Source organism: Hippoglossus hippoglossus, chromosome 4, assembly GCF_009819705.1.
Source record: "Hippoglossus hippoglossus isolate fHipHip1 chromosome 4, fHipHip1.pri, whole genome shotgun sequence".
NCBI lineage: Eukaryota > Metazoa > Chordata > Actinopteri > Pleuronectiformes > Pleuronectidae > Hippoglossus > Hippoglossus hippoglossus.
This window is the reverse complement of record NC_047154.1, coordinates 8,164,885-8,449,322: the sequence shown is the minus strand read 5'-3', so window position 1 is coordinate 8,449,322 and position 284,438 is coordinate 8,164,885. Positions and strand designations below refer to the sequence as shown.

General features: G+C 42.3%; 18 protein-coding genes and 1 long non-coding RNA gene across 31 annotated transcripts in view; 12 read left to right on the top strand and 7 right to left on the bottom strand.

Annotated features, from left to right (window-relative positions):
• The first annotated feature begins 43,741 nt into the window (after positions 1-43,741).
• Positions 43,742-63,259, top strand: plpp6 (phospholipid phosphatase 6). The gene is made up of 4 exons (XM_034583097.1): positions 43,742-43,756; positions 56,938-57,545; positions 60,702-61,116; positions 63,099-63,259. Exons 2-3 carry the CDS (start codon positions 57,065-57,067, stop codon positions 61,067-61,069), a joined length of 849 nt encoding a protein of 282 aa, XP_034438988.1. The 5' UTR covers positions 43,742-43,756; positions 56,938-57,064; the 3' UTR covers positions 61,070-61,116; positions 63,099-63,259.
• Positions 48,971-55,845, bottom strand: prdx6 (peroxiredoxin 6). Its single transcript, XM_034583098.1, has 5 exons — positions 55,678-55,845; positions 53,037-53,193; positions 51,464-51,607; positions 50,196-50,342; positions 48,971-49,314 (listed from the first exon to the last, which is right to left on the bottom strand). Exons 1-5 carry the CDS (start codon positions 55,767-55,769, stop codon positions 49,189-49,191), a joined length of 666 nt encoding a protein of 221 aa, XP_034438989.1. The 5' UTR covers positions 55,770-55,845; the 3' UTR covers positions 48,971-49,188.
• Positions 63,260-65,252: 1,993 nt separating the features above from the next.
• Positions 65,253-69,667, top strand: LOC117760233 (dimethylaniline monooxygenase [N-oxide-forming] 5-like). Its single transcript, XM_034583094.1, has 11 exons — positions 65,253-65,365; positions 65,912-66,050; positions 66,480-66,668; positions 66,777-66,942; positions 67,248-67,390; positions 67,489-67,688; positions 67,860-67,995; positions 68,088-68,307; positions 68,393-68,465; positions 68,725-68,977; positions 69,106-69,667. The coding sequence occupies exons 2-11, from the start codon at positions 65,919-65,921 to the stop codon at positions 69,253-69,255; spliced, it is 1,662 nt and encodes a 553-aa protein (XP_034438985.1). The 5' UTR covers positions 65,253-65,365; positions 65,912-65,918; the 3' UTR covers positions 69,256-69,667.
• Positions 69,668-69,952: 285 nt separating this feature from the next.
• On the top strand, positions 69,953-88,914 carry LOC117760231 (dimethylaniline monooxygenase [N-oxide-forming] 5-like). 2 transcript variants are annotated; one of them, XM_034583090.1, is made up of 12 exons: positions 69,953-70,168; positions 70,387-70,991; positions 82,137-82,280; positions 82,433-82,621; positions 82,704-82,869; positions 82,999-83,141; positions 85,316-85,515; positions 86,059-86,292; positions 86,605-86,726; positions 86,810-86,882; positions 87,015-87,084; positions 87,165-88,914. In XM_034583090.1, exons 3-12 carry the CDS (start codon positions 82,149-82,151, stop codon positions 87,519-87,521), a joined length of 1,686 nt encoding a protein of 561 aa, XP_034438981.1. In that variant the 5' UTR covers positions 69,953-70,168; positions 70,387-70,991; positions 82,137-82,148; the 3' UTR covers positions 87,522-88,914. The 2 variants fall into 2 exon arrangements, with proteins under 2 accessions (XP_034438981.1, XP_034438982.1); XM_034583091.1 differs by lacking the exons at positions 69,953-70,168; positions 70,387-70,991 and adding an exon at positions 71,588-71,624 and having other exon boundaries at positions 82,139-82,280; positions 82,704-82,864; positions 82,994-83,141.
• Positions 81,963-95,681, bottom strand: LOC117760242. The gene is made up of 3 exons (XR_004613645.1): positions 95,671-95,681; positions 83,982-84,001; positions 81,963-82,114 (listed from the first exon to the last, which is right to left on the bottom strand). It is a non-coding gene; the product is annotated as an uncharacterized LOC117760242 (long non-coding RNA).
• LOC117760234 (dimethylaniline monooxygenase [N-oxide-forming] 5-like) lies at positions 94,603-99,554 on the top strand. The gene is made up of 9 exons (XM_034583095.1): positions 94,603-94,810; positions 95,265-95,453; positions 96,050-96,215; positions 96,337-96,479; positions 96,606-96,802; positions 96,972-97,107; positions 97,537-97,756; positions 98,051-98,123; positions 99,128-99,554. The coding sequence occupies exons 1-9, from the start codon at positions 94,679-94,681 to the stop codon at positions 99,501-99,503; spliced, it is 1,632 nt and encodes a 543-aa protein (XP_034438986.1). The 5' UTR covers positions 94,603-94,678; the 3' UTR covers positions 99,504-99,554.
• Positions 99,555-100,872: 1,318 nt separating this feature from the next.
• Positions 100,873-107,661, top strand: LOC117760232 (dimethylaniline monooxygenase [N-oxide-forming] 5-like). The gene is made up of 10 exons (XM_034583093.1): positions 100,873-101,208; positions 101,748-101,936; positions 102,135-102,300; positions 103,179-103,321; positions 104,508-104,704; positions 105,668-105,815; positions 105,914-106,121; positions 106,199-106,271; positions 106,377-106,875; positions 107,415-107,661. The coding sequence occupies exons 1-9, from the start codon at positions 101,077-101,079 to the stop codon at positions 106,786-106,788; spliced, it is 1,668 nt and encodes a 555-aa protein (XP_034438984.1). The 5' UTR covers positions 100,873-101,076; the 3' UTR covers positions 106,789-106,875; positions 107,415-107,661.
• Positions 107,662-113,534: 5,873 nt separating this feature from the next.
• Positions 113,535-137,300, top strand: prrc2c (proline-rich coiled-coil 2C). Of its 5 annotated transcripts, none has more exons than XM_034583088.1 (35): positions 113,535-113,958; positions 120,231-120,400; positions 120,539-120,713; positions 120,860-120,969; positions 121,313-121,438; positions 121,557-121,855; positions 122,553-122,632; positions 122,920-123,065; positions 123,476-123,563; positions 123,819-123,990; positions 124,072-124,395; positions 124,450-124,768; positions 124,858-125,030; positions 126,110-126,365; positions 126,472-126,682; positions 126,767-129,235; positions 129,899-130,062; positions 130,166-130,320; positions 130,429-130,834; positions 130,941-131,026; positions 131,120-131,314; positions 131,401-131,658; positions 131,751-131,843; positions 132,012-132,113; positions 132,229-132,400; positions 132,589-132,804; positions 132,965-133,086; positions 133,166-133,404; positions 133,533-133,764; positions 133,856-133,966; positions 134,171-134,365; positions 134,434-134,561; positions 134,789-134,915; positions 135,017-135,259; positions 135,369-137,300. In XM_034583088.1, exons 2-35 carry the CDS (start codon positions 120,286-120,288, stop codon positions 135,618-135,620), a joined length of 8,559 nt encoding a protein of 2,852 aa, XP_034438979.1. In that variant the 5' UTR covers positions 113,535-113,958; positions 120,231-120,285; the 3' UTR covers positions 135,621-137,300. The 5 variants fall into 5 exon arrangements, with proteins under 5 accessions (XP_034438979.1, XP_034438978.1, XP_034438976.1 ...); XM_034583087.1 differs by having other exon boundaries at positions 124,072-124,768; positions 133,166-133,246; positions 133,277-133,404; XM_034583085.1 differs by having other exon boundaries at positions 113,535-113,936; positions 124,072-124,768.
• A 753-nt stretch (positions 137,301-138,053) lies between these two features.
• Positions 138,054-146,073, bottom strand: myoc (myocilin). Its single transcript, XM_034583096.1, has 5 exons — positions 145,292-146,073; positions 141,882-141,947; positions 141,706-141,798; positions 139,268-139,479; positions 138,054-139,186 (listed from the first exon to the last, which is right to left on the bottom strand). The coding sequence occupies exons 1-5, from the start codon at positions 145,776-145,778 to the stop codon at positions 138,605-138,607; spliced, it is 1,440 nt and encodes a 479-aa protein (XP_034438987.1). The 5' UTR covers positions 145,779-146,073; the 3' UTR covers positions 138,054-138,604.
• Positions 146,074-149,796: 3,723 nt separating this feature from the next.
• Positions 149,797-160,152, bottom strand: vamp4 (vesicle-associated membrane protein 4). Of its 2 annotated transcripts, XM_034583105.1 has the most exons (9): positions 159,875-160,152; positions 159,293-159,409; positions 157,748-157,849; positions 155,167-155,213; positions 154,962-155,012; positions 153,517-153,617; positions 151,414-151,493; positions 151,199-151,250; positions 149,797-151,102 (listed from the first exon to the last, which is right to left on the bottom strand). In XM_034583105.1, the coding sequence occupies exons 2-9, from the start codon at positions 159,293-159,295 to the stop codon at positions 151,077-151,079; spliced, it is 462 nt and encodes a 153-aa protein (XP_034438996.1). In that variant the 5' UTR covers positions 159,296-159,409; positions 159,875-160,152; the 3' UTR covers positions 149,797-151,076. The 2 variants fall into 2 exon arrangements, with proteins under 2 accessions (XP_034438996.1, XP_034438995.1); XM_034583104.1 differs by lacking the exon at positions 159,293-159,409 and having other exon boundaries at positions 159,875-160,149.
• An 830-nt stretch (positions 160,153-160,982) lies between these two features.
• Positions 160,983-163,767, top strand: rangrf (RAN guanine nucleotide release factor). 3 transcript variants are annotated; one of them, XM_034583102.1, is made up of 3 exons: positions 160,983-161,200; positions 161,305-162,269; positions 162,314-163,767. In XM_034583102.1, the coding sequence occupies exon 2, from the start codon at positions 161,352-161,354 to the stop codon at positions 161,919-161,921; it is 570 nt and encodes a 189-aa protein (XP_034438993.1). In that variant the 5' UTR covers positions 160,983-161,200; positions 161,305-161,351; the 3' UTR covers positions 161,922-162,269; positions 162,314-163,767. The 3 variants fall into 3 exon arrangements, with proteins under 3 accessions (XP_034438993.1, XP_034438992.1, XP_034438991.1); XM_034583101.1 differs by having other exon boundaries at positions 160,991-161,200; positions 161,350-162,269; XM_034583100.1 differs by having other exon boundaries at positions 160,991-161,200; positions 161,327-162,269.
• Positions 163,768-165,342: 1,575 nt separating this feature from the next.
• Positions 165,343-167,215, bottom strand: itpa (inosine triphosphatase (nucleoside triphosphate pyrophosphatase)). Its single transcript, XM_034583099.1, has 8 exons — positions 167,090-167,215; positions 166,841-166,898; positions 166,694-166,758; positions 166,537-166,610; positions 166,422-166,453; positions 166,189-166,301; positions 165,869-165,945; positions 165,343-165,654 (listed from the first exon to the last, which is right to left on the bottom strand). Exons 1-8 carry the CDS (start codon positions 167,150-167,152, stop codon positions 165,519-165,521), a joined length of 618 nt encoding a protein of 205 aa, XP_034438990.1. The 5' UTR covers positions 167,153-167,215; the 3' UTR covers positions 165,343-165,518.
• An 82-nt stretch (positions 167,216-167,297) lies between these two features.
• On the top strand, positions 167,298-171,896 carry mettl13 (methyltransferase like 13). The gene is made up of 9 exons (XM_034583089.1): positions 167,298-167,567; positions 167,994-168,266; positions 168,360-168,828; positions 168,922-169,121; positions 169,204-169,393; positions 170,178-170,342; positions 170,475-170,687; positions 170,791-170,922; positions 171,485-171,896. Exons 1-9 carry the CDS (start codon positions 167,415-167,417, stop codon positions 171,769-171,771), a joined length of 2,082 nt encoding a protein of 693 aa, XP_034438980.1. The 5' UTR covers positions 167,298-167,414; the 3' UTR covers positions 171,772-171,896.
• A 20,310-nt stretch (positions 171,897-192,206) lies between these two features.
• On the bottom strand, positions 192,207-196,044 carry pigc (phosphatidylinositol glycan anchor biosynthesis, class C). 2 transcript variants are annotated; one of them, XM_034584252.1, is made up of 3 exons: positions 195,941-196,044; positions 193,954-194,185; positions 192,207-193,853 (listed from the first exon to the last, which is right to left on the bottom strand). In XM_034584252.1, the coding sequence occupies exons 2-3, from the start codon at positions 194,179-194,181 to the stop codon at positions 193,197-193,199; spliced, it is 885 nt and encodes a 294-aa protein (XP_034440143.1). In that variant the 5' UTR covers positions 194,182-194,185; positions 195,941-196,044; the 3' UTR covers positions 192,207-193,196. The 2 variants fall into 2 exon arrangements, with proteins under 2 accessions (XP_034440143.1, XP_034440144.1); XM_034584253.1 differs by having other exon boundaries at positions 192,625-193,853; positions 195,937-195,959.
• A 1,044-nt stretch (positions 196,045-197,088) lies between these two features.
• Positions 197,089-202,133, bottom strand: tmed5 (transmembrane p24 trafficking protein 5). Its single transcript, XM_034584254.1, has 4 exons — positions 201,788-202,133; positions 201,048-201,145; positions 200,013-200,193; positions 197,089-199,244 (listed from the first exon to the last, which is right to left on the bottom strand). Exons 1-4 carry the CDS (start codon positions 201,974-201,976, stop codon positions 199,026-199,028), a joined length of 687 nt encoding a protein of 228 aa, XP_034440145.1. The 5' UTR covers positions 201,977-202,133; the 3' UTR covers positions 197,089-199,025.
• An 802-nt stretch (positions 202,134-202,935) lies between these two features.
• Positions 202,936-244,997, top strand: suco (SUN domain containing ossification factor). Of its 4 annotated transcripts, XM_034584247.1 has the most exons (24): positions 202,952-203,240; positions 221,171-221,285; positions 223,704-223,808; positions 224,320-224,627; positions 225,497-225,637; positions 225,986-226,166; positions 227,730-227,841; positions 228,620-228,747; positions 229,020-229,087; positions 229,188-229,295; positions 230,739-230,844; positions 232,624-232,644; positions 232,852-232,907; positions 233,568-233,659; positions 234,039-234,104; positions 234,437-234,520; positions 236,813-236,903; positions 237,047-238,423; positions 238,796-238,883; positions 239,005-239,109; positions 239,750-239,904; positions 240,112-240,203; positions 241,233-241,288; positions 241,710-244,997. In XM_034584247.1, exons 1-24 carry the CDS (start codon positions 203,188-203,190, stop codon positions 242,283-242,285), a joined length of 4,284 nt encoding a protein of 1,427 aa, XP_034440138.1. In that variant the 5' UTR covers positions 202,952-203,187; the 3' UTR covers positions 242,286-244,997. The 4 variants fall into 4 exon arrangements, with proteins under 4 accessions (XP_034440140.1, XP_034440138.1, XP_034440139.1 ...); XM_034584249.1 differs by lacking the exon at positions 225,497-225,637 and having other exon boundaries at positions 202,936-203,240; positions 241,710-244,993; XM_034584248.1 differs by lacking the exon at positions 232,624-232,644 and having other exon boundaries at positions 241,710-244,936.
• Positions 244,998-246,638: 1,641 nt separating this feature from the next.
• Positions 246,639-256,580, top strand: mysm1 (Myb-like, SWIRM and MPN domains 1). Its single transcript, XM_034584251.1, has 20 exons — positions 246,639-246,755; positions 247,852-247,924; positions 248,010-248,080; positions 249,347-249,421; positions 249,519-249,603; positions 249,748-249,846; positions 250,779-251,319; positions 251,418-251,637; positions 251,710-251,840; positions 251,928-252,031; positions 252,580-252,657; positions 252,796-252,878; positions 252,960-253,014; positions 253,327-253,377; positions 254,253-254,327; positions 254,557-254,745; positions 254,831-254,963; positions 255,131-255,236; positions 255,365-255,422; positions 256,064-256,580. Exons 1-20 carry the CDS (start codon positions 246,700-246,702, stop codon positions 256,406-256,408), a joined length of 2,628 nt encoding a protein of 875 aa, XP_034440142.1. The 5' UTR covers positions 246,639-246,699; the 3' UTR covers positions 256,409-256,580.
• Positions 256,581-257,267: 687 nt separating this feature from the next.
• Positions 257,268-268,562, top strand: oma1 (OMA1 zinc metallopeptidase). The gene is made up of 8 exons (XM_034583570.1): positions 257,268-258,030; positions 259,747-259,975; positions 260,317-260,490; positions 261,131-261,238; positions 263,163-263,291; positions 263,546-263,620; positions 265,000-265,149; positions 267,985-268,562. The coding sequence occupies exons 1-8, from the start codon at positions 257,651-257,653 to the stop codon at positions 268,309-268,311; spliced, it is 1,572 nt and encodes a 523-aa protein (XP_034439461.1). The 5' UTR covers positions 257,268-257,650; the 3' UTR covers positions 268,312-268,562.
• Positions 268,563-277,722: 9,160 nt separating this feature from the next.
• Positions 277,723-284,438, top strand: part of dab1a (DAB adaptor protein 1a) — a 239,200-nt gene continuing 232,484 nt past the window's right edge. The window contains exons 1-2 of the mRNA XM_034583814.1: positions 277,723-277,869; positions 282,586-282,699. The gene's annotated coding sequence lies outside the window, so the exon portion shown is untranslated. The remainder of the gene's footprint in view (positions 277,870-282,585; positions 282,700-284,438) is intronic.

Here is a 284,438-nt window from a genome sequence, read left to right as displayed (position 1 = left end):
CGCATGTGTTGGTTTGTGGGTTTGTTTGAATAAATGTGTGTTTTTGAACATGATGTAATGTCTGTAGGAGCCACTCTGCTCGCTGCCAGAGCGCCACCGCTCCACAAATGCAACTCGTTTGACCTCAGCTGATGCAAATTTCATGGACAGTCTGAATCAAGGAACTGGAGCATATAAGGAAAAGAGGACCTGAGGTAAGGAGAAGAGTCTGAAGATAACTATGTCACACACACTTCTGTGCCCTTTCCTGCATGAATATGACAGTACACGCATGTAGTGAGTGAGGACCTTAAAGAAGGAGTTTACCTAGTTTTGCAAGAAAGAACCTGACTGGCTTCTACAGAGCTCCAGAACCTTTGGTTTGAGCTGCTGTTAAAATCACAAAATCTGGTTTTCCAGCTTATTGCTGTGCAGTGCATGTGAATGGATGTTGTGAATGTGTGAGTGCATGCAGAAGTGAATGCTGGATTTGTGGCAGAAAGATAAAGAGAGTGAGAGACACACACCCATATAGAATGGGGGTGGAGAGAGAGAGAGAGAGAGAGAGATTATTTGTGTGTGACAGAGGGCTGCCTGTATCTGTAGCGTGTGACACAGTGCTCTCTCTGCTGCAGCAGCCAGGCCACGGTTTAGTGACATGTGCCAATGGACAGAATAGCCTGTCTGTTTACTACCTCTTACTGAACTCTGATTGACAGCATGGCTTCTTTGTGTGTGCCTGAGATAGAGTGTGTGTGTGTGTGTGTGTGTGTGTGTGTGTGTGTGTGTGTGTGTGTGTGTGTGTGTGTGTGTGTGTGTGTGTGTGTGTGTGTGTGTGTGTGTATATGTGTGTGTGTGTGTGTGTGTGTGTGTGTGTACGAGTGTGTATTTATCGAGCTGACAGAAACACACCCGCACACACCACATGAACGAGAATATAAAGAAGTCACCATTCCTTCAGAGAAACGACACCCTGTCTCCTCTCACATTGTCTCACAATCTGGTCTTTTTTTCCCCTTCACAACATCACACTCACTTCACACACACAGAGGAACATGACCACGTTCACGCAACTCACACAGACCTACTCCGCTTCCTTTCAAATAAACAATTTCTCCACAGAACATATTGCGCGGGTCGAATACAGCCCCGGTATCACACACATATGGTACATGCACACACACACACACACACATCCCAGTCTCAGCTGTCATGTTTCTGGAGTGTCAGGTTGTGAAGAGCAGAAGTAGCTGCCTCACCTCTGACCTCGCCGCGGTCCCTCGAGGTCATGAGGACTGCAGACGCACAACATGTGTATATCTGAGATTTCAGCGTTCAGACAGAGGAGGGCACAGATCAATGCAGGGAGGGTTGCAGCGTGTGCTTGTGGAGGTCAGAGCATCTGCAGTGGCGATAAAGAGCAGATAGATAACTGATGTTAGCATTCAGGAACAGAGTGAGGTGGAGAGGATGTGGCTGCAGAATAGCAGAAGTTACAATGGGTCTGATAGTAACTGTGCACCAATTGACTTATTATTGATATGTTGTTTGATATAGGTAGTGATGTTATTTTCTTATTATCATAGGAAAACTGATAGGGAAAAAAAGTCAGAGGTTCATTCACAGCACAGGCCTGAAAAATCAGGACTCTTTCAATGTGCTGCAGTATCTTGTAAATACACTGGAGGCAACTTTGCTACTAATTTGAGAAGGTGGCAGTGAAATGTGAAAGTGAAAGAGAGCAGCAGTCAACACAAGGCAATAAATGCTAATGTTAACATAACAGCTAATTTAAGAACACTCTCCCCCTCCCAGGCCCAGCTTCTCCTAACTGAGGGTAAAACCACTAGTGCAGCTTTTCTAATTCAGTATTTGGAATTCAAATTGATTTATCTTTGTCACACTTCCAATCCTGATCAAATCGAATCAGATCGTCCTACACATGGATATACACTCCCATGGCCCTGGGTTGCAGGTTAGATGGGTCATATGGTAGATTTGGGAGATAAATTCATAAAATCAAACCATATTTGTTCTTGTATGTAATACCATATTAAGTTGTCACTTAATAAATAAGTATTTCATAATTTCATGTTCTCTTCGTGTCTGTGTGGGTTTTGCAGGAGCTTCCTCTCAGACTGGGGTTAGGTTTATTGGAGAGTCTATATTGATGCGAATGTGAGAGTGAATGGTTGCTTGTCTATGTAAGTTGGCTCTGTGACGTGCTGGCCATCTTTTATAGGGTGTACCCTGCCTCTCAGCCAATGTCAGCTGGAACTGACTCCAGCACGCCAGTGACCTTAAAAGGAAAAGCAGTATAGATAATGGATGGATGGATGGATAAACATCTACTGACTTATTATCACTGGTTTCCTGTCTGTGCTGTAGGGATTAGATAAAATCGTCAACAGCTGGTTTGGACAAATAATGAGTTTGTGTGACTTGTGACAATATCAGCACAGACATGTGCAGTTTATTTTGCATCAGCAGTTTTCCAAAACATGGATGTTGCAACAACCCCACAACACTCACTGATATACAAGGTTTGGGTTTACAGTTTCTCACAAGACGAGACATGAGCGGCAAGAAAAGGATGAAAGTGGTAAAACAATCTGGACGGAGCGTGAAGTGCATGGGCACATATTTGGCAGAGCTGTTGACGAGGTGCGGTTTATGTGTTGATATTAACAACGTATGCTGAAGGAGGGATGACAGAGGAGGAGAGAGGTGGAGTGAGGTGACAGGAACTATAAACGACAGCAATTGGACACATCATCGAGGCCAGCTGATAGTCATCCCCTCCACCGCCAAGCCGGTCCCTGCAGTGAGGCCCCAGACATTCACCGAAGGACAAAACAGGAATCCCCCATAGCCCCACGGCAGACTGACTGACTCTGCATGGTCGACATTGCACGCACACACACACACACACACACACACACACACACACACACACACACACACACACACACACACACACACACACACACGCTCAGGGACTGGGAGACACATAAGCATTCACACGCAGGCTTACAGACGGTACAGGAATAACCCCAGTCTGGGGTATTACCATACACTCTCTCTGCCCAAAAACATCACCTCATCCGCTTATATCACACTGCTACAATATATGGTTTTAGCATATGCCATTAGTTACAAAAGAAAATCGGATCTTTTTGCTATTCCAGCTGATATTTTCCACTCTGTTGTGTTTACTTTCTTTCAACTTCCACTTGTCTTTTGTCTTATTTGTCTCATCTGACATCTTTCTTTTTCGGTTGCCACTCTCTTTCCTTTTTGTTTCAATTTCTCTTTCGTTCTTTCTCTCACTCGCACAGGCGTTAACATGATACCCTAATGCAATGCCATGGTTCCCGAAAGCATTTTTTTCTCCCTCAACGTTTATTATTCAGTTTACATTTTGCCAGCCCTGCAACATTTCACAATGACACAGGGTAATGCACAGACAACTGAGTGACAGACAGTGTAGTTAGAGAGGAAAGGTCAGGAGTTCCTCAGCCTCTAGTTCCTGACATAGCAGCACCTCCCACAGCAGAGCCAATGTGTTTATAGTTCCCCTCTGTGCTCAGTGAAGCACCTCACTGACAACGAGGGGTTTTCTTCAACCTATTCCCCTCAACATTTGACTCGGGGTATTTCCTGAAACACAGAACAACACATACACTGACAAAAAAAGGAAAATGTATATGGCTATGGCAGGTAATCAGATATTCAGGCTCATACTCAGACACAAGAGATGTTTTCCAGAGTTTCACATAGGAAGAACGCAGCAGTAGATTATCCGGTCAGACGTGTTCACACCAGGAAAATTGACGGTATGTTCAGGCGAAAGGTGGCGTCTGAGTAGAGCATGCAGGTGGCAGGACATGACGTATAAATTCACGTGTTTATGTTAACAGCACATCTACACTGGCTTGGGCCCTCATCATCAAAAGCTCTCGAATCTCGTTGTCTTTCCAAGTTGACGTCTTTGTCTGCATCTTCTATGTTTACGACATGTCTTTTTCATCCTGAGATAATTCTATTGTGCCAGTTTTGCGTCTGTCACATGTTGTAAACGTTATCGATGCACCCTTTCGCTCGCTGTGAATTCTTCTGCTGTATTCTGACATGAGCTGACTCGGAGGTGTTCCAGATATCTTACTCGGGGGCTGGAAAAGTTCCTGAAAATGTCTGCAACTGACTCGGACATTTGTGTTCTTACACACAGCCCCTTCGAACAAATTTCAGGAAAATGTCCGGAGCTCAGTGCATGTCTGAAAGCAGGTTATATTTTCTCTTGATGATCACATGCAGGCAATGTCACATTTGTAAATGTGAGCTCTCTCAAAGCTAGAAACTGTTGGACTACATATAAACTGTCTAAAGATACACAGTCCTGATGGACTTCACAGACACCAAATGGGGAGGTGGGGAGCAGGAGTGGTTGAGGTAATCTGAAAATGTTTTAGTTTAGGAATCAAAACTCAACAAAACCTTTCGTCCTGTAGATAGATTTTGATTTTAATAATCCACATCACTTCCTTTTCGTTTGAAAATGCATAAACTCTGCTCCTTATACAAATGGCATCCACAGTACTTGGAAACGCTGCTGGCCCTGTTGTACTCTGATAACTGCAGGGCTGCATGTGTGTCTGGATGAATGATGGCACACACACTCACGACCACTTGCTGATTGTATCTTTTCGGTCACAACGTAGCTTTTGCTTATTCGTTAGGCTCCTGTCACATGACCCCCTTCCAATTCCAATTAGCCTTGGCTACCAGTGTAGAACGCAACATGGATCAATTATAAACATCGCTGAGCATGTTGTCTTTGCTTAAAGCTGTTGTGCCATTTTACAATGATAAATGTATCAGATTTGAACTGCAAATAGGAAATTTGCTATTATTAGTTTGTTTACTTGTCTGTAGCCTGGTGCTTTCTCAGCCTAACAACCAAACGTGAGTGGTCACATGATAAGTGTTGTGAGGCATGTTTGTATGGACAGAGATTAAAACTTGGTTTGATCAGTACACATTTACACAAGCGTTACAGGGTCATGTTAGCAGCAGAGAAACTCCTTTGTTCACCTGGTGTTAGATGGTGTTTATGAAAAGACACAGTAGGACCATCAGAGACGTGCAACAGACAAAGATGGACAGCTTCCAGTCCTCATGCTATACTGTAAGCTGACCCTATAAGAAAGTGGCAAAGCCTATTTCCAGAAATGTTGATCTATTTATTGTTCTCATTCAGTTGGTGTTACACTGTCGTTGCTTCACTTTCAGCTCAGCAGGCTGCAGGTCAATTTTGCTTTGTCATGATGGCTGCCCGGGACACACGATCCCCTCCGCACCAAGCGGCCCGCTGGCTTCTGTATCAGGTCAAACTCGCCATCAAGAATGCCGGTTATTTCCAGTTGACCTGGTGTGACAGCTCGTTATACCCAGGTTATGCGATTAAGGCTGCCAGGGTGGAGGAAGAGGAGCACGAGGAAGATGAGTGTGGGGTTTCCTGGGAAGCTCCCTGCCAGACATCTGCTGCCGTCACTCTATCACCACCTCCACCGCTGCCACCTCATTCCCGCTCCGCCATCACGCCTCCTATCTGCGATTTGCCCTGGTTCTGTCTACTCAGAGAAGGCTTCTTTGTGGCGAGCAGCAGCGCTCCACTGAATAATTCAAAGTGCTGGCAGGGACAGACGTGGATTAAGTCCCTGTAGAGAAGGAGGAGGAGGAGGAGGTAAAGGGATGAAGGGACATGAGGGGGGTTAAGTCCATTAGACGTGAGGAGCAGAGGGAGAATACATGGACGAGGCAGCGGGGTGGGCAGCGGTGTTACATCGGTGGGGCGCCTGCGTGGAAAGACGAGATGGCTGTTAGAAATGAAAAAGAAAGGGAGGAGAGGGAGGACGAGAGAGCGGGAAAGCATCGCGTCACATGACCATCGGGATATCCCTGAGCAGAGCTGGTCACCTGACTGACTGGAAACGCACCCTGCTGCATGAGAGCAATTCCCAGAAGTGACGTCTCTGTGTGTGAAACCATCCCTCCCGTCCTTGTCCTTAATACAGATAGATTACGTGTGACGTTAATACATCACATTGTGGGAGAGTTTTCTCTCTTTTACTTTCAAAAATGTTGGTTTGTTATTCACAAATTTAAGATTATATAAATGAACCATGTAATTCAAATCACATTCAGACAACTGTGACAGTAGAGGTCCTTGTGTAAGACGCCCTTCAGGTGGAGAATATTGTTGATGTTGTAGAATCAGAAAGTTGTGTGTTTAAAACCAGAGTGTTGAGTGTTGAGTTAGTTTGACTGATCACAGATTGAATGCCAGGGTAATTCTCCATCCTGAGCTACTAGCCCAGCTGTCTCCCGCCCACTCAGTCACACACAAATATACAAAGTTCACACAGCCAAACTGCCAGAGCACCATTTACATACCAGCCGGTTCAGGGAGTAAGGGGGGATTCAAACTTTTGTCTTTCTCAGGAAAAAGATTTCTTATCAATTCAAAGAAATGATGACCTCTGCACTGAAGGTGATCATTAAACCTGACTACTCTTACTTCTTCTTCTATGTTCTTCTGCAGGCTGAGGCCAGTGTGGTCAGTGACTAACCATCCAGTGGTTGTGTGTGGGTGTGGGATCAGGAGAGTTCAATCATTCCAGTTTCATGTTTGTTTGAACTGTTTTTGGGTCAAAGAGTTTTGAAGCAAGTCTGCTTTTTTCTTAATCTCACATCTTAATAATAAAACCATGCGAAAGTCCAAAAGTAGCAAGATTCCTAGTGAGGTGAGGAAGTTATTGAGCGAAAAATGAGAGAGTTTAGAAATCCAGGGGTCTGTTGGGCATTTTCTCCTCGAGGGTTTTCTCCTCTGGCTTCCTCCCACATTCTTAAAACATGGAGATTGGGGTTATGTTAATTTGAGACTCTAAAGTGACTGTAGGTGTGGATGTGAGTGTGAATGGTTGTCCCTGTATGTTGGCCCTGTGTGACGCCGGCGGCTTGTCCAGAGTGTACCCCGGTCTCATCTACTGCCGCTGGGATTGGTTCCAGCTCCCCCCACGGCCCTCAAAGGATAAGCGATATAGATGATGGATGGATGGATGATAATACAATAATATGCAAGTAAAAAAGGGAGGAGCAATACAATATATAACAGCGGTTTAAATGTATGTTTTAGATCAATGGAAATTAATTCAGTTATAATTCTTTATTGAGAAAAGAAGTAGTGACAGACTCTGCCACAGTCCCATCTGAGACCATTCCTTCTTTTCATATGAGTTATTATTATTATGAGACATTATCGGGGTTTGGATGTTATGCAGTCATACATATCCAGTTCATCCCCGGTGGACACAGTTCACGCTGAGGCTCATCGAGCAGCATCCAAAGGCCTGTGCAGCCTGGGAGTGTGACTAAATAAACACATTGCAACCATAACTGCACAGTTCGTTGATGGACTTTATGGCCCTTCTCCGAGCGCAGCGCCTTCAAGCTTTGTAGAGCGGGAGGAAAAATGCACTCGGCATGAAGACACGTTAAATACTTTCCATGGAAGCTCGTTGGTTTGTCTTCCCTGGAGGATGTCCGCACGTTAGTTTATACGTCCCCGGTGGGAATCTGGTGTTTGCTTTAGTTCCGGGTGGATTGCGTTCTGGGTTTGTGGGTCTGTGTTTTCAGGCCAGTAGCTCCAGAAAACAGGATCCGGGCGAAACCGGTGTTTTTAAAAGGAAGCTCTGTAGCTGTCGCCGCTCTCATATCCAACATGTTTCAGTAAAAGAATGAGAATTATGAAATGGTTTCCCCGGGTTCCAGATAACTTTAGGTAAGGTAAATATTCCTTGAGGGTTTACTGAAATACATGTGACCACAGTAGGACGTGCTTTTTTTCAGAGCGTCATTAATGAAGAGTAACTGCACAGATGCAGACCTCTTAAAACACTGGCCTGCCATGAACAGTTGTGAGCCAGCATCACTGCAGTGAGTAATAAAAAAAAGAACAGCTCTGTTGTGTCCATAATCAATCAGACAGACATCTGGCAGTGATTCATTTTATTAAACCACAGAGTATATTTCACTTTCATACCTGCTTTCCTCGGTCGCTCCTCCTCCTCCAGCCTCCTTCATTTCTCCCTCTAACTTAATTGAAGTGCTTCTCTGCTCCCAAGAAACCCAATACTTTTCCTAGAGCTCTAAAGTGTCAATTGGGCTGCAGCTTAAGTACTCTGTGCTCTGTGCCTCGCTCTAACCCGTGCAGATCAGCAGACACCCAGATTAGACAAATGAATTATTCAGTTTATTGCTTTAAATGCAGCTTGTGGTATATGACTGTAATGAATCCTCTTAGAATTACTGACCCTCATCAGTCCAATGCTACGAGCTGATGATTTTTTTGTCCATCGGTGTCTGAAGGTCTGGGATTAAAGGGCACCTTTACACCCACCTTGTTTGATCCCGATCTTCTGACTTCTCAGTTTAGTTTGAAACAAAAAAAAAGGGTGTGAAAGATGCCCAGGACCAACGGAACAAAATGAACCTGACCAAAAGAGGCGGCCTCGGTACGGATCAGACTGATCAATGGTTCAGATCGTTTGGAGTTTTTTAATATTTCAGACTTTTGGACTAATAGTAGAAAGTTGAGTCAGCATTAAATAATAGGAGAAGAAAAAACATAGTGTTTAGATTGGCAGTGCTGATGCAGAAAATTCTCTCATAGAGAAATATGAAATTTGTTGCCACATTAAAGTGAAGCAGGAGAGGCAGTTATTGGTCATCATTCATCAATCACTGATCTTTAACCTAAAGCTCAAGGCAGCTGATCGTTATCAAGGATGATATTAGAACATGTTACTATGATCTTTTTCCCCATGTGTGTATTGGTTGTTTCACTTGTGTCATTGTGCCTGTGCTGAAGTTGCGGGGTGAGATTAACCTGATGATCTCATACTGTGGCTGATGCAGTCTTACACCAGGTGAGTCATCCGGTGATGCTGTGATGCCTCTTACTGGAACCGAGACACGCTCAGATCATCTCCCCAGGAGCTTAACTGCTGTTCTTACTGCAGCGTCATCTCCCCTGTCCTCCCCCCCCCCCCCCTCAGCTCTGTCTCATTCTCCTCCTCTCTTCCTCATCACTTTCCTCTCCATCCACTCACATCTCTTCTCAGACCTCTTCTGCAGATGCCGTCACTTTTCTCCTCCTCCTTCTTTTTAACCTTTCCAGACAGTGGCTGTTTGTTTCGATCCGTCGTTTGTTCCTTAAATTCTTCTCATAAGATAAAAATCATAAAAGTATTTTATGAATCCAATAAAAAAAAGATTATCCCAGGGAAAGACACAACAGCACATTAACAGAGCCACAAGAAGACCTTTGATTAAGGAAAAACTGACAGTTCATAAGACTCTCATAAGATGTTCAATTTGCTCTCATAAAAAACTAAATTCAAATTAAAGGAACAGTTTGACATTTTGAGAATTGCAGTCACTTGTTGCCTTGTTGAGACTTAAGGCTCATTCGTGCTGCCTTTATGTACGAAAAGAGATACGTCAACCGTCATTGCCCATACTTCCCTCGTTTACGTTGGTATGATTGCAATACATCCACTAGGGGGGAAGAGTTTCTGATGACAACAAACGTGTCAGCGATGGAGGAGATTGTGATGATGTAGCTCTTAAAGAAAGTGGCAAAACATGATATAGAGACCTGGACTTTCTTTTTTTTTACCTTTTAACATCTTTTCTAAACACGTTACCATATTGTTGAAATTTCTTTCATCTCACTTGATCTATTGGCTTCACTGTGCCCCAATGATATTTCGTGGTACTGCTCCATTTTCTCTGTTTCTCGTGTGTCCGTAAGCTTTCAGAAAACGTGCACAAACATAGATCAAATGGTACATAAAAAAGTAGGGACAGAAGACTCTGCCTGGTCATATCTAACGAAATCTGATGTCTGTACAGGAGGCACTCGTAAACTAGCTTGGCTTGTAGCGTAAAGACTGAAAATGGCGCACACCAATTTAATCTCAAAATTTAAACATAACATTGATTTATCACCAATACAAATGTTACACAAATACATGAAACGTATCAGTCTACAACAGCCTCTGTCATGACTTTCATTGTCCTCTGCATCTTTTCCTCCAGCTACTCTGAATGTCCCCTGGTCTTCTAGTTGCATTTCTACCACTGCTTGTATTTTATCCCCTCCATCACACAGCAGTAAACACGAGAGCCACAGAGACCGCTGGTTTGTTTTTTTAATTAGGTAAATGGACTTGAGTCTGCTGGAGCAGACAGAGAAATCACTCTCTGGACTCCAGCACTGTCATAACAATTTCTTAAATTAATGAGGTTCAGCTAAATGTTATTAAAATCTCACTGTGCGGCGGATTATGCGTACTTTTACCCACTGCTCTTTTTGTTTTTAGTTTCTTTGACGAGGTGAACTATCCACAGTTTAGGAATTAGCAGAGTCGACAGATGCTCACACCAAATGTGGACTACACCTTCGCAGCAAGCCTCAGCCTTACATGGTCCTGACAGGATGCGACCGGACTCTCCCACACCCAGAGAAGGTGAGGCCTGGCTGGGCTCAGTGGGTGGAGAGGTGGCACTGCCCGTCTTTCCAGGGAGGATCCCTTCAGACAAAACAAAACAACGCGCGCCCCAATTGAGCAGTATTGTTATTACTGGAGATAATTGTGTCAGATAATTATGTCTATTAGCTGTGGTGTCTATTCTCAGGTGCTCCAATGTCAATATTGTTTCAATCTCTGAAAGCGCCGTAGCCCCACTGTACTGTGGATCTGAGATAGAGTTGTTGTACATGGTTGGTTTGAGATGTATGGATTTTGTTTGCCAAAATAAAAAAAACACCTGAAAACTTCAGGTATTCAAGTCAAGTAAGTGACTGTGTCTCAGTTCAGTTCAGCTTGTCCCGCCCTTATTGCTGTCACTTAGCAACAGAGCTGTTGCTGGACACAACAAGAGAGTTTTAATGCTGCTTGATTTTTTAAAAACATCTGTACCATTCGGTTGTTCAATTGACTTGAAGCGTGATACTGAAGCATCTGATATCTCGTCGCTTGCTGGCGCCAATATCTCTTTGAAAAAGGGTTTGTCACCAAAGCACAGTGAATCCTGGGATAGGATGGCCTGAGAGGGATTGACCCACTGGAGCCTTGTGAAGGACCCTCTGAACAGCCTAGTCGTTCTGCTCTGACACAACCAGTCTTCAAATACAGACTATGAAGGATGCAGCCTCTGAATTGAGACACAGCTATTACTGTATATACATTAACAAGAAGGGCAGTCAGAGAGCACATACCTCCGCCAAAGCTGATTGGCCACTTAATCGATCTATTGTCCTCCAAAGGTAAATGGGCTTCTTCTTGGCCTTCACCCCACCCTTCCACCATGTTTTAACAAAATCCTGTTGTTTTTACGTAATTCTGCTCACAGTGTTAATTAACAAATCTATGGATTTAACTGTTTTATCTGTCGTTGATTGAAAATAAATCAGAGTCTGTTTTTCATATTTCCTGTGACATTTAGTTTCCCAACATTCCCTGTTTCCTTGTCGTCCATGAGTGTTTCTGACTTTTGAGTGACTGTTTCGCTCACAGAGGTCTTTTGTGTGCTGCAGGTGTTGAGGTATATGAGGCTTCGCTAAGGAGACTTTTATTCCTATGGGCCCCCTGAGGCCACAAGGCCTGGTCCAAGAGAAAGACCAGAAGCTGCTTCAACTTCCTCCACTGTTGTTTTGTATGGAACACGACTTCAAACACTGTGCGTCAGAGCGCGCAGCCGACCACAGCTACGGTGCGCGCACACACACACACAAACACACACACACACACACAACATGTGCACACTCTGTTTCTCTCTAATTTTCCTGCACAAGTTTACCCACAAACCTGAAAACGTTTTCTGCTGGGCTTCCTAAAGTACAGACATGAACGTGTATTGTGTTTGCAGGTTGTGCGGAGAACAGAAGGTTTGGAATGAACTTGCTTTTTTATATATGATTCATTACAGTCAAGTGTTTGGTTTGTGAAAATGGGTTGTCGGCCTGTGTGTGTGCTGCAGTGTCTCATCTCCCAGTGGTGGAAAAAGTATGACACTCTTTTACTACTTTTGATACTCATGTGTAGTAATAGCATAATATTACTATGCCTCATTTATATTGTGCTGTAAAATCGAAATGACCCAATTAAAACTATGGAGGTACATAAAAAAGTAAGAACAAGTAAAGTAAAAGTTTTATTATTAAGTAGTTTTATTATAAGTAGTATTAAGTATCATTAGATCATAATGAATAAGCACATTTTAATGTTGTGTCTGGTCAGAGTTGAGCTATAATTTTAACTGCTGATTCATAAAACGTGCCCCATTTAATAAAATGTCCATGTTTTACCATAATCTGTAAGTTACTAGTAACAACTAAAACACTTCAAAGCTGAACTCTTTATATATATGTACATTTTATTTTGAAGATACAGCAACTTGAGAATGCAGATCTGTGACAAGTTCCCTAAAGAAAATATGTGCACTATATATAATACAGCACACATTTGAGTCCAGCTCAGACTGATGATATACAATACAGTGTGTAATAATAGACAGTAGTTAATGCAGGCCAGTCAACAGGTAGAGCTGCAGACTCCGAGATTGGATTGTCTTCACGTCTCTAAAGCCCCTGAAACCACAACACTGACCTTTCCTGTTATGGAAATGTGCTGCAGGCCGTTTCTAGGCCCACAGCCACACACTGCTGGCTTGAATGGCCTCACAGGCCCCCTTCTGCTGCCCGCCTCTTTCCTGAAGATCGCTTTTACTGTGCTGCTGCGTGAATGCACATTTATGAAGCATTGTTCGAAAGAATGGGCACAATATGTTCCCTTTTTTGTGTTATTCTCTGTCTTTATTTTGGCAACCTTCTACTACACAGTACAGTAAAGGAAAGGTTCCCTTCATAAATAAAGCCTGCCTCCATCGCTGTGGCGGTGGATGTAAACCAGTTGATTTGTGATTCCAGACCAAAGGACATAAAGCATGTAGAGCATCACAGAGCCTCCCTCTCTGCTGCCCGTCGCTGTGATTAGGGCCTAAAATGGGGCAAATGAAGTGACATGTTTTGCTTTGCAATGAAAACAGAGCTGTGTTAATACTTGCATACGGAGCTGTGCGAGTGCCAGAGGAGGGGCCCGCAGTGCACACTGTGTCAGCTGTGATGCAGCGCTGCGCTCCCTCCTCCATCATCTGAACTTTCCATGTGTGATGTGATTAGAAAGCAATTTGCTCCCTGACAATCCGACCCAAGAAAAACACCTGCGTTATTAAAACAAAACAAATTACCCCATTTAACCTGAAAGACACTGAACCGAGCGTCTCAGGGGCCTGAGTACACCCCATGCACAGAGTATTACACACAAATACAGGTTTAAGAGGTTAATCAGAGCGCGGCGAACACGGACCTTATCATGACGTATGGGGGCACTCCACCAGAATCTACAGTGTTTGTGTTTGACCCACAATCTGGGCTGAAAGGCTTAACGGCACAGAGCCGAAACATGGGCTCAGATTAGTAGAGGTAGTGGAATCACAGAGCAGGTTATACACTGCAGATACACTTTGTGAGTCGGAGCTATAGAACACTATTTACATACTAAACTGAACTGTGTAACCTCATTGAGTGATATTTCTCAGTTTAGCACAGTACTCAAATATCCCAGGCTTATGTTCTGAGCACGCTGAGTTTCTCCAAAGCCTCTCCTGTACTGGGCATAGCTTTCTGGACGGTATGATGTGATATACACAGGCTCTCCTGCTGTATATATCATATTGGAAATGAAAAAGATTGTGCCCGAGGGAATAACACTGTGTTGGGTTACATAAAACTCAAGCTACCTTGTAAAATAAATATTCCTGGATTGATGTGGCTGCGGTGTTAGAGAATTTGGGAGAGGTGTATAAATAGGATTTTTTCAAGACAACAATTTTGGTGAAAGAGATTTACCCACAAGAAAAGGAAGCCCCCCTCCTCCTCCCGCCCTCCGATGCAGGGGGATTGTACTGTGTGACGTACACAAAGGTCAGTCCTTTGGTGCGGGTTCAAATTTGATTCAACAAACATTTTCCCAGCAAGAATTTGTATTAAATTTAACTTGAAACATCCTAGAAATGCCATGAAGCTTAGCTCTGCTTAGGCGAGTGACGTGTCCCATTGTGAGGGCGTTTGTTCTCCGGCAAACCCTCGGAGAACAGTAATCGCCTTGCCAGTGTTTGTGGGACGTTAGCGTAGCATAGCATGCCTTAGCGTGGGACTAGTCGGCTTTAAGCTCGGATTGTTTTATTATTTGTCGCAGAAGCTAAGCGTGGCACCATAATCACTAAGCTGTCGGGATGCCCTTTGAGTTTTGGCATTTTGTGCAGTTTTGGATGCGGCTGATGCACAATGAGGCCTTTTCATACGATTGTTACTTCAGTAAAGCTCAGATGAATCTGTTCTACAAAGACGTCGCTCTGCAGTTTCCCCTTCAACAGAAATCTGGGCAGTTTGTTTGAGGGTTGTAACTTCTATGTCCCACCTTTTGAGTGCTTACGTGAGCTGCGGTCTTTCAGACATAACCGAGACCCTCTACAGAAACCAAAGAACCGACAGAGTTATCTCCCCCGTCCACTCTGTTTCTCTCTGGGGTACCCCCTTCTCTTTATCTTCGGTTAGAAGTGATACATTAGAAAAAAGGAACATATATATACAGTATTTTTTTGTTCCTCATTGTTCGAGATAAACAGGGTCTTTTTCACTTCCATATGCAAAAGCGGAGACGTTCTTTTGTTCTCATGCTTCAGTGGACATTTGTTTTCTGTCTGTCTCCTCTCGGTTTTAAAGTTTCTTCTTTATTCACTCTCTCTTCCTCATAGCTGCCGATACTTGATTCATCTTCAGACGTCCCCTTTGTCCCTGTGTCTCTGTTTGAATGTGCACAGTTTATTCTCTTTATGTGTGTGCGTGACATTATAGGGATAGTCATCCTACTGGGGACGAAACGCAAGTCCCCATTATGTAAATCAATACGTTTTAGGATGAAGACTTAGGTTAAAGTTAAGTTGAGGTTTAGGTTATGGTAAGGGTTGAGGTTAGGCAAGTAGTAACCATGGTTAAAGTTTGAGTAAGTCGCCAGGAAATGAAACATCAACAATGTTACATCTACGTACACTGCGAAGGATACAACAGGAAAACGACCAAAAGCAGCAGTGACACATGAAGACACGGCCAAGAATGTGAATGTTTTATGTTTCACTTAAACCCTTTTACTCTTACCATGTGTGCATTTAACATCTTTAAATTATATTTTATACATATTGAACCATAAATCTACCGGGGAAACTTCATATAAATCTAGTATTATATATATATTTCCATGTTTCTGAGCTGGAGGCACATTGCAGTGTTGTTTTCTAGCATGATTTCATGAAAGTCTTCTGATTTCTCTTTCCTGCTGAACGCTTCTCAGGCTACGACTCTATTTGACCCTTTTTGTAATTTGGTATTTTTTATAATTAAATCAGGACACTACAAAAGTAATTTCAGCCTAATGTTAAAAAATATTAGACACAACTGTCTAAACGAAAAATATGTTCACAGGATCAATTGGTAGAATGATCTGATACCCTTGGATTAAAACTTTGCAACCTGCTAAAGCTATAATTAAATAAATGCAAAATGAAACTTCTGTCTTCTGACTCAGTCGAGCCAAATATAGTAACATCTGCTGCCAACAGTCTCATCTTAATGTTTCATAAGAATATCAGTGTTTCACACAATTTGTTTATGGGTTGAATTTAGCAACAGCTCAGGATTTTTGAAAAATGACCCGCGGCTTTCAGTGGAGACAAACTTGGCCAAGTGAACTCTAACAAGTGTTTAAAGCAGACGATAGAGTGAGAACCCCTCCTTCCCCAGTTTGGTTTTCCAGTATTTATTAGCTCCACAGTGACAACTCTGGGCCAACAGTAAGCAGGGATTTGTCTTTTGAAGAGCTGCCCTACTTATGCCAAGAACACAAAAGTCTAAATCTGCTCTTTCATCACGTCTCTGTTCGTTTCTCACCGTCAGAGACAGACAGACAAGATTCCAGCACTGGTGCCAGCCCCAGTATGTGCGCGCGCGTGTGTGTGTGTGTGTATAACGGTTGTGTGCATGTGCATGTGAGTGAGTGTCTGTGCCAGCATGTGTGCATTTTGGACAAGAGAAGGAGGGTGTTATTGAGTTCAGAGGCAGAGAGATGAAGCAGATGCTCTTTCTCAGTTAGGGCAACATTAACTCCGCGCTGTGCCAAGACGCAGCAGCCATTGGCACAGGGCTAACGCTGTGTGTAGTGTGTGTGTGTGTTGTGTGAGAAGTGATAGTGTAATAGGAGGGGTGTCTCAGTATTGCATTAGCTGTGCCCTTATAAAGATGGGAGCAGGATATGCAGTTCTCTTACCGAAATGCCATATTAAACAAACACCGAGCAGTGGGTGGTGAGACATAAAGTGTCTGTGTGTGTATGTCTGTGTGTCCATGAGATGCTCTTTCTCTGTGTGAGGCCTTTACAGGCTTTAGGAGTTGGAACACCATAGTGCTCTTGATTTAAAAATAGACTGTGTATACTTACAGTCTCTATATGCTCTGTGTAGACAGTCGAGAGATTCAAGCCCAGTTACCTTCGTGCACACATGGGCACATTTACAGACACTTCCTCTCCATTCGTTTTGCAGCATTAGATAAGTGCAGTTGTACAGTAGCCTAAAACAGCCCTGATACGACTTAAGGAGAGTGAATATTAAAGGTTGATATTAATCAGATGAAATAACCCCAGATTACATCCCTTATTTCCTGTTTATCCAATCTGAATATATGAAGATTATCTGGCTCCTGTAAATATATGGGCAAAGTAAAAGGGGCTTATATAGAGCGTTTTTTACAGAATATGAAAAGAAAAGAAAAATCTAAAATAGGTTTGAAATACTGGAAATATTAGATGGTGCCAAAAATCTATTTGCATATTTCCTATTGACAGTAGGGCTGACTATGTTCTTTTTGTTTGTTTGTTTAATATTCAATCAGATCAGAGTTGTAGAATCAGAAAGATAATCAGATTTTGAAAATACCAAACACTGATTTGTTGGTTTTATTACACAGTGGTTCGAAAACAGTAGCTCAGTCTTAATCTATCAAGGAATTTTAATTTGAAATAATGTCTCCAGTAGCTTAAGATCAAACTGACCTTTACAAGAGGAAAACCGGTGCTGCTCCTTTTCCTTTTCCCTCTTCCTTCTTCCTTTCCTCACTTGCTTATCACCTCCTCTCCTCTCCTCCATTTTAAGGTCACAGTTCAGCATGTGTGTGGCTCACTCCATCAGCTCCAGGCAGCTGGCCCAGGTTGACCCCCGTGGTATGGTCCGCTCACACTACCACACACACACACACACACACACACACACACACACACACACACACACACACACACACACACACACACACACGCAGACACACACACAGAAATGTACACTCAGCAGAAACCGTTTTAGACAAAGTAGAAGACGCATTCAGACGTGCACACGAGACACACACACACTGAATGTTTGTTATGTCTATCTGACTGGTATTGTGCGAATCAGACCCCCTGCAGAGCGTCTGATACACTTCCAGTGCTTGTGTGAACCATGTGGCCGAGTGGTTCACTGCCTCTTTTTTATAGACGAAGAACACATGGACACTAAATTACTGGGTGGACAAGACTTCTGAAAAGGAGCAGGAGACGTATGATTGAAGATCAACCAGTCAGGATTACAAACCTGGTTAGCATCGGACTCTCATTTCTAGTCCACAATACTCAATTTTTTTAACCCACACTCATGTCCAGGCTGTTTTTAAAACCTAACACTGGTTTTGTTGCATGATTACAGCATCACTGATCACTATCATAAGAGCTTTGAGGTTTTTATGGCGGCAGCTGAAACTGGCAGAGATTATTGATTTTTTTGGAAGGTGTCCATGTTTTAAACCCCTGGACCGGGGTGTGTGAGTCAGGCCGACTACAACCACCTGGAAGAGAGTGAGATAGAGCTGCCTGTTGTCACCATAGCACAGCCCATGTACTGACACCCACCTACACGTAAAACTCTGTGTACCTACTACAAGCTGCAACTTAAGATGCTTTCAGACATGAACCCCACACACGTTCTTGAAATTCTCTGGAGGGTGTGTATGTGAGAAGACAAATGTTGGGGTGAGTTGCTCCAGACATTTTTTGGAACACCAGCCCCCTAATGAAATGTCTAGAAAATGTCAGAATGAGCCTATGTGAGAATACAGAAGGAAAACTAAAAAAAAAAAAAAGAATACAAATATCTCAGGATGAAAAAGAAGCGCGGTATAGACACTGACAAAGATCTAATCTAGGAAAGACAGTTCAGCTTTAAATTCAACATACAACCATGAGAGTGGTCTCATCTGGCCCTTAGCAAGGAAGCAAATAAACTGCTTCCCAAATGGAAAACTACTCCTTTAATGTGCTGTTTGCACACTTAAACCTGTGCATTCACAAGGTTTCACACATTTCCTTCGTTGACTAAATGCTGCTGTTGTCTCCTGTGCGCCAAAGCCGACAACGCACATGGAGTCAAGGAAACGCAAAGGCGTAGTGGTTGCTCTTCCATTTCAGGCTGTATAACATGGTCAATTCGCTGCTTTTAGTGAGACTATAGGTCTATGTGAGAGTGTTGAGTGAGAACCTTGTTTGAGGCCTTGATTGGACAATGCGAGAAAGTACGAAGCTATAAATGTGTCAATAGCTCTATAGGTGAAGCTCTCTCTGTAGATTCCCACCAGCAGATGAGCTGCCAGTGGTTTTCTGGAACCAGCCGAGCGTCTTCCCGTAGAGCCTTGACATTGTGGTTTGCATGCATATGTGTTTGTTTGTATATGCGTGCGTGAGTGTGTATAGGGCTCTTTGCAGATGTAGGGCTGGTCGTGTGCCAGCAGCAGGGAACTCTGGGAGCTGACCCACACATGATGTCATTGCCAGCCAGACCAAGGAGCTGCAGTAATCTGTGACATTGTGTCTTCGAATGAGAGAGAGACAAGCACAGAGAGTGTGTTTGTGTGTGTGTGTGTGTGCATTAACCTTATTGTTTTTGAACAGTGTATGTATGTGTGGTGTATAGGACATGGTTATTGTCAGATGTCTCTGCCTGGTGTGTGTCAGCCACACTCTTCTAGTCGTCAAGAGATGAATCCCAAAAAGATTGTTTTCCCCTAACCAGAGTTTTGAGAGTGTGTGCGAGTGTTTCTGTGTGTCTCTCTCAAACGATGTTAAGAAAAACGAGGCTGTTATTTCTTTTCTATTTCAGTTTACGTCTTTACAGGGAGACGTCTGACAGGTTGACATTTCTCTTTGGCCACTTGAGTTTACAGGTGATGTGACTTGGATGTTGGGGGAGAGGGAATAACAGGCTGGTGGTCTAATCCAATTGGTCTTCTTATATAGTGGAAACGACAAAATTCGCCATGGCGATTTTCCCATTCCTCATTTACTTGAGACGTATGGAGCCTGTCTGATGCTTTCCATGTTATATTTGTTTATGTTTGGCTAGTGATGGGAGGGGTGAGGGGTGAAGAAAAGAGCCAGAGAGAGGAATCATTGAAGTGCTCGCCAGTGTTTATGTTTGTGTCTGGGTTCCCCTCTCTCTCTCTCTCTCTCTTTCTCTCCCTCTCCCTCTCCCTCACTCCCTCTCTTTCTCCCGCCTATACCCACAACAGCGAGCGGCCTGATTTCCCTCCCGCCTCCTCCCTACCTGTCTCGCCCCCTCCCACTCTCAAATACAATTCAAGTCAGCCCCGAATGAACCTGTCCTTCCTCCACTTTCCCTCTCCGCCCTGCCATCTCTCTATACACCTGCCAAACTTTTACCGTCCAGCCGATGTTTGTGCTCCAGTCTGGCTCTTGGCGTGGTCCGTCTGGACGCTGAGGAGGAGGAAAACCCGTCAGGTGGAGAGCAGCTGGGAGGAGCTCCAAGGCCAGGAAGAAAGAGCGCCTGTGGTACGGGCTCCAGGATTTTCCTTTGGAACAGCCAGAAACCCAGACGTCTGAGCAAGCTTTATCAGGAAGGGAGTTTGTTCCAAATGCACACACACTGTGCAACAACACACACACACACACAGAATACCAACTGGAGGAGTGTGTGTGTAAATTACGGAAATTCTAACAGTCTGGATGACTCACGCTGACTCTCCTCCATTTTTCTGTCTATGCATGTGTTCGTGCGATTGTGACTAAATTGAATCGGCACTTCGGGTTTCACATGTCAGCAGGGAGCTCTGTTTTCAGAAGGCAGGTTTCAGATAACTACCCATTCCCCCGTCTACTTCTCTTTCTACCCAAACACATTAGCGCTCACAGTGCTGCTCCAATAAGGCCTCTCACCTCTGTAACACGAGGTACAGCCCACACTGCCTTTAACTCATTTCACCTAATTTAAGAGGTTCAGAGGAGCCCCCAGGTCATAATACTGAGACATTCAACACTGCTGACGCGCCTGTCACCACTCACCCTGAGAGACATGCAAAACCTCCAGCACCCAGCTCTACGGGAGTGAAAGAAAAATCACACATGTTGAAAAATATAATTAAATTGATCAACACATAATTTAGGACTCCACATACATCATACGTATATGTTTGATTTTTCAATTACTCTTGCAGTGTTTATTCTAAACCTGCTTGTTTGGAATGGGCTGTTTGCTTGGCCTGTGTTAACGCTACAGAGCCCCGTCAGACTCCTATGAGCAGTCTGTGGAGCAGAGAGCAGTTAGAAAACTTGGCGTTCATCCTACCTGGTCTATGTGCAGTGAAGATGTTTTATATAAAATGAAACTGAGACTGTTTTTTACCGTTCATGTTTTGGACTTATATAAACATTGGTGTTATTTCTTCATACATTACATGTCGTCACTTCTGAAGTCTGTTAAGGAAACAATCAATGTTAAGACCCAAGTTCACAACTTTTCAAGATAAAAGTGGTTTAATTCAGCTCTATTGCAGCAGCAAAATGAACGTTGTGCTTTTACTGTGCATACAAATTGCTGAAGAGGTAGTGATTCTATAGATGTTGCTGCCAGGACAGAGATCAGCACACGCCCATGACTGACTGACACCCATGAGTGTCAGTCAGTCTGATGGTGAAATAAAAAGAATCAAATAATAAAAATGATCTGGCGGCAATTTTGACGGTAATGTATCCAAGGACAAAGAAGAAGACATGTTCAAGTCGGTTTGCAGAATGAAGGCAAACTGCCCCGCCCCCACTGACTGCTACAGAGCGCTGGTCCCCTGTTTATTAAATTTTTATCAATATTCAACGTATCGTGTGTCCAAATCGCACTGATTTTGACCAGTCAACTCCTCTAGCTCTTCATAATAAACCTGCCAAGTATGAGGCGGAGAAGATGCGAGATATGCTGCAGACAGGCAGACGTTTGTGGAATCAGGCAGATTCTAATTGTGGCTTCCGTTCGAAGCATCAATCCGGATGTATATGTTTTCACTCTGTGTTACCGCAAGCAATGGCAGCAACATGTTATCTCCAAGGATACTTACTGCTATGCTACTCGTGCATATGTTCTAAGTAAGGGCCCACGCATTCATCAAGGGAAGAACTACGTTTCCCAGAAGACAAACAAACAGTCAACATGGCTGGTCATTTACCAGAAGGCAACATAAACTGGTATTCGAGATTTACTGTCAGTAAAAGAGGCCAGTTTGTTTCTTCCTGTGAGTTTTTGTGTACATGGTGTTGGATTGTATTTTTATCGCGGTAAAACTGATCATATGCTAATGTTCAAAATGTAATTCCCCTGATGTATTGTTCACTAATGCAGACACTCATTATATTAAGGCTTATCTTCTGGGGTTACCAGTTCACCTGAAATTACAGGAATCTGTTGAAACAAAAAAATGAAAGCAAAATTCCTCTAACCCTCTGGTTTTCTTTCACCTGGGATTTTTTCTGTACTTCACTACTGAGAAAAAGTCAACCTGTGGCCTTTTGGTTCACACTTTCTGTCCACCCCTGCACCAGCTGTGGAGCTCTGAGTCTCCGCCGTGCAGCCACACCTGCCAATAGTCACCCTGTGCACCCATCTGTATCCCCTCGCACTCACCACACCTCTTCTGATCAGGCTGAGGGATTCCCAGCGCTAGTTTGCATCCCCGCCATATGCATCGCTGTCACCTCCCACCTCCCCTGTGGTTTTCGCCTGCCTACGCTGTGGTGGGCCTGTTACTGCTCATGAGTCAGGGAAGCTCTATGGCAAAGACACGCTGTGGTCTGTTGATCTTTAAGTTCTCCCTGATGAGAATCCATGAGAAAGAGACTCCCATGCTATCTCACTTGTAACCACAAACTCGAAATGTAGCCTAATCTCTCATTTATGCAAAAGCGAAACTTAACAAATACAAAATGACAGCTTTGTTCATACTGTGGGATATTTGGAGATTCAATATTATGTTCTTATCATTAGCAACATGTAATATGTACATGTTATTGTTCACAGGCAAAGCAGACTGCTGATTCATCATTGCAATAACTGCATTATGAATGTCATCAAAGTAATTGAGTATTAGGCCCCATCACTTTATAGTTTTTATAACATTGGCTGTCATACAATTTATAAATAATTTAAGCTTAGACAAACGATCTAAACCAATTTATTTGCAGGCAAAACCTTCCAGGCTAACTAAGAAGGTCAGGTCAAAGTTATTACAAATATATTTCAGCTTATGATTTGTGTGTTGTCTCTTCAGATAAGTGTCTCAAATTTGTTTAACAAGACAAAACGTCTAGAGTGTGTGAGCTAAATGCTCATATTCCAATAACAATGCAGCCTTGGTGATATTTACCATGTTCATTATAGTAGTTTAGCATGTGTGAATGCCAACATTTGTACGAACAGCAGCTGAGAGTGATGTACCAAACCCCTAAACATGAACCTGCATGTTAATGTGCACGCACATGTATGCCCTTCTGCATGCACAATAACTATTTTCATAAGGATGGGGGACAATTATTTCAAGGCTTACCTACTGAGTGCACATTTCAACAACATTGAAACTGTGAAGGCAGCGTTTTCATTGCTGGGTGCATCATAAAGGAAGGAATGAGCCTCAGAGCACTTAAGAAAAGAGCCGACAGTGTCACAGCCTATGAGGCCCTACACAGATGGATAAGTGACACACATACAGACAAATTAAATCTCATAGTGAACGTTGACCAGAACATTCTAGTATCTTTTACAGATATTTGCTGGTTGATACCCAGTCTGAAACCAGGGCAATCCTGGATAAATTTGTCTGAACATTGAAGCTGTTTCAGTTCAACATGAGAGGAGCATATACAAGATTTTATGACAATCTATCGAGCAATTTTTGAGACATTTCACTCAAAATCACATATACCATGTTAATGGTGGCAATAAAGACCACAGAGTCAGAAAGTACCATGGATGTCTGCACAAAAAATTATGGAATTCATCCATTTGTTGTTGAGATATTTCAGTTTGCACCCGTATGGTGGGCTTACCAACCGACCAACCGACCAGTACAAATGAGATCTCCATTCAATGACGCAGCAAGCATTGCTAAAAAGAAACTCTGATCATCTGACAGCTCCTGTTTGTTTCCCCATCTTTCATGTAGTTTCTCTGCATTCCCAGAACTAAGACGTTTGGGTTGTAATTACCTGCAACCGTCATTTAAAAGAATTTGCTGGGAATATTTCTCCTTTGACAACAGAAACATTGAATGAGGCCTAATTTTAAACTTATGCTCTTTTGTCCACTATTCTTCATCAGTGCTCTGCATAACCTTTAACCTCTGACCGGCTTCAGCATTTATTTGAATAACCTCTCTCTTAAAGGTCTTTGCAGTGTGGGAGAGGGGATCCCATTATTGTAACACAACCCAGCAGAGCGTCATAGATGAGCAGCAGAGCACAAACGCGGACCCCACGCAGTGTGTGTGGGCAGACTGCCGCTCGTCACTTTCTCAGCTGTGAGGGGTTTCTGAAACTGCTGGTAGAAGAGGAAACCCCTCATTTCAGAGCGTGTGTGATGTGTGAGCGAGTAAAGACAGTTGACAGCAGACCTGGCAGAGTTGTGCTCTTTAACACGCCCACACATCTTTTTTATTCAGGTCTGTGGCTGCTCCACTTCATTAACTTTACCACGCTCAATCTCTGTCACCTTCTCACGCAGTAATATTGATTTCTGGACATACATAAAAATCCATCCATACATTAAACAGGATCTGTCCCCACTGATCATGGGGAACATGATGAACATATGGGGCGCCCTTTGTAAAAGGTGAAGCATTATTTAATTCTGTTCAGTTTTTACACAGCCAAATTAAAAAGAAAATTCTAATTTTTTTTTTCAAACATTTAGCCAGAACTTTATGTAAAATAACTCAATGACTTAAGAAGAGTAATGTTCTGCAGTAAAGCAAACTTATATATAAAACGATATCTTGTATGAATTTAAGTGTTAGTGTTTTTCTCGATTGCTTAAGCACGATTTTCAAAACAGGGCCCGGTGTTTCAAAACACTACACACAATTAGCACAACCACACATCCAATTAGCAAAACACCTCAGATCCTTTGCAAAATGAAACACTCTTGTAAAAACTATACACTAATTTATCAAAACCATATTTTGTTACCATATGAAACACACACGTTTCACATGACTTAATTCTGTTTGAACCAGTTACACACTGCTGTTGCTAACCTAAAACACTTTTAGCAATTCTACTTCTCAGTGATTAGAGTACTGTAAGTGAAGTACACAGAGAAAGTGCAAATATACAATAAATTCACCAAACACTACACAAGACCAACGCTACTACACTAGTGTGCATAACACTGTAAGCTCAGCAAATATCAGACAAACAGAAAATTCTGTTTGCAGTACAGGTTACAATGACAGATTTCACTGTATATCTGCTAAGATTTGGCTGAACTCTTAGTCCAGCCTCCCTCAGCGTCAGTCCGTGGTTCACGACATGGTCAACTAGTGTTGCGCGAATTTCATTTGATAAATTTGGTCCTCTTCTTCTTTGAGCACGTTCTCCTCCTGCTTCAGGTCTTCCTCTTCCTCTTCCTCTTCCTCTTCCTCTACCTCCACCTCGGCCTCTGGCACGGCCTCTGCCTCTTCCTCTTCCTCCTTCTCCTCCTCCGTGGATTCCCCCTCTCACCCTCACTCTTCTTCTTCTTCTGACTCCTTCCATTTTGGTTGAAGACCAAATTTTTTTATAGTGCTTAAACCTGATTGGTGTGTCTACAATTTAGCAATCATGTGTTTGCGCACCTGATGGCTGTGTTGAACCAATTGGCTCATAGGGGTGGTAATTTAACAGTCAGTTCTTTGGAATTGCAAGGAAGTGACATCTTGATATACTTCTGTGTTTAATGTATACAAGTGTGTTTAGTGTTTTGCAAATACTGTGTGTATTGTTTTGCAAAAAAGTGTGAAGCTGACATTGTGCTTATAGTGGTGCAAATCTGGGCCGTTGTTTTGCTCCTTGAGTGTAAGGTTTTGATAATTGTGTAATACTTTTGATTTTAGTGTTCATGCAATCGAAAAAAACTGTAATACAAATGTGAAGGTAAATGTAAATGTGAATTGTGAATTGTAAACATGAAATGTTAATCAAAATGTTCATTCTAAATCTAAACTTGAGAAATTTAATCTTCTGCAAATACAGTAATTTGAAATTGAAGGGATTGCAGTTTTTCATATAATTGACATTTACAATTTTACATTCACGGGTGTGATTTTGATTTCTGATCAGCTTCTCATTGACTGGTAGACTCAAAGGTTTAAGTTCAATCTCATGTGAGGACAATGACTATGAGTTCTGTGAGAAACCCATAAAAGCACAATAGGATACAGGGTCACTTAGCAAGGTGGAGGATATGGGGCCTTAGCATGAAGCTGTAAAGGTGCTGTTGTTCTGGGCGGGCGGGTGTCCTGGTTGATAATTGGGTCAGCACAGCTCTCCTGGGAGGAGAGGGCAGAGGGGACACTGTAGAAACCTCTCAGCCATATCAGAGCCAGATGAAAAGAAAACACTCCCAGTCCGGGTTCCACATGTCCGGGCGAAAGGTGAAAATGTGTTTTAGATTTTCCCCCTTCCCTCTCCTCTCTGGTCCTGTTTGATTCTAAGCTGGAAGGGAATAACCTTCCTAAGAGCTCTTATAACACCTCTGTGTCCTGGCATTTGGGTTTGTTTCTACACTATGTGTGTGTGTGTGTGTGTGTGTGTGTGTGTGTGTGTGTGTGTGTGTGTGTGTGTGTGTGTTTGTGCAGTGTGATGTGGTCCACCATATCTTCCTTCCTTTGGGTTTTAGCTAATCCACTTCTCCAGGCTTCCTTCCCAGAACAGCGAGACCTTTCTAAAGAAAACAGGGCAGAGCAGCACCTTGGAAATCCCTCCATCTTTCTCATTAAAGATGAGAACGGGGACAAAGTTGATTCTCCTGATTCAATTTAAGCTCGTGAAACTGGACCTCAGCCACTCCGCTCCAAGAGAGGCATGAAAAAGACAGCTGGAGAGAGAGGTTGAAATCTGTTACGTTACTTTTCTTCACTTCTGACTGCAGGGTCTGTGGTGGCTTACTGTGTGGTTGGCAGTTTTCTACGTATTATTGTGGCAAATTGTGGGTAATTTTAATTGTCGGGCTAATTGTTCTGCTTGAGACTTTCATTGTCATAACAGTCCTCTAGACAATGAATACATGTCTAGTGCCATATTTACTGTGTGAAATCTTAAACACGACATAATGTGAACTTTGCATGGTTTCCACAAATATAAAAAAAAGGTTTGTCCTATTTTGAAAAAATAGGGCAAATGACAATAGAATTGCCGTGGTCAAATTTCACTTAGATTGTTAGACTGCAATGTAAAAAGCCAATAAGCAATGTCCTGAATTTAGAGATAAAGACAGAAACTGCATGTGTATGTGGTTTCATCCTGCACATGCACGTGTCTGCCTCAGTGCATGTGCAAACGTGCGCATGTGGTTCTGTACAACTTAATGACCCACCAGCAGAATTGCACGTCAGGCAAATGACAGGCCTACGGAGATAAAGACTGTTCTTATACTCATGTAATTCAAACAATAATCTGCTGTGGACTCGCTGATCCTGCTAAAGTGAGCATCTTCTGTGTAATCACACTCATCACGTTTGGGAAGAAGAAACAGCAAGCTGTCTTTATGTCTTTATTTTTCACCATCCTTCATTATTAATACCACAACAGGGATTCTTAGCCTTTAAATATGCAACAAATCTGTATCAAATGCACAAATTCATAATTTGTCCCTATACCCAGGCTGCAGCAGCTTAAACTGTGTAAAAGATAGCAACACATCTCCACTTCCTCCCACTATCATGAAATGAAGCCAAAATATCCCGGATGTGAACGTTGCCATCTTCTGTATTTGAAGCCAGAGTCTATGCGCTAACAATCAGGGAATGGAAAAGCAGTGGTGGGGTCCTGCAGATACACATGCTTTACAGTCTCTGCTGTCAATCATGATGTTTCCCGCCATTTTTACTGCATCAAATAATAAACTACAATGTCCCTCAGTAGAGCTCATACCTGAGCAGTCCCCTTGTGAATCCACGTTTCAATTGACTAGATCCAGATTTTTATTTGGATCTGCACCAAATTTCGTACACTCATAAATATATGTGCCATTCGCTAACATGGTGGAGGTGGGATTTTGGACCTCCAATGCAGGCAGCAAATAGGTGGCCAGCAGCCGTATGAGTCAAAAACAAATGGAGGGAACAGATCATGCTTAAACTGAGGGAATTCAACAGCCACCTGTGCTTACAGTTGGGACTGGTAAAATAACCCACACTAGAAAGCATTGAAATCAAACAAAAAGATAGAGGAGAGATGAGTAAAGGTCAAATAATCTTCCTGAAAATATTAGTAATGAAGCTGTTCTGTACCAAATACCACATGAAGCAGTCATCTGTGACGTTGTTTCTAAACCAGGTGCTGCTGTGAAGTGAAGCACTGCTGGGGGTGTCTATATTCCCAGAAAGTGTAGTTACTGGAAGAGAGTGAGAGGTTCCTCCTGTGTCAATGACCAAAAACACTGTATCTGCCCAACAATTCATTATGTATGTAAGCTGCTGCATCAACAATTAAAGTCTGAGCAAACTCAACTGAATTGAATGTAGAAGTTCAACTGTACATTGAACCTTGCAGCTCATAACATTCCCTGTTTGAGCGGGGGTAGAAGTCCCCGAGTACATGAACTGAAGCGTGTATTCCCCTGTTTGGAGGGGACTGGGGTATTCAAAGTAGATGGAGAGTGTGTTTTCACAACTCAGACCTGAACCCTTTCCTTCTCATCTCACTCTGCCAGCTGTGTTTTTGTTGTCTTTCCCTCATTTTTCGGTCTTTCTTCTCATTTCAGAATAAATGCTGACAGGTCCTTTCAAACACTGTAGAAACGTCTCTTGGACTATTGTTCTCATCTGCGTTGAACTGACAAGTCTTCATGTCAAGACAATGCATGCGTAGACCATATTGAAGACGCTAAGAGTCTTGGTGAATTGTCCGTGTATGTGTCATGTAGAATAAAAACAATGTTGCGTGACTAATCGAGGGAAATGTATTGTGCGGATGTGTCCACAATGGATCTAAATCTACTGTTGACCGCTGCATATCTGCTTGAAAAATCATCCCCCCAAACCACCACCCCATGTCTTAAACTCTCAAACTCTCCATAAACCCCCCACCTCCTGGTCTCAGTGAGAGCCAGGGGGTCTCCATGGAGGGCATACCCCAACTGTGATTCCCTTCTGGGGTGTGGGTAAACTCATTGCCTTGGAATCTCAGCGCAGGAGGAGGAGGACGTGGTCATGAACACGGTGCAGGCTCGGGTAATGAGTCACAGTAAATACCAGATCCTGGCTGACATTCTGGGTTGTTTGGTGAAAATTTCGGCAGTTGTTGTGGAGGAGGAGGAAAAGCTCACTCTCCTCAGCTTGTGAAAGACTCATTATTGATGAGTGATAGTTGTGCACTCCCTTTAATTCTCATAAATCTCTTCTTAAACACGACCTCCAGTGATGAACACCTCACCTGAACCTTCCGGCACCATTCTACACCAACCAACATCACGAACACCACAAAGGTCAGCAAAAACCTAATTCCATGCTTTATACATTTCTCAAAACCCATCTCTATTAAGTTATGTACAACCTGAGCCCCAATTTCCTTTCTTGTTGTATCAGCGCTTGTAACAGCTGCACCATTATGTTAATGTGAAATAGGCTGTGTTATGCAAGATTTTATAGACATTTCCCTGCAACTTGCCATCATCAGGTCAGTATTTTTATTTGTCCAACATTTTTGTAAATACCTTTAACAACCAATTCTCTGACATACTTTTGGTCATGGTGCTTATCTTTTTCACTCTTCAACTGGCAGTTCAGCTGCCTGTAACTGCAGCTTGAACTGTGATTCTATTAACCCATCATTTAATATTCAATGAATTAGATTTTAAGAGGTTTTTTATTTGTTTAGTCTGCATGTTAAATTTTGAGTTTACAGCTTCTGTCAATTACTTAAAGGTTCAGTGTGTAAGATTTAGTGGCCTCTAGTGGTGAAGTTGCATGCTGCAGCTGAATACCCATCACCTCACCCTCCCCTTCCAAACATGAGAAAGAACCCGTGGTAGCCTTCAGTTGTCATAAAAACTCAAAAGGTGTTTAGTTTGTCCAGTTTGGGCTACTGTAGACAACATGGCGGCCTCAGTAGAGAGGACCAGCTCCCAATTTAAATATAAAGCCGATTCAAGGTAAAGAAAACAACAAATCATACAATTTAGATAATTACGCACCAGTGAAAACATCACTAGGATTATTTTATATTCATTAAATCCCTTTCACCCTAATCTTACACACTGAAACTTTAATCTTTTCTAGTTAATTGTGACATGCCCTGTGGGTTTCATAAACTTTTCAAAAATAAGAATTGAATCCAAATATCCACAAGTATTTAGTTAAAAAGGATGTATCCCAACTGAAACCATGTCAAGATTTTATTTTGACCTTTTCCCACATGAACTCCGGAAAAGGTTCGGGAAACTGGGTCCGCACATTTTCCAGAGTTTGCCTTTCACATATGAAGAACACATGAGGAAATTGTCCAGGTCAGATGTAGAAAACAGGAAATGTGCGGAACATTCAGGCGAGGGTTGGCGGCTAGGTAGAGCGTGCAGGAGGCAGGACACAGGAATTGGCCCCATATCACCAAAAGCTCTCGAACCTCATCGTCTTTCTAAGTTGACTTCTTTGTTAGTGTCTTCTACGTGTATGACAACTATTCTTTTTGGGTAATTTTTTTAGTTGAGCATACATCGAGTGTGAAACATCATCAACACACCTACTTGCTCGCTGTGAATTTTCCTGCATTATTCTCACATGGGCTCTCTCTGACATTTTCCAGACATTTTACTTGGAGGCTGGCAGGAAAACTGTATCCGGAGCAACTGGTTCGGATATTTGCGTTCTCACAGCCCCTCCATGAAAATGTCCACAGTTCAGTGCATGTCTGAAAGCAGCTATTCTCGCCTCTTGTCATCTCCTGTTCTCAACAAATTCTTCCACCTGTCTGAGCAGAATTGTATCATTGACAAAATGGGTTTTGGCCTGTGCAGCCTTCCTCCTTCTCCTCTATGGGCGTCTGTTTCCTTCTCACTGTTACAGATTAATTTGTGAATTGCCCAGATAGAGACCTACTGGCCACTTAGAGCCTGTTGTCCTCTGACCCCTGAAGAGGTTAAGTATGAGAATGAGAGGGTCACAGAGAAGCTAAGGGTTAATTGTGGTCCCTCTTAGAAGTAATCGCCAACATCACCCACGCCTCGCACACCCCCTTGTACATCCCAGCTCTCTCTCCCACACATACACACACACACACACACACACACACACACACGCACATTTGACAGCAACAGAAGCAGTGCAGCTCTCTAACCTCTGCAGCGTCCCTTCGTATCCTATAGCCTGCAGGCAAACAGTCCCCCTTTTTATGTAGACAGATAGATGTTCAGCTTGTTTCCTGCTACATATTTAGCATACCACAGAGCGCCAGAAGGTCAGGCCTTGCCCAAGTCTCTCTCCCCCTCGGGAATTTATCTGGACTGTACCCCCGGGTCACCCAAACACACAGCCGCACCACAGTCCCAGACATTCAGACAACTTCCCAGGACTGAATACAGCAGGGGGACCAGTGCCGTCTGCTAGTCTGCTACTGCCCAGAGTACAGAGGAATAATGCCAGCCACTGGGAGGATATCTGGTGAAAGAGGAATGTTAATTTGAGCGGAATTTCCTTTTTTTTTTTTTTTTATCAGACTTGACTCTTGTTTTATTGAACAGTTGCATTTTGTCGTCCTAATTCAGATGATCATTTGAAGGACAGAATGTGGGTCTGTTTGCCTGCATGTGTGCGCGGGCAGCGAGTTGCGAGAGTGCGTTCATGTAAGGCAGAATGAATGCGATTAGAGGACTGGGCTGAGCGCAGCGGGGTAAGAGGGGCGAGATGGATAGGCAGAGGGAAGCCAGGTCGGAATGGGAGGGTAATTGTCTGAGATGAAAAATGAGAGTCCTTGACCTTTCGTTACCTCCAGGGACGGCTGATAGCATGAGAGCCCATCCAATCTCCCCGTCCATGTGCCACTCCCTCACCCATAAAAATCTTTAACTACAGGGATGGAGGACAGGAGGTAAAGACAGGCGGTGGAGCTCCGGGGGGGAGTCCCTTGTTCTTGGGCGTGGTGGTCTTTTATTGTGTATGTGTGCGTTTTTGTGTGTTTGTGTGTGTGTGTGTGTGTGTGTCAGGGTCTCAGCTGTCTCAGCCTCCATTAGCCTCTAATAGGGCTGTCACTCTGGGCTTTTAACTCTGCTTGTTAGCGTGGCAGACGACCAACAAACCCACCGCCCCTCTCCTTCTGCTCAACCAGAACAAATCCCATAGTATGGCTCCATTAGCATTGCTCTCCATCCACTCACCCAGGTCTCCACGCTTCATGTACAAACATACACAGGCATGCAAGTGAGACGACTTCCACTTCTGCTGCAACACCTGTGGGAGAAAAACACGTCAGCAGGAACAGCACTGCTGTCTTTGCAGCAGATCAACATGTACCTGTGGGTAATGTGATGTGCACCACCGCAGTTTAAGGGGGAATTCCCCAGCGCCCGTGCTGTGACCTGCTTTGTGTGTGCAGTGTGGTGACAGGTGTGTCCATTAATTAAAGCTCAGGGCTAATGACAGGGCGGCCGACGTAAAGCCTGGCTGAAAAGCAAAGGGGCCTAGGGGGTGGAGAATCGCTGGTACGAGGTTATTTGTTGTCATTGTTGACAAATGACTAGTGTGAACAGTTTTTTTTCTTTGATCTTAATTGTGTTTTCAAATCAAAAAAATGATAAGTTATATGTATTAAATGTTTGATACCACTGAAAATGGGAAGAAAATGAGGTGAACTGCTGTGTGCTTTCACATAGTCAGTTTACACTTGAGCCGTTTCAAGGACCTGAACTCCTGAACGCTGCAGGAGATTATCTTTGTCAGACGTGTTTACAACAACAGGAAAATATCCGGAATGCGTAGAGCACATGGACACTGATGCCAGCCCTTATCCCCAAAAGAAAACCACGTTGTGTTTCCATGTTGTTTGTTGGTGTCTTGTACAACGTTAACAACGTCATCAACACTTCCACTCGCTCAGGGTGAATTTTCAAGATATTTAGCGTCTGCATCGTCACGTGGGCCCAGTCGGACATTTTCCGCACATTTTATGAGGGAACTGGCAGGAAAAGTTCTGTAAAGGAAAATCCTAAATAAGATTCCTCCTTTGTCTTAAGCCTTTTTCTCATAATCATAACGGAGCTGAATTCAAGGTCAATGTGAGATTTAGACAGTTTTCTCAGACATATTAAATTTTGTTGCAGAGAAATAGCCCTGCTTTTCTCTCAGCCTGATCCAAATTTAATTATATAAATTATAAATGCTCATCTTTGATTGGCTTAAACATGAGCCTCCATAACATCTGAATTTTGAGACAATGGCAACAACATTACAGAGAATGTCAGTAAGTGGAGGAGTCGTAGCTGTTCAGCTTTCCAGTCAGAAATGGAGGCAGCCAGCTCAGATAGTACATGTGAAGGGGATCACGGAGGAAAAAAATGTATAAAGAGAGAAGGATTGAACCCGAGAGAGCAGGCAGCTGTGAGGAGGTGCAGTTTGTCCTTGTTAAACTCACGGCCATATGGTCAGCATCTGAGCTGGTTCTGGAGGTGATTTTTATGGCTGTTTTATAGCTTGGCAGGCTCACACCGCTCCAGTGAGAGTGCCTGCCTACCTGCCAGCTACACGGCCCATTCAGCTGATGGAGAGGAATAAACATGAGTAATGTCCTGGACTTTATTCTACATTTGGAATATTAAAAAGCACAAAGATCCTGGGCCTTGGGAAGAGATTAGTTGGGATTCAGGCTTGGGGGCTGCTCTCCTGTCCTTCTTCTTGTCTTTTCTTGGCTGCAGTTCTTTGTCCCTTGTTCATCCATCCCTCCAGGCGTTTTTGGGCTATTAAAAGTTCACAGGGAAATCTGTCCATCTGAAATGAAAAAATAAACGCTGATGATTTCAGTCGGGTCTTTCTCCAACCTTATGGCTACTCTCCAATAGCTGTGCACAGCAGAACTTCGCAGTGGTCATGTGGGACTGTGTCAGAGTTTAACTTTCACCAACAAACACGGTAAATGCTTCAGTATATTGTGGTTCTCACCATATGTACACCATTTCTCAGCCATTATAATCAATGATATAAAGCCTAACAAACCATTATGCTTGATAAAAATGAAGATTAGTGCATTTTTGAGATAAGCACGTGCACACATACACAGTTTCAGCTCTTTGGGGATGATATGCCTAAAATAGTCGGAGAAGCACAGCTCCATGTAAGTAAAACCACTCTGGGAACCTGTCATCATTCAGACTCACACACATACATTATATCTGCCATGTAGCTAATTTCTTTTCATCTTTTTCCCACAAAGTTCATTAGGTTTTGCTGCAGTTGTCGTTTGAGCTTCCAAGCTTCTCCTCTAAATTGCATTTCTCTCAGCTTTTGAACTGGCAATATGAAGGGGATCAGGTTTCCACTGGGGAATCAGTGTGTGTGTGTGTGTGTGTGTGTCTGTGTCTGTGTGTGTGTGTGTGTGTGTGTGTGTGTGTGTGTGTGTGTGTGTGTGTGTGTGTGTGTGTGTGTGTGTGTGTGTTTCCTTTGGGAGACTTCTTTGTGGACATTCTCCACACACATGTTGAGAACAGGCTGTGATATTGCTCTAAAGCATTAAACAGTCCATAGTGAAATAAAAATGGAATCTAAAAAATATGTAATACATTAAATCAATCTGACTCAGCATTAAGAAATGATGCACAGATATGGACGATATACACTCCTATTCGAGCCATAGGGGTGCACCAGTAGCAGGCATCGCAGACCTTCATTGTCATGGTAACAATGATAAACATGGGGTTGCGGGTGGGGAACAGTCACGCTTTGGTTAAATTCAGGCACAAAAAATGTGGTTGGGTTTAGGGGGTTAGATCGTGGTTTGTGCTCCAATAAGCTGAAAGGACCTTCATCTTCAATACAATAATAAATGTGTTATTAAGGTCATCAATGAAAAAAACTACACTGACTATTGGCTTCACATGAGAGACGATCAGTGGTCTCCCGTCTTAAAGCTGACCTAACCTTCCTCCCAACTTACTTCCTCCTTGGCTCCCGTCATACTTACTACAGCCACTGGAGGTCACCTAACAATAAAATGCAATGCATTGTAATAAGCTGCTTGCGCAGATGACCTCTGGGCACATAAGCTATATGGTAGCTTGTGACACATGCACCAAACTGTCGGAACCCAGATGTCAGCAGAAACTCCACAACGTTCTTATAGCATCCGACCTAAACGTCCACTGGGGAGACAGAACGGCTGCAGATGAAATCATCACTGGCTGTGGATCAGGAGATAGAGACAGTTGTCCACTAACCATAAATCTCATGGTTTGATCCTTGGGAAAGATACTGAATCCAAATTGCTCCTGATATATGAATGGCGTGTGAGCTGATGTGACTTTGTACTGTTAAACACTTTAAATACACAGTCTGTTTACCGTATGTGTTCAGCAATCGTAACATTCCCTCCAAGATTAATACATGAAATAAACACTTTCTATATGGAGTTCCATTGTTTGAGGTTCGACATCATCTTCATGTGTCCTCTTCTGCAGTGGTTTAATGGCACCAGATTGGAGAAGACACGTTAAATGCAATTATACTGCATCAAATTCTGAATTCACAATTCATTATTTTACTTCAACACCAAGCTGCATGAGAAACCTAAATTATTTTAAACTGTGAAAAAAAGACTCCACTCTCATAATGCATCACGAGAAAGAATAGATAGACTCTCGAATCTACAACTCTGTTCCGACTACACCTTGGTTAAGAAGATGATGTCTAATAACCATTGCCAACTCTGGTGTTTATATTTAAAAAATACAAAATTCAGCAAACGTCAGCTAAATGACATGTAATGTAACGTAATGAATCTGTTTTCTCGGTCTCTGTGAGAAATGTGATGTGTTCCAGTTCAAAGTGAAAGATTCACTGACACATTCACTGTAGCGTAGGTGATTGAGAGAAGTGATGGTTAATCTCTATGTCAGGGGACCACATCTGAGGATGGTGCTCATGTTTACATCACGATAAAAGACTTTCATCTTTCTCCTGTGGAGGACTCGTGCATCATGGCCAGCTCAAACAGCTCCCTCGCTTCCCACCCTCTCCCTCCTCCCTCTTGCTGTCACATCAAACCTGACCTTCACAAACGGACTGCAGGCCAGCTTTAAATGTGTGTTGTGGTTTTGGCAAATGGCAAGAAAGGGATGTTTAACTGGGTGATGGTGGGGGGGGGTTGAAGGCGAATGTAGGAGAAAAGATTGGTTAAAAAAAATACTTGATTTGACAGCGGTCACAGGAAGGCAGGGAAAAGCTCAACTGGGAGGAAGGAGAGGAGCTGAGAAGAAGGCTAGTACAAAGCCGAAATCTGAACTCCTGCCAAACTGTTGTAAGTGTAGCTTCTCAGCCTGCAGCTGTCCCAGTAATCTTTCCCACTGCTTGTTCCCCCTCCACATCTGTCCTCATTCCTCCTCTATGCCTGCGATGATGATTTGATCACCAACATCGACAGAGAGTCTTTCTTACTCTTAGAAAAACTGGCCAAGTCAGGGTACGTCTATATATACTCTCTCCTCTATGATGGATTGATATGTTGCAATCTAAAAGTGTGTATTCCAAAAAGTGAGAGAGCGAACCGAGGTGAAAATAATGCCAAGTCGCTGCACGCAGGGTGAAATGGAGGAGAAAGGAGGGGATGTTAAATGGAAAATGGCGACATGCCAAGTGGCAAAGTGCCCTTTTAGCTGTCTGCTTGTTTTATACACACACCTCCATCACTAATATATCATCGCTGCGGACAAGCTTCAGTGTGTATGTGTGTGTGTGTGTGTGTGTGTGTGTGTGTGTGTGTGTGTGTGTGTGTGTTTTCCTGTACCTGCAATAACATGTTCCTTGACCGTAAAATACGAAAGGCTTTGTTTTGCAGAAGAAGCGACTACTTTGTTGAGCAGACAGGTTTGGGGACACGGAGACATGTAATTTAAACTGTAGGCTCACTTCCTGTCAGAGTCTCATAAAGAGAGATGATAACACACTCGAGATGTTCCTGTCACAGTCTTTTCGCGTGCGTGTGTGTGTGTGCTTCTGTGTATAAGCATGCTCATCAGTCAAACTCCTTTCCTCCTTGACTGTGTTGAAAGAAATGGATTGTCTGTTCTTATCTGTGCATCTTGCAAGAGGAGGGGAGGGAGGAGAGGAGGAGGAGCTGAAAGGTTGTAGTTAACCCCCCCTCACCCGTTATCTTCCTTCTTTTGAGCGGTGATTTATATGCACCTCTTAACTCTGACAAAACCGTCAGAGGCTGCATATTACTGATGATGAATGTTGCTATGGATGGAGAAGCTGGGGTCATCTCAGACTTGAAGATAACTCCACTTTTTTGTTTCATACCATAAGATGAAAAAAAACCCCTGATGGTTCAATATGGGGCAAGAATTTAGCGATGTAATAAATACTTCTTTTTGAGGTCTCCCTTAACAAACAATCTCAGCAATATTAAAATCCTATCATGCAGCGTATAAATTCTTGATTTCTCCCAAGTAAGAGTGAGATAAGCTGCACCGAGAGGCCCAAGATGGTATCCAGTTGTAGCAGTACATTATCCACACCCACGATGCAGATGGTAAAAACTAACCCAGGTCACGTTGGCAGGGAGGTGAAACCTGGAAAGGCTGAATGATAACATTCAATATAATGTTCACACCTACAGTGTGTCATAGGCAGTTCACCTAACCTGCACCTGGAGTAAGCATTCACTGAATTTAAAGATGTACGACATGACAGCTCCCAAAAAGTGAAGCCAAATCATCTTGATTGCGCCCCCTGGTGGTTGGCTGCAGAATAGGTCATAAACCTTTCCTCCTCCATGTTAGTGAACAGGACATGGACCAAACTAAAAAGAAAAAAGTACAAATCAAATACATTTTTTCTTACACAACATTTCTGTCCGATGTATGTTGAAGTGCAAATTTCCCTGGTAAGTTTGATCGTAATTAGTTATATGATGCTATAAAAACGGGGTGAAATGTCATAATTGACAACTGAGACTGCAATTGGTCAGGTGTGTGTATCGGTGGGACTTTGTTAATGTGTCTCCACTAGCTACAATTTCTACTGCTGTACAGACTCTGGCTCCAAATTATGTGAAAAGCCCAAGATGGTGGCAGACATTCCCTGAAGTTTTGGCTTCATTTTTGTACATTTGGAGGAAATGGAGAAGCATAGAACATATAAAGATGGAAAGCACGATAGCTCCTCAAAAGTGAAAACAAATAATGTTGATTGCCCCTCTAGTGGCTGGTTGTAGAATAGGTCCTCAACCCTGTCTCCTCCATGTTAGTGGATGGGATATGGGCCAAAGTAAAGAATCTAACTACATGTTAAAGATGGTTTCTGTCACTTTAGGTGAGTCCTTTTAACACTGATGTTTGTTCAAAAGTTATTTTTCTGGTAAGATTGTTTTTAGATAGTTATTTGACGCTATAAATACACGGTGAATTGTTATGATTGACAGCTGACTCATGACTCATGATTGGTCATCATTGATACTACTTCTGCTACTGCACGGACGCTAGCTCCGAGTTGACCATACAACGTTAAATGTCCAAGATGGTGGCACCTGCAGCCGGAAGAGCTGTTCTGTCGTCCATCTTTATAGACAGTCTATGGGAAGAAGCCAAACTGATTCTATGGTTGTGAAGCGGCGGTGCTAACGCTGCAATACATAATCCATCCATACCTCAGCTAGCCTGGCATCACCATACCAGTTCTCATTTGCCAAAGGGCCTGGTTGCAGAACAGGACATTCAATCAATCAGAGTGACAAAGCACAGGGTGACAGAAAATTGTGCACAGACAGCTTGCAGCAGTTGTTTGTTCTTTTAATTCTTTTTTTTATTAGACAAAATAAAAATGGAAACAAGTGAATAAAACAAACAACAGTTATAAGCGATTTGTTACTTTCCATAATTGTTAAAATATTGAGCTGGCATGCTTGTGGTTTTCATCACGGTGAGCTTGTATTGGTACATAACACCATTCGATGTGGTACAGTATAAGTATTGTTCGTTCTGTATTTAGAGCTCCCAGCAGAGTAGTAACCACAATGAATGCAGTAAAACAAAGACCTCTATTTAAAGGGGCTCTGTTTGCTGTTAAAATGCTGGAGCGGTGATGTGCAGCGTTTGCCCAGTTTGCCCTGTAAATGGTATCAAGTCGATTTCTGTTGCTATTTTGGAGAGTTAAAGTAAGAAACACTCAAAATCACCCAGCATCCACTGTACACCCCACCAGGCCTGATTGTCAGTGCCTGACATGAGAGAACCTGGCAGGGTGTGGGCCAGCTGGATTGGCCCTCAGCTCCACTGAGGACCAGAGTTACAAAGGCTCACTGTGCTGGAGTGGCACTGAGAACTGCACCCTGGCAGCAGCTCTGAGACCTGACCAACGCTGGGCAACACTTGAAAAGACCTGTGATTTTTCTGTCTGCCTTTCACCTCCGTCCACCTCGTTCTATTTCCTGCTGGCGTCGCCCTGTCTTAACTTTGCCGTCTGTCGCTCAGTGTCCTCATTTGTCTGTAAAATCCTTTTTCAAAACCATGCCTCTGTATGTCTCAACTGAATTTCTCTTTCTGTGTCTTATCTCTCTTCTTTCATTCCCATGTTTGTTTCTCTTTTCAGTTCTCTCCCCCTCTCTCACCATCAGTACGATTAGTGTCAGCATTTATCATGGCAGGCGGCGCAGAGGACTTCTACTAGTTTTCATGAGGATTGTCACTTCCAAAATAGCTTGGCCTTTCACACGCTAATCCATGGGCAGCATTGTTTTTCAAAGGAGCGAGGGAAGACAGACTCAGGTTGTGTACGAAATCATGGTGAATCGTGAATCTACGGTGAATTTACCATTTTGTAATGCCGTCTGAATGTTAAGTAAAAAAAATGAATGCCCTATAGACTCATTGTATCCCACAGTGCATCGTGAGAGGTAGTGTACAACCGATGGTCACTAAACAAGCAATATATACCATCATGCATTGCGCTCGCAGCGTTGACAGGAAGTTGACAGGAAGTCCCTGAGGATTCCCTTCTTTCTAATTCTAATCCATATATCTGAATTGTCATGAGGATAAAGACAGACAGGGATATATTTGCCAGCATTTTCACAGACATTTTGTTTTAGGGTACGTACCTTATAATGGTGTGATACTGTATGTTTTTTTTTAATGAGCGGCATGAGACAAATCTGTGAGTAATGGTAAAATATGTAATAAGAGCAGAGCAGCACATCACAGCACAGACAAAACGTAGGACTTAGGTGTAAAATATATATCTAAAATTTATTTTAGATTATACTGTTGTTGTTGTTGTATGTCATAATCGCTGTATATCATAATCCTGCGACAATGAAGTCTGCGCCGAGTAGTCCCCGAAAGCTCACAATATCATCCTCTACACAGAAGTCCCTATATAGTGATTAGGGCATATCGACGAGTGGGTGGTTTCAGACACAGCTAAAGAGATTTGTATAAGTTATTATCATTAAATCCCACAGTAACAAAGCAGTTATGTCATCAGCGTGAGACGGCCAGACAGAGATCAGGTGCAGAGAGGTGGAAGCATGTCACTAATCCTGCTATAAGAGGCCTAAATGGCTCCCACTATCTGGCAGTGGAGGGAGAAGGGATACTGCACTGGGTGCAACGGAGCAGAGAGAGAGAGTCAGGCAGAGGGGAAATCCCCACTGAGGTCACACTCTATTCTGAGGCCTTTAACCCCCACCTCACTCCTCACTGTACTGTGATGTGTAAAAAAAAAACCTTCCCGCCAAAAAAGCTGCAAATGAGACCCTGCTACCTAAAGCAAATAACACAGTCAACCATAGAATGTTTTTGACTGAGCTGTGCATCTAATCACCATATTTGTGCTTGTGACTGCAATGATAGTGTCCAAAGCATCCCGATACAAATACTATACTACGACAAGAATTAATACCACCGAGGCCTTCAAGAGTTCCATAAATATGCAGGGTTACTCTAGCAAGTCACATTTTATTTACATTCTTGCACTGGCTGCCTCTGATTCAGGTAGTATTGCTCCTAATCCAAGAACAAACAGCAAACATTTGACTTTCAGTTTGTTTTTCAGATTGACAGATAAACTCAGATGCCACAAAGTGAGAGAGCAATCACCTTAGATACCCTGAAGTAAAGGTATTTAAATGTTTTCTGTTCCTGACCCACCTCTGTGGATGAATGGAAAATAGTGTTCATAAGTTTTAATATGTTATATTTAATCCCCTTTAATACCAAAAGTTGAGTAGTTTGATACCACTCATGTATAATAAATATAAAGCTGAAGTTGGCAGCAGATAGCTTAGCTTAGCATAAAGTCAAAAGGTGGCAAGCCGGGCTTTGGCCAGGAAGGAAACAGTATCCATCTACCATTACACCTAAAGTTTACCATTAATATCCTCTACCTTGTTTATATGAACACGATCCAAAGTGTAAAAAAATCAGTAATGATGCCAAACTGTCCTGGATATGAACACCTTGCACAATTGGAGCCAAACCTCGCCCCTATGCCCTCAACCAATCGTGAGTCACTCTCAGTTGTCAATCATGATGTTTCACCCCATTTTTATTGAATCAAATAACTCATTTAAACCCAACTTACCAGAAAAAATGATACTTGACTGACTGCTTCAATCCAACTATTTACTACAGACATGAGAGTGAAGTTGATCTTCTCATCTAACGTCTAAAGTGTATTTTTTTTAAATGTCAAATTTATCCTTTAACATATGAACAATTCTTAGTGTGTCTTAAAGTCTCAGAATCATGTCAGGGGCCTTTAATCTTGTTTATATGTGAACAATAATCAATGTGAGGGTGCTGGAGTTTTTCAGAGAACATGTGAACACTAGTGTGCACAGTGTATAGTATAGTTTGGTCAAAGTTGGACAAAGCTGCACCCTCAGGTGGGCTACAACCATACAGTCACCAGTAAAGGGCAGCTCCTGACCCATGACTGCAGACAGATTTGGGGCAGGCTGGAGGAGATGTGCAGCCTCCCTCAACAGCCTGTGACCTCTCAGTGTGTTAGCGGTGAAGTCCACCTCAGCATCATGGCCACTGGGTCAGTCCAAGGTGTGAAGCTGCTGACCCGACGTCTAAGCTGTTTTCTCATGTTTGTTTCTTAACAGAGAAGCGTGGCAGTGTGGTGGCTCCCAAACATGAACCAAAGTCTCTCAAACTCAACCCCCACAACCAATTTCCTCCTCCTTGTATAGTCAGACCTACCTATGTATAAATAAACATGTGTACAGGCCATCAAGTCACCTTTCCTCCCCACCATTCCCTATTCAAATAAACATGAGGGGTGGGGGCGGGGTGAGGGGTTAATAGGGCCAGGTTTAGGGGAAAGGAGGACAAGGGAGGGAACGATGGAGGCATGGAAGGTGAAAGGGGGTGGGGGGGCTCAGGGGAGCTCATTACGCTCAGACAGAGGAGACATTAACCCACATACACACACTCTGACACACACCTCTGAAACTTCTTTAACACACGCAGAGACTTATTACTCTCCATGTGTAACATATTCTGGCTTAAAGCCCCATTAACACACAAAGTTTTATAAGTGCACTTATTGAAAGCAGTAACCCAGAAAACTCACTGGTTCCCGGTGGGGTGAAACCCGCAAGCTACATTAGAACATGAGAAAGGAATACAGGTCTACCTTCCAGGACGGTAAACGGTGTAGCAAAGACACAAAGGTGTCTTCTTTCTGTGGTTTTAAGGTGGAACCGTGTCTAGAGTTTGAGAGAACTTAACATCCGAAAACATTCACATTGTTCTCGCCATCGAGGCAAGAACAGGCAGATATATTTGTGTCATCATAGCAATATCAAACGGCTCTTTTTGTCTTTCCCTGGCTCTAGGTTATCTTGGCAGTGTTTGTTTACAAGTGCTTGTTTTATGATCATCGCTTTAATTGAGAGTTAACCATGGCTCTGCTCTCCCACTGTTGGATGAACATAAACAAGTGCTAAAGCAAAACATCTGTTATTCTGTCAGCTCTCTCTGTGTGTGTGTGTGTGCGTGTGTGTGTGTGTGTGTGTGCGTGTGCGTGTGTGTGTGTGTGTGTGTGTGTGTGTGTAAGCGCACATGACCTGGAGTGTGAGAGCCAGGAAAGCCAGACTGGTTTCATTATGCTCCAAACTAGGCCCATTATGGTTGAGGAAAATAATCCAAACCCTAAACAGTTGCTACGGCAACGCCATGTCACCTCTCTTTTTCTCCTCAATGTCTCTCGCTCACCCTCGCTCTCACTTTTTCAATTTCACCGCGGCAGCCTCCACCCATTCTCTGCCCCCTCCTCCTCCTCCACTCTCTCCACCACATCACACTGAACACACACAAACTGCCACGCACTCAACATCTCACACACACACACACACAAACGTGGCACTCGCTCTGTCTCCCCTCAGCGATAGAGTTTCACAAGCACATTCCCTTTAACCTCTCACACCGACTGCCCTCTGCTTTAAGAAAAATAAACCATCAGTGGAAAAGAACACAGAGGATAAAAAACAGCAACAGGGTTTTGGAATTGTGGGGTCTCTATCTTTTTCCTTTCTGCTTTATTTTGTTTGGTTTTTGGCGTCTCCACCTCCTTTCCTGTAAGGCTGGAGTCAGGTTTCTGTGTGAGGACAACAGCATGAGGAGGAATTGAATCAGGTCCTGTTCATGGTCAAGTTGCTTGTTATTATTGTGACTGGTTCTTGAATTTGTTCACTGGATACATTTTCTACTCATTACCTCATAAATGTCATAACTGGTGCAAACCATCATGAAGGCCCCCAAAAGTGAAGCCAAGGTGTCTCGATCGCCACCTGGTGGCTGGCTGCGGTATAGGTCATAGATCCTGCCTCCTCCATGTCAGTGGATGGGACATTGACCAAAGAAATAATTCAAAATACATATCAAAAAACATTTCTCAGAAATGATCATTTTTGATTTTAGATTGACGATTGACAGCTGAGACTCCTGATTGGTCAACCGTGTGAATTGGTTCGACTCTGGCCCCAAATGTGCAAGATGGCAGCATTCATGCCCAGGATACTTTGGCTTAATTTCTGGATAGTGGGAAGAAGTGGAGATGCATCGTCCTATCTAGATTAGAAGACAGATACCAGTCTATGTTAAATATATGTGTATGTTAAATATGTAGCTACAGCCAGGGGAAACATTTAACTTAGCTTAGCACAAAGACTAGAAACAGATGGAAACAGTTAGCCTAGCTCTGTCTGATGATGACATCTCTAACACTTACTACTAAATAAGTTTCATATTTGTTTAATCAAAAACAAAACAATCTAGCATTAGTTTAACATTATTTTGTGAGCCAGGCTATAGCTGTTTTCCCTGTGTCCAGTCTTAATGCTATGTCAAGATAACAGGCTGCAGACTTTAGTCTCAAATTTAACAGAAATAAACGTGGAATCAATCTTCTGATGTAGTCCCAGCAAGAAAGCAAAGAAGCATATTTCCCTCCATTTTTTTCTGAAAAAGCTGAAAATGTAAAACCCTTCAACATATTTTGAGTGCGTCTTGAGTAGTAGTGCTTCTTCTTGTGGCCTAGCTGGTGGTCTGTGTTTCGCATTAAGTTGTGTTTGATGTCTCCTCTTAATGGCATAGACCCCTGCATTATGATCACAAACGCACACGCACACACACACACATAAAGAGGATCACTTTATTATGTGAGCAGCCATTTGCCTTTTCGCTGTGATAAAGCTGTTGGCGCTGTGCAGGGGTTGTTTGAAAGCCCAGACACCCTTCGCCATTACTCAGGTGATATGCCAGTGGCTGGTGATCAATGTGTCTCTAATAGAGAGAATGGGGGGGAGCAAAAAGCAAGAGAAAGACAGTGATATTAATAGAGAGAGATAAAGATAAGCACAGAGAGTGATTGCACTTTTACCTTCTCATTTATCACCCGGCTTGTACGGAGCACTAACTGGCTCTAACCTGCTCTGCGGTAATAGCCTGTCTGGATGCCGTATTTACGAGGTGTCATCAAAACAATGGCATTTATCTCGGCACTCGTATCATACACTTTCATCCCTTTTATCACTATGCCTTCACCTCTGTGTGTGCAGACGTGTGTGAGTCTGTTGAAAGGCACTAGCGGGAGTGAGGAAAGCTCAAGGGTGAGTGTGGACTGCGAGGCGCTTAATGCTCCTTAAAGTTCAGCCAAATCCTCAGGTCAACATGTAGGTTTGTCTGTCTGACCTTCAGTCTTCTCATCTCTATCAGTACCTCTATCTTTATCCCACTTGGTAAGTTGGTGCACAGAAACGCTTTCAGAGGTTCAGAATTAAACTGCTCTGGATAATAAGGAGGATTAAGCAGCAGCATGAATGAGGAAGAAAGTAAGAGAAGGACTTGCCTGTTTCGTGCTTTTGTCTCTGCTGAAGAAGCATAAACTCTGATAAGCAGTTGGGCGAGGTGGGGGAGGTGCTAGTGTGTACTTGGGTGTTCAAGTGTGTGGGAGACGTGGAGAGTGGGGCAGGCGAGGGTGCCAGGCGATGTAGGAGGGAGAGAGGCCGGGGGCGCGTCTGGAAAGCATCAAGCCATAGCTCGGTGTATGTGAGAGCACATGCGCATGTGGGCGTTGTGTAGCAGCTCTGGTCTCTGGCTTGTTAACCTGCAGGTCATGGGCAGCTTCAGGTGAGGAAGTCAAAGCCTGGCAACCAGCATGGGAATAATGACCTCTTCCATAGAAAGCTCCAGCTCATGAATAAACACCCACACATAGAAACATACATACTGCGTGTGTGTTTGTGTGTGTGTGTGCATGGTGTTTTTCGTTCTGTTGCCTCCCTACGTCAAAGATCTGCTACACCTTTGAAGGCATTCTGGGAAATATGCTTACTTGCCTTCCTGCCGAGAGTCAGATGAGGAGACTCATGTGTGTACACTGAATTTATAGCCAGCAGCTGGTTCGCACAGCTTAGCATTGCATAAATACTAGAAAAGGGGAGAAAACAGTTATCCCTGCTCTGTCTAACAAAATGTACCCACACATCTAAAAATCATTAACACAACATATCTTTTCCATCTATTGCCATACAAAATTTAAGTTTAAAAACAATTGGCTACACGTGAACTGCTGTTTGGTGATGATGTTGGTATCCACGTCCTAATGGTTTTTCATCTATTTTACACTAAATGGGATTGTAATTTAGAAAGTGAACATCATAGCCTATTGAAGAATTGAAACTTGCGACTGAGACCATGTTTACTGACATTATAAATCAAGAGAGAACCCTTTTGTCATAGACTTCTATAGAAACACACTTTTTGCAACTAGCGGAGTGGCCCTCTGCAGGTCATTTGAGAGAATACAGGTTTCAGGCACTTCTGCATTGGCTTCACTTTCTGTGTTATGTGTAAAAAAGCTCATGTTTTTCCTTTACAGAGGGTTATGGGCTTTGCCAACTACAGTGACTTCCTGGAGCCTTGACACCACCATGACATTGCCGTGCCATCACCACATATTGTCGTTTTTACAGATACAAATGAATGTTAATGAATGTACTTTAAGAATGTGTTACCCTCTGAGAAAGCCATGCAGGGTAAGCTGATTCCCCCTGTTTATACTCTTTAACCTAAGCTCTGCTCAGCAGCTGCTGGCTGTGGTTTGAGCAGAATGGTATCAATGGACACATCTGCCTGTTGGCAAGGAAGCAAATAAGTGTATTTCCCCAAAATATGAAACTATTCCTTTAAGTCTCTGAATGCAGCCAGATGCATGAATGTTGCTGTAGCAGCTACAAACATGAAGCTTGTTTAGCTGTAGTGCATTCTCTTCTGGTCACTATTCCCAAGGACAACTGGAGCCGTGTGCGTGTAAGAGGAAAACATCTTCTCTGAGATAAGACATGTTTGACAGGAGGCCTCTCCTCTCAAAGCAGAGAGAGTATGTGTGTGTGTGTGTGTGTGTGTGTGTGTGTGTGTGTGTGTGCATTACACTGAGAGAGAAAGAGAGGGTGAGAGAGAGAGCAGCAGCTGGTATTGTGTGTGTGTTTTGCCCTATGAGACCTGGCTCTTTGCTGGTGTTATATTACATGTGTTGCAGAGGCGAGGTGGGGTGAGCAGGCTCGATAGCCCAGAAGTGAGGGAGTGACAGATGAACAGGAGGCAGGGAGGGGGGAGAAACAGAGGTGGTGTGGGGCAGGGGTAGGGGGGGATTGGTTGGTACTTGGAAATGAAGCGAGTGTCTGACACCCAAAGCACTTCTCATGCTCTGGCACAGGCTATTGTCGTCTGGAATTTGAGAAATGCATTTGATCTGTATACGGTGCGTCTCTGTGGGTGTTAGTGTGGATGACTCCTGGGGACAAAGTAGCCACCAGAGAGGGAGAGGGACAACAGACGGAGGAGGTACAGGGCAAGGGTCCCCTGATTGTACTTTCATCACACTTTTGACAAACCAGCAATTTTATTGAGGAGAATGGAGATGTTGCTTTTTTTTTTTACCTGCATCTGCAATTAAGACAAGAGACAGAAAGGAAACCTCTTTACTTTTATAGGTGGACTGTGTTAAGTGAGAAACTGATGATGAAGATAAAAGAAGAATAACATTCCAGTTCAAATTGTCTGTATGACAGGAGTGAAAAGAGGGAGGGCTCACAGATATTTTATCTGGCCCTGCACACACTATGCCTCCCTCCTTGCTCAAGTGCAATCCCATCTCTTCTGTTTGACCTCGGCATTCCTCAGACTCAGAGTGAATGCAAAGGCCACAGTTTCAGTGTGTGTGGATGTGTGTGTATGGTGTGTGTATGGTGTGTGTGTTTGATCAGTGTTCACCCTCTGACTACTTGAAGTAATTCATACGATTCTCATCCGTGCAGTTTTAAGGGTTGAATAACTCAAAGGGGAAACCCACACCTCAGTCCTGGCTTCAATGTCTTGTCTACAGTTGAGGTCGACCTGCTGAGACGATTTAACCATCTCATCTTGCCTTAAAAAAAAATAACTTCACTTCAGGTTTTCATCCATCTCTGAAATACAGAGGGGTAGTATTGTTGCTTTATGGATTCATACAAACATGTTTCTGTTTATATTTACTGAGGTAATTCCACTTTATTCTAGTTTTAATCAGCTTAATGAGGGTAAATGTATTTATTATTGTGTAATCACTGTTAGAGCCTGTTCTGTTTGTGAAATGAAACCTTAACATGTTAACACCTTCACAATAAATGCAATAAACCCGTGAAAGATGTTACTTGAAAGAGCCAATACAAAAATATAAAAATACTAAATTATTGTTGAAAGTTCTGCATTAAAATTTCTACAGAAGAAAGAAGTACATATGTGCATTTGATTGGGATTGACAATATGAATCTGAATGATTATGAAATGAATGATGAAAATTAACTTTCAAAAACGCTATACATGGATGTTTCTGACTTTTCCCTAATCTTTACTGTTTTTAGTCAAATAATGAATACATGTATCTGTGCAGGCTTCAAATTGATATTAAAGTGAGTAACTGCTTTATCATTATGTATTTTAGCTGAAATCAGTGTGTGTCAGATGTTTGAGGTAAACATAATGACCTAAAAAGTACAATATTTACTTCCAAAATGTGAATAATAAAATAACAGCAAATGGATACAAGTACCTTAAAAATTGCATTTAACTGCAGTACTTGAGTAAAAGTATTGAGTGGAAAGGTTCGAGAGCTCAATGTTTACATTAAGAAAGCATAATGTAGATGTCGCTTGAATGTGGCCGAGCAGATTTATCATTAATGGAAAAGGTAAATAAACTAGCCATGTTCCTGTGGTACCACTCCCTTTCACAGCTATTGTTGAGAGCAGGTTGGTGCTTTCAGCCATTGAGCTGTCAGACAACACCATTGCTGCACCAATCTTTGTGCATATACTGCCACCTATTGCTGAACGCTGGTAGTACAGAAAATGCAGCAGGGTGTCATTTATATTTCAGTTTGTGGAAGGACCCCTAGTGGTGGCAGAGACTGTTGTAAAACTGTGAAACAGCCCAAAGACTCAGACAGTTAGTGTGAAAAAGGTTTTTTATTTAGGAATGGTAAACAAGGCACTTTATGATGACACTATGTATTTAGTTCATAGCTGGGCAGGTGGCTCGACTTCACACACCCGTCAGAGAACCAGGTAAGTACATCTATGCTTTGGGTTAGATCTACATGTGACTCTTCAGTCTCATGACTCATGTCTGAGTCTAAGAGCTGTAAGTTGGAGCAGGATGAAGTCTTCAGGGCTGAGTGTAGCGCAAGTATTTCTTCCCAGAAGGCACCTCTTTCGTTGTCACACCGTTGGGGAAGAGAGCAGCAGCTTCACTATCAGAGAGTGAGGGAATGACCATGACCTTCTGACCGGGCTGAAAGAGACATAGGAACAGGTAAGTGTGGTTCTAGCCTTTGTTGTGATGATACTCGTGCAGCAGCCTCATGTGGCCCCTGAGTCATGTGGCTTATGGTCATTTTGTTTAGTGTAGCCTCTCAAAAAGGTTTGGATGTGATGCATGAATTTTGAATTCAAATCTCGTTCCTATTGGGAGTGAATGGACTCTTGTTGGCAGTTGGCTTCATAGTGTTGGAGGAGGGAGCGTGGGAGTCTGCACCGGTCAGGTTCAAACTTTGGACTGACTGTCAGGTCTATACTGTATCTGAATACAATTAAATTGTTGGAGATGTTGTTAAAACATTTCACTTTATCCAACAATGGAAAAATATTTGAAGTACAGACAGGGGGATGGAAAGGGTAATGGCACATATGACTCTAATAAACTCTCATATGTGCTTTCTTGCTGAGGTTAAGATGAGAAGATAAAAAAATTTAATAATATAAGAATAATAATTAAAAAAATTAGAAGCTGGAGCAAGGACACAGTCAGCTCAGCTTAGTACACGTCGCTTCTCCAGGCACTGTAAATCTATTGGACTAAAACAATTCAAAAGAAATGGAGAAAAAAAATTTAAATGACATAATTGGCTCAATCAATTAGTACTGATAATGATTTAAGTACTATACTTAAAATATGTTGAAAGAGAGTTCTTTTATTTTCATTATAATATTACATCTGAAATGGCTGTGTATCATAACATTGTTCTGATGTCCACACTGTCCTCGCCTTGTTTTTGATGTCAGCACAGTTAACTTAAGTGTTATGACAGAATCTGAGGACTGTGCATCCATCTGGTTGATTCCAATGATCAGCCAGGCAGCTGACAGATACAAATACAAAGTTTGAGTGTGTACCTTCCAGTCGACCGGTGTGGCAACCTTCTTCTGTGCTGTGAGCTGCAGAGAGTCGATGACTCTGAGCAGCTCGTCAAAGTTCCTCCCTGTGGTGGCCGGGTAGAGGATGGACAGCTTCAGCTTCTTATCAGGGCCAATCACAAACACCTAAAGTGGGTTGAGAACACAAAGGTTTAGCATATCACTCAGAATATACATCCTTTTTTGATGCAAGTATGTCCATAAAAACAAGCAAATACATGATGTTTTTACTCACCTAAAGAATTCATATCATTTTTCATACAATACATTTTCTATACCAAATCACGCCATAATTTTGCTCTAACTTAATTTACTTTCTAGGCAAACGGGGAGCAAACTGGGTGTGGCAGACAAATACTTGCATTAATAACTTAATGAATATTTAATTTCTGTTAATAAATGTATATAATTTGTTGTGAAGGAACATGTTAATTCGGATTTGATGAATTATTAATTTATGCCGGCTGTTGGAGGGTGAGAGTGGTGTGTTTCACCCCCCCGCTCCTCTGAAAGCTGAAGCTCTGTCAGTCAATGGTGGAGGAAGTACACAAACATTTTTACTTTAAAAAAGTAAAAAGAAAACCAATTCTACTTGAGTAAAAAAAAGTATTTATTTACTTTTAAATATACTGCTGCTGCCGACACACTTCGCGCTCATTAAAAGGGGGCGGGGTCTAACTTTAACTAACCTGCTTCAATTGGATAAAAAAAATATGAAAAATAATGTGAACATGTAACACGCAGCACTGTAAAAATTAAGTGGAGTAGAAAGATCAGATATTTGTTGGTATATGTAACGGAGTAAAAGTGAAAGGTAACTGTAAACAAAAAATACACAGTATCTAAGTAAATGTATTTAGTTACATCCACCACTGCTTTCAGGCATGTAGCTACATAGTTTTAATCTGCTGTGAAGAAAAACTTGGTGCGGTTTCAGTGTGATCACCATGAAGCACCATCCGCTCCAGCAGGACTGATGACATTTCATTTTGTTCGTAAAGAGCAGAAATAAAACCCCAGCATTTATGGAAACTGTGTGGTTCTTTTGCATGAGCGCGTATTTGCCTGAGGATGATTTGGAAAGAGTGGAATCGTAGGAGCAAGAGGAAAAGGAGGAAGTGATTGCTGTTATACTGGGCAGCTGCAAAATTTGGCATTTTGCCATCTGTTGGTCTTTGTTTTTCTAACGATACACTGGTGAAGAGGATACGCGTTAGTACGAGTAAACAGGAGGAGGGGTTTCTTACACAGCGAGCAGTGAGGGGCATTCCATCCTTGTCGATCTCATCGGGGTCCAGCATGCCCAGCTGAACGGACAGCGCTCTCTTATGATCAGCAATGATGGGGAAGGGCAGAGCACCTTCAGCCTGATTGTTGAATGCCATCACATCCTACTCACAGAGAAGGGACAAAGGGTTTATGTCAGTGTCATCCTTAGTTATTTATTCTCTCCATCCTGACTTAACGACAGCAATAAGTTACAAGTCACTATGAACTACATGCTGAGGTACTGTACGGACAAATCTGCTATGTCATAGATAAGCAGGTGGCGCCACTGTTCGACGAAGTGACGCTGGTCCAGTGAACTTTGACCAATCACTGGTCTGTTTGAGGAGGCGATATTGTAATGTGGCAACCCAGGTAAAAATCATCAGAGTGAATTCCGTCTGTGCCGAGGGTGGAGATTAACCATGAATGTTTGACTCCTCAGTTTCCACCAACACAGGCAGAGTTACAGAACTTTCAAGAGTTGGATGCAGGATTTATAATTATACTGATTTCATGGAGTTATAGTTCCAAGTGTCTTATCCTCCTGAATGGCAAGGTTTCCTCTTAAAACCAATTCAGTTACATTATTGGATTTGAAGGATTGGTTTAGATTAGATAACATCAAATTAAATCAATTACATTGTTTAAGTGCAAATTAATTAAATTTTCAATTATTTTTAACTATTTAATTTAAAACTTAAAATGTGATTAAATATAAATAAATCATTACTTTGATCTAAAATAATTGCATTAAATTAAATTAAGGAAATGTAAATAAAAAAATAAACAGAAAAATGTTATGATATCAGGTTTAATTTGATTTAATTAGACCGTTTCATTAAAATTTAATAAAACGCCTGAATAAAATTATTGAATTTAAACCTCTAAAGAATGCATTTTTATTCAAAAATATTTTCTGGAGCCACAGCAGTTGTGTAAACATCATCTCTGATGCTGGATTGTTTAGATTTGTCTGTAAGCAGCTTTGAGTCATACCAACTAAAACCTGTCATCAAAATATGTTTTAAGCTCAATATTTTGTTTTTCCTACACACTGACAGAATGAAGCAAATTTCAGCAGGTCTCAGTCTCTGGACTCTCTCTTTACTTATGAACTACTTTTAATTACTAAAACCATTTTTAACTACTCTTAAACCAAAAATGTGACGATAGTATGTTACAATTTAAAGAAGAAGTATCTGAAATAAAAACAGGACAACAAGCATGTACGTAAAACATGGATCCTCTCTACAATAGATTAACAAGTGGAGTTAAAGGATAATAACCATAGGAGCACAGTGACCTATGAAACTACTGTTAATGTTTCTAGATCATAACCTACCTGCAGGCTTCAAACGTCAGTGTTACGTAATAAAAGTAGAGGAACGTTAAATGCTATAATTAATGTATTCCACCCACAGTTGTCTAACCTGTTCAAAAGTTGTTTTTTAACCTCTGATAGACCTCAATCAATCAGCGGTAGAGTTATACAGTGTGTGTGTGTGTGTGTGTGTGTGTGTGTGTGTCTGTGTGTGTGTGTGTGTACCCGACCTTGCTCCAGTTGTGGTGATCCTCAACACTGTCGATGGACAGGGCGATCATCTTCACGCCACGTTTCTTGAACTCATCGCTGACCTTGGCGGCACAGGCCAGTTCTGTGGTGCAGACCGGAGTGAAGTCCTTTGGGTGGGAGAACAGGACGCCCCACCTGCAGAGGAAAGGATACACATCAGAATCATCAGAAACCTCAGTGTGGAAAAAAGCTGTATTAGGAACGTACCAAGGTCATTGCCATGTAACTCTTTTTAAGACCGACCTTGGGTAAAGGTTAGATTTTTATGGAGTGGCCGTGTTACGTCCTGCTATAGGTTCAAGTTAGTAGCCATATGTTATATGGAGCAAAAAGCTGCACAGATATATATAAAAAGACAACATTTACTAAGCCCTCAGTCATTCAGGTCTTGATGTCTTCAGGAGTTCTACATATCTTCATAGGCAACACAAACAGGAAACACCAAAAAAGGCGAGCAGCGAATAAAGATTTCACTGCTGTGCCTTTTGAGCTATTAAATGTTTGCATTTGTTCTGTCTTGTGTGTTTTTTCTACTCATGAATTGATACACACATATTCTTATCAGGGACACACAAAGTCCAGAATTTCAAAATGTTTTTAAAAGAGTCAAAAAGACTGATAGGAGAGTTTAGAGTTTAGACAATAGAATTAGGGGTGAATGCAGGGATGGGGCCAGAGGGGCATTGACCACAGCTAGTGTGTAACTGTCCCCTGAAGCGCCCCTGTCCTGTCAGGCTTTTTTTTTTTTTAATTAGCCACACTTCTAACAAAACTAACAATAAATATGACATTTAGATTTTTTGCATATGCTTTTGGAATAACATACTGAGCTTGGACATGGAATAATAATAAAAAAATATATATTCATTGTGTGGCTTCATTGTGGGCTGTGCACCAAGGATTGTTCATGGATGTTGGGCATATAATTGCCCCCTCGGTGTGAACTGTGGCCCCTTAATGGCCCCTGAATTAGAAGAGGTAGAAATGGGTCATACAACGGTTAACTTTTTAAATGGATAATTCCCCTGAGTCACACATCACATGAGTTTCTTCCCTCGCATGATTCTCCTCATTGTGTTGTAATGTAGTGTCACATGGGGTAGAGGCAACAGTAGAGCTCCTCCTCACAGGCATTGTGATCACTTTTTCATGGAGTGATCAGAGGCCTGGATTAGAGTGGAATTGGTTTGTTCAAGTGGAAAAAACTGGAAGATGGTGTTGATTTAAAGAGTGACATGAGGAAAGGTTTTGTTTGGCTGCAAAACCCGTCTGTTTGTATCAAACAATATAGTCGACATTAGCTGTTCTAAGATGCCACCTTTCCTTTTGACTGACTCCCACTGGCGGAAATGAGCTCAAACCAGCCTTTGCTGAACAACAATGAAAAGCTGAAAAACTAGGACACAATTACAACAGATGGTTGCCTCTCTTATTCAAACATCCATTACCATTGAGGAAAGAAGGAATATAACTGAGCGGAGTCCTTACATTGATAAATAGACCGTTTCAGCATCATAATTAAAGTACGTCTGACTGGAAACTACAGGGTCATTAACATTAGACAACACCATATCTGCTCAAACATTGAGGGTCCAAAGACTGAGTTGCAAATGGTGGAAGTAAAGCTGCCGTATTATCAATGTATTGTTTCGATTAATTATTAAAACATTTGGTCCATAAAATGTTCAAATGCCTTCTTTTATCTGCATCTACAAACCCAATGCCGGGGTGAACAGGTTTTTAGATCAGAGTGAATGCCAACAGCGAGGCACTGCCCCAAGTTCACACAATACAGGCCTTGTCCTGACCGTGCAGCATCTCACTAATGAAGCACCTGGAGTCTGCAGCTGAAACAAGTTTGGTGGTCTTAGCTGTTTCAAAACACAAAGACAAGATATGATAAGATTTATTGATCCCATAACAGGGAAATTCACTCGTTACATTAGCATGAGGTAGACAAAGGAAGACATGAAACTATAAAATAGGCAATAAAATAAAATTTAAAAAAACTGAGAATATGAACATAACACTCACCTTTCAATACATATGGAAATATATATATGGTTCACATATTACAATATTTTGGGTATTAGTATTTTTGTTGTATCACATTGATGTTGTAATATGTTTATCTAATAAGAAGGTTCATTGCAATTATTTCATATTTTAATCTCTATGCAATTTCTCTGTAAATGCTGTTTGGGGTATTTTTTTATGTTGCTTTCTCAGTTTGTCGTGATGCCTTTATATTTCATTTAAAGCACTTTGAACTGTCTTCTAGTTGAACTTAGCCAATGAACTTGCCCGATCTGATCCGCCTCTCATGCTTATGTAAGCCTGTCTCATTCAGCCAGCAGGTGTCGCTCCACAGTCACACACCTCCACGCTCAATCACGAGATCTGCTCTTTTAATTCAGACTTAATCCTTGAACAGCTCAGACACGTATCAGCTCCTCGGTCTGACTACAGGCCTTCACAGAAACACATCACATGGGCCAATGCAACGTTGCAAGACCGATTAAACAGTTTTTTTTAACGTTCTCCAAAAAACTAAATAAACTCTGAATAAATCAGTCTGCAGAGAGCATGCCAGTGTGTGGGTGGAGCCGGCGCACTTACGAGCTGCCCAGGAAATCGTGGAACTTGATCTTGCCGATGGTGGTGTCGGCCTCGAAGTTGGGGAACACGTCTCCCAGCAGAAGTCCAGGCATGGTGCTGTGTGTGTGTGTGGGTGTGTGTCAGAGAAGGACACACTTTGTTCTCTGGTGAGAACTGCGCCATATGACTGGACCCGGAAAGGGAGGGACCACAGCTCAGTGACGTAAGCTCATCCACCAACCAAATCAATTTCAAGATTCAAGAGTCAAGATTCAATTGTTTGTTGTGCATATTGTCATATGCACAACAATTTAATTGGTTCTACACACAAGCAGAAATGTATCAAAGGCATAACATTTATTTTAAAGAATCAACATCATAATTTGTACTGTACATGCTACACATGCGTAAAATCCAGTAAGTTGACGACTGGATTTTACGCATATACACAAACAATAACTGACGCTTCACCTTCGTGCTTAAAAGAACAAAAACGTTTTTTACAGTTTTATTGACAAATCATTGACGGTCTGAAGTTCAACATAAAAATATTCACAAGAAATTTAAATTTTGTGAAGAAAAGTTAATGCAGGAGAATGCATTTAAATTAAAATTAGAATACATATAAAGAAGAAATCTATATTATACTGTGTACATACAGTATATATGCTACAATAATAGATCTGTCTACATCAAAAGTCCAATTCTAACAATGAGTTGATCTTAAATCCTAAATCTTACCTATTACTATATATTACTATATATCAAAGTTTACTTCTCAGGATCGACTATTATAGTTTATTTTGAGTCCACAATGCAAACACTATATAGAAATAAAGAATTAAGTGATGAGGCAGAGTCCTTTTTATATATTTATTAAATACAGATATTGATGACATTTATTTTTTCATTATATAATAATGGCATTATTATTAACTCGATTTTCAGAATGTATATATTTACATATATACATATATTTAAGTAAGAATGTACATACACACACACATACACTAGAGATTCTTTCATGTACAATATTTTTTTTAAATATATTAAATCTTGATACTTTCGGTTGTAGTTCAAAAATACAAATACAGTATAACATGCTCGTAAAATATTTGTATTCCTATGCCAAAGGAGATACGACAGTAAACCTTGAATCTCTTTAATAATATAAGTATATAAGTAATATTCGACCAGCTCTTATCTGACTTCCACTGAAGTACTTCCGGGTCACCCAGCTTCCGGGTGAAAACTACGGCAGCCGGGATGTGAACAGTGAAGCCACAGCAGATGAGCTGAAGACGCGATAGACCCTCAAATCACTGCAGAACATCTGGTACTGCAGAACATCTGGCGCTGCGGTGCTCCCACTCCACAGTCAGTCTACACCGGCACATTCACAGACAACATGCCGTCTCCTAAAGCTAAAAACCCGGCTCGCAGCGGAGGAAGCCCGGTGTTCGGCAGCTCCAACGGCCGCTACGACTTCAAGTCACTGACGAAGCCGCTGAACCGCTCCTCGCCGCCGCCGCACCTGCTCCAGCGGCAAGGCTCCGACCCGACCACGGCCCGGCTCCGGGCCTCGGAGAGCCCCACACGCCGCCGGGGCTCCAGCTCCTCCACGGGCTCGGCGCCGGACGAAGACGGTATACGGCTGAACCCGTCTTTCATCCGCGTAGCGCTCAGCTCCCTGCTCGCCATCGACCTGTGGCTGTCCAAGCGGCTGGGGGTGTGCGCCTGCGAGGACGCGTCGTGGGGCAGCATGCGCCCCCTGATGAAGCTGATCGAGATATCCGGACACGGCATCCCCTGGCTGGTGGGGACCGCCTACTGCCTGTACAAGAGCGACAGTGCTGCAGGACAAGAAGTCATGCTCAACCTCCTCATGGGTAAAACCACATCTCTGCTAACATGTCTCCGTCTGACAGGGGGTTAGAACCATACAGTCTATGGTTAGAACACTGTTAGAGGAGGCCTCCCCATTTCCCATTGTCTCCACCCTGGCCTTGATCCAGCTGTTTTCACCCCACTACCTATAACCTACATGTTTTCTTCAGCTGTCCTATGACATTTGTTTTGTCAGCTGCATCCCTCAGCTTTGCAAATAGGTGAATGCTTCAGTTCCAGCGATATAGTGCCTACATTTGCAGATTGTATTGTGTTTTGCAAAACTCTTCTCCAACCCACCACGCTTTATTATTGCTTTTATTATTATTACCAAACATAACTTCCAGTGTGTTGTGTCTTTTAGGATTGGCCCAACCCAAACCAAACACGGGTCATCAGATATAATGGTACAGATACTATTTTTCCCTTCCCAATACTATTCCGAGACATGAACCTTGGATATCGGCCGATACAGCGTACTGATCTTACACCAGTGCATTTAGAAGATAACGTGTAAAACCTGTTTTAACAGTTGTATGCTACTACTAACCCTGTATGGAGGTGACAATTACTATAATTTCTGTATGGCCTGGATCAGGTTAACCTTTAGGATATGTAATTACAACCTGGCTAACTGTACCGTGGCTCCAAATTTCCCATCATGCAACTGACAGCTTGGTCGTCGAGAGAAACTCGACTACTTTGTCAGTTATCTTTCGTGCTGTGGAATTGATCACATTGTTTGAATGAGGTCTCTTAGTTTGCTGCTGCGGTTCGTCCTTTTTGCCCTTTGCCTAGGTGAACTCCTCGTGCGCCTCCGTGTCACGGCTCTTCAGGTGCTTTGTAAAATTGCGAGTTAGTCATCATGTGGATTCACTCACTTTTTATATCATCAAAAACTAATTATACACAAACTTACTGGACAAATGAACACTTTAACCAATAATGACAAGATCTACCTCAAATGACAGAAAAGATCTTAAACACAAAAATTTAAACCAAACTTATTTTTTTTGACTTTTTATTTCATCCTTGTCCATGTTTGGCAGGGTTTGTGACCTATGCTGTAGTAAGCCACCAGGGGGCAATTCACAAATTTTGGCTTCACTCTTGGGAAGCTGTCAGGTCTTTATACAGTCTGTGGTTTTGATTTGACAAGGAAAGTGTCCTTTCAGAGGTCTGGTTGTTTTCAATGTTTACTGTTTGTACTTTGTTGCTGGTGTTACAGGACTTTCTGCTTTTCCAGTAGTGTTGGCTGATTGCAGTGGCGTGTTCTGTCACACACATTCACAAGTGAACAATGCAGGTGGAGGCAAGCCTGCCTCTAGCTGAATGTTGTTTGTCTATGCAGAATACATCCTGCTGTTGATAGTTGGAGGGGAAAAATACAACAAAGACGAACACAAATAATGGATTTCCACGGAACTTGGTGTAAAGATGCAGTATGGCTCAGGGAAAAACCCATTCAAAAAAAAATGTTTTGACCATTTTCTCAGAGAATCATTCATGGATCTTGAAGAAACAAACATTTGGGGCAGTTTGATTGAATGGAAGGGAACAGATTGGCCTTCAAACAGTCAATACAGATGCTGCTTGAGCAAATTATGAAGAATATTTTGTGACCTTTTATACTTTGTAGATATTAGTTTGTTCGAGTTTACCTATTGTAAGAAATCTGAGGATAAAGCACTTTATTGCTTTTGTTATATAATCCTGATTGAACAGGGTGCATTTGTATCAATTGTGTTATCAATTGTGATTGGTCATGAAGCCTCTGAGTTTCCTTCAGGAAGACCTCACTGTTTGTAGGAGGTACTCTGCTGTGACACGAAAGCTTGATGCAAGGATTCAGTGGAGTTAACGGGTTATTTCAGTAAACATGGCCTCTGGTCCTACAACAAATGTTTGTAGGATTTTGGAGCCTGATGGTTATCAACCAGAGCTTTAAACAACCGCAGGCGTTTGAATGCCGGAGTTTTCACTCATGAATAAAAATGGAGTGTTGCATAATGATTTTACTGAAAACCATTTGCTGTTCTCAGCAGGGATTTGTACGGTGCCGTCTGACTGTTGCATTCAATTTTCAGCAGTGAAGCAACTGTTAATACATCTCACTGCTCAATTCAATGACACATAGATATAAAAAGTCCAGTATGCTGTAAAGAAGGGTAGGGATCACCCTGTTCACTACCAAATATCATCATACTGTATATATGTGGCACTATAATGTTTTCACTCTTCATGAGAAAGTAACAAATTTGTCTTGAAAATATACCAACCTCGAGAGAAAACAAGTATTAAATAGTGGTTGTTCTGCAGCATTTATTCCTTTCAGCTCCATCTTACTGATTAAATCTTTGTTGCTTCACTTTGGCAAACAGTATTTAGAAAAAGTCATGTTGATTAAATTTCACATGCTACATTTTAAATGGACAAAAAATGCAAAAGAACTTCATGCAATCCTCCATTTGACATGTTTTGATCTGAAAATGTGTGTTGTGAAAAAGTCCATATCCAGGTTGCTTGAACTGATATAACCACATGGTTGGTTTGTATGTTGTATGTATGTATGTAAGATTACACAAAAAAACTGATCTGATTTCCACGAAACCTGGAGGAGGGATGTGGTATGTGTCAGGGAAGAAGCCATTCAATTTTGGTGTGGATCTGGATCAGGGGAAAGATCCAATATATTTTTTTTCACATTCAACATTGAGTGATGGGGAGTTTTTCAACATTTGCATACGGGTATCATCATCTTACACTTTTGATGTCATTTGGCATCATGGTCTGCGCATTAATGATCATGGTATGTAGCAGCAGTGCCGAAGTCAAGCCAATACACGTGCTCGACCAATCACAAGTCTGTCTCAACTTTCAATCATGATGTTTCACCCTGTTTATATGGTGTCAAATAACTAATTGAAACCAAACTTCAAACCACCACTGATCACAGTACATCAGTGTGAGAAGAGAAACTATCACTCAGAATCAGGTTCATGTCCAATCCACTAACGTAATGTAGCCGTTCTCTTTGTCTCTTAATGTTTCAGTCAGGCACTTCTTATGTGTTTATCAGTGTCCTCTGTTTCAGTGTGCTTGCATGAATACAGATTCCTCACACATTAGTCTGTAACATATCTCTTTCTGTCTTTTAGGCTTGCTGTTGGATATCCTCCTGGTTGGCATTGTTAAGGCAGTGGTGCGTCGACGTCGGCCATCACATAATCGCATGGACATGTTCGCCACCTTTTCCGTGGACAGCTACTCCTTCCCTTCCGGCCATGCCACCCGTGCCGCCATGTGCGGACGTTTTTTCCTGACTCACCTCGTGCTGGCCGCCCCGCTGAGGGTCCTGGTCCTGCTGTGGGTCGGCCTGGTGGGGCTGAGCCGAGTGATGCTGGGCAGGCACAATGTGACTGATGTGGTGTTTGGGTTCTGGATGGGCTACTGGCAGTACAACCTGGTGGAGATGCTGTGGCTCTCCCCTCAGACCCTGCAAGGGATGGTGGGACAGTTATTTTAACTCAAAGGACTGAAGGAGGAGGGAACGTGGCAGTTTAAATCTTGATTGTAAGAGCACCTGCACACCTTTTTATGAGCTGATCGATGGTTGTTTGTCTCGAGAGGAGATCTCTATCACACATAGTTTTCATCTTCTGTTGTCTTAAATCAAGCTTCTTTTTTATTCATACAAGACCTGAAGGGGGCAGATTTGACCAGTTTACCTCCTGAAGCCCACAATGAAAATTGAAGTGTGACAGTTGCTTTTAATTTGGGAAATTAGCTTGGCTGCAAGCATACATTTGCTGTTTATTTCTGAGTATGATTTTTCCAGTTGTGAATCCAAATAGACACCTTGTAGGAGGATAGCTTAGATCATTTTCGATGGTTAATGTGAATCTAATTCAAAAACTAATATTTATTTTCTCTCTAGACTTTAATTACACAGTATATACTCATTAGAGGCAACAAACTTAATTAATTAATATTATATAAATGGAAATGATGCATCACATGGATTCCTGAACTGAGAAATTCTTCTTCAGTGTCACAGCATTCACTATAGCAAGGGTTTGTGTGATCACACCTATCGCCTTAGTTCACCTGTGTTCTTTCATTCAGGAAATTCCTAGGAACGGATCTTAGTACAAGAGACGTGAGACACCCACTTGACAGTTCATGCTCCTGTTCACTTCAAGTGAACACATCTATTCACACATCCATATCACTTTGTTATTCCTATTGCTTTGACAACTTCACACAATAATTCAAAGTATATCACATAAACAGATGACTAATTAACTTGGATGGAAAACCAACACAACTTAATCATTTTCAGGGCATGCACATAAATAACTTGTTACCATGCACTTTATTGTCGTCATATAAGTAAACCGTCTATACTCATAGAATCACTACTTAAATCAAAATTCATTAAAAAAAATGTGCCATGGTCTAAGGATAGAAAAAAAAAAAAATATATATATATATATATATATATATATATATATTTCTATCTTTCTTTTTCTTCTTTTTTTTTTTTTTTTTCCTTAACAGTTTATTCAGTCAGAAGAAAAAGAAGTGTGTGTGTGTGTGTTGGAGTCCTCTACTCTAAGCATTGACCATTTCAATTAGTTTAATAAGGATAAAGAACTACTGTACAATACATTTGTCAATAGGAGGAAGGAATATTATTTATTGAGTGGACTTGAGTCTTGGTACCTTTCTTCACATCGTCACTGCAAAGCATGAGCATTCAATCTACTAAAATGTAACCACCTGAAGAGGGGTCACCACTGTTAGACTGGGCTGATGGTAAAGGGGTAACAGATCTGCTGCTTGACCTCAAAACATCAATAATGGCTGTATATTTATGATTTGTCTTTTTGGTTGCTGTTAGAAGTTAAAACTTTATTTATAAGGCAAACAAGTGAAGTTGGAGTCACAGAAAAGAAAAAAATCCTGACAAAGCGAAATGAGATCTGTGACTGTTCAGGTTTAATCAGCCTCGGACTGACACGACACGAATGAAACAAGTTGTAACGCAGTCCTCGGGGGAGGGAAGCAAATTAAATTACCTATAAAGTTTTCAGTTATACCTGAATGAGGATTCAGGTATAACTGAATATGACTGAGGATAATATTACTTACAGTCATAATTCTCATACTAAATCTCTGTCCAAGAAAATAGTGTAATATTGAAGAAATAACGAAATTATGATTTAAAAAAAAACATTTGTTGTACCTGAATCAGGATAAAGTGGCACTTTAAAGTTTTCCACTTAAAAAAAAATGGCAGTTTTAATGTTGGCATCAGGTTTGGGTGATGACATCTCAGCTGTATTATCTGTTGATGTCCTGGTGCACTGCCAGGGTTCATGGATAAGTGGGCAGAACAGGGAAGAAGGGAAGAGTTTTGCAACCGACTGTATGAAGAAATAGAATCAGACTAGAGCTGGGTGATATGGTTAAAATTATATTAAGAGACAAGTTTTCCTGATGAATGTCACATTATTTATTTCTGTCAAGTTTAAAGACCAATTTTTGCTCAAGAGTCAATCAACCATTCAAATTTTGATTGATCGTAGGGCTTAACAAGGTGCGACTATACCTCTGCCCTTAACTTTCGACAAGAGTGAGGAGAAACTACAAAAAATAACTTGGTAAAAGAGAGAGCCGCAACTGTGGGCAGACAGAAGTGCAACAGATGCTGTGTGTGAGTTAACAACTCAACAGGACAGAACTGAAGCATCTCCAACTATAAGTTTTATCAAAAAGGAAGATTAACAACGGTTTGGACCCATTTTTCTGCATCTGTTCTGATTTTTGCAATTTTACGCTTTTGATGTGAATCAAAGGACTTATATAAATATACATGTATATTGACTATTGTCATAGTGATTTTGATGAAAATTATATTGTGATAGTTATTGTTTTATCACCCAGACCGAAATAAGACCCAAGTTTAACCTGCATATTTAGTCTGAATTCCACAGTTCTGTGGAAACAGTCTCTAATGCACTAACTTGAATATGATATGTGACACTGTGGAGTAACGGTTGGACAGATTTAATAATAATAACTTTATTTATGGAGCACTTTTCAATACAAAGTACAAGGTTCTGCACAGCAAAACAAATGCTTAAAATATGGAAATAAGTACATAGAAGTAATATAGTAATATATGTCTAAAGGACAATAGCAGCCTGGCATCCTAAGTAAATTTAGGAATATGCCTTTTGAGGAAAGTATGGTTTTAGCCGAGACATAGAAGACAACAGTCTTAGACAGCCTTATTTCCTCAGGCAATTCATTCCAGAGCCTTGGGCTCCTGATGGCAAACACTCTTTCCCTCCTAGAATTGAATTCTTGGTGCTGTGTTTCCATTATCTCTGTTTACTACTTATTCTGTTGCAAGTTATTAACGATGAAGTGACTCTTTAGACGTCACCATGTGGATCAACATCTACTGCTCCTCGCATGTTTTATGTTTACATATCGTATATAAATTTCTGCTAGTTAATCCTTCCCATCACTCGTCTCATTGACTGGTCGTCAGGTGCACACATTATTTCCTAGAGTCAGCATGTTTGATGATTAAACCATACCCACGCACCAACCCACTGACTGGGAGTTCAGTGCCAAAGCTGAGATTCAACGTTAATGTTCTAACCATAAATTACGCAAGTTGTCAAGATGTTGCACAACAGCTTGCGCACTTCACACACACATTCATTTTAGCACTGCCAGAGACCACAACTTGTAAATCTGCAGGTGCATTTTAATTTCCGTGTCTGCTGGTCTGTTTTTACTTTGTCTAGGATTTTGTTCAGATGTGTGAATATTTGGTTTGGGTGTAATTGTGTATCAGCTTTACAGTTCAGTGGACAGATCGAATGATTCCCCCTTGTGTGCGTGCAGCTTTTACTAGTATTGTATTTCACTTTATGAAAGGGTTTTTGACTGTGAGGCAGTTGGTCCTGATATCTGGTATGAACCAGCGTAATATAACAGACTGTTGTATATACTGGTGCCCCATCGCACACTGTTCTATTGACCTCAGTCATGCTGTGCCCTCATTCTGCAATAAGTGACCAATGATCTCCCCAATATCAGTGATGAGATAATGCGATGGCAGCCTGCAGCCTTTTCATTTCAGTGCACTTCTGTGGCAAATCTAAATATGCTGGATATCACCATGACCAAACGTTTTTTATGATTGATTTATTTCTTGTTTTACGTGTTGATATTGAGAAGAATCTGAAAAATCTGACAAAATGTTTACTACAGGCTCAGTGTGTTTGTGTTAGGAATAGATTTTGCACATTCCACCTTTGTACACCATCATTAAGAAAGATGCATATTTTTATTTATTCCGCTACTAAGTAAATCCCACTTTGTGAAACATGAAGCCAGCTCCAATATACTTAACTGCACACAGTCTTGCCTGCTGTATGATATAAATTGTTAATGTGTATCCTGTACATATGTCTGTAATGACATGAGATTCCACTGTGTTATGTCCTATTTTCTCTGAATGGCCATTCCCGGATAATTTGATTGTAGTGGTGGTTTTTAATTAAATTGGGAAGAAATCTGAACCTGTCTCAAGTCTTTTAGATGACCTTGTTAAACTCGGGGGAACGAAAATGAACTTTAGTCTGACCCTATTTCAGAAAACACCCCCCCAACTTGTCTGATGCCTTTTTTGGCCGAGGGAGGAGGGGAAAAAAAGAAGGCCGTCTTTATTTCTAATGTCCATATAAAAGTCTGTGATTCGTAGAGCCTGGTCACTCTTGAGCAACACGCGAGGATCAAGGTAGGAAGAAAAACTTGATGCATATTTTAAAACCGTGACATAACTGAATTTAAAGAAGAATGATGAAATTCAAATTGGGTTATCATAAACTGCACAATAGGTTGTTAATAGTTCATTATCGGGGCAGAGAAGTTTACTTTTTTATATTTTGCACTGATACAATCAATAAGACTGAGCTGTATCCCTGATCAGTTTTTAAAAAAAATTATTTTGGCACCAGATTTAAACAGTGAACATCCAAGCATACATTAGGATGAACGTATGGGTCAAGTTTTGTTTTCCACAGCCAAGGTTTCTGCAAGATAGAAAATATCGAGGGACAGCCTCATAATGTTGATGTTAATTAATATTAATTTCTTCTTCTTTTTACTTCTACTAAATTAAGTGAAAGAAGCACACAAGAAAAATGTCTTAGAAAGATACAAGACATGTATTGAAAATATTTTCACCTTTTTAACACTGAATACCCATATTATATCATGATCATTTTAATTTCACGCTTAGATCTGATTGTTCAGATTTAATGTTTCTTTTCTCCTCCTGTAGCTCAATTATGGTGCATAAAGTAGCAGTGATCGGGGCCGGCCCCAGCGGTCTCACCAGCATTAAGGCGTGCCTGGATGAGGGCATGGTGCCAACCTGCTTTGAAAGCAGCGATGATATGGGTGGACTGTGGAAGTTCAAGGCAAGTCACCATTCAGAACCAACACTGACAACCATTTGTATTTATGCCCCAGTTACTGTATTTCATGTATGACAGTATTAAAGCATTGCGGTGGCAATTTGTTGAACACAGAGCAAAGTCAACGCTGTTCTTTCTGTAGTTTAATTCAGATGGACTCACAGCACATCACATTTCATCTAACACCTTTGAGTCATTCATCGTTGACACTGAGTACAAAACAGTATTCATGTCAGCTGTGGCTCAGTGGGGCAGAGTGGCTCGACCTCTAACCAGTCAATCCCAGTCTTCCCCATTCAACATGCCAAGTGTCCTTGGGCAAGATGCCGAACCTGAAATTGCCACTGGCGGCTGTTCCATTCTCATATCATTATTATTCTTTTTCCTTGCTTTTCTTTTTTTTTTTTGTAATTTGAAACCTCTTCTCTGCAGGAAGTGTCAGAGCCAAACAGAGCCAGCATCTACCGTTCCCTCACGATCAACATTTCCAAAGAGATGATGTGCTACAGTGACTTCCCCATCCCTGCTGAGTACCCTAACTACATGCACCACTCTAAAATCCTGAAATACTTCAGGATGTATGCAGAACACTTTAAACTGCTGCAGCACATTCACTTCCAGGTAACAAGAGCAGAGAGAAGCATGCGGCTCGTTATATTGTGTTGCTGAAGTCAAAAAGATATTTTCCAATTTACTGTACGTGTAAATTATACTTTTCTAACATTTTAGACCTTGGTTAAGAGTGTCAGACAGAGGCCGGACTTTTCCCGCACTGGTCAGTGGGAAGTGGTGACTGAGAACAGAGATGGACAGGAGGAGCGTCATGTCTTCGATGCAGTGATCTGCTGCGCGGGACACTACACCTATCCCAACATGCCACTTAAAGACTTCCCAGGTACAGTCACGTTCGTCATAAATCTTCCCCATGCCTTGGCAGATCATTCCATTATCGTCTGAGACATTGAGGAATTTGCAGCAACATGTTGGTTGTCATTATTTGTTTTTCACACGAGATCCAACATCTGTTCCAACATACATCAAAATAACAGGAAGGAATAACATAACTATCACCCTGTTGTTTAATAGTGTGCACACAAACTTTTTCACAAGATTTTACCAAGTGCGTGAATCCAAAATCTGTTCCAACTCGCATCAAGAGGACAACGGGTAGAGGAACACAATAAATGTGTCGTGTTGCAGGAATAGAGACGTTTGAGGGGAAGTACTTCCACAGCTGGGATTACAAGGGCCCTGAGGACATGTACGGGAAGAGGGTGGTGGTCATCGGCATTGGTAACTCCGGAGGTGACATCGCAACAGAGGGCAGCAGAGTAGCTGAGGAGGTGAAGAAGTTACTTTTTATTGTGCTTGACTTTTGTTTGGACATTGATTCATGATTGTTCGCGCAGATTGTGATCTGTCGTTCCTTCTTATCGTGCAGATGTATATGAGCACTCGTCGCGGTGCCTGGGTCATCCGTCAGGTTTCTGACAATGGCATGCCCGTGGACATGAAGTACAACACGCGTTTCGTCCACATCTTGTTCCAGCTGTTGCCGATCAACGTCCTCAACTGGATCGGCGAGGGCAAACTCAATGCCATGTATGACCACACCATGTACGCTCTCAAACCCACACACAGGTAGGTTGCTGTCGGGACAGAGACACAGGATATTCCTCTGTGGTATTTAGGCATAAACCCCTTGCAAAAAGAAGAAATGTGTGATGTGTCGGAGGAAGAGATACTCTGCGTCTGTCCCTGTCACGACAATATCTTTGTCTTCTGTTCGACCTTCTTCTGCTGCCTCACCAGGCTCTTCAGTCAGATCCCAGTGATCAACGATGATCTGCCCATGAAGATCCTGTCCGGAGCGGTCACTGTCAAACCGAATGTGAAAAAGATACGTGGCTCCACCGTGGTGTTTGAGGATGGCACTTTTGTTGAAAAGGTCAGAAATTGACCTAAGACAAACCCATGAATTCTCATTTACAACGTAGAAAATGTAAGCTTATCAATAACTTTCTGCCTTTTTTGTTACAGGTGGATATAATTGTGTTCGCGACAGGATACAACTACGATTTCCCCTTCTTGCCAAGCAGTGCTTTGTACAAGTCAGGGCACCGTGTGGGTCTGTACAAGCACATTTACCCTCCTACCTTGGAGCATTCAACTCTGGCTGTTGTGGGTTTCATCCATGCCCTTGGAGCCATCATGCCCCAGGCTGAAATGCAAGCCCGCTGGGTCGCACGTGTCTTCAAAGGTGAGGCAGTTCCAGTTTATCAGCTGCCATTAAAGTCCATGTCTGCAAATTTACCTCTGTCTGTCCACTGTTTTTATCTCCATAGGACATAAGAAGTTGCCCTCAAACCAGGCCATGATCAAGGCTGTTGAGAGGGACACCAAGGACATTGAGAAAAAGTAAAACTATTAATTTGCCTCAATAATGTTACAACCAATATTTTCCATTCGTTTTCTATCCTATAAGAATGAAGCACATATGTGCTCAAACTTGTATTATTAAAGCTACAATAATGGGGTTGAATTGTTTTCTGGCCACTTGTGGGCGGCAGAACAAGCTGTCAGCATGACAACACACTGACATTGTCAACATTGTCGTTTTTTACATTTATATTGAACTTATAACTTGTCATTCATTACTGGTTTCTCCTCCCCACAGCTTTAACGTATCAAAGTTGACACCCCTGCAAGTGGACTTTGTTAACTACATGGACGACTTAGCTGGAGAGATTGGAGTGTTCCCAAGTCTCCTCTGGTTCTTCTTCACCGACTATCCTCTGTTTAAGAGGCTCTTCTGGGGACCCGTCACATCCTACCAATACCGCTTGATGGGGCCAGGAAAATGGGAAGGGGCCCGCAGAGCAATCTTCACCCAGTTCGACCGCATGTACCAGCCCCTGAAAACCAGAAAGGTCTGAAATTAATTTAGTTTCTCCTACATTATGTAAGTCTTATGTGTGATGCTTAATATACATCTTACATTATCTTGACATAAAGTACAGTATCCAAATGTAAAAACACATTACTCCATCTCTTTCAGCTGGTGGAGCATGAGCCGTCCACCACCGGCCGCCTGTTTAAACTGAGCCTGACCCTCATGGTCGGAGGAGCCACTGCCTACTACGTCCATGTGCACTACCCGACTGCTCTGCCCAACCTGCTGTCCAAGCTCCATCTACAGACAGTCTAATACTCCGGAGACTGCAGTCGCGCCGGCACGATGAAATCACAGCAGTGTCTTGTGTGTTTTAGGGTCCAATACAATGTCAAAGGGGAAAATGAATTGTCTGGTCGTAAAAGCAAAGTTGTGCTAACAAAAGGTACCAAATATTGGAGAGGCATATGAAGGCAAAATCAAAAGCAGCAAAAACTGCCAAAATAGCACAGGACTCCTAAACATGATATAATATATAATATATAAAAACACAGAAACACACAAACCAAATAATGTATCTACGGTTTTGGATCCCTGAAACACTGAGAAATCCAGCTTAGTCATAATATCCTGCTATTTGGCTTGTGATTATGGGAATGACGTTTGGGGTAATGTCTTCATTAGTTATACTTGTATCTTTATATTTGATGTATTTAAACACTTTCTTTCTTCTTTAAAAAAATTTCTTATGAAACAATGTCATTATTATTTAAAAAGCATGAGTTTTAGAGGAAATATAACAAATCCATTTTTACATTTTCAAGACAAACTGTTTAATACCAACTGTATTATTGTTATTATTACGTTTGCAGTTAACATTTCCTGTTTCCAACAAAATCCATTGTTTGCAGTAAATCAGTCATAAATAAGTATTGAAAACAATGAACACTGGCAAATGCACCCAAAAGACTTTTTTAGAGTCACAGTCTCACACTCTAACACCCATTAACCTTCCCAACCCCCTGCACCACATGAAAGTCCCACTACCTCCTACATTGGAGATGGTAGTTGGAGTAACCAGACATTATGAATGAGTTGCATATGAACACAGTTGGTAGAGGATAGATCAACTGAATCCGTCTTGTTATTGTTTGTCATTTCTGTGTTGTTTCACACTATAAATAGGTAATATTTTCCAATGTGAATAAACCTCATAAATCTCGTCAGGGTGTCTTCCTGTGTCCAACTCTCCAAAAACTTAGGAAAACACTAATGAATACTTAAAGAAAGGAAGATAGGAAAAATGTGCCTTTGGAGGGAAAAATCCAAGATTAGAGTCCTGAGATTAGAGAAAACAAAAGGATACTGGATCAACATATTTTGGCTAAAAGCTTTATTAAACTGCTTTAACAGTGTCCCTTTGAAAGCATGTCACATCAGAGTGAGATGTAATTATTTACAGGTAAAGACTAGTGAAGTGTTCGTAGCTGATAAACACTCAGACCTGTTGATGAGGACGTCATTGTTACTTGGCAGAAAGTCTTCTTTTGTTTAGTTTTTTTGATGTCCCTGGGTTATTTGGCCACACACTGGGAAATTGTGCACCTTTGAGATGGGTTGAGTGTGGGTTTCTTCAGGGGAGGGTTTACTAGAGCAGTTTCTTGTGAAATTGAGGTCACCAGCTTTGAGAGTAGGAGGGGAAGGACTGAATCAGAGAGCAAAGGAAGAAAGTCAAAATAGTAGGTCAGATGACTTCTCTGTCTGGATGTTGAAGTCACCAAGAAGGAGAAGTGGAGGGCCATTTTCTGTTTCGAGAAGAGGACGTCTAATTCCTCCAAGAAATCTCCCAAAGGACCAGGTGGACGGTAGAGAACAACAATGGTTAATTGTACCAGTTGAGTTACTGTCACAGCATGAAATTCAAAAGACTTCCTGTTTTATTTTGAAAATGTATTGAGACTGATCTCACCAGTATATTGACTTTGGACTTTTCTGGAGTGTGGAGTTCTGATTGCTCTCTGGTTTCTGATTTACGCCTGCACCACCTCTCAGTAAGTCTTCTACCTTGTTGTTTCAAAGCAGCAGTTGATTATATAAAAGAATTGGGTGGCTTATTTATGATAGTCCCAGAACCTGAGGGAAAAGTAACAGCACACACACACACACACACACACACACACACACACACACACACAGCTGACATCTCTGACTCACTACAGTTTAAATGTTGATTAGTTTGAAATGACGCCACAATATCAACACTAATCATCACATAATGATCAATATAATTTTAATGAGTTACACACACTCAGACTGGGTAAAACCAACAGAATTTGTGAACTGGTGAACAATTTATGGAGCTGGGGGAGGCGGTCACGGAGAGGAGCAGGAATTTACTGATGTGATGGATATGGAATCGACGAACACCGTGCACTGAATGTTGAAATTTGTGAGAAAGACACTTAAATTTCCTTTATTGTTTTGTGAAAATGCACTGGGAAAATGCCTGTCATTTTCTAATGTTTATTTACAAAGGTTGAATTATCAGTGACATCTGCAATCTATTGCTTTGGTCTAGAGTCCCGGTTTGGACAGCAGAGGGGGCGTGTTGTTTGCGGCTCGTTCGCTACACTTTGGACTTTGAAGCCAGCAATATCGTGTCCGCTTCATTTCCCCTTTTATAGGTAAGGACAGTATTTGTAATGTGGGGGCTGCACGCTTGTGCTGTGTTTTCTAAGTTATAAGGAGTACGCTGGTGGTGGTATTTGTTAGGAGAGGGGTTTTGCCAAGTAAGTTTAACAAGTGTGAACATGAGAGAGCTGGCCCGATGCAGCATGTACAGTGCCTTGGACTTTTTCCCATTTTGTACTGTTACAAACTGGAATTCAAATAGACTTAAATAGACTTTTTCCCATTTGATCGACACAACATGCATTGTACTTTGAAGGTGCAAAATACCTTTTATTGTGACACAAACAACAATGAGAACAAAAAAGTTCTCATCTGTTGGATGCATAAGTATTCACCCCCCCCCTGAGTCAATACTTGGTAGAACCCTCTTTTGCTGCAATTACAGCTGCAAGTCTTTTGGGGTATGTCTCTACCAGCTTTGCACATCTAGAGATGGAAATGTTTGTCCATTCTTCTTGGCAAAAAAGCTGAAGCTCAGTCAGATTGGAGAGAGACCGTCTGTGTACAGCAATTTTCAAGTCTTGCCATAGATTCTCAATTGGATTTAGGTCTGGGCTTTGACTGGGCCATTTTAAGACATTAACATGCTTTGATCTAAGCCATTCCATTGTAGCTCTGGCTGTATGTTTAGGGTCATTGTCCTGCTGGAAGATGAACCTCCGCCCCAGTCTCAAGTCTTATGCAGACTGCATCAGATTTTCTTCAAGTATTGCCTTGTATTTAGCTCCATCCATCTTTCCCTCAGTTCTGACCAGTTTCCCTGTACCTGTTGAAGAGAAGCATCCCCACAGCATTATGCTACCACCACCATGTTTCACTGTTGGGATGGTGTGCTCAGGGTGATCGGCAGTGTTGGGTTTCCGCCACACATAGCGTTTTGCATTGAGGCCAAAAAGTTCAATTTTGGTCTCATCTGACCAGAGCACCTTCTTCCACATGTTTGCTGTGTCTCCCACATGGCTTCTGGCAAACTCCAAACTGGATTTCTTATGGTTCACTTTCAACAACGGCTTTCTTCTTGCCACTCTTCCATAAAGGCCAGATTTGTGGAGTAGACGACTAATAGTTGTCCTGTGGACAGATTCTCCCACCTCAGCTGTGGATCTTTGCCGCTCCTCCAGAGTTACCATGGGCCTCTTGGTTGCTTCTCTGATTAATTTTCTCCTTGTCCGGTTTGTCAGTTTGGGTGGACGGCCTTGTCTTGGTAGGTTTGCGGTTGTGCCATATTCTTTCCATTTTCTGATGATGGATTTTATGGTGCTCAGTGAGATGTTCAAAGCTTGGGATATGTTTTTATAACCTAACCCTGCTTCATACTTCTCCACAACTTTATCCCTGACCTGTTTGGTGAGTTCCCTGGTCTTCATGATGCTGTTTGTTCAGTAATGAACTCTAACAAACTCTGAGGCCTTCACAGAACAGGTGTATTTATACTGTGATGGAAATCTGGAAATACAAGAGGCTGGAAACACCAAAGTTATCTACGTGTATTTTAATAGGGGCTTTCTGCAGAAAGGATCAACACAGAGTGTCACAAGGATCTCAGAGTGAAGACGCAGGACAGTCAAATACAAGCATCTTATATAGGAGGACTAAGGCTGTCTCTCAGAACCAGTTCAGACTGGTTCTGTAGGCGCAGGTTGAGAGAGGAATCTAAACACAGACAACTGATTTACATATGTTTCCTTTGGAGATAAGCAGACATACATTCAGTTCTTTGGAGAGTAAATAAGTGATAAAAAGGGTCTGACAGTTTTCAGGTCAACACAGTTCAGACCATAAAACAGTTCAGGTCATAAAGTATTTGGACAGGCTGTATATGTATGTAGATACAGGTCATGAAACTTACTTTTCAACTACAACATAGGTTTCAACCATACTTAGTTAATTTTTCCAGTACAATACTGAGATTGAATTGTAGACAGGTGGACCCTATTCACTAATTATGTGACTTGCAAATGTGACTTGTGAAGGCAATTCTTTGTTAGGGGTTTTACAGTAAAGGGGGTGAATACATATGCACTCAACACTTTTCAGATTTTTATTTGTAAATAATTTTGAAATCCATGTAATATTTCCCCCTACTTCCAAATGATGGACTATTTTGTGTTGGTCCATTACATAAAATCACAATGAAATACATTTTAATCTGTGGTTATACCATGACAAAATGTAGAAAAGTCCAAGGGGGGTGAATACTTATGCAAGGCACTGTATATATACAGCTCTGGAAAAAATTAAGAAACCACTTCAAAATGGTCAGTTTCTCTGGTTTTGCTATTTATTGGTATGTGTTTGAGTAAAATGAAAGTTTTTGTTTTATTCTATAAACTACTGACAACATTTCTCCCAAATTTCAAATACAAATATTGTCATTTAGAGCAGGGGTCTTCAACGTTTTTCAGGCCAAGGACCCCCAAACTGATGGAAAGATGGAGCAGGGACCCCCTACTATATATATTGTATAAAATTGTGTTTTATATTAAACTGGGCCTAGTGCCATGTATAAACATAGCTACCCTGTTATTGTGCATTCAATACTGAGCTATTATATATAAATAATACACAGGTTCATATATTCATGTTTTTATTATTGTGTGTCGCTGAATGTGTGCATTGCTGACTGAAAGATAACATCTTCTGTCTCCATTTATCCGTTCGCTACAATATGTTGGATTCATGTTAATGTGTATTTAAAGACATTTCAATTTGTGGAAATTAAAATTAAAAAAATATAAAAAATTGTCTCATCGACCAAAGATTTCGTGACCCCCCTGCAGTACCTCCGCGGACCCCCTGTGGGTCGCGGACCCCCTGTTGAAGACCTCTGATTTAGAGCATTTATTTGCAGAAAATGACAACTGGTCAAAATAACAAAAAAGATGCAGTGTTTTTAGATCTCGAATAATGCAAAGAAAACAAGTTCATATTAATTTTTAAACAACACAATACTAATGTTTTAACTTAGGAAGAGTGCAGAAATCAATATTTGGTGGAATAACCTTGATTTACAATCACAGCTTTCATGCGTCTTGGCATGCTCTCCACCAGTCTTTCACATTGCTGTTGGGTGACTTTATACCACTCCTGGCGCAAAAATTCAAGCCGCTTGGCTTTGTTTGATGGCTTGTGACCATCCATCTTCCTCTTGATCACATTCCAGAGGTTTTCAATGGGATTCAGGTCTGGAGATTGGGCTGGCCATGACAGGGTCCTGATCTGGTGGTCCTTCATCCACACCTTCACTGACCTTGCTGTGTGGCATGGAGCATTGTCCTGCTGGAAAAACCACTCCTCAGAGTTAGGGAATATTGTCAGAGCAGAAGGAAGCAAGTTTTCTTCCAGGACAACTTTGTACTTGGCTTGATTCATGCATCCTTCACAAAGACAAATCTGCCCAATTCCAGCCTTGCTGAAGCACCCCCAGATCGTCACCGATCCTCCACCAAATTTCACAATAGGTGCGAGACACTGTGGCTTGTAGGCCTCTCCAGGTCTCCGTCTAACCATTAGACGACCAGCTGAAAACTGGACTCATCAGAGAAGATGACCTTACTCCAGTCCTCTATGGTCCAATCCTTATGGTCTTTTGCAAACCTCTGCCTGGCTCTTCTCTACTTCTCGTTGATGAAGGGCTTTTTTCTAGCTATGCTCGACTTCAGCCCTGCCCCTAGGAGCCTGTTTCTAACCGTCCTCGCCGTGCACTTCACCCCAGCTGCCGTTTGCCATTCTTTTTGGAGGTCACTTGATGTCATCCTACGAATTCGAATGAGTTGGCGGTCATCCCGGTGAGTGGAGAGTCGTTTTCGTCCTCTGCCGGTCTGTACCTTTGTTGTCCCTAATGTCTGCTGCTGGACCTTGTTCTTATGAACCGCCGTCTTTGAAATTTTAAGGATGGAAGCAACCTGACGCTCACTGTATCCCTCTGCCAGTAAAACCAGAATTGAACCCTTCTTTTATGTAGAATCAGGTGTGCCTGTATTGGAATTCAACAGACACTGGAATGGAATGGCTGCCATACACGTAGAGATGCTGATTTAAGACAAATTTGGAGTGGTCTCTTAATTTTTTCCAGAGCTGTATATAGGGCTGTCGATATTTACGCGTTAACGCATGCGCAGAATGAGCCGCTCCATGTACCCATACCCGCCCCCACTCACTCGCTCAGAGCGACACACGCAGTGAGATCAGAGCTCGTTCACGTGAAGCAGCCGGTCAGTGACTTTGTCGAAGAACAGTGAAAAGAGTTTCTCTGGTCTCGGCCGCTCAGTGATCAGCTGCGTCATGATCAGAGCAGAAGGTGCGGTTGGTTTGTACCGAGCTGGAGTTTCTGTGTCCTCCTCCACTCTGCTCTCACTTGAACTAATAAACACTCCTCACTAGTTATCAGGAACTGATCAGCATATGAAGTAACTGAGTGTTGGGACATGGTTTTTGTGAGACCACACTTCGGCCTATATGGTAGTCAAAAGCCTTGAGCATATTCTGAACACGTTCTTTGTCCTGGAGAAAACCAGAGCAAGGCCTCCCAGGGTGCGGCAACGTCACACAGAGGTGTGAAACCCCCCCAGGGACACAGGTTTCAACTCCCATTGGTCACTCTGGACCCCATGACCTGTGAGGTCACCGGGCCAATATAAGGCCAGGTCTCCCCCTCTTCTTCTCTCTTTCTACAATCCTTCCAAGGAGAGAAGGCTGTCCAGCTTCTTTCCCTGCATCGCCGAGGGAAGAAGCCTGGCTTCTCCAGCTCACATCTTCTCTTTCCATCCAACTCTTCGAGAGGAGCACAGCGACTTGATGTCCTGCAGGAAAACTTCAGCCAGCAACTGAGCTGCCCAGCTCAACAGAACCACAAAGGCAGGAGCCACAAACCAGCAAGACGACTTCACAAAACTGCGAACTGCACAGCAACTCTTTTTCCCCTTTCCACGGATGGGAAACACAACTGGGCTTAATAATTATACTAGGCTAAGCAAGACTGTTTATTCGATTCTGTGTGATGTTTATAAGTTTGATTTGTGGTGTTGTGATATTGTGGTTATAAGTTATGAGAAAGTTAAATGTTAGTTATGCTCTTCAGTCCTTCCTTGCATGCATCTAGTAACTTTCTCTAATTTGGCACACACACAGACACACGCATAAATCTTCACCTAATTATCTCTACATGTCGTAAACATTCCAATAGGGGGGGAAAGGGTGTTATCTCTTTGGCCAGCCGCCATTTTGAAAGCACGCTGACTCACACAGACACACACCCATGCATACTCACATACCTATCTTTGTTTAGTACGTATACGTTAGTAATTTGTGTTTTTATACTTTATTATATTCATAATAAATGTTTTTCTTTCACAAATGTTTTTTTATTAATGTTGCATAAGTGAATTTTGCCAACCTCTACACTTTCAAGAACTCCATATCCTTCAACTTAGCTAACTATCTATATGGTAATTTTGGTTATAGTTATTAATTTAATTGTTAATCAGAGTTCCAAATTTGTAGTTAGTACCTTTATGAGACTTAATCAATAAATTGGCTATCTTTTCCCTTCCTTTGAATGGTGGTGCCCCGAGGTAACTTTAATCAATTAAAGTTATTATTTAATATTAATAATAAAATATTAATATTTAATATTTTATTTTGATAACCAAATTTATTGAATGCCGAAAGGCACACCATTTTATGGTATCACGTTTAATGCATTATTGCACAACATGAGTGTTTGTTGGATTGGCTCCAAAGTTTATGAGGCTTCATGAAAATGACTCGTCTACATTTTGTGCTCAGTACAACTAGAGAGTTCATTTTTCATCTGTATGAACTGAACTTGGAACTCGTTCTTTTTAAGTGTGAACTGGCTCAACACTGCTTCTACAGATGGGCTCAGATTCCACATTCACATTTAATTGTGTAAAGGTTTGGTTGTTTGTTTGATTTAAAAAAGAAAATAAAAAAGTTTTATTCAACCATCCTATATTTGCTAAAGAAAGAAAAAAAGAGCAAAGGCTAAGATGCCCCAATTGTTTAGGATAAAGGTTATCTTTGAGTTTGATTAACCCTTTTGTTGTCCCTGCTTCCCCCGGCTGTTGGCCCCCTCACATAGCCCACCCCATATTAGGACGCACACGTAGGGCAATAGACAAGTGAGCAGCCCTTGACCTGATCCCGTATTTCGCCGGCTTGCTGGGCATGTACTGACGGAACGGACACCGGCCTAGGGAGAAAAACAGGAGGAGAAGAGATGAGATGAGGACTAGCAGCCGCTATCTACATAACATAACATAACATAATAATAATATTTTTTTAAAAAAGACTAACCTCTGAACGGAACCAGTTGCTCATCCACGGTCACTTCGGGCCCCGGGTTGTAGAGGTGCGGTAGCCGCGACACCCACGCGTCCCAGACCTCTCGCACGGCCGCCAATTTGTCCGTGGCTCGTCTCATGCGTCTCGTCTCGCGGTCGTCGAAGCGCAGTAGTCTGGAGTACGTGTGGAAGAGTGTTAGGGGCATCGTGGCACGAAATATCGCCCGGCCGCTCTCGGCGTCCCACAGGCTGGCGGCGGCCTCGCCCCGGGACCTGTACACGCCCGCTAAGATCAGCAGCCCTACGTAGGCGTGCAGGTCGGTCTCGTCCATCCCTTTCCATTCGTCACCTTATTTTCGACGACCCTCCCGATTCGTCATCTCCAGGATGATGTTCTACCGTCGGTGTGATGAACAGGCGGAACGTCGAGGCTAGGTCACCGGTGCGGGACGTCACGTGGATCGTGGGGCCCCGGGGGACCCCGCTTTGAGCCACAAAATTGTAATCGTTTGACAGCCCTAATATGTACCCATATAAAATAAAACTAAAGTGTCAAAATAAAATATAATATATATATTATAAAATATACACCTAAGTATACATTTTTTAAATAAAATAAAGTATATTTCTACTGAGTAGACTAAGTGAATGAATGAAATAAGTAAAACTGATAAGAAATAGTTAATATTGCAATGTTGTTCCTAGCTGCAGCTTCACTGATCCGTGGAGCCTGTCGTGGCAATTTCTGCAATCCCACTTTAACAACGAGGAACGAGACACAATTCTCTTACAGTATTGTCACACTTTAATGCTCAGAGCATGGTGCATACGACAAAGGTTAGTTTGTAATATGCAGGCCCAGGTACATAACCTAAGATCTGCTTGAAATAGCACACACAGGACGTCATGCAAGCATCTGATTTACATTGCACAGCCACAGTTAGTGAAGGACCAGACACAGAGTTTGAAAAAGCTGGTTCCAGGAAGATAAAGAAAGCAATTTTATTACTAGTTCTCTAGTTCCACCAGAAAGCACGTGGTTTTTTCAATTGTTGATTTGGCTAATGCATTTTTCAGTGTCCCAGTTCATCCGGACTCTCAGTATTGGTTTGCTTTCACATTCCAGGGCAAATCATATACATTTAGATGTATGTCCCAAGGTTTTGTGGAATCCCCTGCAGTCGACTCACAGGTGTTATATGCAAGTCTTGAGGACTTGTAGTTACCAGCGGGAAGCGCGCTGATACAATATGTTGATGATTTGTTCACCAACAAAACAGGCCTGTAAAGTCGACACAGTAGCATTGCTAAAATATCTTGCAGACCAGGGCCACAAGGCCAGCCTGGCTAAGCTGCAATTTGTCCAGAAAAGTGTAACTTTCCTAGGACACGAAATTTCTAGCAGCAGTAAAACATTGAGCTCAAAACGAGTGGAAGCCATCCTCAAGATTCCAAAACCGCGTACCAAAAGACAATTAATGTCATTTTTAGGGATGACAGGCTACTGTAGACAGTGGATCTGTGATTATGCATTCCTGGAGGCTCCACTCTTGTATGTTATGCATGGCCAAGGACTGAGACCAACAGACAACCTGACGTGGATGACAAACGCTGACACAGCATTTACCCAGCTACAACAGACTGACTTCTACACCTACACTGGGACTACCAGATCAAAACAGATCATTTACACAGACTGTTTTTAGTACCCCTAATCAGGGAAGTATCTGCAGCAGAGCTATCATCACTCCACCGCAGGGCCAGACGCACAATAACAACCACCCAACGAGTATTAGGACTCCTAATACCCTCATATGGGGTGTTTACGTCCCAAGAAGAGATTCAGTCACTATCCACAGTGTTAGAACGTCACATGAATCTTTCTACAGCCGCCATAACAGCTACATCAAGGCGCTTAGACGATGTAGCACGTGTAGCAACAGAAAACAGAACGGCCTTGGACCTTTTGCTGGCCTCTCAGGGTGGTGTATGTCAAGTTATTCATACTGAATGTTGTTCCTATATTGCTAGTAATGACGCAGAGATAACTAAGCTAAAACATAATACTGAACAAGGGATAAAAGATCTGCATGATGTGCACGGGTGGGACTCTTTTTCGAAGGTGTTTGGCCCCCTGTCATCCATGGGTACATCGTTCTTTCGCACATTGATTGTAAGCATTGTCATGTTTTTGATTGCTATTTCTGTTATCACTTGTATGATTGGTCTGATACGCAAACAATGCACTAAGGCCATTGTTACTGCTATGCAAATTGACCTCTACCCTATCCCAGACTGGATTCCACCATCTAATGTTGATGATCTTGGCACACAACTGAAGTAACCTCAATCGGTCAACCCCTGACAGAGTGGGATTCCCCCACCTTATAAAGTGTTTACTTTAAGCGTTGATCCAACATGATCAAAAGGGGGGATTGTAAGGGAAATGTAACATTTTGACCACAATATGATCATGTTAATTTCCCCTTTGATTGATCATGATTGAATCTCATACAATGTAACCTTGATCATGCTGTATACTGTACAACTAAATGAATATTGGCCTGATTGCTTTAACTAAGGCATTGTTGTTTTCATGTCATCAGAAGATCCTGACCTTTGACTTTTGTTGTGCCATAATGCATTAAACGTGATACCATAAAATGGTGTGCCTTTTGGCATTCAATAAATTTGGTTATCAAAATTAAATATTCATATTTTATTATTAATATTAAATAATAACTTTAATTGATTAAAGTTACCTCGGGGCACCACCCTTCAAAGGAAGGGAAAAGATAGCCAATTTATTGAATAAGTCTCATAAAAGTACTAACTACAAATTTGGAACTCTGATTAACAATTAAATTAATAACTATAACCAAAATTACCATATAGATAGTTAGCTAAGTTGAAGGATATGGAGTTCTTGACAGTGTAGAGGTTGGCAAAATTCACTTATGCAACATTAATAAAAAAGCATTTGTGAAAGGAAAACATTTATTATGAATATAATAAAGTATAAAAACACAAATTACTAACAGTGTAATTACTAAACAAAGATGTGTATATGAGTATACATGTGTGTGTCTGTGTGTCTGTGTGCTTCCAAAATGGCGGCTGGCCAAAGAGATAACACCCTTCCCCCACCTATGGAATGTTTACGACCTGTAGAGATAATGAGGTGAAGGGATATGCATGTGTCTGTGTGTGTGCCAAATTAGACAAAGTTACTAGATTGGATGCAACGAAAGACTGTGCAGAGCATAACAGACTAACATTACTTTCTCAATAACTTGTACCCAAAATATCACAATACCACAAATCAAACTTATAAACATCACACAGAATCAAATAAACAGTCTTGCTTAGCCTAGTATAATTATTAAGCCCAGTTGTGTTACCCGTCCGTGGAAAGGGGAAAAAGGAAAGTTGCTGTGCAGTTCGAAGTTTTGTGTCGTCTTGCTGGTTTCTGTTGAGCTGTGTAGCTCAGTTGCTGGTTGAAGTTTTCCTGCAGGACATCGCATCGCTGCTAGGACGTTGGTAGAGCTTGGAGGGCGAGGAGGTTTCCTTGGTGAGATGAGCTGGAAGCTGCACCTTTGTGCTCCTCTCGAAGAGTTGGATGGGAAGAGAAGATGTGAGCTGGAGAAGAGGCTCGACAGCCTTCCCTCCTGTGGAAGGATTGTAGGAAGAGGGCAGAAGAGCCAGAAGAGGGGGAGAACAGGCCTTATATTGGCCCGGTGACCTCACAGGTCATGGGGTCCAGAGTGACCAATGGGAGTTGAAACCTGTGTCCCTGGGGGGGTTTTCACACCTCTGTGTGAAGTTGATGCCCTCTGGGAGACTGAGTTCCTTGCTCTGGTTTTTGATGGCCCCTGGGAGACTGAGTCCTGGAGGGACATGCTGCTTCAGGCTTTGACGGCACATGTAGGCCGAAGTGTGGTTTCACAAAGAACCATGGCCCAACACTTTGTAACATCCCCAACCAGAGTAGGAGGGATGAGCCAAATGTATAAAGACAAAGAACTGTTTCCCATCGGTGTGCATATTACAAACTAACCTTTGTCGTATGCACCATGCTCTGAGCATTAAAGTGTGACAATACTGTAAGAGAATTGTGTCTCGTTCCTCGTTGTTAAAGTGGGATTGCAGAAATTGCCACGACAAGCCATAGACTCTTTCTGATTCAGTCCTTCTCTACAGAGGCGTTGAGTCATGGTTCGTCGGGTCGCGGTGGTCGGAGCAGGCAGTTCAGGTCTGGCCTGTATCAAGATCTGTGTTGATGAGGGCCTGGAGCCTGTCTGCTTTGAAAGCAGTGATGACATTGGTGGCCTGTGGAGATTTAAGGTGAGCTTTTCACAGCCTCCCCCATATGTATCTTCTTTATAGAAGTTTGCGTAGCTTGAACATAGAAATAATTTGTAGTCACTGGATAAAATGACAAAATGTCTCCATCAGAGTGATTGTTTTCTTTATATCTTGTTTTTCTGTGTCATCAGGAGGCCCCTGAGCCACAGCGAGCCAGCATCTATCGCTCATTGGTGGTCAACACCTCAAAAGAGATGATGTGTTTCAGTGACTATCCCATGCCAGATGACTATCCAAACTACATGCTCCACTCTCAGCTCCTGCAGTACCTCAGTCTCTATGCTGAGCACTTTCACTTGCTCAGATACATCAACTTTCAGGTAGTTAAACACGCCAAGAGTGTCACGGATTTATCACACAAATCTATGTAAAATCTTAACATGATTCACTGTGCACACTCAGACCACGGTGAGGAGTGTTACACAAAGACCAGATTTCTCTCTGTCTGGTCAGTGGGACGTAGTGACCATAAACAGGGATGGAGAGGAAGAAAGGCTCGTCTTTGATGCTGTCCTGGTCTGTTCGGGTCCTTACACTAATCCAACATTACCCCTGTCAGGTTTAACAGGTCAGTCAACAAACAGCTGATTTATCAGTATTATCAAGCACACTGAGGGATCAAAGTGGAACCTTTTTTTCTTGGAATGAGCGCACCTTATTGTCTTCCTTTGCCACTGCACCATCTGTTTCCCTCCAGGATATGAGACCTTTACTGGCAGGTGTTTTCACAGCTGGGAATATAAAGATGCAGAGGCCTTGAGAGGAAAGAGGGTGGTGGTGGTTGGCATGGGAAATTCCGGAGGGGACATTGCTGTGGAGATCAGTAGATCTTCTAAGAAGGTAAGACAGAAAAGAGCTGAAAAGCCTTGTCTCCAATGCTTCTTGACAACATACACGTGGTCCTGAAACAGTTATGGGCTTTGAACTAATTCTGTAGATTTTTGTAATGAGGTTTATCCTTAGAGATACATTATTATTTCTTACAGTGTAAAGTTTTTATTACATGGCAAAATAGTGTAGAAGACATTTTCTATACACGCATCCCTTTTTATCTAACTGTATAGAGACCATAGGGTTAGGGGTACATAAAGATGGACGACATGACTGCTCATCAGAAGTGAAGCCAAAGCATCTCAATCGCCTCCTGGTGGCTGGCTGCAGTATCAGTCATACTCCATACTAGTGGATAGGACATGGGCCAAACTGTAAAGTCAAAGTACACATCAAAGAAATGTTTCTCAAAGATGGTTTCTGTAATTTTAGGTAGTTCTTATTACATTGGTTTTCATTTTTATTTTAAGTTTAGTGGTAATTACGCTGCCAAGGAGGTTAAGGATTTGTTTCAGTTGGTTTGTTTGTCTGTTAGTTAGCAGGATTAAGCTAAAACTACAAAACGGATGATCATGAAACTTGGTAGAAAGATGTGGTATTGGTCAGTAAAAAACTCATTAAGTCTTGGTGCGGATCTGGATCAGGGGGCAGATCTAGGAACCTTTTTTTCTCTTTCCAAGATATGCAAGATATGGCTGGTACTTACACTTTTGTTGATTTCACAGAGAATAATTGATAGATCTTGATGAGGCATGTTAAGGGGACTGATATTTATGGGTGTGTGAAATTTGATGCAGATTAAATAAAATTCGAGATCTAGAGAATTTAAATGTGGTTTCATAAGGGGACTGCCTTGGTGGAGGTATTCGCTCTACTAAGTGACATTCTCTTTAGATATTTGTTGCTGTGAAAATGGTCATCAGGATTGACAGCAGAGACTGGCTCATGATTGGTGGAGCATCTGTGTCGGAAGGATCTCGCTACCACGACTCCATCCCGATCACAGACTGCGCAGACTGTGGATCCCAATGCACAAGATGGCAGCGTTCATAGATTCCTACTAGTGGTGCACCGATGTATCGGCCGTATATCGGTAGCGGCCGATATTTGCCTCGTTTACTGCCATCGGCGTATCGGTAATAAACTTGACTTTCACCGATAACATTGGCCGATGTTCATAGGTATGTTTTCTGCAGCCTGCCAATCTGGCATCCAGATTATGGTACACTGACGCCGGGTTTACACCGGGCGCTGAAGCGCCGCGCCGCGCCACGCAGCGCCAAGGAAAGCCAGGCGCCTCCCATCCACCCCCCTGTTAAACCTTTGTGCGGTTCACATGGGCTGCGATGCGCCGCGCCGCGCCAGCGCCCTTCACCGATGGTTTCGGCGTGCGAGCGAGCGTATCGCGCCAGGAAACAGACTGAAAAATTATTTTAAACGATATAAATGACATATTTTATATGATATAAATGATCAAATATGCATCCCATACTTTGTATTCCCCTTCTGTTGTCCTGGAGTTTTAATTTTCCCAATTTTCCCAATCACATAATTAAATGTCCCCCTCTGCCCATCCACTACAGCCACACAAGCAGTCATATAGATAAAAAGAGAGAGAGGGGGGGGGCTAAAGGCTTGCTTGGAGAATACGTCATTTACCCCGACACCTCCTATTGTGTTGTGTTGCACAGCAAGCTAGTAGTAGCACTGCATCTTGACTTGAATTTATATGGCATTCCCTAAGGGTTTATGCTAGTGTTTTGTAAGGCTGCATTGCAACCAACTGTTTACAGTTGAGATGATGTCTTGAGTAGGCCTGGTGATATTGTTAAATGTTTGGCTGAATAGGTGTCTATGTCCATCCATGGCATCTAAAGTTACACTAATACGTGTTTTTCATATTATTCAAGTAATAAACAAATATCGGTATCGGCTATCAGCTAGATTGTTGTTTTAAATATCGGTATCGGCCAAGAATTTCCATATCGGTGCATCCCTAATTCCTACCCCTATCATTTCTACTTAGCAGGAGCGAGTGGAGACACATTGTTCATCTCTAAGGTCTATGATAGGAACAGAACGCTGACATTCAGTGTCACACATTATTTTGAATGTGTCTCATCTTTACTGTATCTACAGAATATATGCATAAACTTACACTATCTTCTTCTTCTCTCTAACAGATATTTCTCAGCACACGAGAAGGGGCCTGGGTGACTGGCAGGATGTCTACCAATGGTCTGCCTCTGGACATGATGAACATCTCCAGACGCATCAATATCCTCAAACTGCTCCTCCCCCAGACCCTGATCAACTGGGTAGTGGAGCGAGCACTGAACCAGAAATATGACCACAGACTGTACGGCCTGCAGCCCAGACACAGGTGACACCTTTTTACCTGCATCTTTCTCTCTGACACATGAATCTTGGTTTCCTGTCGTACATCTTTTTATGTCACTGTTTGTTTTTTAACCATTATATCTTTAAACCCCCATTCATCCAAAACGCAAAGTGAGCTCATGTGACAATACAGCAGGCAAATATGTGGAAAATTCACAGTGAGCGGACACGTCGATGAAATTTGAACGGATGTGAAACTGGAAGAATGCAAATATTTCAGGATGAAAAAGAGGTGTCTCACACGTAAAGAACAGCAACAAAGACAACAAGATTCAAGAGCTTTTGACTGTAAGGGCCAATGCCAGTGTTGATGTGGTGTAAACGAAAACCCAGTGGAATTTTTACATCATGTCCTGTTGTTGGATGCTTCTGACTCTGAATCTCCTGCTGTGTTCTTCATATTTGAAAGGAAAACTCTGGAAAATGTCCAGTCCATGCCTAAAAAAGGCTTATGTGAGGTCTGTTTTAGTCCGTAATGTGAGGGAAAAGTTTTATTTCCATGTTTATCATTTCCTCACTTTCACAGAATTTTGGACCGAGGGATTTTGATCAATGATGGTCTTCCTGGCCAAATCCTTCAAGGGGCGCTGGTCCTGAAGCCCAACTTGAAAGCGTTTGTGGAAACGGGAGTTGTGTTTGAAGATGGCACAGTGGAGGAGAACATCGATGCTGTGGTCTTCTGTACTGGATATAATGGAACCTTTCCATTCCTGCCTCCAGCTTTGTCTGAGGGGACTCATGGAGAGTTGACATTGTACAAGTAAGTGTGTTGTAAAGATAGAACTGATAACTTTTTCTTGAGCCTGTCCATGGACAGTTTCCGCGATACAGCGGCTCCATTCCCAGATCACTACTGCACATACTCAGGCTCAAGACGGCAGAATCCAGAGATTTGGGCTTCATTTCTGGATAGAGGGAGGAAGTGGAGATGCGTCATTACACGACACCAAAAATAATTACTAGATTGTGATAGTACATCGAACACTCATGTATGACGATCTTAATTTTGTTGGAGCTATTGCTTATTGTTAACCCATTCAAAGCATCTCTTCACAATTATTTTTAATGTCAGGAGACTGTTCCCTCCTTCTCTCCAACACCCCACACTGGCCATTATTGCATTTTTTCGAACAAGCGGACCAATCATGCCCACAGTAGAAATGCAGGCACGGTGGGCTGTCAAGGTCTTTTCAGGTAAATACACAGCTTTACACACAAACTCACACAAAAAGGCCTAATAAGCAAGATGTGTTACTCTGTGCTGTATCCCTTTAAAGGTTCGAGGCATCTTCCTTCTCAGGAGAAAATGCTGGAAGTCCTTGAGTCTGATAGACAGAGATCCATGAAAAGGTAGAGATCATTGACACACTGATATTACCATGGCCATCATTATTTATGTGTGTGATAGAAAATAATTAAACTCAAACCTTTGTGTTTTTAATTGTATATGAATGAATTATTTCCTTTCCTTCATGTTCTCAGCTACACCTGCCCACTACAGGCTGCTCTCCATGTGGATTACATCACATACATGGATTTCATGGCCAAGGAGGTCAGTACAGTTTGCTTCGGGTGAACCTGTGTTACTATGTACATATGAAAGACACATTCATATTAGACCTACGATTACAGGTAGGAGTTCAACCAAACCTTCTGGCACTACTCCTGAGAGACCCTGTGCTCTGGCTGAAGGTCGTCTTTGGTCCCTTCACTCCGTATCAGTTTCGTCTCGCTGGACCTGGACAATGGGCCGGAGCCCGACATGCTATCCTCACTCAGTGGAAGCGGGTTGCTCAGCCTTTCAAAACCCGAGCGGTACCAGAACCAGAGCCTGGGCAATCTGTCTTTTCCCTCCCTGGGCTGCTCACATTGGGAGGAAGTGTGATAATGGCTGTACTTCTGTCGAAAAATCTTCCAGCGCTGCAGGGTGCAGCTGAGTTTCTTGAGAGGAGCAGGATCTTTTTGATGGACAACTGGTATACTGGTTAAACCAGAAGATCCTGACGCTTCTCATGCTACAGGCTTCTCTGTGCACAGCCACTTATCTATCTGCTGGATTCATGTGCCTCTTGAATGGTCCAATTTCCCAAGTAGGGAAGTAATTCATCCAACTTGTTTGTGTTCATGTGCTATAATTCAGGTTGTTGAAATGACAATGTCCCACTGTGAAGCTGTGAATCATTTAATTACTATAAAGTTACTGCTAATTCCATGACCATTTTAAAATACCTTATATGTTGACGTACTTTCAGCCAGGATAAACCCTGCAGGGAAACAGGTCTTAAATGCATGAGAAGAATGTGTCACACACATTCAAACCTGATAACACAAAACACCACACACTGGAGCTATTGTCCTCTTGCTTTTTCTTCCCTGCATACCAGACTGGAGGTGTGGACCTGTCTCACTCAACCTCCATGAGACAAAACAACCCAACCAGCCTTGCTCCTGCAGGTAAAACTATACCTGCAACTCCCCTTTGTACGCGGTGCTACTTTTCACAAGTGCTCAAGGTATTACTTACTCCTCACCTTGAATACCCTCAAGATCAGGTTCTACCTGTTCATGTTCCAGATGGCACAACAAGCCTTACTGATGTTTTAATTCCGTTCATGAAGTTCTGTCTCCCCCTGCTGTTTTACTGTACTGTCTGATTCATTGTTTACCAGGAAGTCTCAGAACCATAAATACATAAACTATGCATATAATAACACTTAAGTTTGCCTGAAAATTGTCAATTTAGTTCTTCACAATTCCTGAGATATAAGATTTATGGGGACTCCTTTTTACCTAATCACAGATTTACAGAACCTTACACAAGTTTGTTTTATTCTTTATATTTCTGCTATTGTGTTTGATTTGAATTTAGACAATTATGTGTTAATGTAACCGTTAAAAAAAAGGGGGTATTGTTATTACAGTTGACTCATTGAACTGAATCAAAGATATTTGCCAACAAACTTGTGATAGAATAAAATGCAATTGCTTTGAATGAAATATGCATTAAAACAGTGATTAGTTCAAAATTTGTTCTACCGAGTCTGTATGTAGTTTATCATGAAATGGAGGTACACACTCAAAGTGCAATTACATCAATAAATCAATCCCTAAAATGCTTTACAGAGTCTATAAAATCAGCCCCCTAGCGATCCACAGACTCCCATCCATACATCCAGAACAAGACAAATATTAGCAGGAAGTCAGCTGTCATGAATATTATACATTTGAAAATAGAAAACACCTAGGGCATGAAAAGAAAGATAAATACAGATTAAAATACTCAAATTAATCAGGAAAAGATACAACTCGAATTCTAAAAGAGATGTGAAAGGATAAATGTAAAATACAGATAAAAGAATAAAATACTAAAAGAGCAGTAAATAAAACCAGAGAAAGTAGGTAAATAAGGAGTAAATGGATATATCTGCAAAACAGTCTAAGGTGTATGAATAAATTCCCGAGATAAATAAAAATAGAAATAGAAATGTATATGTAGAAATATCCACATTCTCTCCTGCAGACCCCGGGTCTTCAGGGAGGCTGGACCAGAGACCATAGTGATACAAATATGAGATGCTCTAAGATGCCCTTAGACCAGTAAGGTACACAACAGAAATATCCTAAAACTACTGTGAGAACATCTGCTTGTGTTGATGGTCTTCATGGAATCTTTTCTTAGATTGTTATTGTCCCAACTTAGATTTGACTATTTATCTTCTTGAGGAGGCCCAACCTTCTCGATATAGTTGCACTTTGTCCTGTTTTTCTATCATCGTAATCTTAAGCATAAATAATTCCCCACTTTAACCACTGCAGTGATATTTTAACTCCCCTGTGTCACACTTCAGTTTGTCAGGTTAGGGTCAAAGTTGATCATTATCCTGGATTACAAAAGAAAGACACGCTCTGGTTTATTTTTTTATGGTTCGATCAATCACAGTCGTGTTGGTTGGGACTTGTTTTGCTGGAACATTTGCATCAACAGTTCTATGTGTAATGTTTAATTATTCAGTCCAAAGTTTGTCATTTTCAGCGTGAACTCTGTCTGGTTGCTCTCGTTTTTCGACCATAGCAAAGGGGATTGAAACAAGTAGGGTCCAGCTGCAGCCACAGCACAAACGAGAAGGAAGTTGAACTTCCAAATATAGTTCATGAGCTGGGTTGAGTCCATAGATTATATAAAAAGTTGAGTCACGGAAGAGACTCTGTCGGTTTCTTCTTCTTCTTATCCTCCTAGATAAAACTTATAGAAAAGCATTTATCTAAAAACACGGTTTAAAACAAAATTTCAAGAATGGAAGATTTAATAAAAGTATAAAAGGTTAGAAGAGGTAAAATGATTAAGAGAATAATAAAATATTGAAATAAAATTCATATTCAATAAATAAAAATAAGACGTAAAAAATTTAAATATAAGAGTAGAAGAGGTAAATTAAATAAAAGAGACAAATCTGTATCAAATGTAAAAAAAGTTGAAAGGGGAAAACTGTAGCGTAGGAAATCACAGTTCATACTGAAGAGTAAACAGTTTTTTAAAAGACTTTGACCGGCCTCATTTTCTCTGTCTCTCCACCTCTTGGCTTTTAATTTTTTTGACAACTTGTTATCTTTTCTGTTGTTCCTTTTCTTTTAATTTAATGTACATATTGTAAACGTCCAATATATAAGATGGTCAGCAAAACACTACAGCCCACAGTTAAAACAATGGAGAGAGTTGTCTCTCTCCCACCACTCACAGGTTGAGGACACTGAACCACGAGTGCAAAACGAGCACAGCATTACCCCCTGACAATGAATGTAGACGAGTCCTACACTGTGAACTGATCAGCTAATGTATAATCCAATGTATAACATATACAGTATATGTGTTTTTCTAACTCTTAAGTGTCAGTGCAAAAGTCCATTGCTCCGAAAGTGCACACTCTGGGTTTGGATTTTCAGACCCTGTTAACATGTTGCTCTAGACTAACGGTCATCTTCTGCACCGGAAAGTCAATTTCAAAACGGAAAATACTTTCTTTAATGTTGCTGGGGCAGGAGCCCAGATTTCAATTTAGCATGATTCCTGTCTGATGTCTGATGATATATCACAACATTTATAATAAGTATGTTTGCAAAAATGTTTCATATTTGCCATTTAAGGTTTGGATATTAGAGTTCTCTTTTATATACTAAGTGATTTCAGGTTGTGCTTTATGCTGTATTGTTTTTCCTTGTGATGTAAAATCTACTTGATATGACTCATAGACTCTGTCTTTTCATCTCTTTATTTCAATTTAGAGCATAAGTACTCCTTAGATACATGTATGTAGATGCCTCATTGAATGAGAGAACAGGAGGAATTTCAATCAGCAGGTTTCCTAGATTTATGAAATGTTGACATTACCTATGGATTTCATTATCTTAACAACTTCATTCCAAGATGGAGAGGGATATACTATTAAAATGTATATCCACTTATATAGTGATCATATCGCTATGTAGTACAGTGGGTGTGGATTGTTAAAAACAATACTCACTAAACTTAAACTTCAATCCATTTTACCATTTAAATTTTTTTTCATTGTTAATTGTTTTAAAAAAAGAGGGGATAGATGAGGCTTCTGAAACCGGGCTTGCCAAAGAAAAGTATATTTTTTCTACTTATAGTGGGCCAACAGTGAAGTAATATATATGCTACAGGGATGTTTACAAGAGTTTTTTATGTACTCAAATAAAAAGTATAGCCTACATTTGAATGTAAATAATTATAAAAAATACATTCATATTAAAATTACAATAGTTTTCCTCATTATTTCTTCTTACTAATTGCTAGAAATACCTGTATTTTTCAAATTGTTAATCTGAGCGTCTATTGTTTGGCTTGTTCATTCCTCAATGAGACCAAAAACAAACACAAAGAACACATGATCTCAGTGTCATCAGGTGATGAGTACGTTGCCCCCTACGTCTTTGCTTAATAGTTGCTAAACTGATAAATAATAATACTTTCAATCTATTTTTCATGTACTGTAGTCTAATGTCTTGCGTGGCCACCGCAGGGTTTGGAGGGGGCACATGTAATTCAACTGGGTAAGTCGTGGGTGTGGTTTACAGCGCCCACATGGCCCAAGTGGCAACCATAGACTGTGGTAACCTACTGTGACGTCACCCATTGGTTTGTGAACTCCAGTTTTGAAGCCTATATACAGTCTATGACATGGCCGCAAGTGGATATACTTGACATTAGCAAGTGGAAAAGCAGTGGCTTTATTTAAACAGCTAAGAAACGCCACAGTAATATGTGCCATGTGTAATGATTCAGTCCAAAGTTTCTCATTTTCAGCATCAACTCTGCCTGGTCAGAGGTCACTCTCATATTCCCGCCTCAGCAAAGAGGATTGAAAACAGTAACAGGACGTAAGCGGAAGAGGAGGAGCATGCCCTCTGAAATAATAATCGGCCAATGGGAGTGAACATCCGGTGAGTCAGACCGGTTAAAACATGGTTAAAACATCACTGTGTAACCATAGACTGTATATATAATGGACGTAGGGTCCGTGACGTCACCCGTTGGTTTCTGAAGAGTGAAAATGAGGCTAGTAGTAGGCGTTCACCCGGCGCCATCTTGCCGGTGCTGACTCCTCCTAGTTCCTGGCTAACCAATAAATGGGCAAAGAGGAGGAGCGCGAGTGAAGACTGACAGCTGAGCCACGCCCGCAGAGCTCAATTTACCTGGTTAGCTCAGGCTAAGGAGCTAGGCTACATGCTACCCGCGGCTGCTAACCGGCTAGCGCTGCGGTGTTGCTGGTTCCGGATGGTCGCGATCTTTACAACGAACTCACTAGAGGTAAGTAACCTTGAAACTACACAACAACAAAACCCATTGCTTTATCTATTATCATAATCATATGCTTACATGCCTCAAGTGGTTTTTAATATGTAATTGTTATAAAAGTAACCGTTTATTTAACACGTGTAATGAACAGATTGAAGCAAATTAACTACACTACTACAGAGTCGTGTGTTTGGTTGTGACTTGATTTTAATTTTAATAAGTTAATAAGTTAATATCAATACGCTACATGTGTAAGTTGCATGTGATAGTAACTATATGTTTCACAAATGTTCTGATACAGGCTGGTATAACAACCATTACTATAGCCACCTTGTTTATTTAGCCTGTTATGGAATTTACAGTGAATTAGACAGTTTAGATAAGATTATAATCTCCACACACCACTGTTGTAAACAGTTCTCATATTTATTATATAATTATGTTTTCACACAGATCATAATCATTTCAGCTTAGGAAATAGGTGGTGGACATCAGCCTCAGGTTCTCTATGTGAATGTCTATTCTAGTAAAGTTACACTTCCTATAATTGATTTATGTGACAAAAAAATACATTATTCTGCATGTCCACTTATTTAACACAATAATTCAGTACAGTCTGCCTAATAATAATCTGTGTAACGTAGTCAAGTCAAATGGGTTGGCGAGTGAAACAACTTTACATAACATTAGATATCTTACGTGGTGGAGCTTATTCTCCAAACACACAGTCTCCTGTCTCGGTTCATGTCGGTAATAACTCCCGTACGGTCCCGTTAGCATCGCCATTACTGCTGGTATCTTGCCTGCAGGCTAGCGGAGCTAAACTAACAAGCCAGGTACAGAGACACCGATACCTGCTCATCACTACTAACACTAACACATACATAACATACTATACTTTACTTACCACAGAAACGGGAACGCAGACGTCTTTAAGTTATCCGTCAGGAGAACAAGCCGAACATCAAACCGTATTATTCATCCGATATGTGAGTGAAACCTCTTCACAGACTCAGGTCCTGTTCGGTGACGGGGGTTAGCCTGTTAGCCTGTTAGCTCAGGTGAAGCCGAGCAGGCAACAGGCTAGGAGCTGGAGTCGCGAGCTAACGGTGACGTCACCTGTCCATCAAGTGATAATTATTCATAATATCAAACCTCTATATAATTTAAACGAGTGAGTTAGAAAAAGATTCACCCCCCTCAGAGTTGTCATGAAGGAAGAACTAAGTGATTGAGACTAAAACCGTTTTTTGAACCATGCTGTAAACAGGTTTAATTCTGCTCTAAAGTCGGGCTTTTTAACATGGGAGTCAATGGGAATTGACTCCTTCTTGGAGCCAGCCTCAAGTGGCCACCCAGTGAACTGCAGCTTTTTACACTTCCGTATTGGCCTCATCGCTCAGCCCGGGATGTTGCCCCTTGTGTGTAACTCATATAATCTGTAAACAGGGGGGAGCAGACATTTACATTCAGGAGAAGGTGGACATTTTAGTAAGTGAGTCCTCTCTCGCTGTGAAGAAGAAGAGGTGAGCTTGAATGTTTTACAGTCTGTTATTAGTTGTGGTGCAAAGCAGTGAAATCTTAGACATGTTTTTTTCTGGCGTAGTTATTTTGGTGAAAGTCTGTGTGTCAGCATGTGTTTCTGTGTTGATGACAGAGATGCACAGTTAGTCTATGTCGTGCTTCACACTTTCTACTTGCATGTGTGTACACACCATATATGTATGGGAATGTAAGTCTCAGATGAAAAAAAATCATTTATTTTCATTTAACAGCTTCTCGTTTAGATGAAGTTAAAAAAATATGAAAGCAAGACTCAGAATAGAGTAATATAGGATCGTAGAAAATAAATCATTTCTTTATTTATATTTTTAAATGATGTATTGTTTTATTTTTTGAATTATGGTTTGTCTACTACTGATTACATTCTTCATTCAACTGGGATGGCACCCCGGCGAGCACAAGGCCCAACACTGCCCTTACGACGCCACATTTAAATTCACACACTCATCAGTCCCCAAAACATGTCTGAGTTTTTCATCCAGAACGATAAATCATTTAACTTTAAAAAACGATCCTATCATACAATATTGAAGCAAGTAAGTCATGGATCCGCTCCTTGATCAGTATACTCATGCATCTCATTCTAGATTTAACGCAGTTATCTTGATTGACTCAATCACACTATGTGCAAATCAATGACTGGAAAACAAAGGGGTGTGAAGGACGCAACACACTCATCATGAAATGGCTTCACATCACAGTACAAAACCACAAATTTCACTCTTTCCCTCATTCCTGTTGCTGCTAGCTGTGTTTCCTCTCCAGTATGGTTCAGAAGGTGGCAGTGATCGGTGCAGGACCTTCAGGTCTGACCAGCATCAAGGCCTGTTTGGATGAAGGCCTGGAGCCGACGTGTTTCGAGAGCAGCCATGACATCGGAGGACTATGGAGATTTAAGGTTAATGATTAACTGTAATCATGGTCAATCATGGTCATGGGATTCTTAGTCTGTGAAGGACAGTAAATGAAAGTGAAACCCTCTCTTTTGTCATATGAACGAATCAGCAATTAACATGTTAAATAATTGTTGGAAATAATGTTTCTTATTTAAATCAGAACATGCTAACCTGGAATTGGATGCAAACACACTAATAGTGAAATAGATCATAGACCTCCCTACAAGAATGTGAGCTCACACCAGAAATCCAGCTCTGTTCATGTATACTCTGATTATACAATAAAAAACATTCTGAGCTTGAAATCGTTAATTAGGGTCGTACTTAATATATCTACAGTTCATGCTACAACCAGACCGGCACCGCAGTGATCTAGTATTCTAAAAGTCCCGATATTGGATTTTGATTTCAGACGAAGCAGAGAAGTGAATCTTGTGTCCATCATATCTTTTTCAGGAGAAGCCAGAGCCTGGCCGAGCCAACATCTATCAGTCGGTGGTCATCAACAGCTCCAAAGAGATGATGTCGTTCAGTGACTTCCCTCCTCCTGCTGAGCTCCCCAACAACATGCACCACTCTGAGGTGCTGCTGTATCTGCGCCTCTATGTGCAGGAGTTCAAGCTGCTGCAACACATACGCTTCCAGGTCAGTTATTACTAAGAGGAGAAATATTATAATGTAACACACGTCTATTTGGACTTTGAATGTGAAAATGATGAAACTAGACAGTAAGAGAGTCTGTTGGTGGTTATGGAAAATAAATAGGTGGATTTTAATGTAGTGATTCAGAAGAATCTTTTGAGTGCTTCCCTGGAGGATAGAAATAGTGCCACACTCTTTTTTAAATCTAAATGTCCTAAACCACCCTGTGTATTTTGATGGTTTTTATCATCATAATGTTTTTATTTAAAAAAAATTGGGGGGTAAAACATGATGAATACCTATATTTTCTATCACCGTTGATTGCTAAAGCCTTTTTATGCCAGTGACAGCTAGTGGGTGGGCCAAAGGTCGCAGTGACTATTTTAAGAACACCTTTAAGGAAGACATTTTTATTTGGTACAAACATTTACTTGGACTCAAGAATGACCTGATCAGGTCACTAAAACTCTAAACCCTTTTTTGGGAGGGGGGGGGGGGGTGGTGGTATAAGATTGCAGGGCGGGAATTCTAGGTTTTGTTCATGTGTAGCTGTAATTTTCAGATGTAGGGTGTGTCAACTGTGGGGTTCTGTGTCCCAGACCAGCGTGCTCAGTGTGGAGCAGAGCCCAGACTTCGCTGTGACAGGCCGGTGGGAGGTGGAGACGGAGAGCGGAGATGGCCGGAGGGAGACTCGTGTTTTTGACGCAGTGATAGTTTCCACAGGACACTTCACCAAGCCTCACCTGCCACTCAGGGACTTCACAGGTAACCAGGATTCATAATAGTACTCCCCTTCACATTAGCAAGAAACACACTGTAGTTGTTGTGCACGTTATCTAAATGCAGCTTAATATGGAACATTATCTCTTTTCTTATACCGTTTCAGGTATTGAGAGCTTTGAAGGCAGATATTTCCACTCCTGGGAATACCGCAGTGCTGAGGGGATGCAGGGGAAAAGAGTGCTGGTGATTGGGATTGGAAATTCTGGAGGTGATATTGCTGTGGATATCAGCCGAGTTGCTGAGAAGGTACTGAAATACCTCTTTTTTTTAAGTATTGGTTTAATTTCAAGTACAACAGTGTCCAATTGCTGACAGTGTGAATTATGTTAAGCACATTGATATTTCCTCTCTCTGGTGTGACCCGACTCGCAGGTGTACCTTAGCACGAGGAGCGGTGCGTGGGTTGTCAGCCGTGTAGGACAGGAGGGATTTCCTGCCGACCTTGTTGGGACTTCTCGAATGCATTTGATGATACGGAAGCTCTTCCCCTCGTGGATCAACAGTATCCTGGAGAAGAAGCTGAACGAAGCGTTTGACCACACACTATACGGCCTGAAACCAAAACACGGGTATCAAGATACTGCAGATACATTTATTTCATTGTATGGTCAATGTTCAGTGATTATATTTGATCACACCCCACAATATCAGACATATTTCCTTTGCTATCTGTGCAGCCTTGCCATCAGTGAGTTCATAGTTTAACGATTGTCGTGTGGGTTTGTTTTCTTGTGGCAGATTTTTTGCACAGATTCCTGTTGTAAACGACGAGCTGCCGGCTCGGATCCTCGCAGGTCGTGTTCAGGTGAAATCAAACGTGAAGGAGTTCAGTGGGTCCAGTGTGGTCTTTGTTGATGGGAGCGTCATAAACAAGGTCAGTATTAGAACATTTCTTAGAGGGTGGATCAACATTTTGTGTGTGCCGGATCCATGTCACATAATGTAGAAAATGTGTCATATAACACATGTTTGTACAAATCGTGATGGTTTCAAGTCCCTGACTAGAAAAACAACAAAATCATTTAAATGCTCATAGTCAAAGGGCAAAGAGCACCCTGTTCTTTTCAACGCCATCCAGATTCAACTTTTCAAAGTAAACCGCAGATCTGATTTAGTTGGCTGCACAAATTATAAGATGCTCACATGCAAACACAAATTCTCTATCTACACAAGTATAACCTTCTTTTAGGGGATGGGGGGGATGGCACAATTTGCAGATTATTAAAGTTGGATGCCACCCTGGTCATTTTGGTTTGAAGGGAATATTTATTCAATCTTGAAGTGTTATATTTGTTTCACACAGGTGGATGTGGTGGTGTTTGCCACAGGCTACAACTACAGCTTCCCCTTCCTGCCCTCAGCCCTGCAGGCTAAATGTGGTTACAGGCTGCGTCTCTACAAACACGTGTTCCCTCCCGGACTCACCCAGCCGACGCTGGCGGTGGTGGGCTTCATCCACGCCTTGGGGGCTATCAATGCACTGGCTGAGATGCAGGCCCGCTGGGCAACTAGAGTTTTTAAAGGTAAAGGATTACAGTTACATGTGTACATGGACAGTTTGAGCATATACCTTACCTTGATGGGAAAAGCATTTCGCAATATGTGTGATATTAGAACCATGAACCTCTTTTTCAAACTAGAATGTTGCTTCCCAATCATCAAATTCAATATTTCCATTATTAGTTATAATATTTATGAAGAGGTGCACCACAGTGGCTACAGCGATACCCAAATCCCCTGAAGCACAAGGATAAATGTGTCTTCTAATGGCTTTGGTGTGTTTTTTTGTTTGTTTGATTTGATTCTCTCCCATGCAGGTTTATCAACCCTCCCCTCAGAGGAGACTATAGTGAAGGAAATTCAGCAAGACACCACAACAATGCACCAGAGGTAGGATATGATTAACCAGAAACATGGAAATATGCTGAATCAAAAAGCACTCTGTCATATGTATCACGGGACATTTTAAAAGTTCTTATCTTACTATAGCCTCGTTCTTTGACTGATTTAAAACATTTCAGATGATTTGTGTTTAGCTCAGAAAGTACTTTATATGCTGTAAAGGGAATTAAACAATTCCACCTTAGACATTAAAGTTCCCATATTTCTGTTGGTTTTATTGGTCGGTTTTGCTGCACAGAGCCAATCTTACTGTGGCCTTTAGGGTGAAAACACCACAAAGTCAAATGTAATGTTTCACATAACATGACAAGACAGATTACAGGAAAGTGAGGGACAACACTTCTTGTTTGCGATTGGACAAAACCTAGATCTGTGGCACATTGGCACATTCTATTGTCATATTGACAATTGCATTATATAATTTGAGCAAGGAACAGAAACATAAAATTACCTTGATGTAATCATTTAAAATTTTTAATTTTGGACTCAATGTGCTGAACACAGGCAAGGCAGGCAGGAGCAGCTAAAGCAACAAGATTTATTTACACAATGTAATTGGAATAGACAAAACTGAAACCGCTTAGTGTCACAGTCACTGACACTATGACACATAGCAAAGGAAATTGAATATCCCAAAATGTGAGGGCACTTCACTCACATTGCTGTTATCCTGCTGCCACAGAATGAGTTGTAAACAACTTAAGAATGGTTCTAAAATTCAAGAAAGCACTTTCATTTCTCAATGTTTTTTTTCCCCTCACTTTCTTATAAATAAAATCATGGGTTACACTCACTGGTGGAAAAGAAGCAGTGATACTTGTTGTAAAGGAGAATTTGATTTTAATAATATATTAGTGTATTCGCACCTCAGTATTTTGATAATATCATCATTTGAGCAAATATGTCTTAAATGTTCCTCCTTTATTGTCAAATGTGAAGCAACTGAAACACATTTTTGTTTCATTCATATTTGTTTGATCTCCCTCCTTAAGATATGCCTGCTCCGAGCGTAACCCCCTGCAGGTGGAGAACATAGCTTACCTGGACTCTCTGGCAGAGCAGGTAGGGGCCTGTCCAAGCATACCGTGGCTCATGATGAAGGACCCCAGACTGGCTCTGCAGGTTTTGCTGGGTCCATGTACTCCATATCAGTACCGTCTGACTGGACCGGGCCGGTGGGCTGGTGCCCGTCAAGCCATTCTCACTCAGTGGGAGCGTGTGATTCAACCCTTCAGGACCAGAGTGGTACCACAACCAGAGCCCAGACCCTCCTCCAGACTGAGCATCGTAGTGATTTTCTCAGGTGTTACAATGTTGTGCTGCTTCTGCTTTAACAAGCCTCTCTGCTTCTTCTCCTCTGCTCAGTGAGCTGCATGGTTGTGTATGTGTCCATTTTAAAGTTTTTAAGAGATCGTGCTTTTGGACTGTTTGAATGAGAAATAAAATGTTTTTAAACTAAACATGGCAGTTTCTTTTTGGCATTTTGGATGGGAGATTAAGATTAGTTACGAGCTGAATGTCCGTCAAAAGAACGGTTAACTTAGAATATAAAATGCACTTTACCATTTAATTATTTTAAAAACTCTAAATGCAAAAGAATATATATTTTGAACAAACTATCAAGGTCAGCATCAACTGATTAGTAAGTATAAGCTCCTTGTACAAACAAAGAGCTGATTTGCAAAACTATCCATGAACTGTAGTCTACATTTCTAAGCAGTGAGTTTAATAATGGTTATTATGAATAACTCGTGTGTTTATAAGAGAGGAATCCATGCATGAAAACAAGGTTTGAACAGGCTCAGAGTTTATTTTGGTTTTGGTTGACCTCTACTCTGACTCCATCTCTGTATTTATATTAGAAAATAGGAAACTTGTGACTCTTCTGCTTCTAAACATCAACAGATGTAATGACTCGCTTTAAAGTGTGTGACCTTAATGATTCATACATTTATGCTGCAGGATGACAGGATGTGTTTTTATGATTTATGCTTCACAGTGTATGTTTTGACAGATGATTACTGGTTTACAAGAGTAGATATGATCTACTATTAACAGGCCCGTAGCCAGGATTTAAGCAATACTGATTTAAGTTTGCGAAGGTGGGTCACTTGTCCATCATCATTTACCCCGGAGCCCCTACAGGTATGGGGAATAATACTTCCTCAATGGTAGCTACGGCCATGACTATTAACTATGAAAACAACAACTGATTGGTCGACTGAGTGATTGTGGTCTAGCAGCAGCTTATTTGGCATCCAGCTGCTGTTTCCATCTCATATTTGGAGAGAGACTCGCTGTTTACTTGTCCTCCTTTGGGACTCAAGGGTCAGCTCGAGCTACTGATCAACTTTCACATTCCACCCTCACTCCCTCTAGTGTGGGACACACATACTGTGGGACAAACACGCAGCACCAGAAAAAAGTATTTCTTCTTCTTCTTCTTCTAGAGAGAAAAGGTAAGAAATCAGCGCGAACTGCGTGCACACACACACACACACACACACACGTGGACAGTGGATGGCGACTTGAGAGCGCGTGGAGTTTGAGATCGGGCTCAGGACAGCAGATAGAATCTCTTCTCTGCTCTGAGGCTGCAGACAACGCCCGAGCACTGAGTCCACAGCACTTAGTGGGCTGTCGTCCTAACTGCAGCCCGGGCTGGAGGATCACTATGTTCCAAACCTAAAGTGCGACCAACCTCCACAGAGGAATTCACGCAGCAGAGCTTAGCTCGCGGTGAAGGTTTGGTTGTGCAGATTATTCAGGAAACGCACAGAAGCAGAGGAAGCCCAAAGTTCAGGGGGGCAGAGCCACTGTTCGGTGTATAAACCGTCCGAGGACGTGTCATACAACCACACACTGCAGTGTAGGGCCACTGTTGTGATCTGACTCCTCCACACTGATCTGATCCTGGTTGTTTCCTCCACTGAGCTGAAGGATGAGTCGTCGTGTGGCAGTGATCGGAGGAGGCAGCTCGGGTCTGACCGCCATCAAGTGCTGCCTGGACGAGGGGCTCGAGCCTGTGTGCTATGAGAGCAGCGAGGACATCGGGGGTCTCTGGAGGTTCAAGGTGGGTCACAGGGGGCAGTGGGTCTCACTTACCACATACTGTCAGTCAGTTGAATATTTTTATTTTATTATTATTATTTTATTTTTATTTTTTTTCATTTTATTTTATAGCCTATTTTTTTATATTTTGCACTTTCACTTGCTTTCTTGTCAACCTTGTTTTGATTATTTGCTGCTCAAAGGGGGTTCGAGCTTGTGTGGCACTCTGAATCCACGTATAATAAAAAACAATATATAAAATATAAATATAAAATATAAATAAGATTTGCACAAATCACACTACAAGAACAAGACAGTTACAATGTAGAATCTAAATCCTTCCATGCCTCCCTCTCGATTCCCCTACTACCCCTACCTACCTTGGGCACCCACTCCAACAAGGTTAATTGTATGACGTCACTGACCTGACCATGCAATGAGTGATAGAAAACTGATTGCATGAATGTAACCTCTAAATCCGCTACTGCTGCTGTAACAAGTGAATTTCCCTGACGCGGGATCAATTATGTCACAACATTTGGTTGATTTTCTGTTCTGCAGGAGAATCCGGAGGCGGACAGGGCCAGTATCTACCACTCTGTCATCATCAACACCTCCAAGGAGATGATGTGTTTCAGTGACTTTCCGATCCCTGCACACTACCCAAACTACATGCACAACTCGCTCATCATGAACTACTTTCGGATGTATGCTGATCACTTCCAGCTCACCAAGCACATACGCTTCAATGTAAGGAGTCCTCACCACCTTTCTGCTTAAAATGATGTTTCTTTTCTTCTGAAGTGTTGCACCATTCTCCCCCTTAGTTTCACATCTAAAATGCTAATCATTTAAACACAGCAGAAAATTACATTTATAGTCAATATTTGTAACCATTCCTTAAAGACAAGTCTGTGTGTGAACTCTTTCTGTCTCTGTGCCGCACAGACCCGAGTCTTGATGGTGAAGCAGCGATCCGATTTTTCTCACTCAGGCCAGTGGGATGTTGAGATAGAGACCAAGGACGGCAAAAGAGAGAAACACATTTTTGATGCTGTGATGATCTGTATTGGACATCACTGCCACCCCAACCTGCCTCTCCAAGACTTCCCAGGTACAAATGGCATTGATACCACGACGCTCCTCCTTGAGAAGGCTTCTCCCTGCAGGAGCATGATGGGAGGAGTTTGGTTGTCAGGGAGATTCTCACCTCACCTGGTGTGGCACGATATAAAATGGTGGCATTCAGCCTCTCTCTCCCTCCCCTTTCTGACTGTATTCTGACTGTATCTTTTTTGGCTTCAAAGGCCAGTTGATGATCAACTTTTTGACCACAGTATGAACACCATCTGCAGTGTTACAGATTTATTTCTTACACTAAGACCTGGTTATTAACATCTGTCCTGAGTCATCCGATCACAAGTGGTCAGCGTTCAGTTCAGGTCTGAAAGCTCCCTAATGCATCCTGAGATCTGATCATTCAGACAACATTTGGAGGCGGTCTGGGACGCATGTGGCTACGTTCCTTTTACTGTGTGAAAGCAAATGCATCCTGGGCCACATATGAAGGACCTCTTACTCATCACCTCCGTCTCATCTCGCTTGCTTGCTCTTACCGACAAACACACACATTGACAATGGACACATCCGTTAACTCAGGCTGGGTAAAAAACAACAGCCTTTGGTCATCAGGAAAAGGAATAACATACATATGTATTCGCATATAGAGCAGGGAGTTGAGCTCCAATCACAGGTGGTCACAGAAGACACATTCAGGGCACATTTTAACACTTTTAGAGTTGTCCACTTGTGATCGTATCTCTCAGGATGGATGTTAATACCAGGTCTAAACGGGCCCTTGGATGAATGGAACAGTTTGCCGCCACAGAAACACACATCCACCCATTAAACTCATAATAATAATAATAATAATAATAATATATATAGATATTCTTTGTGCAGCAGTTACAATTCTGTTTTCTTTTTTGTCAGGCATTGAAACTTTCAAGGGAAAGTATTTCCACAGTCGAGACTACAAGAGTTCAGAGGAGTGGAGGAATAAAAAGGTGATAGTGGTTGGAATAGGAAACTCTGGCGGAGACATAGCAGTGGAGCTGAGCAGAGTCAGCAAACAGGTAGGACTGAGATATTGATTCATGTAAATGTCTTAAATGTTTTTAACGTCATGGAGAGAATTATATTCACTGATTTTGTTGCTCAGTGCAGAGGATGGCTCATCATTAGAGTCAAGATCTAGAAGATATTCAGAACAACAGACAGTTTAGGTAATATTGGAATAGTGTTCACCTTTGAATTCAGTTCCAGACATTGATTAGATATAATGTTCCACCTGATTCTGTGACTGTTTGTTTGTGGGGTTAGAAAACAACTCAGGTGTGACCACAGGTCTGCGAGGACGTGAAGTTAATAATTGGATACAACTACTAGGTGAAATGTTCAGGAGCAGCTTCCTAGTAGAAACAATATCAGTGGTAAAGCAATACAATTAAAATACCAATTTGGCAGAGACAGGTTTATGTGAAATAGTTTTTAAACAAATGACTGAAAACACACACACGCACTCTCACACCAACTGTACATTGTGAAACATGTCACAAAGGTCAGATTATTTTTTTCCTTGTGTCAAAAGTTCTCAGTTTGTCAGGTGATGTGATAATTAAAGGTCAGTCAGGAACTTGTAGTTGTAATCCTGAATTCCTTTTGTGTAGTTTTTCGGCTCTGAGATTCATCTGAAGATATTTAGATTACAGACAGACAAACTTCTGACACATCAAAGTCTGGAGAAGTGTAACATAAAGAGAAACTAATCCCTGTTAGTAGTGTTAGAAGTAAAACACAAAAAACTCATGTTATGAATAGAAGTTTAAATCAACCAATCATATTTAGTGATGTCTGAATTTGTGTTTTAAAAATGAGAATCAAGAATTATCAAGTTTGTTTTTGTTTTAGTTAAATTTGAATTATTTTATAAAGATAACATCTGAATGAGCCAGAATCTGAATCTGATGAAAAAAAAAGAAATCAGGAAAATATAAATATGTATTATGTAATCAGGGTTGGTGGAATCTGGATTATTTGAGTCTGTATTATTTAAATACAAATTATTTACATCTGGTTTATTAACATCATAATTATTTAGCTCTGGATAATTTTAAGATGATTTATTTAAATATGTATTATTTAAATGTGGACCAATTGAAATCAGAGTTTTACAGTTCCAGTTGTACATGCTACATTTGCATATTAATATTTCTGGGATTTTGTATGATTATGACTGTCTACCATGTGTTCTCTCCTCAGGTTTACCTGAGCACTCGAAGAGGAGCCTGGATTCTGAACAGAGTTTGGGACAATGGCCTACCCCTCGATTTGTTCTTTAATAGGGTGTCGAGAACTTTACAGAACATTCTTCCCAACAGTGTTGTGTGTGGTCTGGGAGAGAGGAGGCTCAACAAAAGATTTGATCACAGTCTGTACAATCTGAAGCCAAAGCACAGGTACTGGATCTACTTTTTTACACCTACATAATGTGACTAAGTAGCCTTTCTTCTTATCTACAGCATGTGTTAGTAGTGTAAGCGGCAGAGCTTGAGGGTGAAAATGTCCAGTGCATTAGTCCAGAAGAAGATATCTCGACTGTTATGGAAGTTTTCTGGAGGCTGGTGAAAGGAGAACTCAGGCAGCAGCTGATGTCTTATGCAGAAGGTTTTAATGTAGACTCGATGCATCAATGAGACCAGAAAGTGAAACAATATACAAACGCTAACAGAGTAACATGAGCAATTGTCAGCCCCAAGTCTGAAGATGTCTCCCACAGCATCCCCATATATCTTCCTCTACTTGCGTCACCCATTCTAACAGCACATCCATGAATGGCTAGAATTTCTGTCACTCTCTATGTTACATGTAGGTGTTCACATCCTATTGGATAGTTAAGCCTAGAGTATGCATTCCTAAATCACATTGTGTCCTGATGTCTTTCCACTGGTGAAATACGCAAAAGAGTTGAAGTTGGTGCCTCTCTGTCTGGCGCATCTGTATTAGATATGAAAGTACCTCAACGTAGACACTACAATGTACTGTTAGTTGGCCCTTTATCTATAACCTGACCTTGGGTAATGCTTAGAGAGAGAGAAGGGAGTGTGTGTGGAATTAGACAGGCATTATTCTCCTGTACAGATATAGTGTAATATACAATAATATATAGTCGCATATACAGTAATGTGTGAGGATGGTCAAAAATTCCTCAACATCGACTGCTGTTGTCAATAGTCATGGTCCCCTTATGATGCATTTTCTGTAGTTTAACTTTCATGAACAATTTTAAAGACTTGTTATTTCTATGGCTTTATGGCAAAACTATCAGCATCTTACTTCTGATCATCACGCTGTTATTTGTCATCTAGAAAAAGCACTTATTGTTACATAACTAACCATGAATCTAATAACATAAATCTCAGGTTGAGGAGCCAACATCCCACAGTGAATGATGAGCTTCCCAACCGCATCCTGTCTGGAACGGTTCAGGTGAAACCCAACATCAGCCGATTTCGAGGATCCAGTGTGGAGTTTGACGATGGGAGCATAGTGGAAGACGTTGACCTGGTGGTAGGTTGAGATAATTGTTTGTACACACTCACAGTAACACCTCTGCTCAGTACAGCTGCCAAGTAGTGTCAGACCAACATGAGTCACATGTCTTACAGGTGTTTGCCACAGGTTACAGCTTTTCCTTTCCGTTCCTGGCCTCACTTGTGGTCTCGGTGTCTGAGAACAAAGCATCTCTCTACAAGTATGTGTTTCCCCCTGAGTTGGACCGTCCCACACTGGCCATCATTGGTCTGATACAGCCACTGGGAGCCATCATGCCCATCTCTGAGATGCAGTGCAGATGGGCCACACGTGTCTTTAAAGGTAAAGATCCAACTTTGTCCTTTTCAGACGTATTTTGTGTTTAAAAAGAGAAATCTAAATGTTGCTTTTTCCCACAGGTTGCGTCAAGCTTCCCTCAGTGGCAGCCATGCTAAAAGATGTCCAGTGCAAACAGGACTCCATGGCCAAAAGGTACAGCAGTGGATTTGGTTAACTTTGTGATCACTGACATATTTTATATCTACATTTGTCCAATTTTGAATTCCACAACATGACCAGCTGGAATTTCTTTTCCAGGTATGTGGCCAGTCAGAGACACACCATCCAGGTAGACTACGTCACTTACATGGATGAGATCGCAGAACAGGTTGGGGTTCGGCCAAACTTCCTAAAGATACTGCTGACTGATCCCAGGCTGGGACTAAACGTGTTGCTCGGTCCTTGCTCGCCGTACCAGTATCGTCTCAGAGGGCCAGGAAAGTGGGCCGGGGCCCGTGAGGCCATCCTCACTCAGTGGGAGAGAGTGGTTAAGCCCATGCAGACCAGACCTTGTGATGATCACAACCCCAGGAGGTCATACAAGGGGCTTCTGATTCTGTCAGCTGCTGCTGTGGGCTTGGCTGCATACATTCACAGGAACAACCCTGCTTTCCTACAAGATCCCACTGCACTGCTGGACCAGATTAAAGCGTACCTGCCTGTACAGTGATGTGAAATTTCATACTGATTCCTTTTCGGCTCGGATCACTTTTTACACATTTGTTCATCCAATTTTTTTACACATGTTTCTTACAATTCACATATGATTAGATACTGGTGGCAGGTGTCTCTAACGGTTTCTAGTGTGGCTCCCACTTTGTATTTCAAATAAAAACAAACCTAAAAAGCTACTGTCTGAATATAGACACAAGGAATCAAGGAATCCCCCTTTCCATTGGGCCATTAGAGTGTGAGCCTGAGAGAAAAGTAACTAAACCCGACCCAAACTTGACGCCGTTAATGTGAGCTGTGTTAACCTGCCCTTCACACATGTGAGTATTGCTTGTTTTCCCCAATTACATGTGCAGTGTAAAAAAATCAGTCCAGCCAATGTGACTGACCCAAACCCGAATATTGGGTTCTGATGGGTCCCGACAGGTCTTGACAGACTCCGGTCGGGGGTCCACACTATATGGACCATCCAAAAAAAGAGAAAAAAAACAATTCACCTTCTTATTTTTCTATGTCATATCTATTCAATAATGCCACTACATTTCAGCAGCAAAGGGCAGCTGATGATCTACTATGCTAAAAGCTATCCTTCATCATAACACATTATGCAATTGCTACAATCACAATCTGGGTGGCTGTGGCTCAGGGGTCTGAGCGGTTGTCCTCTAACCAGAAGGTTGGCAGTTTGACCAGATTGCCCCTTCTCATAGAGAAAAGTGATGCACTGTATGGATCTGAATGTATAACTACTGTAAAGTGCTTTGAGTGGTCATCAAGACTAGAGAAGCGCTTTACCTTCTGATTTTCTTGGCAAAGCTGTGTACTCGTACTGCTAATCTCTGACTCATATTCAAACACAGTGTGTGAACATGTGTTTTTTCTGAGTGTGTGAGTTTTTTTGGGGTTGACTTAGTAAAAAACTAAGATTTCCATAATTATGTTTTTTAATGAATTAATAAAAATATATTTTCAAAATTACAAAAGCTGTAACTTTTCATCTTTTGATAACTTTGTTTGATTCTTTTATGCAAATAAAATGACGATTTTGCCCCCAGAGAACACCTCCAGATTTTTTGTGATACACATACCAATATGTTTTACCACACTTTTAACAGGATTATCATAAATCACATTCTTTGTAAGTTCATGAATGGACAGCAGTTCCGTTTTCACCAAGGTTCTTCAATTTTCTCAATTCTTGGTCATATAGTTAGTATTTCTAAGAACAGCTAATAATGTTCCCCATGACTTTTAATGAAACTATCACTGAAACCCAATGCCTTCAGTGTATTCTACATCTTTAAATGGTGTTCAATCCAGCCTGCAAGGCTTTCCTGAAATCATGAAATAGAATGAAGCCATTGTCCTTGATCATTTCACAGTAATTCCACATATCTAGAAGAAAACAGATGCTATTTTAAAACTACCATTTAAGAAACCTGACAACTTGAGCTATACCATTTTTGAGATTACTTAGTTTTTCATTTGTGAGAATCTTAACTTTAAAAAATGGCCAATGACCCATTGATTTTTACCTTTAATCTTTCAATCTTTCTTTCAAGGTGATGTACAGAGTCCACTATGTTTTCCATCCCCCCTATCCAAGTCCTGCTGTTCCCCTCAGTCCAATATATATATTTTATAGTATTTTTATGCTTACAAAATTAACAATAATTGTTTGAGATTTTATATGCTATTTTTACAGTTATGTAGAAGTTTCCTGTGTAAGTTCAGTCACACTTAATTATGCATTCATTTATTAACCTTTTTGCAAAAATATCCTCCGGTATTTTAGCTTCCTCTAAACACACAGATAAACAAGACACTTAAGATAAGTTGTTGAGGAAATTTCGAATCAGTCCAACAGCTTTTCAAGGGATTTGTAAAAGCTAATTCTTCCGAAGACTGGACCTGGTTGTTTAAAGCCTATGTCAGGACGTCTCAGCTCTCATCCAAGAGGCTTCTTGCAGGTTCAAGTGGAGTTCAAGTTTACTTTTATTGTCATTCATCCTCATACAAACTATTAACAAAATCTTGTTTCATTGGGCCAAAGTGCAAATTAGAGCTTATTTTATGAAGGAGTCGTGACGAAACTTACCCAGGAGCCACTCAACTGCAATGGCCACTGGTACAATAGCCTTGTGGAGCCTATTAATGGACCAAGTGATTTCCAGGGCCTTGAGAGGTCAGATATCTGGGTCTATTCACCAGTCAGTAAGAACTGAAGAAGCCTCTTGGGTGGGAGGTTAAATGTAGAAGTCCATCTCTTTGATAACCATGTTATAGACATCCTTAGATATTATCCTCTTACATACAGAGCAACTCTGCAACAAGCTGCCCCAAAATGTATTGAAATGTTACTACATGTAGTAAGTGAGGCTCTCACCCATTAGTTTCACCCCCTGTTATAATCAGTGCGGTTGAGAACAAATTATCCTTCTGCCTCCCAATCTGATTTCTTCTGATAAACATCCTTTCGAGCTGCTACGTGGAAGGTTTGTTTATGTACATTTGCTCCACACACTCTGATCTAACTACTCACCTGCTGTAATATAAAGCCTCACCTTGTGGTATTGTGCTTGAACTTTGCTTAATTCTAGATTACGGTGTTTGTATGCATGCCTTTTAGCTGAATAACTCAAAAACTGTTGAACCGAGGGACATAACCCAAGAAAGAGCCAATACAATTTTGCGGTGGATCCAGGGAATTTTTGTAAAACTCTTTTAACATTGCAAGAGCACCTTTCTACTTCAAAATTATATTTATAATATTGCTTGTGATAAAAGGAATATTTTATGAATTTGGTCCCATTGCAACTACAGTACTTAATATCCCTTTTGAATCTAAATTAAAATTGAGTACTCAAAACAAACATCTCTGCTCCTTTTCTTCACCCAACATCTTATGTAATTGTGGAGTGGTGTCTGAGCCTTTCCTCAGGTCTATTACACTAGATATTTATTAACTTTTGATAAACTACGGCAGAGGTCAGACATCCAGGTAGTGAAATAAAGTAGGCAATAGGTCTGACGTCCATAAAAGGAAATGAGTCTAGAGGCTGACAAACATTCACTTTAATGTTGTGTGCAGCTCCACCATAGTTTCTTGCTCTTAACAGAGAAAACAATATTTTCTCCCCGTCTCTCTGCCGCCCAGACCAAAGTCTTGCAGGTTAAAGCAGAGATCAGATTTTGATTGATTGATTGGGATTTTCCTGATGACCTGATCGATCATCACTGCCAACCAACCTGCTTCTCAGCTATACTGACTATATACCGATTAGTTTACTCAAGCGGTGCAAGAAGTGATTGTGGCAATATAAAGGGACGTCCATGTTATTTTAAAATAAACCTTAGACCCACTGAACAAGCCTGTATTGCCAACTCTCTACAATGTGGTTACATAACACAGTAACAACAGAACAGCTTTCATTCCGACTTCAAACACAAATCAAAGTCTTCTTACACCACAAGCAGGTTTAAAAGTGCTTATCCTGCTAATGAGTAATATAATCTGTAGTACTCTTTACACAGATATACACACTGAACTTTAACATAGTCGCAACATGTAATAATAATTGAAGCCATATTATTTTAATACTATCATATTTGTAATAAATCTGGTACAGTTTACTAACACATCATTTATTTAAATTAAGGAAAAAAACTATACTAACACTACTGTAAACCTGTTATTGTACTCAATAACTTGTGGTTTTGCATTTTGTACTTATCAATGACTTGTGACATGACAGCCCCTGAAGGTTGAAGCCATAACATCTTGATCGCCCTCTGGTGGTTGGCTGCAGTCTACAGCAGTCACATCTGATTCATAACATCAGGATCACCACACCCAGCCCAGAGGTCATGTGAGGAAGGAATCCTTGCACATTACATATCTGAATTCATTAAAAGACAGGATTTGGTTCCCAGCATAAACAGACTTCGTTCTTACACTAAGATGAACACAGTGATGTGCATTTAATAACAATTCATTCATACATTCATTCATTCATTCATACATTCATTTCTGACATGATTATGGCTGTATGATGCACTGCTGACTTAATTATATTGAATTTGGTGCTTATAGTTAAGAAAGTGATCACAGACACTGCAGATATGCAATATTTAATATTAATGCAACACGTGTAAATGTCAAAAGTAAAAATGTATAAAGTCAATGAGTAAGGATTATTTATGTTCCAGATGAACCATTTAGTTTACTGTTTTGTTAAGTGTTTGGTCATTTAAACTGAAAATGATCTCAACCAGAATTAGTAACAAAGGCTATACAAAATACTGATATTACATAATATTACACTTAATCTCTGGCAGATTTAAATTACATTACTATCTAGGCTGCACCACAAACACAATGAATGTACGTTGTTCAATGATGCCCCCTAACGGTGGCTTCAGAACTTTCCTCTTTGCTTGAATAAAACCAAAAGATGTAACGTGTATAGTCTGTGTGTGAATCATAGTGGGATCATGTGATTAAAGGAGTCCCTCTTTGTATCTCATGAGGTCAAACACAGCAATCCGGATTGTTTTCTTTTAAATCATGGTACAGTTGTAGCAATTGGAATCAACACATTAAATTGGAAATCAGATAGCAATAAATCAAATCAATACCGATTCTCTTGGTGTAGGAGAATGTGTCCATTAGTGGAGTTTTTTGTGTGTCTTTTTCATTCAAATATAAGAGAGAAACTAACACAATGTGTTTTTCATTTTCACACCATTATCAATAAATTCACAAGTGGATTTGGTGATCATAAAAATAGTAATAATAATAGTAATAGTAATAGTAATAATAATAATAATAATAATAATTATTATTATTATTATTAGGGCCCGAGCACCGAACAGTAGGAGACAGTGGGAGGCCCTATTGAAATTGTAAGGATTATTATTAAAAAAAATTGATGAAAATGAATTGGATTTTTGAGGGCTTTAACATGCTCAAATCGTTACCAAAGTTTGCAGAAAATTAGAAAGTGTAAAGTAATTTTAAATGGGCGTGGCAAAATGGCTCAACAGCGCCCCCTGGAACGCAGCCCCTGAGTTCACATTGACCGATCTTCACAAAAATCGAGAATCTTCTCTCTGACAACGTCCTCATCTGGGTAAGTCCTCATCTTTATAACCAAGATTTAGGTTAAACAGGCTATTGAGCACTGTACACCTGCAATTCACATTTCCTGTTATATTTTCTGGAGCTTAACTTGTGATTTTGTAAAAGGTTTGAATTGGCGTTGATATCCGCGTTATGATGGTAGAACTGTATGTAGTTAAAACACTTTAATTTCACAAATTTGCACAAAATGAGGCCCAAGTCCCTATATTTAACACACTAAGACCCCTAAGGTAAAGTATATACTTATGTATAATATAAATGAAATATATATTTTTATTATTATTATTATAATTATAATAATTTTAAAGCAGCTTGATTCGTTAAGTCAATTTGTGGCTAAAGGGATCGTGAACTGACAATTGTTATGAGTTCAAATAAAGGTTTCTAGTACATATTCACTTAAAGCTGTTCAGATAATTGAAGACATATTTATTCTTATTTTGTTTTGTTATATTTCCAATTCATCAAGACAATTTATTGACAGACAGACAGATAGACAGAGTTGGACTTCAAACTAAGCGCCCCTCGTGAACCGCCGGTACACCCCGGAACAAGAATTGTCCACGCGTGACTCGTTTGCATTCGGGTTGCCAGGTTGTGAGAGTCCTATGGTGTGAATGACATTACAGGAATATCGAAGGTTTTATTTGACAATATATACAAAATATTTGTAATTTATTTGAAAATATATTTCAAATAAATATATTTTGTTAATGCAACCAAGTGTGGATATATTGATTACATTTCTAGACATATTGAATAACACTCGATATGTTCTACCATACCCATTGACCAAAAAACGAGTCAGTGGGATTCTAACCAGCATACATCTGATATTAACATGGAAACAACATGCTCCTGAGTCAAAGACAGACCAACAGCACTTATAGAGTAGATTTGCCATTCACTACTCTGGCTAACATCAAAATATCTTCACAATATGATATAATACAAATATCACAAAGTGATTGTGAATTTATAAACACTTAAGTTTCTGTTTTACTTCTAACTATACCTACTGTTAATCTGCCTGTAGCTACTTATTCTACCTTTTTTTAAATTTTATTACAAAGCTACATTTCTTAGCAATTACACTGCTGTGTAATCAATGACTGGTTATCAAAAGCATCAGGTAAATTGAGGAAAACCTTGAAAATATTACAACTTTTCCCCCCTCGACTTTTGGCACAAAACAAACACAACTGAGTTTTTGTGTCCAGCTTTTAATTATTGTTGGTGTTACTGCAAAGACCCTGCAGGATCTATCACTGTTTTAAATCTAGAGAAATATCTGTGAACATGTGTTTGATATCATACTTCCTGTCGGATCTCTATGTCTGCATTTAAAATACATCGGGATCATATATGGTATTAATAGTATAACGTGTTCATCTTTATGTGGTTAAGTATATACTCATTCATAACACTATTTTGGTACAGCTCTATCATTCTAATGCCATTAATGTCAACATGAAACGAGAGTTTTTTTCTTGTTTAAAGAAAAATGCCTGGTAATGGTATCTCGTGTGTGAGTGAGCACCTGCACGGCGGCTCAGAGGCTGTGAGAGGGGGATAAAACGGCATAAATCTGGCAACTCCGGGCTTCCATCTTTGATTGTGAGACAGGCCGCGGCGCGAGCGGGGCCTCACTCAACTAGAAACACGGTCTGGCGCGAGTTCACGGGCGGGGACAGACACGGAAACACGGGACGACTCAGGACCGGTTTCTCGCAGTGACGGCCGAACACACGAGGACGCAGCGCCGGCTCTAGACGGCGCAGGAGCCACGAGACCGGAGCCGTGCATGTGGAGAGCGGTTTGCTGGCAGCCGACGAGCTAAGTAGCTAACCATCGTTTAGCCCGAACTGGGTTAGCGGGCTAGCCAGCTTTTGTAATCCGCCGGCGAGACACACTTTTCCTCCACCGCAAACCAGGCCGACACCGGGTTTCCAGTGGAGCGGCGCAGGAACCGAACAGGACAAAGGAGGCACCGGCGGCGGCAGGTGGGTGTGAGCGCCAGGAGAGGTGAGCATTTGGAGATTTCACCGGCAGCTGATGTGTTGGTGTTCGCTCCATGCTAGCTGGTTAGCACGCCGTGGCCACTGACGGGATGGAAGTGGGTTTGATGGCGAGCCGAGAGAAACGAAACTGTGCGAACGCCGCGAGCTGGCGGCCTGCTCGCGAAGAGCGCCGTGTTTCACATTGTGTAGCTTTGAATCCGGGTTGCTGGTCGGATTTGGGAGGTTTCTGAGTTTAACTTCCATCACAGCGAACGTGGTTTGTGAGCCCGGTGTGGCTGAGTTCCGGGCGCACAGGGCCTCTGCCCGCAGCCGGTATGAGCCACCCAGCCCACCAGCAGTCTGATTCATGGAGAGGGATGGCCTGCACGTTTATCAATGGCAGCGATTTGCTGAAACGACACGATACTACAGCACTTTAAGATTTGATTGTAGTGGGACTAAACATTCCTGTAATGAATCACGTTGTGATCACGTCTCTATTGACGAGTCATGTGGACAGAGCTCAGTAATTTCCTTGCAAGTCACCGTCTTCTTGCTTCTATCCAACAAATGTGATCTTAAAGTATCACATTTTTACTGTGTGAATGTTTTCAGGACTTTGTCATAGTTGGGGTGCGAAAACCCCGTGTGATTTATCATTGGGCAACATGGTGCTGTTCTTCCACATGCATCCATTCCAAATGGGTCCACATCTGGCTCGTTTTAGGGAGGCCATTCAGACTTGTATTGATTAGAGTAGTAGTTTATTGATCGGCCAGTCAGCAACATGGCTGTATCAGAGATCTACAGCTGAAGGTAGACGTATCTACAGGAAAGCTCAGGTTTTAATTTAAAGACAAAAAGATCATTTTACTGTATGTCTTTTTATTTCCCTCACAATATACAGACTTAAATATGGATGGTTTTGGGTGTAAAATTTGCATTTTACACGCAGCTTCATTAAGTTTCCTTAAGTGGTCCCAAATGTATATCTCATACTACAATTGGCACTAACAAATTAATTTGAACAGGGAGAAATTTTACATTAAGGTAATGAAAACTCAGCCACTCTCCAGTTTCTCATGTGCTTAGTGAAATCATCAGCAGCTCCCAAGGGAGACCATCTCCGTGGTATTGATGGCCTGGTGCTGGAGCACCACAATAATCTTAAGTGTCTTCCAGTCCTCGACTGTTTCTCCCCCCCCCCCCCCATAATATTTACTTGCTTTGCATGTCAATAAATAAAATTGAGCCAAAGATGGTAAGCAGCGGTGGAGATGTGAGGAGGATCCTTCTGCATTGACCCTGATCCAAGTGAAGATTAGTAGGTAGATGCTCAATGTGTGCTGTTAGTTCAAGTACTGGATATGATGCGTTTTCTTTTTACAGGCCTGGTCATGTAGTATTAGTGAGGAATGATGGCTTCAATGATTTTCACCTCCTATCACATCTTCAAGTTAGTGCTCTGAGGCTTGTATTTCAGTATGTTGATGAAATAATTTCTCCATGATTTGAGTGAGCAACAATCTCAAAGATATTGTTACGCAGGATGGTGGATTTCTTGCTGTAAAGCCTTGTCCCCATGGCAGAAAAATACATTTTACTGGCCACTTGATTTGATGCATGGGAGATTGTCAGGAATTTTAATTGCGTTAGTCAGCCTAAATTTATGAGGAATATTTTAAACGTGTTCACATGCGCACCCACACACAAAACTGGTTCTTGCCTAGAAGAAATGCCCCCCCAGGGGTGAAGGGTCGTGCTGGAGGTTGGGTTGTGGAGATTGAGACTGGGGAGCTGTGATGCTTTTGTGTGCTTGATGACAAATCTTGGATCTTTTTTCTTGCTCCCCCTCTCACAATCACCAGACAACACTTCAAAAGTGTAGTCCAGGGCCCCTTCGGTTTCCCCTCATTGCATGTATGGCCGTGTTAATACCTTTTATTAATATCTGTGCCAAGCGATCTTATCACAGGTGTGTTTCTTTGCATGTGTCCAGAGTGACCGTATGATTGGATATCTTTTCACCGCTCAATATGCAAATAAACCTGTACATTATTTCCGTGTCGAGACCAAATGTTGATTTTTAGCCAGTCTGAGCATACAGGTGTGAGAGCAGGAACGAGCAGATCTGATACAATCAACGCTCGAGACGTTACATCTTTACGATTTAAATTTGAAAAATAAAGTGAAAATCAATATTGTAACTGTTCCCACAAATCAATGTATTCGAAACACTGAGTATAAGTGTAAAAATATTTTCAGTTCATAATGAAACTGTGGCGAGTCAGAGTGTCATCTGAGTAGGAGGTCCATCAGTGTGGCCCATGGATGCCTCTGTGTTCACACAGCTAAAAGAATGTGGTCACATGCATCCCAGACCACCTCTGAATGTGGTCTGGGACTTCAATGTGTCTCGGATGATGTCTTGATAGCCTGTTGCTACAGTTTAAATGATGCCTCCGGCACCAGTATGTGCACGTATTTCCACTGACGCAGAGAACGTCCGTTGAGTAGTCCTTCAATGTGGCCAGGACCGCAATCACACTGCTAAAATAATGTGGACACATATGGCCCAGACAACCTCCGAATGTGGTCTGGTGTGATTGGACAGGTAACATATTATGTCATCTGTGCACACAGGAAGTAGTACTGTTCTTCAAACACCCTAATCCATCCCATATCCCTCTGATGGCTGGACTTAGGCACACTATTTTGCACTCACTCATCACAGAATCAAAACCAAAGCCTCATCTTCCACAGATCCCTCGTCCCTTAGCATTCTCAGCAACATGTTGCCTATACAATCTATGGGTGCTTTGAAACCCAGTGAAAACAGCCTATAAATGCACAACTTAGCCAAAATTTTGCTCCAGCTAGCTGGTGTGCAGACCAGTGAAATGCATCAGTCGTATCTCATCTGCAGGATGTGCTCTCATCAGTGTTTGAGCCTCTGCGTGAGACACTTTGGTCAGTAAATGTATTTTTATAACTTATTTCAAGCCTATGCTCACTGCATCCCCAAGCACAGCACACTTCCATGATGACTAGTAGCTAGTTGGCAATGATTAGCCTACTTAGCATAGATGTGCTGTGTGTATCAAAGGAGGGTGTAATTGTAGTGTTTCGGGTTTAAAGGGCCCGTATTGTGTAAAATACATTTTTGGGGCTTTTACTATCCGTAATTACTTGAAGGGGGTCAGTAGGGACCCTCAAAGTATGAAAACAGTCACTCCGCGGACCTTTTCACTCAGTCCATTCTAAGAAATATGTTATCGAAACGTCTCGTTTCGTACTTCTATCCGTATGATGTCATTTGGGATCACACTCGTCTCTCAGCCCCACCCAGCCGGTACCATGCCTCCGAACCACCACTCCCCGTCACCTCCACACCGAAGAAACACTGCAGCGTGGTGGGAAGAGAATGTGCGCGTGCACATTCCTCCTCAGAACGTTACTGTTCGAGACTAGCGGTTACGCTTTATTTCTTCTGACGGGCCGTGTCGGTGTGCTCAGTACGGGGGAATGTAGACGTTACTCAAGACTGAAACTCCTACATTGGCCGACTGTCCTACTAAAACTTGAACAAGCATGAGGACGGTGTAACTTACCGTTCAGAAACATCCTGTTGTAACTGACTGTAAATATATGGCTGGTCTTCTATAGCTGCAAACATAACAGGACTTTCAGCTGTGTTTACCAGAAAGATCGCAAATGCGCCAGAATGAGATCGGTGATGGGGCTGGTTGCGTGTCACTCAAAGTGCAGTCAGCCAATCAGAGGAGGGGCTCAAGAGGCAGGCGAAAACAGCCTGTTCTGTCTGCAGCTCCAGAGAGGCAGAAGAGAGGACATGAAAATACACATTGCAGCAGTCTTTTCGACTTTAAACCACTGATATATCATCTTAGGGGTACCAATACCTCAAATTAAGTCCCAGAAAGGTGTAAAATATGGTCCCTTTTAACAGTACTGCAGTGGGCAGATGACAGGTATGCATACAGTGTTTGTGCTCTAATAGACACATGGTGAGGAAAAGGGACCAAATGGTGTGTGTCCACCAGGGTGTCCCGTTTACATTACTGCCAATCAGAATGGCGAGGGATTGGCATGAACTAACATGCACACGTGCCTGGACTGGCCACCAAAACAAATCTCATATTACAACACACGCAAATAGGACTGTTGGCTTCTCAGGATGCGATTACCCCACCATATCTTTACATGAGAAATAGATGTTTCATTCATGTTTAAGATCTCATATATAACCTTTTTAAGTCGACCTTTCACAAGAGGAGAGTTACATCTGGGACAATTCCCGGAGGCGGAAGCACCACGAAATGCTGTCCGCTTCCGTTCGGCGCTCATGTTAATCAATTGGGCTGTTCACACCGGCAGCGAAGTATCGCAGCCGGCTCGTCATCTGCAGCGATGGTTTTGGCGTCTGTTCGATTTTTTTTCCGCTCAACGCGAGTGAATCAGGCCAGAAAATATATAAATTATATATGATATAAATGATCAAATTTGCATCCCATACTTTTAATTTTCCTGCTGTTCTCCTGGAGTTTCAATTTCCCCGATTTATTTATTTATTTTTTTTCTCCCACATGATGAAATTTCCACATCACTGTAATTGTTTTGTTTTTTTTATGTACTTATTCAACACATTTGCCAGTTGTGTCTATAGATAGGCACACACAAGCAGGCAGACAGATAGACGTAGGTCAGTCACTTGTGAAGACCATCATCATTTACCCCCAAACCCCTACATTAGGTTATTACTTACCCATGACAAATATCAGCAGAATAGTCCACAGTAAAGTCCTATTGACTGCTATCAGTCATTTAATGTTGTGTGTGTGTGTGTGGGGGGGTGGGTGGGTGGGCGGGCGGGCATCTAACACCTTCAACGGCCAAGAAAGTGAATCTATTTTCTACTGTGGTAGACTCCCTCCAGTGATTCAATTTACAGGAGTGCTTTAAAATTAAGTATTCTTGCTGAATTCAAATTTTCTCCCTTCCCATCTTTCAAGCAACACTACTGCACCTGACTATTTTTGTTTTTAAATTGATTTTCAATGACGATTAATGCAACTGTTTCACATGACAGTTTTGTGTAAATTATTCCCACAGACTTGTGGTAGTCTGCTCGGCCAAATGTAGAATCCTCATTCAACCTGGATTTCTACAATGAATTTATTCAGATCATTTGTGTCTCAATTGTCTTTTTATTGTTCTTTCATTGAAAAGACAAGGATTTCCCTTTAACTGGATGTTGCTTTGCCAAAGAGTTTCAAGGCCAAGTTACAGCTCGAGACTGAGCTCATCAGAGCTGTCAGCTTCCCCCCAACACACACAGACACTGTTCCCCCACTGCTACGTTAATAATAAATGACCTCTGTGTGACTCAGGAAAGACACTGCTGCCCAAACATGCTCTGTCCTTGGTACTACTCACTCTTACTCACTTTTCTTGTCACCCCTCAATTTCCTAAATAAGGCATAATTTCCCTTCTGCCCCCCACTCACCTAGTCAGTGGGTCTTCCAGCTTAATTCAATAATTATACAAAATTAAACTGATATGCTAACCCAAATATATACTCACCATCATATACGATATGTACTAGTTAGGTAAGTGCATAGCTAGTCAACTAAAGGAATACAAATTGCTACTTGACACCAGAAATACTGTAATTAAACAAATTAACATTTTATCAATGTAAAACACTGCTTACACATTGCGTCTCAGATGTTAGGTGGCCACCTGTCATAAGCTGGGGCTGCAGCCCTCCTTTCCCCATGCTAATGCACACACATTGAGAGCCACCAAGGTGAAATACACAACGTGCTTTGACAGTATTTTAATCTCGAAAGTGCATATGGTGTTGTATATCGGCTTAGTCAGAATAAGCTGGTGTACAACTACTCGAGTCAACCAATGCCACATTCGGCACAGGCATGTGGGAGTTAATTTGGATAGTAGGCTGATCCTTCATGAAGTCAGCCATGTAAACAAACTTATTTTGTACCCAGAGACGCAATGATCCCAATTCAATTTAAACTGGTTTCTAATTGTTTGCCTACTTAAGACTAGTTGGGTGTTATAACTTATGTTTGTTTAACTGACAGGAAAATGTGTTGTTAGGAACGTCCCTTTTACTTGAAAGTGCTGGCTGCGACATGCAGCTTAGTTCACTTGTTCACTCACATTCAAGTGTTTTAACAAGTTTCAATGCAGAGTTTTTGGCATCAATAAAACAGTTTCATCACAGTTCTCATTGTCGTCTCTCTGCTCTATAGGAGGCTGGTTCTGGTGGCGAGGCCAAAGGACCAGACTCAATGAGTTTCCAGCGAAATGTCCGAGAAGTCAGGGCAGAGCACCAAGGCAAAGGATGGCAAAACAAAGTATGCAACCCTTAGCCTCTTCAATACCTACAAGGGCAAATCTCTGGAAACCCAGAAGACTGCAGGTAAGCAGGTTCCTTTAACAATAGTTAATGAGAGAACTGTGTGCAGTAGATCAAGGCAATGTAATATCAACTCAAAGGATAATCAAATTCCTGACCTGACATTGTTAAAACCTTAATTTTGCTGTTTCTTCATCCCAGTGGCTGCCAGACATGGGCTCCAGAGTTTGGGCAAAGTGGCTGCCAGTCGGCGCATGCCCCCTCCAGCCAACCTGCCCAGCCTGAAGGCAGAGAACAAGGGAAACGACCCCAACGTCAATATTGTCCCCAAAGACGGTAGTGGCTGGGCATCCCGCAACGAGGCAGAGGGGGAAAGGTAAATTGAGTAACTTGAGCTTGTGTGTTTGTGTTCAAATACTAACACAAGGTGACATCCCATTTACTAAAGCTCATCTCAACGGAATAATAGGATGTCTAAATTAGATGAAGATTTTATAGTTATGAGTGTCTTGTGTGCCACAGGCAACAGGATACGCCCCCACCACAGATCAAACCAGCAGTGGTCCCACCACCGGAGCTGCCTGTTGCGGGCAGCCGATCCTGGGCCAACAGCAAGCAGACACAGCTTGACGGTAAATATCCTCTCCACTTGCTCCCCTTTTGCACATATTAATAAAATACAGATAACCTTTGTTATAGTGCTGTGGTTCCACCTGACATTGATGAAGGTGAGACTGTAAAGTACATTTTCCACTCGTCCAAACAAACGGAATCAATATCTTCAACTTGTTTACACCACTCAGCCGTCTTAATGGAATGCAGACCATTTGATTACTGATAAATTTACGGATAGGCTGGAAGGGGTGCTGTACATCAACTGGGGATTAGATCTTTCAGTGCTGCTCTGCAAGTCACCATATTATAATCAATCTTGGGATTTCCATACATTCATAATCATGCGTTTGTGTTGTGCAGGAGCTCCTCGTGTGAGCAGCCAGTTTCACCAGGAGTTTCCCAGCTTGCAAGCAGCTGGTGAGGCGGAGAAAGGGGACAGTCAAGAGGAGGAGCCTTATGGACCTGGCCCCAGCCTCAGACCTCAAAGTACAGCCACACTCATGCACATAAACATCATTCAGTGTTCACTGTTAATGTTCTGTGTCCCTGGTGTTCAGGAACCCAAGTTAAATCAAAAATACTTCTTTTCCCTTTGTCCTGGTAGATGTTGGCAGTTGGAGGGAGGGCGGAGGCAGGAATTTGATCACTGCTCCCAGCCCTCCTGAGATGGATAACAGGGTTCCAGAGGAGGGAAGTACGAGCCTTGGTACCACCACACCACCTGTAGAAGCTGACGACCCTGGCCGAAACGTAACCGCTGACAGTCAGGGGGAGAAGAAGGATGGTAGGGAGAGGCTTCCCCCCACTGGGCCTCCTCAGCCTAAACTTAATGGGGGGCAGCAACCTCCTGCTGGGGTGCCAACTCACTTTGATCCTGCTTTCAGGAGCATGATGCCACCCTATGTAAGTCACAGTTTAATATTCTAGACAGAACTCGAAATATCAGTTAAGCCAGCGATGTACTTGTTTTTAATTGCAGGTTTAAGTTTCTATGATGGCTGCCTTACATAACCAGCATTCGTTTAGAGTTGCGGTTGTTTCCGTCCTCAGAAAATAACGCTATGCATACGCAATAAGCATATGAATTGTAGGGGAAATTTTTTTAAAGTTTTTAAAGACAAGCCAATAGCTGAAGCCTGTATCTTTTCGTGGTTTCTGGGGGAGGTGTTTAGTTACCACTGCGCAGTGACAAACGTCCTGGTGACGATCAGCAGTATTTCTAGAAGTCAATGTGGAAACCTGCAAAATGAATAAAACAAGTCAGAGACTGTTGCGTCTGCGCACAGCAGAAATACAAGTAAGTACAGGGCAGATGGCGTAATGTGTATCAGTACTCTGAGCTGGCCACAATTTTCTCATCACTGGTCAACTGAGACCAATTTTACAGATGATATAAAAAGTGTGTCACCATTTTTCTTACAACGTGCAGTCAGTAGTTGTATACGGTCTGAACTCTCTGCTTTGCCTTCAAGAGGGATCCTTTAGTAACAAGCTGGTTTTCTATGTGAACGTGTGATTTAAAAGCAAGTATATTTCTGGCCTCACAGTATCTAGCTGTAGTTTTTATCTTGTCCTTACCCTGTGTGATGTGTGTTTTTAGATGTTCCACGCTTATCCTCAAATGTCTGTAAGCACCGGGCAAGCAAACGTCAGATACCCTGTACCACAAGATGGAGCAAAGTGAGTCCACATCTTAATGACTAAGCCCTAGATACTTCTAAATAAAAGATACATTTTTGAGTTGTCTTGTGTTTGTAATGTTTATAAAAATGAAATTCACCCAGGTTTTGTTAACAATGAGCAAGATGACAATGTCACACAGAATACTGTTGTTCAAATCTTTATACAACAAATAATTTTTGTCCCCATTCAAAGTTTGGTATATGTCAGACTGATGACACTACCTTCATATTCTAGTACTTTCATTTTGTTCCTTGATTACCTTGTCTCTTCTTTCATCTCTGCTGGTCTGTCAGAGGTTCCCGTTCAGCACGACCCCAGCAGGCCCCGCCTCAGGCCTGGCACCTGGACCCAGACAGGCCCTCAATCATCAGTGCATCAGAACTGAAGGAGCTGGACATCTTGGACACTGACACAGATGAGGGCTGGGCAGGTCAGTAACTGAACATTATAAAAAAAAAAAAAAGGTGTTTAAAATAAATGGTTTGGATTTATATAGCGCTTTTCTTGTCTTGATGACCACTCGAAGCGCTTTACATTACAGTTTGACCTTCACCGATTTTCTCTCTCTCACACACACACACACACACACACACACACATTCATACAGTGCATCTATTAGCAGCACTTTTTTTTTTCTATGAGGGGCAATTCGGGGTTCAGCATCTTGTCATAGGACACTTCGGCATGCAACTGAGGAAGACTTGGCTCGAACTGCCGACCTTCTGGTTGGAGGAAGACCCCTCAGCCACAGCCGCCCAATATTCAGAACTATTGTAAGATGGATGACCTCTTCTCCTGGTGTGAACAGCGAACCTCAACCCTTTCCCTTTCTCATTCCAGGAGCTCAGATGGAGGTGGACTACACAGAGAAACTAAACTTCAGTGATGATGAGGAAAACCAAGCTGCTAAAGAAAAAGGAGAAAACTGGTGAGTATCTTGAGCTTAATATTTTAACATGCATTGCTTTTCTGTAATTAGCCAATTCAATCCTTAGTATGCATAACTTGTATTACTCGTATTCATTTTTTTTTTTTTTTTAACCAAAGCATTTTTTATATTTGTAGATATCCTACCTGTAGATATCCTATCCAGTTTCCATAAAACTACAGTTTGAATATCAACTTTAGGAAACCAATTGGAAGAACCATTTTTTTTCTAATCCATGTTGATATTGTTCTTCAGGGATTGGATGGGGAAAGTTGAACGTATAAGACCTCGGCCAAAAGAAGGTCATGAGGGGTCTGAAGACCGTGGGGGCAACAAGACCTCACGGGCAGACAATGTAGATCCAAGAGCACCATCACCTGGCAGTATGGGGCAGTACAGTAAATTAACTGCTTCACAAGACTACCAGGTAAAGCTGGACAAGTGCACCCTGATCAATTTAGCAGCAATATGAGAAGTCTGTGTTGGTAATAATATCTTTATTCTCCAGGGTGGGAGTCGTTCTGTTAGTGGAGCAGCTCCACGGGGGAACAAGCCACAGACTGCATCAGCACCTGGTGCCGATGAGGACTCTGAGGCCTGGAGACAGAAGCGCAAGAAGCCTTCAGAAGTTTCTGAAGCTGTAGAACGAGCGAGGCGGAGGAGAGATGAAGAGGAGCGACGGATGGACGAACAGAGGCTTGCGGCCTGTGCAGAAAAACTTAAACGTCTCAATGAAAAACACCGCCAAGCAACTGAGGGCAAATCCTCCCCTGCTCAGTCCACCACCGATGAGGCAGGAGCTGCCCCTGAGATTGCCCCCTTATCCGCTCCCGCTCCCGCTCCCGTTCCCGCTCCTGCTCCCGCTCCCGCTCCTGCTCCCGCTCCTGCTCCTGAATCCAGTCCTGTACCTATGGTCCCAGTTTCACAATCGCAAGAACCAATGCAAGCTCCTCTCCAAGAGCAGGTGGATCAAGACAGGGAGAGGATAGAGCCAGAATGTGAGAGAGTTGAACCAAGTGCAGAGGAGGAGGTTCACTTGCCTCCTCAGCCCAGCCCCCCCGTCCAGAGCCCTGTGGTCGTTGCTCCAGAACCTGAGAGCGAGGGAGAGAGCTCTTTGGCTGAGGTCGGCCCCCTAATGGAGGAAAACCAGGCTGACAGGACAACAGTGCCTATCCAAGACTATTTCAACATAGAGGAGAACAGAGGTGAGCAATATTGACCTCATCTCGAAGTTGTTTGAAAATTATATATGGATTCAGTCATAAATCCCAATATTGGTTTTGTTTACCTGCAGTGGATGAGCCCCACCTGTCTCTGCCTCACATGGACACACCAAGTGGTGAGGATGTCCCCGTGGCACCCCCACAGCTGGAAGGAGAAGCAGCTGCTGCTATGCGTCCATCTCTCACCTCAGGCTATTCCAAACAGTTTCAAAAATCTTTGCCACCTCGTTTCCTCAGACAGCAGGTAAGAGTGTCCGCATTCAGCTTCTTCAGTTACAAAGAGCTGAGTGTTGCTGGTTAAACCAATGGGGGCTGGCAGTAGGTAGTGGGCTTTTTTTCTTGAATCTGAAGGGGATTTTTAGTTTGATCTTCCACTCTTGTGGTTGAACAGTAGTGTTTGAATATTAAAAAAATCAATACTTTTTGAATGCTTAATTACTATTCAAATTTTTATTTTCATTCATTTTATAAATGTGTTGGAAATGTAGTGCGCAGGTCACAGTAGGTGTGGAGCATGGGACGGCTGCATCACTGATCTGCTGCTCACACACAGGACATGGTTAAACCTTACCACCCAGCCCGTCCACTCTGCTCTGCATCTGCCAATCGGCTTGCTGCTCCCTCACTGCGAGGGACAGTTAGCCACTCAACAAAATCACGACTATTTGCTACACATCTTCCGCCGCAGGCTAAAGACACATCTCTTCAGACTACCCCTTGATTAAGAAGATGTCCAATAACCAATTTTAAGTTGCGTTTGGCTTTTGTAGTTAATGTACCTACTTGATTTTTGCTGTTCTGGGCTTGTACCCTCATAGTTAAATGCACTTATTGTAAGTCGCTTTGGATATAAGCGTCGGCTAAATAATGTAATGTAACATGTTGTCCAAACAAGGTGCCTCTTTTTACATTTAACAATATGGTTTAGTTAACCCTTCTGCCAAGAAAGAGTGCTATACACACAAAAAAGAAAAGAAAGCTTTCCCAAGAAAACAAATCTGCCCTCCAAATCATGTGTCTGTGACAAACTGTACAGATAAAGACATTAAAACTCAAGTAAAAGATGCACTGTTGCTGGTATGATGTCAAAATGAGACCCTGAATCTCTATAGGAGCCACACTGCTGTATACATGGTACATAATAATAGATTACATTTAATTAGAAAAGTAATTATATATTTAATTTAACAAATGAAATTCAAATGGGATAATAGAACATTTGACTGCCCTACTATATTGTACATTACATACATATTGTACTGTGTATCTCCTTAAAAAAACAATGAACTTTAATCGGCTTACTGTTCCTCTTTCGTCTTTTAGGAGCAGATGAAGCAGCAACAATGGCAGCAACAGCAGAGTGGGGGCTCTGTGTCCCCATCAGGTGGTGGCGCTGTTCCAACTACGCAGCAGCAGCAACAACAGCAACACCGCTCCATGTATCAACCTATGGGCCCCCACCACCAGCACCTGGCCTCCATGGGCTTTGACCCCCGCTGGCTAATGATGCAGTCCTACATGGACCCTCGCATTATGTCAGGACGTCCTCCAATGGACATACCAACTAATATTCACCCTGGTAGGGAGATATTTTGAATATGAATGGAGACTTTACTGAATGAGTATGTAGGTTTATGATGATAAATGTCAGACTGCCTGTTCAAGGTCACTCTCATGCATTTCAGGGCGGATGCCTCCAAAGCAGATTGTGCGCAGAGAGCCTGGTGACAACTCCAGCTCCAGCTCAGACTCATTTGACCACTTGACCCGGCCAATTCGTGACCATGGCCTTCCCTCAGACTCACGGATGGTATGGGGATCAGACCCATACCCACAATCAGAGCCTTTACCTTCTGTAACTCCTCCAAAAGGACACAATGATACCAAGGAGCAGAGGTAAAGGATATTTAGGAGAAATTATTGGCATACATAGAAGCCTTTATTTTAAACATGTGATGCATCTATATTTTTCTTTTACAGAATCGACTCTAGTCTGGATCTGGATAGAGTTCTCCCAGCTATATACCCCCAGGATCATAGTGCATTGGACTCTCGTAAGAGTAACTTCTTCCGGGACCCTACAGAGTCCCTGTCAACATTTACCCAGGGCCCAGAGGACTTATCTGGGCCTCTAGACCTCCCTGTAGTCTCAGCTTTTGATTCTGAAGAACCAGGCCTACCGAGTGGGGAAGAAGTAGAGGCTCTTGGTCAAGCTATGCTCCAAAGGAGCGTCTCCCAGGGCTCCAGTCACTCCCTCAAGCTTGATGAGCCCAGGTTCGATGGGCTACCCCTGGGAACAAAGTCCCTAGAGCCACAGGACACAGGGGAAAGGGCTGAAGATAAGCCCCAAAATGAACTCTACTCCCAGGCTACAGTGATGAACAACAGGGCTACACCTCCTGCTGATGGATTACACAAACAAGAGAAGCTGCCTCTGCCAGTCCCCAGCAAGCAGAAAACTGAGCTGCGCTGGGGCGGGAGATCAGGGGCTGGACGCAGAGAAGGACCAGGTGGGGAGAGACCAATCCGCAGGTCTGGGCCAATAAAGAAACCTGTCCTAAGGGACATGAAAGAAGAGAGGGAGCAGAGAGAAGAGAGAGAGAAGCGTCACGAGAGAGGGGAGAGAGGAGAAAGAGGAGAAAGAGGAGAAAGATCTAAAAAAGATCAGCCATCCAAAGTTCCTACTGCAGCTGCTGTTTTGTCTGAGGGCTCCAGACCTCAGAGTGAAGGGAAGAGGGAATCTACAGAGCTTGAGGAAACATCGACTGGCCATCAGAGAGTTAGAGACTCTCAGCCTTCATCCGGGCCTCCTACTTCTTCTTCTCAGGAAGAGAAAGCAGACAAACCACCCAGCAATGACAAACATCCAGAACCCAAACTGCCTTCCAGAAAAGAGTCCAATCTTCCTCCGCGTGCCTACCGGCGGGAGGACAGAGAGAGAGAACGGGACAGAGATAGGGACAGGGATAGGGACATGGACATGGACAAGGACAGAGATAGAGATAGAGAGTGGCCTGCTGACTCAAGTTTCAAAGGACGTGGCAGAGGGGAGTATTACGCTAGAGGACGCAGCTACCGAGGTACTTACAGTGGTCGCAGCAGGGGGGGTCGCGGCAGGAGTCGAGCAGAGTACCCTTACAGAGAGCCCCGATCACGCTCTGATTTACCTGCAGTGGGAGGTGCTGCTGCCTTTCGCAATAGGGAAGAAAGCGAAACTCGCAGTGAAAGCTCAGACTTTGAGGTTATTCCAAAACGCAGACGACGACGGGGTTCAGATACAGATTCTGAAAGTGAAGGTGGGAGGGAGTCTGCTAGTGATACTGGACCCTCTGACCGCGAACCTAGCACCAAACCTAGCCGTCCACTGAGACGAGAACTCCCTGGCGAGGTCCGACCTGGGCCCCATAAGCCGGGCTTTGGACCTCCTCACATAGGAGAAAAGGCTGGATTCAGAGTGGATGATGAAAATAGGCCCAAGCCAGGATTCCTTCCTAAAGGAGAACCTTCTCGGCGAGGGAGAGGTGGATTATACAGTAGAAGAGGTGTTGCAAGGGAACGTGGTGGCCCTCGCTCTGCCCCTCTTAGACGGCCAATGCCCAGAGAGTCCTCTTCTCAGTGGCCCTCTAGACCCATGGAGACATTTAGGCCTGAGGAAATGGAGTCGGCCCAAAGATATGACAATCATCCCACTGACCGACGGCCACCTAAGTCTGAGGGCAAGAAATTTGTGGACGGACCACAGAGTAGCAGAGAGAGGCCTCGTAGATCCCGACCAGCACGCCCCCCCAGGCAAGATAAACCCCCCCGCTTCAGACGCTTGAAGGAGCGGGAGGCGGCCGTGTTGGGTAGTGGAGAAACAGCCTCAAGTCCACCTGCCCATTTACCCTCAGTGCCTGCTACTTCTGCCAGGTCTGCCCCAATATCCCTTTCCCCAACCCTGTCTAGAGCTCCAGGAACCCCTGTTACTGTGCCTGCAGAAGCAGCAGCAACTATGCCTGCACCCGACCTGCCCTCTACTATAGAAGCATCCTTACCTGAGACCAGCAGCCCCACAATCGCTGCGGTCGGTACCAAGTCCCCTGATCTGTCCAACCAGAACTCTTCAGATCAAGCCAATGAGGAATGGGAGACTGCTTCTGAAAGCAGCGACTTCAACGAAAGGAGAGAGCGAGAAGAGAGGAAAGGAGCAGTGGAGGCCACTAATGAAGCCACCACTGCCTCTGCTGCGGCACCCACACTTCCTCAGGGCTCTTTGACCCCCAATAAAAGCCCACCTGAAGGAGGGGTGACTCCAAAACGTGAAGGTGCTCCTGCAGCCAAGAGGAGTTTCTCCAGTCAGAGGCCGGCGGAGAGACAGAATCGTAGAGGCAACAGTGGAGCCAAACCAGTCCGGGGCTACACTGGGGGCAAAGGGGAGAGAAGGGGAGGGGCCAAAGCAGGGCGCAAAGGGTGAGTTTGAAACAATCAGGCTTTTGTCTTATGTAAGGCATTTACTCTGTCTGCTTCCATTAACAGTTGCACAATGGGGTTGACTCAACGACTAGTGTGCAGCAGAATAACATGGCAGGTTTATTCACACAATAAAACTTTTGTAAACTAATTGTTGATTAGTATTCCGCCCAATTAATGACTGCACTAAATAATACTGGAGAACAATCTACATACCTCAATAAGCTGGGAAGATTGGAATGTGTTTAAGAATTATCCTCTAGTGTACTATAATTAGCCATTGAAATGTTTGGTTAAATATGGCATCAGTGTGGTGGTATTTATAGACTCTGCACCTGAACACAGAGAAAATGTTTTTTCCTTTTATCGTCAACACTTCCTGTCTAGTAGCTTCTTTGTTTACTCCTACTTCAGTCAGAGGATGTTAAAAAAAAAAAAGAGGCTTAGTTCTCTGTTTGCAAATGAGATCTCTTTCAGATTAGTTCAGATCCCAAGTCAGTACTTTTTTACACATGAGCATTCTTAGTTTCTCAGGCCTTGTTTACATCCACACTGATGTTCTGGTGTCAGTGTGTCAGTACTGATGTCACTGACTGGTTTGTCACAGTGTCTTGTGATTAATCTAAATTTTTACTTCTGTTCCTCAACATTTCAAACAAACAGCCCTGTAGGCCACCAGAACTCAGAGGCAGCAGCATCAACAGCTGGAGGAGCAGCGCAAAGACCTTCGAAAGAGCAGTCTGCCCGTCGCAAAGATGAGACCAAACAGGTCTCCAAGAAGCCCAAGGAGAATGCGCTTTCTCAGTTTGATCTCAACAATTATGCCAGTAAGTAAATACATGTATTCTCTGATACTGTTGGGCCTGGAATCTACTCCTCTAGATGCTTGTTATCTAAAAAAAACATGTTCTTCTTGTCTGGTCATTGTAGGTGTTGTGATCATTGATGACCACCCAGAGGTCACCACCACAGAGGACCCACAGTCCAGCACCAATGATGACGGCTTCACAGAGGTCGTCTCCCGCAAGCAACAAAAACGCCTTCAGGATGAGGAGAAACGGAAAAAGGAAGAGCAGACACCTCAGGTAGGAACAGGGAATTTAAGAACATACCATTTGACAGCAGTGCATTACTTTATTGAAAAGGAACTGTATGTCTTAGATATTGTATTAATATAGTTACAACTCTTACAGAACTGGGGTAAAAAGGGCTCCGGTGAGAAGAGCAGAGGGGGAGGAGGAAAGCTGCCACCAAGATTTGCTAAAAAACAGTCATCGCAACAACAGCAGCAGCATCATCAACATCAACATCAACAACAGGCCTCACAGCCTCAGCCTGCTGCAGCCTCTATTCCCCAGGCCCAACAGCAGCCTACCATTGCTGCCCCCCAGCATCCTCACCTGCCCCCTACCCAGCCTGCTGCATCCCCTCAGACTCTGGAAGGAACGGTGGCTCCTCTGCCCACTATCCCCCCTGCTGCTGTGGACTTCACCTCAAAAAACCTCCCCCCCGCACCCACCCAGACGCACAGCACGCTGGGTACAGAACTGTGGGAGAACAAGGTTGCGGGCTCCACTGTCCTTCTTGATGTGAAGAAGCGTGAGTGAATAAGTATATGTTGATGACTTGAATGTATTTATCCAAATGTCTATTCAGGAGTGAATCTGTCAGCCTGTTTTCTAAAAATCCAATCTGTGTATTCCAGTTGGTCCAATCAGCCCTCCTCAGCCGCCTTCTGTGAGTGCCTGGAACAAACCTCTCACCTCCTTTACTGGCACTGTCTCCTCTGAGGTATGCAAAATGTGCCTGTGTTTTGTGACTGCAACATCCACTTGCTGTATGATAAATCATGAAATTAAAATATTTTGTAATTTTAATTTTTAGGGTGTGAAGCCAGGAGCTGAGGGCAGTGTAGAGTTGGCAATCGACAGTATTCAGTTTGGAGCACCATCATCTGCAGGCAGCACAGACAGTGATGGAGTTCCAGCGTTGATAGAGATGGGCTCTGAAAACAAACTACCTGCTCCCAAAGAACAGAGACAGAAACAACCTCGAGCTGGCCCAATCAAAACACAGAAGGTAACACTCCTTTCTGCTCATGCTTACACAATCCAGATTCAAATTAGTTTTGTGAAACTCAGCTACAGAGTACATTTCCTCCACAGCTTCCTGAAATGGAGCCAGTGGAAACCAAGGAATATAAGCCAGGTCCCATTGGTAAAGAGCGTTCTCTTAAGAACCGCAAGGCCAAAGATGCACGTGGAGTAGAAGGCGAAGGCATGGAGGGAGGAGTTCCTGGAGGAGGCGTCAGCAGAGCCACAGAACCCAGTCCTCCCACCAGTGACACCGCCGTACCAGAGCTGGGAGGAGACATTGAGGGCATGATTACAGTCCCCTCAGCAGAGTTCATCAGTAACTCAAAGGTATGTCACTGTCACAATTACTGTCACCCAACTATCTATACTTGTAGTATAACATGTTAGTTTGTGATTCTAAATGTTTGTTTCCATCTCAGGAATCTGTCACTGACTACACCGCCCCCTCCTCCTCACTGGCTGACAGTGTTCCTACAGGAGTCAACAAAATAGAAGAAAGTTTGGTGGCAAATGTGAGTAGACATCCTTACACTTGAAAAAACCTTGTTCATCTTTCATTTTGATTTGAATAAATCAGTACACTCAGTTGTGTATAAATAGTAAATGTTTTTAATCCCAATTATTTAACATTCTGTAAATGCTTTGGGTGTTTTCCTTTCTTTTTTTCTTTTTTGTCTCAGGTGGCACTGCCTCATTCGTTGCCCATTCCTAGGCGAGAGACCCTGCAGCAGAGCTCCAGCCTCAGCACTGTCTCCCCTGCTACTGTTGACCTAACACTAAAGGTACACAGATAGTACAACACATTCCAGGAAACATTAATTTCCATAAGAAATACTCTTCTCCTCTCTAACGTTTTAGTGATTCTTAAGTGCTGACATCTTTCTGTCTCCTGTTCAGATGGAATCTGCTCGTAAAGCTTGGGAAAACTCCCCGAGTCTGGAGAAGAATTCTCCGGTCACCTCCTCTTCATCCCCCATCACGTCATGTGCATCTTCATACTCTTCCTTCTCCTCGGCCTCCATGCCACAGATCCCTGTGGCTTCTGTTACTCCCAGCACTTCACTGTCAGGTAACAACATCTCTACTTGCATTTAGCATACATTTCCCTCCATATTGTCTGTTGACACACACACTGCTGGTGTTCAGCACTGAAGTTACTGATTTTTTTTCTTTTGGCATTTCCTGTTGTGCATCAGTAGTATACAGGCGCCCATCATGACTCCTTGTCTGCACCATATGTTTACCTCCACCCCGCAGGATCAGGCACCTATACAACATCATCGCTCAGCACCAAGACCACCACAGCTTCTGACCCCCCAAACATCTGCAAGGTGAAGCCCCAACAGTTGCAGGGTGGAAGTTTGTGCTCCAGCAGTAGCAGCAGTAGCAGCAGCTTCTCTCAGCTGGGCTGCGTGCCTGCCCTCCTGCCCCAGCAGCAGACCCCACAGGTGTACGTCTCCCAGTCTGCAGCAGGTGAGATTAACATGACACTGTTTCCTGCATTTTAATCATCGTTATTTAGTGGAAATCATTATAGCCCCGATAGTTCAGTTTGTTTCATCTATAGTTTCATATTTGAAGAACCGTGCATGTCTGTTGGTAGTCACTAATATTTTATTTCTTGTATGTCCAGGTTCTGCAGCTCAGATTCCAGCATTCTACATGGACACTAGTCACCTGTTCAGCACCCCTCACCCTCGCTTGGCTCCTCCCTCCCTGGCACAGCAGCAAGGCTTCCAGCCTGGACTCTCACAGGTAGCATTTTACTTTTTGAGAATTCAGTGCAGGAATGCTTAAACCTTGATGATAGAAATAACCTGTTTGCCCACCTCAGCCAACAGCAGTGCAGCAGATTCCCATCCCCATCTACGCTCCACTGCAAGGTCAGCCTCAGCACCAACATGGGCACCAACATGGGCACCAACATGGGCACCAACACGGGCACCAACACGCGCACCAACACGGACACCAACACGCGCACCAACACACACACCAGCCCCAGCTAGGACTCGGTGCTGGACCTCCAGTGTCCCAGCCACAAGATCTGTTCAGCTCCTCGCTGCAGCCTTACAGGTAACACAAGACACACCGCAGGACAATGAGTTCTCTTCTCACAACAGAAACGCACAGAGGGGCCAGTCTCGCTGCTCTGAGGCACCATTGTTCCTGTCATCTGATCCTGCTGATGTGTCTTCCCTCAGGTCTCAGCAGGCATTCATGCAGAACAGCCTGTCACAGGCCTCCATGATGCTGTCAGGACCATCCCTGCACAGCTACGCCAGCGTGCAAGCACCTGACATGGGCAAGCCTCAGTCCAACCTAGCCTATCAGCAGCAGTCATCCACTCAGCACATTCCCATTCTGTTTGAGCCGCAGCTCAACCAGCCCTCTGGCATGGGAGGCTCCCAGCTCATTGACACACACCTGCTGCAGGTAACCAGAGCGCTCCCAGGGAACATTTCACTCTACCAAAAGAAAACTGAGCCCACTGTACGTCTTTCATCTGACATGTGTCTTGTTTCAGGCTCGACAGGGGATGAATCAGCATTCAAACATGTACTCGGGGCAGGTGCAACAACATGGCCAGAGTAGCTACTACAGTAACACTCAGTCGCCCAGTTCAGCAATGCAACAGGTAACATACATGCAAACATAATGGAATTTGAATGTTTGTAATCCTTGTGAATAGCTTACTTCATTTTTTACCAGTTATCAAACTTCCACGTGTTTAATTTCCAATGTTGTGAAACAGCGCAAGTTTCTGTTGGTTAGATAAATCGGTGAATTGTTTGATTATTTCTCATTTTCAAACACTTGTGCTTCTCTAATTTCCCTCAAGGTGACAGTGCCTCTGCCTGGTTCCCAATTGTCTCTGTCGAACTTTGGCTCGGGTGGAGGCCAGCCCCTCCTGGCACTGCCCCCCACGCCGCCTCAGGCCCAGCCCCCCAACATGAACCGACAGCCTCCAGTCTCCCAGGCGTACCGCAGCATCATGGGCCCCAGCCACAACATGATGCCGCCACCCACCAGCAAGGTACTGTAGTAGTGTGTACATGTGTGACTCTGTTTGAATAAAGAGGTTGGTTGTGACTTTTTTTAAAGTGTATGTTCCTGTGTTTTGACACGCTGCAGATGGAGATGGATCTTAAACTCTTTGGCAGTGGGATGGACGTGAAGCCTGGAACTCCTCCTGGAGCCAGGAGCACAACACCCACCTCCAGTCATTACAGGTACAACCCGAAACCACATCCTCGCACTTACTGACAAACGCACACCAAACGTGACTTCTTAAAATGTCAAAAATGGACAGAATCAAAACAAGTTGAGGTGGCAAACTTTATTTGCAAGGAAATTCTGCACATTGTGAGTTTATACAATCCAAGTCACACACTAACATATGTGTTTTTATTGTAATCTTGTACACACGATTATAAATGTCCTTCTCGTTTGCCTGCAGGGCCAGCTCCACCTCTCCTAGTAGCCAGTCCAGTAAGATGAACAGCATATTGTACCAGAAGCAGTTTCAGCCCAACTCTGCCGGGATGAGGATGGCGCAGCATTTCCCTGGACAGTTCAACCCTCAGGTATATTATTATTATTTACATGACTTGTATTTTGACTGTTTGTAAAATGCACCTGTTGTAAACATGAATGTAAACTGATGCATTTATTTTCTCTCTTTCAGATGCTCTCTCAGCCCAACATAGTTTCTCCTCTGGTTCGACCTCCTCACGCTAACTCATTTGCTGGGGGTGTTCAGCGTTCTCCCATGGGCCCGCCAATGTCGGCGAATGTGGGTGGTGGGCTAATGCCTCATCCCCGACCCCAGTATCCACAGCACAGCCAGCATCTTTCCCGAGGACCCCCTGGTCCCTCGATTATACCCAGAGGTGCACATGCGTCTCTGAAGGCTGAACAGGACCTAAAGGTCTTTTAACATTTTCTTTGTATCTGTTATGTCATACTGATTTGTTCATTTGGCCAATCTGAGATGGGTGGGTTGACCATTTTTGTATTTTCCCTCTATCCCCCTCTAGGCAAAGCAGCGGGCTGAGGTGCTCCAGTCCACTCATAAGTTCTTCTCAGAGCAGCAGCAGCTTAAGGCACCACAAGTCAGCAACGCTTCTCGACTTGATCAGGGAGGAAAACCCTCCCTCGACACCTCTGCCCAAAACCACCAGGCAGGAGGCGAACGCCCAGATTCTGACAAACCCCCCATCTCTACGGCCAAGCCCATACGGACTGGCCCCATAAAACCGCAGGCCATCAAACCAGAAGAGGGCAAGTAAAGAGCTCCCGACCGTCTTCGGGTGACAATACAAATGGATGGAAGAGCGGAGGAGAGAGAATCTAGCCCCATTCACTCAGTCACCACCTCATATCTGCCATGGGGGACAATTTGGGGGAGGAGGATGAGTTCGGTAGAGATCCAAACGGTAGTGGTTACTGAGAGTAGGCACTGTCCTGCGTATATATAAATATATATATATATTCCTCTTCTTTCTCCCCCTGTCTTGTCCCACTGTAGGTTGGGGCATTTGAGTTGGATTCTTCCATCATGGTTAGATGCCGACGAAATGGCCGCACAAGTTGTTCAACAGAAATCTACTGTGACGGTAGATAAGAGGAGAGTTGGAGAGAGAAAATTTGAGATGAGATTTGCTGCTGAGTTTGCCATTTTTATAGCTCTCGATTTCTGTACCTATTTTATTTTCCCAAATAGTATCGTGCATATTATAGGAGAGACCTGTTTCGTTAACGAAAGAATGAATCCGAGATGTTTTTGTAGTCCAAACAATCTTCAGTGTATGTAGTGAAGCACACTTTTTGTTGCCCAATCACCCATCGTAACCAATCCAGAGATTTGTGCTCATGCACACACTCCCTCAACGGTTTCACCCACAGTCACCGCACAGAGACGTGAAATAAGAAATTATGTTGTCATTTAATTTTTCGTTTTATCAGAATGGTAATGTGAAAATTGCAGCATTTGATTGACTTAAAGGATTGATTTATTGATTAGTCTGCCTGTGAGCCTTTGCTCTCCTGCCTTCTGCTCTCATCTTCTTGCCTGAGAATCACTGACGTGTTGGCGTGTGTGTCGGGTTCTAGTAGAAACAGGAGGGAGCTCGTATCTGGACTCCTGTATATTTAGCCAAAGGTTGAAGCAGCGCAGAGATGTCACAGCCTTTTGGATTGCTGTTGCCTTGGCAGCAGGGTTTTGAGTGGACTTACAGGATTACATGGATGATGTATGATCACTACATGCAGCTGTTCCAGTTTAGGGGCTACTGTCACACAACCTTTCACTGCTTTAACACCATCCTCGCTGTCACACACAAACACACACACTTCACTGTAAAGCACCCAGATCTGCTGCTATTGACTGAATTCAGTGTCCTTAGCTAGAATAAAGCAGGATAGGGCTATTTAGAAGTTATAGAAGTGGCGAAGAGTTGATTGTTAAAACAATAGAGAACTTTTCAGTGCGAGTGTGTGTGAGTGTGTCAACCCCCCCCCCCCCCCCACATTAAGGGGGGGGGGACAAGAACAGGACAGAACGAAGAAAACAATGGGCAGAAGGGACACTTTTTGTTTTTGTTGTCTTTACTGATGAGAGCAATCAGTGCTGTTTTCTGTCTCTGCCTCACCTCGGCTGGCTGTCCCACCCACAATGCTCTCATCTCGGGGTTGTGGTGACGAGGGTCCTTCAGAAATGTACAGCGGTATGCACCCTGAGGTGGGGAGGCTGTCCTCCACACATCTACCCCAGCTGGGGGAAGAGTCCTTGCATTGGGATGAGGGAGGGTGGGTTATGAATTTTTTTGTTTTGTTTTTTTGATTCTTTTTGTTTTTTTTGTTGTACTTGTACAGGGGTTTCATCGCTGTATTAAAAGATGTACGGTCTTATTTACATTCTCTTGGTTTGGTTACAGAAACTAATAAAAATAATATACTGTTAATGTGTTTCCAGTGAGATCTGGTTTTTACTTGAAGCCTTTTCCATAATTAAGTTGAAGCATTTGTTTGCTTTATATTGGAGCTAGAATCAACCTCACCTCTGAACACTAGATGGCACTGCAACACATAGAAACCTCTCAGATTGAACTAGTCACCACATTCAGATGAGGCAAAGGGTTTATAGCGGGTAAGTATGTTTAATTAAAAATTAATCACATGAGAATCACATCTATAAAATTTTTGCAAGGGTTTTATAAGTTTTTAACAATTAAGATTAAAGTATGCATTGTGTTTATCCTCATTAAATAAACTGTCTTTTTTTTTTTATGTAGCTCTTCATCATTAAGACGCCTGTAACAGTTTGATTTCAAACCCTTTGCAAAATCTTTGCAACGCGTCTAGTTGATCAGAAATATTAACCTATTAAAACGTATGCCTACAGACTTGATCACATTATTAATCATTTTTACAGAAAGTACAAATGATTTACTAATGCCTGAGGCTTATTGGAAATGAGTGACACAAATGTATTAAGCCCTGTTTCCATCTTATTTAATTACTGATATATATTTTTTAAATCAGTGTACTTTTAAATGGTTTTAAGTCAAGAAATATGAGAAATGCCAATTAGTCCCTCAGTTATCCTTAAAAATCTGTGAACATCTCCAACCAGATTTGTTTAATAAGTTGTAGCTTGCAAATGAAGTGGTTTTAATAGGCTATAATCTCTGAGGTGTAAAATGCCATAATAACCAGATTAATTTGTAATTTCGGAAGAAGTTTATTTCATCATGATTTTGAACAGAAAACAATGTACAAGTGCATGCAATAATCCATACATACTGAGTGAGCGAGCACTTTATTTAATAAAACAGGTGAAACATGGTACTGTGTTTGGGTTGTAAATCGTATGCTTTAATTATCCCACTTAGCTGCTGATGTTAAACCATTCTCCATCTTTCAGACCTCAAATATAACGTGTACTTATATCTTCACAGAAAACAGAAAAATAATAATACATCTGACTCAAAGGCGGTACAAAAATATTTCCTCTACTAACATATTTGTGGACTGTGCCACAGCAAGAGTCCTCCCGCTGAGAAAAAAGAAAGCAAACCTGCAGGGGGCGCTGTTCCTCAAACATATTCACTTCTTTGTGGATTCTGGTAGTTCAGCTCTACACGTTGGATACTGATGGTGTGTTGTCTTTCTAACTGCTGCTACCACACACACGTTTGTCTCTAACGCTCTGAGTCTTTGAAGCAGGAACAGGTGAGCACACGTCTCCTCTCAGCAGTCACCGGGGTCGGCCTCAGTTGACCTGCTTGCGACCCAGCCTGAGGTCGTAGGACACTATGTGGAAGTTGTCCCAGGCAAACAGCTTCCTCTGAGCCAGGCTGTAGTCGACCATGGAGTTGTAGTGGTACTTGTTCCTGAAGGGGATGGCGATGGTCTTCCCCTGGCTGGTGGCGGTGTCGTACATGTAGTTGATGATGGTGGTGGGTGCGGCGTAGCTGGACACGGTGTACATCTTCCCGCAGATGATGAAGGAGTTGGCCACAGAGGTCTTCCTGATGTTGGTCTCCCAGCTCTTCTTCACCTCCAGGGTGTTGGGGTCCAGCTGCGAGATCACAATGGCCCCTTTCGCTTTGCTGGTGGAGTAGACGGCCCACAGCCCCTGCTCGTCCACGGACAAGTCGATGTCCGTGTAGCCCCCCCATGAGTAGGGGTACTGGCCGTGGAAGCCGGCGTGGGGGAGGTCACGACGGGCTGCGGTGCTCTCAGAGGCGAGGTCGTAGCGGATTAGGGTGCGGCTGCGGCGTCTCTGATAGTAGAGAGCGCCTCGGTACACAGTGGCACCAGTGCTCTCCACCAGCTCGGGCAACAGCAGCACCTGTCACAGACAATAACCAGGCATGATCCAAGATCTTTTGGGCTTATTCCCATGAAAGAGTATGAGCCATGTGACACCCACCTTGGAGGGAAAGCCTTTAGAGAGTTGTTCCATGTCTTCATAGCCGAACAGCTGCCTGACATCAGTGCCAATGGCGTCGATGCGCCAGACCATGTTGGGTCCATAGGGGGAGACGGCCTCAGGGTCCTGCATCCAAACACCATATTTACCTGCTATGTTGTCGGCTTTCCTGTGAGTGACAGGCTCACCAACTGAAACCAGCTCCCCACAACCTGTGAGCAGGAAGGAGAGGACATGTGAGAGGAGGGAGGGGGGGATATTAACAAATACAAGTCTTTTTGTTCAGACAAAACATGAGGGAAGTTTTAAAGGCCTTACAACTGCATACACATCAAAGACACGGATTATGCAAAATTGCCCAGGATGTAAATGGTGCAAATTGAAGACGCATCAGTTCAGTGATTAATTTTGAGCAAAGAATTTATTTCAATATTTTAGGATTTATGAATCGTTTAAATAAATAGCGACAGGTTGAAAAGGGGCAGAAACTGGAGTGACTCTCAGAGCGCAAACCTCAACCAAGGCCCAATAATCTCCTTAAATTCAATCAACCAGTTTGCACACGCCTCTAGATATCAGTTCCCTAAATGTGCCCGATTTTTTTACATCAAGGAATTCTTGACAGACAACTGACTGGTCTGTTTCCCCTCTCAGTAACGATTTCCTGTGGCACTGCCATCTGTGGTTCAGTTCAGTGATTAGTTTCTGGTCATGTGTCCCAGAGATGTTATGAATCTATTTAGGGTCGAAGCTGAAGTATCGATCCAACCTTAAGAAGTAGATCTTTCTTGAAATCATTCAGGGGGCTTCTGGTTTAAGGTGACTTCAGGACACAGTCAGTGGTCCTCGGGGGTTAGGGATCTACAGGTACATGTCTTTGGCTGAGGGACGATGGAGGTAATGTGTGAGCTGATCAGAGGTGTGATGATGTCAATGTTTCTCATCATTGAAGCAGACAACAGGTCCAGAGATGCTGCCTGAAGTCTCTGTGCGCTTCAACTTTGTCTGAGTCACCACCATCAGTGCAGCAGCTGCGCTACGTCTCATCTCTGCTTCTCTAACTAGGAAAACGATAAGGCAGGCCGTATATTTACCACTTCCTAAAATACACCCTCGCTCTCAGGTCCAGGACGTAGCACCGGATTCAGGGTTAGATGGGAATATGTTTTATAAATACACCTATTACCATGGAGCTTCTGTGTGGCACAGCCTCATCAGAGATCATGTGACCTCACGTGGCGACTCCACATGTCCTTTAACGGTTGCCCAATCAATGAAACCTGCTGAAGAACCAGCCCATTTGGTAGTGTGAGCTTGTATGTGGTTTTTGGGGGGGGTGTGTGTGTGCGTGTGTCTGTGTGTGTGACATCCTTGTTAGAGCCCATTTACGAGACATCCACGAAAACTCAGGGCGGCCCTCATACCTACAAATTGGCACGACTCTGGTATTCTCGGCCCAAATGCTGCAGTATTAATAGCAGTATTTGCTTTGAGGCTGTCAGCAGGGGGGGTGAGTGTCATGTTTGCAGGGTCAGATGGACAGAGGGGGAGGTGGGGGAGAGGGGGGTGAGTGACAGAGGTATGAGCTGGCAAGACTCTGGAATTTAAAGGATCATCATAGTGTGCTAGAAGATCTTGGCTCTTCTGACCATTTGAAAATCGGACAATCTGACATGTTTGACATCGTCTTTCTTATTGTAACAAACAGCCTTCGGGTCTTCTTCATTGAAACATTGCTACGCTTTCTTTGTGTTATCGCCACCACCTGTCGGTCAGTGGCATAGGATGAAACTGGCTGCAGGAAATGTGTGTCAAATTGCCGTGTGCGTGAGCGTTTGTTTGTTAGTTTGCAGAATTACCCAACAATGTTCGATTTCCATGAAAGTCAGGGAGAGTCAGGGAAGAACACATCAAATTTGAGTGTGGATCAGGATCAGGGGGTGGATCCAGAATACATTTTTTTTAACATTGTGAGACAAAGCGACTTTTGACATTTTCATGGATCTAGGTTTTAAAAAATCCCGATGTAAATAGAAAGCATCTAAATAGAAAGGGCCCATTCTAGGGTAAAGAAAACAACAATTCGTACAATTCAGAAAATATCACAAGGATTATTTTATATAAAATTTCTGCAAATAGATCCCTTTCACCTAAATCTTCCACACTGGACCTTAAAAAGTGAACGGTATAATAAAATCCATGCAGAGTTATGCAGATATGTGTTCACTTAAATGGCCTCAATAAGTCACTGAGAAGAATGGAAGTAAACAGATGCCTCAAATGGTAGAAATCTTCATTAAAACCTCAACTTAGCTCATGGTAACTCTTACCTGAATAAGAATGAAAGCATGGATTCAAAACTGCACATATTCGTTGACAGAGATCAAATAAAATGATATTACTGGATATCTCTTATGATATTTTGAAATAGGTGAGACCTGTGTTGTCATCAGCGCCATCAGGAGCTGGCACCTCCGTCACCTCGGCCTTCAGCTCCTGGAAACCTGTGTGTCCATACTGCCACGCTGAGTCTGAAACAGGGAGACACGGAGTGAGATAGAAAGAAAAGAAAACAGTAAAGCTGAGGTGATTCTGCAGAAAACATATGTCCCACCTCTGAGACTGCTGCTGTCCCCCTGTCTGTTGGGCCTGTTCATCAGGTGAGACATCTGACTGGAGCCTAAACACACACACACACACACACAGTTTCATGATTTTATACCACATCACTTATCATACAATAGTTTGCTCCCAAATGTGGCTCTGACAGTAGTGACAGCAGGAAACGGGACAGCAAGAAACAAATAGCCCTGACTGGATTCCCAGCTGCTCTGGAGTCAGACAGTCGGTGGCCTGGCCGACACACATACGACACACACACGACACACACTTGACACCTCATCCCACCCCGACACTGTCAACTTCCCATCTTCAAAACTTCAAACCAGACGTCTGGCTCTTCTTCTTCTTCTTCTTCTTCTTCTTCTTCTTCTTCTTCTTCTTCTCCTCTAACACTGTCAGATATCACCTCTTTTCTCCTCTTCTCTTCTCTCATTTCTCCTGATCTGTCTATTCTCCCATTCTCCTTCTCCTTCTCCTTCAGGAAGTCATTACTGTGTAAAATAAACAAACTGTAAAACACTTTGTGAAGCACTGTTGGAAAACTACAAACTATGAATATAAATAAGCATGGATCATTAAAATGGATCAGTGGTATGTGTTTGTGTTTGTGTGTCTGTGGGCGACTGTTAGTATGTGTGTGGCCACGTGCCTGCCGTGCTCTAGCCTGTGCAGTGTCCAGTGATTTCAGGCGGATAATGAGCCTCAATGATGCAGATAACATTAAACGCTTGCATCTGGAGGCTGTTGCTGATCCTCACTGTTGATGAAGAGGAGGAGGGAGCTTTGGTAACGGAGCAGATGACAAACACCAGGACAAAGTCGCTGTGAGTGTGTTCCAAACAGAGAAATATTTGTAAAAGCTATAGGTGTGTGTTTGTGTGCGTGCGTGCGTGCGTGCATGCATGTGTGTGCCATATGTGCCCTTTGTGTGGAGAGGAGAATATAAAGCTCACAGGATAGACAGATCCTAATTTCAATCTGTGGAGTCGTAGGTCTAATCAACCTCTACTACCAGAGTTCAGTGGAGCTGTTGGCTCTTAGTTGGATCCAATCCTCTGCAAGAAGTTCACTCTGCAGACAATGTTAATGTGGAGCGTACAATCAACAGAGAGACCATTTGATCCAAAATGAGTCACGATACATGGACGTCCGTGATCAGATCGGTGATTGAGACATCACAGGAGTTCACTGAACATTGTTTATGTCTCCTTCTGCTTCACGTTGAAAGAAAACATCTGAACGTCACGGTGAATTTCACTGAGTGCTGGGAACAGGCTCAGCTCCAAGTTAACTTCACGTACTTGCACTGAGACGAGAACTCTGATAATAAACTTCATTTGGACAGTGTTCTTTTAAAGTTTGAAAGATGTTTGTCTTTTAGGCTGCTGGGCCATGATAACAGTCCTCGAGTAAAAACAATTCCAGCTAAATTTCCCTTTCAAATACCTTTTTCTTCTGTTCACTGTTCACTGTTGTCAGCATCATGTCACAGTTTTAGTTTGTTGAGCTATGAAGGCCAGATCTCCCTTAGAGGACAATGCACAGGTTTGTTGTCTTCTTACCTCCACATGGACATCATGTTTTTGTGTTTGTTTGTTTGATATTTATCAGGATTACGCAAAAACTACTCAACCAATTTCTGTGAAATTTCTTTAATTCCTTGATTTCTCAGAGAATAGTTCATGGATGGATGGAAATGGATGAAAATCTGATTTGGTAAGAGGACTGATATTTCTAAGGGTGTGAAATTTGATGCAGGTCAAAATAAAAATCTGGATCTTGTGAATTTAAATGTAGTTTCATAAGGGGAGTGTTGGTATGAGCTCTACTGAGCAGGATTCCCATTAAATATTGTGAAAGGATCTGTTAAAGTTTGGAGTGGAGATAAACGGAACCAGGATTTCTTTTCACTTTCTGTAACATAGTTATAGAGGGCGTTAACCTTGGCAGAGGTATCTTCTCTCTTGTTGTTGCAGTGTAAATGTTTGTGTCTTTTTACTTTTAAAGTCATAAAATACTATTGCAAATTATCAGATGGTAGATTTATAGAGACAATTCTTACCAAAGGCCACAGCTTGGTTTGACAACAATTAAAACTCATCGTCACTCTTAAACATGAACTTGTATCTCCTCTCTGCTCTGGTGCCGCACGTCTTCCTCTTACTATGATCTGTTCTACATGTGTCTGTCACCCGGAGGGGCCCCCTCTGTGTATTTCTGTCTGCAGGTGCAAACATGAGGAGCTCAGCAGATAACCTGGAGTATGCAGGAGATGGGCTCTCCTAATGCACAGTATTACCGGTGCATGGGGCGCTGGCAAAAAAAAGGATTTACTGCTGGCAGCAATCCTGGCTTTTACAAGAAAAATATTCTGAGAGCCAGGAGGGCTGGCTTAACTGAGAGAATACAAGGGGCTGGTGACCCACAGGAGATGGTGGGGGCGAAAAGAGGAGCATGGAGGCTAATTAGACGGATGTTCGGCCACTGCAAACACACAACATACCAGATCTTAACCTCACTGGCTCCAGGATAACTCCCAACCTCTTTGGAGCCCTGATGGTTTTATGTTCTTAGACTCCAACCCCCCACACTTTCATCAGCCTTGACCCACCAGGCGTCATCAAAAGCCCCGAGATGAGACTCGGGCAGTGAGCCGCCACTTCAAGGGCGTGCATCACGTTTCAGCCGCCCCTCCCCTCTCCCCCGGCCGGGTTATTCGCACCCTGCTCACCATGCGGAGGGAAACACCAGTCATAAACAAAGCAGGATCTGCTCATAAATACTGAGCTGACCCTCCCTGGCCTGCCTCCATCACCCCTAAATGTAGGCAGGAAACGGGAAGCAGGGAAACCTGAGACAAGTGTCTTTGCAGACTCATAGGGCAGCCAAAACATTAAGCACACAAGTGGAACACACACAAGCAGGTACATGTTACATGTACACACAGTGTTCCCCCTGCTTTTTCTTGTTTGTGGGTGGATATGGGATCAGGAGGAATCTGAGCTTCATCACTGCACAGAAACAGATACACACACATACCTGGGACCCCCAAGCTATGCACTGGAATTTTGTGTGGCTCTATACATGCATGGTATTCCATACATAGAGGACATTTATGTCTCATCACTTCACTGCTCCAATTAACCCATTATCCTTATGTCAGAGTCACCAAACACATATTTCATCAGGGAGACTGTCATTGGGACATGGAGTTGTACATCTTATTAACATAGGATTAGGGCAGATTTTATATAACAAATGTATATATATATATATATATACATTTTATTTTAATTAGCTGTACACTTAAAATAATAGAATATTTACAGTAAAAAAACTATTTCTTCATTAAGCTTTGCACATTTTTGTAATAGCTGTAAAGTGTGTGAGTGTATTGCTCACCCGCAGCAGGTCTCATCAGGCCACCGTTCTGCAGAGAGGGGCTGGGCGGCACTATGGGGGTCTGCAGGGGACAGGGTCTGCTCCTCAGCTTCTCCATCTCCCTCCTCATCTCCTCCATCCTGTGCTGCAGTGCCCCCAGCTCCCTCTCCAGACGCTCCTTCTCCCGCCGCAGCAGGTTCCTCTCCCCCGTGGCCCGGTCCAGCGCCTCCTGAAGCTCAGCCTGGGCCCTGGCTCCGGACGCCTGGGGACCCCCGGTGTCCCCACCTGTCAGGCGGGACACCAGCACCTCCAGCAGACCAAGTCTGGCCTTCAGACCCTCCATTTCTGGGCCACTCGTCTGTGGGCAGGTGGCCTCTGCAGGGCTGGGTACAGTGAAGGTGTACTGGCATCGCCCGCTGCGGTCGTTTCCCCTCCAGAGAGAAGCTCTGTCCTGTGCATCACCTCGCAGCAGAAGACCACACATACACAACAAGAGCAGGAGGAACATACTGGAGACAGTCCCTCAACACAGACTCAATTTAAGATTCTATGAACAATTTTTTGAATGTCCAGACTTCTTTATTTCTCAGCTCAGAAATCTCCTCACAAAAACTCCCAATTTCCGGTGATGTCTGTTGCTCTCGTTTCTCTCAGGTGTCTCTTGTGTTCCTGCTGTTACGAGCTGCTTCTCTCCTCCCCTCTCTTGTCCTTCTCTCCTCAGTGGACAGGTTCTCTTAACACTGAGCTCTCCTCCAACAGCTCACAGATATTTATACAATCTGGAGGGGACGGACGGAGGGAAGCAGGGGAAGAGAGGAGAGGTGAAAGGGAGGGAGGGGAGTAAAGGAGAAGACTAAAGGGGAGGGTGGGGATCAGAGGCAAGTGCGTGTGTAGAGGGGGAAGGGATGAAAGAAGTAGAGTAAAAACATCACATTTTTACACAAGTATGTTTAACTTTCTGCAAAATCCTGCATCTTGGATTTTGGAGTCTGGCTTTTTTTATTTCAACATTCACCCCCTGCAACGTCTTCATCTATTTGTGTTTTATCTGTAAAAACACGCCCTGATATGCACAATGGCGACCCATTTGTCCGAGGGGATTTGGAGGACATTTGGCCGCAGCATGGCAGGGTGAGCTGGGCCTCGTCGGATACAATTACCTCCTGAGGAGCCGGTGTCCTCTTTCATATTGGTAGGGGGCCTGAATGTGACACAAGCAGCCAAAAGGGCCATCGTTACAAAGGGCCCGCGTTACGAGTCAATCAATGACCACATAGCCGATCCCCAACATAGACATGGGCCCTTCAGCGTTTTCAGGCTGCAGACTCAAGTTTTGAAATGTATACTTAACACAACAGGAATGAGCTGTCGGGGGTCATCTGCATCTGCGCTCACTTCCTTCCACTTGCTGCCTGGGTGGATCTGTCTGCCTCTCATCTCTTTTCTTTAACACAATATCACAGACAAGCTTGAACCGCAGCCTCCGAGGCTCGCTCCCGCAGTCATGTGATACATTGGATGAGCGCTTGTTTATTTTCAGAGAGGATGAAAGATTTGAAAGTGAGAGACACAAACCAGGCGGGTGTGCCGACACGTGCATCTTTCAAATCCCCGGCTTCACAGCTCTCAGCCCTCATATCCTGCCTCTTTGTTTGGGGCTCTCTGAATCTCGGCTCTGTGTCTCCTCGCTCTTGTGTGTGTTCAAACTCCTCAATCATCCATCTCTGCTGACCCGCCAGGTCACCCCGAGCCGTAGAACATCACCTGACGCAGATGCCTCACTCCAGAGAGGCCAGAGGGCGCAGAGGGGGGGAAGGGGCCACAAGGTGAAGTGCGCACACTCTTGAAAACACACCTCTACGTGCAGATTGATGCTTCTCCTGCCTCCTGTCTCTGCACATGTTTACCGGTGCCAGAGACATTCATCTGGGTGAAGTTAACTTGATGATTGGAAGGACAGAAAGACAAATGGATGAGATTGTTTTCCAAGACAGTAGTGTTGCAAAATCTCAAGGTGTGGACACATCCTGTAACGGGAAATACCTTGAAGAGAGGGAGGAAGGTGAATGTGTGACACGTGTATAACATGATGGAATAGAGCTGTTGAAGAAGGGTGAAGAGTGAAGAAAGAAACACATGGGAAAGTAGGAGAAGTGAGGAAGAGGTTCCACTTCAAAGTGGGAATATTCGAGAAAAGGACGAGATGTGTTTAAAAATATCACAGTATCATGTGTAGATGGTCTGGAGATTTATTCTCCACTTCCTCTGGCTACTGACACATCCACTGCTCTGTGTGTGATCAACAGTCTCCTCTGGACAGGGTGTGTGTGAGACTGACTAATGCTGGTTGGCACGTTGTCCGCTCTTCTCAATTGAGAGTTTATTTCACTTTTGTATGACTCACATAACCACTGCTATGCCCGGAATCTGAAGTCATCCAGCATGAGCTCCTACCAGAGGATCAAAACATCCTCCGCTGCCAGTGCGGGTGTGTCAGCAGAGGCAGGGGGGATAAATATGTCTCATGGTGTACAAAAATACAGCTCGGCATGACAGGGAATGATTTATTTCCCTTTTGCTTGAGGGCGGACAAAGTCCTGACCAGAATCAAACTCTATCTCTTTTCAGGTACATTTTAGAAAAGATTTTAGGATTTTATTCTTGACTTTAAAGGCCAGTCGTAACCTGGGGTACTCAGCTAAGGCCCTGCTCGCCATTCTACAGTCTCGGCTGAGGACCAAGGGTGATCGGGCCATTTCTGTTGAAGGACCCCGACTCTTTGGAACAATCTCCCTGAGGAGATCTGTCTGAATCCCTCTTAATGACACAGTTTTATAAGTGTACTTTCTCATGACCTCCCAGGATTATTTTTAACAACTTTTTAACCTTTAACTATGGAAAAAAGCTTTATTATTATTATTCATATTTTATGAATATATTTTATATATTTATTTATCTATTTATTTATTTATTTTCTGCCTCTGATCTAACTGACTAAATGTTATGTTCTCTTAAAACCGCTTTTAATTGTTTGTTATTTTTTGCCTTAAATTCGAACTCGTAAAGTACCTTGCAACTGCATTTTAAAAGGTGTTATAAATTTAAGTGCACTATTATATTAAATGCTGTCTGTGAGAGCTGTAACATTTTCCAGCTGCTGGTCCAACCAGGACTTCAATTATCAGAGTCAACAATGCATCAGCAAAAACCTCACATGGACAAATAGACATTAAAACAATGTACATTATATTAAAAGCACAACTACCGTATTATGATTAAATGCAAAAACAGAAAACAAAAACCTTCCAACCACTGTTCTCCTACCCAGAATCCACCAGTCCTGTCACGAAGAGCCTTGTCCCTATGCACACAGGCAGTGGACTGCTCCAGACGTGCAACAACTATGTTAAGATCTAGAGAGGAAAGAGTACGTGGAGATTTACAGACTAATTATTTAACTTTAAACGTCACTTTAAATATCAGGGGTGCTTATGGGACAGTATTTTCACAAATCTTAGATTAGATTAGATTCAGTCATTCACCAGAATCTGGCTCCTGGAGGACACTCCCTAAACATGTATGTAAAGAAGTCCCCATCCTTAATGAAACACAGTGTAAGTTGAGTCACTGGTCACTTTCATTATACAGTTGTATATATACCTTATTAGTTTGAGTTACATGCACTCTATAAATAGAATTATAGTGGATTAGTTGATGATGGGGGGTTTGTGCAAAGCATTCAAATGTTTGACCAGACTTCTGGTTCTTGGATATCGTCTCTCTAATAAGCAGCTAATGCCAGAGGCCCTGTAAACGTGCAGTGAAATTAACATGTAGTCCCCAAACTAAGCCAGCACTGCCTTTGATGGAACGTACAGTGCTATGAAATGGATATGATGAACTCCACAGGCCCAACCAGGACGATACTACCTGATGTCACTGAGCAGGACTCAGCAACCAACCAATGGCATCAAGGCTACATCTGCACTTGAAAGCTCTGAAAGAGATGACATGACCTCTTTACGGTAAAAGCTGCAATAAATCCTGCACCTCCTTCCACGTGCAGCAGCAATGAGTGCGAGCTGGAAGGCCATCTGCCTTAGATCAATGAAGAAGTAAAAGACCTCTGTGGTTTTATGTTCGACTCCCTCAGAAGCGTTGTGCGGCGGTGGCAGAGCTGTCGCAGCGCGTGTGCGTGTCCTGTGAGGGCGAGAGCCGCGCGTCTGTCAGAACAATAACTCTTCTCGGGCCCTGCAACTTTAGTGCCATCTTGGGACTCCGCGCTGTCAGTGAAATAACAGAGCAGTAAAACGGTCGGCTAATGAGAAGAGATAAAAGAAAGGAGAGAGAAAATCTTAGTGGTCCAACGTGGAGGGATGGCATGACGATTAGTTTTTCCCTCTTCACCTCCAGTCATCCATCTTTCCATCAACCCCACTTACTCCTGTGTTTCCTCTCACAAGTTTTCCACTGATTCCTCTCACTGTTCTTTTGCGATTCGGTCAATTATTTCCAACCACGACCAGTGCCCTTTAAAACCACTTTATTTCAGAGCAGAAATTATCAATATATCACAGTCTTCCAATGCAATGCCAGAATATTGTATATCATTACAGAATCAATATTTACAGCTAAAATAAATTACATAAAAAAAATAAAATGACAATGTAGTTTTATTTTATTATACAATTAATCAACCCAGACACAGAGACGCCTATGTGTGTTTCACAGTTTTAAACTTGCAGCACTTAAAAACAACCTAAACGTGACAGTACACAGACACAAACCGTCCCGTCTGCGGCGATGGGAATACCAGCGTCGGCACAAAGCACCACACTGAGCGACCAGCAGAAATAGGAACGTGAAAAAAGAAGCCGTACTAAAATTACCAAAATAAAAACATCTGCGGAGCGAGAGACGGTTTAATGTCACTCGCAGGAAAGTAGGACAGCCGTGACCAAACCGGCCCAGAGCTCAGCAGGAGGGGGAAGGTGAGAGGTGGCTAAGAGACATTCATAACCCGGATGTTTTGGTTTAACACGGTCCTGTTGTACAGTACAACAGACTCTGAGGAGTCATGTGGAATTGAAAACTTATAGAGGTAAGAATAATGTTGATTAAAAAGAAGTCACCTTCGCCTGTGCAGATGAACCTCAGATGTTCCCTGCCTGGTGTCAACACAGAGAAATGTAATTGTGTTCACAAAATGTTCCCTGTAAACGTTCTCCTCGTCCGTTTTGGACCAGGAGAGCACAAAGAGAATCATGGGCAGACATCTGAGATTCATCTGGTCGACGTTACAGCGTCTTTGTACCAGGCTGCTGCAGCAGATTCAGACCAGCTACACTAAGAAGAGACAGTTGGCATGAATTACCTGCCTTTACAGTATATATATCTATATGATGTAATATACAGGACCTGGAGTTTCCCTGCTTTCAAAGCAAAGCCAGGGCCTCACATGTGATATGTATCATGGAATGGAACGATCCTTCATGATTGACAGGAGCGCTGAGAGTGAGCCTTTTCTCCCAAACTGCATTAAAATATCTCCCCCATTTTCTTACCCGCTGTGTTCCCTTTCTGTCGCAAAGTTTCAAGCCAGGGATCTAACGGTAAGATCTGTACTAAGGGCAAGTCGAGGTCAGACCCTTGAGGGTACACGGGCTAATACTGGGGAGGGTTATGGGAGGTTGGCTGGCACCCCCTAGCAGGAGTGGAGGACTGTGTGCAGAGGAGAGGAAGTGTGGGAGAGGTGGGAGAAGGAGCGAGGAAGACGAAGGTTCTCCCCTGTCCTCCTCCTCAGACACTAGCGATATCGCAGGATCACCGGTACTGAAAGAGAAAAACGATACAGAGAGAATATTTACTGTAAAGTTCAGCACATTAGGTCATTTCAAACAGTGCTAGGGGGTTTGGTCTCATACTCACTGATGATGATGAGCAGGAGAGCGACCACAACCAAGGCAATAATCATCTTCATCTGTCGGAGAAATCATGCCCATTAAACACAAACCCTTTAGAATACTAAACATCTCTGACAGTGGACAGAACACAACACAAATGCAAAACCAAAGGGAGATATGATGACAGTCTCGCTCTCTCACACGCACACACACACACGCACGCACACACACACAGCCCACCTTCATGTCTCTCCACCACATCCTCCTGTGCATCTGTTTGGCTCGGCTACTGAAGGCAGACGCATTGTCCGATAGGCTCTCTGGAGCATCACATGAACACAGCACAGATAAGAACACGTGAGGAGAGAGAGAGAAAAAGCAGAAGAGAGAAAAAAGTGAACAATAAACAAGCTATTGTGTGCAGTTTGATGTTATCAATGAGGTTGCTCAAGCTGGGTGGCCCTGTGCTGTGCAGTTATTATAATGTGTTTAAGTTACACAAGGCTGCTGGTGAAGATTTAAATGTTAACTCTGTTGACGTTAACAGCAAGATGCCAAATTTGCACCCAGCGGAGGAAAAACACATTTCCTCCAGCTTCCTGCCTTCTGTCCTCGCTGTGAGATCCAAACTGCTCGTGCACGCCCCTCTGTCTTTCTGTTTCTTGGATACTGTTGTTAACTCGATGTTTATTCATGTTAACAGGGAACGTTACGGCTCCCTAGCGTGCGGCGTTCTACTTGTCCAAGCCCCTGTCCCCCTTTAGACCCTTTGTGTCTGTCATGTGTGTGCAGTTTCCTCGGCCATGTGCCTTTTAACGACCTGTCGCTACTACAAAGAGAAGCCCGCAGACGGGACCTCTGAGGAGATGCTTGTTAATCGGGAGGAATTTAACAACAGTTTACCTGCAAACGGCTCAGAGGGGCTGACTGCACACGTCAATCACATGATGTTATATACTCATATAAAATCTACTGTTAAGAGCTGCGTGTACTGCAGAGACACACACAAACAACAGATGGGTTCCAGATGAGTATCATTATCTCAGTTGGCTGGTCAACAAGCCTCATCTCTTCATGAGTGGAGGAGAAAGAGAAGAAGACCTGCGTGTGTGTGTGTGTGTGTAAAAAGTTGTGTAAAAAGTTGTGTAACAGGGTGAGTCTAACAGGTTTCACACACATGCTTGATATACACCAAGTGAAAAAAAATGGAGCTGTGTGAATGAGAAAGCTTTCAGACACACACAACCTGGTAAAACACTAAAACTGGTGTGTAAGCAACTGCTCCCACACACACAAAGTCCTGCTCCACCAAAGTTGTACAAGGTTGTTTAATAGTTTTACTACTCCTGGACACGTATTTGACAAATATCACACATTTTTGCAATGTAAATGAGGTGCGACAATTTTTACTTCCACCAGGGAGGTTGTGTTACTCCTGTCCGTTTGTTGGTTGGTTGGTTGGTTGGTTTTGTTCGATTGTCAGTCAGATTACGCAAAAACCTGGTGGACAGATCATACATTGGTCAAGAGAGGACCAATACAATTTGGGGTGGATCTTGAATTTGTATATCTTTCTTTAATACTACCAGATAGGGTGCTTTTTGACATTTTCACAAATTTCCCAGGGAATCATTTATGGATCTTGGTGGGGAAAAAAAATCTGTCACATTTAGGAGACTGAATCCACTTGTTGCAGCTTGGTTGAATTTAAGAGGAATGTTCTTCTCCAATGTCATGATTTGACAGTTGGACTGTTTGGACTGTTGCTCAGACACAAGCCATCTTGTTAGTTGCAGCGTGTGTTTGAGCCTCTGCTCAACTACTTTATGTGATTAAGTTAACAAATGATAAAATGCAAATGCATCAATCAACTCAGCCACAACATGCTGCTTCCTCTTTGGGCTCAAAATATTTAATGCAAATAGTTGATCATTTGTCTGGTCCTGTTTCAATTTGGTCTTTTCTCTTATATAAAGTTTCTATAATAAATATATAATAAGTTTATCTCATATACAGGCAGGTTTGAGATCTAACCACTGATTTGAAATTACATTATAGTCAAGTGCATTCCTCACGTTTAGGATCACTAGGCATCATTAACTTGTGTTTTTCTTTTAAATTGGATGCACATTGCACAAATGTCGCTATCAACAAAAGTAAATTTCCTGTGAAAAAGCTCCCATAAGGTGAGATTAATGATCCACAGAGTCATGTGCGAACCATGTGTAAGCTACCTGTGGAGTTTGTGTTGGCGTCATTTTACTTTGCAAATCCAAAAGAACACTTATTTTGCCCATGCAGACACACACACACACACACACACACTGCACAGGTGTGACTTACCCGACTTGTCCTGCAGGTCGTCGAGACGTTCGCCCCTCTCGATCACTTTCGAGATGTTCTCCTGCATCACATCGATCACTTCGTCAACCTGCGACTGCACCCTACGGACACGAGTTGGCGTGAGACAGAATCGTAAATAACGGATATAAATCATGAAACGGGAAATGTGCAGAATTTGTTAAGAATTCGTGCTCTTTTCCAAAGCTCCAGCAACAGCCGTGGCCAGGCAGAGGCATTACATTTTTGGGTTATCTGGTCATCCCATTCTCATGCAAACAACCTTTCAGGCATTTTCTCAAATTTGGCACAAACATTCACTTTCATTAGATTTTGGGGGGGTCAAAGGTCAAGATCACTCGGAGCTCACATCCATCCCATTGTTGAGAACTCAATACATCAGTAAGGCCTACAGGGAATTTCACGACATCTGGCACAAATAGAAGTTGAAAAAACAAGTTTTAACTGAAGCATTCATACGCTAATACCCTGAATATTGCACCTTTTATTAAATTCATTCAGTCTGGTCAGACATGGGTCTAAACTGCAGTTTGTCTGGCCATAATTCTGGTTTGGGGTTTTTTCGGTCCGCAGCACAGAGCACCTGTTTTTCCAGCAATATCCTCTCCTCTCCATCTAACCTTGTCCAGCTGGTGGGCAATAAAAAGCCTGCCAGATGATTTTCAGCCTTACATTGATCCGCCAAAAAAATCGGCTCAAACCCTTGCTTTATTCACGCAACTCATACCCGAGCATGGCATGACCAGTACATATTAGCCTTCTGTCAATCTTATTTGAAAGTAACCTTGAGCAGGAGTTGTCTGAGGGATGCAGGGTCAGCAGGAAGGGTTTGTTTACTCTAATAGAAAGTCACATTTTCCACCATCATTCCACTGATTGTCTGTCAGAGTTGGACTTCAGCTTTGTATTAGAAACATGAATATACACAGCCATAGTAAATATTGACATCAGGACGTGGGGGACAGCTGCCACAAACACACAAACACACATTTGAGGGACCTGACCTCAAAAGGTTCAGACACACAGAGGTGAGGAGCATGAGCCCTGCGGACACGACATCCCTGGATTCAGTAATGAATGGGCGCCAGGTTCATGCGCTAACAATGACAAATTGTAAAGTATGAAGAGAGCGTGGAGAAACAACTCTGGATGCCAGACTGTCTCAACAATGACCTCCTCTGTTCTCCTGCTTGTCTGTAACTGCAGTTTAATGTGGAAACAGACTGCAGTGGGATGGAGGTGTCCTGGGAAGGTTACACAATAACCTGCACATGACGGTCTCTCTTACACAATATGCTAATAACTACGGCTTCTGGTAAACACGCTGAGCCGCGGTTACATAACACCAACACCAAATTTAAAGAGTGCTGGTTATACAGCTCTAACCTCTGGCTTTTTGCTCTTATGAGGAATGTGTTTGTACTTACTGCTTGATTTTGTCATTTTGAGGTCCAAACCTGGGTCCTGTGGGGCCTCTCCTGGAAAACACACATCAACGAAGCCAAGGTTACCAGCTGAATGGAGGAACTTTCAACTTTACTCTACTCTTTGAGTACTCTGCTGTGTAAAATGGACTTTACATATCTATTGTTGGTCTAATGAGCTCGTTGTCCGAATACAATACATCCTTACAGAAAGAAGTCTTCCTCCTCGTCAGAGTCCTCTTCCAGCAGGTTCCTCTGTAAAAGAGGAAAAGGTCACAGGTCAAATAAGGATCAACTCTGGATATTGATATTATTCAGAAGACGTCTTGTGACGAGAGCAGGGACGGTGGCTTCACTGCAGAATCAAGCTTTTTCTGCTGTTCTGAGATCAGTATCTGTGTAAGAAATGGGAACGACCAAACTGGTTGGTCACACCAGTCAACATTTCCACTGGTTTTCAGACAGTTGCGTTTGTCTGACACCAACTTTGGGTTTTGGGGGTAAGGACCCTGCCACCAACAGTATGTCATTGATTCCATTGCTGTGGATAAACACTAGAATTAAGTGTTTTACAGCTTGAAATGTTTCCGATCAAGTTCAGGCCAGTTCCAGAACCAGAATGTAGTCAGTCAGTCAGAGTACGTTCGTGGCACTCACAACTGGTGCTGCTGACAGGCAGACATGAAACTGATGTGCCATTCAGCTGATGTGCAGATAAGGTCCAAATGCACCATTATTATTGTAGTGCACTTAAGATATGATGACTAACAATAAAGTTCTGCTGTTGTGCTTGCCAGCGCTCAATAAAAACCAACCCTCTTCTGCTCGCTGAGACACCTCAACATCTCATTCTGACAAGGACACTCAGTTTGCTGAAAGTCTAAAATGCATCTTCAGATTCAGGTATAAGAAAAGGCAGATCTCTGTGATCTTAAGGGAGATTATCAGACAGGAGAACTAGTGAGGACAGCTGCATTAAATTCTCACAGGAGGAGACAGTTAGGAGTCTGTTTTTCATTTGATAGTTGTAAGCAGGATTATATTCCCTGATACTGGGAAGGAATGGTTTGCATTTTTACGAGATAATATTTATGGATTCCAGCAGACATTGCGTGTCTACAGTATGTTGATCCATGTGTTCTGGAGCATTTATCACATTTGAAAGACAGGACAAGGGAGAAGTTTAGACGCTGGAAGTCCTTGATGCTGGTGCACTCAAAAACAAGATTTTAGTGTCTTTCACAAAGACAACAGATCCTTGTTGTTAAGCCATTTTCAGACATTGACCGTGGTGCAGCAATGTTTCTGTCTACCACTCAAATCTTGTTGTCTTTACAAGTTGACATCCTTATTTCTGTCTTCTGTGGTGTTATGACACCTTTTTTTCATCCTGAGATATTTGTATTCTCTTTGGGGTATTTTTGTTAGTTTTGCATCCGTCCCCTGTTAGAAACGTCATCAACACGCCACCTTTCTCGCAGTGAATCCTCCGGAGACTTTTCTGCAGTGTGGGATCACTCAAACATTCTCTGTAGTTTTCTACTAGAGAGCTGGCAGGAGAAACTCCGGAGAATGTCCACTGCAAATGACTCAGACATTTGATATCTCACATAAAGCTTTTAGGAGATTATCTGGAGTTTGTGTCTGAAAGCAGCTTTAGTTATATCTTAAACCTTCTGTCATGGTATTCACCTTCTATCCTACATGACACTCAGCACGGAGGAAACCCCATGGACGCCGCCATGCCAACATAGACCTTTATTTTCTTGTAAATACACGGCCATCTGCAAAGAACGCTGAGGGGATGGGGGCCACATGATCATAAAGAACTTTATAAGCTGAGGCACTAATAGTCTCCTTCTGTATGATTTCTTACTTTCTGTCTAAGATGGGCAACGTGAAGGGAACTGTTAGCTATTATCAGAGGACAGGGGGGTGGAGCACTAAAGGAGAAGCAGGTTAGGTGGAAGGGATCATTTTGTTCTCAACACGTAAGCTTATCTTTGATCCCACTTCAGCACACGAGTAAACAAGAGGACATAGAAGAAACAAATGATTGTATAAAGTAAAGAATGAGCGAGAGGACAAAGCGGGGTGGAGGTGGGTGATTGCTTTGATTAACTCCAGACATTTGGCCAACGGAATTCTTCACGTTACCATCCATGAATTCCCCAACCTCCTCCACTCCCTTTTATTTTCTCCTTTACTTTCGCCTCAGTTTTTCCACTAGTATTAGTCTGATGAACAAAATATCGTACGGCAAAATTCTGCATTTTTATCTGTTTGGAACAACAATTGACATTTAAAAAGAAAACTTACCGTACATCAATGTACTTGCAATTATTGTGTAAAAGGAATTAACGCATTCATTATTTTTGCAGAGATCCTCAGCTGGACAGTTTTTCAACACATCTGACAAAGTCTTGGGTGTGTTCAGAAAGGTATGAGCCAGATGACATGGGTTTAAATACGTGTGTAATACTTCAAAATGTGCTCAATGTTACTTTTGCTACTCTGTATTTACTGATTGTGACATCTTTAACTTCAAGCTGCAGCTGGCCCATTTGTAAAGGATTTTAGAATCCAGTGTGTTTATACAAACCCTGCCGAATGTATCCTGATTGGACAACACTTCTGACACACCCACCAAATGAGGGAAAGCATACTTCTGAGACTTCTGCACACTCTGTTCGAGCAAACATGTTGTTCAACCCACAGACCGGAGCAAAATGGTGCAAAACGTTTTGAGATGAAACGTGGCCCCCGCCCTCCCTTCACGTGCGTCTCACCCTCTCACTGCGAATAGATCCCGTGACCTCGTCATCATTCAGGTGTCTTTTAAACTTGGGGGGCATGGTGGCTTCAGGCTGCTCCTCCTGATCTGGCTCCCTCTGGAGGACAGGAGGAAAAGATTTGTTAAAGTCTGTGGCATTGTGAAGCAGAGAACACAAACAGTCAGACAGTACTTTAATATTGTCAGGTGGAAGTAAGTAATCTGAGTTGCAGGCATAACTGCAGCCAGATCTCGGCTGGGAGCAGAACAACAACAAAATTCATTCACATAGTAACGATTGCATAAAAGAGTCTGGTCATCATCAAGCAATATGAGGACTCTGGCCCCAACTCTGCCTGTTAAACTGTTTGACTTTGTTATTGGTCACAGTGAGGATTTCTTTCATTTCCTCTGCAGGCTTACTTTCAAATGGAACATGTTTAAAAAACATCACTTCCATTACACCTGCTTTCTGTGAAAAACAGTTTAATAATGTCAGTTAAAAATACCTAAGTCTTGATTTCTCATATATCTGCTGTGAGCCGTCTCTAAGTCTCACTCTCTACCGTATGAAAGGAAATGTCATCACTGCTCTGTGTCTTTGAGTGAAAAACCCGACAATGTCGGCTGTGGAAAACATAATGTTCTTCCATCTATACCCCCTTGAGTTTGTGTTGGTGTGTTACATGTTCCAAACAATGTGACCAAACACAGCAGTGCCTCTGGCCCTATTCAGACCTGGTATTACCATGTGTCCTGAGAGACCTGACGGGACCTGAAGTGGACAGCGCTAAGTACGTGTGTTCACACCTGGCATCTGCATCTGCCTCCTGTTACCATTTGTGATTGGATCTTACTTCCCCACTCTATATGCAATTAATCATTTGTGTTCACAAAGATCAAATTATGTTGTTTTTACTCAGGCTCAGTTTACAGATGGGCATGTTGTCAATGTGTGTGTGTGACATGAGTGAGCAAGACAGAGAGGTGAAGAGAGAGAGGAGGGGGGGATGGGGGGTCAGGAGTGGTTAAATGAATCTGGTGCAGCTCAGCTGTGAAGGCAGATAATACTATAAACTACACTATCAATCATTATGTGGTGATCAGTGTTGATACTGTGGCCCAAAACAAATCAAAGTATGGACACTGAAAAGAGTATAAACATGTTTATTGTGAAAGTGCCGGGGGTCAGAGGACCTCAGCTGAGTGGACGCCCCTTCATACGTGGCCCAGGATGCATTTGCGTTCACAGAGCTAAATAACGTGGCCACCTGTTTCCCAGACCACCTCAGAATGTGGGTTGTGTGATTGAATCTCAGGACACATTGAGGACGCATTTGGGTGCGTTGTGTGTGTGCTCATCCGGACGGATGTTAATACCAGATTTGAAGGAGGTCCCAGTGACGCTAAACTGAATAATGATCCTCAGCTCCTACTTTATTACTCATGGGGGGGGGGGGGGGGGGAGACACTGCAGATTCTCTCTCTCTCTCTCTCTCTCTCTCTCTCTCTCTCTCTCTCTCTCTCTCTACATCTTTCAGTGCAACAATGCAACTAATACCATTGAATCCAGGTCAGTCTGACACTGTGGTTTTCAGCAGCGTCCTTTTCTGGCACTGCTGAAGGAAAAAGGCCTTTCAGAGGAAGCTTCCAGTAAACAGCAGAGAGCAGCGGAGGACTGAAGCAGTGGCAGCATGAAGACAAACACAGACACAGAAAGAAAAGAGGCCAAGCCGGACTTTAGAAAACAAGTCAAGGAGAGAAGTTAAATCAGAGATCTAAACATGTGCATAAGAAAATAAAGGAGGACATTTAAACAGATGCTAATAGATGGATGTGGGAAGATGCTGCTGTGTTAGAGAGAAGCCCCCCTGAGAGGAGCTGGGAGTGACAGTGAAGCTGACATCTCTGGAGTGATTACATCGCAGTTAGCTAGCTTAGCTGCCTGTTAGCTTGGGCTACAGAGCAAACACTGAGGCTCGCCCACTCCAGCCCTCTGCCACACCACAGTGATACAAGTGGACCTTTGCTAATGCAGCTAACTAACAACTCGCCCTGTGCTGTTTCAGACAGGCCGCCTGGTTCACTGTCAAACCTAGCTACCCGGCCAAGCTAAGCTACGGATGCTAACGTGGCTAGTTACCTGCTGCTTTCCTACAAGATCCGAAGCTCGGTGTTGAACACAGAGACCCTGGTGTTGATCCGGGGAGGCTCCGCGGGTTCAAAGCGTCTTTTACAGATTGATCTCATTCATGTCACACGCTGTCCGGACGACGAGGCTGGATTATCACCATGGATGCTAGCGGTTGGCTTATCCCTCTCTCTGCTCAGCCTGGATCAGCTGACCGGGAACCACACACAGCCGGCGGAGGAGAGAGATCCAGATGTTTGACAGCTTGTGGAATTATTAGGATTATTATGATGATGATTATTATCATTTTTTTCTGTATAAATACTTTTACTTGTGTTCAAATTGGACAATCGATTTGATTTTTTTTTTTAAACAATTCCTCCTAAATACAAGGAAGTACACTTCAAAACTATTAATGAAAGTTATGTCTCCAATGAATTGATCAAAGGAAGATTTGATCAATGTATTTTCACCCATACAATAAAATGTGGAAACAACTGAACACGTAGTTTATGATTATGAAACCATACAAACCTTATGGAGAGCAATGCATGATTACCTCAGATCCAAATCCATAAGCATATATTTATTTTTCTTTCTTAATATACAGATAGGAGTCATTTTGGACTACAAAAACATTTAATCAATAACATTGAACCTTTAAGTCATAAAGTATTTGCACCTAACCCTTTTTACTCATTTCTTATTCATTTATATCACTTTGTCTAAACGTCTGTGCTCTCAAGTGTTTTGTATGTTTAAAATGTCGGCAAAAGACCCACATTGTCATTAGGTCGCAATGCAAACTTTTGAGCTACTCAATTTTCTTGCTTTCAGTATCTTTTCAGCAGCACTTAACTTGAACCCTTGAAACTGTTGTTTTGGAAGCTTCATGCTTCACACTGTGGTTTTGGTCCCTCTCTGTCGTCAATATGAGAAAACCCATATTTAATGTAGTCGCTGCAGTATTTTTGTTTTATTTACAACTGCTTGCCTTGGTGCTAACAACTGATACACTGTTGTCATGACAGCAAGGGCTGTGGGTGGTGCTGCCTCATGGGAAAGTCCTTCAAAATAAAAGCACAGCATTAAAGAGCATGACTTTTCCCCCAAAAACTATTTTTTCTTTCACACAGAAAACTGCGTCCCACTCAAAGGGGCCCTGCGACCAACTCTTGGGTTTGCGACCCACCACTTGAGAACCACTGGTCCAAAGCAACATCCACTCTTGGTCTGTAGGGGGCAGCATTACGCTCTATAGGCCACAGCAGGCCGGAAACTGTGAAGAAGAAGAAAAGCAACAGCCGAAGAAGGAAAGAAGAACAACGTGACAAGTCGGTAAGACCCGGGTGTGTGTATCACGCTGTTTACCAGCTTCTTGTTGTATTTCTAGACTTATCATATAAACCAGGAGTTGTTTGAGTGGCAGCAGGAAGTTGAAGTGTTGGTTTGTTGTTTGTTCAGATCCCCTCACAGCCCTCACACAGAGATGCAGGGAGCTGAGCAGCCTCATCCTCTGTTTGGAGGAGCACTGTCAGCAGTCATCCCCCTCACCGCCACAGACATCAGCGAGCTGAGGGAGATCCCGGACAGCCAGGAGGTGTTCGCCCACACTCACACGGACCAGAGCCTCATAGTGGAGCTGGTGGAGTACCAGGCCCAGGTGGCAGACCAGGACTCCGCCAGGTATCACTTTGAGGACATCGCAGGCAGCAACAAAGCTCTGGAGGCGGGTGCCTGTGCAGTGATCAGTGTTGTGGCTCTGCCCAAATCTGACCTGTCCCTGTCCCAGTGCAGCTCAGCCTGGATGCTGACGGGGACGCAGAGTGTGTCCAAGTTCAACGAGGAGGCGAGGAACGCGGTGACCCTTCACCTGGGCGTGTTCCGCCTGCCTCAGTTCTCCACAGAGGTCCTGATCACCTTCAATGACCCGCAGAGCATCAGCCCTGACAGCAGCAGTGCAGCAGCTCTGGAGACACACAAAGTGCCGTGGAGCTTGCAGGACTTTCAGCGCTTGCTGCAGACTCTGACTCTGCACAACCCCGGGCTGTTTGAATAGAACCACTGGCAACCTCACCTGATTACATTCAGTCTTTCTCTGTGACACCAGTGGGCTGCATTCAAACCTACCAGGATGTGCTTATCCGGGGGCCCCATGATGAACAGACCTGTGGGACGATCTTGAGTCTCAGCCCAGAAGATTTGAAAGCAGTCCTTCCTCTGCCCTGACACACATGAATACACACTCTGTTCCACCTCTGATGTTTACTTTGTCATAGAATGAAAATGAACATATTTTTGTATCATAATACATTTTAGAAGTAATGTTCGGGATTATTCCATTATTTTTGGATGGCCTGAGTTAGGCTTATTCATAAGTTAAATGTGTTTCATAATTACCTGCAGTGTGGAGATCTTATAACGTTTTTCAAGACATTTCTGAGAGAAAAGTAAGATTTGAGACAAATATCAGACAGGCAGATGCAGATTCTCCACTTTTGTTTCCCAACACTTGAGATAAAATGATATGTACCTTTTTATTGATCCTCCGTAGAGGAAATTCACACTCGACACAGCAGCACAAGGAAGTAGCACAGCAGAGGGGAAATGTAGTAAGAATAAAAATTGAAAATATGAAAATAAATACAAACCTGTTCTTCTAAATGTGCCAAACAAAGATTGGGATCCATTTTGTGAAATTTGTCCGTTTCTTTGTAATATACAATTCGATATGTGCAGCACTTTTCCCTTTACACAGCCCTCTCCCCCGAGCCTTTCCTCCCTCCTCACTTATTATACTTCTGTTATTTTACTCCAAAAAATCTGCCCTCATCCTCGGGTGTTTTCATGCTTACACAGACATGCTTGCAGTTAAATTGGAGGTAATATTGAGGGATCCTCAGACTCCTCGGTGGGACCTGGGTTTTGGTCGTTAAACAGTGAAAATTGAGAGGACAGGTCCCATCAGAAATATCTATAATGTCAACTGTTTCCATCATTTACTGCAGTGGCCTCATGGTGGAGTAATCCATTAGCCTGAACCCTGGAATGAAAAGACTTAATTTAAGGGTTAGTTTGGTGAAGTAAAAAAATAAGGATTATAAAATGGCCTTTATTAATCGTTGCTTTGAAATCAAAACCAGCCCTTTGAACTTTTGGAGTCCAAAGTCATGCTAAATTTAAAAGAAGCCATTTCGCCTCAATTACGCTCTGCTGTTTGAATTATGAATGATTTTAACTTCAGTCTGCTGTTAAACCAAACTCATCTCTGCAGGCATTGGCATCCAGTTAGAGTTGTGTAACATATAAGAGGAAGCACAGTCTGTCTCCTGAAAGCCACATACAAACCCTCCTCATCCTCCGGCGCAAACACATCAGGTTAACGTCTCGTAAATTCAGGCATCCAAGTGTAGCACATTCCTTCGTTCACCACAACATTCACTGTGTCACAACAGCAGAGTCTCTCTCTGTCTACTTTGGATAATTTGCTGCTGTTGGTTCTGGTTGTAATTAAGTCTCCAAACATCCTGTCTTTTCAGACCTGACGAGGGTTTGAGAAATTTGACTTGCAGCTCACAGGAGGAAACAATTCCCCAAACATTATAAAACTATTTCCAGGTCCTGAAAAAGCCCCTATGGGATACTCCTAGTTGAGTGGTCTCAAACTGTTTACATCATGATATTTGTCATATGAACATGTATATACAGAGTGATGAAAAGTTTAACGAAAGAATGACTGTTTCTATTTATGTTGTTTCATTTGAAAGTTGGGGAAAAAAATGTTGTGGCAGAGAGATTCCATACAGAGACACGGGACATTAACTGGGCAGTTATGTGGTATCAGTGGCAGAGCTCATGTTCTTGTAAGCTGAAAAATATCTTGTATAAGCATTTACTAGGAACTCTGTTGGCTTAAGAGGCTAAATGTTGATCCTGTCTTGGGTTAAAATGATGAACTGTGAAAATTTAACATAATTAAAAACTAGAAATAACACACTGGGGTTGTACGAGTCCAAGTGACAACTGATTGGAAGAAATCCCTTAAAGGCACACAAGATATGTTCAAGAGGCTAAAACTGGTTTTGCCACGTTGACCAATGACCTTTGAGGACCCAAATCTAACCAGTGAACATTTGTGCCAAATTTGAAAAGATTCTTTTGAGACGTTCTCAAAATAACTTATACAAAAAATGTGCTTTGTGTGGTCACAGCAACCTTTGACGACCAAAATCTAATCAGTTCATCCTTGAGTTGAAATTAACGTTTGGTGTTTATGAGATATAATGTTCACAAGAATGGGATGGACGGAAGGACAGACAACCCTCTGCCTGTTGCCGACGTGGAGGCATAAAAGTTTAAGTTACAATAGAGTTAAAATTGGAACATGTAGTTGGCCTAAAACTAAAGAACACTCATATTTATCCAGATGTTGGAGAAAGGGGAGAATGGCATTAGAAGAATGATGCTGTGAAGAATGGAGCCAGAAAACACCAGCATGTTCTTTTAAATTTAGCCGACATTGTAAATGTTATAAAGGTTCTTAATTCTCAGGATTGCAGTATGTGAGGCCCCCTGTGGATCTACAGCACTGAGAGTAACGATGTTTACTCTCAGTCACCGGGGGAAAAGGACGGATGCCTGAGCCGTGGTGATGTCTTTGACCTCCAGTGACCTGAAGTCTGGCACTCGTCTTCCAGTTTCTGCTAAAAAAACCTTTGCTGACAGGTGAAGTGACGTCTCACTGATGAAGACAAATACATCTTTCCTGTTCCTCCTCACAACAACTGGCAGCTTGCTGACGAGTCCCTGAACCAAACTGGATGTCCAAACAAGCAGAAGTCCAGTCCTGTCACCAACAGTGCCTTTGTTTTGGAGGAGTGGTGCTTTTACTGGCTGAATGTTATCAACAGCCTGGTGTAATCTGTGCTGAATAAAGTAGACACCTCTGTTTGCCCCCGTCTCCTGGTCTCACTCAGAGGATGTGTGACGTTGTGGAGCTTCGGTACATCTGGGAGGCATCAGTCACAGGTGTATGCACAGTTCCTGTTCAAAGATTTCCAGTCCCAGGGTCATCTATTACCCAAATTCCACCCGTTACCACTGTTGTGTTTGCACAAATCCCCTCCCTCTCCACTACTCCCACACCCCCGCCCCACTTCCCCTCTCTTTGGACTCCAGCCCGAACAACCCTCTGTTTTCCTCGCCAGATCCAGGAGCCGTTCTTGGCTCCAGAGTCGTCTGCTCCTCTCATCAGGACCTCTGAGCTCCTCCTTTCATGATTTATGTTCTTCACCAAGTCTATCTTTGTCCGTCTTTGAAAGCAAAAATTCAAAAGATCTTCTTTGAGTATCCACTGGACAACAATGAGAAAAAAAAGGCTTGGAGCAATTTCAGTTATCTTTCCATAATATAGGAACGATATTTTTACTACGCTCAACTGATCAAAATTGTAACTACAAATCAGAAGTCAGCATCACAGAGAAATATTTTTTTAGAAATGAATGCAAGGTTTATTAAAAACACAGAAAAACATATTCTACAGATTCTACAATTCTGCCCTAGAAAATGTCTTAATGTGAAGAAGTATCCTCTGCTTTGGCAAATCTGATGATTTGAGGTTTGATGCAGAAACTTGAAACTTGGCCTAAAGTGATGTTTAATCCTCCTGCTCCTTCTTCTTCTTGTTCTCTGGTGAGGTATCCTTGGTTTGAGAGAAGTGCTCAGACATGGCAGCCAGTGCCCGGTAGCGGTGAGAGATTGAATTCTTCACTTCTTTGGGTAGTTCAGCGTAGCTGTAGATTGGAGAGGCGTAATTAATAGTGAGTATAAATCTCTTTTTAACGTTGAAACAAATGAGATATAATGGCGACCACAGATCATCACAATGATGTGTTTCAGCCAAACTAACCTAGAAATGAAATTCTAGCTACTTGGTTTCCCCCACACAATGAGTTAACATCTGGCCCCCCCCTGTGGCATGAATAGGGAAATTCAATCCTTGCTCACGTTTTGCTATATCCCTTTGGCTGGAAACATGGATCCCATCCGAAGTCTCGAGGTCCACGGGGTTCCACAATGTGCCCCTAAAAATATCCCAAAGAAAAGAGTAAAGGTAAAGTAAAACACACTTATATACATTCTTGTACAACTGAAAACCAGACCCTAACACTTACTCTAACCGAAATCTAATTCTAACTCTATACCTAAAACCAAATCTTAATCCTAAAACAGCCCATTAAAAGTAGGTCAGAAAGTGAGGACCAACATTGTCCTCACAAAGACATTCGTACAAGTAGACACACACACTGAGAGGGACAGGTTCTGACCTCGGTTTTCCCTCTGAAGAGCTGCACTGGTTCGTCTTTACCAGCACAGAAAGCAAAAGTGCAGAGAGCCCACGCTGATTTATCCTCAAACCCAGCTAGGAGCTTAAACAAGCCTACAACAAAACATTAAGCATTGATTAGAGATCCTGGACGACTCACTTCATGTTTATATCCAGCTCTAAAGTTCTCTGTTGTAAATTACTCTGCAGTATTTCAGTTATCACCACTCTTACCTTCTGGGTTGAGTTTATCCAGGAACCATTTTCTACAACAAGAAAGATCACTTGTGATTATTACTGTTCGTTACCACTATGGCAGATAAACAGCTGAAGAGGTTACTATACGAACATGTAAGGACCGGGCAGGCCTCCTAAAGCTGTGAAACACAGACAGGTGTCCTCCACTATGACCGGCCCATCAATCTGCGGGTGAGAAACAAACACACATCTCAATCGTGTCACAGACACGCTGCCCATACAGAGACGTTACAGTGTAGTTACTGTACCTCTCTTACAGCCTCCTTACACTTCTGTATGGAAATCTCATCGGGCTCACCCTGGTACTCAGGCACTGGACGAAGGAACAGATCAATTATTACATGAATCCTAATCAGTCATTCTTTAAAGTGTGATCTCTATAGTTTGATACTTACAGTCAATCTTTCTTGACACTAGTTTGTAAGGAAACGTGTCTCCCAGGATCTGAATGACCTGATGGATGTGAAGGGGAAAGCGTGAATCCAGCAGGACTGATTATAGGTTATTGTGAAACTACAGACTTCTGGATTGGACTACAGCTCGTGCTCACTGTTTGTCGAGCAGAGTCTGTAAAAGCACAACGATGATAAATTCGTAAATAATAATTTATATATGTAACGAATGTTACATATACGATATCTAACCTCTTCGAGTTTTTTCGCGTTTCCAGTCACGAAGACCACAGATCTTCCTGCTGGCACGGCCATGATGAGCGATACCCGGGCGACTAACAGAGCTGGACCGAGCACTTCCGGCTCGGCAGCGGCCAATAAAATCACATCAGGGAGCTTCAGCGAATCACCGGATAGGGCGTAGCTCCGCCTACAAAACCCCCACCAATCAGTGAGTGGTACATCGAAAAAAGTTGTCCGGATTGAAAAGTCAGTGCGAAGTGCCATGTGGAGAAAATAACAGGAACATAACAAAACACAGGTTGTGACACAGTAAAGAGAAAGTTGTTAGTGGAGAATGAGTCTTTTACCTCGCACCGCGGAGGAGTTCAGCTCTGCTGAGTACTGGGAGAGGTTCTTCAAGAAGAGAGGAGACAAGGCCTTTGAGTGGTATGGAGACTACAACTCACTGTGCGGGGTCCTGCACAAATACATCAAAGTACAAGATCAGGTAAACATGACGTCTATGTGCAGTGATGTACAGGTACAGGATGTGTACAGGTACACAATATATACAGGTACAGGATGTGTACAGGTACACAATATGTATAGGTACATGATATGTAGAGGTACAGAATATGTAAAGGTACAAGATATGTCTATGTAGAGGATATGTCTAGGTACTTAATATAGGCACAGGATATGAAAAGTTACAGTGATATATAAAACATACATTATATATACATCTATACATTTGATCCAATATTTGCATAGTTTAGTGTATCAGCATATATGCATTTCAAGTATCAAAAGAAAAATTACTCTATTTAATCTATAAAAATGTAATAAATAATAAACCTTGTTTTTTAGGTAGTATCATTTCTGCATATTGCACTGCTAGTGACAATAGCTAAATATCTATATTTCTGTCCTTCAGGTGTTGGTGGTCGGTTGTGGTAACTCTGAGCTGAGTGAACAGCTTTATGATGTCGGCTACAAACATCTGACTAATATTGACATCAGTGAGACAGTGGTGACTCATATGAACCAGCGAAATGCTGAGCGCCGGCCAGGACTGACCTTCCAGCAGGTGGATGCTACACAAACCCCATATGAGGACGCCTGCTACCAGGCTGCTCTGGACAAAGGGACGCTGGATGCCATGGCCTCCGAGGAGGAAGGAGCTCTGGCCAGGAACATGCTCACTGAGGTAATAAAAGCAATTAGCTGTGATCTGCACAGATATCATATCATCAGCATACAGCTTTTCATTCTCCTTACAGAAGTTTGCTTGTATCCGCAGGTGGGCCGTGTGCTAAGTGTCGGAGGCCGGTATGTCTGTGTGACGTTGGCTCAGGAGAGTGTGATCAAGTTGGCCGTGGAGCACTTTGTACAGCTGGGGTGGGCTGTGAGGCTCCACTGCCTGCAGGGGGAAAGTGGAAAAGAGGAGGACTCGTTTTCTCTGCCCGTCTTTGTTCTGGTCTGCACCAAATTTCGTCAGCCGATGCCAACACCCATCCTGGAGATGTGTCTCGGGGAGGATGGAGCCCCAACGCGTCTCACGCAGGTTTCAGAGTTGTTGTCGGCAGTGAGGGAGCACCAGGCTTACTCCGTGTTGAGAAAAAAGCTCCGCACAGGCACAGACGCCAGCTCCAACCTGTCACTCACTCTCTGCCACACCAAAACTGGCCTTCCCAGATACACACTCACAGTGCAAGATTGTTCCCCAGGAGCCAAGGTGCAAAGATCAAACCATTTTGCTATATTTATTGGTGAGTTTTCCCATTATTTCATCATGTTTCTACCTTCCTACAGTTGTATTCAGTTCTTGTGTGATCCCTTCTTCCCTCTGCTTATTGTGTCAGTGCCTCAAGGCAGCGAGACAGCTTGGCTCTACTGCTCCAGCGAGGGGCAAAAGCAGCTGGCAGCCAGTGCTAACTTTCGACGCCTGGTTATTGTGGCAATGCACAGGAATCAGGAGTATACAGACATGCAAGCTGTCCAAGCTGAACTCTCACCAATGGTGATGGACCTTGCTCCCCCGGGTATGCCAGCCAATCAGCAGGTAAACATTCCCTTTTAGAAACGCCCTTAAATGTTATAAGATGTCTTACCAAAATTCATTTAGATTTTTTGTCCCCACTCAGGTGCCATTTCTGTCGGTAGGAGGAGACCTGGGCTGGCGAGAGGAGGTCAGCAGGGGAGTGAGCGAGCTGAGCGGAGAGTACTGTGTGGAGAATGTCAAAGGAGAAGACGGAGAACTGTATCGCAGACTTGTCTTTCTGTCTAATGCCGCCCTCGTCCAATCAGAAAGCCGCCTTGTTTCCTCAAAGACCAGTCAGTTATTTTTCCTTCCTCTTGTCTTTCAGTTTATCATCACATCACTTTCTATAATCTACAATGAATTAACCAATTAAGCATTACCCACAATTGGAGTTCTTTGCTGGACCAAAAATTCACTCAGAAATGAACCCGGCCTGGACCAGTCTATCATTTGACAGGGGGAACACGGACCCATGCAGAACTGAGTAATGCTGGACCTCAACCCTTGGCCGGGAGACACAGACCCGATTGCCACAGATTTCACATCTGATTACTTTAACAAGTTGACATATTCAAAAGGTGTCAAAACCAAACTTTGTGTCGTACCAAGCGTAACTTTAGCAGCCGTCTCCCGTGTGCCTGGCCGTGATGAAGATAATCCATTCTCCAAGACAGTTCAAAAAATACATCCAGGTTTTCTGTTATTCTTCTCCTGGTGATTGAAATACCAGCATTGCCCACTCGTGATTTCAGATTAAAAGTCCATTTATTTTCGAGGTGACGGAAGACAAAATGCAACTTGTTTACACTAATCTTTGTCGTTTTGTTGCAGTTAAATAAAGATAGCTTGGACTATTCGCCTCTTTTACAAATACACATTTTTCCTTGGCTGCTACTGTTGCTAATTAGCTATCATCTACACTCTCCAGCCGGGTCTTCTTGAGTCCAATCAGTAATAACACATAATTTTTAACAGACCCAGGACCCGGGATAATCGAACGGGTCTCGGATCCTCCAGTTTAAACTATTTATTTAGGATGTAAACGGTTTGAATAAATGACTATTTGTGTCCCTGCAGCCTCAAGTCACAAGAAGAGGAACAAAAAGAAAACCAAGCCAGCTGCTCCTCCAACAATGTCTTCATCCTCCCTGTCAGTGGACAGTGGCTTCCTCTGCTGCGCTCACCATGAGGTCATGGTGGCCGGCCTCACCGTGCTCGGGGTGGGCGCGCCAGAGAGCAAAGGTCAGTTCAGTTTACAACCGTACAGTCATGTCATTGTGGTAGAGGAAGAAAAAACAGCCCCAGGTTTTCTTCCTCTTATATAAAACATCCCACTTGACTGAGCTTCACTGTGACATTTCTCTCCCTTCACAGACGTCCCAGTGTCGGTGCTCCTGGTGGGTCTCGGTGGAGGAGGTCTGCCTCAGTTCCTGCGGGACTTTGTGCCCAATGTCACCGTTGAGGTTGTGGAATTAGATGCAGTTGTGCTGGAAGTGGCGAAGGAATGGTTCGGATTCAGACCGGATGATCGTTTGACGGTCACGCTCGGGGACGGCCTTGATCGCATCTGTGCCCTTGAGAAGGAAGGTTAGTGAAGGAGGGAGGAGGAAAGAGGGCAGTTTAAAGTGAAGCTAGACCAGTCAATATATTAACTTTACAAAGAAGTGACATTGTCTTTTTTTCTGTGCAGGTGGATGTTTGTTTGACGTCATCATGTTTGATGTAGACAATAAAGATTGCACTGTGGGTATGAGCTGTCCCCCTGCTGCCTTTGTGGAAACCTCCATCCTGCAGAAGGTCTGCAGCCTGCTGACGCCCAGAGGTACAGTTCCATTACTAATGAGTACAAAATATTTATCTGTCAAGTTTTCTATAGAATAATGACAAATACTGTGTTGGAAGAAGTTTTATGAGCAGCATGCCTGCTGATAAATTCAGTAGACAACTAGAATGGCACTCAGTAGAGCACATGCCTCCACCCAGGGCCCAACAGTCCACTTAAATGGAACCAAGCTGCTCCAAATTGCACATTCTTACAGAAATCTGTCCCCTAAATGTGCCTGACTCATCAAGAGCCATGAATTATTTCCATGAGATCAACAAAAATGTTGAAAAGCACCTTATCTCACAATGTTAAAGAAAGTGAACAAATATTCCTGCATCTACTCCCTTATCCAAAGAGTTTTTCTGAAATCTTGCTCACAAATAAAATCAAGCAACAAACAAAGGGGCAGGGATGAAACCATAACCTTTTTGGTCGATGTAATTAAAAGGCTATAATACATTTAAATATAAAACTTGAAACTTGAAATACTTGATCATATTTGTGTTTCATCTATATTTAAAAGTTCCTCCCTTTTTATCTCTCCCGGCCACTCAACCAGGCATATTCATGTTGAATCTCGTGTGTCGAGACTCGGCCTTGACGAACAGCGTGCTGCAGCGTATCAGCACCTTGTTCCCCAGCATTCTCTCTCGAAAGATTGAAGGGGAGGTCAACGAAGTCCTTCTGTGCTCTCGTGGAGGAAACGAGGCATCGGACGGCGCCCGCATCCCTCAGTCCCTGAACCAGGCTGCCAAGAATTTGCAGAGCGCCCTGAGCTCGAGCAGGAGTGACCACAGGCCACATATAGACATTGCAGAGATGTTAAAAGACCTTAAAGTAGAGTAATGTTTGTTTGTGTCAATATGGTGAAGGTGATGAAATATGGGAATAAGTACTTTGTCTTTGCCAACTGTAAAGTAATATGATGTATAACATCAACATGCAATTACAAGTAAAGAATGTTTTATCTTTACATCTTATTGTGGTGCTTCTACAAAAAATGAATTCCCATTAGTGTTTTTATTATGTATCTATATAACTATAGTTTCTCTTCGAAGTTACTAGTAGTTGTCGGTACAGAACGAAGCAGCTCAGATCAGTCTGGGTACTTTCAGAATTGGCCATGAGGTTTGACTGTGTTCTATCAAGGGCACAGAACATGGCCAAAATAGAAAATATGTATAAATGCAGAAATAAATAAGTCAATTCATAAATAGATTTAAAAATGTATACAGTTTGGTGAGGGAAAAGGTTATGAATGTAATTCTACATTTATTTATTCCCACAATTGTTTATTTATTTATATATATTATGAATATGTATTTGTACTATTATTTATTACTATAAATACTATAATAATGTATTTCTGTGTCGGTATGTTAATTATGAAGGTGACGTTAACTCGGAGGGGTTTTAGTTGCACAAAGTGAAAGTCAATGTTAAATTATTAAGGTTAATAACAGCAGTTTAACATCTACTGTGTTTACCATAATAATGCAGGGACAGCTGGGCCACCTTGGAAAGATTTTTTGCTTGTGGGTTTGTTGTTTGGTGACATAACAAGAAGATTGTATCACCACTGTGTGGAACAAGTATAGTGTGGTACTAGTATAGAATGTATAGTCAAGCTGTGCACTCACAATACAGTCTGTGAAATGTTCGACACCATGATACCATTTGAATGACAGCCCCTCATTTGCTACTATAACCTGTCCGACTAGAGACACAGTTGACCCCGCCTACATAAATACCATACAAATGTAGAAATATATATAAGTAGCCCATTTCAACACCAAACTGTATTTTTAAATTTTTTTAATTTAAATATTTAAGTATTCGTTTTGGTATTTACTTGTTTAGTTACTTGAGTTATTGAGCTGTCTATATATTTATTATGCATATTATTTTAATATTATGGTCGTATCTGTGCATGTACATTATGTAGAGTATGTGTAAATATGTAAATGTAGGTTAAAATTTAGGATGTGGAGCTAATGTTCAGGCCAAGACTATATTATGAATTCATATCAGATACAAGTGTTTGCATGTGTCAGGCATCAGTTCAGTCTGTGTTTTCCAACAGACACTTCTTCCATGGAGCTCAGGAATTGTCCCTTGCAGACCTTTAATCCTCCTGCTGCCTTATGCCAACACACTCGTTTCTATAGTTCATTTTGGGTCATTCTGTTATGTAAAGCTGCCACCAGATGGCAGTATAACATTTCACTCGTTCAATCGAATTATACTTGGCTGTTGCGGCATAACACCCAAAAACCTTTTTAAAAAAGTAGTCAACATTTGTATGCACTGTACACACTTTGCTGTGCCTGCTGTGTCTTGTTTGTCCAGAGGACACTGAATTCTCCAACATCAGAGAAAGAAGTTCTCAGGCTTTAATGAAATCTGCAAGGACATAGAGGCAGAGACGCACAGACTCCTGTCCCCATCAACCTACGGATTCATTCCCCACATGGTAACACACTGTGTGTTTGTGTATGTTCCACATAAAATCTAATTATCTGACATGTTTGTGACCTGTATGTCTATTTGTACTCTTCTGTGTGTTTGCAGTGATATACCTGACTCTCGTGGATCTGCCTGGAGGAGACCTACCAGGTGGCGTAGAGTTACAGGTATGAGATGTGATCAGGCAATTCATCTGTAAGCAACTCAATGTGAAGACTGACACCATCTCACCATCTTCACTGTATTTAATCTGTGTGTGTGTGTGTGTTAATATGTCTTGTTAATGTGGAACTACACCTTCTTCATCCTTCATCTTACATGATGTTTGTGTATGAAATATGTATATTGTGATCTAGTCGTATTGACCCTTTGGAGAGGATTGGCTTTGTCAACACCAGTAAGAGGCCCAGTTCAGACCTGGTCTTAACATCAGTCTCAGCTGATCCAATCACAAGTGTACAGCTTTGAGAACATGTGTGAACGCACCAAAGACACATTGAGAACGAATTTAAGATCTGATCATGTGGCCACATTCTTTTTAGTGTTGAGTTTGGGCCTCATTGTAATATCAACATTGACCACTAGTATTGAATTTGAACACAGTCTGTGTTCAGATCACCTGAGACGGATGTTAATACCAGGTCTGAATAAGGCCTGTGTGTGTGTGCGCATGTCTATCTATAGTTATGAGGGCCAATTTTGGTTAATACCATCATTGCGAGGACATTTTGACATTGTGAGGACATTTTGGCTGACCCTCACAAATTCAGTGGGCTGGTTTTAAGGTTAGTATATGTAAGTAAATAAGTGTAAGTGTAAGAAAGAGAGACAGAGAAAGAAAGAGGGAAAACCAGACCGGTTAAAGCACCATAAAGCAGCACCAGGTGCTTGCTCCTTCATGCTTCTCTTACAGTGCTAATGCATTAGCTATGGAAGCCCACTGAAAGAACTGCCCTTGTGCAGCAAAGAGCTGCAACATTAGATATGGGGCCTGGTGTTATTACATCTATTACTGTACTAAATAGGGGATTTGGCCCGCTCTCTACCACAGGCTCTCTGCTGTTGCACAGACACACTCGTTTCCTGCTTGCATGGTATAGTCGTAATGGAACAAACTCTGGCAAGAGCTCCCAAGGACACATCAGAAAATGCATTGTATCTGCCTTACATCAGTGTCATTGATTGTTCCTTTGATAAAATTGGCACATGTATGGACGTGTGTGTATTACTATTGATACTTTAAATAGTTCTGATGATCCTGCACACAAGACCAAGGTACTGCTGCAGTCAGTCACTCACTCATTGGCTATCGACTCTGAGCAATTAATGGAAGTTAGAGGGAAATTGATGGAGAAAAGGATTTAAAGACAGAGAGGAAACTCTTTTTTTCCTTGCTACCGATGTAACTTTTCTTTTTTTTGTTTTCTTCCTTTCCTCCATCTGGACAACATGGCCTTTGGCCTTTGAAGCCATAGTGAAGAAACAAATATCAAGGCTAAAGAGTATGAAACTTATTGGCTTAGTCAGTCGAAAAATAAGCACTACTGTAGCAGTGTATCAACAAATTATTACACTATTTAGGATAACACTATTCTTTCTCTGAGAGAGAGAGAGAGAGATATAGATAGATAGATAGATAGATAGATAGATAGATAGATAGATAGATAGATAGATAGATAGATAGATACAGATATAGACATATATATGTTGTAGAACTGTGTGGTGACAAGGAATAAGTCTGAAGCTTCAGAGCATTAACACAGGCCAAGAGAACAGCCCAGTCTAAACAGGCAGGTTAAGAACAGGCTATGCACCAGTTCATTAAAACAGACATCAGAGGCTAAGACTGGAGCAAGCAGCATCTTTTTAATGTATTTTCCACCATGTTAATTAAGGGTAATTTGAGTGGGTCAGTCCACCAATTTGTCCATCACTCCAACACTTAACAGAACTAAAGATCTCAACAACTATGTTAGGATTTTACAATAAATTGAGTAAAAACATCACATTCATGATCCCCAGAGGATGCATCCAGGCACTTGTGGGAACACACCTGGTGCAAAGTGGCACCAAGCGCTACATAAGTGATTTTAAGGTGTTCAGCGCCCACATTGTGTTAATGACAAATGCTCTCGCCTGAGTACCAATAGTTGTGTTCACAGTTGTCATAATAATATATTGAATCAGTAGACAGCAACTGTGCTTTTTCAATAAAACCTGGTTGGAGATCAATATTTTCACCGGCATTGTAAAGGTGCATTATCAAGAACCTACATAGATGGGTGCACAACACATTTACACTACTTGTTCCACACATGTCTGCGCACTCGCTTTCACTATGCACATTACACAATGCAGTAAATGCTTGGAGTAATTTAGAAATTATGAAAATACATAAATAGATTAATCTAAAAACAGGGAGAAAATGTGCTTTGCAGAAAACTAAGAATTTCCATTGGAAGTCTCCTGTCCAGGTGAGCAGAAACAATAAAACAGTAAAACCTATCACTGCCACTATAAATGGAGAAGCAAGCATATATAAAGAACATTGTCCGATATATTGATATGTGAATTTTCTTAAAATCATTTCAAGTATCTGCCCCCGAAAATCCAATATCCCTGAGGATAAACTAAGAAAAACTGATATTTTGCTTCCAGGGGTTCTTTGTAGTGCGAAATGGGATCATGAGTCTGAGTTAAACTTTCCCCATCCATCTTGAATTTGTGTTTCATATTCAGTGACGTCACTGCCCCATGTGTTGTACATTATTCATTATTAATCAGCATTCATGGCCGCAGATAAACCGGAGAGTTGATTTTGGCTTTTTACAGGAATGTAGTCAAACAATTTGTTTTTTGTTTATTGTCTCAGTCCGATATGATGAATGTAAAAGTACTGCGGAACATAATTACATCTCAAGAAAGTGCTGTATATTATTTTCCCAATCTCACAGGTTGCTTTGATAGTAGCTCAATCATCAATATCATTATCATCCACAAAATACATAAGATCAGCCCCTAACTGAGTCTGGTTCTGCCAGAGGTTTCTCCCAGTTACTGAGGGAGGTTTTTCTCTCCACAGTTGCCAAAGTGCTGCTCATTGTGGGAACTGTTGGGTTTTCTCAACCTTATTATGTTATGATTTGGCTCTTAAATTAGACTGAACAGAATATCTTTTATTACAATTGATTCTTCATTTTCCCGTGGATTTTTGTGTGACGCACTTTGTAACTTCGTTTAGATAAGTGCTATACAAATAAAGTTGTTATTATTATTATTATTATTATTATTATTATTATTATTATTATTATTATTATTATTGTTATTATTATTATAAATATGACGAACAAATAAACTCCATCTTCATTTTACTCCTACATCTCCTGGTGTTTCTCCATGGTGTGGCCCCTCGTTCAAGTCTAGTGGGCGACCAATCTCTGTAAACCTACTCACTCACTACTGCCTCACAACTGCTGGGAATATGTGTGGGCACTGGGCAGGAACAAAGCTGGCCGGTTGGGGTTTGGCATTAGTTTGCAGGATTCCACAAAAACTACTCAACCAATTTCCATGAACTTTTGTGGAGAGGTGAGACATGACCGAATTTTAGTCTGGAACCCGACCAAGGGGCGGATCACGGAATTTTTCTTTTTTACTTTCTTTAACATTATGCATTTTTCAACGGTTTCATTCGTTTCTCAGAGAATAATTAATGGACGTGGTGAAAAAATCTGACATGTTTTGGGAATTGATATCTACGAGAATGTGAAATTTGGTGCCGATCCAAATAAAAATCTCAATCTAATGAATTTACATCTGGTTTCATTAGAAGACTGTTGTTACTGCCTTGATCGAGGTATGCGCTCTACTAAGTGCCATGTCTCCAAATGTGTCCGGTCACTTTTATTACCATGGGACATATCTATTCTTCTTCTTTATGATCAATGATGCCCACTGGTAATCAGTTGTGGTAATTGCCCCATGCCTGTGTAATCTATGTCATATATTTCACAAATATCTCAACTAAAAATCTTCTTTTTGTCCTCAACCATTTCTGATGTTTACTCTTATTTTCTCTCATCTGCAAGGTCCGTCATAGTGTAACCTGCTTTGCACACCTTGATCGGAGTTGTACTTGGGATCTAATTTTCCCTAAACCTGTCTTATTAATGCCATTGCAATGATGCAGCAGATTTTGGTGCAGATCCCTTTAATTTTTCACTTTCTTAAACAGCATATTTAGAGGGCTAATATCTGTGTGTGTGTGTGTAATTTGGTGCAGCCTGATTAAATTAAAGTAACTGTTGACACCAAGATGAGTTTTAATGTTGACTCCTATAAGAATATAGCAAAATCGAAACACAGCAGTTTACGTGAGTGGTCACAAGTTTATTAACACATAGTTCAGCATCGTGATTATGAAGTGGTCCGAAAATTAGGAAGGATCTGTTGAAGGCTTTTGCAGTTTTGGGGGGAGTCTGCAGATGTGTCCCTCTGTTCTGACGTCAGTGGGGCTGCCATGTGTCTGCCTGTCTGTGCCTGCTGTACAGGAGCAGAAGGTCTGCACAGCAAGTGTAGACAGGCAGACACACCACAACAGTCTCATCCCGTGTGTCACTGTGAAAGGGGGGGGGGGGTCACATCACAGCATCTGAGTGATGGATCCCAACAAGCACCTGTACCTGGATCACAACACTGTAGACATGCAGCTGTAGTATTTAAATAAATGACTCGAGGGCCATGTTGTGGCTAAAAATAAACAGCTCGGCCCTGTCTTCGTGGAAGCTGTGTGACATGTGACACAAGTAGATGCGTATTTAAGAGAGCATCTTTAACCCCAGTCCTCTGTTTTCTTTGTAATTCTCTCCTGCCACCTGGACCTGTAACCGAACCCCTCCATTTCCCCTATTCATCCCTCCGTCGATCCCCCTCCCAAATCCGTCCAGCTCTCTCTGCTCGCTCTTCCCCTCACTCCCCCCCCCTTTCTTTCCTCTTCTGGGAGTTCAGGCATTTGGAGCGGCTCACTCTGACACAGCTGGAGCTGTCCCAAGCCAAACGAAAAGACGCACACATGCACTCAGCAAACACACACACACACACACACACACACACAGTGGACGGACTTGTATATACATCAGGCAGTACACACGCAGACTCTGATGTAAACAAACTGGCACGCAAAAAAGTAGAGAAAAAATATACACGCACTCAGACGGACACATGGTGACTTTTTCAGACAAACAGTGGATTGCTTGAACACAGTGTTCCCAGACACAGCCCCCAGGCATGCAGATTGTACACTCATGGTGTTGTAGGTTTCCTCTTGTGTCATCCACTTACTAAGCGTTTACAAATCGACCCACACAGACTTGGCAACATCTGTGACAAATAACGCAAAGACAGGCAAGTAAATATCTGGTGGTCACATCTGAGCAACAGAGTTTGGCGGTCGTTGGGACTCTGTATGTTTCACGGCGAAGGATGAAAGTGCAAATCTTGATTGTGGTTCATTGGGACTAATCATCATTATCTATGCTGTGTTGGAAGATTTATCTGCAGTGTATGTGTTTGTGAGGCCTGAGTGCATCGTCAGTCACCCGTACTATCACAGGAGATCAGATCTGCTGCATTTCCACATGCATCTGTGTTTGTGCAAACACACACACACACACACACACACACACACACACACACACACACACACACACACACACACACACACACACACACACACACAGTTAAACACTGAGCGCCTGCTTCTTCTCTCTCACAGTTCCCGCTCTCTCTCTCTCTCCGCCCGCGCTATACCTCCACAGACATTTCTTTTTTCTTTCGACTCGCTGCCCTCCTCCCCTTTATTTTCTCTTTCTTTACCTCTGCTGCTTTTCCTCCTTCCTTCTCTTCTTCCCTCTGTCTTTTTCTTTCTTTCTTTCTCTCCCTCTCTCTCTCTCTCTCTCTGTCTTAGCCCCCTCCTCCCTTCTTTTCTCTCCCCCTTTTCTGTGGTTGGCAGTCTCCCTGGGACTGTGCACATTCCTGGCTGGAAAATCTGAAGCTTTGTCCAAACACCAGCTTCCAAGATCTGCCCAGAGAAATCCCACATGGCTGTTTCTACACTGCAGACCTCCCCCTTTGACTCCCCCCCTCCTCTCCCCCCTCTCAACTCCTCCGCACAAAATGCCCCTCTCCCCCATCAACTCCCCTTCCGACCTCCTCGCTCCATCCTTGTGTGGTTTGCTTCTATACACTCCGGTATTTTTTATCAACTTCAAAACCATACATTCATCTTTCTGTGTGCTACAACATTTACCCTGCACTGACCTCGTATTGGAGTTAAATCTCCACAGCACACTGAACAGACAAACATTCCTTTACCCCCTCAACTGCCAGGGCTCCACCAGGCCGCCTGAAGAAAAACAGACAGTTCTTGCCTATACACTTTATCTACACTCCCCTGTGTGTGTGTGCGTGTGCGTGCGTGTGCGTGTGAGGCCTGTTCCATATCTCAAATCCATTAGTCTATAGGAGACGGAGCCTCAGACACCACTGCTCTGATGTATGATGCTTCACGACCACCCTGTGGGAATATGACCTACACACACACATACACACACAAACACACACACACAATGCGGCGATGCCTGTGAACACAAGAGTTATCAACACAATTACACATGCAGAGACTCAGAATACTCAACATGAGGCACTCTTTGTGGAAAGTGTAGAGCCTCCCATCAGTTACAAGTTAAAGCTTATATATACATTTGCCTTGAATGTGTATATCACCTTCCAATAATTTAATTAAAGCTGACAAATGCTACACAATGAATGGCACAAAGTGTGACTTAATGCAGAGATATAACTGTTTGAAGACACAAAAGCTGGTTGCATATTTAATGGCGTTTGCACATCTGCAAATGAGAAACATCAGAAAACACAGGAACCCTAAATTAGACCGTTATTGCCTCAGAGTAGAATGCACATGCAGGTTTGAATCTTGACCTGAGTCTCGCTGCGGCAGCTCTTCCTTGCACAGTCTAACCAATGTGCAGACTACTGTACACCAGTAAGATCCTGAACAGGTAGTCTGAACACTGGGATGACGGAGCAGGACCATTCCTCACATTTTCCACCTCTGGTTGTTTGCTAGCAGTCCTGCCAGTGGCGGCGGCCGAGCCAGCGAAAGGTTTCCTCTGCCATTCTCTTCTCCCTTATCCTGTGTCAGCGCTGGGTCGCAGGGCGAGGGGTCTCACACGTGCATCAGACGTCCACTCCAACCGGCGTCCCTCCTTTTGGAGACGTTCTTGGGCCTCGAGTCGGCCGTCCGCAGGGCTGTGTCGCGGCGTAGTATCCAGTCTTGACGTGGCACACTCACTCATTCAGCTAGGGATCTGCCTGTTCACTTGGGGAAGGCATCAGGAAATAAGGGGAGTGAGAGAAGGAAAGAGATTTAGGGAGGAACTTAGCAGCCATATATGGGTTGATGGGACCCTTGGGAATCAACTTTGGAGTGGTCTGCAGTTTCTCCCCACTTCTCCTGCACACTCTCTCCCGCTCTCCATGTTCCTCAACCCTTCCTCATCTGCTCGAGCAAAAATCACCTCCCTCTGTCCACCTCCATCCCTCCTCTTCCTCTCTTCCTCATCTCAACTTTCTATTTCTACCCCATCAGAGCACCCTGTACTCTCTCCAGTCTCCTCCCCCTCCGTCTAAAGCGATCCCAGATGTTGCTCTATGGGCGCCAATCGCGTTCTGTCATTTTTTTTTCATCCTCTGTTACAGGAAGTGGGCCCCTTCAGGAAAAAAAGGGAAGAGGAACGGAGGACGAGAGTCGTAGGGTTCAGGGGAGCACAGGGAGAGGGAAATGTACTACCAGCGGCACGCTCACATCTAGTACCACATGTGTGCACGTGCTCTAACGCAGGCGCACAACCCGGGCAGCATCCAGGGCTTTAGGGATGCCCCCTTCAGCGGGCACAGTTTTCGTTTTCCGGAAAAACTCCTCTCTTTTTCATCTCTTCCTTCTCTTTTCCTCACCCATGGCCTTTCCTATAACCAACCGTTTGGAAGCCCCCTTCTCAGAGGTTAGAGCGAGGGAGCAGGCCAGGGAAGAGAGATGGGGGGGGGGGGAAGGGCTTCACTTTAGCAGAAATGTTGTGTTAGAGCTTGAGTCTGAGTAATGACTTTCACATGTGGGCCCGGACTCTCTCCCTCCTTTTTTTTCTTTCATACTCCTTCTCTCCTTCCCTCCCGCCCTGGTTCATTTCTCTGCACCCTGCCTCCATACTGTCTGGTTCTCCTCACTCCGGCCGCTCCACTCCTCCAACTGTTCTCAGTCATTCATAAGTCCCCGTGGAGATGACAGACTATAGACTTACAGTATCTCTGTCCCCTTCTCTATCTCTCTCTCTCTTTCATTGTCTTTCTGTCACTGGTTATTGGGTTGATAGCATTAATCGGTCTGCAGGCATCATCTGAACTCGGATGCTCTGCTCGCTCTGTGCTCCACATCTCCTGTTCGCCTCTCCGTCCCACACCCCTCGTTCCTCTTTAGATGCAGGCTAAAAAAAAAAGTACTACCAGACATACAACTATTTCAGCTAAAGCCCCCTAGTGAACTGTCTTCAGTCTCTGTTGCGTTTTTTTTTTGCTATCAACACCTGTGTTACCTCTCTGTGATGTCATATTTTACTCTGCATTCCTCTGTCAAACTTTATCTTTCTCTATTCTGTCTCTCCCAGGAGAAGGAGAAGACGTGTCTGCTTCCTCTGGACAAATCACAGCTCAGAGATGTGGAGAGGGGCTTCATGTCCAGCAAATTTCTCTTTGCGCAGAGTTAAGGTTTGTGTGTGTGTACGTGCGCGAGACAGAAAAGGGAGTAGTGCTCTTGTCACCTGCTCGCAGTGATATTTTACAAGGGTGGACACTTTGGAGGAGGAGAGGAAGGAGATTTTGCACTTCCCTTGACCTCTCCCATTCAACTTCGCCACCAGGACTGAGAGGATATCCAGTTGGTACTGAAGTGGGTGTAGTGGGGTTTTTTTTTGTGTTCAGAGTATATGCCAGGCCAATAAAGGCAAGCCAGGGTTTGAGTTAGCTGGTTGTGTGTGAAGCAGATTGAGTAAGACAGAGAGACAAAGAGAGAGCATGAGTGAAAGCTAGAAAGAGAGAGAGAGAGTGTCTAGGTGCTGGAGCAGACCCAGAGCCTGGCTGATTGTACCAGAGCATGTGGGCTTTGTTTATAATTCTGTGCAACGCTGCATTCAGATGCACAAACTGGCTTTGTGTGTGCATGTGCGTGAGTGTACGTGTGTGTGTGTGTGTGTGTGTGTGCTTTCACCAATGTGTGTGTGTGTGTTGACCACAGCATACCGTCGGCAGGCTCATTAAGCAGCTAATCAAAGCCAGAGAGTTTGGATCAGAGATGAGGCTGCTCTTGTTTGGAAAGAATTGCTCGACTCACCACAAGAAGGAGGGAGAAAGAAGGACTGGAAGGGTAGAGGGGGGGGGGGAGAAAGAAAGCGGGAGAAAGAGAGAGAGAGAGAGAGAGAGAGAGTATCAGAGCCATCGGCCAGGAATGTGTCAAAGTCTGTCCTATGGCGCCCCCCCACCCCCAACCCCAACCCACCCCCCTTCCCTGCATGCTCACTCTCTGTTTCTCTTTCTGTATTTATGTGCGTGCGTGTGTGTGTGTGTGTGTGTGTGTGTGTGTGTGTGTGAGTGTGTGTGTGTGTGTGTGTGTGGGGCAGACATTGCAGTGGTTTTTGTCCCTGTCTGACAGTAATCAAAAACCTCAGGAAATTCAAATCTAAAGCAGTCAGGCCTCTGCAGAAATTCCTCAATATGAGTGAAAAATAAAAACTCACATGGGCCGTGAGATGGTGAGAGGATGACAAAAGGGCACCAGAGAAAAAACATGTTGATTTTTAGTTAATAATCATCAACGAGAACCATTTGAATGTGTGCTCACGAATGTTGGTGTCCTGTTCTTGGTGTAATAGCACTCCAGTATTGTCATCTTTGGCCTGGCTCCCTTTCTGTTGGCCACCACGCCCTGACTTATTAGCCTCACCCATTCTAGCCCGGCCGTAATCTCACAAACTGAGTTTGAGCCGGTTTCTTGATCTTTCTGCAGAGCTTTCTGCTGTTGCTGTCCGTCTGTTTTCTCTCTTCTTTTCTCTCTCCCTCTCTCTCACACACACACACACACACAAAGGTTTCACATTTTTTAGGTTAATTGCTATGTGTTCTGAATGTGAGAAGGCAACAACAAAAGGAGGAAAGAAACAACGGAGTGATTAAAGAAAAATGTTTAACAGATGGGCCACAGCCTGCTCCAGATCCCTCGTTTGGTCTCTCACTCTGCTCCACCGCCGAAAGCACACGCAGAGATGGTGTGAGGGGGAAAGTGAGATAAAAGATAGAAAGAACAAAAGAAGCTGGGGAAACAGTGAGAGAGTAGACGAGGGGATTAGTCGCAGAGACGGAGGGCATTTCAATCATAAAAGTTTAAATACTTTTATTTTGTAGGTGAGCATGTGTGTGTCTGTGTTTGAAAAGTGCTTTTTAGAATCTTCATGTCCGTAAATTTTGTTTTCGTCAGCATTTCTTTTTATGTTTTAGCAGGACTATGCAAAAACTATCGGACGGATTACCATGAAACTTGGTGGAAGGACATTTAGGTGTGAATCCAAATCAAGAGGTGGATCCAAGTGAATTTGTTTTTCACTTGAAAAGATTCAGACATCAATAACTGAGTGTAATTTCATGCAGATCCTGTTAACCTGTCACTACCACCCATGTAATTAATGTAGCCTTTGCTATGAGGCTTGTTTTAATTTGAGACTGTTGAGCCTTGGCAGAGGTATGAGCTCGACTGAGTGCAATTCTTTACATTATTTGGGATCATAAATGATACCATACTGATTGAAAGTAACATACTAGATTTAGTGGAGACTGACCAAACCACCAAGGAGCTGCTTTCAGTTACAAACACCTAACAGACCCACTGGATTTTACTAAAAGCCCAATGATCCGTTTCAACCTTGTGGAGTGCACCACTTGAATACTTCTACATAAAGTACTTCTATAAGACCAGGTTGTGACAATTTGATTCCCCGGGAATAATTCATGGATCTTTATGAAAAAAAAAACATCTATAGGGAAGTGATATCTATGAGTGTGGGAAATTTGGTGCAGCTTGATTGAATTTTAGGGGACTGTTGGGCCTCAGCAGTGGTATGAACTTTACTGAGTGCCGTCGTAGTTTTTAGGATATTTACACTCATCTACTGTGTTGTTCACATTGTCAATTTAATGATAAGCAATGTTTTCACATGTTACGAATCAAGACAATCTTGTTCCATTACAAAGCGGATCAAGAGCTGCGTTCACTAGTCGTGTTGCGAAATTAAAACATGAATCCTGAAATCATCCATATGTTGCTGCTACATTTCTTTGCTCTGATATCCTCTTTTCAATACACCACACACTAACTCATAATAGGCAATTGGCATGACTGTGAAAAAAAACGACAGCTCTAAAGTGACAATTAAATGAAATGATGCATCCTGTGGCAGAGTCTGCGTGCTCCGTGTTTGGTACGACGAGGGACCGTGTTCCTCTCCTACCACAAGATGTGCAGCAAGATGTGTTTCGAGAAAGAGGAGCAGCTGAAAATGACTGAAAACACTGTCGGTCGGCTGAAATGATCACATGATCACCCAAGCCACGTCACTGACACTGAGTTAATAAGAGAAACCAATAATAGCATCACTAAAAGGTCAAACGGCCATATATGATCAGCATATGTTTTTACCCCTGTCTGTTGGTTTTTTGTTGGTTTGTGTGCAATAATTACACCAAAGCAGAACGGATTTCCACGAAACACGGTGGAAGGATGTGGTATGGGACAGGGAAGAACTGGTTTTGAGAAGTTTTGAAAAATTTGGTGCAGCTTCAGATCGAAGGGCAGATAAAGGAATCTTTTTTATTAATTAATTTGAACATTTAAAAAAAAATTTACTTTGACATTTTTCCCCATCGTCACTGGAAATAAATTCATGGGTCTTGATGGGTACGTCGAGGCAGCTGATATCTCTGGGTGTGTGAAATTGGGTGCAGCTTGATGAATTTAGGGCGACTGTTGGGCCTCGGAGGTATGTGCTCCACTGAGAGGCATTCTAGTTCAGTGCTGTGTATGTTAGGGTTACAACTGGAGAATGATTATAGTACGTGCTGTTTGTTCCCCACAACTTGGTGAATTTATTAAAGGTCTGTGAGGAGGTTATGTGTTTATTACTCTGTGCTGTGGAAAGACTTTTATTCCTGGCGAGGAAGTGTAGTTTTTTGGAGGCGTCTGACAATACTGCCATGAATTGCAGGAACGCGTACAAGGACTACAAATGTCTGGAGTAAGCCTGTAACTCTCCGGATGAGTTGGACAGCTGTGAGGCTTCTCTGCTGCGGGCCGGAGGATTCTCCCCTGAGAGAGTCCCCACAAGTCCTCTGACCCCGAATTAAACCTAATTAAATCCAACCCTGACCCCAGCTGTTTGGAGCGGCACCTGTCTGCACCTTATCGTTGTGTCATTGCACCTTTTCTGGGGGACTTTAACCTTAAAGTCTGGCCACAACCCTTCACCCCCCCCCCCCCCTTCTCTCTCCATGTTCCCCCTTTCTTTTTCCCCTGCCAAAGTGAAAAAGCAAGTCCCCCACCCCTTCCATCTCGCTCTGTCGTTGGCTCTTCAGCGCAGCATTCTTGGCCCATGATGTCACTACAATATGTGTGTGTGTGTGTGTGTGTGTACGTGTGTGTGTGTTCTAGTCTGTTTCTAATCAGCAGTTCCCCGTCACCCACTCCTCCTTTTCTTTCTTCTACCCACTCCTCCTTACCTCCCTCCTTTGTATTCCCTCTATTCTGCTCTCTGTGTTCCTATCAAAGTGGCTCTACACTTCAACAATAGTACAGAACAGATGACGACTTATAATACACGTCACTTCACACATCTGTATTAGCATGAAATGACCAGCATTGCTACCTCTCACTACTCAAATTTTTCTGTTATCCAGGCGGGTAGAGCGGGTCGTCCACTAACCATAAGGTCGTTGGTTTGATCCCCGGCTCCTCCAGTCTGTATTCTGAAGTGTCCTTTGGCAAGATACTGAACTCTGACGGCAGTGTGTGAATGATGTGTGATAGAAAATGCACAGCATAATGTATGTATGTATGAGTTTGTGGCTTGAAGCACTTTGAGTGGTGGATAAGACTAGAAAAGCACTTTGTAAATAAAGTCCCTTTATCATTTGCCCCAGTTCCAGCATCAGGTCATCAGCCAAAGACCGTAATGCATCTCATGACCAACGGCGTAAACTATTCACCACAATCTGAACTGTTAAATCATCCTCACTTTCTTTGAACTGTCTGCAAACCTGCTGTTCCTCCATCTGTATTACTGTTTAGCATTAATCTTCACCATAAGAATCTATATTCCACCGTACCATTATTCTTCATTTGAGGATTTTCCACTGAAAAAAAAGGAACCAAAGGGTAAAAAATAGGATTTCTAACGCCCCTTTAAGAATTTGCAGTCATAATCCCAATTCAGAGTAAAATATCACTTTACAAAAGCCCAACGTCTTGACTTGTCACAGCTGTTTATGATCCCTCTCTCTCCGTAGGTGAGGGAGTTCATTAGCTCCTGGACCAGCTCTGCGCTCTGGGGGAAAGCTCAGTACTGATGCATGAGTCACCAGAGCAACAGCAGCAGCAGCAGCACTGGGAGGAAGTGGTTTGCAAAACACACGCTGCCCTGAGGGAGGCGCTCTCCACCACTGAAGAGATCTCCACCTCTACCTGCACCTCTCCTCCTGGACACAGCCCTCCAGGTGCAAAGATCACAGTGATGCACAGATGCATGCAGGGAACTGAAGCGTGCTTCCCATGGCTGTCACTTATGGTTCTCGTCTCCACTCAGCTCCACCTGTTCCTCGAGTGCCCGCTCCCACTGGAACCACACATTTATGCCCTGAAATCTGACCCCTTACGTTGAGATGACCTCCAGCACATACACACACTGGCATTTATGCACTCACACACTCGCATGCACACACAATCAAAGGTTTTACACCATAGAGGCAGAGGGAATTGTTATTTGAGCTGGGTGGGGGTCTGCTGGAAAATGTGTTTCTCATATTCTCTTTCCCATCAGCCTCAGTAGACAGGAGTTCTCTCTGTGCAGCTTTCTGCTGGAGCCAGAGACAACAGGCCGAGCGCTCTGTCAAGTTTTCGTCTGTCTCTCTGTCCTTCACCTCCCCCCCTACTCCCTCCTTCTCCTAGTATGCATTTTGTTTTATTGCCTCCCTCAGTTTCCTTCATGCAATAACTGTTATTTTTCCTTTTCTCCCCCCGACTTCTTTTTCTTGTCCATTTCTTCACTTCTCCCCTTTCACTGGTTCCTCCCCTGCTTTTGGCCTGTCTCTCCTTTTTCTCTCTGCCTCATTTCCTCTGTGCTCTCCAACGGTTCTTTAGGTTCTTTCCCGCGTACACTCTCCTTTTTTCCTTTCCTGACTATCTCCATCCAACCTTATGCCCCTTTTCTTTTAACCCCCTCCCATACTGTATATATAAGGTGCATGATCGTACTTTTATAGGAATATTTCTCGTCTTCATATTTATCCCTTTATCACTTCAACGTTTGTTGAAAACAAATACAGACCACAACATGTGTTACAATCAGAATATCAAGTAGTAATCATGGTAAACCCAAAACGTGAAGAAATTAAATGTAGAAAAAAATACACACATATATAAACATTCATTTAAATTTGTGAACAGGGTTCAGCTGTGAATCTGTGTTAAAACTTTCTGTTCAGTTTTTTTTTTTTCTTCGTTGCACACTGTTGTACATCTCTTTAGTCTTGTGTGTTTTTTCCTCTCACTGTTTCACTGCTTTCCTGTCTGTTTATTAACATACTACCAACCCCGTGTAACACATCATGTCATAGAGCCTCTGTTCTGGGGTCAGGCTGCAGTCACAGAGACAGGTCTGTGTTTTAAATATAGTTTAGGGATACAATTAGCATAGAAAGCTAATTTGAAGCTTAAGTCCTGATCTTAGTTTGAACCTGGAGGAGACCTTACTGCTAGATTCATAAATTGTAATGATGATGAATGAAGAATCTGTAATAGTTTGTAAAAACATGCAAAGGAAAAGTGGATTATCTTTCCCCCTTGTGAGGGACAATATTAGATGGTGGTATCTGGTCATTTTTAGGGATGTAAACCATACAGTTATATTATTAACCTGACATTTTCTAAAGGAGACAACCCCTAGCCCTCCCAAACGTTTTTTTTTTAACAGTTATTTCTACATAAGGACCCCATCACATATGGCATATCCATGGCATGTCATTATATAATTGGCCTTGAGGGAATTTGATACAAATGTTCAGTTGGACTCAACGATTTACTGATTAGATTTTGGCGTTCAAAGGTCAACCTTGAGCTGCTAGTGTTAAAGGAATAGTTCACCGAAAAATAAAAATTCACTCATTATCTACTCACCACTATGCAGATGTAGGGTGGGTGAGGTGTTTGGGTCCACAATACACTTTTGGAGTTTCAGGGATAAACAGTGTTGCAGCCAAATCCAATACAATCAAAGATTGAAAAATGTATCACTAGTTACTTCGATTGTATTACATTCGACCGCAACGCTGTTTAGAGTAGATAATTAGTGAATTAAAATTTTTCGGTGAACTATCCCTTTAATGCAACGTCGAACCATACTGTATTCCCCACAGCGAGACCTGCACCAGTAAAGACCAAACCTGGTGCACCAAAAACTGCTGCAAAGACAGAAGCAGGAATACAGCTCTGAGAATCCAGGGAATGATTACCTCCGCCAGGAGGCTATGTTTTTGTCTGCGTTTGATTGTTTGTGTGTCTGTCTGTGGATTATGCAAAAACGACTAAACATATTTCCACGAAACTTGGTTGAAGGCTGTGTTATGGGTCGGGGAAGAACCCATCAAATTTTGCTGCAGATCTGGTTCGGGGGAGGGGGGGGATCCAGCATTAAAAAAAAAAAAAAGACATGTTTAGTGGACTGATATTTATGAGTGTGTACAATTTGGTGCAGATCCTAATAAAAATGTTGTGAATATAAATGTGGTTTTATAATGGGCCTGTTGGGTGGAGGTATGCGCTCTACTGAGTGACATCAAAGTTTCCTATTTTCAAGCATTTTTTGATTTGAAATGATTGGTCACTCTGATGTCGTTGTTCTTTTCAACAGTGGTATTGAATTAATTATTCACAAACTTAACAGAGATTGTTTCTACGATTTAACTTAACTGTATTAACTCTGTCGTTTTTTTATTACATGTTCTTATAACTGTAATTAAAGACTTCACAAATTAAATGTTGGCGTGACTTGACATTTATATTTATCCTTTTTCCTTCATTTGAATTGAAACAGAAAATTAAACTGGAATACCTCTCAAGGCCACTAGATGGCAGTCCAAGACATGCGGTGTCACACTTTTACTTGACGCCATGGGGCCATTCAGTGAGTAACTGAAGAGTCCAGGCCTCACAGGTTACCCGTACCGGATTTTTGTTTAAAAAATAAGTAATGTTTAGGGGACTGATATTTATGAGTGTGTGCAATTTGGTGCAAATTCCCCCCAAAATCTGTATCTAGTGAATTTAATTGGGACTGTTCAATCAGGGGACTGTTGGGTTTTGAGGGAGGTATGAACTCTACTGTGTGATATTATAGTTTCCTATTTGTTATCACCTTTACATTGTCATTTGGCCTGATTCATTTGTAAAGATATTTAATTTCATTGATTTATCTGTGACACTCACAGCTGGTTCTCACCAAAACCTCCCAGTCCAACTAGGTTTGCTTCAGGACACAGAATCCTGTATGTTTCGAGCTCTTATTACATTACAGACAGCACACGCACATGAATGAAGCTACACTCCCTCACATTCAGGGTGAGGGAAACCCTTTACTCCTATATATACATGAAGAACAGCAAGGGCACTGTCTTTACACACTGAGGAAATGTTGTGTACATTTCTGAGCTTACACATGAAGACGTGTTGACTTAGAGAGAGGGGGGGTCTGGCTACATACATTATCCCCCCAAGTCTGACAAGAGTTAACCACTGAGTGTATAGCTCCAGTCCAAAATATCCAACTGCGTAGGAAAACTAGAATTATCGCACTGCGGTTGTATGCCTCCGCCAACCAGTGCAGTTTCTGTATATATATTTCTAAATCCCCCCCCCCCCCAGATTCACATAAAGGTCACTGTAACCTTTATCTTTGGGAACTGAAACACTTTGTCAGAAATTCCCTCAAGCAGTCTTCAGATATCACATTCAAGAGGCCAAAACCCTTTGACCCCTGAAATCGAATCAATTTATCAATGATTCCAAGTGAACTGTACCAGATATAACGAAACCCCCCACACGGCAGTCTTCATATGTCCAATTAATGGTAACATGAAGGTCACTGGGACCTTGACCTTTGACTTCCAGGCACCAAAATCTAATCAGTTCATCTTTGAGTTCAAGTGAAAGTTTGTACAAAGTGCGAAGATATTCCCTCAAGTTGATCTTAAGATATCATGTTTGAGAAAAGCATAAATATACCTTGTGACGCCACTGTGACCTTGACCTTTGACCTTATGCTACTGAGATGAAATCCAAGCTCAAGTGAATGATTGTGCCTAATGTGAGAGAATTCCCTCAAGGTGTTTTGGAGGTAAAAAAAAAGGCAATAAAAAGTGCTTTGTGAGGTCACAGTGACATTGACCTTTGACCTTTGGCCACCAAATTCAATTCATGTCATCCTTGGGTCTAAGTGAATGTTTGTCCCAAATGTGATGAAATTCCCTTTGGGCATTCCTGATCTAATGAGTTCAAAACAACACAGGGGCATGTGACCTTGGCCTTTTGACCTTTGACCACCAAAATGTAATGAGCTCATCTTTGAGTCCAAGTGAATGTTGTGAATGACGCAATGAGTCATAAAAAGCATATTACTCACACACTCTGTAATGCATTACATCTACTACATCCGTCTCCATGTCCCTGGCTGTGAAAGTGCGGTTGTCTGAGGAGGTCGACACTGATACAGACAGCTCATCTGGATTTAGTGTTTAAATCTAGATTCATCTGCAGGAACAGTAAAATCCAGCAGCAGAACACACCTCCTCATTTCCTATGAAGAGGTGCAGGTCTGACACCTAGTGTCCATTACACACAGCTGCACTTGTATTGCTGCTCTCTGCTGTGAACACACTGGCAACTCAGTTTAACAGCATCTGTAGGAAAGCTGGTCAAACAGTTAGAGTTAAAACAGTAGTAGTAGTAGTAGTTGTTCTGGTGTGTTCTTAGAGACACATACTTTATTCTCTTATGTTGAATTGAAAGCCAGTATGGCAGGAGACAAGCAGTCCTTAATATATGTGTATATAAAAATACGATCTGTTTCCTCCACACTGAGTGCATAACTAAAGGGGGTTCAGTGGTATACAGTTTAAGCGAGGTACTCCGGGTATGTGAATAGATTTGAACTACTGCTCAGCTACTCTCTGCTGTTTTAAGGTTTACTGGTAGCTGAGTGGTACAAAACTGTTTTTTCATCAGTTCACAAAGCCACAACACCTACTGCTATATGCAACATGGCTGACAGTCCCGTGAGAACAGTACTGCAGTCATTTGTTTAACACAAGCTCATCACAGGGGACTTATGTGTGTAATACTACATTGTAATTACACAGCAGCAGTGAGGTTCACCCAGGCAAAAATCATAAAAAAGCTATTTTAGTTGTTTAGAAGTACAATTTCATAGTTCATGTGAGAGTTTCAACAGCTAAATTTAAGACCTTTCAGGACCTTTTTAAAGACCACAATGAATGAAATTTAAGACCTGTCAAGTTCCACAGATATGAAGGAATATCCAGAATTACTTACGCACTCGATAATTGAAGATAAGGTGAAGTAGTTTGGTAAAGAATTACACTGGAAACACCACATGATCTGGCAAACTACAGGCAGACACAGAATGTATCCATATTCTTTTCAACAGCCAAGCTGAGCGTAATGAGATATAGTTTGATTGGGGTGTTTCTAGACTCAGTTATCCATTACACATTGGTCTTTTTGTAGTTTTATTACAGAGTGCTATTTATAATGTGGAGAAAAAACTACAACACATGGAGACAAAGAAAAGACACAGTGCCTTTTAATAAAAAGCAACAATGAAATCTTTAAATTCTAAAATTCACATTTAATTTAAACAGTTTTCAATAGAAATTAGAGCCCTCGTTCGTAATAAAGCCACACATACATCCATTCAAACCCAGCATTAACAAATATTTACACAACCATAAACCAAAATCTCCCTGATTATTAAAAACATGTCAAATAGGTACATAGCATTAGTGTGTGTATAGTAAAGTGATTCAGATAATAATAATAATTATAATTATAATTATAATTATTATAATAATTATTATAATAATATCGATACAAAGTCTGAGGTCAACAATTACATGAAGACAGTAGCAGCTTTAATGTTAAAATATTTTCATAATCTACAAGAGAATAGTGTTGTCATGGCTGTCCAAACAGAGGTGGCTTAGTGATAGAAGAGTTACTGTTTTAGTAACTGTTTATATGTATAGTACCAGCATAACACTTGGACTGATGGTAAATTAAATATATATATCATATAAAATTCCTACACCCTAAATGTCAGTATGGTTCAGGAGCACTGCTCTGTCTTTTATTGATGAAAGCGGCTGAGGTCCTCATGAATCTCAGCCTCATCCCAGGGTCCATGGATGTTGTCCTTGTGCCTCTGCAATCTGACCAGTAGTAAGGGACAGACTAATGTAACACTTCCGAGGGCCAGGGCCAACAGCACGGCCCCGCCAAGCCACTGGGAGCCCAGGCCTCCTACCCCTCCAATACAAATTCCCACGCACACCCCAGTAAAGTGGCAAGGGGCGTTCTCTCTCAGCCTCTGTAGCAGACAGGGCCACAGGGCAAACACCAGCAGCGCACAGCTGATCATGGCGAAGGTGTGCAGGGCCCCGGGTAACCTAGAGGCTAAACACACAGAGGCAAACAGAGCCGCATTTAAAGAGAGGCTGCCCGGGGGTGACGGCTGGGCGTAAGGGAAGAAAACTAGGTGGGCCAGCATCATCACAGCAGACATGGCATACACTGTGTCCGTGCTCACGGACTCTGTTAGTGTTTTTAGAACTGGCGAGAAGCCAAAGGTGAAGGAAAGAAAAATAGTGGCACTCTGCAAGTTGGCCAGATGTGTGCGGGGCCCGCAGCCTGATTCAACACGACATGTCAAGGCTTGGTGCAGTCCATAGCCCAGCAGGCCACAGATGAGGCTGGTCAACAGCAGCGTGTCAGGGGACAACAGACCCTTAGGAGAAAAACAAAGAAGTGGATTAATTATAAAACTCAGGTACATCATCACATCCCGTTAAGGCAAGGTGAGGAGCATAGATCTTCTAAAGCTTCACCTTCTCCATGTAGAGCCAGAGGGTGATGAAAATGGCCACACAGGACAGCTGCTGTCCCACACAGCCTGCTTCTTTCACCACGGCCCAGTAATGGTAGTGACGAAGGCCCTCGTTCCTGCGCAGTTCCTCCAGGAACCTCTGGTCCACATAGTTATCAGGGAAGGGCTGGCGCTCCCACAGCACCTTCCGCCAGGGCACAGCTGGACCTGGGGCACTGTCTGGCCCCATCACCCTGATCACACACACACACACACACACACACACACACACACACACACACACACACACACACACACACACACACACACACACACACACACACACACACACACACACACACACACACACACACACACACACACACACACACACACACACAGACGGATTTGTGAGAAAGCATATTTGAACTAATGTGCAAAAGGTGAAGTTTAAGGCTGAACACCTCCAGACCCCCAGGAGACTCTAACAACACCACCAGACTTACTGTGTGTGAACTAGTTCATTTATTTGACTTAGTTTAAAATATCAAGTATCAACTAACGAGGGCCATAAGCTAGTTCCTGCACTACACACCCACACAGAAGTAACTTCATTAAACTGTGCAATACTCTTTTTCTGTCTGTGAAATTTATATACCTTATTGTATATATTCTGATTCAATCGTATTGCTATTTTTTTTAATTTTCACATCTTAATATTAACTTTTTTATTGCATTCTTACTTTTCTTAGTTCCTTTTTTACCATACCATTTACTGCTGTCACGTGGCTAATCCCCCCAGAGTGAGACCAATAAAGGATCATTGTTACTTCTACAGCTATTGAGGCTTTGCTAACTCTGAGGCTGGACACAGTGTGGAAGTAGGTTTTCACAATAAAGCATTCTGAATGATTTAACACACATCATAACTAACAGAAAGTGTCTTGTCAACATCGGCACTAATTTACCACAGAGTAAACATATCTGAGAATCCCATATAATGAGTGCGTGCAGTCATCTGTTCAGTCTTGTGTGAGAGTGTTGTGTTCACTTATGGATGTTAGTGTATTTAACTAAGGGTCCTTGGTGAATGCCTATGAGATCTCGTCATAAGTAAAACAAAGTCCACTTATGATAGTAAATGAAACTGTAAATGGTTTATATGCAATTGGAAAGTAAAATGTTGTGAGTCTCTCTTTGCTGTCTTGTAACACAAAAAAACTGAATGCATTGATTCCGCCTAGAGAGAATACATATAAATGGAGAGTGTGCCTGGTCCTACCGCTACTAAAAACTTTGTTCCTTTGTTCCTTTGTGGTATTTCCTGTACTTTGGTACAGTTGTTGTCAATACATTGCTACATGAGCAGTGGCATCTCTGCGCATGATTGCTATCATGGAGTTATTCATCATCTTATGTACAATTGAAGGCAAGGACAAAAAAAAAAAATTCTCCTTTGGTTTATCGCAGTTTACTCAGACACAGTATCAGTCACACTGTAACTGATACTGGGATACAGTCTTTGAGTTCTTACCTATCTGTAGACACCAAGATCATACGTATGGATCTGATAGATGTGGAGCTTTTCTTGATTCATATTGACTCCAACCCGAGAGCTAACAATCTATCTAATAAACCTTCATTAACCAGTATATATATATATATATCATTGAATTAATCACAAACAGCTTCAGTTGCTCTCAGACAGTGTTGCAGCAGTGACTGCCCCCAAACAGTGTGGCAACAAAGGCAGCTGCCTTTACATATTAGTGGCAGTTTCTGTTGACATCGGAGCCTCTACGAGCTTCCGCTGCCACGATCTGAGCTGATATGAGTCTGAACTGAGTTTACTGCATTTTGACGGTTGCGCCTTTTTAAAGAGAAACTATAGCTACTTCCGGTTTTAACGCGATAGTAAAACCACCCACGCCACATGTAAAAGTGTCTAAATAAACACTGGAGAGCGGAACTGTCTCCATAAATAAATGAACAAAAGGTTTCCCACCTACCTGGGTTGTGGTTGTTATGAATGTACTACCTCATCAAGTCATTATCCCGGAAGTGAAGCTCATGACCTGAGCTCACAGCGCCCCCTGATGTTGGGAGCCTTGTAAAAGCACGCTGCCAGCTTGTCAGAACAATACTGATTACTTACATCTTTTTATTTTCAATGTGTGTGTTTGTGTGTGTGTGTTAAACATACGTGGCCACTGCTCTGCTGACAGAGACAAGCCAACATACCTGTCACGTCTTTTCAAACTGAAAATGTTCTCACTGTTTGTGTCAGTTTTTACAGATATTTTTCATGGCCACTGTGGTACTCATCAATAACCTTATCTAAATTCTGTCACACAGCAGTGTGTCAGTGTGTGGACCACAGCTGCCGGTCTCCCATGTGACATACAGCTCATTCAGCCAGTCATCCTGTTGGATCAACGCAGCTGCAGACACTGACCACCATGATAATATCTACCAGCACATAGAACCACAAGGAAACCTTATTTGGGACTGAATTTGAACATGACTTTACACCGTCTAAACTTCTGCCGCTGCACTAATCCCTTTACCAATGCACACACACTAGTTGAATTTTGGTTATCTGATGATTAGGCCTCTGTTACATGTAGACTATCATAGACTGTAGTTGCAGAGATGATCATTTCTTCATGATGACAGTGTTTTCAGACAGACTGGATCATCCACACAGCATCTGATAGGCTAGTGAGTATAATGAATAAAAGTGTGATGCTATTAGGATGTTGCCAAAGAGCGATGGTTCTGTTTGGGCAGAATCCGCTGTGCTTAGCAGGGCTCTCTGGTTCTGTACAACAGCAGTGCATAACTATCAGATCCCTATGCCACAGAATGACACCAGATGGCATAGCAGCTGCATAATTTAGTAACTGCTATTTCATCTAAGCCACTGCATGCTTAAAGAAGCCCCAATTCCTTTTTCTCTTTTGCGAGATATGGTGTTCTTTAAACTTTTCACCAATTTCCCAGGAAATAATTCAGGGATCTAGATGTAAAAAGTATTTAATGGACTGAAATCTATACTAGATGTTATTTTATAGACGGATACGTTTTTTTATTAGTTTTAATACTATGTCTCAACATACAGTACAAATAAACACAAACAGGGTTTTGTTTAGGACAAAGGACAAAGGGGTCAGAACAAATTTGGATTGTTTTATTAATTTACACACATTTACAACTACAGAGCATTAGTGGAATAAATACCATAGAACATCACATTCACTTCTCCCCACTGTTCCATCAGGGTAGTAAAAATATTTTTTCATAGACAGTGTGGCTGTTGCATAAGACAATTAAACATACTCCTTCTCAATAACATAGAAATGCTTTTAAAAATATTGTAGAATTTTATTTTTGTATAACTCTGAAGGACTTAAAAATGTATCAGAAACTAACTATAATCTCCATCACTTAATCTCAAAATATACTACTTAAATGAAGCACTAGAAACCATGGTTAAGATAAGCTGGCAGAGGAATAAAGGATGGTAATAAGCAGCGAACAGAGGATGAACATTTCTTACAACCACACATCCTGTTTTTGCAAGTACGCAAAATACTCTGTGTGATATACCCAAACTGTATGGCAAAAACATTTTGAAAACAAAAATGAGTATATTTTTTAAGCACTTTCACCATATGGCTGTTAAACAATGAACTCACTGTATGATCTGTGCCAGCAGAGCACAGGGAAAAAAGAAATGATGGCAACATGGAGCTTCCAACCGGATTTCAACTGTGAAGATCAGTAAATACCAATGACAGAAATACTCTTGGCAAACACAATCACAAGTTACCAGAGTATCCGAATAGTATACAAACGACCAATGAGAGAAAAAGCCTCAAAAGTGCTCCTCCACCGACACATCAGGGCAAGTAACAGACCCGTTTCCTGTGGGCCCCGATAATTCAATAATACTCCAGGACCCATAATGTTAAATTGTTATGTTGGCTAATAAAATGGGAGTATCAGATTAAAGACACAAGCATTTAAAAAGAGCACTGATGTAGCCAAAGCAGTAAATGGTTTGTGTGTATCAAACTGAACAGTGCATCCATGTAGCAGTGGTAATGACCTTGCATGTGTCGCTAAGATAGAAATAGACTTCTGTCACCAGAGAGACAAGGCAGGCTGAACGTCTTCACAGAGTAGGCGGCTGTAATCAGATACCTGCCATGTCACAGCAGGGGGTCGCGGAGCTGGCAGCCATTTAGGCCACTAGGCTACAAGTCTCGGCAGAGGAGAGAAGTCCCAGGGTAGGGCAGAGATTTTGGCTCAGTTCTGTTCCTCTTACTCCCTTGTCCCTTGGGTGCCAGAGAGCAGCAATAGCAACGTGTCCCTATCTGAAAACCTGGCGTTTCAGTATTGTTAACTTCTGTTAACAACATAAATGTTTGTGACAATGGGAAATATATTCAAAGGCCTCACAGACTGACAACAGGCAGCTATATACAAACCTCTAAGGCATCTCAGTGACATACGGGTACATTTTAAGGAGAAGCTAATGTATGGGAAGACATTGTGGCATACTGGTGGCACCTCCCACTTGTTTGTCAGGAAAAACTAAATCTAATACTTCAGGCACCATGCCCTCTTCATATAATTTGACCCAACACCCAAATAAAAACCTCAGAAGAAAAAAAAAAGTTTTTTTGCCATTAGCTCTTTGTCATTTTAGGGTTCTTTAGAAAAATAGTCTCACCATGATCATGCCAGTGATGTCACTTCCTTTGAAGACTTACCAGAACAAGGAAGGACTATAACACAACACCAAACAAAAACAATAAAAAGAGAGACAAGGAGATCCCTCTAGTAAAGAGACTGAGGTTACAAGTTCCTGCTCGAAAACAGGGGCTCCTGCTGTCCCGCAAACTCTCACATTTTCTTATTAAGAATATCAGTATGTCTGTATGTATGTATGCATGGACATGTTTGTGTATTGAAAATATCTTGTGTTAGGAGTCACAAGTCTGGGAGATCAGCTGCAAAAAAAAGTACTGAAGATATCTGTGGGCGTTAGTTTCTCTCTCTCTGTCTGTTCCGCCGTTGGGGGTGGTGTTATGTACGAACTTTCCTTTTATCTTCAAAGAGGGAGCGAACCAGATAGACCTGAACCGCCGACACCATCATCATGACAAGGAGATTTATCACTGACCAAATGTTCACCCTGTCATAGTTGCTCTCCTGGATGTTTCTGTCACGAGCCTCGAATGCCCGCAGCAGCGTCTGGATCTGTACACTTTTGCCAAGTCGAGCCTTGACACTGTTGATGGTGTCCTGAAGGAGAAGAGACAGGTCAGACTGAGTGGAACTATAAAAAAAAAAAAAACAGACAGCTACAAAAAGAAAGCTCAACTTCGTCTTATGTACCTGAAACTAAGCTAATAAAAACCTTTAATCAGTACAAAATAAGAGAGGAACGGTTGTATGACAGCCCTGCGATATGGTCGCGACCTGTCTAGGGTGTCCCCCACATCTAGCCCAATGTCCGCTGGGATTGGCTCCTGCCACCTCCCAACCACAAAGGCTAAGCAGTAAAGAAAATGGATGGATGGAAAATAAGAGCGTTGAGTCAGTTTTGAGGTTATAAACAAAGCAGCTCCCTCAGGTCTGTTTGTTCTACCATGACAAAACAACTTCCTCCACAGCTGGAAGTTACACTTCCTGTTGGCCTGATGTGACTTCTGACACAAATTAGTAAGTATGAGGGAGGGGGGATGCAAGCTGAAACATTTGGCTGCCCAATAGGTGAGAGTTCATGACATTGTCTACTGTTGTAACTCACTCTCTGTGCCTTTGGCTGTATTGCAAGCTATTTTGTAGCCAGCCTGCTTGCCTGGTCCCTTTGCACGCCCTGTGTCAGCATAGGTGGAACCGTGACAAATGTCTCAACGGCAGGCAAGAGAGGGACTTGGGCTAAAATATTCTTTGTGAAGAAATCACTTATTACTACTTCAGCCTGAAAAGTTAGCAAACTTGTTAAGACCTAACACTGGAAAAGCGATGCCTGTCATCTTCTCTATGTCAGACCGTCTGCAGCCTCACCATAATGTCCTCCAGCCTCATGTCCAGCGTGTCTGTTCCCTGAACATACTCCTTCCAGTCATCTGGATCTTTGTCTGTATCCATATTGTCCAGGATCAACTCAAAGAAGATAATCTTCTCAGAGACGGCGCTGAATGTGTTGTCAAAGCAGAACATGTAGTCTCCATCCTCAGTTTCAACACTGCAGGAAAGCACAGGAAGTTAGAGCTTACACATTGATCTCTTCCATTAATGTTTCTCAGGTGATGTCTGTACATCTAGCATGTGCTAAAATGCATGAGACTTGAATCTGAAACTACAGTCCCATAGAAAAGTATTCGGAAGTCAAGGCCTATTCATTTGTATTTGTTGAAAACTAAAAAGGCATTTGGGTTCAAAATCAAAAAATTCTGTGAGACAAGAGTTCAGAATTTCAGCTGTTATTCCCTGGTATTTTACATCTAGATGTGTTGAAGAACATAAGACATAGCAACTTTCAGCTTTGTTGTTTAAACATTTAAAAGCACTGAATGTGTTGCCTTGGGCTTCACATGTGAGGACTGCATTTCTTGTCACAAAGTATAAACCATATGAAGACCAAAGAGCTGTCTATGAGAGAAAAGAATGCCATTTTGAAACTGATGAAAGTAAAGTGATAGAACTGAAGCACGGTGGAGGTGTTGTCCAGGCTGCTGCTGGAATGGGTCCTCTCATCTTTATTGATGATGTAACAAATGATGGTAGCAGCAGAATGAATTCTGAAGTCAATAGAAACATTTAGTCATCCAGTTTAGAGAAATGCATCCAAAATAATCGAGAGGAAGATTGATTTCTTTCATCTACCTTGATTTCTTTCACCTAACCTTCAAAATAACTAATGAATAAACAAATACAGATGAAAGTATAACCTCCTTGGCAGAGGTGATAAAATCTGAAATTGTGAACTCTCTCATATTCATCTTTTGAACTTAATTCCAAATGTCTTCAGTGTTCAACAAAAACAAAAAGGAATTGGCCATGACAGTCCAGCACCTTTGGAGAGAAGTGTGTACTTACGTGTGTACTCCATCCGATTTGCGGTAGTCACTATACAGCACTTCGCCAGAGGGAGACGAGATATCGAAATCAACATCGAGACCTGCACCATCTAATACCTGTGGAAGGTGGACACACACACACACACACACACACACACACACACACAGTAAATGGTAGAGAAAAAATTAGAAAATTCAGAGATATTAAAACAACACTAGCAGTTTCTGTAATATTCACTTCAGGCATCAAACTTTGGGGAATGCTAGTTTGTAGTTTTCTCAAGGTCTCCCCCATTCTCCAGTAGACTTGGATACCTTTTCCTTCACAGCAGACACTACCACAGATACATGAAATTGCTGGGAATGTTTCCCACAGGCCCTTACATCACTTAACATGTCACCACACAGTCACAGCTATATTCAGTGCTCTGAGCTGACCAGCAGAACAGGTTCCTAACAATATGTAAATCGAGGTGTGAACAACTGAACAACTGAACCTGCTTGCACACTTGCACAACATATGATGATTCGATTTTAAATTTGGTTTTCATCCAAACCAACCTTGTAACAAACCATGCATGGATGTATGCGACTGAGAAACACACAGCAAACGTAGACAAAAACTGAGGCTAAACAACAGGTTTAACAAGAATAATGTTATGTCAAGAGTTGAATGCTGTCACTGGTTCAGCAGAATGCAGTCACAGAGTTTACTCGACTAATGTCAACAGTCGCCTGAGGTATAGGAGTATTTAGGACCTGATATTCAATCTCCAGGGAGGCATCTTTCCTCATGGTCTGGTAGAAACACTCCTTCCGACCGGGAGGCAGAGTGAACGTGAAGTCGCTGTCCAGGGACTGGGAGAAGGCGGCCAGCGCCACAAACCTCTCCGAGAGCAGAGCCACAAACACGGGCAGAGCGCACAGAAACGCCCGGTGTGCCTCCATAGTGAAATCCAAGAGAGCCGGGTCGGTGTTAGTTTGTCCCCGCCACTGTGTCGCTGAGAGGAAGCGCAGCTAACGACGTCCACACAAACTTCACTGGAGTTGAAATGTTTGTCACTCACTACTTCTGCCTGTCCATACTTCAGGACCCCGCCTGTTCAAATCCCCTACACGTTTATTCATTACCTCAAACAACACAGGACCAATTCACTGATCTAGTTTGAGTTGTAATAATTCACGTTATTTATTTTGTATATCTTACCATCACATATAAGATATAATCAATAATTGGTACAGGCACATTGTTAGGGTCCTTATTGAATTGCATTTTGGGAAACGTGGTTCTTTTGCTCTATTTGGTGTAAACATAGATGTACTAAAACTATTTTTTTATTCCAACACTGCAATTGACCAATGCAAGTAATTTATCAAATTCAAATAAGGAGAAAAGAAAGTTAAATGAAACAAGGTTTAAAAAATAATAGGGAGTAGATAGAATAATTCAATTTAGCTGCATTTAGTCTTGAACTTTACAATCAATGATTGTATTTGAAATGCCCTTCCATTGTTGTTTGAATCCTACATTTCTTGTATTTGATTTGAAGGTGTTTTGGGATGTTGAGGAAATAGTACACAATGTTCACATTCCTCACCCCCCCACACACACACTTAATGAAGTAATGCACACATGAACACAATTGCATATACATTTACAAACCACATGCATCAACACAGCCCTGTTTGAGTGAGACATGACAGACCAGTGGGTAGTGATCACATCTGTGTGTTTAATGCTGTGTTGGGTTCATATCAGAAAGGTGACGCGTTCTGCTCCACATCTTCAGTGCAGCGGGGAGGGGGGGCGGGCTCTCTTCCAGACACAGCGCTGCAACCTCTCCATGCGATTGGCCCGACCGATCCCTCTGCCGCTTCTTTGATTGGCCTGACGCGGGGCGTGGGTTGAACCTACCCAGAGCGCAGTTGCCCGTCAACAGCAGTAGCTGCTAAAGCAAGGGAAGAGGCGGACAAGCGCCGCACAATGACAATTAGCAGAGCTTTAAAGTGCGGGGCTTAGCCACAGAATACGGTGCCCTGCTAACTTGTGATTAGCAGAGACTGTGCGCTTGTTCTTCGGGGTGGGGGGGATTTTGTGAAGCCGCGAGGGATCAGAAAAGAGCCCAAAGAGCGAGGATGTTGGTCCCCGCGGGAAGATAATGAAGAGGCTGCGCGTTTTGTTGGTGTGCCTCGTTGTAGCCCTCCTGTGCTGGTAAGCTTAGCGCCTCCACCCACATCACCGACGACATGTTACCACACATGCCTGCAGGAGAGACACGCTCGGTGATCACTGCACCGTCTTTCACGTCGTTTTTCTCCATGTATTGTTATCTATTGTTGTATATCCGCCGCTCATCAGTGCGACCATCCCCCGCAGCTGCTCAGCTAACACGGTCTAGCTGACACTGTGGGATGTGTAGTTGACCTCCAACTGGAGAAGAGAGCCTGGATGTGTTTGTGTAGTGTCGTAACTGGCTGACAAACAGATGTGTTCGTAGATCGGTTCTCTGTTGTTGTTGAACATCAACACAGCTAACTAATCTAAACCGTTTAAATCAGGCTGAGCAGGCAGTATTTCTGTATGTTAATAGTGACAAGCTACTTTCTCTAGAATTATATTTCTGCATGCATAACTTCCTCTACCTTTTACTTGATGCTTCGACTAACAATTATTACGTCATGTCTTATTTTTCAATTAAATGGATTGTCCACCTAAAGAGTTTGTGCCACAGCTACACCATCAACTAGTTAATTTCAACTTTAAATGGTTTTCTCCTTTTGGGCTACAAATATAAACCCAGAATGAATATATTTATCCAACAAGCTTGGGAAAGAAATGCATTTTTCTGTATTCAAGCAAATAATATGTAGAAATTTTGCCATTGTTTACCTAATTAATAAATAACTTCTTCAATAGTGGGTGAAGGAAAAATGGTAAAAAATAATCAATCAACTTAAAAAATAATCAATAATCAACTTACAGATGTCACTGATCGGTTTCTGTGTAAATAAACTGACCAAATCCAAAATGAGGGGTGACATCAGCTAGATGAACCTAACTAATGAATTTGTTTAATCTCACAAGCACGGAGCAGGTGAAACTAACAGGGTTTGTGAAATGGGATTATCAGAGCAGCTAACATGCCTCCTTTATCATGACAGGTGACTCAGGTGCTCAGGAGCTTCTCTTGGAGTTACACAAAGAATTCTCTTTTCTTGACAATATAGAAACTGAATGACTTTTCTTTGGTAGAGCATATAACCTTATTCATCATAGTTAGTTGAAAAATAAGTTATTTATATCATAAAACAATACTTTTTAAAACTCCGATAACTAAGCTCTTGCAGACACCATGTTGTATTTGTAGACTTGTTGCGTTTTGTTTCCAGGAAATTATCAAGCTAATACCCGCGCTGCCAGTAAAGAGTTAACAATGATTTTGCAGCCATAACTTTGGCCTAATGGTCATAATGGATTTCATTCAGACTTGAGTGCCCATCTTTATATCCAGTAGGGTTTTCCCCTCCTCCCTGCTTCCGCGTAGCTTCGGAAGCAGATCTTAGTCCTCATATTTTATTTATTATCATAGGAAGTATGAGCGTAACATAATGTCTTCATCAATAAGTCAAACTTGCTCTTGTGCAACTCTGCTATATTTTATTCACAGTATTCATGCTTTACAAAAAAATAGGCAAACTGGCATGAATAAGTCTAAATATTTGGTCAGACTGAAAAGAAGAACACTAGGGGACTTGATGGATTGCAAACAGAATCAGATGATGCATCCACCTCTTAGTTTGTAACCCTTGTACCTTTTTTTTATGAAGAATCATCACATTCACATAAATTTTGAAAGGTTTCATGTATTGCTCAGATAGGATTTATCCTGGCTGATTGTCTTTGTAGAGGACAAACAAAGACGTAAGGAATGAAAACCCAACAGTTAGTCAGGGTTCTACTTTCTGCCTGCGAAACAACTACCACAGGAATCAAGAAAGATGTTGTTAGTCATGTTAATTCAAGAAATGTCCAAAGACTAAATCTACATATCAGACTGTTCTCAATCTTCAATAACAAGTGGATTTGATTACAGCTGTGCATCTCCAGTGTTTGATTGCTATAAAACGCTGGTGCACTCTTTCACTTTCCTACAGACTAATTGACTATGCAGCCACACGTACAGACTACATTACTAATGCAAACCCTATTTAGTGTGTTGCTGATGGCTTCTCACTCCTCCGTGTCAACTCTCACACGTCCCAGCGGGAACAGCGAAACAGTGAAGGAAATCCTTGCAGTAATCCAAAGGTTTCCAAGGCAGCCGCGATTTCAGGCATAGAAAGCGGCCCTTTAGTGGGGGACTGGTGAAAAATCACTTTGGGGGGGGGCACATTCTGTCATTGTGCTTCAACTCTTGTTTTTAATCAACCTGTCCTTTATGAAATGACATTGGCTAATATTGACATCTTGTAGCTACGTGAAGTCTTGACCTCAGTAGGCTTCATTACTGAAAGGCCATAGGCATAGCAGAATGTATTCTGTGTTTAATGCTGCCCCTGCACTCGCGTAGTCAGCAACAGGGATCTTACTGTGCACTGCTGTGGCAGGCTGAAGCCTTCAGCATCACTAGTGTCAGAAGTGTGTGAATGTGCACTTCAGGTGTGTTTGTGTGAGGGTACACATTCACAGCCAACTTAATTGTCAGTAATGATAGCTCCCCACAGACATGTACTTTCTCCCCCTTTTTAAGATTTTAAGTCCAGTGCCGAGATGTTAGCTGAATGTGGTGTGTCAGCACTCCTCTCTGTTAGCAACACAACCCTTATTGCTGGTTACACACTGATCGAACTCAATGTTGTTTAACCTCAACAGTTGACATCTAATTGTATATTCTGTAAAACTACCAACGAGGCAACGTAAACAACTGGACTGCAATCATTGCATTTGCTCAGGAGGATGCTAAACAGAAATAGCTGCACGTCTTGTCATTCTCTCATTCTGTCCCTTGTCATACCAGTCAAAGCCATTTGGAGATTATTATTATGTAATGTGATTAGCACTCATGAGATAACTGTAGCAAAATGTCCAGCTGGGATTTTCTAATATATTCCCCTTAGACTGCAAACACTCTTTTATTTGCTGTAGCATAACAAATCTTTGCAATTCTCTCAATATGTGCAGGTGCAATAAAGTTGTCAACCCAGTGCTGTTAATTAATGTTACGCCGGTTCCATACTAATCAGGATATTTTGTAAAAGAAAATTTTCCCCTGCTTCTGGGCCTCGCGCTATTCTCTGGTATTTGGTGGATTGTTGATGGAGACTTTATTGGCGCCTACTTGCTGCTTGTTTGAGCGTTTTTAGTCATTTTTGTGTTCTCATCTGGACAGAGATGTTGTCAAGTGGACATGGTTTAATGACTTTGAGTTGAAATGTCTTTAGAGTTTGGTGGAATGTTTTTGCCTCTACTGCTTGTGTTTTGATGTTTATCCTTTATGTTTTGGCACCAAGCCATGAGAAGAGCACAAGGTATTGCTTGTTTAACCTGTCTTTTTTCCACAACCATCTATAGGATGTCATGGTCTATAGGGACTCGTACTTGACCTGTGCTGTAGATAAGGGTTTCGCAACTCCCATTTCCAGTTCTTCAGCAAATGTTAACTTCTGCTTTGCAAAACAAACATTTTGTCTCTGGAAATGCTCAAAAGAAAGATCACAATGAGTAAGTGCTGTCTGAATGTAGGGATTGAAGTCATTACTTCACCTGAACTCGATCAGTTGGATTCCACCAAGACCATGTATGAGATCAGTGTAGATCTGAACAGAAAAAACTGATGGTAAAGGGGATTGTAAGACTGTGACCAATAAGCAAATGTAGCATGTAGCTAAACAGACAGTTGATGACCCTAAACAGACAGTTGATGACCCAAAAGCAAATATTTAGTCAGCTAATGCCTCGTACACACAAGCTTTACTCAGTTAATTTTGTTCATTAAAACTTATGGATAGCCATTGCACGGTTGGGAAAAACTGCTCTAAAGGCAGCATGACACCTCATGTTAAAGAGGGCTTTACTCTTCACAGCTTTGCTGAGAGAATGTAGCCAATCTAACTTTCCTGCTCATGAAATCAGAAAAAAAAACACAATGAGAGTAAATTGTGGGAATCTAGTAAACTTGTGGTCTTGAGTTGAATGTCAGCAAAGTACAGTTGCATCTGGGAGTCAAACAGGGTACCGTCTGCTCAAGGTGGATGCACCCATGTGGTATGTGTCTTAACCACTTGACTATCAGGGTGCCCCCCGTATAGGTAGCTTCGCAGAAATTTGTGTCCCAGGAAGGACAAGATCGTCTCTCTGCATATTGAAACAAATCCTACTGGGCCACATCAGTTAAGATGGGCCTGTGAAAGTTTTTGACTTGCCCTTCATGTCTCTTTATTTTCCCTCTCTGTGCACAGAAGAACAGGCTGCATGTAGTACACACTACGCAGTAGTGAGTACAAGTAATTTGCTTCAATCCATGTGAATGTGTACAAAGAAGCAAGTCACATTATAGCTAGAGGACCCTCTCGTGTGTTCAGCCCACATTGTAAAAGTTCCCTTTTTGAGGCAGTTATTGCATAAGTAGATCCTCCTAGTCAATGTGCGCTTGTAGCCATGGAGCCTGTCATACTGCTTGTGTTTCCGACTGGTAGATACTCACTGGCATCTGTACTGGGCACTGAGAGCAAATGTCAAAGAAACAAAGACAGCTCTGTGTGTTTTTGGTTATTCCAGCCTTGGAAAGGGAGTAGTGTCGGAACATGAAGGTGAAATGGAGGTAACAAAGCCTGCCTTTGGTCACGCTGATGTTGCTTACTTTAGCCTTTTCCTGAAGCTCATCACCTCCCAGCTATTCATTTAATCCTGCAGTCATGCTGTAACTTTTATGGCCCTGCAATACCATGTGGCTGCTGTGATTTACAGCATGTGTGTCTCTACATGTGCTTCGTTCATCTCTCCTCTTTAACTCTGCATTCATTAGATGACCCTTTGTTGTTCTGGTATTGTACTGCTGGAAACCTGGGCTTTGTGAATAATGTGACTCATTGCAAGGGTGAAGGAAGAATTACAATGTATGGATGTAGTTCTCTGGTACCTAACATATACCCAATTTTATTTATAGTAACAGGATGTTGCCATATTCTGACTTCACGTTGACTTATGGGTAGGCTAGAGGACTTGAGCAACATTACCCAGTCATGTATGATGCTATACCACCTTTCAAGGAGCAGGGCGGCTGTGGTTAAGGGGGTAGAGCATTCGTCCGCCAACCAGAAGGTCGGCAGCTAAATTCCAGTCTTCCCCATCTGCATGCCATTTAAAGCATTTTGAGTTGTTTACAAGACCAAGTGCTGCATACCAGAAACGCACTGTTTTATCTCACAGTATAAAGTGATCATATTATCGAGTAAATTAAAATAGCACATATTGTTAGGGCTGGGTGATACGACTTCAAATCAACATGTTTTTTTTCAAACATTTACCTTGATTTCTATAATGAAGATAATCGACACCCCCATAATGAACATAGTGGAAACCCGGCAGTTTGTGAATGCAAAAGTATTAACCAAGCAAAATTAAGTAGTTATGAGGATATGAATGTTGTTTTCGATACATTTTCGGTTAATTGGCCAGCCCTATATATTGTGAGGAGCTGGGAGTATATCCATGTAGCTTGCTTGTTTTCTTATTCTTTCTTAACTAGCCTAACTTTCTGAGCTAAGGTACCTCTTCTATCTAAGGTACTCTTTGTCAAACAAGGGCTCTGTTTGATTAACTTACATTGATTAACATACAAAGAACGGCATCTTATACTGTATGTTTCTAAAGCAAAACAGAGGGTTATCCGTCAGAGCAAAGATAACAATTGACTTGTATGTCAAAAATCAATGGGCAAATCAATCTCAGGCTTCTTGTTCTTGGCTCAGTTTTTCCTCTATATACACCTGAAAATATGACTGTAACAGCTGAAAGTAACCCTATATAGTTTTTTGTCTTCCAGAGATGGATTTATATCCAGGTCAAATCACATGTGTGAATTAAGCACATAAATGAGAAATTTAACATTTACCTTATAACAGCACAATTGTAACGACAAGCACAGGATTGATGTCAACACAGATTTGATAAATGATTCAGGATTATCATTCGTTGAAGTCCTGAACCAGTTCTGCAACTTCATGTCAGCATTTCACTGTAATGTTACAGCAAACACTCATTGTAAAGGAATATGCAAGGACAGATGGAACATTTGGAGGATCCATCTTGATGCAAAGCTATAGTTAAGAATGATTAATTAGAATAATCAATGGCCGCAAGCTAACCACTATACTTTTCAATGAATGTCAATTATTGTTAGTAATTAGTGTTAGTAAAAGAAAAGTGTGTTTTCCTCTGTAAGCTAGACAAATGTACTGTATAAACTTGAGCTTCTGGTGCCAACAGATTCATTAAAAACCTCTAACTATCCTTTGTTAAATCCAAAATAATGATAAAAAAAAATAACTGCATACATCAGTTTTTGGCTGTCTGTACATGTTCAATGTACATATGGGTTTTAATGAAATACTTTGACTGAGTCTGAGCAGCTGTCATTGGATGTTTTATAACTTTTGAAATGCATGACCTACATTTTGGAAAGAAACCTTTTTACTTCCTTGACTGTTGGCTGAGAGAACAGAGTCTCAGTAACTGAGAGTCCATCTTTCTGTTGTTGTTGTAGCATGCCACAGTTTAGTACTGAAGGCTGACGGCCCTAGTTTAATGTGAGGGGACAGAGTTGGACTGGCACTCCAGAGCACACTATTGTTCCTGCCCACTGGCCATGGAAGCTGATGAGCACTCTGAGCTCTTTTGCCTGCTGGCCTTTCTGCTTCCCAGCTGCACGACTCTGTATGTTGATGCTTTACGCTTGTGTCTTTTTTATAACCTGAGCTATGTGAAGTAGTCTAAGTGAGCCTGGGGTAGATCTAATGTGAGGCGAAATGAGGTGAAATCTGCAGCGGTATCTAAAGCATGTGCTCAGTGGTATGGCTCATTGATCTAAGCAGTCTCAAATCCAGATGAGATTCCCACCGAACAACATTCTGTTTGTGACGGTAGCCAGGACCCTGCAGCTGTATTTGTTCATATTATTTGAACTCCACAACATTTGTTTTGTGACTTTAACTTCTAGGCTTGTCATCAAAGGAGCAAGACCAAATGTTTTGGGTGGCTGAGGTGTAGTCTATAAAAGTCCAACTTTTCAAAGAAAATCACGATAGTACTTTCTCTTTATTTCCTGGAAGCAGGAACGTCTTTGCTGGTTCTTGTTGTTCACATAGTCTTTTAGGAAAAGTTAGACCTGCTGTGAGTGGAATGAGGGCCAATGGCCTGAGGCTCTTTCAGTGGTTACAGAGCAAATGCCTCTGTTTACCGTGCTAGTGAATAGCACTCTGAGGGTGGAGACTGTTGGGTCTTAAAGGTGGAGACCTGCTTCAGAATACTAATGTTGTTTGGGTATGGCAAAGAGGAGACGTTTAATTGATTAACTGTTTGATTAATGATCTTTCAGTTAGAATTTGTTTTGTTGCACTTTTTGTATTTGTATGTTAAATATTGTATACGATTTTCAGTCTTAAGTTGTTTCACTTGTCATGCATCTTAGCGCAGTCGTGTGTTTAAATTACTTGTGGATAGTTGACTGCACTAAAACCATTTGCTTTTTACTGCCCTGCTAGAGACGGGGACTATTTTTCTCCTCCTGAAAATGCTCTGGCTTTCTTTTCCTCCCCTCCCCCTTCTTGCTCGCTGCTCTTTTTGTTTACCTTTAAGAGCAACTGAGTGCTTCTCAATCTTCTTTAGTGTGTGTGTGAGTGTGTTGGTCTATTTCTCTTTTTCTTTGTTCACGTCTTAGTCTTGTATGCAGCAAGTGTGTAACTGTCTTTGTGTACATGTGCCTTTGTAAGTCTGTGTGTGGGTGAGGGCAATGTACAGAGGGCAGGTCCTGTTCATATCTGATACACAGTACTACTACAGAACATTATGTACTAAAGCTAATGAGGGCATGTTTTCCTAAAGCCGGCACATATAGACATACCCACCAGCTCTCAAGTACCCACCATAATACCAGTGCCTTAAAATCTACTTTCCAAAACCTGCCTGCTAAGTGTAAGATCCCATTAATGTATATCACATGCTGAAATAATTAAATATGTACTACACATTGGAAAAAATATGGGCTCATTGTTTCAGTTTTGCTAAATATGTTGCTGTGTGAAACACTCCAGAGTATTCATGTCATTTTTATGTTTATTTTTTAGGAAGTTGTGCAATGTTTACATTGTAGTGCCTATGGGACATTACAGTGTTTCATCACGCTGCACGTTAGGACACTGTGTACCGGGGTGAATGTTTGATGAGTTTCTGTGCTCCCACTGTGCTTGCTGATGCATGCATACTGATGAAGAGTGCACATGCATTGTTGAGTCCACACCCACGCCAACCTACACTGGAAAAATGGCTTTTCCTATCAAATTACATTATATCACATGACTGCGTCCTTCAGTCCTTTTGTTCAGAGTCAATGTTCCTGATGTTATGTTCCCAAACCTCTTTGATCCCCGTCTGACTCACACTGCTGCGATGCTCGACACTGTCACAGCTCTGCTGTTGCCACCAAACCGAGGCCCTCAGAGTTTTATCATAGTATTTGACTTGGTTTTAATTAATTTCACTGCTGATGAATGCGATGTTATTCAGGCATTTAACAGACTGATACATGATATGGTTCTGAATACAGTAGAAACGGATGTTAAGTCCGACTGTTGGTATGGTTTCCATTGTCAACCCAGATTATATCATAAATGGATTTTGTAGCTACTAGCCAGGAACTTAAATAAATGTGAAGTAGAACCTTGACCTTTTTTAAAATTTTAATCCTCACTGAGAATAATGTTCTTGCTATTTGAACTGTTTTAATAGGCCAAACCATTAATCAAGGGAATAATAAATCACTTCATTAATGATGAACACAGTTGTAAGATGCAGCACAAAACACAACAAGGAGGAGACTGCTGCTGTCTATGCATTTACACGATAGTTGATTTTTGTTGTTGTTGTGCTCAGACGATCTATTCAAGTCAGGTTCCACTTCCACTTTAACACTATGAATATGACTAGTCTGTACCATTGTTGTGCAATTGTGGTTTCATTAGCAGTTCATCTGAATTGTTACTTTCATAATTCCAGAGGGCCAATATTTAGCTCTGTATAGCTGCTAGGTTTTGGTTCTATATGAAAATGATCTACGTCACTCAGTACCCGGGACTTGTTAGGTGAATATTATCTTACAGGATCAGCAGTCGCTCTCCCACCTGATGACTTGGCCTACTTGGCACCACAAGCTTATTTCCAAATAGAGGTGTGTCTGTTCATCCACACTGCAAAGGCTCCTGTGTACATTGAAGTACTTATGTGCGTCAAAGAGGTCGATCAGAAAGACAAACAAGGTTCACAAATAACTTAAACTAGTGTGGATTGTCAGAGTATACTTCCATTGTATGGATTGACTTTAAGATTATGATCATCTGGCTCTGATGAGACACCGGAGGAAGTGGTGTCATTCTGCCGGGAATTACTCTGCATGAGTAAGTGTGTTTTTATTACCACAACATTTTCACAAGAATAATACTCCACCAATCAAGTTCTACCTGGACATAATTATGGCATGAGTGTGTAGGCACTTTGTTTCCTGAACAGGGCTTCAAGATGATAAAACATCATACAATTTTGTCATATATGAAGTTTTTACTCGGTTACCTGCAGTTATTTCAGCTCCCTGTTTGAAATTAACATAGCAAGTCATGGCAATGAGGATTAATTATGGAATCTAATCCATAGCAAGAGTTCATAGCAAATTTTACCAATACCTGCAACTTGAAACTTTTTGATTTGACTACTTATATTTATTTCCCTCCAAAGACATCTAAGTGCAGATCCTTTTATAGTCTGCTGGTTTTAGTGATTAACCTTCCTGTGCTGCCTGACTATTAACAAAATTCATCACTAACTGATTATGTGTTAAAAGTTGTTCTTGTTTTTCTTGTCTTGCAGAAACCCTCACTGAAAGCAAAACACTGAGGTGTCGGTATTTTAAATAAAGAAATTACTTCCTGGAATTAATTGGAAGAAGTTTAAATGTTGTTAAACATTTGATTTAACACACGTTGTTCTAACAACTCCACATCTCCTCAAGTTTGCCAAGTTATTGTCCTGCTGGGAACTATTAACAAGTTCCACATCTTTCTTAAGTTGTATAAAAGGGATTAAAAATAAATAAATACTCGCAACTCCAAATCTTTTCTGATGCAGATGTTTGGTTCGGTTAGAACTGATTTCCTTCTCTGAGAAGTTCGATAAGTTGAGACCCAGATCCTGTTACCAGGAGGAAGCAAGGTCCTTAATGTTTCTGCTGGGAGGCAGTTTATGGTGTATATCTTTATTCCTCTATACAGCAAGTCAGCACACAGCATATAAGCACTAAGAGAAATTAGCCTGCTGCTACTCCAACTCCATCTTATAGGCCTTATGTCACTCCATGAGAAGAAGAGTAGCGAATAAAGAAATGTGTTTTCAGGACCAAGGTTTAAACTCATTTTCTGTGCTGCTTAGAATTTTAAGCATTTTGAGTAAAGATACATTGGCACAGTAATCATAACCTCGTTTATATAAAGATGCACTGACAACTTAATTTCTAATAATCGTTGGCTGGCATGATTCAAATTTACAGGGGTCTGTAGGACATCTGGCACTGGCGGTTCATTCCTTAATCTGTGTTTTGAATTTAACAGTGTGGATCAGAACAAATTAAATTTCAGAAGTCAGAGGGTTTCTTGTTCCAAACTAAATCTTGTCAGGCCCCAAGCTGAGTTTGTGGGTTTACATAGGAGGAGGAGTTCAGGGAAAGCACAGAGCCACAGATTCTCTGTGTGTGCAAGAATTCAGGAGAGGATGTAGAGGGGAAAAGAGGACGTTGTTTCTGTTTCAGTCACTAATAAGGACTTCGGTTGCCTGTCTTCGTAAGGCAGTTATAACCTCAGTGACGTGGTAACAAATAGGGCCTGGTGCGGGACTGTGTGTGTGTGATAGACCTATTCACCAGTTCAGCCACGGTGTCCTGGCTACACTGAGGATGCACCAGTGAAGAGGATTATGGAGGATCAGCAGGCTTTAGAACAAACTGCTGCCTGACATTATTCTATGCTTTAATGTGGAGGAAAATTAGGACGCACATGCAAACTTCAACATATAAATACAGTCAGTCCTCTAAGGCTGGATTTTTAGGCTCTGCTTCCCCCTCCTCCTTCTCGTCCAACCAGTGACGACATGTTTTTCTCTGCCTGGCAGATGCGCTGTCCTACTTTTACTGGCAAGCCCTGGTACATCCCCTGCCCCACAATCCACCTCTGCCCACGTGGGTCCTGTCTTCTCTCTCTCTATCTCTCTCTCCCTATCTCTCTCTCCATACTCACTGCTCTTTCTCTATACGTTCCTCTTCGAGATTGTTTTTCTTCCTGGGTGTAAAGCAGGGTGTGTTAGTTATATATAGGTTGTCTGCCTGCATGACGGATTTCTTCTCAGAGATGTAGCTCTGTGAGGAAAAACGTGCGTTCGTACGTTCGCTCACTCTCTATAATCATATGATTAGGCTGTGGACGATTGGGCCAAAAATGTATATCAAGATATATCAGTCAATAATTAACATGAAAAATAACATTATTATTTTTTTATAAAGTTTAATGACTATCTCTCTGCTCATAAAGAAGAGTTTAAACCACAACTTTCACTAAGGAGAAAAAAATTAAACTTTTAAACTAAACAGTTTTATTGCCCAAACCTAGTCACTACATAATTACATGTCTCCATAGCCTTCTTGCATCATTTACCCAGCTCCAGTCCCAGCACCACATGCCATATATCAAGAATACTCTGAACGTCTCTGAAAAATATCACAAGACTTTGCTTCAGGGAAGATCAGACAGATGCACAATTCACTTTCCTGTTAAATTCACAATCGCCTTAACATCTAGTCTAGTGCCTTTTTGCATGTTGTTAAGCACTTTGTTTGCACAGTTGGTTGTGACACATCTCTTATTTATCCATCTCCTCTTTGTTTTGGTGTCACAGTTGACACAGTGACGCAGTTCAAGTTTCCTTATTTAAGACAATTATCGAAGTAAAGACTTAGTGTCCATCATGTGCTGTTGGTTAGTTAAAGTCAGCGTGTGTGTGTGTGTGTGACAGAGAGAGTCTATGTAATGAAGAGCAACAAGCAGCTCTGAGATTTAGGCCAGGGGTTGGACAGGCAGCCACTAATCTGTCCTGGCTCAGCTTGTTTATAGTATGTGTGTTGCACTGTCATGCCATGACCAAGATGGGTGTATTATTGTAAGTCGCTATGGATAAAAGCATCAGCTAAATGATAAGTAATAATGTGTATGAGAGAGCAGATGGACAAAGGCAAGCAAAAATTCAAACTGATGTATGGAAATCAAACTCTGAGACCAGGTAAACATCCTGCCTGAGAAGAGATCAGAGCTCAGTTTCCATGCCATGTAGCTTGTGAGCATTTCTGACCCGGCCTGTTGTCTCTGCAGGTTTTTGTTGACCCAGTCGGATGGTACGGTCCAGTACAGTTGATTTGATCCAGTTATGGCCTGAGTGAATGGTCCTAAAGCCAACAGGAAATATCAGGGGATTTGGCTGCTCGGAACCAGCACAGACAGAGTATCAGGAGATGTAGTCAGTATGTCTGGGTGCATCTGTCTAAAGCTGATAATGTCTACTCCAGCCCATTACCTCTTCAAAGGAGGTTATGTTTTCACCCGTGTCTGTATGTTGGTGTGTTACATCGGCCAAGGAGGTTTGTCTGTAAGTTAGCAGCATTACACAGAAATATACTGAGCAGATTACAACATAACTCGGTGAGGGATGCAGTATGGGTCAGGGAAGAAGCCGTCAAATTTTGAGGTGAATGCAGGCAAAGGATTTTCTTTTTTACTTTCTTTAATTTAGGGCGTATTTGGTTGTTGAAATGTTCACCAATTTCTCAGGGAATAGTTTGTGTATCTTAATGAAATATGTGGGCACTGATATTTATAAGTGTATGCAATTTGGTTGGGAATTGATTGACTTTAAGGGGACTGATGGGCCTTGGTGGAGGTATTTGGCATTTTGTGTGAATGCATCTTAAGGGGTGGTTAATCCAGGATTTTCTTTTCACTTTCTATAACTATGTTTCACAGATTAACATTATTTTGACATTAAGGTTATCAGTCCACTCCCTTTTTCTTTTATATTTCTACTATAAGAAGCAGACTATCTTGTGCATGATTGTGGTGGAGGTATACTTTGCTGAGGGCCATTCTAGTTATTTAACTGTGTTTTAGACGTCAGAGGGGAACCTATAGGAAAGAGAGACGGGTGCCTCTGAAGTCGGACAGGAAACAGTGATAAGGAGACAATGAGGAAGAATGCACCTGCCGGCTGCTGACTCATTAATCTCTTCACAAGCTCTTCCTTCCTTAGCTTAGCTTTGACCCACTAACGTACAGTACATGGCACACTTAAACATCCATTCCTTTTGTGCTCTGTGCATTTCTCTCCATATGTGGGTCATATGTTCTCCCCTCTTATTGTTTCATAACCATTCAAATTCAAAAGTAGGTCACATCGCAGATCCTGAAAAGCAGCTCCTTCACCCCCCCCCCCCTCATCCGAGGAGGAATGTCAACACTCGGTTCTTTCAGTTCATTCATTTAGATGAAGCAGTGCAGCGGAGGGGGTGATCATTCAATTAACAATTAACAAGTGGCTCATTATGTAAAAAATCATTTGTGGTCTTGATTTGCTCCACACAATTTAATCTCTGCATTTGAATATTATTTCAATAGCGATCTGTGACTTGGCTGTTTTACCAAGATTTTGCATGAGCCATCACGGAAGTTTATACAGGGTTGGTAACTCTGTGACGTGTTCACTTAAAGGTGTACTGTGTTTTGTTATGCATTAGTCACCTGTATGTGTTTACACAAGCGTTCTCTTATCAGAGTGATTAAAAGGTTACATTGGGGATTCTCCAAATCCGTGTGTACGTTCAGACTTTGATCTTTGAGCTATGATTTGTTCCTGGGGTGGGGTGAGTTGATGTGCCGGGGGCTGCAATCGCAGGCTTATTATCCATCTTGAGCTAATAAAACTAGCCTAACTTTTTACTACAGGCATGATCTCTCAACCATGGTTGGTTCAAAACTGTCACGGGACAAACAACAAAATAGGTATAATGTCAAATATTTACAAAATGTACAGCTTGACCTCTTAAAAAAATATAAATAACTATATTATGCTGTTGATGTGTTTAAGCCTTAATTATGAAATGAAAAACAAGTTTTCTTACCTAAGTAAATAATGAGAACTCATCAGGCTGCACCTGCAGTGGTGGTAGTGGTTTGGGGTATCGCTGTTTTACGTCCTATAATGCCAGATTTTTATCACGGTTTCGGTCTTGGTTTCTGAACCGCAAATTATATGTAAAGTTTGAGGATTTAAACAGATTATTCGATTAAACATTCCTCTATGTAAGTTATGAGTTTTTGATCTTCATGTAAATACAATTTTTAAAGGTTAGGTTTTAGACATTTTGCATTTATTTGACAGTCAGCTTAGAGGGAGACTAACACGGGGAGTGAGTGCAACAAAGTTCCCAAAGCTTAATCAAAGCATGGACGGTGCTTCTTTTGTGGTATGTTCTTTTACTATTTGGGTCTTTAAGAATGTATTGAATTTGTTGTGTAGTTAAATGGCAGTAAAAGGAAAACATGTCCTTATGTGAAAGTCGACTGTGAAACTAGAGGGTGGAAAATCTTCTGAAAAAGTTTCTCAGAAAATGTTAGAACTTTGGAGACCTTGATTTAAAATAAGCGCTTTGCAACTTAGCAAAGCATTCAGACCATGTGAGACCTTCGAAAAATCTGTTGAGCAATTTTATGGCTTTGTGGTATTCTGTGCAAAGATGCCAGAAAGTGAGTCTCAACATGCAAATATTTAACCGAAATTCAAGGTCCATACAAATACTGCTCTCTTTACAACCGCAAAGTTCCTTTGACCAAAGAAGGATAAATTCTAGCATATAGGATCTTCTGTGGGAAAATCCTGAAACTTAAAATGTTTTGCTAATTATTACAAGTTACTTATTTGGGATACAATAAAATGTTTTTCTGTATAATTATTGTATTCTGACGGGCACATCTCCATCACATCATCCTTTCATAACTCTCCTTTTTGAGCATTGACTTTGTTTTCTTGTTTTTCGTTTATTGTATCTTCTCATGCTGGTGGATATACAGTGTACTAGGTTATGCATAGATGTTAGGTAACTCAATGCTTTCAAATACTAGACAGAGATTAAGTGCTGTAACATATATTATGTTGTGAGAAATCTGAGAGGTGTTGTGTCAAGGAATTAGTATTTTTGTTTGACCTCAACCAAGGTTATGTTGTCATCTTCACTGATTTCTTTTAACGACATAGGGCATCAACTTTGGTGGAGGAATGCGCTCTCCAAGTACCCTTTTTTTAAATGATTTCTACTTTGAGTTATTCCACATTATTGTAAACGGATTCTAATAATATATGATAATAACCTTTTGCGTGTGTTATCTCTTGTTTGTCTGTTGAGGTGAGTGCAACTGGCTTGACTGAACAAACTTCATTTAATGACACTTTCTCTTGTTTACTCAGGTCCTCATGGCCCACGGTACAAATGATTAATTAAATATATTATAAAACATTTTCACTTTGCGGTTTTTTATTTGTTTCAATTTGAGGTAAAAGAAAAAGCTAAGTGAAGGCATTGGTGAGGGTGTTTGCCCTGCAGGGATGTCACGTTGTCCTTGTATATCTGTGGCAATTTTACAGCAGACTCTTGCATAACTTTGTAGCATCGTCAGAAAAACATGTACATCAGTGTACATGTTTGAGGGGTTGAGGGTAGGAGAGGTTACCTGAGACATTTGAAATGAATGCAGCGCAACATAGTTTCAAGCTATGGATCTAAGTTTAGCCAGGAACCTATATATGCTCATGGTTCATATTTACAGCTTAGTATCTGTACACTCCCGGACACTTAGGTTTCCCTCCCTGGCTTAAGGTGAAATGTTAGGACGTATAGGACATTTCATTTTCAGCAGGGGAACCAAAACAACAACAACAGTACATGTCATGCCTTGGTGAAAGACATAAAATAATGAATTTGGCACCTATGTTCAATATTCAGACAATAAATCATTGACATTAACTTGTAAAATGCAGATAAACCACGCTTTTGCAATATTTTTATTGTATCATTCGGGCACTTGACCACAGGTGCTGTGTTTTGTGTTTCTGTCGGCCATTGGCAAGAGATGATGGTGTCTGTCCTCCATCAGTCCTGCCTCTGTCATTGCTACTGTAACACAGCCAACAGACATGTTGTATTAAGTAAATTTCTGATGAATTTGGTAAATGGCATATTGAAGTAGTTCCAATATCCATAAATCCAATGGAACAGACTGTTCAACAGTTCCTGTTACTCAACAGGATGTTATTGTCATCTTTCCATCACCTCAGATGTGAATAAACAGTGTCCTGATGGGGAGGCGTTCTGAGTGACAGGACACTGGCTTTCACAGATGGTTGCAGGGCTGACAGGGTGCTAACACGACTGTCCATGTGTCCCGCTCTCCCCTGTCATTGATATTGGAGTGCTCGGGGGGGAAGCTCCAGTTACAGAATCACATGGTGTTTCTTTCCGAGCTCTGTCTTTGTGTCTTTTGACATTACAGTCAGTGATGCAAGGCATTGTCAAGCGCTCCGTGCAGCTTTGCATTTTTTATTTCCATAATGTGTACAGGCCCTCAGGTTGAACAACACATGTGTTAGTGCCCGGGGTTCTCTTTACCAGAAGCTGCACAAAGCGGTTGCCTGGGTCTTTGAGCTACACTGATTTAGTAATTGAATCTGTGTGAATGTCCAGTTTTGGCCTTTCCAAACCGAGGGTCAGTTTGTGAAGAGGACTAAGTTTAACTCAACCTTTGAATCATGAGAAGATTGTGCAGGAAACTGTCTATTGAGAGGAAAGATTAAAATCTCGTTTCGCCCTAAGGCTTTGTTTTGCTAATGGCTTAAAAGCAGACTCATAGCTCAGAGAAGCCCTCATGTATTGGGGGTTGAGTCAGCATCATAGTAAAGGGAACATGTTTAGACAAATGTTTTCAGTTGAGCTTTGCTCTGTACTTGAGTAATTCTTCACTCCATTTCCACCCCTGCTGATAAAGAAACCAACTGAGAACATGCTGTTTCTCTCCTGTACACCTATCTTTGTCTGTCCTGATTTCTTATCATTCTCTTACCTTGTCTGTGTTATTTCACTTGATGGTTTTTATCCATTCATCTCTATTTTAACATTTCCTGTAATCCATTATTCAGTCTCTAGTATTGCAGAGCTCTGACATTTATATATTAGGTTTTTATTTTTATTTTCAAGGATGGTACGGTCATTATTAACGTGAATACAGAAGCAGCAGTCCTCATGTTAATGCTCCAGGCCCAGTTTGCCTTGAGCTCACTGCAGGTAAAAAGCAGCTATATTTTGGTGCAATTCTGTGGCATACCTAATAGAAAGCAGTGGGGAACAGGGAAACAGGCACTGAGTATGCAAAATACAGAGAGACTGAAATCAAACTATCACCTAAAATTAGGCTTAAGTGAAGCTTAAGAGTCAGCGCATTACCATAATAGAACAAAGGAGAGAAACATGGATGAATGGATAGAACAGACTGATTCAGTGAATGAAGTTTGTCTTGAGTGACTTAGAAGAATACAAAAAAAAGTATACATTTTCTTTAACTGCTTATGTAACCATTATTATATTATCCTTCACTCTCCTTTACTTGAGGGCTTTTATTGGCTACGCCCAACAAGTGCTTGTCCGTGCATCATTATCTTCATCTGTTTTATAACCTCAACATGATGTTGAAATGGGGACAAAGTGACTGACACGTTTTCCTCTTTCTGTGTTTCAGGTACCCCAGTCAACATGTGTTTTGCTCAGAGCAGAGCTTGTCTGGCCCAGGTCAGTCGGCCAGGGACAAAAACCCTGATGGCCACAAGCAGGAGCAGGACTCCAGGCAACACAAGGTTTGTGCAAAACAGCTTAAATACACATTGTTTCAAAAAAAATTGTCTCAAATAAAAATCTGATTTCTCAATTTCCAACCATTTTAACCACTGCAGCTCAAAACAATCTTCTTATTAAGAACAATGGAACTACTTTAGGGTGGTTAGAATTGCTGGTTCATCTTTTTGGCCAGCTGTTCAATGTTGTGCAGTATTATTAGACCCACTGCTCACCATGAAATGTATAAGTTAGCAGAGTACCCGTAGAGCGGAGGGATTCGGGTCATGCACTTAAATGACCCACTAACCCCTGGTGACATGTAGGAGCCCTGGAAGGAGGAGGGGCAGTTATAGAGACTTGGTGTGAATGATCCATGATTCTGGAGGCCACTATGTGTGAGATGGGGGGGGGGTGAGGGTATTGCATAATTCCACCAAGACAAGTGAACATTTTTCGATTGCCACACCTTATCTCTTTTACTTTTCAACTGACAACTTTTGTGTAATATTAACTTATGGAAGGAACTGGGTCAGGAACACTCACTTTTAACAATCTGCCACTGACTTGGGGTTTGGCTCTTCCATGCATTTCCACTGAACAAAGTCAGGTACGACTCCACAAAACCCGTCCAAAAGAAACCACTGGTGTCGGTGGGTATATGACAGGGCCCACTACAGAAAACATGAGGAAAAGTATGAACAAGATGCCTTCCAATCCAAGACTTTAAAAGTAAATTTATTTAAAATAAAGCAAAGAAGTTGCGTTCTGTCAGCCATGAAACTTTTTCAATTGAAATTACACCAACTTCCACAATGTAACATCCTTTGTCTGCTTTTGAGGTTTACTGGTGGTTGGCAAACATTAGATTAGTCCACATTTGTGGACTGAGTGTGGACTACATATGGTTGTCAAACCTGTCGAAATGAGGGTCTGCTAGAAAAGGGAGTTCAGTACATGAAGATAAGAGCCACATCCAGTGAGATGGTTTCTTAGAAAGCAGCCTAGTTACTGTACATGTTGTCAGGAACACTGGTCTAATAAATCATAGAAACTGAGGTGATACAGGTAGAGAACAACCCTGTGGGGTTAGAGTTCAGACACAGCTCTTCCAATTCTCAGACTTTATTACTGCAGCCTTAGTGGATGAATCATGCTGGTGACGTATGTCATGTTCACACTACATGACTTTCAAAGTTGTCAGATTACTGTACCGATTATACTGCATGTGTTTGCTTGTTGCTGGGAATCTTGATATTATCTTCCACAGGGAAAACTCTCCAACAAAACTGTCTGCTCTTCCAAAAGACATTTTGTCACAAAAACATCCACAAAATCAAGGAAGGAAAAAGGGAGAGAGAATGGCAGGGATTAAATTCCCCGAAGACACGGAATGTCTGCACACCAGTTATTGCTCCCACAAACTTATAATATCTTCACAGTAACTTTTTGGCAGCATCAACTGGTGTGCAGACATTTCTTGTCTTCTGGTCTAGGGGGTATATTGGATGTGCGTGCTTTCATATACTTTCTGAGGGATGCATTTCCCCAGGTTTCCCATTTCCCTGTGTCCTGTGCTCTCATTGGCTAATAGCTTGTCGGCGCACTCATTGCCCGTCACAACAACATTTTTCACAGTACTGCATTTTAACTGCCTGATTTTTGTTTTTTTTGTGTTATCTAGTCTGTTAGATATTTTTCAGGCTTCTGCAATGCACCAGTAAGTCTAATATCAACTTTGAACAGTTTACAAATAGTGATTGAGTGCTGGCACTTAGGAAATGCTAATTTGCCCCTGATCTGATGTTTATCGTGGCGATCTCCAGTCACCGTAGATGAGTGAAAGATCGGGGCTACAATAGTGAAGTCTGAACTCTCCCTAATCCATTTGAAGTCTGCCAGTGGATGTCATTCCTTCCATTTAGAGTGGAGCTGTAGTTTGCCAGTGGAAGGCTGACGTTGGCTCAGGAAGGTTCCTCTGCTTTGATGAATTCACCCTCAGAGTTGTGTGTGTTGCTGTGTGAGAATCAGCGAGTGGTTTTATGTGTGCATTAGGGTAAGAATGAATAATTATTTAGGGAAGTGTGTGTTGTTTTAGTTTGGCTGTGTGGGGACAGAAGAAGGGGAATCATTGTTTGTGGGCCACCAACAAACAGGCATGCCAGGGCAGTTGAGCAGGCCTGGCAGTCTGTCACTGGCCTTATAACACTGGCTTTGTCTGTCAACAAAAGGTTTTTTCAAAGCCTGAGATGCAATGACCTTTTACATCAGAAAATTTCAGACACAAAAACATACATTTGTTAATTTGAACACAATCCATTTAAAATCGATTGCTAACAGATTGAATTGTTGCGGTGTAATGGTTCAGACAAATGAAAGTTCCTATTGAAGACTGTGGAGGATTTGATGTATATTTATTTTAATTTCTCATTTTTCCCTAGGTGGCGGAAGAATGGACGACACACACATCATACGATATAGGACTAGAGACTGAGAGAGCAGCACTAGAGCAGCTCGCAACACAAAACAACAAACATCATGAACAGGTAACACAATATGTATGTCCATTATTATAAATAATAATGACAGAATTAAAATATATAAAGAACCGAGAAAGGTTGCGATGAAAGAGAAAAGTATTGATAGAGAATCCCGAACTATGGGTCGGGACCTACCGGGTGGTCGCAAGATGTTTCCCAGAAATCTAAAAACAATGAAAGAAATTAGAGTTAGCATATTTAATCCATTATTATTATTACTAATGATTAAAAATAGTCTTGTCCTCATCCTCTGTTTTCTTTGCATATATATATATATAAGATTTGCCTCAGCATCATTTGCAGCAGGACTATTTACAGCATCACAGGAAACGCTTAGACACGTGAAAGTTTGTGCTTTTATTTTTTGCAAATTAGCCCAAATAAATATAATTAGTGCTTCAACCCACTCCAGCGAAAATGGGGGACACAATGTTATTTTGGTCGTCAGAGGCTGAAAAGTTTGGGAACCTCTGAGGTGTCGATGATATGTGAATATTTTTCTGTTTTCTCTCTCCAGACTGTGAATCCTCAGGAAGCTGAGGTGGAGGAGGCAAAGCCAGACCCAGAGTCTGACACTGTCCCTGTTGCTGCTGAGCCAGACCCCCAGAGTGATTTGAACCTGAAAACTGACGCCCATGACCAGGAGACCTCCACTCCAGAACCTGTTCCAGCACAGGGCCATGTTTCCACAGATATCCCAGCCCAAGCAGAAATCCACAGTGGCACCCCTGCTGCTCACCCCAGTCTGGACTCGAACCCAGTCACACCCCCAGATGAAGCTGAAAACACACCTACCTCAGAGAGTGCCGGCCCCGCCCACACAGGGTAAGCTCACATTCACTTCCTCACTGCAGGGACCTGGTCTCTGGCATTAGAAGTTGGCTATAACCACAGAACAGTCACACTGCTGAAGTGGAATTGGAAACCATAGAAAAAAATCTGTTCCTCTTACAGTGGTTAAAGCCAATTTCAAACGAATTCATTTGTTAAATACATCATTGTTCTCATTCATCTTTTTGTTTCGTAACATTTATTACTTTCATTTTTTGTTTTATTTCAATTATAATGTTTTGAGTGATTACAAACTGAAAGAAAAACTGGAGAGTTGGTTATTCACATCTCATGGAACTAGTGGCCAGCGCTGTGAACTTACATGGAACCGCTCATACATTTTTTCCAATGGACTTTGCAATTCAAGTTTGTGGGATTGTAAAAAAACAACTGTATGGACATGGAACTGTGACCAAGATGACTTCAGAGGAGCCCCGTCAGACCTGTGATGGAGTGGCCACCCGTTCAGGTTGTTTCGCCTCTCGCTGAATCGCTGCTGGGATGAGCTCCAGCTGCTCTGCTACCCTAAAAGGATAAGCAGCATAGATAATGGCTGGATGGATACTTAAGACGCGAAAATGTCCCATTCCATGGTGACATCTGTATTCCTTTCTCGAATTGACTGTCAACGTCAGGACATTTGAAGACGTACACGACACCTGCCCCGCCAGAGAGCGACTCTACATCCCTTTGTCCATCTTTCTCTTTCTTTTGCCCCCTCTGTCTCCTGCTGTTTTTTTTTTTTTTTTTTTTGATCGCACCTCCTTGTCCCCTTCTTTTCCTCTCTCCCACCCACCTTCCTCTCTCCTACTTCCCCCAGTGTAAGGAGGTGTGGTAAACGCCATGTCCTTTCTTTCCCTCAGTGCAGCGCGAGCTGCCAATGCAGGAGATGAACTCCCAGTAGACATCTTTGTCTTTGCTGAGCACTCTGATTCACAGTGTGGGGTCATCCCCCCCGAACTGGCAACCTGTGAAAACTCCCCTTTTGGCATCCCTCTCTTCAGGTGAGTATCTAAAGCCCAGAAGCCAATCAGAGCGCAGAGACAGGTAATCAAGGTACAAGTTGCACCTCTCTGCTGTGCGCAACCGTCGATCGCTGGCCTTGCTCTCCACTTACTTCTATTTTTTTTTTGTTTTTTCATTTCCTTTTTCCATCGTTTTGCCTGCTCACAACAAGGACTGTCAATGCTGTCAAATAAACTGTATATCTTTTTTTTGTAGGCACCATGCGTCCAACATTGCAATCCACTTATTTGTCTTCTTCTCTATCCTTATTCTTCCCTTCTCCACTATCTCTCTTCCCTCCAATTCGTTCTCTCTCCCCACCTCATTGCCCCATGTCTGTACTGTAGAGTGGACGAGGCTGTCATAGAACACCAGCGGTCAGACCAGGGATCCAGTTCTGGTCCAGAAGCAGAGGTCCAGTCTACACCGGGCCTTGTGGATCAGGAACAACAGCAGCAGAGGCTGGAGGATGGCCTGTTGGATTTGGACCAGGAGGGCAACACCTCCCAGCATCTGCAAGAAGAGCAGGTCAGCAGCTTGTTCCCAAGTGTATAAGAAGCGTTTTGAGCAGATTGCCATAGGCAGAGACATCACAGTGCTGAAGGTGTCATGATGAAAAATGTGACTGATAGAACTTAATCCATATAATCATTGGACAGAGGTGGAAGCTGTATTTTAATTGAACACAGCAGGGTCAACATACATGGCTCAGGTGACGTATTAGGGTGCTTTGACACCTACCCTGTCTGGTCCAGGCCTTCACACTTTTCAGTTTAGTCCGAACCCAAATAACAAGTGTGAAAGCGGCCTCGGACCATGGTCCAGACGAATGGACCAAAATTGAGTCCAACTAAATTACATGGTCTCGTTCCGGATCAAAGTGAACCATGGCTCTGTTAATTTGCTGTGTGAACATTTTTTGGGGGGGGATGCTTCGGAGTTTCGACCGACCAAAGAAGACGTTAATTGTTTGGTAGTAATACCATAGTGATAACACAGACATTAACGAAGTGAACAGAGCCATTCATTTTCTAAATACAAATGGAAAGACAATTTTTTCGTAAAAGTTAGCGAATGCAATAGTTAAATTGACCACATGCCAAAGTCAGACAACAGGCAGACATCGATCTACAAACCAATCAATGTCAACTATAGGTAGATGCAGCTTACATGGGTGATGATGAAAGGACGCACGTATGTCATACAAAAGTCTTTACTGCGCTCCCTAAATTGCAATGTAAAACCAAAACTAGCTGCATCAAATGTAAACAAGGTAAGGGACACAAACCTTGGTTCGGACAACGGTCCAGACTTTCAGGTGTCAAAACGGCTGTAGTCTGTAATTGCGTTCATTTGTCCACATCTTTTTGCCCAGTAAAATGTTGCATAAACTCATGGCCAGGTAAATATTCAGTGTGGGCACAGCTGCTCCAGCAAAGGGCAGCTTTGAATCTTTCATTTGGGAAATACTGAGTCAGCTTGTTTTTTTGTTTTTTTTTCAAGGATGAAGCATAATTAAAGATGATTGTTTCCATGGGGCTGTACCAGACCTTGGGGGGGGGGATTGTGTCCATTTCTCATTTCTGCATTATTTTGCTGTTGTGGCGCTAAGATCTGTTGACTAATCTGCATAGAGGCTGGCACTAACTGTTGATGTTTACATAAGAGATCGTCTGAGTCGGGTGATTTTTAAGGCTCAGACGCTTTTGTGAGGTCCAAAAGGGCGCTTATATAATGCATCAAAATATTATTCACAGCTCAATGCTTTAGTGGCCACAGGCTAGCTGACTACCACCAACTATTTCTCAGTGGTTCTAGCATGCAAGTCGTCGACAGCAATGTTAGCTATAGAACAAGTGACTAATAGCAAATTTTTTCCAAAACCTAGATTAATTTATGTAATCTGCAGAGAAGAACTCGTAGTTAAGTCGTCATGCCAATGAAAAAGATATTGGATTGCATTCTTTATGATATTTGAATTTAACTTAGTTAACCCTGCTGATTGTTACTGGGATTAGGATACTAATGGTTGGTTTGCAGTTCAGGTCATTCTGCACCTGTGTGACTGTTACACCTGTCTGTGGTTTCCAGGCAGGGGACATCAACGTTGCCAAAGAGGCTGATCCCTCCGTGCCCAGCAAAGAAGATATCCCCACCTTTGACGAGTGGAAGAAACAAGTCATGGAGGTCGAGAAGGAGAAAAGTAAGTGCAGTCATCATTAAAATGCCCATTTTGGTACGTATGAAAGGCACAGCATAAAAAAATGAATGTCGTGTCCAAATAATTACCTCCGCCAAGGAAGGTATGTTTTCATCTGCGTGTGCTTGTTTGTTTATTTAGCAAGATTACATACAAACTACTAGGGGTGGGGCATGACTCAAGGAAAAACCCATAAAATTTGTTTGCGGATCAAAATCAGGGGGTGGATGCTGTCATTATTTTTCACTTTCTTTAACATTGCGAGAAATGGTGCTGTGCATTTTTGATTATTCATAAGGGGACTGTTGGGCCTTGGTGGAGGTATAAACTACTGAGCACCCATCCAGTTCTATTTTTATTTTTAGGTCCACAAGATGCTTCAGAGTTTTTAGTCTCGCAAAGCTGTGTAACTCCAATATTATCCTTGATGATATTAATCTCACTTGGTGATGCAGACACAGATATCATCATTGCTTTTGTAGACAAAGTGTCCTTTTATAAGCTGCATCTCATCTTGTTGTTTTTTGAACATTGTCTACCTCTATCTGTCTCATTTGCTTCCTTCCTCATGTTCTATTCATGTCTCTCTCGCGCTCTCTCACATCTCTCTCTCACATCTCTCTCTCTCTCACATCTCTCTCACATCTCTTTTTCCCTGTGCACGCAATGTGCATTGGTCAGCAGAGCGTGTGTTTATGTGTGTTGCGTAACCTCTCAACTCATTGCTCGCAGGCAATGTTCTTTTTCCAGTCTCTCTAATGTAACCCTCCCCTCTACTCAGGTCAGTCTCTCCACACCTCGACCAGCGGCAGCCCCCATCCAGTGAAGAAGGTCCAGAAGAACTTTAAGAATAACTACGCATCTGTGGAGTGTGGAGCCAAGATACTGTCTGCCAACAACGAGGCCAAGGTTAAACACGCGTTACTTCCGTCGCTGACACACAGACACACACATTCTCACACAGCAAAGGATACAGAGGTCGTTCTGTCATGTTGTGTCAGCAGATGGATGAGACACATTTTACATTTAAGTTAAACATTTAGTTTATTTGGTGATGTAAACTATTAAATTTAGTTAATTTGGTGATGTTAACTTAAATAGCTGTTAAATAACTAAATATAGTAAGTGATTGTGGATGCTAATTCACTCACTCGTTCATTTTGCCTCGGTTTCCTATTCAGAGCACTTCAGCAATTCTCATGGAAAACATGGACCTTTACATGCTGAATCCTTGCAGCAACAAAATCTGGTGAGTACAATGAAACACACCCATAATAGACAGTTCATATAGAACATAGCTATATTTCAGTACACCTTTGAATGAACCTTGTGTTTTAACCTCTTTGCAGGTTTGTGATAGAGCTCTGTGAGCCTATTCAAGTCAAGCAGCTGGATATCGCTAACTTTGAACTCTTCTCATCAACACCAAAAGACTTTCTGGTGTCCATCAGTGACAGGTATACTCCCTTTTGTCTTTTTACATTTGCACACAATCCCTCATACACTGGCGTTACATTTCAGACTGAATCTGCATTTTCTCATAGGTACTGTGGTTGGTTTGCGACATATAAAAAGCCCCGATCACACTTTGTGACCCCATTCAGACCTGGTATCTGTCCTGAGTGGTCCAATCCCATGTGGTCAGCAATAAGTTCAAGTCTGAACTCACCGAAATGCGTCCTGAGATCAGACCCCATTTAGAGATGGTCTATCGACACATTGCTTTCACTGTGCGAACGCAAATCTGTCCTGGGCCACATATGAAGTACTGCCTACTCAGCAGACGTCCACTGACCTGCTACACTTTCATAATGAATCAAACACATTTTTATGCTTCTCAGTGACCATATGTTGATGTGTTTACGGCTACAATATCAAGACTGACCACCACATAATGATTGATACTTCTCTTAAATTGGTCAAATCTTTATTCACTGCACAGCTGCACGAAACTCATTCAGCCCCTCCTGATTCCTCTTTCTCTCTCTCTCTCTCTCTCACTCTCTCACTCACTCACACTCTCTCTCTCTCTCTCTCTCTCTCTCTCTCTCTCTCTCTCTCTCTCTCTCTCACTGACTTGCTCATGCTGACACACGCGTCACGCACAGAAACACGGTCACATTAGACACATCTGTAAATTCCGGCTGGTTAAAAAAACAACACAATTTTGTCTTTTTTGACTATAGAGTGGAGAAGTGAGATCTGATCACAATTGGTCACAGGAGACCCATTCGGGACATATTTTAATGCCAGGGGTTAACACATGAACTTAGAGCTGTCCACTTGTGATCAGATCTCTCAGGACGGATGTTAATACCAGTCCTGAACAGGGTCTTTGTGTGACAATATGCTAATTGGTCACAGTGTCATTCCCAGTGCCCCATTGTCGATGAATACACGTCACACTATACGAAGCTGGCAGTAAAGTAAAAGGCAACTGGATATTATCAGGGAGTATGGATAGAAGAAACTTTTTATTATTATATTGACCTTAATCATAGCTGCAAGTGAATTGACACTGCATTTTCTAACACAGATGTAGTCAGAATTATAACATCTATATAAAATGTAAAATTCACCAACATGAACCCTTGATGTACAATTTATTGCCACCAAGTTAAACATTTAATTTGATCAAGTTGTGATTTTGGTAAATCACCTCCTCAAACAGCAGTATCACTAGTTAGATGTCTTTTTTTCCCTTTATTAACAGCTCAAACTTTGGTATTTTCAGCGTCCTCTCGCACCACAACTCATAGATCGTTTATCATGGGAGCACAGACCTCTAGTCATACATTTGACATTTGCATCCAGCCTACGATAACATGCTAGATTTCCCTGTAAGTGCAGTGTGGCCCTCAGACACACACATCTTACTTTTTCATTTGCTCCGTTTGCAGATATCCTACCAACAAGTGGGTAAAGCTGGGTACTTTCCATGGCCGCGATGAGCGCATCGTCCAGAGCTTCCCACTGGATGAGCAGCTTTACGCTAAATATGTGAAGGTACGCCCTTTTTCTTCTCACTGCTACCACAGAAAATTGATGTCTGAAGGAGAGCGAATGATTAGCAATGAATTAGTTCTTCCTGCAGAGTTTAGTATATAAATATCCACAGAGATGCATTGATACACATGGCTTAAAGCTCAGGGGACCTTCTTATGACTTCATGGTAAATTAGCCCTGCTCTCATTGCTGCCGGTCACCCCCTCCCTCAACTGGATGAAGAATGTGCGAATGACTGTCAGGGTTTCTGCTCATGACTGAGTTGTACTTGTAAGAACTTGTAAGGGTGGATACACGTAAAAATATAACATGTTACAATTCTTCCTTAAAATGTCTTAACCTATGTTATATTTTTTGTGAACTTGTGTACTTGCATTATCCAAAATGTTTCCAACAATGTTCAAACCCAGAGATATTTGTGGTTTTATTCCAGGTAGCTGGACATTTTATTTTGATCGCCTTTTAATTTCTTCTGCTTTACCCGTCTCTGCTATGGCTTCCGGGGCAAATGGCTTATGGGAAAGAAGAAAGTGACCGCTAGCCAATTGGCTGTTTTTTCCTTCCACTGTTTGTATTGGTCACTCGTAATGCATCACAATTATTCATTTCCTATGTAATGTGAATAAACTTTATACATGACCTCATCCGTGAACAGGGTTTGCCGCAGAGTCGCATCGTGTTGGTTTTCTTGGACAGTGATGGTGAAGAAAACAACTCCCATGATCCCCCGCTGCTTCACACTCTTTTGAAACGAAAGGATTGCAATTGTTTGTCCTCTGCTCCCAAAGATTAATTCAAACATTAGATTTTCAAGCATTTGAATTATAACTCTAAACTCAATCATTTCAAAACCCAGTTCACCCAGTTTTCAGTTGCTACTCCTCTCTAATTAAGTTGCTCTACCACCTACTCTTGACTGCAGGATTTACAGTCATTACTGCCCACAGCTCTTCATCCACAATTTCTCCCAAATTAATAAATTTCATTTTATAATGCAGCATAAATATACAAGACGGACATCCATTCCTTTTTGTTTAGTGACATACAGTACAGCCTCCTTGTTGTTGAATGTTTTGTTAACTGTATTTATTCAGTCTTTTCTGGTGTGTGTGTTCCCTTCTGACTGAAACACTCTGTGTGTGTCAGTGAAAATAATGTGTATGTGTTGGGTTTCTTTTCATTTTTTGGTGTCAGTTACTGTTGAATAATCTGAATTTCAGTGTTTGGTGTGTTGTAATCAAACCGTCTGTGTTTTTGTGAGCTGTCCCTCTCCCCACACTCCTGCCTCCTAAATCGTCGCTGTGTCTTCACTTGTTCGGCAGTTCGTTTATGCTCAGATGATCATCCTTTTCATGTGGTGACTGTGGGTGTCATGTGTGGGTGCTTCCTCTGGGTCATGTGTTCTATCGTGAAAAAATGTTTTTTATTACATAAACTGGTTTTGTCTCGAATGATTCAGGATTATCTGCTTCAGCTATCTCTCCGAGTTAAGCAGCTTCTAACTGTTGTACTATGTCTTGCATCTGTCCTCAGTTGGTCTTCGTCTGTCCCTCTGTCTTGCTTGCTCCTTTTCTTAATCCACTGCTTTGTGTCTTGCCTGTGGACTTGTTACAGAACATTGATGTGGAACATGTCAGCAGTGTGTTTGTCTTAGGAAAGAGCCAAACTGTAATCAGATTCCTGACTTGCTTGTAGCTTGAATCAGTCTTTACTCATTTCTTTTTCTTGTTTTTTATTTCTCTCTCCTTCTGTCCTTCTCCTGTCTTCCTCTCGCATCAGATGTTCATCAAGTACATAAAGGTTAGCACTCTTTTCTCTGAGCTTTGGCACAGCATCTTTAATGCATGCGAAAGATATAAAGACATTTAAACGTGCACACAAAATATTTGGTGAAAGCTTGGTACTATTAGTATTAATCTTCACATATTTGGTAGATTATGGGTATATGGATTGGGTTGTGAATGTGTGGATGTTTTCACGTTAACCCTTTGTCCCTTTTCGCCGCAGGTTGAACTCCTCTCACACTTTGGATCAGAACACTTCTGTCCCCTCAGTCTCATCAGGTAAGATAGAAAGTAGCTCTTCCCAATCCAGTTTCTCTTAATAGGCCTGCCTGCTGATTTAAAAAAAATCTAAATTGGAATGAAATAAAACAAAGTGAAAGATTTCCTTGTAAGTTTTGAACAAGAGAGCGGCTCGGGACACCTGAGAGAAAACTAACTGAGCCCAACCCGACGGGCATTGGTTGTTTTTTTTTGTGTCTGAACCCGACCGGAGCCCGAGGCAGTAAATATAAGCTGCACTGAGTTTGTGTTTCCCTGTTCCGCAAATGAGCCCAGTCAACATGACTGACCTGAACATGAATATCATTTCAAAGTTTTTCTGCAAACCCAGCTCGACTTATCATGTCTGGACTAGGGGGTCTCACGGGTTTGGTATCCACACTATATTATACAACATATTAGGAATATGTTTCAGGTGAAGAAAGACACTGTTTTATCTTTCAGAAGGTAAAGTTTCTTTGCAGAAGAACTCACCCAGGAGAATTATCAAGGTTCTTTATACATGTCTCTGTTCTTTGCCGAATATACACCCGCGTGCGAGCAAACACACACACACACACACAAATACTCCTCTTCTTACTGTGTGGTAACAACCACCCATAACCTTATCTGTAGGTTGGTTTGTTTTTGTAACATAGTGTGGTTGTGTGTTTTGTGTAGGGTGTTTGGTACCAGCATGGTGGAGGAGTATGAGGAGATAGCAGATTCCCAGTACCCTTCAGAGAGACTGGAGTACTTGGATGAAGACTATGGTGAGTTGGTGACAAGTTGCTCAACTTCCTTTTCAACATTGGTTGCAAATCATCTCTTTACTTTACAACAAACAGAAGAAGAACAAGCACAAACGTATAGTTAAGCTGCATCACCTGACTGAACAACACATGTGCTGTAAATCCTTGGACCCTGAGAGGAGTTGTCCTGTAACTTAGTCACCAAACACCTTGGACGAGAGTTAACCATTAACATCAGCTGTCTTTTAATGCGGAGTAACCATTTCCAGTCCTTCTATTCTGGGCACATTGTTTGATAATTTTATGGCAAAATTCTATGAAAGAATAACTCGTATCACGTTGAGGCTGATGTAATTTTATTCTGTTTTATTTATTGTGTTTTATTTTTCTTTGTCTTCAGATTATCCTCCTGGTTACCAACCGTCAGAGGACAAGGGCTCAAAAAACCTGCTTGGCTCAGCGACCAGTATGTACATGTATATCTATCTACACTAATAAGGACTAAATGGTGTAAAATATATCATAACAATGCAGCTGAAATCATGAGAATATAAGATTTAATTGTGCTGAAACTGAGATCCATCTTGATAATTAAGATCACCTGCACAAACTTGTACTCTACTTGGAAATGTCCTCACATAGCCAAGATGTCCTCACTCTATAGGTCTGAATCTCAAACTAAAAGATAGAGAGGTACAATGCAGTTCAGAAATGCAATGTCAGAGAAAAGCAAAATGGAAAAACAAATGTCAAAGCTTGTGGCTCAGTTGAAATGTCTCTTGTTTCATTTTCCTTTAGACGCCATCCTAAACATGGTGAATAACATTGCTGCTAACGTGCTGGGCGGCAAGTCGGAGCTGGAGGGTGGAGCACAAATAGCAGGTAACATTACGTCCTTGTTTTCTGTCCTGCTTCACCTTTACATCCATATTATAAATGTCCCTATTGCTGTTTTTTTCACCTGAATCTTGTCTCATCTTTCTGACCTAAGAAGTCAAAAGTCTGACAAACATTTCGACTGTCTGTGCCTTTAAAGTTATCTTTGTGGGATGCTGCATTTAAAACATTTATCAGTATAGTATTCAAATTTAATTTCCTAATTCTGCTCAGTTGTTATGTTTGTGTCACTGACACAAACATAAGTTGTTTGTTGAAAGAGTTTTGCTTCTCAGTTTTATACTGATATTTTATATTTCTTTAAGCAGCCACCCCTCGTAACTGGGCAATATGAGGAACAACTGGTTTACCCTTAGGCTACAATTAATCCTTTCTAGGTCAGGACATCACACAAAGTAACTCTCAGTTCTTTAATCATGAGTCACACATCCAGTTTGACCCCATAACGTTCTCATTCCTGCAGAGCATTTGATTGGTTCAGTCGTGGTTTGTAGGTTTTGTATATTTCTATAAATCTACTTTATACTCATTTCACTTTTGAGCATGAAAACATGAATGGAAGCTATAGGACCAGTGTTTTGCAGGAGGAAGGGTTCACCAGTTGAACAGAATGAGATAAAAGTAGAAAAAAACAATTCCGCAAACTAGAATTCCTCTCGCATATCTCAGCCAAGGCCCAACAGTCCCCTTAAATTCTGCACCAAAGCCGTCATGATTGTTTGGACATAGTTCTAAAACTAGATCTAAACTAGAAGATTCCCAACTGAAACCACATTATCTTAGCTACACATCGGTGGGAGATACAAGTTTGTTTCCCTATTTGTTACCATACAGCAGTTTAAAGAAGCCTACCCCCTTATTAATCCTCATTTAAATGTGTTCTGGATTTTTTTTTGCATTTTTATCCACACTCGTTGATATCAGTCCCCTACATGTACCTCATATTTTTTCATTGAGATCTATGAATTATTCTCTGAGAAAATCTGTGAAAATGTCATTAAATGCATTGTTAAAGAAAGTGATGGAAAATCCTGGATCCCCACCTTTGTTCAGATCCACACTATTTGATGGATTCTTTCTTGGTTTATGTTTGTCCAAATTTCATGGAAATCTGTAGTTTTGGTGTAATCATGCTGACAAAAACCAACAGTAGGTGAGGGGTGAGAACGTTGTGATGACCCAGAGTTGCGTCCAATCAGTGTGTCCATATCTCTCAAAAACTGAAAAGGCAAAATTATGGCCGACAACTGTTCCACACAGTGTTTATGAATAGAATAGATTAATTCCAATGATTAAGTCTTTTCTTGAGAAAATGTACAGAACACGAGTTGTTCTTTCACAGATCTTATTGTTAATTCCTCAGTAATCATTCCACACTCACGGAAGAACTCAACTTTTCTTTTCTTCCTGTGCGCTGGTTGTTCTCACTTTACAACTGCTTTTTGTCCTCCTCCCCTTGTCTCTAACCACTGGCCCTCCCACATATTGTATAGATTAACTGCTTCTAAAACTGGGTCACTGTACCGTCCTTCTGTAAGGTATGAGCATATGTATGGCCTGAATGTTCATGTGTATAAGTGCTGAGAGAGCCAGATGTTTATTTGGCTCTTGGCAGGAGGTCTGCAGCAGCGTTTCAGCAGAACTTTGGCTTGCTGTGTTTTACTTCTTGGAAAAGAGCTCGGATGAATTGGGCCTGTGACGCCGAGGTTGCTCCTCAGCCTGTTCACCACACGAGTTAAAAAAAAAACACAACTCTCTCACTCAGCTTTTCCCCAGTGGCAACCGGATTTAACCTTCTTCTTATATTTTGTTTATACGCGCTGTGCTTCTCTTCAAAATAAGTGTAAGAATCTTTGTAAAAGCTGAGAACACTCAAAAACGCGGATTGAAAGATGAAAATTGAAACCCTGAACTGTCATATATGAAGTTTACATCCTGTACAGTTGTTTTCAAAGGAGAAACTCTGTAGTGTCTAACTTCCTGCTGCCTTTCTGCAGTAAAAGTTCTCTTCCCCTTTACACCCACAAGAGTAAAGGAGAGGGTGTACGAGAGAGCACGATTATAACTGGACTAGACTGGTTCCCTGTATTTCTGACTTACCCAAACATGAGCCTGCCAGCCACACAGTCTCAGGAATGAGGTCTCTGTTCTTAACTACAGCCACATAGGACCTGGGGAGAAGTTTGCCAATGCCGAGATCTGTGGGTCTGAGGCAGCTGTAAAGTTTGATCAGTCTTCCCAGTTTGTTAATTGTTGTTGTATGTTTTTTTGTCAAAGTACCAGGTAACACAACAACAGAGGAGAATGAAAAGAAGGGAACTACTGAAGTTAAAAGTACACCAGCTGAAACACTTCCCGACCCTGCAGAGTAAGGACAAACAGACAAACGAAGCACCATGAATGTGAATTTATTTATTGATCATACAAGGTGGAGCAGTTACATCACTTTTCCTCTATTTTATTCCCAAAAAAACAATAAAGTTCTTTGTTGTTTCCCAATCTTTCTTTCAGACTGGAGCCTGCAGAACCTGAAGACCCTGTAACCCAGGAGGACTCGAACATCTCCAAGGACTCCTCCACACCCTCTCCCTCCTCGTCCGACTCCCCTGAGGACAGACAGATTGTCACTCTGGTAGAGGAGGAGGACGACGAAGAGCCCAGACAGTCAACTGTCACCCTTATGGAAGAGGAGGGCGAGGAGGAAGAGGAGAAGAGGGAGGAGGAGACGACGACGAGGAAGGAGGCAGACAGGAACCAGTGGGAGAGCCAGAAGTACTGTCCTTTCGCTTCGCTCTCCTCTCTGTCTCTGTCTTGTATGGCCACTCTGCCGGAGCTGCTTCACCGCTGGTGCTCGGCCAGGCTGGCGAAGGGGAGGCTCCGCAGCCTTCGGCGGAGGCAGCTGAGCGCTCAAACACAGACTCGCGCTGCTGCAAACACCCCTATCCTCACACACACGCCGCCAGTAATCCCTGTCCCTGTCCCTACACCTCCACAAGACGCCCTTCCCCTCACAGAAAAAGCTCCAGAGACTGAGCTGCCTAAGGGCCAAAATGAGGACAAATCTCTGGGTGAGGTGCACACCACCTACACACATCACATGCCTGATGCACTTACTCCAGAGATCAGCATCCACCTGGAGCCGAGTAGAACCTCCACCATCCCCTCTCACAGTTTCTCAGACATCCACAGTTCTCTGACGCGGCCGACCCCCACGCATGAGGAGAAGCTGCTACCTCCCATCAAAGACGCAGCCCTGAACCCTGTCCCTACACCACCCCTCCATGTTGCCTCTATCCCAGAGACGCAGCAGGCCAGCAGTGCCAGCCCCTCCCTCACTGTCAGCTCTCCCTCACAGCCTGTGTCCCCTGAGACGGCCTCTCCTGGTGTTGTGGTTCCTCCTGTCAAGGAGCAGCCCGTTCAGCCTCTCCCCACTGCATCAAGGCCTGAAGACCTGATCCCCCCTCCCACTGAACTGCCAACATCGGCTCTACTCACTGATACTCACACAGATGCTGTAAATTCAGGCACAGACAGCGGGGACTCCCAGAGACGCAATGTCCAGGCATCTCAGACTCACGGGGAGCAGGGGGAGTACATCACTCAGACCGGAGAACCCTATCGGGTGGACGACACAGTGGACGAGGACCTGTTGAGCGCTAATGGGAACAGCAATGTCCACCGTGCCGCCACAGACTTCTATGCAGAGTTGCAGAATGGGGGAGACTACAATGGCGGGGGGGGGAACGGAAATGGCATGTTGTTGAACGGGGGAGCGGTGCATGGCTCCAGCCAGAAGGAGAGCGTGTTCATGAGGCTGAACAACAGGATCAAAGCTCTGGAGATGAACATGAGTCTGTCTAGCAGATACCTGGAGGAGCTGAGCCAGAGGTAAAACCACTGGACACAATGAGAATGATTTAGTAATAACAACTGCAGGTTGCTTTTTTTTTAAACAAAGCTGCAACTTGTAAAAAATTACACTAGAACTGTAGTCAACCAAAGAAAAACTTGGTTGACTGAAATTGATCTCAGGTGGAAAAAATATATAATTTAGTTTTACTAAGTTAAAACTTTTTTTATGTGTCTGTCAGTTTGGAGCAGACTCAGAGTAAGTGTTCAATAATTGTTAAATAAGTGAACAACATAAGTGAGACTGAGCCATCACGGACCAGGACATAATGACCAAGCAATCAACTACAGCCCTAGTTTACCTTGTGTAAATTGCTGACACGTTGTGGTTTTTTGATTTGTCTCGTTCAGGTACCGTAAACAGATGGAAGAGATGCAGAGAGCGTTCAATAAAACCATCATCAAACTGCAGAACACCTCCCGCATCGCCGAAGAGCAGGTCAGTTTGTATTCACTCAGTCAGACCAAGAACAGTTGACCTATGCACAGTGAATACCTGCGAGTATTTGGTAAGATTGTCTGACAGCTCAGTATCTGTTGTCTCCTCTGTGTGTTTCCAGGACCAGAAGCAGACAGATTCCATCCAGCTCCTGCAGAACCAGCTGGAGAATGTCACTAAACTGATGTTAAATCTCACTGCTGCCGTCAGCCTGTTGCAGAGAGAGGTAACTTCCACATAAGCCATTTTCAGACATGACACTGCAGATAAAGTCCGGAGAATGGGGTTCGGACTTTATCCGCAGTTTTCTTTTCATTAGCAGTCGTAGATGTTGGTGATATTACTGAGAGAGAGAGAGGGAGATAAATCACTAGGCTGTGTACATATAGAAAGTACATGATGACATTCACATGCAACAACATTGTGGTTCGTTTTACTTCAAGGAAAGAAATGAAACACGAGTTCCAGTATATTGCAAATATTTGATTTATTCCCAGAATAAGCTTTTTTTCCGCTGCAGCATGAAGATCAAATTTCGCCAACAGATTCTACATATTCACATGCAGAATCTGTTTATAGAGATTATGCAGGTATAGAATCGGCCATTTTTACTGACTTGAATGACTTAGTGTTTCCCAGGATACAATTTTAGCCCATTTGGGGGTGGGAACTTTGCAATAAGATCATATTAGCACATAGAATGTACAACTTGCTATTGACTAATGTGGCACTCGAGTCGTCCCTTCTCTTAAAAAAAGAGATGGTTTTAATACAGTATGCAGGCTATTGCTCACAAAATGCTAACATTTCAGATGTATGTGATTTCCCCAGCTTTTGATTTAGCCTGTTGACGTTTTCCTCCGCAGGTGTCTGATCGTCAGAGCTACTTGGTGGTCTCTCTGGTTCTGTGTCTGTCTCTGGGCCTCCTGCTGTGTCTGCAGTGCTGCCGCAGCTCCTCTCCCAGCCCCAGCGCCACTGCTGCTGTGCTGCCCAAGAGCAACCACTACCCCAGCCCTAAAAGGTTTGCCGCTCACACACACTCCTTCTGGTGTAGACGGGACATTTTATCTCTGTGTGTTTGGCTTTTGATTCATGAATTCATTTTTAAGGGATTCCACCACTCTCAGATCTGTCACTGAGCTCCCACACACAGTAAAACTTATTGGATCACTTCCAGACTTCTCACCTAAAGCTGTCATTCCTGATGATATTGATATTTCCTTGTCAGATGCTTTTCCTCTTACGACGACATGAGTCTAAAGCGCAGGGTTACCTGTCCGCTGGTTCGTTCTAAGTCCTTTCATCTGTCCTCTACAGAAGGTAAGACACACACACACACACACACACACACACACACACACACACACACACACACACACACACACACACACACACACACACACACACACACACACACACACACACACACACACACACACACAGCAAAATATTTCTCCTTCAATTTGCCCTCGCAGCTTCTCTGTCTACTGTGATTCTCCCTCTGTATTTGCCATTAGAACATAAGCAGCACTGAGACTGGATATTACAGTCGTAGATCATGGCAAAGATTGCATTGTGTGGACCTGTTTCAGTGTGGATCTTACTATATAACTGTCCACATCCAAGCACTGCCCACTCTTTCTTCATTCTTGCTTTTTCTTTCCCACTGTCCCTCTGTCTCTATCCTTCCACTGTCTCCTCTCACTCATGTTGCCATGCTCAGTGGCTGATATCCCTGGTTGTTCCTGCTGCCTCGAGCAAGATAACTCCTCAGGGAGAGGCTGGTGTAGGCAATACAAGAATCAAGTCCTTGTCTCATGAAACTTAAAACTCCCTCTGCTGTTCATTATCCCTCAAGTGTGTAAGTGTGTGCGTGTGAGGTCCAGGTATTTCTGATGTTGTGGGGACCTAAATCAGTTTACACAGTCACATAACTTAATTCATTACATTAAGCTAGGTTTAGGTAAGGCAAGTAGTAACTGTAGTTAAGGTAAGAGTAATTCTCTGAAGTCATGGAGACATGTGTGCGTGTGTGCATGTGTGTGTGCATGTGTGTGTGTTTGCCCTTGAGGCTGTCATTGCCAGCTTGTCTCCACATGCAGGCTTAAGAGTGTGATAATAGAGCACGATGCTTCGCTGGCTCATTGTAGACGTTTGCAAGTAGTAATTAACAATAAGTTAAAACATGATGATTACTGTGATTTAGGCTTAATTCTATATTTTAAGCAAAATGATTTGTGCTATAATTTATTTATTGAAACTACTTGCAAGGTCACGTCACGCTTGTTACATGTATGTATTCCTGTTTGCCATTCCATCATTAACCTGGCCCCTCTCTCCCCTCCCCAGTAGGTCCAGATGACTTGTACATTGTAGAACCTCTAAGGTTTTCTCCAGAGAAAAAGGTACAGTGTCTGTTTCCGACTGCTGCTGTTGGCCGTGATGGCCACCTTACTTTTTAAGTGCTGTGTTGTTTTTCTAGTGTCAGTCCAGTGTGTACAATACGTTCAGCCCCCCTCCACATAGCTGATATGTCTGTTAACCACTTCTTTGCTGACACTGTGGACATCCAGAATTATGTATCCAGATTAATATCGCAGATCCGCTGTAAATACTTTGTAGATGAGAAGTTTTTTTTGAAATCCTAGAATCCACCATTCCCTTTCAAACGTTCCCACCATTCTCTGACCCGTTTGTGGGACCTCAGTGTCGAGCACATAAGTGATTAACATGACATTGTATTATTACATGAATCTTGTCTTGCTTTAAAAGATTAATGTTCTTCTTTTATCATTTTCTTCCTCTCTGTTATGTTTCCTTCTGTAGAAAAAGCGTTGCAAGACAAAGTCATTGGAAAAGGTTGAGACTCTGAAGGCATCTAATTCCTCTGCTTCCCTCACAAACGGGGGTCCTGTGAGTAACGGCTTCCACCCCTGCCTCCCTGGGCCAATCCCGGCCCTCCTCCCCCCTCCTCCCCCGCTTCCTCCTCTTCTTCCTCCTCCCCCACCACCAGTTCCTCCCCCTCCCTTCACGAAGGAGGTGTCGTCGTTGCCCACGTGCGCCTCCAAGGAGCTCCTCTCCGAGACCAGCAGCTGCTGCTCGTCCATCCACTCCGAGGAGTCCTACACGAGCTGCCTCCCCCCTCCCTCCCCCACCCCCACCTCCGACCGCTTGTGCAACGGCCACGGCCTAAGCATCCCCCTCCAGCAACCCCCTACCAAGTCCCGTCAGGAGAAACGCTCTGTGAAGCGGCGGAAGTCGCGACAGACAGAACTGCAGTTCCCGCACGTTATGACCGGGGACAGCGTCGCCTCTCTGCCCAGCCTGCAGCAGCTCATGAAGGGAAACAAGGAGATCAGCGTCGGGACCATCGGAGTGACAGCCGTCACCGGACATGTCTGAAATAATCACACTTCACTTCGACACAACTTTCTACACACACACACACACCAAGGCTATATGGTAGCGGACTTACAAGGAGAGAAGGTCTTACTGCATCCCAAAGAACCACTTTTCCCGCGTGCACCCGGGCGCACCGTGGAACTGACATGGCTCTGGCAACAGTAGTTCGACATCATCCAGTCCTTATCCACTCCTGTCAAAGACCTGTTTACGGTTACGTGCCTTTATATCTGTTCCAGACCTTTTTATTGCTAAAAGAAAACCTGAAATGTAAAGAATAGTTGGAGTGGGCAGAGCGAGAGAGACTGTGGTGGGAGTGACTCATTGATACAAGTCAAATCCATTGAAGTGTGTTCAAGATATTTGTTTTTTTTTTCTAATGGATAAGCACATTGGCCTCAACTCTACGTTTCTTCACACACCAAGAAGTATCAGGCTGCTCCTTTGGGATGAAAACTGTAGAGCACCACAAACCTCTTCTTTTATCCTTCTTTCATTCTCCCTATCATTTTTGATCTTATCCCTTCTGTCTTGGCATTGCATCCTTACATGACTGCAGGTGTTCGTACAGGACCAGTGTTAAACGTCTCACTCTCTGTTTGTCTCTGTCAGTCTGCTCCGAAACAACCGTCAGAGCTGAATGAAGAAAATGTCTTTGCATGGAGTGAAACTGTTTGAATGTGTTGGTCCTTTCACTCGTGTGTTCCACTAAACCTCAGATTACAAATACAACAGCAGCAGCCTGTAGATCTTTACGAGTCCTCCTCGATTTAGTTTGGGCTGGGCCCGAAAACCTTTGATCACACAGCAAATTGAGAGAAGTTGTGCTTTTTATCAGTGGATATTGTGACTGTGAGGATGCTGGATATTTACAGCGAGTGTCGACAGGCTAGAGCGAAGCTGAACTTTATTATTTTTCTTTCATATTCCGATAACTGAGCCATGCTCCTCATGTTACAGATGTGCTTTGTTTGAATTATTGTCACAACTAGTATGTAAAGTTCTTATTTTCCTCCTGCAGTGTACTGACTGAGGACACTGGGTAGCAGAGCTGAATGTTTACACTATTGACACACACACACACACACACACACACACACACACACACACACACTACTGGGACCCTGTAGTCAAGACTGACAGACCAGTTTTATTTATCTATTTATTTATTTAAATGACTTCAGATTTCTCTGAAGTAGGCACTGGTCCGACAGTTTCCCTTCCCTGCAGTGTCACAGTAGTTTACCACATGAGTATATTATAAAGAAAATATAACGGTGAATATACTCAGCGGTACTGACGCACGGTCACGGTGAATGGCTCAACCACATGGACCTTCTCTCTTCTTTTTATTATTATTTTTTCTGTATTTTACCTTGGGCTCTGACGTTGTAACAGCCCCGAGCTCTGTTTGCCTGATATGTCAGACGTATATATCAGCAGTCACATGTACCTACAGCACCCTATGTTCCCAACAAGATAACGGAGTATTGATTTACATGTTGGTCGAGATAGTCACGCTGCTGCTCTTGTATTAGTTCAGAGCTGCTGGGTGGTTGGAAGGAGTGGAACGAGCTACACGGAGTGTGTCTTCTGCGTGCTTGTTACTGTGTCGTCGTTAGGATCATCTAACTGATTTTAACTCGTGATTTCATAACTCGCCCTCAACAGCATTGAGTTTAATATTTAAACGCAATGCGGGGTGATCAGAGGTTGAAAAAAGAGATTAACTTTTTGTTTTGTTTTTAAATAATAAAATCTAAGCAATCATTATCTGTATGAATGCAGTCTCTGATTGGCTCTGTGCGGTTGGACTTGTTGTAGGCTTTGACAGTGATGGAGAACTCTCTTCTAACTTTACTCTCATGTCACCTCCTGACCAGCTTCTCTTTACATATCTTCCTCTGCCGGGGTCACCTCTGAATCTTTTGCACGACGTTCTCTGTGACTGTGAAGAATATTTTTTTCCTAAATGCTTGCTTTTATCAACCACTCTAACATTTTCCCATTAGGGACTTGAAATGCTTTATCCCTCTGAAACACCTGCTTCTCTCACGCGCTCATCTGTCTTCGCAGCCCCGCTCTCGTCATGCACCCGACCCGACCGGTCTTTTAGTCACTCATCACTGCTCTTTGGCTTTTTGTGTTCACCCCACCATGAATGGTAACGTGCTCTGCAAAGATAAGGACATTGTTGTTAAATAAAGGGAACACGGTAAATGATTAGGAACACTATTAATTTGATTCTGTATGTTCCACAAGCCGAGCTAAATATGAGGTGTGTTGTTTTTTACCCTCTTTGAATGTGTATGATCTTATGTTTGTTTGTGTAAACCTGTATGCATGTGAGAATCTTGTTTTGGTGTTGATCTCATGTATGTGTGTGCAAGTCTGTGTTATGAGAAAGACTACTTTAATGAATCTACCCAGACACATAACACAGCGACTAGGGAGAAAGCCCACGGGGAGAGATTCTTGGAGCTCAGTGTGCACTTTGTATGACTCCTCATGCCTTTTATTTTTCGTTTTTTTTTTTTTTTCTACCTGACATGTAAAAGTGCTATCTTTTTTCTTTTCTCTCTCTATCTCTCTTTCTCTTTGTGATTACTCTGAAGAGCTGCACAGTATTTTTGAGCAGGAGTGAGTTACTGCAAAAAAAATGTAGTGCCATTAGAAACTGTGAATTTCTAAATAAAACTTTTGTCGTCTTTCGCTTCGCCTTGACTTTTATTATGTAAAAGTATCTTTGACATTTTTAACATTAGTCCAGCAAGAAAAAAGTTAAATGCATAAACTCAAGTAGGAAACTGACACAAAGTTAAATTCATTCATTAATTGTATTCTTTATTTGAAAAGGGACAATGTGCATTATTAAACATTCATACAAATGTAAATGCACATAAGTTAGCTGATTTGCTAATTTTCATTTGCAGTCTCTTTGCCAGATGTTGATGGGCATCCTGCAGTGATAAAATATATAGTGCAACAATAAAACAATTGGAGCATTAACTGAAAAGCATACACTGAGTAGACAGCAGCCATTTGCAGCTAAATAAAGTCCTGGTAAACTTATCAGAGTTATATTGTTGCTTCTTAACGCTACATTTAAACAAACGATACAATGAGGAACTATAACAGATTGTGGACAAGATGCCTGCGCTTTTCCTGAGTGGGGTTGTGCAGCGCCCCCTGGCGGCACATCTAGTGGTTCTATTTGTGGTAGATCTAAAGTTGATCAAACCAGACAGGAAGAGGAGCTTAATAATTCATAATCTAGTGCACCTCTCAAATGCAGACTAGGCAGTTATTTTTGGATATGATGACGTTTTTCCTGGTAAGCCTTTTATATTTGGGATGAAAGCAGAATGGCTTCTTCTCTGAGGTGATAAACCGGCAATAAACTGACCTTATAAAAGACCAAGAGAATAACGTGAAGTATGAATTAAAGGTCGGAGGCCAGTTTGTGTATCTGCCTTCATGTGTTTTTCATATATATATAAAAAATGACAGTTTGTATTTATACATTTCATATAAGATGCTTCGGCTACTTAGATGTATGTTTGAGAAATGAAGAAATTGGTGCTAAACAGCAACTTTTGAATGACCAAACTTTGACTGCATATTTAATATAAAATGGTAATGAACTATATTTCTCCAGAGCTTTTCCAGTCTTTTGGACCACCCAGAGTTTGACAGTACAAGTTGCATTCACCTATTCACACATTCATCCAGTGCTTCTATACACAGCTCTTTTTCCATAACACAATGTTGGCACTATCTTGGCCAAGGACACTTCAGAGTGCGGACTGGAGGAGCCGGGGATTGAAAAACCGTCCCTAGGTTAACTGCAGTTAATCATCCATGGAGCAAGACAGCAAAACAAACAATAGGACAAAAATACAATCATAAAACGGTCAGTACTTTGTGGTAGACGTATGTTTTGAGGGTCTTTTCTCAGTGCCTGTGTAGATAAAGATGATCAATTAAATATGCAAACCACTCATGAAAGCTTTCTTAGAGACATATGGTCTAAGGTACTTATACCAATATAGATTGAATAATTAAAATAATAAAATATTTGTATTGAACAACTAAGATAAAATCAGGAAAGGCTTTTTGTTGAAGTGCTTTTCAAGAAGTTTAAGTTTAATCCTTAAATGTTTTTCTATTATACTGTAATGTCATATCCAGCATTGTGGATAATGATCATTGTTCTTTCCTTGCTCCCTGTCTTTTTTATTTTTTAGGTTTTCGATTGTAATATTTTACATAAATAACTGTCAAAGAACAGAAACATGAGTAAAATTCATACAGCCAACCGCAAGATGTCGCTGTGGGTAAAACTGAGCACAGCTTCTAGGCGGTGGTTTCCTTCTGTCGCTCCGCTCTCCTTTGTTTACGTTTATGCAGCAACATGGAGGACGAGGTGGATGTTGACATCGAGGGAGATGAGACAGAGATCAGACTGAAGTAAGACTGTGATCTGTTAGTAAGACGTGTTTACTGCTGGTTAACACTGAGCTGTGGTGAATAAACATGTGATCTGTTAGTAAGACGTGTTTACTGCTGGTTAACACTGAGCTGTGGTGAATAAACATGTGATCTGTTAGTAAGACGTGTTTACTGCTGGTTAACACTGAGCTGTGGTGAATAAACACGTGATCTGTTAGTAGGACGTGTTAACTGCTGGTTAACACTGAGCTGTGGTGAATAAACATGTGATCTGTTAGTAGGACGTGTTAACTGCTGGTTAACACTGAGCTGTGGTGAATAAACATGTGATCTGTTAGTAGGACGTGTTTACTGCTGGTTAACACTGAGCTGTGGTGAATAAACATGTGATCTGTTAGTAAGACGTGTTTACTGCTGGTTAACTCTGAGCTGTGGTGAATAAACATGTGATCTGTTAGTAAGACGTGTTTACTGCTGGTTAACTCTGAGCTGTGGTGAATAAACATGTGATCTGTTAGTAAGACGTGTTAACTGCTGGTTAACACTGAGCTGTGGTGAATAAACACGTGATCTGTTAGTAAGACGTGTTTACTGCTGGTTAACACTGAGCTGTGGTGAATAAACACGTGATCTGTTAGTAAGACGTGTTTACTGCTGGTTAACACTGAGCTGTGGTGAATAAACACGTGATCTGTTAGTAAGACGTGTTTACTGCTGGTTAACTCTGAGCTGTGGTGAATAAACATGTGATCTGTTAGTAAGACGTGTTTACTGCTGGTTAACTCTGAGCTGTGGTGAATAAACATGTGATCTGTTAGTAAGACGTGTTTACTGCTGGTTAACTCTGAGCTGTGGTGAATAAACATGTGATCTGTTAGTAGGACGTGTTTACTGCTGGTTAACTCTGAGCTGTGGTGAATAAACATGTGATCTGTTAGTAGGACGTGTTTACTGCTGGTTAACTCTGAGCTGTGGTGAATAAACATGTGATCTGTTAGTAGGACGTGTTTACTGCTGGTTAACTCTGAGCTGGTTGTTCAGCTCCTCACTGCAGACTAACTAATAACCAGATGTGAGTTCACGACCAGCTTCTCTCTCTCTCTCTCTGTTACAGTGAGCTGGACTCAGGGGGTTTAGTTCAGGAGCACTTCATTCAGTCTGCGTGGACGAGCAGCGCGGGGACACTGGTAATAATGAGTTCATCAAGCAAAGTCATTCGGCTACTCTGTCTGTGTCTCTGTCTCACTGTCTCTCTGTGTCTGTGTTGTGCAGCCTTGGGAGCTGGACAGCTCCATCAGCCCAGAGAACAGAGAGGTCATACAGAGGATGCTGCTGGAGGAACAGTATCCTTTCACTGACCTTGAACGCATCACACTGACGGAAACATATCAAACATGTCACCATCAGAGATTTACACTGATTTCTAAAAGAATAATTCATGGATCTTGATGAAGAAAAATCATGCATCCTCTTGTGGAAGCGACCAAACAGCTAATCAAAATTTACCTTGGTTTATTCTGTGGCCATAAATGTAACGTGCCAGGATGAGTGTGTGTGCAGGCAAAGTTGAACATGCACGGAGTGGAAAGGAAGGGAGAGTGAATTGTGTTATTATTGCACATTAATATGGATAATGGTAAACATACAAATGTAGTTATTGAGCACAGAATCGATTCTTGTTTGCTCAAATGAAATTCTTTTGGCTCGCATGTAACATCTCTTCAAAGTATGATTTATGTGCTCGCAAAACATTTTTTTCTTTTTGCTCCAAATCTCAAACTGATTTCTTCTGAATGAGGCACAAATATACAGGGCGAGTCCAGGGATGAGATGAACACCTTTAGAGCTAGAAGAGCATTCAGAGAGTTCACACTGGTACCAAAGTGAAAGCCCTGTCTCACCAGGATAAAGCAAACGAAAAAAGATCCCTGGCTCTGCTCATTTATCTGGATCTGCTCCAAAATGTAATGCAGTCTTCTGTGGGCCTTGTCCTATAGTTCCACATCATTCTGTGGAAAGCAGTTCAGGGTTTTTGTATAATTCTGCTGACATAACAGAAAACAAAACCCCCCTTGGCTGAGGTAATTATTTTTATTAAGTTCGGCTTGACTCAACAGATTCTGTAGCGTCTACTGAATTTACATAAACATAACGTTTTTCAGAATGAGGAGGCTTATGAGATGCTTGACAAATATGGCCGGTGTAACTGAAGTCTAACAGAACTAGAAAATAAAGACATAGTTTCCAAAAATAAAAAAATCTTTATGGATTTTAGAATCAACAGAATGTTTTCTGTCAAAGCTTCTTGAATTTGACTACTACAGAGTTCTACAAAAATGGTAGAAGGATGGGACATGTGCCAAGAAAAAATCCATTAAATTTTGGACAAAGGAACAGATCAAGGAATTTTATTTATCACTTTAGTTAAAATTGCGAATTGAGGCCTTTGGCGGAGGTATCCACTCTACTGGGTGCCATTCTAGTGTTTTTATTGTATTTATCAGTTCCATGTCTCTGTTGGTTGAACTGTGTTGGAGAGTTTATTACTCTGACACATAGTTAGGATCCCATTCACTATTGCATCAGTTGGTCCTGAACTATGATCATAGATACTACCTGACAGGTAAAGAGATTCCTGATCATATTTGGGAAAGTGATCTGAACAACAAGCCCAAAGTGAAGAAGTAAGTCTGTTCTTCTTTTAGCACTCACATGATCCCAGTTCACATGTCCCTGGTGTTGTTGGCAGTGATGTCATGCTCCTTTCTGTTTGGTGGTCAGTTCTCCAGCCAAACCCTCGGCCGCAGCCTCTGGATCCTCTTCTCATTGGTCCAAGCAGGAGAAAGAGCTGTTTGAAGAAGGACTGGTGAGCTCCCCCTACTTTCTCCAACATCCATTGCTTACATATTATATTCAGCATGTCTTAATGCTCTCTTTGAGTCTTTGTGTGTGGAAGTGGTAATTTCTGTGTGAATCTGAATTAATATAACGTGGGTGTGCTGTTCTGCAGGCTCAGTTTGGTCGAAGATGGACCAAGATTGCCAAACTGGTGGAGAGCCGTTCTGTCCTCCAGGTCAAGAGCTACGCCAGACAGTATTTCAAACACAAGGTGAGATTCAGCTGTACTTTATCACAGAGTGACGCTGCTACTTAAAGCAAAACTATGCAACTTTATTTGAACCTTAAAACAGCAGCTCCAAATTGAGTTTGATGTTTCACAGACTTGGAATAGGGAGAATGCTGCAGCTTTAATTTCCCTCTCCTCACCGTGAATGCCTGTTCTTGCTCTATGGAACATTGGTGAGGGTGTACGATCTCCTGTGAAAAGTGTGTAATAGTCTGATAGTTGCAGAGAGTAACGCTGAACTGTAGATCAGAGAAAAATACATTAACCAGCGTTTATCTCCAATATTCAGTGAGGAAACTTTTAACCAAGCTACCTCAGTATTTTCTCTTAAAACCTTTTCAAAAAGGCATTTTTATAAAATGGCTTTTGAGTGTTTTCACTGGTTTCTTGCTTTTCACTTTATGGTTTTTATATTATATTACTTCTAACCAGGCATTTGTTTGTTTTTGCTTTATTTGATCAATTTTCTTTCATTAACATGTTTATATTTTGAAATGTATTTTCAGTTTTTATGTGCTAGTTTATTATTATTGTTATTATTATCGTTATATATTTTAAAATAGGAAGAAGTTGAGTTTGGTGTATTTGTTACAGAGGCAGCTCTTCTAATTCAGGAAGCTGGCAGTCATGGGGAATGTCCACCGTTGAGTTGTGCTTCAGATCGGTGACAACACAGTCAAACCTCCAGTCAACACATTGATGGGTGTCTTTCGTTTGTTGAAAATCACTTGCTCGGCTGCAGAGGGCACTGTTGTTCAGTATAAGTCACATAGTGTTACTTAAATCAAGGGCCTTTCCAAATATGTTAATGTGGTTTCCTAATAATTCTTTCACAACCAGAGGACACACCTTGTGACAGCTTTAGAAATTATGAAAGACAAACAAACTCTTTCCTCATCCGTTTATTTTCTCAGGCTGAATCAGAGCCCAGATCTGCAGCTCACTCTTCTGGATCTGCCCTGCACCCTCCTCAGACCACATCCAGTCAGGCATCCCCGCTGGTAAACACCGTCCGCATAGAGAAGCTTTCTGATGGCGAGGACGAGGATGTAGACATCACAGATGACCTGAGTGATGATGAAGATGATAAACCGCAGATTGGGATCAAAACTGAGCCAGAGCAACAAACAGAGATCCAGATAGACAGTCCAGAAGGAGAGCAGGAGGAGGCAGGTGAGGATGAGGATGAGGTGGAGAGCACCCAGGAGACGAAGGACCAGCACAGCCACATCGCTCCTTTTCCACAAAGTCTTCAATCTTCATCGTCGTTCCCTTTCACTGAGGAGCCTGTTGTCAAGGAGCAAGACGAGACAGTGTCGCCTCCTCTGAAGAGCCCTCAGACAGAAACTCAGACAGACTCAAAGGGGATGAATGATGAGCATGAGGCCCAGTGTTCCCAGTCTGAGAGCTCAGCACAGACTGGTCTACTAGAGGAAGCCTTTTGTGATGAGACAGGTAATCCATGATGTCTATGATCCCATCCATGTTTCTTTTCCTGTGAATTTACTGTATTTTTAATACTGTTGAGAAAATTCTCATGCTTTTCCTTCAAGACTCAAGGATGTTTAGTCAGGGATCAGATGATGACCTAGAGGAGGAGGAGGAGGAGGATGAGGATGAAGAGGAGCTCAAGGTACCTGAGGAGGAAATTACAATGGAAAGGGAGACCGTCACTGAGGATGAGAAACAAGCTATTCCAGAGTTCTTTGAGGGACGGCCATCCAAGACCCCTGAACGATATCTGAAGATCAGAAACTACATCCTGGATCAGTGGTATGAGACACGGTTCATCAGTTCCTCAATCTCACCACAACTGTGCAGGGTTCTAATGTCTTTGTTCACCAGGTTGAGGAGCAAGCCCAAGTACCTGAACAAGACCTCTGTCCGCCCAGGCCTGAAGAACTGCGGCGACGTCAACTGCATCGGGAGAATACACACCTACCTGGAACTTATAGGAGCCATCAACTTCAACTGTGGTAACTTTTGCTGAGTTTGAAGCAGCATTTACTCTTATTCTATTTTTTTCTTCATATTCACTCAGAGCTCCGTCTCTTCTCTCACAGAACAAGCCGTGTACAATCGCCCTAAGGTGGTGGACCGCTCCAAGCATAAGGTGGGCAAAGACGTGCTCGAGGCCTATCAGCTCGCCCAGAGGCTGCAGAGCATGGTAGGTACTCGTGACACACAGAATGTCAAGCAGCTAAACTAAAGCTGCTTCCAGACATGGACTGAACTTGAGATATTCTCCTGAAATCCTCCGAAGGGCTGTAAGTGAGAATGCAAATCACAGAGTCAGAGGCTGTGGACATTCTCTGTAGTTTCTCCTTCCAGCTCCCTAGTAAAAACTATGGATATTGTCTGAGTGAGCCCTTGTGAGATGACAGCAAGATCATGTCTGGGGCATTCACAGACATCAACTTGCAAGACGAGATTCGAGAGCCTTTAGTAATAAGGCCTAACACTGGCGCCCCAGCCGAATGAAAACGTTATGTCCTGCCTCCTACATTCTCTACCCAGACACCACCTGGTCCCTGTTTTGTTTTCCTGTTATTGTGAACACAACTGACCCAGTAAATCCACCGCTGTGTTGTTCATATGTGAAAGGCAAACTCCGGAGAAAGTCCAGAACCCATTGTCTAGACATTTTCCAGAGTTCATGTCTGAAAACAGCTTATGACACTGCAGGACCTTGACCTAACTTCTGTTTGGTTATAGCGGACCAGGAAGCGCCGTGTTAGGGACCTATTGGGAAATTGGTGTGATGCTAAAAACCTGGAGGGACAGACATATGAGGTTTGGACACTGTCAGACTCAGACACACACACACACACACACACACACACACACACACACACGCACACAGCAGTATTGATCACTGAGAGATTCACATTGGTATATTCACTGATCCTGTGTTGTTGGTGTTTCCTTCAGCATCTCAGTGCTGAGGAACTTGCTCTGCGGAGAGAGGAGATGAAGAGGAGGCCGAGGCCCTGCAAGATGTCCAGATACAAAGGGTGAGGGTGTTCTTCTGTATTCTGCTTTCCTCACTGCCTTATGTTCATTTATAATACGTAGGATCTCACTCTCTCTGCCAGGTCGTTCGATCCCTTCCAGCTGATTCCCTGCAGGTCTTTTGGTGAGGATGTACAGGTCAGTGTCCGTCTCTTCCATCGTTCACTCACCAGTCTCGTATTCGATCATGCAGGATGGAAATCTAACCTTTCATATAACCAGCGTTATGTCTCTCTAAACTTCATAAAGGTTTCTAATAGGAGAGCAGAGTCAGTTTCCTCCCAAAACCAATCTTTGAAATCAGACAGACAGTTTTAAAAATGACATATTTTATATGAGATCTTCCTTCACTGATCCTACTTGTATTTGTGTCATGCATAAACTCACGTTATATATTAACAGTTCTCACCCCAGTCTGTATTCTCATAGTCTTTCTTTCTGTTCTCTCAGGAACCATTCCAAGTCATTGTGTGTGCAGAGACTCTTCTCATCATGGACATGGTACGCTACACACACAACCACACATGCTGAGGGTGCTCTGTGTGGAATCATCTTGACAAATATGGCTGGATTTACAGAACTCCCACAGTACTAGAAAATAAAGACGTAAAAAAGCTAATAAAGCACAAAATATTAATATCATTGTATTTATTAAATATATCCATGAAACATTCAATCTGCAGGGAGGACAAGTAAGTGATTCTGTGGATTAAATAAGTGGTCAAACGCTCCTTTGGCAGCATTAAACTCAAGTAAGCTTCTCAGGCAGCAGAGTTCATTTTCCCCTCGATGAGGATGCTGAACAGATGTTCAGCAGCTGCAATGATTCATTTAATCCTTCAGCTGGTTCTCTGTTACTGAATCCAGTAATCCAGTAATTATCTTTGGACGTCATTGGTTGAGGGAATCTCATAATATTTACAACTACACTGAGTATTTGAATGGTATTCAATATGATATGATGATAATGATTTGTATTTTATTAGTTGCAATAGATGATGTTTGTTAATTTATGATTTAAGTGAAGATCTGAACATATTTTAAAACAGATTTATACATAATGTAGATGTAAAGATGATCCCAGAGGTTTCACTTAATCTTTCTTCCACCTGAATTTATTTTCCTTCTTTCTCCCCTTACGGTTTTCTACAATTATCTTGTATCATGTCTATAACAATGTAATATTTTGTATTGTCTCACTGTTTAGGAGCTTGAATATGGTCTTTTCAGGGTGCTGTATGCACCATTAGCTAATTAAATCAACCTTAACTTTTCTTTTCCTACAAAACCACCAGTTCTCTTTGTTATATTTCATTATAGAATAATTGTCTCTTTTAACTTGTTCCTAAATTGATTAAATGTGCTGTGATCCTCAGCATGCGCACGTGTCACATGGGGAAGTCATCGGTCTGCTCGGTGGGACTTTTAATGAGAAAGACAAAGTGTTGAAGGTAGGAGGAGGAGTTGATGAGAATAGATCATTTATTAGAAGACAAAAATATCTGCACACCATTCTCATTAATCACCACATTATCGTTTGCCAATTTGTGTCTCTTCTGTCCAGCACCTAGTGTCTATCAAGTTTGGATGTGCACGCTATTTTTATACTTTCTGAATAGATCATCTATTGACGTTGAAATTGGTATTTAGTGACAAACTGCTCCGTGTGTTTGTGTTTAGATCCGTGTGGCAGAGCCGTGCAACAGTGTGAGTACAGGTTTGCAGTGTGAGATGGACCCGGTGTCTCAGACGCAGGCCTGTGACGTGCTGTCGTCCCTGGGCTTCAGTGTTGTGGGCTGGTACCACTCACACCCCTCCTTCCACCCCAACCCTTCAGTACGGGACATAAACACACAGGACCAGTTCCAGGTAAAATGAATCACTGAGCGAGGCCACGTACACGTTTGTCTGTGTGCGTCGGTAGGTCTGATCTCCTGTGTCCTGAATGTTCTAGAGTTATTTCTCACGAGGCGGAGCCCCCTTCATTGGTATGATTGTGAGCCCGTATGACCCAGCAAATCCATCCCCCCACTCCCAAACCACCTGTCTGCTGGTGAAAGAGAGCCAGGAGCCCTCAGGCCCCCAGAGTATGTCTCTCACACACACACACACACACACACACACACACACACACGGACGGACGTATTTTATAGTTAAGATCAAGAAAGTTAAGTTTTTGAAATCAAACAGACTATGTAGGTCAGAGACTTGTGCAGTTTATCCTCTAGCTCAGTGTGTCTCTGTTACTACACAGAGCTGCCCTACAGATTTGACTTCCTTTCATCACAAGACATCCCAGACTGGGAACAGACAATGAAGAGGGCTCAGTGGATCATCAGCAAATACTCTCAAACACCCGGGTGAGTCAGACACAAGACTGCAGTGGACATTCTGACACATGTCATCAAATGTTGACCCCTTCTTTTTGTGATGTTGAACATGTTTTTGTCGAGTGTTGTAACAGTTGTTTCCTGTTGTGGTTGGTCAGGACTGTGCAGTTGGACCGATTTTTCCGGAAAGACTCTCGTCTCACATGTTTGGAGAAGGTCAGTCTAACCGGTCATTACCGCTTATATGTACATTCCATAAACTGTATATAGAGATGGATGATGTGTCTCCACTTCCTTCTACTTTCCAGAAATTAAGCTTAAATATCCCAGATACGAATGCTGCCATCTGGCACATTTGTAGCCAGAGTCTGCACAGAAGTGATTGAGGGATGGAGCCGTAGTAGCGAGGTCCCTTCAATACACTTGACCAATCAGGAAACTGTCTTAGCTGTCAATCATGATGTTTCACCAAGTTTTTATAGCAATAAATAACTAATTAAAACCAAACTTAGCAGAAAATGAACATTTGAACATATATTGGCATGATAAGAACTACCTGAATTGACAGAAACCATCTTTGAGAAAGAATGATTTTATGTGACTTTTCAGTTTGGCCCATGTCCCATCCACTTACATGGAGGAGGCGGTTGGGTCTATGTACTATACTGCAGCCAGCCACCAGGTGGCAATCGAGACGCTTTCGCTTCACTTTTGGGAAGAAGTCATGTTGTCCAATCTTTATTTTTTATTTGTAGTCTCTGGTTCATCCTAATGTATAACCAGTTTTTTAACAGATTGACCTCATCTTTAAGGATTTGATTGTCTCTCATTCATTGGACTCAACCTTCTCCCTTTAGATGCTGTCGTCTCTCGCCAGGTACCTAGAGCCCCTGCCAGATGAGGAGGGAGAGTCCTTCCTCACCCAGGTCCACGCCCTTCTCCAGTCAGACTTTATTACTAAGCAGCCATGGGAAGGGGAAGGGGAAGGGTCTTTAAATACCTCAACCAGACCAGTGGACAACTTGGCTGCTGATCAGCTGCTCAGCCAGAACAGGTTCCAGGAAGGAGACTCTGATCCGGATTGTGGCGGAGCTTCAGGCAACAATGAACAGATCACCACGGAAACAACCTCAGAGACAAACAGCAACGCAGTGTTACACATGGGCTCAGTGTTATCCACCGAACATGACTATTTACTGTGATGGACCAGTTATATCTCATTCGTCCTGTAACATTTAACGAGTATAAAGTTTTATGTAAATATTATGACATTTTATCAGTAGTACAAACTATCTGATCTATTTTTTTAAATAACATATTATTCTGTTAGAATCAGATAATGTGAACAGAATTCATATTAAATTCCTTTAACCAAAAACCTTGTGATTCACCCATGATTGTGTGTGTGTGTGTGTTGGATTCATTTACACACAAAAATAAAATATATTTGCAAACTTTATTGTGGTATGGGTCAGAAAAGACCAGGGATTTTTTTTGTTTTCAGCAGTCCAGACACATTCACACATAACACAGCATAGATGTAGATAGAAAAGACATACGTCGCACACATTGCACAAGACATCACATGGAGATAAATTATATCACATACCAATTAATTTATAATTTGTTAAAGTTTTATTTTTTCAATTTCTTAGAAAATTGTTCATGGATCTTGATGAAGAAACAAATCAATCATGTCTAGGAGACTGATAATTATAAATGTGTGTTATTTGGTGCAGATCCAGACAAAAATGTGGATCTGGTGAATTAAAATGTTTCCTAAATTGTTTTTAGTTATTCATTTTTAATTTACAAATAGAAGCAAACAAGACACGTGCCTGTTTTCTTGATCAAACAATTGTGTGGATGAGCAAAAAAGTAAAAAAAACACATAGAAACAACATGAAAGAAAATAAATAAAACACAAACAAAACTTAATAATAAAAACAGAAGTAGGGTTCTCATATTAACTTACCGTAAACATATCTTGTAATGAGAGCTGTCAAAAGACTTTCTTGTGTTTCCGTGATATATTGTAGTTCCAGCCGGAACCTTTGGGTCGCGTCTGTTTCTAGACGGAAACATTTTGGAAGCAGGAACGTCAAACTGCACCACAACAAAGTTCAGTTCAGTTCGTTGTTCGTGTGTTCGGCGTCACACGGAAATGAAATGTTAAAGTGTTTGTGTTAGAATATTTAAAAACAGAATCACACAACATGACTGCGGCGGCGGCGGCGGCTCGGTGTGAGGTCAACGAGGTCAGCTGCAGCTAACGTCCTCTGGAGCGAGGACATTGACTCTTGTCCTATAACAACCTGAAGGAAACCTGAGACATTTGTACAGTGAGATGAAGTGTCGCCGCCCCCTCAGGTGAGAGGCTGCCTCGCTGGCTTCAGCAACACGAGCTGTTCCATGAGGAGTCCTATGAGAGACTGCAGGACGACATGGGCTCTCTCGCTGTTTGTCTGTCTCGGTGCCATCGCCTCCTTCCTCTCTCCGCTCACCTGAGTCGACTCGTCCGGGTCAGCAAACAGGCTTCACGTCCTGTGAGCTTCGGCTGCTCTCAGATCAGCTGTCACCGAGCAGGGAGCTCTCTCCACCTCAGACCTGCTCCCTCTCCATCACCTCTGCGGTTCCGCAGCAATGGACCGACCCCGTGTCTCCAGATTAGTCCCAGAACCTCCTCCCCCCTGCAGCCGGGTGCTGTCCACAGCCGGGGCGGACAGCAGCTCCACACCTCAGCCCCCCGCAGGGCCCTGTATGGTCCTCTCTTGTGGCTGGTGCTGAAACCTCTGCAGAAGCTCCTGGCTATAATACTGGGCAGGTAGGGGACTGTGCAGTTCACCAGTGAGCATATACAGACTGTATTAGGAACACCACACTAATACTGGGTAGTTCATCTGCTCTCAAAACCTCCTCAGTTCTTCATAGCATTGATCAAACCAATCAGAATGGCTGATATTCTTTACATAGACATTGTAGGTTGTTGGTCCTTTTGTGGTGAAGCTAGTTTTTGTTTTGCTCTGTGGTTTCTGGTCACTTTTGCTGGGGAGGGGACTACGAATGTAAAATAGCTTGCAGTTAAATTTAGTACTAAGCACATTTGTTTATTCTATTTATGTAATTACCCAGGACATCTATTCCTGCATTATGTTTCCTGCATTCATAATGTCGCACATTGGATATCATAAACACTCACAATTAAATTGAAACCCAATGTGCTCTTCTGCTGCTGTAGTCCATCCACCTCAAGGCCACCACCACAGTTGTAAAGAGTCATAATTTTAGTCACCCTACACTCTCCCCCCCAAACAAGTTTTTGTATAAAAACAAATATTAATTTGTTTTTATACCATTCTGTATAAAAACTTTACAGAATGATGTGTCTCTCTCAGGAGATCAGTTTCTGAAATACTCAAATCAGTCTGTCTGGCACCAACAATCCTCCCATGGTCAAAGTTACAGACTTACATTTCCCCCCATTGTGATGTTTGATGAGAACAATTAAATTGGATAATGATTGGGCAGGGGATGACGTGGTGTTTCAGTGGCCACTGTTGCCTCACAGCTGTGGGTTTGAATCTGCCTGTATAGGTTCCCTCTGGGTTCGCCAGGCTTCTTCCCAAAGTCCAAAGACATGCAGCTTAGGTTAATTACCAGTAGGTATGAATGTTAGCGTACATGGTTCTTTGTTTGTAAGATAGACTGTGGATCTGTCCAGGATGTACCACGCCTCTTGCACAATATCAGCTGGGACTGGCTCAATGAGCACACACACTTTGAAAGAAGACGTTGGTATTATTTTGGAAACCAATTGGTAACATTCAATATATTTATTCTGAAAACTTACATCAGTTGATTTTATTCAAGTGCAAATAGCAGGTATATTCTTAGAACTAATTTTATAGTGTGTAAATATGTTCAATTCTTTAATTGCACTTAAAGCTTTTTGTTCAACACTTCTAACTGTTTTATGAACAGTTGTATCAATTGTGTTATTTAAATAAGAACAAATAAATTAGTTTATTAATTGTTGACATGTTTCTGTTAATTGGTGACATTTAAAAAAAATTATGATAGTATCCTTTGGCACACATGAGGTTCCATAACACACAATCGGTAAGGCTTTATTTATTTATTTTGTTTTATTTTGTTAAAATAACTCATTTAGAATTGTCTCTGTAAAAGAGAGAGTTGATTTATTCAGTCAATAATTTCAAGCAAAGTCTCGGCCTACTTGTAGATTTTAATATTTGACTGTTTCCTCTGCACAAGCTCACAAAATTACCTCAGCATTTTGTGCATAGTACATTGTGTGAACATCTTTAATGCATGTATTATTTTAAAAAGAGATTATTGATCTCCATGCATCTGCCTGGATTCTAACTTTCCTGTCTGCAAATTTTATAGATATGACAAGAGCTTGTACTTAGTCTTTCATTTACATTTTTTACCAGTATGATTTTTTAATTGACTTCATGAGGATGTGTGAGCTACACAAACAGATCTCACAGAGCGTGTGGCCTCTCTTTGTGTGCAGGAGCATCAGGAAGTGGTGGGCTTCTCTACCCGCCAACCGCCGGCAGCTCATGAACGAATGGGTCTGGAGGCGTCGTTGGCATCTAGCAGCAGGGGCGGGTGTTGCCATGGTGATTGCAGCTCTACTCCTACTGACTCACCTGGATGAGTCTCCTGTGACGGGACGGATCCGCCTCCTGGTGTTCAGCAGAGAGAACTACATGGAGCTGGCTGCTTTGACTTCAGAGGCTGTGAGAGAGGGAGAGGGGACGTGTGTGTGTGTGTGTGTGTGTGTGTGTGTGTGTGTGTGTGTGTGTGTGTGTGTGTGTGTGTGTGTGTGTGTGTGTGTGTGTGTGTGTGTGTGTGTTTTTTTACAGGATGACTAGAGATATAAAATTATTTTTAAATCATTTATTGAATCAGTAATGAAAACAGTAATGCCAAGAAGACAGTCTAGATGACATGTACTGTAGTTAGGCTCATGTTGGGGGGGAAATGTGGTGTCAGAAAACAATGTAGCTAAAAAGATCTTCCTTAAAATGTATTTATTCACTGTGTGTGTGTGTGTGTGTGTATGTTGTGTGTGTCTCAGTACATGCAGGAGTTTGCAGAGTTGCTCCTTCCAGTCACTGACCCCCGTCACAAGGTGGTGGAGCGGGTGGTGCAGCATCTGGCACAAAGGAACAAGGATATCCCTGAAGTGTCTGATGTCACCTGGAGCGTCCACGTGGTGCAAAGTCCAAATGTCAACGCTTTTGTCCTTCCAGTAAGAAAAGAGAGATTTTTTTATTGTAGTATCAAATTATCATACCTGGAACCATTGCATCCTGAATCTCACATTTGAGGATGTATTATATTTCTTGTGACAGAGCAAGAACAGGTTAGTTTTCACACCAACTTTTGCTGGTTTTTGCATCCTACCCACGTAAAAAAGACTAAGTTGACAGTAAAGTAGAAGAGTGCACAGAAAGTGCAAACCTCTGCCAAGGCTGATGCCTTATCTCACCATCTCGTAACTGAATAATAACTCCTGGATCTACCAGTTTATCCAGATCCAATCCAAAATTTGATACGTTTACCCTGGGGTCATGATGCACCAATCTACAAAATTTCATGGAAATAGGTTCTGTTGCTTTTGCGTAACCCTGTTATCTAACAAGCAAACACTAAGGAAAACATACCTAAGGAGTATATGTAGTAAAATAATACATTTTGCATATTTACTTTACATTTTTTCCCGATTACTTAGTATATGGGATTTATAGCACTGGGATGCATCACTTCTATTATATGTTGAGGTGACTTATTTTAAAGTTTATGGTAATTGCCTACTATTTTTGTACACCTGTAAAGACTATATTTACACCATATGGCTCAAATTTGCATTTTATTCTCCTTGTATGTAGAACGGGAAGGTGTTTATGTTTACGGGGATGCTGGACACTGTGGTGGATGTTCACCAGCTCACCATTGTCCTGGGACACGAGATGGCTCATGCATTACTGGGACACTCTGTAAGTATGTTAGCCTCTTCACACTATGTTTGTGATTGTAGCTTTGTGTCTACACGTTACCATATCACATTAACTTGTAGTGTTTGGCCTGATATTGGCAGTCTGTCACTTCTCAGTGACCTTTAAGCACTCTGAGCAATTTCAACTGACAGTTTTTTGCAGAAACACTGAAGTATCTCTGTGTAGAACGAACCGATCTTAGTGTACGTAAAGACTTGTGATTAGTAATGTAGATATTAAACCCTGTGAAAATTTTGTATCACAATTTTTGGTCATGAACAAGTTAATGTGATATGGTAACGTCATGGTATTATTAACATGTGCTGAAAATGTCTGAAACATATTTATTTATATAATATAGAGCCATTTAACACCATATCAGCACAAACATTGAGGAAGGAAGGCATTAGTTTGCCAAAAATTAAATTTCAGTCAGAAGATCATGATAAAGCTGAGGACAGCTAATTAAAAAGCAGTGATTTCCAATGTGGACAAATTCGACTAACTGACCCTAGAATTCATGAGTTCAACGATTTACTCAACTTCAGACAAATACAACAGAAGAAGCAAATACACTGGTTTTAACAGAAGTGTTTTCTCTACCACTGTCTGGAAAGAAACCCAAGAAATAATTTCTGTTTCATTTATTTCCTTTGTGTGCAGTGTAAGTGTCTATACTGCGCTTTGTTGCAATTCAAAGTCCAGTTTCTCTCTGCTCTGTGTGTTTGTGGCGATGGGTCAAGACATCAAGCCCAAACACTTGAGTTAGGACCAAACGCATGCAATTTGACAGTGGTGGATGCTAACAGCAGCTAGCTGTGGCCAGAGCACTAAAGCACACTCTGACTTTGGCAGCTTAGACAACTGAAATAAATCTGTCGCTCTGACACAGCCTGCCACTCATTCTACCACGTTTCTACAACGCACAGACAATGCACTTTGCAGACAGGCCAACTTGGTTGATGCTGGACACTATAAACCAAATCATCACAGTAATTACAGTATACAAAATTGAAACTAACCGTCTGGAATGGGACCATGGTATACTGGTTAACAGGTTACCGCTCCCTCCCTGATAGTAAACACATCTGAGGTGCTTCGTTGATGGCAGACCTTGCTTGTGGTGCAGAAGGATGACTCATTGAAAACACTTAGAGTGCAAATAATTTCAAGAACAAAGTGAAGTCATGTAGAAGCCCTTGGCACACAGAGAAGTTGCAGCTGGAAGACGGCCAGGTCTCTCCCATATAAGGTCATAAAATATGTATGCAGACCTCCTATAGTTATGCGTATTATACACTGAGAGACCTGACTATTCATCATCATCCCCCCGCTCTGTCTCAAATGTATAGTATTGGCTGAGGTGGCATCAGTTGCTGCGATTGCATCAGCCGGTGACAAAGGCCCACTGACAATCACCTCCAGACACTCACTAATCCTGCGTGTGCTATGATGACCGCAGACCTGTCGACCTAGGCCACTGTCATGCTTTATTAATTTTCCTCCGATGGCTCTTTTTATTCCGGCAATAAAAGCCCATTTTTCTTGTTCTAAAAAAGTGTCTAATGAAGTGGGTATTTCGAAACTTTAAACGTCCTCGGAGGAAATGCTTGAAGGAGATTTTAATTAGATGAAAGGAATGAGCATTGATGGGCTTGGTATTACCCAGTAGGTGTGCGCTATTGGATTGGCTGTTAAAACCTCTAAGTCTGTTACAGAGTTAAGTTCCACTAAAATAGATGGGAACAATCAATATGTTCCAGCTGCCTTCACATCCCACTAACTTTTCCCCTCTATTTTTCTCTCCCTATTCCTATTATCTTTTAATCTGTGTACCAAACCTTTACTTTCCTCCTTCCTTCGTACCTTTTCTCCTCTGTCATCTTCTCCTTGTCATCCCATGTCCCTTCGCTGTCCTCCGCAGGCAGAACAGGCCAGTCTGTCTCATGTCGTGGACCTCCTGTCTCTTATTCTGCTGACAGCCATATGGGCTGTTTGTCCTCGAGACAGCCTGGCACTTCTGGGACAGTGGGTGCAGGACAAGCTTACACAGGTTTGACACATTACAAAATGTTACCTTTGTACAACTGTATATCACTATTTCCTGCCACTCAATTGAAAATTAGCTTTACACACATGCATATATTTTTACTGACAAGGCAACAGCAGAATTCTATTATGTTATTTTAAAGACATTGTTCTATGTTTGTCTGAATTTAAAGCACTCAAACACTTTCTAAGAGGAGCGTGTTTGACTGTTAAGGTTTGTGCAAATCTGATGCAAACATCATGTGTCTCTCCCCTCAGCTGATATTCAGTCGTCCCTTCAGTCGCAAGCTGGAGGCCGAGGCCGACAAAGTGGGATTACAGTTGGCTGCTAAGGTATCATCATCTTCATCATCATCTTCATCATCATCTCCAGTGTTACGGGCACCCCACTGCTTTTATACATTAAGTTTAGTTTAACTCAGCCTATGAAATCTATGATATTTATATAATCTATTCTGTGGCTCTGGAGGATCTTACATTTATTCTTTATTCAACAGGGACAATGGACAAAACATTGACTGAACAAGTTAAACTGAGAGAAATTACTAGTTTTTAATGAGAGATAATCCTGACATCATCATGGTCCCTCAGTTTGGGACTTTCTTAAAATTCTAAACTTGAAGCCTACACCTGAAAAAGCTGAAACAAATCCTGCTTTTCTTTCTCTGTGAAACTAAAACTTGTTGGAATCTACCCTTTTACCTGTTCTTGACTATGGAGATGTGTTGGATATCATTTCCACAGCCCATTGTCTTCACATGTTGGATAGTGTTTATCATGGGACACTGAGATTCTCTACAAATTATCATTCTCTTACTCCCCCTTGTGTACTTTACTCAAAAGCAAATTCGTCTCCCTTATGTTTCACTTGTATGTGTTCATATACAAAACCTTTCTAGACAAAATTCCTACTCCTTTATCTCCCCTTTAAACTGGAACTATGGGAGTTCAGGATTTATTCTTACCAAAGTCTGCACTTACTGGGAACAGAAAGCTTTAAGGTGTTTGGCATCTAATGCATGGAATAATTTACAGATTGATTTTATGCTTCCAAACCTTATAACATTTAGCGAGTTTAAAGCTCCGACAAAATCTCTTGAAAGTGTTTCATATGATCAAGTTTTAATGATATTAATATATGTGTGTGTCTGCTAATTAATTTTACTCTTGAAACTGTATTGCTACTATTTCTAGCAAGGTCTCCCTTGTAACAGAGATTTTTATTCTCAGTGGGACCAACCTGGTTAAATAAAGGCAAATAAATAGATGATAACAAACTGGAAGTGAGGGATTTGAAAGAAGTGTGTGTATAATGAAAGTGGCTATTGGCCTGCATCATGACAAATGTAGGATATACTGTAGTATTTATGGATCTTGACCCATACAAGGTATTGAAACTGTATTATCTAATTATATTAACAAAATATGAGAGCACTCACAATCATTGGTGCTTTTTGGAGGTCACAGCTCAATAACTCTGAAATAACTTTGAAAACCTTTTTTGTCTTTGTAGTTGAATCAGTATTTTATCATAGAATCAGTCAGTTACTCTCAATTCCTGTAGTACGTTTATAGAGCACTAGGGGGCACTGTTGTCAAACGAAACTAAACTTAGTGTGCTAGTTCACTAAGGATTTTCATCTCAGCACAGGACAGAGGGACGCCACATTGTGTGTTTCTGACTCCATGGTGTGTTTGTGTGTCCTTCCTAGGCATGTGCAGATGTGCGGGCAGGACCTGTTTTCTGGCAGCAAATGGAAATCAGAGACCAGCTGACAGGAGAGCCCACCTTCCCCGAGTGGCTGTCCACGCACCCGTCGCACAGGAACAGAGTCACTCTGATGGACAGCCTCATACCAGAGGTACGGACGCACAGAGCCCTACCCCTGTCTGTTGTGTAGGAGACAGTGTAATTGTAGGAGCTGTTAGGAGGAGTCTTTATGGAGCTAATTAAGCATCTGGAGAGACGTGTGCTGACATGTGGAGAGAGAGAGGCCAGAGAGAAAAAGAGCAGAGGAAAAAAAAACATTTTCAACACAGGGGCCCGGATATCTGCTTAACAGCATTTCGTGGAGGCTCTGAAAGGAAACATTAGCAGCTCAATCTCACATGCTCACTCACTGTGCACGTACTGTGGTGGTCAATGGTATCTCCAGGCTATAGGGGAAATAAACAAGCAGTCACTAAAAGCATCTTCATGTTGCACATGTATGTGTGTGTGTGTTTGTGTCTGAGGCAGAGAGAGATTAACAGTGTATCAGGCAGCAATGAATTTAACCTTGACTGTGAGTTGGACTGTTGGTACACCGTCACATGCTCCAAGCACTACTGACGAACAGATGGGTAAACCACTAATTGTCCATCAGGTGCCTGTGTCGTTGAGTGTGTGCATGTTGCATGTGCTTGTGTGTGTTTGTGTGTGTTACATGTTTGGGACCATGCATCATTTCATATCCCTGTGTGGTAGCCTGACCTTTAGCAGCAGTCGTAGCAGAGGCCCGGCTGTAGCCACAGGCAGCGAAGTGATGAAGAATTGTTGTTTGGGGGAATTGTTGGCCTGCATTGTGTTTGTGCAGAGAAAACTCTCTGGCTCCGCTATCCGCTGCACCCTCCTCATCCCCAATTCATTCAATCCAGCATAGCGGCACATATGAGCCACTTAACAGCTGAGCTCAGTCGGGTGAAAATGATGCATAATGTGATGTTTTTAACCTTGCGAGGGGTGACAGCATCAGGCTAGTTAACCCGACTCCTGTGAGGGCACTCTGCCTCCACTAGTGCACTCATCATCCTTCAGCAAAGCGCATTAAGTCCACTGGTAGCATGAGAGGGGAGCCTGTTGAGTGGTGAAACAAAGTGCATGTGTGTGCGCTCGTGAGTCTTGCAGGTGACACTAAGTGTGAGATTAATGAGTTGTGTGTGTGAGACAGACAGAGAGGATGCGCCTAATTGTGGGGGAAGGGCTTGTGGTTCGTTCTTGGCAGCTCAGCTTATCCAACCCTTCTGGGATTGATATCCGTAACCAGCAGTCTGGTGTTGACTGGCTGCACCAACACGGTCAAGACTAAGTCATTTTATTTCTATAACTGACTTTTACATTTCACCAATATTTGGATTATCTTACCAAATAACTGGAAAAAAACGAATGGCATCCTGTCATTTGTGCTTGACTGAAATTTGCAAATATTATCGTACCACTGTCTTGTCTTGATGACCACTCAAAGCACAGTGTGTACACTATGCACATTATTACACATTAAACCCAAGGACTACTTCAACATGTGTCTGGGATCAAAACGCAGACCTTCTGGTTGGTGCACGACCCACTCTACCCCATAAATAAATACAGACCATTTAAACTGGGCTAGAATTTAGCTTGAAGCAGCGATGTGCCTGAGTACAACCTCAAAAAATCCGTAGCCCGGCTGCAAACTTGTACCTCTGTTTATTGTGTTTGTGATGTCTTCAGCTTCATGCATCTGTTTATCTCTGTACTTCGATCTCTGTCGTCTTTGTCTCTGGTCCTTCACATTCTCCTCTTTATCTGTCATCACATTCATTTCAGTTCACTGCTGCATTTTGATGATTTCTTATTCCACTACACTGCGAACAAAAACAACAAATGAGCCACAACTAAAGGGTTAAATACATCTTGTCTGTAGTTATAAGTCAGTGCATATTTACCTGTGAGTATGTCTGCTGTTTACTCATTTCTGTGATGAGATTTAAAGTTATTACAATTTATTTTGAATAAAAACAATGTGTTGTTTAAAATGGGATTTTTTTTCCTATTTTTATTCAAGAATGTGGTCTTTAGGTTTGAGGGTAGGACTTATTGATTTCAGATTTTGTAATTCTTTCACTCAAGATTCTGTGCTCGCGCTCAAATCGTTCTGCTAGATAATAATAATACATTTTATTTATACATCACCTTTCAGACATAAAATGCAGCTCAAAGTGCTTTACAAAAAAGTCAAAGACATGAAATATGAGATCAATAAGAACACTTTAGCAATAAAACAGATGTGCTCTGCTTTCCTCAAACTTTTTAGGTAGTTATATTTTTTTCTGTTGCTTCAGCTCTTGCCACACACACACTGCTATCATGAAACGTCTGCCCTCGGATTTCTTCTCTCTCTTTTCTTTTGCGCTTGGATTTTTGTTTGCAACAAATCTGTCAAAATTCCCCCCAACCAATAGAAATTCAGATGAAATGTTGGCAACCCAGTTAAAGTAACCTCTGTACGGGAAGTAAAGCTACCGCACCCTCAACGAGGGCGGGACAGTTTCATCAGTCTACACTACACCTGGGATTCTAATGGTTGGGGAATTTTGACAGACTTGTTGCACATAATAAATAATCCAAGACCAGAAGAAAAAATCTGTCAGCAGACATTTCACATGTGCACAGAGGCAGCGTCTGCACGAGGAGAAGAGCTGAAGCTGGAGCTCAGTTTGAGAGCACAAGCAGAGAAAGTCTCAGGACAAGCAGGGGCCATTTGAGTGCGAGTGCAGGTTTTTGAGTCGGAGCATTACAAAGTCTGAATGTGGAATCAATAAGTCTTGCTCCCAAACTGAAAGACCATGCTGTTTAATAAAGATAGGAAAAAAACATAGTTTTTTGTATTTCTTTATACTTGCTGCAGTAATGTTGTGAAATCACCTGTGTGACTGTTCTGCGTTGTGTCTGTGTCCAGGCTCTGGAGTTGAGGGAAAGTTGCGTCTGCCCCGCTCTTCCTGATACGGACCCTCGTGCCGTCTTCTCCAAGAGCGTCCAGGTGTTGCTGAAAAACGCTAAGGATCGAGAAAGAGGACCAGAGGGGGCAAGCAAGACCCGCCTGCCTCACAGCCCCGCCTCGCTCCCCCCTGCACTGCCTGCTGCTCTGCTTCCCCAAACTGCACCTCTCCCGTCCCCAAGTGTGGATCAACAGAGCAAAGGTGCTGTCCCAGTTGTAGCTTCAGAGACAGTAGCAGCCCCTGTCCCTGCTCCGGACAGACCACAGGACGGGTTGCAGATCAGCTGACAGGGAAGTTAAATCTTCACACTGGTTTTTTTTTTTCGGTGACTGGACTGGACTATTTACTGCTGCTAATAGATATTTCATTCATTTCAATTTCAGGGGTTTCTGGTGAGACTCCTACTGGTCAGTCAGGGTATCAGTGCAATAGAGGGTAGAGCCGGGGTTGATATTGTGAAAAAAGGAGACAGGGGTCTTTCTAGTTTAAGAGAAAATCATTGGAAAACGTTACAACAAATAAAAAGATTGAAAAATCAGTGGCTCTTCTAATCTTTCTATCGAGTGCAACACGCTGCTGGGTGAACTTCCAGAGAATGTTATCCATGCCGAGTGACGACAAAGGAGCCACATTAATTAGATAACCTCGAACAGGGAAATGCTGAATTAATTAGTACAGCTTCCATACATTGCAAGATTAATATGTGCATTATTCATGGCCACACAGCAACAGACGAGGGTAAGCACTTTCCGTGTGCATGTAGGAGGGTGTGTCCATGGGAGGCGGAGGACATCTACATTCTCATTATGACTACTACATTCTCATGCTACACACACACAGCAATTTATGCATACTCCATCCTGAGGGATTTAATGGTGTAAATTTATGCCAGGTTGTTTGCAGGTTTTCAAACGCAGCCCTCCGCACAGGAATGCCAACATGCGCCGTCAAGCTTTGAGAAATCTTTCGTGGGATTTTGTAAAATCTTATTTAACAAGGCAAGTTGACTGAGAGAACTCTCTTTATTAACAGCAACAGCCTGCAGGAGCACAATGAAGAAGGGGAGGGCAGTTATGGTTCATGTCTTGGTAGTCCTTTGTGTCTGTGCTGAAACAAAATGCACACTTGGTTCAATTGAGAAATCAATAGGGCATGTCTGTGTTTTCATTTGGGATAAATTGTTTTATTTGTGTCTCTCATTTTCGGTGCTGGATCTGTATCAGCTTGCAAAACATCAGCCTAAAGTCTTACAGCTGCTGTGGAAGCTTTGTTTTACTGCAAACAGGGAAGGTCTATATTAGAGTCCGTGTCTGCATTAGAGGAAGTGGCCAAGTGATTGGTTTTGTGCAAAACAGTGCAATGAAAAGCTGAGGCAATATCGGTTTTTGCATATCAATATCTCAGCAGAAATGTGCTCCGTTTGCAATTGGCAGGGAATAAAATTAATCTGTGAAGCAAGACAAAAGTGTAATTTTGGCTATTTTCCATTGCACATTCCACTTTTGATTCAAATGCTTGAAAGATCCACATTCATCAACAAGAGGAACCAGAATTATGGAAATACAGTGTGTTATGTAGCATGTGTGTTTCTGTGTGTGTGTGAGAGAGTGTGTGAGGAAATTATCAAGCTTCTGTGACATCGCACAACAACATCAAAACACTTCAGTCGTCACACCATCCAATTAGGACAGTGGGTGAAAGACGAGTGTGCCTTTTTGCGTGTGTGTGTGTGTTTGTAGAAACTCATTGATGAGCAGAAAATACCTGGCTGGCCTCTGACAGCTGATCAGACAGATGTAAAGTCTTGAAATCTCATAGACAAGATTGCACCGAGCCAGTCGAGATCTAATGAAAGCTACTAGAATTACAAAGAGGCCTCACCAAAGTGCTTCTGTAATGTCCCCAAACTGTTATGTCTTCTAAGTTGTTGAGTACGAGATCAATGTTGTGTTATCTCTGGGTTATAAAAGCTTTAGAGCCTTTTTTTGTGCAGGGACCTCCTCACTTTCTGCCCCAGAAGAAGAAAGACAAACCCAAACTGCGATGTGTTGAGGTGTTCCTCTTCCCCCGTGACACAGGTCTGACCTCTCTCAGGGCTTTTTTTAGACACGCAACCTCCATTCATTCGACTGGAGACTTCCCATTTCTCGGCCACATTGTTATGTGCACGCCGAACCATCTGGATGCAGCTCCCTCACCACTCGCAGAGAAATTGGAACTTGAGCAGGAAACAGATGACACACTCACACCCAGAGGTAATTGTAATGAGCGTGATACAATACACACACACTGCACTGCGTAATTGTAGCCTACTGCCGGAGTCTAAACAATACTGCAACAGAGGGCTTAATCACGGAAAACAAAGAGACAGCAGTCAGATGGATGGAAAGGACAGAAATAGAAAATAGACAAAGTGGAACCGTGGGGATCGACAGGAGAAAAGAAAGGATTTCATTTGAAGTGTGTGAAAGAGCATTCTTTTGGTGTGATTTACATACAAATAAAACATTAGATTTAAAAAAAAAAACAAACATTTGAGCTCAAATGCTGAAAGGGGAAAGAGCGATTCTGTTTGGTTTCTCTGTTCACATATTGTAGCCTCGGGCAGATAAGATCTGTCTCACGCACTGAGGGTTAGGAATCAGATGTCTGCTTAATGTCTGTAACTTCACCTCAAGTCTCTTATTGTTTTGTGTTTGTATATTCCTCCGCCCACTAGAGACATCCGACCGCTTCTGAGACCTCCGACTCAAACTGCTTGCAGGTATTTCAAGGTATTGACAAGCGGAGCAGCAGAGCTGAAAAGTAGACGGAGTGGTGAACGCAGCACCCCCACAGCAGAGACAGCAGAGACAGCAGAGTAGACGGGTACGAGGTAGACGGCAAACTCTCGATGCTGTTTCTCCAACAAAAACACTCCCAGAGAGAGTCAGGGCAGTGAGGGAGCAAACCAACACATCTGCTGTGTAGGTGTCTGAATGATGTCCCAGAATGCAGTCTGGCTGCCCTCTGACCTCCCTCTGGAGTGTTGCTCGAAGTGGCTCGTCCACAGTTTTATTTCTTGGATCCACACATACACACCCGGCAGCTGGCTGCAGTGTGTAGAGGGAATATGGTGATGGAAATGTGTGTATATGTGTGTGGTTGTGGTAAAAGTTCCTGTGTCCTTCCGCTGTGCATTAATTATACATGTGGCATGTGGGTGTCTGATTGAAATGAATATTTTACTGCTTTTAATCACTGCCATTGCCAGAGTGATGGAGCATCTGGCTGTGTTACCTGGGTAATTAAAGATGCTGTCTCACACACGCACACATGCAAGCCTCGGAGGTTGTGTCTGCAGTACGAGACAGACGTACTCCAGAGGCTTACCAATGAGTCACAATTAGATTTGAAATGTTTTAAAGCAAAGGGGCCCATAGAAAAATTGAAAATAAATGCTTTCTTTTTTTTGTTGCTTTTATCTGACTTTGATCAGCAAAAACCTTTTCAAATAGGCCAGGGACAGTGGAACTGCTCCTTTAGGTCATCTGGCCTGAGTGTTGGGCAGAGACTAAGTTATTTAAAAAATGCTGCTGTAGTTAAAGCAGACAGAATATTCTTGAAATGGAAAATGGAAAGATTACTTTACAAGACTGTTTGTTTAGCCACAACATTAAAGGTCCATCTTCTTCTGGATGAAACACTTCGTTTAGCTGTTGATGAATAAAAATCAATACAGTCTGCTTGGTGTCCAGGGGGTCATTTGCAGGGGCGTTTAATACTAAAATATTTTTTGGGAAAAGTTGGAATCATGTGGTTTTATGTGATGTGTTCCTTTTTGATTAGGTTCACTTTGGTTGGATGTAAGTAAATTTTGCCTGGGGCCCCCAAAGTCATTTGAAATGCTCCTGGTCGTTGGATAAATGAAGATACTTTTGAGACCAGGAAACAGACTCTACACATGTAAAACATCATAATAACTAATAAACCATTAATTTCCTCGCCACCTTTAACATCTTCTCAGCATGGACAGTTTGGTGTCACAAGTTACAGTGGCCCTTATTAGTTGTTAGAAAACTCATTTTAGCAGCGATCCAGCAGTTACTCCTACATCCGAGTAAATTTGACCACAGCTGTCTGGGAGCAGTTTGTTGCATTTCGCTCTGCAGTCTCAATTTGTCGCCTCCCGTGCATCCCCCCCCCCCCCCCCCCCCCCCCCCCCCCCCCCCACACTGAACATACCTGGCTGGCACCAGAGTTTATTTTTAGCAAATAGGGCAAAGCTGTGGTGCTCAGGTTGTTCTTGTCTGGTGCAGTTTAGTGTGTGATCTAAGTAGGTTGATAACACAGTGCTTTTTCCCCACATAAATACCCAGTGGAGTGCAGCTTTAATGTGAGCTAATGTTGTTCCTGATGTCTGCATCAGTAATACAGAACATTCTGTACATACTGTACCGTGCCAGAAGAATCCTCACTCTGTCAACCTTCAAGTTTTTATCATAAAGAGGAATTAACACAAACATAAATGAAAATTGACCTTCACCTCATACAAAGGACATCTATCGCTTCAAAGTTTGAACACTTATATTATACATATTATATCATAAAATACACACACATATATATATATAACTCATATAAAAAGGCCATCACAAGGAGCTGGTTGAAATGTGACCCCCTATAATGTCCGAGCAGTGCCTGGACATGGTAAAAATGATTCACTCACTACCTTTTGCATATTCATACAGTGCATTTACATGCAACACTTTCTCTATCACACATCACTTACACACACCGGCAAAGCAGTCAGGGGCAATTTGGGGTTCAGTACCTTGCCCAAGGACACTTCAGCAAGTGGAATGGGGGAATAGGGATCAAAATGCCAACCTTCTGCTTAGTGAACGACCCACTCTACCTTCTGAACCACACTGTGTGGGTCGTGTTGAATGTATGTATATATATATGTATATGTGTATATATGCATATTTTCTGTTATTGTTTAGTTCTTTTTCACTTATGTATTTTCTTGTGTATTTTGTACAAAGGAAAACATAGAAATGAATTAATAAAAAGTAAAAAAAAGTGATGATCATTTATTTCATTTGCTATGTTTACTGCATTGCTTTTGTGACGCTGTTTTCCTGTGAGCTGCTGTGGTGTGAACCCCAGTGAAGAACAGTCTGGCACAGGGTCATCGAGGCCATCTAGGTATTCTCTCGCAACACACAGAGCAGGTCTCCCTCTAATGGCTCCTCGTGTCCTCTCTGTTTGCCTTATCGCCTTGATCTGTGCTTGTGCGCGCGCGTGTTCTCGGTTGAACTGGTAGAGGTCTTTATAGTCTGGCTGCTCTGATGCTATTAGAGATTAGGATGTGAACACGGCCCTCATCTGACTGCATCAATCCCAGCCCTCGCATCGGTATCACATTAATACTAACAACGTCAGATGCAAACTTTGTAGCTCTCTTTACCCTCCTCTCTCGCTCTCTCTCTCTCTCTCTCTCTCTCTCTTTACATCTGCTCCTCTGTCAGTGTTGATTTAAATCTGAATCACCAGCCGTCTTCCCGCTCTTTCAACAAGGAGAAGGTGCGATCTAATGAAGGGAGCGAGGGAAGGAAGATTGCTGAAGCAGAAGGGGGACTGGAGGATGTGGAAATGAGATGAGATGAAATGGTTTAAATCAGTCCTCCTCAGGTGCTGTGACACCGGTAGCTTTCAGTGTTCAGAGTGCATACATCAAGTTACAACTCGGGGTAAGTGTATTCAGAGAGCGAACTAGTTCTTTTTATGGGCGTGGGAGTGAAGCGGACAGCCGCGCAGCAGTTAAGCAGGTGAGGTAGCAATAAAGTGAGATTAAAAGCTTGTTGATGACGGCAAAATTAAAATCTGAATCGACACAGAAATTTAATTTAAAAAACACTTGTGATTACAGAATCCTACATTTGCCTCGTAATACTTAGGGAAAATGATATAACGCATTGCTATTGCTTTAAAAACCCCTGCAGAGCATTTGGGTGGCCACACTATCAGTACAGACCTTTAGTTTATTTTCTTCATTTCCGTTTCTCTCAGTGCGTTATAGTCTTCCTCTCACCACCTCTATGATCCCTGGGAGTCCATTAACACAACCTGGGAGGGAGGAGTTCAGGCTGTCAGTCAGTGTCAGGCATATTCATCAAACTGTCACGGACCTGATTGGGCATTTAGACCTACAGGACTGCACAAGAGGCAACACCTGCAGCCAACCCCACTTCTCTGTGACGTGTCATTTACATGATACTTTCTATAGAGTATAATTTTTACGTTATCATGATTTGTTTTACTTGATTTGAACACAACATATCTGGCTTGTCAGTGCAAAGGAAGCAGCACAGAGAGGCCTGATAAGTCCGATTTTGGAGCCTCTCAGCTGCTGAAGGAGTTGTACCATGGTTTGTGCTTTTGCCTGTGTTGTATAAACAGGTATGTTTTCTGCTGTAGTTATATTTTGACCTAGCCAAAAAGGTTTCTCATCCTAGTCCAGCTGTGTTCAAAGAGCTTAGGTCAGGTTTGCCCTTGTTACCTTTGCCAAGGGGGTTAGCAGGTTAGCAGGATTACACAAAAACTACTGAACTGATTTTTATTTTTTTCAACTTAGTGGAAGGGCAGGGTATGGTCCAATGAGGAACCTTTAACTTGTGGAGTGAATTTGATGAAGGGGATCGATCCAAGATCTTTTTTTCACTGTCTTTAATGGTGCGTTTTTATGAATTTCTCAATAAATATGGTAGAGATTCAAATCTGGCATATTTAAAGGATGGATATTTATTAGTGTGTGTAATTTGCTTCAGCCGGATAAAATTTCAGGCGACTGTTGAGCCTCGGTGATATTATGAGCTGCTGTAGTTTTAACTGCCACTGAGAGAAGAATAATAATGAATGGATTAGGTCGTCTCATCTACCTACTTCTTGGTTGGTAAACTAAATGATCCTGATCAGCATTCATCACGAGGCAACACGGTGTAAATGATGCTGTTTCAAGTCGGAATTCCTGCATGGAGGCATTTGATGTTTTTTGTTGTTTTCTTCTGTTTGAAGAGAAGTGGTTCCCAGTTGCTTCAATTGTATTGGATTTGGCTGCAAACGCCGTTTACCCCTGAAACTCCAAATGGGTTTTGTGGACTCAAACACTTCACCCACCACTCCATCGGTAAAGTGGTGAGTAGATAATAAGTGCATTTTCATTTTTCGGGGAACTAATCCCTTTAAGGGTTAGGGTAAGGGGCTAGGGAATGTATTATGTCAATGAGTGTCCTCACTAAGATAGAAGTACAAACTGTGTGTGTGTGTGTGTGTGTGTGTGTGAGACCGCCCACGTGGTCCAGAGAAGAAACCTCATCAGGGTAAGAACTGAAAACACCTGTGTGGGTTCACCTGGGCCGCGTCACGTCTCCAACACGAACACGAAGACAACATACGGGACAACATGCGGAACAACATGCGGGACAACATACGGGACAACATGCGGAACAACATGCGGGACAACATGCGGAACAACATGCGGGACAACATGCGGAACAACATGCGGGACAACATGCGGAACAACATGACTCCGTTCACTCTGAATATGACTCTAAGTATCGCAGATGTGTTTCACTTAAACACTGTGAACACAGGATGGGAGCCACAGTGAGACCAGCAGGAGGCAGAGACGACGTTAGAAAACGGATTAATAAAACCCAAGTAAGAGTTCTGCCTTATTTCGAAGCACGTTTACAGAATATGTTTTATATTTACATGAAGAAATGCGTGAAGAACGATGACTTACTAAGATTGAAAGTGCCAGAAGTCTAAGGATAAACTTCCCTGCATGCAAACATCCGGTTTGTTTAATTTTATAAAATATTACACAATCTACCGTTAAGTTAAAGGTTGCTGTTTATTAACATAAAACATTTTATAACTCTATATTTAGGTTAAAATATATGATCTGCCATTTTTTGTTAGGCTAAACATTACACAAGTTACTGTTTCAGCTAATACATTCTATAAGTATAAATGTATTAACTTCCAACACCTTCAGTTAAAAGTTGCTCTTTATTAACTTCATAAACACTATAACTTGTATTGGTAAGTTGTTTAAGGTACTAAATGCTATAAATAAATAAATAATATAATAATATTAGGCTAAACATGCTGTAAGTTATTCATTATGGTGCATGATCTCATTTCAAATGTATTGGCCTAAAATACCCTGTTAAGTTAAAGTTTGCTGCTTATAAATGCTATAAATTTAATTTTGTTAAGCCCAAACATGCTAGAAGTCATTGTTTGCTAGGTCAAGCAATGCAGACGTGGTGATTTAAGATAATGCATGCTATAAGTGTAATCGTATTAAGCTAAAACATGCTATAAGTTAACTTTCATGAGGCTGATATAAGTTAAAATTGATTAGCCTACAATGGCCTGTTAAGTTACAAGTTGCTGTTTATTAACCTAATAAATAAAAGGTTAACCTTATCAAGCTAAAATATGCTATAAGTCATTGTTTATCAGGCCAAACATTATACAAGTTCTTGTTTAAGGTAATACATGCTTACAAGTTTTATTTTATTATGCTTAAACATACTGTGAGTCATTGATTATTAGGCAAACTATTACACAAGCTATTGTTAAGAAATGATCATCCATTTCTTTCTTTATTGTCCCTACAATGTTACTTGGTTGCTGTATTATGTCTCCTCAGCCAGAGGCATTATGTTTGTGATGTCACTCATTTTCACGAGGGATATCTCAGGAACACCTTGAGGGAAATTCTTCAAATTTTGGCTGAAATATTCAATTGGACTTGAGGATGAATTAATATTTTGTTTGTCAAAGGTCACCGTGACATCAAAACATGTTTCTGGACATATCTCAAGCATTTGTATGCTAATTATGAGAATATGCCTTTTAGTAAATCTCTCCAAAGTCCTCACTTCATACGTCGGGACAGACATCTGCCACTTGACTGGTTGGCGGAGACATGCAACCTCAAGGCAGTAATGGTTTGTCTTCTTCCTGGTACTGGTTACTCAGGGAATTGGGAGTTGCTGTAGGCATTACTGTATGTGTGGGTATAGACAGACTGAGCGTATGTGTGTCTGCCTGCTTACAGCTACTTACCAGGGATGAGGGATTAAGCCTGAAATAAATTAGAATAATTTCAAATTAATCCTCATACGTTTTGTTTCTATGATGTTTGTTTTAAATTTGACATTATGATTCCAGCTTACTGCCAGGAGGAAACCAGCATAACATCTGACGAAACCTTAATGCCAGACACTACATGCTGGTAGTTGAGGTGCACTAAATAGAATTAGTGCCAGAACCTTAGTGACTGGGAATAACTGCATGCTTTCTGCTGGTTTGAGTCCAGCAGAATTCTGTGAGTAACCTTGATAGCTTCAGCTTGGAAATTGTAAAGAAAAAGCCACAGAGCCCTTATTAAACCAAAGCACCGACTCGCATTATCCCTCAAAGTCCCACAGATCTGCCAAAAAAATGAAGTTCCACTGTGCCGGAGTGTGAGTGTGAGTGTGAGTGTGAGTGTGTGTGTGTGTGTGTGTGTGTGTGTGTGTGTGTGTGTGTGTGACTGTCTAATTCAGACATGCATGTAAAAGGGGAGGGTGTTGAAAACTAGTGTTGAGAATCTTATTTTTGTTCTCCCACATATCTTCTCAGTTCAGCTCCCCTTCACTTGTCCTCTCAGAAAATCCCATCTATCCATACCATCCATCCATCCTCACTCGGCTCAATCAGTGCTGTCTATTCGCTGTCTCGTTGCCATGGTTTCCATTATGCTTCCTGCCTGCTCTGGTTTGAAGGATAAAGAGCTGATGATGGTGAGTATCTAGAGAAGGGGAGAAACAAAGAGGCAAAATGGTGAAGGATATTCTGTACTTTTTGTCACTGCTTGAATATTGTCATCTCACTCTTACACACATGTACACACAGGCGCACACACATAATTGTGGTCTTCGATCCACATCCCCTGGGTTCCTGGTAAGGTTGGAAAGCAGCTCTATGGCAGTACTCCCCCTTGGCGTCAGATATTTAGCTCTAGCTAGTCTTATCTTTTAACTGATCGATAAGCAGCTGGTACAGCACTCCCTCTACTCTCTACGGGACAGGCTGCAGCTACGCAGGACTGCACCGAACCAAATCAGCCTGCACCAGCCTTTGTTACGCTCAGTGACTGTGCTGCACACTGGCCAGCAATACAGGGAAAGAGGGGATTTGCTCTGAAAAGCACTTGATGACTGTAAGTGCATGCAATAGTGCCCGTGTATGTATGCATGCATGTTCGTGCCTTGTGCTTGTGTTCAGGCTGTCAGAAATCAGGCTGAAAATGTGGACTTTATTTAGCTGACCTGTTTGGAGAGTGGGGAGGCAGATTGTCGGGGAGTGTGTGTGTGAGAAAGCAGAACAGGGAAAAAGGAATTCAGTGAGGGAGGGAAAGAAAAGGGAGCTTAAACTCAATCCTTTCTCCGCCACACACATCACCCCCTCCGCTGTGATTTTTTTTTTTTTTTTTTCACCCCCTATCCCCCACTCTTATTGTACGCTTCTTAGGGCCTTCCTTAACTTTTAATAAGACTCTTTAATAAGTCCCCAGATCATGGCTCGGTCAGTCAGGGCTTCTATTTCAACACAGCTCTGCTTAATCTCACTCTAAAATAGATTTGCTCCCTTTCCTCTCTTACTCTCAGCCCCTCTGCCTTCGCTCTGTATTTATCCACAAGATGGTAAAAGTACTTAATAAACTTCTGGGGGATCAAGCAAGGTTCTATCATCCTCTGTGGTTGGTGTACACAGGCAATCGGGTATATATGACTGGGGATGTACAAGCTTAATTTCTATTAAGAAGGCTCAAGAGGAATGTTTTTGAGAGGAAATACCTTGGTTTTCACAGAAAAGGCAAATTCGGCAAAAGTGAAGATATATGTTTGGATCTAGGAACTGATACTGAAAATGTAAAAGTCAGAAAAAGCGTTGGGCCATGTTGAAATTCTGTGTCTGTTATTTAAAATGTTTTGCCTTCTGCGATCAATTCACCAAAAAAGATTTCCTCGTTTCCGTGGTGTGCATGGTGACGCTGCGGTGTCATACTTTAGTTTCAGTCTCTTTGGCCTACTTAGGCTTGTTGTAAGTAGCACACTGAGCTGCGTCTACTTTCCCCGTGGACTCAGGCTGAATAATTGAGTGGTGCTGAGGCAGGGTAATAAGCTACACTGCTGCTGTAATAACCTGCTGGTCAACCTGTGTGTGAATGTGTGTGTGTGTGTGCTCCAGTGCCGTAATGACTGCTATTACTCATGGTTAGAAATTAGCACCTGCCAAATGTGGGTGATTTTATGTAGTAGTTGGTGAATTTGCTTCACTGACCAGCCATGGTGACAGGTAAAATAAGAAGCACGTGGAAATAAACGATGACGTTTCAGCAGGATTTTGTGACATTTCTCAATGCAGATTGAATCTCAAGTCTGCTTGTCTCACTCTGACCCCAACAATGAGACCTGAGGAGTTGCCAGGTCAACTTGAGTATACGCGAACTACACTACGGTTCAAACGAATCACGTCAGGTTAGCCTGGAGGATTTCAAATAATATATTCATATTTTCCAATTAATACATTTCTGAAAGCTATTAACTCAACATTTATTCATTTAGTATCTTTTAAGAATTCTGTGAATCAGATTTTCAAGAATGACAGGGAGACACTTTCAAAGCATTGAGACTTCCCGGGGGGGGTCACTACTGAATTAAATCTCGAACCAGTGTTAATTTAGTCCGAACACGTTCATTATTTCATCCAACTGATTTTAAGTTCAGTCTGGAAAGATGCAACAACATTTTCAAATCTGAGAAAGAAATTGACAAGAAAAAAAACGTTGACCAAAAGAACCCTGTACAACAGCCCATAAATCCCAAACCGTAGTTTCAGTTTTTTCAGAACTGCTGTTGATTTTATTCTGTAATGTTGTAGGCCTTAATGGTAGTGTTGTTCTACATCGTGTTATACAGTAATTGTTCAGTTATAAATCATCATTATGCAAAGAAAGCAAGCTATGAACTAACCAACAGACTTTATTTAAGCCCACTTTTTACAGAGTCTGCCTCACCTGGAAGCAATGCAGCATCTCATTGTTGTGAGATCCTTGGCATAATGTTTAAAAATTATTTTATTTTACTTCTGAACATCAGGTTACGTAGCATTGTTGGTGCGTTATTGTTGTGCTGCTGTTCACCAGAATCACCAGAGAGATGATCTGAGAGCGTAGGAGGAGAAATGTGCGGCCATTCAAAGAGACATTTAGAAAATGACACATTTTGGGGTCAAGAAAAAACATTCCGTACGTTTGTGTTCTGCTTTCTTCAACTAAAGTGTATAGAACTACACTTTTTTTGTCTACAATATTATACGTTGATATGTTGCGTTTATCATTTTAACGATGTTGGTGCCATCTCTTAGTTGTGGAAAAAAGCATTTTACAACTATATTTGTCATCGCCTTAGTTAACCAAATTAACTCCACAGTCCAGGCAGTCTGAGAAGTGAATGTTTACATGACGACCTTTACAGAGATTGACAGCAGAGCCCTGACATCCTCAGCCTGATTGAATCCTTTCTCTGTACCGGCCTCTACAACAAACTGTGAGGTTTCAATCAGACGAAGTTGGTGGAGAGTGAGTGGAGGTCTCGTCTCACATCAAGAAGCATATGTGACCTGCTGATGGAGACCGTCCAGCGCTCCACTCCATCTGCAGACGATTATGACCCACATCCCTGCCGTTCAGCTCTGGCAAGTTTAAATATTTACTTGAAGAAATAGCTTATTTGCCTATATAATCATGCTTGAATATTGTAGAGCTCTTATTAGATTATATAGATACGGCTGATTTAAAAATGAAAAAAATAAAATCGAGTGGCTGATGGCTTTTGAAATCCACCTTCCACAGTGGCAGGTGGACGAAAAAGTTAATTTCCAACCCTGGTGTTACTCCAGGGCTTCGGAAGCAGACGGATTCTATTAAAGGAGCCAGACGTGTTATATGAGCATGTGTGTTTTTGTTATGTCTGAATACAGACACTCAATCTGTTGTGTAAACTGTGTCTCCCATGAGTGTGTTCACAGAGATCATCAGCCATTGATTTGAAGTTAAAGAACAAGTGTCCTTCATCACTTTCTCATGCTGCTTGTGACTTAAAGCGTACTATCAAATATGCAGGGCCTTGTTTGCATTTTTTATTTGATTTCATAAGCTGTATATTAATGTTCATAATACTTATGAAGATTTATGATTTTTATTCATAAAAAAGTCATTTATTATATTCAACTATTTTATCCAGCCATTTTGTTTGTGTTGATAAAGCACTGAAGTTCTGTACAAAAACATCACTACTCTGCTGTGTGTGTTCACGTGCACATGCACATTCACAACTGCAAAGGTGGAACATATGTTGAAGGACAATTAGCTGAATCCAAATTTCAGGCACATATGCCAATGTAGCCCTGTAAATGTTTTATTAAATATGGTATTTATGTGACCTACCTCTGACATGAACTCTGGACATAATACGGTTTTGGCCTTTCACACATGAAAACCACAACAGGAGATTCTTCGGGGTCACACAAATTCATAATAAATCTTGAGTGTTTTGGTGCGGCATCTGGGCCGAGCATGCAGAAGCTGAATATGACGTATAAAGTCCACTGCTAATGACACTGCCCCTTATCGCCAAAATCTCTATAATATCGTCTGTCGCATGTCAGAAATGTCATGAACACGCCCACTCACTGTGAATTCTCCAGATGATTTCCTGCTGTATACTCACATGGGCTCAAACAGTTCATCCGGACTCTTATAGGGTAGAAAGATTGTCCTGAGCAACTGACTCAGACGTTTGTGTTCTCACATGCAGCCCCTCCTGATAATTTAAGTAAAATGTCCTGGGTTCAGTTTGTCTAAAAGCAACTTTGGAGATTCTTGTACTTCGAAGAAAGATATTCCCCTCTCTCTGTGTGTGTGTGTGTGTGTGTGTGTGTGTGTGTGTGTGTGTGTGTGTGTGTGTGTGTGTGTGTGTGTGTGTGTGTGTGTGTGTGTGTGTGTGTGTGTGTGTGTGTGTGTGTGTGTGTGTGTGTGTGTGTGTGTGTGTGTGTGTGTGTGTGTGTGTGTGAGAGAGAGCCAGTGTGTGTGAGCCATTGTAAACCGGTACACAACTCAGCAGTCCCCCCCGCCAACCACAAGTATCACTCTACAGCTGAATGAACTCTTCCCCTGCTGTAATCTCAAACTAGCATCACTTAGATCCCATCAATTCTTAATGCACAGTCCTTAACCTGAAATACTTCAAATTCACTCTAGTTTCACTCTCCCTTGTCCCCTTTCATCTCTCCCTCTCCCCTTTGGATGAGTGACTGACTGCCTGCTTGTTTGATTTGTTGGTTCTATTTAATTCAAACGTAAATGATAAGAAAGTTTGGGTGCTCAACAGACACTTATATCACACCTTCTGATGCTAGTATTCTTTCTCCTTCTGCTTTGTACCTTTTTACAGATGAAAGCAACGTCTCCTGGTGACTGAAACATGACAAATCGGAGCGAGTGGGGAGAAAAGCCATTCATCAAAAAGTTGGAGTTGACAACTGTTTTCTTCTCGTGTTGTTTGCAGGTGAGTCTGTTCTTTCAGCTTGCTTTGTGTTCCCTTTGAAGTGACTTGTTCTTGTACTGTGTGTGTGTGTGTGTGTGTGTGTGTGTGTGTGTGTGTGTGTGTGTGTGTGTGTGTGTGTGTGTGTGTGTGTGTGTGTGTGTGAGATGTATGGCACTAGAAATTCTCCTCGTTTTACGTGCAACAGTTTGCTGCAGACGTTTTGGCATTGAAACCTAAAATTCCCCAACCAATAGATTTCCATGTATGATGTTGATCAACGGAACCGTCACCACCTCATCTCGTATGCTTTCACTTTACTTCTTACGAGGGCATCATGACTGATGCATTTGAGTTGTTAACTGGTCGATTTATCACGTGAGATATGTTTTTTTTTTTTCTGACCATATGAGGCAGTTACAGAGACGTTTTGGTAAAGTATTGTACCAACTCTAAATGTGACTTTTCAAAAACAGCACCCCCTAATGCATATCTGCTGTAAAGGCATTGCCACTTTTGTATTACTGCACCATGCTTAAACTGCAGATGAGCGACAAATCTACAATGATGCACAGTGTCGGCTACCAGTTTTGTCAAGTAGTCGAGTAATGTGTGAAAACCCTTCTTCTGGCGTCCCTCACCAGCGGTTACTTTCTAACCAGGTTCAGTAGACCACTAGCCAGCATGAACCATATTTAATTTTAAATAGTTATGTTACTCTCCAGATTTAGTGACATTAATAATGCTCTCAAAATAAAAGACTATGCTCTTAATGAAAGACCGGAAATAAACTCCATATAAATTCGTCCTGTTACACAACTAACTTTTGATGTACGAACACTCTCGGTCTGAGTCAAAGCTGTTTGAGTGACCGATGTGTCCTCGCAGACACAACTGCTGTGTGTTGCATCTCAACCTCCAGCATTATTTTGAGGCTATACCCATTACCGAGCCAATTGTGTGCGTGTGTGGAGGATGAGTGTGTTTGATCATGAATACTTTCCAATTTAAAAAAACAAACACACAAAAAGTAAGACACGAGGACCCTCCCCCTTTGACTGTTATCTCTCACACACGCACACACACACACACACACACACACACACACACACACACACACACACACACACACACAGGGCCCTAGTGGCTGATAAAGACCTTTTTGGCAAAGGCTCTTCTCTGTGCTGTGGGCTCATTAATGCTCTGAGTGTGTCCCTGTGACTGAGGACTAAGCCCTCAGCTCTTATCAACAACACCAGGCTTGGTTGGCTACTCTGTCACACACACACACACACACACACACCCACCGGATTATGAAGAGTGCGGATAAGTCGCCAACATCAGTTCAGATATCCCCTTACAGGACAATGACAGACACCCCCTCTCCCTTCCCACTGTCACCGTCATGGATAGTGTGTGGGGAAGGGGGGTGCACTGCTTTCCAATTGATCCATTTGTGTTTGTTGATCCATCTGTACACAGTTGCTGTCATGGATAGGTCAGTGTGTGTGTGTGGTGTGAACTTTTGTGCTTTTGTTGGGTGTGTCATCTTAACACAGGATGACATAAAAGCTTACACCTCTTTCCTTGCGGGGGCCATTTGTTTCCTCCAACACACACACCCACACACACGTGTGCAAACTGTGGGGTTATTTCCATATTTATTACTGTGCTGTTCTTCTGCTCCACAAATTGATGGTGTGTTTGCGTGTGATTAAATGGGTGTTGGTGCAGAGTAACGTTACAGGCCTGGTTCAGTGAGG

What these genes read in the sequence shown, in the direction of transcription:
- LOC117760233 (XM_034583094.1), top strand. Translation starts at nt 65,919, where the DNA reads ATGGTGCATAAAGTAGCAGTGATCGGGGCCGGCCCCAGCGGTCTCACC. An exon ending in GCAGCAGAGTAGCTGAGGAG is followed by an intron (nt 67,391 to 67,488) that starts GTGAAGAAGTTA and finishes CTTATCGTGCAG; the next exon opens with ATGTATATGAGCACTCGTCG. An exon ending in ATGGCACTTTTGTTGAAAAG is followed by an intron (nt 67,996 to 68,087) that starts GTCAGAAATTGA and finishes TTTTTGTTACAG; the next exon opens with GTGGATATAATTGTGTTCGC.
- LOC117760234 (XM_034583095.1), top strand. Translation starts at nt 94,679, where the DNA reads ATGGTTCAGAAGGTGGCAGTGATCGGTGCAGGACCTTCAGGTCTGACC. An exon ending in ATGGGAGCGTCATAAACAAG is followed by an intron (nt 97,108 to 97,536) that starts GTCAGTATTAGA and finishes TGTTTCACACAG; the next exon opens with GTGGATGTGGTGGTGTTTGC. An exon ending in ACCACAACAATGCACCAGAG is followed by an intron (nt 98,124 to 99,127) that starts GTAGGATATGAT and finishes TCCCTCCTTAAG; the next exon opens with ATATGCCTGCTCCGAGCGTA.
- myoc (XM_034583096.1), bottom strand. Translation starts at nt 145,778, where the DNA reads ATGTTCCTCCTGCTCTTGTTGTGTATGTGTGGTCTTCTGCTGCGAGGT. An exon ending in CCTGATGAGACCTGCTGCGG is followed by an intron (nt 141,948 to 145,291) that starts GTGAGCAATACA and finishes GTGTGTGTTTAG; the next exon opens with GCTCCAGTCAGATGTCTCAC. An exon ending in GGACAGCAGCAGTCTCAGAG is followed by an intron (nt 141,799 to 141,881) that starts GTGGGACATATG and finishes TCCCTGTTTCAG; the next exon opens with ACTCAGCGTGGCAGTATGGA.
- pigc (XM_034584252.1), bottom strand. Translation starts at nt 194,181, where the DNA reads ATGGGGCCAGACAGTGCCCCAGGTCCAGCTGTGCCCTGGCGGAAGGTG. An exon ending in TCTGGCTCTACATGGAGAAG is followed by an intron (nt 193,854 to 193,953) that starts GTGAAGCTTTAG and finishes TTTTCTCCTAAG; the next exon opens with GGTCTGTTGTCCCCTGACAC.
- LOC117760232 (XM_034583093.1), top strand. Translation starts at nt 101,077, where the DNA reads ATGAGTCGTCGTGTGGCAGTGATCGGAGGAGGCAGCTCGGGTCTGACC. An exon ending in GGGGTCTCTGGAGGTTCAAG is followed by an intron (nt 101,209 to 101,747) that starts GTGGGTCACAGG and finishes TCTGTTCTGCAG; the next exon opens with GAGAATCCGGAGGCGGACAG. An exon ending in CCAAGCACATACGCTTCAAT is followed by an intron (nt 101,937 to 102,134) that starts GTAAGGAGTCCT and finishes TGTGCCGCACAG; the next exon opens with ACCCGAGTCTTGATGGTGAA.
- mettl13 (XM_034583089.1), top strand. Translation starts at nt 167,415, where the DNA reads ATGAGTCTTTTACCTCGCACCGCGGAGGAGTTCAGCTCTGCTGAGTAC. An exon ending in CCTTGTTTCCTCAAAGACCA is followed by an intron (nt 169,394 to 170,177) that starts GTCAGTTATTTT and finishes GTGTCCCTGCAG; the next exon opens with CCTCAAGTCACAAGAAGAGG. An exon ending in CAGCCTGCTGACGCCCAGAG is followed by an intron (nt 170,923 to 171,484) that starts GTACAGTTCCAT and finishes CCACTCAACCAG; the next exon opens with GCATATTCATGTTGAATCTC.
- vamp4 (XM_034583105.1), bottom strand. An exon ending in GATCTATTCGCAGTGAGAGG is followed by an intron (nt 155,214 to 157,747) that starts GTGAGACGCACG and finishes CCTCTTTTACAG; the next exon opens with AGGAACCTGCTGGAAGAGGA. An exon ending in CGACCTGCAGGACAAGTCGG is followed by an intron (nt 151,494 to 153,516) that starts GTAAGTCACACC and finishes GTGATGCTCCAG; the next exon opens with AGAGCCTATCGGACAATGCG.
- mysm1 (XM_034584251.1), top strand. Translation starts at nt 246,700, where the DNA reads ATGGAGGACGAGGTGGATGTTGACATCGAGGGAGATGAGACAGAGATC. An exon ending in AAGATGTCCAGATACAAAGG is followed by an intron (nt 252,879 to 252,959) that starts GTGAGGGTGTTC and finishes TCTCTCTGCCAG; the next exon opens with GTCGTTCGATCCCTTCCAGC. An exon ending in ACACACAGGACCAGTTCCAG is followed by an intron (nt 254,746 to 254,830) that starts GTAAAATGAATC and finishes TGAATGTTCTAG; the next exon opens with AGTTATTTCTCACGAGGCGG.
- prrc2c (XM_034583085.1), top strand. Translation starts at nt 120,286, where the DNA reads ATGTCCGAGAAGTCAGGGCAGAGCACCAAGGCAAAGGATGGCAAAACA. An exon ending in CCCCAGCCTCAGACCTCAAA is followed by an intron (nt 121,439 to 121,556) that starts GTACAGCCACAC and finishes TTGTCCTGGTAG; the next exon opens with ATGTTGGCAGTTGGAGGGAG. An exon ending in GCCCAATCAAAACACAGAAG is followed by an intron (nt 131,315 to 131,400) that starts GTAACACTCCTT and finishes TTTCCTCCACAG; the next exon opens with CTTCCTGAAATGGAGCCAGT.
- itpa (XM_034583099.1), bottom strand. Translation starts at nt 167,152, where the DNA reads ATGGCCGTGCCAGCAGGAAGATCTGTGGTCTTCGTGACTGGAAACGCG. An exon ending in AGTGTCAAGAAAGATTGACT is followed by an intron (nt 166,759 to 166,840) that starts GTAAGTATCAAA and finishes TCCTTCGTCCAG; the next exon opens with TGCCTGAGTACCAGGGTGAG. An exon ending in CCAAAGGGATATAGCAAAAC is followed by an intron (nt 165,655 to 165,868) that starts GTGAGCAAGGAT and finishes TCCAATCTACAG; the next exon opens with CTACGCTGAACTACCCAAAG.
- oma1 (XM_034583570.1), top strand. Translation starts at nt 257,651, where the DNA reads ATGGGCTCTCTCGCTGTTTGTCTGTCTCGGTGCCATCGCCTCCTTCCT. An exon ending in CTGCTTTGACTTCAGAGGCT is followed by an intron (nt 259,976 to 260,316) that starts GTGAGAGAGGGA and finishes TGTGTGTCTCAG; the next exon opens with TACATGCAGGAGTTTGCAGA. An exon ending in TGGACAGCCTCATACCAGAG is followed by an intron (nt 265,150 to 267,984) that starts GTACGGACGCAC and finishes GTCTGTGTCCAG; the next exon opens with GCTCTGGAGTTGAGGGAAAG.
- LOC117760231 (XM_034583090.1), top strand. Translation starts at nt 82,149, where the DNA reads ATGGTTCGTCGGGTCGCGGTGGTCGGAGCAGGCAGTTCAGGTCTGGCC. An exon ending in ACCCCTGTCAGGTTTAACAG is followed by an intron (nt 82,870 to 82,998) that starts GTCAGTCAACAA and finishes GTTTCCCTCCAG; the next exon opens with GATATGAGACCTTTACTGGC. An exon ending in AGACAGAGATCCATGAAAAG is followed by an intron (nt 86,883 to 87,014) that starts GTAGAGATCATT and finishes TCATGTTCTCAG; the next exon opens with CTACACCTGCCCACTACAGG.
- plpp6 (XM_034583097.1), top strand. Translation starts at nt 57,065, where the DNA reads ATGCCGTCTCCTAAAGCTAAAAACCCGGCTCGCAGCGGAGGAAGCCCG. An exon ending in CATGCTCAACCTCCTCATGG is followed by an intron (nt 57,546 to 60,701) that starts GTAAAACCACAT and finishes TCTGTCTTTTAG; the next exon opens with GCTTGCTGTTGGATATCCTC.
- prdx6 (XM_034583098.1), bottom strand. Translation starts at nt 55,769, where the DNA reads ATGCCTGGACTTCTGCTGGGAGACGTGTTCCCCAACTTCGAGGCCGAC. An exon ending in CACGATTTCCTGGGCAGCTC is followed by an intron (nt 53,194 to 55,677) that starts GTAAGTGCGCCG and finishes TTTCCTCTGCAG; the next exon opens with GTGGGGCGTCCTGTTCTCCC. An exon ending in CCACACCGGTCGACTGGAAG is followed by an intron (nt 49,315 to 50,195) that starts GTACACACTCAA and finishes TGTCTCTTTCAG; the next exon opens with CCCGGTCAGAAGGTCATGGT.
- tmed5 (XM_034584254.1), bottom strand. Translation starts at nt 201,976, where the DNA reads ATGGAGGCACACCGGGCGTTTCTGTGCGCTCTGCCCGTGTTTGTGGCT. An exon ending in CCCTGGAGATTGAATATCAG is followed by an intron (nt 201,146 to 201,787) that starts GTCCTAAATACT and finishes CACCTTCCACAG; the next exon opens with GTATTAGATGGTGCAGGTCT. An exon ending in AAATCGGATGGAGTACACAC is followed by an intron (nt 200,194 to 201,047) that starts GTAAGTACACAC and finishes GCTTTCCTGCAG; the next exon opens with TGTTGAAACTGAGGATGGAG.
- rangrf (XM_034583102.1), top strand. Translation starts at nt 161,352, where the DNA reads ATGCAGGGAGCTGAGCAGCCTCATCCTCTGTTTGGAGGAGCACTGTCA.
- suco (XM_034584247.1), top strand. Translation starts at nt 203,188, where the DNA reads ATGAAGAGGCTGCGCGTTTTGTTGGTGTGCCTCGTTGTAGCCCTCCTG. An exon ending in GTTGTAGCCCTCCTGTGCTG is followed by an intron (nt 203,241 to 221,170) that starts GTAAGCTTAGCG and finishes TCTGTGTTTCAG; the next exon opens with GTACCCCAGTCAACATGTGT. An exon ending in GTACTTGGATGAAGACTATG is followed by an intron (nt 233,660 to 234,038) that starts GTGAGTTGGTGA and finishes CTTTGTCTTCAG; the next exon opens with ATTATCCTCCTGGTTACCAA.